Source organism: Amblyomma maculatum, chromosome 5, assembly GCF_055883805.1.
Source record: "Amblyomma maculatum isolate TAMU_Amacu chromosome 5, ASM5588380v1, whole genome shotgun sequence".
Classification (NCBI taxonomy): Eukaryota; Metazoa; Arthropoda; class Arachnida; order Ixodida; family Ixodidae; genus Amblyomma; species Amblyomma maculatum.
Window position 1 is genome coordinate 78,223,315 of NC_139348.1, and position 226,320 is coordinate 78,449,634.

Below are 226,320 nucleotides of genomic sequence, written 5' to 3' on the forward strand. Positions count from 1 at the left end.
ACACACCATGTGATGTGTCAGAAGTCAGGTCTTTGTTGGGCTCTGCAAACCACCTAGCGAAATTTCTTCTAGAGCTAGCAGACTTTACGAAGCCTCTCAGAGACTTGCTCCACCAAGACGCCGACTGGCAGTGGGGCCCAGCTCAGCAGCAGAGTTTTGACAAACTCAAGCAAGCTTTAAGCAGGACGTCGATTCTCACTCACTACGATGCTTAGTCGCCTCACACAGTGCCTGTGGATGCTTCCTCATACGGTCTTGGGGCTGTACTTCTACAGCAGTCGCACGAAAAGCTCCTACCTGTGGCATATGCATCACGCTCCCTTACGGATACAGAACAAAGATATGCCCAAATCGAAAAGGAGGAACTGGCAATCACATGGGCTTGCGAAAATTTCCGTCAATACCTGCTGGGATCAACCTTTCACGTGGAAACGGACCACAAGCCGTTAATACCGCTGCTGACGACTAAACGACTTGACGAGCTGAGTCCTCGCCTTGAACGTTTCAGGATGCGTCTTTTGGAGTACGACTACACCATGTCCCACACTCCCGGCAAAAAGCTGTACAAGCTGACCTTCTGTCCCGGAAGCCATCTGGGAAACCAGCGGACAAAGAAAGAACTCTCGAGAGTGCAGTGCGCAAATTTGAAGAATTAGCACTTGAACAGCTCCCTGCTTCAAACCAAGTGCTGGACAGAATCAGGGCAAGCATCCAGTCAGACGAAACACTTTCTAGGGTGGCTACCTTCTGCACTACATCATGGCCAACTGAGCATGGGCTGTCACCTGACCTGAAAAAGTACGTCGAGGTGGCTAGTGAGATTTCGCTCGTTGATGGTCTGCTATTCAAAGGCGACAGAATAATCATCCCGCCAGACATCAGAGTAGAGGTTCTGGAAAAACTCCATGCAGACTACTTGGGCACAACGAGGTGCCGAATGAGGGCAAGAGAATGCATATGGTGGCCAGGCATAGGCAAGCACATTGAAGACTACGTGGAAAAGTGTCCAACTTGCAGAGAGCACAGAAAGCCAGAAACAGAACCCCTGCTTCTAACCCCATTGCCAGCACACCCTTGGGACACAATCGGCATGGATCTCTTCACGCTGGAGGGGAAAGAGTATGTTGTAGTAGTAGACTACTACTCCCGATTTTTCGAGCTAGAACAGCTGCCGAGGACAGCTACAAAAAACATAGCCCTAATCTTGGAGTCAATGTTTGCACGGTATGGTGTTCCACGGACAATACGCACAGAAACGGGCCGCAGTTCAAGTCCACAGAGTTCAAAGAACTAGTGCATCACTGAGAAGCCTCACACACAACCTCAAGCCCTTACTACCCGCAGAGCAACGGCATGGCTGAGAGGGCTGTGCAGACAGCAAAGCAGCTTTTGAGGAAGTCTTCCAACATACACGAAGCGCTTCTTGTCTACAGGGCCACACCCAGCGTGGAAGGGTTTTCACCAGGAGAACTCTTAATGGGTTGTCGTCTGAACACCACAGTACCAACCACTTCGAAGCTGCTAGCCCCGAAGTGGGATGACAGCGCATTCAGACAAAATAATGAAGCCTACAGAGCTCGTGCAAAACGATCATACGACACCCGGCACAAGGTACAGAGCCGAGAGCGCTTACCACCAGGCACAGTGGTGCGCATCCTCGCTGGAGCTGCATCACACGGCGTGGTAACACAGCCAACATCAGAACCAAGGTCCTACGTTGTACAAACCGACAGAGGACAAGAAAGACGTACAGTAAGACACCTTCAACCGTTGCAGGACACGAGCACCACAAGAAGTGGACGTGTTTGTAAGCGACCAGAACGCCTGGACCTGTGAGATCAAACCTTTCAAGAAAGGGGGGGTGTTGTGGGCGCCGCTAACGACGGCGCCCAAAACGACAAGCTAACCAGGCGGACCGCCGGGAGACCCCGGCATGGGCGACCGCGCCAAGCAGAGCGAAAACGGGTGCCATTACCTGATGTATAAATAAACAGTTTTGCTTGTTATACCGGCTACACCTAACACACATGTATAGTTCGAGCCCAAAGTCCAAAAGTGCTGTATCCATCTGTTGTTTGTTAAGCCGCGTTCAGACTACGTGCGCAACGCACGTATCGTTCGTAAGGATCGTAAGTGTAAGCGCAAAAAACGTAATGTGTTTGTTCAGACTGCTGTCGCATTGAGCGTAAGATGCGTAACGTCCGCACCCAGCGTGGGCGTAAATGTCGAAGGACCCGCGACTTTTACGACTAGCACAGATACGTGGGTTACGCGCGACCAATGCACACAGCCGTTTCAGTTTTCCCTTTCCGGTCACGGGGCTTCCGGTTCTCCCAGATTTCGCGCGCAAACCACTAGTAGGCTACATATTCTGCTGCAGTGTCTCGGCTCACCGGTGTTATTGGTGTTGTGTCGGTGATTGTGTCGATCCACAGCTTGATCATGTGCAGTGCGGAATCTTCGCTGTGGAATTATCAGCCTCTCATAAAAAAGTTCGGCAGAGGCCGGCTCTCTACTAATCGCACAGAGAGAAGTGCTAAATGATGCCTGGCTGCAAATTGCCAGTGCGCTGAGTCAAAGCAGTAAGTGGTTTATCAATCCGTTTTTTTCGTGTGCGAACAAGCTCTCAACAGCAAATGTTTCCTCTAGTTTAGAAAAGTGATGTTATGGAGGCGAGGGATGCCCACTTCATCCCCGTGCATTCTCGCAGCCCATCGGCCCTGCTGACAAGTGAAGAAACAGTTGGCCTACAGCGAAAGGCCGATGCGGAGCGATGTTGCGGTCGGGCCGCAGAACGGAGATGGTGCGGACTCGTCGAAGTTTGAAAGAAGCTCACCGTAAAAGAGAAAAGGAAAACAGCATTTTCTGAGGAGGGACGAGGTTCCGCGGACGTTTCCGTGTCTGCCGCGCGCCCCGGGTCATTGTTTGGAGTCGGTAGTACTGCCTTTGAGTCCCCGCCCCGGCCCGTCTCCAAGATCGCTCCGGGGCACTGGTAAAATCGCAAGCAGGGATGCAGGCGGACCGTACGCCTGTTTTGGTGCGAGAGAGGGCGATCACGGGACACCGAGCAGGAGTTCGCGGTACGTCGACAATGAGAGAGGGCGCGTGAAGAAATGTGCGAAGGAGTGAACTATGAGCGGACGTTTCAAAACTGTGTGCGAATGTGCGTGTGCGAAACGAAGAAGTGTATTTGTAATGGAGTGGTTAATTGTTAATATAGCCATTGTTCTTTTTCATATTTTATTTGTATGTCTAGTCTTTTCTTTCACATCTCTTATTGAGCTTGAAAAGCCCACACCTCCGCTATCACCCGCTCGCTAACCGGCGCCATGTTGAGAGCAGTGATTGGCCAGTCGTGAGGAACGCATCTTACCGAACGGCCCAGTGTGAACATGCGCGGTCGCAAGCTACTGTTGTGCCTGGCCAAAGCCGCCTAGAAATTCAGCCGGACGCCAAACTTCTTCGGCGAACGCCTCCTTCACAAACTTTGGATACTTCTCTGCAAAGCACCAATGCACTGGAGGCGAGCCGTACCAAAGGGACAGAAGCGACGTGTTTTAACATGCGCTGAACGTCCAGACAGCACGGCGCGCCGTGGCCCTGACGGTGAACCCCTTCTCGGCCCGCGGCATATTTGAAGCGAGAGCGCAGCAAGCTCTCCCATTGGCCCTGCGAAAGTGCTGCCGTCGGATTGGACCATTTTGAGCGTCAACGGTTCTCGGCAACGGAGTCTCAAGTGCTTCCGTTCGAGACTCCGAGAGTGTGAGTTCGTCACGAGCGTCCATCGGGAGCAGTTCGCCCCCTGACAGTGCGGACGCGGCGGAATCTCCCCGGCCGTCGCTGCGCGAGAACAGTCGCGTATGGCTATGTTAGCTTTCGGCCCCAGAGCCGATCTTGTTGTGTAAATGCATGTAAATAGTGTATAAAGCCTTTTCTTCATCTCACCAACGCCGATTCGGATTCATCGCTACCGCCCAGGAAGCTGACAGCCCTCGTTCACGAAACGGGTGACGAGCGCTGCGTTACCAGCTCCTTGGCACAACCCTGTTGACGGTGGGCTACTGTGTGATAACCCCACCGGCACAATATTGGTGGCAGTTGCAGGATCCACTGGCACAACCCTGTTGACGGTGGGCTACTGTGTGATAACCCCACTGGCACAACATTGGATGGCAGCTGCGGGATCGACCGGCGTCGGGCACCTCGGCGCGGTGAGTACCTGAAGTTTCCCTCAAACGCCAGATTTCTCTAACACACAGGGTAGCTTAGAGAAAGGCTGAGCGTAGCATTGTGTTAACCTTGCGTGTTTCAAGCCTACAGGAAGTGTTTTGAAAACCAGGGGATGCTGAGAGGGGAATCAGTGTGAGAAAGGCTTGCGCATCTCTTGCTAGGAGCGAGATAGCGAAAGTATAGTACACTATTCTAAAAAGGCAAACAACAAGAGGCCGGTGTAAAGATGGAGAGTTACAAGGTCAAAGAACTTCTCCAAATTTGTGATGAGTTGGGCATCGATTTAGGCTCAACAAAAAGGAAAAAGGAAATCCTTGAGATCTTGCAGACTAATGACGTCACGGTTGATGAAGCCGCAGAGGCCTGGGATGACATTCAAGAGAGAAAAGGGAAGGAGGAAGCCAAAAGGCTAGAACTCCAAAAGCGCGAGGAGCGTGAAAAGCTAGAACGCCAAAAGCGCGATGAACGTCGCGAGAAAGAGGAGAAGAAAGAACGTCACGAGAAAGAGATGCGTGAACGTAGGGAACGTTTCGAGAAAGAGATGCGTGAACGCAGGGAACGTCACGAGAAAGAGATGCGTGAACGTAGGGAACGTCACGAGAAAGAGGACGCCCGCGTATGGCAACTGGTGCAGCTGGAGGTTTCAACACATAGAATGAGCGTGGAAAAGATGAAAGCTTTTAATGCCATTCATTGTAACGGTTCAATACCGCAAGACTGTCCACCACCGTTCCTCATCGCCGAGGATATGGCAATGTATTTGGAAGATTTCGAGCGTGTCTGCAAAAGTAAGCGCTTCGAGCGAGATACTTGGGCACAAACATTGGTAGCTCTTCTCTCCGCTGAGGCGTCGAAAGAAATCAAGCGCGTGATAGACGTTGACTTGAAAAGCTACGATTACCTGAAAGAGTCTTTACTGAAAAGACATCGGCTGTCACCAATGGAACTTAGGGACAGGTATCAGCGGGAGAAAAACTGTACCAAGTCGTACTTTGATTTGGCGTATCAATTGAAAGCCGATGTAACCGAATGGCTAGACAGTCAGGAAGTCTCGGAGCAAATTGTGCTTGCACCTGAGAATGAGACACAACTTGGGGAAGCGGCCAAGCAACGCGATAGCAGCAGCGAGCTGATCGAGTCTCAAACAGAAGTGTCTAGGGTTACCTTGGTCGAACCATTGGCAGCTGAGACGGTTGGAGCCGACTCCATCGGCAAGAAATCCGAAGTGACACCGTCCTGCACGCATTCCCACGTAGCTGTAAGCAATCCGATTCCACCAATCGAGAGTGGGGAATTGGCAGTAAATCAACCGCCTGACAACTCAGAAGCAGCAGTTGTACAGCGAGGCGGAGATGTCAGGCTAGAAGACGACAAATTGGCGATGTCCGAGATAAGCGTTGTCGTAGATCATCACTCGCGGAAAAACGAAGTGGCGCTCATGGAAACTGCGCAGCCCACGAGTGTTGAACAGCCAAGGCAGACCCATGACGCGGACGCTGTCGAGAGCCACACTTGTAAAGTCGACAGCGAGCGACTAGATAGGAGCCATGAATCTTCCTGTCCTGACGCGCTCAATTGTATTGGCGAAAACAACCCTAGTGCGAACATGGACCTCACGCGATCCGAAGCGCCGCAGCTGTCGGACGAACGTGATCGTGCGCCGGTTAGCGCTGAGCAATGCGGCACACTGGCAGATCAGTGTAACTTGAGTGGCGAGGCTGCAGAGGATATGCCTAGCTTGGGGGCTGGCGTGAGAGAGCCTTGTCCTTGTTCGGACGCGACTGGCAGTGAGTCACGCGCTGCTGGCCGCGATGCAGGCGCGGCGCCGCACTCCGACGATGTCGGCGCCATACTATCTCCGGTTACCGGCAGCTTGAAAGAGCTAGCTCCAAAAGAAAGAAAGAAAACATTCAAGTGCCGCCGCCGAAAAGAGCGGAAAGGCAGGTGCATGAAAGAATGCTCTCATCGAAAGATGAGAAAACGCAAACGATCGCGAAAGGAAAAGAAGCGGCGATCTCAGCGGCACAAATGCACCCGTGCCGAGAAAATGCGCGATTGGGGCGCAAAGCGTAAGGAACGAGACAGATCGTTCAACAATGTTAGTAACTTGTGCTCGTCTGTTCTTTCACGCACAAAGTGGAAAGAAAGGTCTCGTAGAGAAATGGACAGCCGAGGCTGTAGCGGAGGGAGGAGAGACAAACCGCCCGAATACTGCTACGCATTCTGCCGCTTGAAGAGAGCAGCACAATGCGAACTCTGATGCTTTCAGTCATGCATTTGAGACATAGCTACCTAAAACGAGCGTTTCGTCGCTAACGGTAATGCTCTAGGCAGATCGGGGCAAAATTGAATGACCTCCTTGCTTCCTCAGTTGTGGGTTACGGCCCAAGTGATTTCAAGGAGACTTTTCCATTACTGATTAATAATTTTCATTGCTATTTAATGTATCGTTAATGTGCAAAATTGTTGTTTGAACCTTGTGTACTGCATCCTATACACTTGTCTCTTGTTGTAGTGGGAGCAAAAAGGGGACAACAATTTAGCTAATTGAATTTGAAATTTTGCCTCTGTCTGGTGTTTGACGGGTGACCGAGGGTACTTGCTTGTGTTGGGTGTTGCCTGTTGTCGGTCGGTTTCGCAAGCCGCAGAACAGTCTACCGTTACCAGTGGCGAGTGGCAAGGGCATCGGAGCGACCCGGGCGAAGTTGATCGGCGTGTCCCGGCAACAAGGCTGTCGGCAGAGATCCTGACCTGGCGAGTGGAACCCGAGGCACGTGAGGCTACCTGGCGCCCGGACACTGCACGTGAGCTTGGAGGAACCTGGCGAACGAGCGCGCCCGGCATCCGAGCCACATGCGAGTAGCTCGTCTTCCCGGCGCATTGTCTGATGGCGGGGGTGCTGTTGTGCCTGGCCAAAGCCGCCTAGAAATTCAGCCGGACGCCAAACTTCTTCGGCGAACGCCTCCTTCACAAACTTTGGATACTTCTCTGCAAAGCACCAATGCACTGGAGGCGAGCCGTACCAAAGGGACAGAAGCGACGTGTTTTAACATGCGCTGAACGTCCAGACAGCACGGCGCGCCGTGGCCCTGACGGTGAACCCCTTCTCGGCCCGCGGCATATTTGAAGCGAGAGCGCAGCAAGCTCTCCCATTGGCCCTGCGAAAGTGCTGCCGTCGGATTGGACCATTTTGAGCGTCAACGGTTCTCGGCAACGGAGTCTCAAGTGCTTCCGTTCGAGACTCCGAGAGTGTGAGTTCGTCACGAGCGTCCATCGGGAGCAGTTCGCCCCCTGACAGTGCGGACGCGGCGGAATCTCCCCGGCCGTCGCTGCGCGAGAACAGTCGCGTATGGCTATGTTAGCTTTCGGCCCCAGAGCCGATCTTGTTGTGTAAATGCATGTAAATAGTGTATAAAGCCTTTTCTTCATCTCACCAACGCCGACTCGGATTCATCGCTACCGCCCAGGAAGCTGACAGCCCTCGTTCACGAAACGGGTGACGAGCGCTGCGTTACCAGCTCCTTGGCACAACCCTGTTGACGGTGGGCTACTGTGTGATAACCCCACCGGCACAATATTGGTGGCAGTTGCAGGATCCACTGGCACAACCCTGTTGACGGTGGGCTACTGTGTGATAACCCCACCGGCACAACACTACATAAACGGGAGTTCCAGCCGCTATGCACACTGCGATAAATACGATACGTACGACGGATGCGCACGTAGTCTGAACGCGGCTTTAGTTGTGTAAAGATGAAGCTGTACGTGCGAAGATGATGAAGCTTCCGTGCGAGTGACATCCCTATCGGTGTGTGATCTGGACCTCCTCTTACGCGGACTGTTCCTGACGTGCTTGCTTCAGATCGCGTCCCAGTACCTTTAACAAACCCCATACTACATTTGGTGGAGTCGCGGGTTAGAAACGTTGGTCCTGGAGCTCTGTAACCCCACTCTTCCTACACCTGCCATGCCAGACGACGTCCAACATCAAGAAATGCAGGCGGGTCCAACTGCCAACTGCGCCGGCTCCCTTAGCCAGCGGGACCCGGTTATCTTCAGCGGGACCGATGGGCACGATGTCGAAGATTGGCTCACTTCTTACAAATGGGTGAGCCTCTACAATAAATGGACGGCGAATTAAATTGAACAACGTAATATTTTATCTCACCGGCGTGGCAAACTTGTGGTACCGCAACCGTGAAAGTGACACGCGTACGTGGGCTGCACTTAAAACGAAGCTCGCCGAGGTCTCTGGTCGCCCGGCTGTCAGGAAATTGCACGCCGAGTAGCGCGAGCGTGAACGGATGCAGCAAGTCGGCGAAAGCTTCACAAGCCATAATGAAGAAGTAGCCGACCTGTGCAAACGTGTTGGCGCCAATATGTCAGAGGCTGCAAAGATAAACACGTCTTGAAGAGTATTGACGATGACGCCTGACAGATATCAGCACGCGACTTGCATACCGTGAAGGAAGTCTTCACGCTCTGCCAGAGCTTCGAGGAGCAGCGCAAGCAGAGGTTGCTGACGCGTCAGTCCCACACACAGGTTAAATCGCTTGCCAGACTGACGCCTGCAGCCGACAACCCATCGTTGCTGCAGCAAATTACAGCATTTATTCGTGAAGAGGTGGCGCGTCAGCTTTTCCTGGTTCCCAGCCCTTGAGAGCAGCCACACCATTTGGCCCCGGAATTACGGCCGGCTATCCAGAAGCAGGTTGCTGAGGTGCTTCCATCTGCCCATCCGCCATCAGTTGTCGCTGCTGGTCCTCTGACTTATGCCGACGCCGTTGGAAGACCTGTCGTTGCTCCTATGACCTATGACGATGTAATCCCAAGGCCTGCCGCCAGCCCTTTGACTTACGCCGAAATGGTTGCATGACTTCAGCGGCCAACTTACACTCTGCCGTCAGTGCCTGTGCAAGCGCCAGCACCCTATTTTCGACCGGCTCTAAGGCCACGCAACTTCTAGAGCACGACAGATAACCGGCCAATTCGCTACATTTGCGGCCTGGCTGGGCATATTTCCCGCTATTGCCGAAACCGTCTCCCAGTTTCAGCCCCATTTACCTAAGGTTTTGGGTACTGGTCTTCGACGCCTCAGTAGTCCGTGCTTACTGAGCCTCCAGCAAGCCGTCATTTCTCGTCAGACCATTCATCCATCTCCGACCGTCGTTCACCGTCGCCGCGACGCCGCTCTATCTCTCCGATGCGACGTCGACCGAATGCTTCACGTGAGGAAAACTAGAGGCCGCAGTTCTTGAGGCGACAACTGCGACCCCGTCGAACTTTACAAGTCCTCATCTATCGCCAGCCAACCTTATTGAAGATTTCGTCGAGGGTGTTTCTGTCATGGCTCTAATTGGCAATGGTGCTGCGGTTTCGGTAACGGACGCAAAACTTTGTAGCTCTTTAAAGAAAGTGAAGACGCCAATTGCAGAACTTTCGTTGCAAACGGCCAGCGGTCAGCAAATCAAGCCTTTAGCAACGTGCACCGCTCGAGTAGTGATCGAGAATTGCCTTTATATAACTGAGTTCGTCATGCTGCCGCATTGCTCACACGCTGTAATTTCCGGCTGGGATTACCTGTCACGTCATGCCGCTATAATCGATTGTTTTCGTGTTGAAGTCAGTTTTTCTGCGCTGCCCGAGCCCGTATCAGACAATGCTTCTTCTAGACCATACGCTAAAGCTCTCGTCGCTGAAGACATCGACATTCCTCCTTCTTCGTCCCTGCTTGTAAATATCACTTTTGACTCTGTGTGGGATCAAACTGTCCTCTTCACGCGAGCACATACATTTCTGCGCCGAAAATGCCTTCCGTTGCCCTATACTGTACTCACTATTTACGCTGGCTCCTCTGCGCTGCGGGTCTCTAATCCGTTTAACTCCCCCACTGCTTTCCACCATGGTGAATGTCTCGGGAGCCTACAATCCATCTCATCTCTTATCCGTTAAGAGACTGACGACGCGCCACGCCTCGCCATGAATGTGCTCAGCCCTCCACTTTGTGTACCAGCTCCCTCTTCCACAGACCTGTTCCGCCATTCGATCGACGCCAGTCTTCTTGAGCTTCAACGAGCGCAACTTCTTGCCTTCCTTCAACAGTTCAGCTTCTCCTTCGCCTCCCATCAAAATTCCCTGAGCCAAAGTTCAACTTTAACTCATCGGATCGACACTGGAGACCACGCACCACTACGAACGCGGCCCTACCGTGCCACGGCAACAGACCGCCAGGTTATTGAAGAGCAATTAGACGCTCCAGAACGGCGTCATTCAGCCCTCAAGCAGCCCTTGCGCTTCGCCTGTTGGGGTCGTTAAAAAGAATGGTTCCATCCGCTTCTGTGTAGATTACATCCGACTTAATAAGAATACGAAGAAAGACGTCTATCCTCTTCCAGGCATATACGACGCACTGGACTGTTTGCAAGGGGCTGAATTCTTTTCCTCCCTATATTTGCGTTCCGGATTCTGGCAGGTCCTGATATAAATGGCCGACAGCTCTAAAACCGCTTTTGTTACTCCACATGGCCTGTACAACTTTACTGTTATGCCTTTCGGCCTTTGCAATGCTCCTGCGACATTTGAGAGACTGATGGGCACCATTTTGCGTGGACCGAAATAGAAGACCTGCATCTGCTGTCTCGACGACGTATTCGTCTTTTCTGCTGACTTCGACACTCATCTCTACCGCCTGAAGCACGTCTTGATCTGCCTTTCTAATGCAGGTTTGCAGCTTAACTTGAAAAAGTATTGTTTTTCCTCCCGTCAAATGACCGTTTTAAGGCACATTGTCTCCAAGGAAGGGGTTTCTCCAGACCCGGCCAAACATCGTGCGGTCGCTGTTTTCCCAAGCCGAGATCCATCAAAGATCTTCGCAGCTTCCTATGCAATTGTGCTCCTACTTTTGTCGGTTCATTCGAAACTTGGCCTCTATTGCTGCCCTTTCGACGCAGCTTCTGTCGGGCAGTTCCGATTTTTCGCTCTAGTCACCGTCATGTGATGATGCTTTCAATACGTTGCGCCGCATCCTCACAACACCGCTCGTCATGCGTCACTTCAACCCGACGGCCCCTACTGAAGCACACACCGACGCCAATTGTGTCGGTCTCGGCGCTGTACTCGTTCTGCGGAAATCTGAATTTTCTGAATACGGCGTCGCCTATACACGTCGAACGCTCACGAAGGCGAAGTCAAATTACTCGATCACTGAAAAAGAGTGTTTGGCAATAGTTTGGGCTCTGACCATATTCCGCCCTTACCTTTATGGCCCCTTTGAAGTTGTGACGGACCACTATGCGCTGTGCTGGTTTTCCTCCTTAAGACTCATCCTGCACTGTGGCCAGGAGGGCTCTTCTTCTACAGGAATTTGATGTAAATGTAGTGTACCGCTCTGGCCGAAAGCATCAAGACGCCCATGCCCTTTCTCGCTGCCGTCAGCAAATTTCCAGCTGACGTCAGCAAATTTCCACCTTGGATGCCTCGGAAACGTCACTTCACAATCAGCTACATGCCTCCTGCGCAGTGGAGAGACCCCTGGGTCGCTTCTCTTATCGAGCTCCATCACGTGCACTTCACCACCAAGCATCACACTTCGCCATTCGCGACAACCTTTATCGCCGCAACTACAGTGCTAATGGCCGCAGACGGTTGCTAGTCATTCCCCGCCACTTACGCTCGCTAGTCTGCGACTGCTTTCACGCTGACCTACAGTGCGGCCATGCGGGAGTGTTCTAGGCATACCATCGCCTACGCTTACGATACTACTGGAGGAGCATGTACAACTTTGTTTTCGAATACATTTCGCTCATGCCTCGCCTCTCAACGTTGCAAGTCCTCTACTAATCTTTCTGCTGGCGAGTTGCAGCCGTTACCTTGCTCATCACGTCTATTTGATCGCGTCGGTATTGATTTATACGGCCCGCTCCCGTACACTCCGCTGGAAACCGTTGGGCCATCGTCGCGGTTGACCACCAGAAGAGATATGCAGAAACCGCTGCCCTTCCATCTTCCACAGCGTCAGACGTAGCCTCATTCATTTTGCAGCGGTTCATCATCTGCCACGGCGCACCTCGTGAACTGCTGTGATAGAGGACGCGTCTTTTAGAGCGCAGCTCTTTGGCGTCCGTTCCCGGGTTTCGCGTCGGCGTCGGCGTCGGCCTCGTAACCAGCTCCGCCCCCTTTCATCCCCCCAGCGCTAGCAGCGACCGACTGATACCGCTGGATGCCGCTGACGCCGCTAGAGAGTCAAGATAACGTGACTGCATAGAACACCGTCGCCGCCATGCAGAAAGAGGAGGGGAGGGTCCCCCCCCCGTTCCTGTGTGGCGGATAGGGTGCTCTTCAGTTGCCGACGCGCCGATTATTTCACGTAGGCCTCGGCACGTCGACGAATACGTGACCACCTTCCCACGGCTAGACCTGGTTCTTGGCGCTGCGGAAGCGAGGGTATCATATTGTTTGCGTCGGCATCGGCGGCGTTGTCCCTGAAACCAACTCCGCAGCTGGGGTTGACTCACTATCGGCGTCAGCAGCATCAGTCAGTCGCTGCTATCTCTTCCCTCCTCCCTTTATCGCGTCGTCCGCTTGCTGCGCGCGCTTCTGCACCCATCGTTTGCCGATGGGCGTACACGCCGCCCCCCTCTTCCTGCGAGTCTCCGGTTGTCAAAGCGCCGGCTCGAACTTAATTCCTTTCTTCGCTCCTCCTCCAATGCAACCCCTGTGCGGTGGCAATCAGAGAGCCAGATCGGTGGCGGCGGATCTGTATATGTGCACCGCCCGAGCCGAAATTGCCGCTGCCGCTCGCCACTGCGAAATTATCTGCCAGTTCTTTCTGAGCCATGAGCGAGACGACCGCCGAAATGTTTGGCACGTCACATGAAGTTGGCGAACTGTGCGCCGCAATGTTGCCCAACGGCTTGCTGGTAGTAGCTGCCTACTTCGCCCCTACGGTACTCACGAAAGACGTCGTGCACTTCCTGCAACTCGCATTAACCGTCCATTGATCCACACCGATGTTAGTAGTGGGGGACTTTAATGTTGACATAAAGACAAACAGGAATTTCTTCACACTTATGCGGGAGAACATCCCGTTCCTCTCACTCGTAACGCGTCCCACGCGTTACGTCTTACCACTGCACCACCCCCGCCGGGGTGGTGCAGTGGTAAGACGCCCGACTACTGTGCCGTAGTACCCGGGTTCGAACCCGACCTCGGCGGCTGCGTTTCGATGGAGGTGAAACGAAGAGGCGTCCGTGTGCTGTGCGATGTCAGCGCACGTTAAAGATCCCCAGGTGGTCGAAATTACTCCGTAGCCCTCCACTACGGCTCCTCTTTCTCTCTTTCCACTTTCACTCCCATCTCCCTCACTTCCCTTATGGCGCGTTTGCGGTGTCCACAGAAAACAAGTGAGACAGTTACCGCGCCTTTCCCTTCCTATAAATAAATCAGATAAATAAATCAGAAAAGAAAATGCACGGGCGTCTCTCGCCGAAAGTGTGACCATAATCTGGACCCCAGCACACGCCGGTCTCGCCGGCAACGAGGCTGCCCACATGCTCGCCCGCTCCTAGCTACCTCGGGGTGCTGCGGACGCCTCCACAACAACATCTAAAAGCAAAGAATGTATTGGTACGTTTAGGGATGTAACCGACAACCTGAAGACAGACCGGAGGATATATCCGCCACCGGATAGATCCCCGAGTAAAAAATGGCTGTGGCTCAACTTGGTTAAGCCGGGAAATTACGAAAGCAATACCCATGGCTACGCCCTCGCTGACGTGATAGTCGTGCTGTTGTGGTGCTTGTCTGAAACTTGTTGTATACCTTGTGCTGCTGTGGTGATTACTTGGCTATTCTATGTACAACTAGTAGTGAAACTATAATCGCTGCGGCTGTGAGGATATACTTGGTTGCTGGTCATGTTAATGCAGACTGTAGAACTGCTGTTCCAGCACTGGCTACAACGGCATGCTTGGCACTCATGGTAAGTGTCCTGGTAAATCCACGGCTAACTTCGTCGGACAAGTACACGGTTTTCGCAAACCGGCGCCTCTTGATATTCACGAGAATTTGCTGTTGATCATCGACAGTTCGAGGCAGTTGTCTCAACATTTCATCGGTTTCCACGGGTACATTGACTATGGGCCCCTTTATACCGTATTGTCCATTCCTCCAATTCATCAGTCTCCTGATTTGCACAAAGGGTATACGCGGGGATAGTAGCCGCTCTGCCACTGGGTTCAATCGCGGCAACCCTTCCGACATGGGGGGTAGGTGTAACCATCGGAAACACTAAAAGAGGAATTTTCTCTTCACGAAGGCTAGCTCTACACGTATTACACACTACTGCAGTGTTTTAAGCTCTGTTAGTCCTAGTCCGGATACACTTTCAGCAAAGTTGGAAACATCAAGGCACTCACCGGTGTAAGTTTATCCTTGTGCCATAGCCGGTCACAGACTGAACACGCATAACCGAATGGGTTGTTAGTGATTCGAGCGTGTCCGCTTCAAACTCGTCGACTCTTCTTTTGTAGTCAGCACAACGCTCTTCACTAATTTCTCCATCAGTTTGAATCAGGCCAGCCCTGATGAGGGAACTTTGGCGCTGCTTCTTTAGACGCTGTTCTCGCTCTTCTGAGGTTTCTTCAGCACGTCTTTTCCTCTTGCGCTCGTTATCCTTAATCAGCGATGGACGTTCCTTCTGAAGCCGCTCCTGTCGTTCTTCGTAGGTTTCATGGCCTCATCGTAGCCGTTTAGTCAAGCTCCAACGTTCGTCACTGCTAAGACTACAGCTGGCTCCATCTTCACTGTCGACAACACAGAGCGAATCAGTCCCATCATGCACTGAAGAGCTCGCACGTTCTCCCCAAGCCGCATACTGGGCACGTCGCTGAGCGAGTCTTATTTCGCGCTCTTCCTCTGTCTCTGTAGCTCGCCGCTCTCTTTTACGCGCATTACGACGAGCTTCCCTAGTGGTAGGCGGCATCGCCGCGAAGCAATGATAAGCCGCTGGTGGTTGGCACAGCTACTGCTTTCTAGCGACGTGAGTCGAGCCTAATCTCTTCAGCGTAACGCCACAATCGCGCTCAGAGCGCAGGAGTTAGGCGCTGGTGGTGGCACCGCCGCGGCTTGTGACGGCTCGAGTCGGTCGCCCTTGTTGTTGTTGTTGTTGTTGTTGTTGTTGTTGTTGTTGTTGTTGTTGTTGTTGTTGTTGTTGTTGTTGTTGTTGTTGTTGTTGTTGTTGTTGTTGTTGTTGTTGTTGTTGTTGTTGTTGTTGTTGTTATGAACTTTATTTTTCCACCGATGTAGGAGGCCCCCTACTCCCCGCCTCCGGCACGCAGGCCTATGGGACGGAGGCCGAGGCCTCCGCGACTAAAGACAGGCGAAGCGACGGTGTTTCTTCGCGGCTTCAGCCGCCAGGCGGATAGCTTGCTGCTGGTTGGCGGGGGACTCGCTCCGCAGTAGCAGTTCCCAGGCTTCTCTACTATTTATGTTTTCCTTGGCGCCAGGGGAATCAAGGCATTGCCAGATTATGTGATCCAGAGTACCCCTTTCTCCGCAGGTTTCGCATTTATCGTGAACTTGAGAAATTCCCAGCTTGCAGGAGCCGCCAAGCGATGGCCTCCTTGTTAGCGTTCGGTCCGGTGGTGGCAGGGACCTTCTGCTAAGTCCGCAGTGTTCTAAAATTTTCTTATAAGTTTGCAGCCTCTCGTCCATCCCATCGCAATCAGGCGGCTCTACGGCTGCCCGGAAGTAGAGAGCTCGGGCTAGCTCGTGCGCCGCCTCGTTGCCGGGGACGAAATCGTGCGCGGGGGTCCAAATAATTCGAATCTTTCTTTCAAGTTTTCCTTTCTCTAAAATTTTGGCTGCCTCCTTCGAGACTCTCCCTTTTCCAAAGTTCCAGACAGCTGTTTTGCTGTCACTAATAACTATGCTGGCTTCCGTTCCAACGCAAGCGAGCGCTATTGCAACTTCTTCAGCCGTGTCTACATTTCCACGCCGCGGCCGTTGACGACCGCAGACACCGCCGCCCCCGACTTCCCGCTAGCCGCGTCCACGCAGGCGACCTCCCCCGGCTTCATTTTCCCCGCTTTCTGTGCGAGAGTCTCGGCCCTCTTTTGTCTCCTCTCCTTGTTGTACGTAGGGTGCATGTTTTGAGGTAGGGGGGGCACTATTATATATTCGCGACACTCTCGTGGAATGTCTACTTTGTGGCTTGTTCCTCTACCTGACTGCAGTCCCACCCAGCCGAGGATGGTTCTGCCCGTGGTGGTTCTGCTCAATCTTTCTAGTTGCGCCATGCGCACAGCCTCCGCTAGTTCCGCCCAATTGTTGTGCACCCCCATTTCGAGGAGGCGTTCAGTCGAGGTAGAGATGGGTAGTCCCAGAGCCCTCTTCGCGCATCGTCTGATGAGTGCGTCTATTCTCTGCTTTTCGTCTGATCTAATGTTTAGGAATGGTGTGAGTAACATATGCGGCTAGTGATGTAAGCCTGCATTAGTTTCAGGAGGCTTCGTTCCTTAGGCCCCGACCCTTGAGTGCGATTCTCATGAACAGACCCGTGACTTGCGTGGCGTACGCGTTCAGTTTCTTTACCGTTGTATCGTTGTACCCATCTGCTTGCAGAAACAGCTGCAGGACCCTAATTTGTTCGACTTTTGGCACTATTTGGCCGTCTACTGTTACGCTGATGTTTATCTGGCGTTTACACCTGAGCGCTTTCGGGTTGTAGATAAACAGTTCCGATTTTTGTGGAGAGCACGAGAGGCCCCTTTCGGCCGCGTAGGACACCACGGTGTCCGCCGCCGCTTGCAAGCGCTCCTCGATGCTCGCGTCACTCCCCTGGGTGACCCACAGGTTGACGTCGTCCGCGTACATGCTGAATTTCAAGTTTTCCACTTTCCGCAGTTCTGCCGGGAGGTTTCGCATGGCAACATTAAAGAGTAACGGGGACAGCACCGAACCCTGTGGCGTACCCCTGCTTCCTAGTTTGACGGTGGAGGATTCAATGTCCTGAAACTTTATCTTTATCGTTCTACCCGACAGGAAGTCTTTTACGTAGTCGTACGTTTTCTTTCCGACCCATAATTCTTGGAGGCCAGAAAGAATCGCCGCGTGTTTTACGTTATCGAACGCCTTTGTCAGGTCTAGACCTAGTTACCCTCGCGTCCCTGGTTTAGCTTTCTATGATGTCGTGTCTCAAGCAGAGCATTACGTCCTGTGTGCACAGGCCGGGCCGGAACCCAACCATTTCGTGTGGCCACAGGTCGTTAAGCTCCATGAAACGCGTTAGTCGCGTTTGGACTACCCGCTCCATCAATTTCCCTATACAGGATGTTAGAGAGGTTGGTCGTAAGTTCTCTAGTTTAGGGGGTTTGCCTGGCTTCGGTATCAAAATTACGTTTGCCGTCTTCCACTGTTGTGGGAGGCGGCCTCGGTCCCATACGATTCGCATGTATTTGGTGAGCATGCGAATGGAATTATCGTCCAAATTTCGGAGAACCTTGTTTGTGATTCCGTCTGGGCCGGGAGCCGATTTTGTTTTTAGGCCTAATATTTCGGCGCGAACCTCCGCCTCCGTGATCGGCGCGTCTAACAGGTTGTGACGTCACACTGAAGAGAAGGCTTCAGCCTTCTCTTCAGTGTGACGTCACAACCTGTCGCGCTCCTAGCGGAGAGCGCAGGAGTTAGGCGCCGGTGGTGGCACCGCCGCGGCTTGCGACGGCGCGAGTCGGTCGCCCTTCTCTTCAGCGTAATGTCACACATGACGTCACACAGAGGTCAGCTAAGGTCAATGGTGGCACCGCCGCGCCACGGCAAAGGCTGAAAGTGCAAGTAGTATTGCTTTCGCAATAAAAAGAATCATACGAGTGGAGAACTCCAAGCTCGAAATTTCTTTTCGACCCTGTGGAGGAGTTGGACGGGTGCCAGAGGGCGGAAGAGGGACGGTGCAGAAACCGAAATAGCAAATTTTGCGGCCACGTGGCAACATTAGATCACATAATATGGAGATGCGTTCGTGCCCCAGGGCGCAACGCGATTAAAACTAGTGATGAATGGGAGACCACGCTAAGAAGCTCCGACGAAAAAACTCAGCGATTCGCCGCCCGCCTGGCGGCCGAGGCTGAAGACCTCTTCTCGTAGACGGGGCCGGGTGTCCTCTGGCCGCGGTGCGACAAACTGACTGCCTCCCCGGACGCCTGCGTGCGGACCCGAAGGTGGCTGCCGCGCCATATTCGACGGAAATAAATGTTCTTCCTCCTCCTTCACGGGCCTGCTACTGGTTCTGTAGCTGTGCCACTTCCGCTGCCTCGTGACAGAAGACTGATTGATTCATAGGAAGGGAAAGGCGCGGTAACTGTCTCACTTGTTTTTCTGTGGACACCTGAAAATAGGAGATAAAAAAGAAGAGGGAGAGAAAGACGCGCGCCGCAACAGCCGTCCTCCACCACCACCGAAGCGGTGGCGGGTGCAATGACGACCTACAACAGACAAAAATCAGTGGAAGGCTAGCCCCCGCCGCAGGCGGCGGTCACCCACCTGTCCCAGGCCCTATGGAGGCGTAGAGGCGGCACTGACCATTTCAAAGAATGTTCCCACCCTCCGGAGTGGCGGAGTGGGGGCGCGCGCATCGAGGCACCCTACCACCTGTCCGTTAGACCACAGCGCACCTAGTGGGAGAAGCGCAAAACGCCCGGCGTGGCTACGAGCCACGCTACACTGTTGTTGTGGCTGTATAGGAAGAATGAAAAGAAAATGCACGGGCCTGCTACTGGCTCTGTGGCTGTTGTTGTTGTTGTGGCTGTAGGAAGGAGGAAAAGAAAATGCACGGGCCTAGCTGCTACTGGCTCTGTAGCTGAGCCACCTCCACTGTCTCGTGCAGATAGAAGAGAATATAGAGAAGAAAGAAAAGCAAGAGGGAAAGAAAGACGCGCGCCGCAACAACAGCCGTCGTCCACCACCAGCGGTGGCGTGTGCAATCACGGCCTACAACAGATCAAAAATCGGTGCCAGGCCATGGCCCCCGCCGCAAGCAGCGGTGATCCACCTGCACCAGCTGAGCCACTCCGCTGCCTCGTGCAGAGAGAAGAGAAAATAGAGAAGAAAGAAAAGAAAGAGGGAGAGAAAGACGCGCGCCGCAACAGCCGTCCTCCACCACCACCGAAGCGGTGGCGGGTGCAATGACGACCTACAACAGACAAAAATCAGTGGCAGGCTAGCCCCCGCCGCAGGCGGCGGTGACCCACCTGTCCCAGGCCCTATGGAGGCGTAGAGGCCGCACTGACCCTTTCAAAGAATGTTCCCCACCCTCCGGAGTGGCGGAGGAGGAGGGTGGGGGGGGGGGGGGCGCGCATCGAGGCACCCTACCGATGGGATGGATGGATGGAATATAGGAGCGTCCCCTTTGAAACGGGGTGGTAGCAGTAGCTATCATGCTCATTTTTCTCCATATATCTTAATTATTGATTTAGAATGGTTAACTAAACCATCATTCTATTTATTAAATTTTGCTCCTACATTACTAACATTATGTCACTTCTCTGCTTTTAAGCCACCAATCTTCCAGCCGTTTTTTGCTAGTTTCCACCGCCGGTTTATTCACCCGGCCACTGTTATCTCTAAACCCCAGAGCTTCAGGAACAGTGATTGCGCCTGCATCAACTTCCGGATGGATACCATTGCATTCGAGTATAATATGGTCAATTGTTTCACTGGAGTTTCCACATACAGCACATGCGTCATCTCTATTGTTAAACTTCTTTTTGTAGCTGCGTGTTCTAAGGCACCCTGATCTAGCTTCAAAAAGTAGGGCACTGCCTCTTGAGTTATCAAAGAAATCTTCCTTCCTGATCTGCATTTTCCACTTTCGGTGTAATTCCACACTCTGTTTTTTTTTTTTTCATCGAATTTATCCAATTTTTACCTTCTGTGTTTTTCACCTGTTGCTTAATGCTCCTTATTTCTCCGTCCTTGTTACTAGCATACTTACTAGTTAGTTTCCTAGTTCTTTTCCTCCATTGTGAGACCACCTACCACCTGTTAGACCACAGCGCACCTAGTGGGAGAAGCGCGAAACGCCCGGCGTGGCTACGAGCCACGCTACGCTGTTGTTGTGGCTGTATAGGAAAAAGGAAAAGAAAATGCACGGGCCTGCTACTGGCTCTGTGGCTGAGCCACCTCCGCTGCCTCGTGCAGACAGAAGAGAAAAAAAAATGATTTATTTATAGTATTATAGGAAGGGAAAGGCGCGGTAACTGTCTCACTTGTTTTCTGTGGACGCCGCAACCGCGCCGTAAGGGAAGGGAGGAAGGTGGGAGTGAAAGTGGAAAGAGAGAAAGAGGAGCCGTGGTGGAGGGCTACGGTGTAATTTCGACCACCTGGGGATCTTTAACGTGCACTGACATCGCACAGCACACGGACGCCTCTTCGTTTCGCCTCCATCGAAACGCAGCCGCCGAGGTCGGATTCGAACCCGGGTACTCCGGCACAGTGGTCGGGCGTCTTACCACTGCACCACACCGGCGTGCGGACATAATAATAGAAAACAGAGAGGAAAGAAAAAGAAGAGAAAGAGGCGCGCCGCATCTATGTCTAGGCACGGTGACTGCTCCAGCAGGAGGAGGAATAACTTTATAATGTCTGGCAGGGTTTAGCGCGACCCCCCACGGTCCCCCACGTGGGAACGTCGAGATCTTGTCTCTTCGCCTCCATGAGGGCCTGCTAGACGGCCCAGAGTTGTGCGTTGAGGCTGGAGCTGCGCAGAGCGGCTAACCACCTCGACGAGAGGATTTCGGGATGTGCTTAACCACTTTGCCTATTCAGCGAACCGAAGTTCGCGCGTTTCCCACATTCTGTTTTGGTCGTCGAAATTAGCCGCATGCCTTACCTGTCGTCCAAAATTATTTCTTTTTTACCACAAACAATTCCTAACTTAATAATTTTTGGTATAAAAAGTGGTTTAAATAATATTATAAACCATAATTGGTACGTTTTTGTTACAAAATACAGCGTGTTTTGTGTGGTACACGGTTATGTGGGTGGTGGGATCTAGCCTGCTGCGGTTGTTGTTGGCCGGCGGTAGAGTGTAGCGGTACCAGCGGCGCTCTACGAGCCGCGAGTCGCTAGCGTGAGCGAGTGTTGTGTGTGTGTGGTCGTTAGCGTTGTCCTTTTTTTTTTTATTCCGTTCCGAAACCCCCGTGGTAAACGCACAAGATGGGCCGTAGATCCATCAACACCACGAAGAGTGGGAAATACATGAACCCCACGGACCAAGCGAGTACGTTCAATACGACAAAGCCGGCTGCTGTAGATCGCACTGTCGCTACGCCCGTGCATTAGCCTTGTGTGCTAGGATTATGCTTAGCTGCTGCAGCTTCTTTGCAGGATCTCTGCAGAATGAAGGGACAGTTTTCAGAGCAAATAGTCTCAATTTTAGTTTCATTGCAGGCTCCCTAGCATTGATCGTCTACTTACTTTCGTATCCTTTAATCGGCGATGTTCGCGCCATACCTACACCTCGCATATGACCCGTAGAAATAAAGTAATAAAGGGATTATGCGTCTATTTTGCTATAGCCTTCGCACTTATGTTAGTTCAATGTAATCTGATCTGATTGTTGCGTTAGTTCTAAATATTTCGTTTTGATTGTTGCTAATTTCGCTTTAGGCGACATGCGTTACTGAAAGTTAGCGGCACTAATGGTATTCGGTGTTATTGTGTTTCAGGAAAAGAAGCTAGAAAAAGAGAACTGAAAAAGGTGAGCTCCTTTCTCCAAGTGCTCGGTTTGTGTGATGTATGCCAGGCAGTGGAGGGTTTGCGATTCTGCATATTGATAACAGCACTGCCACTGAGGATACGGAGTAAAGCACTGCCATTATCATCGAGCGTGATTAAAAGCAACCACTTCCAATCCGTAGGCTCTCCTGAATGCCCACTTCGACATTAGCTATGTTTCTGGATGCTGATGTGGAGTGGATCACTTATTTACTACTTTGTGTGATCGCGGGCACCTAAAGACCTGGGGAAGTCCGACGGTGATCCCGCTTCAGACAAGGTGGTAAGAATGTCCACCTGGCGCTTCGCCAACTGGGCGCACTGTATTGAAAAGCACCTTGTGATGCTTGCGGTTGAAATGAAAAGGTGCATTGAAATATTGAACCATTACAACTGTAGCTTGCCGATTTTAGAATTTTTATTTCTCGACTTCTGTGTGTTGTGTGGATTGCAGCCTAACCAGTAGAACTTTTGTTATCCTCTTGTTGCTTGCGCGTGTCTGCATATCAGAGAAAAAGCTCTCATAACTGCACAGTTTGGTCACCTGAGGTTGGCAACTGGGCAAGTTTCATTTGTGGCATTTTAAGAAAGCTTGAGAGTGGACTAAACAAATTCGAGAAATACTATCTTATTATCTTAAAATGCGAAGTGGACAACTTCAGTTTAGAAATTTGCATACTTTTCAAACTTTATTCTTTTGTGTGGATGCCTCTTTAGGCCCTTGTGCATGATCAGGATTTGCTATCACACTTTTATCGACTGCTGCATTGATTTTATTTCTGCATTTAGAACAAAAAACAGCGGCAAATGGTCAGGGCAGCTGTGCTGAAAGGCAAAGATCCACAGCAGCTCATCGCCGACCTTCAGAGAATTGATGAAATGGGTGAGTTTGTTGCAAGTATCGCCAATTCTCTACGATGATATTATTTGCATGAACTGTGATAGATGGTTCACTTTTCAGCTGAATGTTATTTGTATAATTGCATTGCACCCCATCTCAGCTGTTCAGTGGTTAGCATACTCGACCAATAATCCCATGAATCCCATGCTTCAGTCTCGGTCACGACATCCGCATTTCAGTTGTAGTGAATCACAAGACACCTGTGTGTTTGTGTGATCTGTGTGCATGCTAAGGTACCCAAGATTGTAATGATTGTTCATAGCCCTCCACGAAAGTGTCAGTCATAGTGGTTGTTGCTTGGGGCTGTAGTAAATAATATGTAAATAAATTGTAAACTCTCTATACCTTATACTAATTGTACTGCAATGCAGGTAAGGTGCAAACAACAGGAAACTTGACTACAGCCATCAGATCTTATTTTTTGCCAACAGGATGGTCTTATGCTTAGAGAAAGCGTGAACAAGTAGTTTTCAAAGCCATATTTTTATAGCGCACACTTTTGTATCTGTGCAAAAGTACAACTACCACAAATGTAATGGCAATATCTGCTGTCAGATTTTATCGAACTTCTAAAAAAAAAGCATGCACTTTTTGATGTAGCTGAAGTTGGACAGAATAATTGTCACAAAAAAAGAGCCATTCATTTGTCTGTTCGTACAATTTCATGCAAGAAAATTTAGTGTTTAAGCTGGAAATATTGATAAAGCTTTCAACAAATCAGTGACAAGGTAACCCAGTCACATGTGTCTGCTAAATGTTGATTGGTCAGTGACGTATGCGACATCACGAGCTGATGTGACATGGCAATTTGGCAGGTGCTCTGACAGCTGGCAGAGGACATGGCCGAGCACTGATAAGGCTGCAGCTATGTGACATCATGCAATCACATGACATAGGCACGTTTCGTGTGCTGAAAACGATGGCAGTAGGTTTGATCTACCACTTCTTGTAAATGCTATATAAATATAATAAACAGACACGTCAGACTGCTATGGAAAGAACCTGTTACGCAAGCGTTTTTTCTAATGCTGTCACATTCCACTTTATTATTGCTAAATGTCTGGGTGATTTTTTTTTTGTTCTCGCAGAGTACAACGTGTCCAACCCACCGGTGCTAAGCGAGAAGGTCCTTCGCGACAAGCGCAAGAAGCTCAGGGAAACCTGGGATCGTGTCTTGCGACTCTACGTAAGTGGTCGTGGCAGCCGTAGCGATTTCCCTTTCCAAGATGCACCATGGTTTCTTAGGAGGCCACCCAGACCACTCACTGCTGGTTGGCCCAAAGAAAGCGAGAACACAGTATATGAACGGTAGAGGGATGTTATTTTTTCAATTAAGAAGTTGAGACACCAAATTTTTGTTGCATCTCCTGTCTTCGAAACAAAGTACAGGACATTGCAAGACATGGGCATCCACGTGGATTGTGCAAAACAAAAGCAATAAATAATTTATCACTGAATTTTGGAACAGTAGCTCTACTGAACAGCAAAGTCGCTTGACGGGATATGTTGGACTTGTGTCGCAGGCATAGCTGTGACAGGTGGTACATGGCAGGTGACATGGTCGAGAGCCCATTCATTGATTATCTGACGTAATAGTATGATGTGCTGTAAGTCAGTCAGGAGGAGCTACGAACTCTGGTTGGTTTTTAAGGTAGGAGAGCGGGGTGGCACTCAACCTTGCAGGCCTCTTGGATGCAGAAGAAGCCGTGCTACTCTTAGGGCATGCACGCACATTAGTACTGCTCGGTTAAAGTGGGTCCTTGTATCTGTGTCAGGTGGTCGCTTTCAACCAATGTCTGGAGAATGTGGTAGCTTAGGACTGAATGCTAATAAGACTGTGTGAGATATTAGAGGCACAAGTTAAGGGATTAGTAACTAAACAAGCTGAAACTACATGTACGCGAGCAAGAAACCGCAAGGGGAGCCACGGACAGGAGCCGTTAAAGCTACTAGGTCATACCCTTAAAGGTGGATCTGAAGTTTCCCCTATAGTTTTAGAGCAGTAGTGTTGACAGAGCCACTGTAAGTAACTTATTTGAGATGTAGGAACTTTTGGCTAGCTAAACCAAGCTACCGCTTGTCGCACTAAATTGAACTGTAGGTTAAACCCCGCCAATTTTTTCTTTTGTGCAGTGTCGGCTTCAGTTCCCAACGTTCAACAGTGGCTGTACTGTCAAAGACATGTTGAGTTCACGTGGGGTGCGCACAAAGCAGGATGTTTTGTTCCTATTGATTTCACAACAAACATTGCGCAAGCGTAGTGAAGAGCTAGAAATGCAAAAAATTAATTAGCATTGACTGTGTGCCAGTTTTTGGGGGGTTCTTCCTTCATGATTCACGTAACCGGAACTTGTCTTTAACGTTTCAGCTATCAATCAGTGATTGAAACCGAAACCGAAATTGCACACAAAAAAGTGCAATTAGAGCTAAACGTCACTGTAACAAACTTCAGTGTATAGCAAAATCCTCGATGGAATGAAGTTTTTTGGTGTACACAACTTTGAGCACATAAGCAACTGAACTGTTTCTAACTTCAGTATAACAAAGTTCACTTACCGCACTTCCAATGTGGATGAATTTCGTTGATGACAGACTGCTCAAATTTCACTTGTACGCTGTGCTGCAATTACTGAAGGCAGAAACCCTTTTGAGGTATAAATACTACCTTTTAATTTGTACTGTTCGCTTTATGATTCAAGAAAATATTAATTGTCATTAAGTTGCGAAGTGAGCAGTCTTATTCGCACCACAGGCTTCTTAAAAAAGAAATCAAGATAAAAGAATGAGAACTTGCTCTCTTTTGATGCAGTGGGGCAGACGGAGGGTCTGATCAGGCATTGGATGCAGTGAGACAGTCTCAGCAGACATGAACAGTAGAGAAAAAACTAATACATACAATCCATGCATTTCATGCGACATAGTATGTGTTGGCATAAGTTTTTCCCCTGGATGGAGCAGCCGCTGGCGGGTTCAGAGCATGCGAGCGGATGGCTGATCCAGTTCATTAATCACCATGTGGCTCATACCCCCTCGGCCCTCTCCCTGTCCATTCCACCAGTTCTGTGACACGTCTTACCCCCTTTCAGCTTTCCCCACCAATGAACTCCCTAGTTGGTAATTTTGGTTTCTTTCATGCCACCTGTTGCCTCCCGCCCATTTCTCCACTGAGGCTTTACATGCTGCAAATGCATAACACATTTTGGGGTAACAGGCGTTCTAATGCTAGTACATTAAAAACTAATCAGCAAAATATTTTTTTTTTCTTTTCTTTTTTTTTTCTGAAAATAGCAAAAAGAAGACCCGGAGCACTTCTCAGAGCTGAAGAAGATGGAGCTGGAGTATGAAGACAAGCGCAACACCCTCATCAAGTACTACGGTGAGTGGATTGCAAGGGTCTGCCTGGAAAGTTGGCTAGAGAGATTTGTTTGCCCTCCACCTCTGGACCCTGGCTGCAAGACTAGGTCAGGAACTCTAGTAGAAGTTATCTTTGGAGCGTGTCAAAAACCTTGTGAGAGGCACAGATTTCTGATGCAAGTGCATATCAGTGGAGCTTTATCAGTTTGCTACTGATCGTTCCGCCAATTTCACGTAATTAAACTTCCTCTGATGTCATTGGCGGTCATGCATGACACAGATGGTTAGTGCAGGCAGCAGTAAAAATTTGTCGAATGCGTTTAGTGAGTAACAGATTTCCACTAGAACTGCATACTAGCCCACATACTGATATCAGTGGATGGAGCATGCCAGTCCCCTAATATATATAAATATACATGTGTTTTAGGTGGTTGACTTGCATGACAACACCGAAGTAAATGGTTCTCTGCAAAACCACATGGTGAGAACTTTTGCTGGTAGCTGTATGTTTATAACACAGGTTTCGGGGTTGTAAGAGGGGTATAAATGCATTTCTCCTACTTATCGTTGCTGACAGTTCAAACCGCCGACCCCACGTCGTGATCACGAGTGCTGCCGAGCGTATACCAGTCACAGTCAGCGGGGCTGTAGTGAGTGAAGGAACAACACATGCCAACACCAAACGAAGTGTTCTTTTATTGTAACAACTATAATGCCAGCTAGTAACAAAATAAGCTAAGGAGTCAAAGTTTTCTGACTCGCCAGCAAGGTTACGAGCGAATGTTTGCCCACACTAAGGTAAGCGATGTACTAATTAATGCCAACAGGATAAGTCCCGCTACGCTTTGCTTCATTGTTGAAGAGCGAAGCCAACAAATGTCCTCGTTCGTCGAGTTCCCGAGGCCGGAGACGATGGAGCCTCTTCCCGGCACGTGCAACCGTGACACTCTCAGTGGCACTAGGGGCTCTTAGAGTCACTGGAAATTTTCTGATTACCGCAAGGCTGCTTGCAGGCACCATTTTTCATCCAGACCACCTGACACACCTGTCACCTGAGCAACAACTAGCCATCGTCATTGGCATGAAACATGCTTTATGCTCGGCAAAGCTTGAAGATTCTGACACATTTATTCAGAACTGTGCCAAGAGCGATTGTGTGGTCGCTAACTTTATTACTGTAGTCGGCAATCGATCAGAAAATAATGAAGCGCACGGGTGGGTCAGCGAAAGCTGCAGGGAATTTACACTTGCAAATCCCCGGCCATTTTGATCACCTCATTTTCGGAGGCAGTGGTGTTATAACATTATAAAGTGACTTGGTAGGAAACAGTATGTTTGCGGAGAACATGTATCACGCATATATTGTGTAAAGTCATTGAGAATGCTGTCCGTCGACACTTCTGCACTAGAAATGGAGAACATGATGTGGATCGAGATCACGCTGTGAAATGATGAGCAGCTTTACATAAATGACACAAAGGGAAGCAGCAGGTTTGCTGAGATGTTGTAAACAGAGAAACCAATTTACTGTTTAATTGAGCCCTTCAAGGTATCGTTCACCTCGCAGTCACTTCACAAAGGAAGCTGAGTCAGTTGCCTTGCTTAAACACGTTTGTTTGCATGAACTTGATTTGTTTGTAATGAAAGAAAAGTAATGCGATCTCAGCCATTTTTATCATAAAAAAAAATGTTTGCTAAATCAGATCTTTCATCATGCAGTTGTGAATATTGCTATCATCATGCAGTTGTGTATGATATCAGTCGTGTAGTTTCTTCGCCATCCCTCCTGTGCCTCTCATGTTCTAGAACCTCGCTCGTTATCTATTATAAAAAAGTGGTTTGACATTCACTTAGTTCATTGCTTTCATGCTTGGTTGCAAACACACCAGGGCCAGCTATTCAAGTCGATATAACATCATACAGTGGCACTATCTGTATCAGTCCGCTGGGGACTGTAACAGAAGTTAACTAGTGATCAATAATAGTAAATTTATCCAGCAAAATTTCATGCACATCCCCATTTGCAATAAAAGATAACAGGGAAGAATATAGGCGCACACCTAAACGCACATAGCCACACTCATGCACAAGCAGAGTATTTTCGCACAACTGAATAAAATCCTATCCGTTACTGGCAGAGATAGTACTTCACTTTAGTACAGAGTTATACGAGTGTAGCCAGACAACCATACTGCAAATATGGTGACACATTGTCGTTGATATCGCTGTCAGGCTTGGATAGCTTCCAGTTACCATATGGTGGCAGTTGCCGTGGTTATCGTGTTTACCGCATAGCAATGTAAAACTGCCTAAAATGTGAGGGTAGCTTGTGTAAAATTTATAAAGTAAAATGGATGCGGCTTGTTTTGGCATGCATGTGGCACACCACATTGGAATGTAAACACTCAAACAAACAAAATGTGTGACCTGTGAACCACCATATCTCACGCAAGCGGGCGTTCTTCGATGGCACGAAGTCTTCCCGGCCGATTCTGTTGACCCACATTGACAGCCTTTGCAGATCAGTTTTCCTTCAGGGACGCCTAAAAACCCTTTTTTGTGACTCGGTCCCGTTGCCATGTCCAAAGCCACAGCAGTCAGGCATGCGTTCGTGATATATCTTATATTGACACTTCCACAAACACTTGTGAGAAGAGAAACTCCTGCACAAATCACGTATTCTGAGCAAGTGAAGCGAAGTGATGTTAAGCACAGTTGGCGCACTGATGGCACGCGGAAAACGAATGCATGAGATTTTTCACTGACACTAAGGTTGCTGCTACACCAGCTCCTCCTATTGATAGTTAATGTAACCAATGTGCCGTTGTCAGTAAAATGACATTAAAGGAACGTATCAAAGCAAATCCCTACAAGATACATGAATAGATCTTAGTTGTTAAACACAGCTCCTGAGGTCTTTCTAATATACCGTATTTGCTCGCGTATAACCCGCACCAAAATTAGAACAAAAATGCGTTAAAAAGTGGGGGTGCTGGTAATCTGCGAATTTTTCCGGGTGGGGAAAGGGGGAGGGGGTCGGCTTTGCAGCAATATGCGGGCTCCCCGTGTAATCCGCCATCCCTATCGTCATCAACGCTTGTCAAGCCAATCGGGAGCCAACAAAAGGTATAGCCTGCTCATTCTCCATGCCACTGTTCAGGCTTTGTTCAGCCAGCGGTTGTTGGGTCTAGGTGCTGTTTCAATGCCCACCAACCTAGTTGTGATACAAAAAGTTAGGGATGGAAGTTATATGCAGGGGCGGATTATATGCGAGCAAATACGATACACTGTGGCTTACTGCCAAAGGTGCTATGTAGAAACCAATCCTTACAACCACTGTCAGCAAAGTCATAAAGCGCTCAGAGCTCTGAGAAGCACACCCCTTCGTGGGGTAATGGCCACTTTTTGGTTCTTGATTCTCAACTCCCAAAGTTTCCTTTTCTGTCTCACATGTTTGTAAGGGCTCCTTCGTAATGCAGTTGATCGCAGTGCTTCGAGCAGAGACTTCTTGAAGTGAACTGTAGCCACGCATTATTTCTTCTTTGCTGACCTGTGCCGTCTCTCCCCGTTGTCCCCTTTTTTCAGAGTCGGTCAAGTTTGCCCAGCAAGTGGAGATTGACCAGATTCCCCTACCCAGTGCACCCAGCACTCCACAAGTGGGTACGTCTCAGGCAGAGTTTAACTCGCCAGTGCCGCGCTCATTGACAGAGTAGCGAAGTCTAGTTTCTGAGAGAGTCGCTATTTATTGAAGCCCCACAGGAAGTGGGCAAAGCTGGGTGTCTCGCGCCAAAATAGAAGTGCCAAGCTTGTCAATGATGTGACATCTGCATATGGACGTGACCAAACTTCAACCTTGCATTGTAAACTTCCTAGCAATTGCAAAACCACTAAGATTGGACATTTTTTTGCTGCTGTTTTTAGCCTGCTACTAATAGACTCTTCATTGTGAACTGAGTTAGCGGTGTTAATTTTTTTGTGCTTGTTCTTGCGTCCAGGTTGACGGTATCCATGCAATCATGTGTAAACTCGAACAAAAGCAGGCAGAGCATGCTACAGGCGGCTGATCTTTCTGATGCACTGTGTAGGGGAAGTAGAAGCTGTGGCATGTGCACATGGAAAAACATGGGCAGTACAGTTTCGTGTGGTCACATGGCATCTTGCAGATCCTACTATAGGGGCAACAGCTTAGCACAAACGAGCGGGCTTCACATTTAGTTCTATTCAGACGTGCTTGCTTACATTTCATGTCTTTTTTAACTTGGTGCATCATAGTGGGAGGCACCCTGTCCTGATGTCCGTGCTGCTTTAAGGGGTGTTGGGGCCTCTCAAGCTGCAACCAGTGACTTTTACTACCTCAGCCTTGCCCTTTGACCAACATAGAGGGAGTGAAGCTAAGTTGGTTTGCGTGGCATGGGGTACGCAGAGTTGCGGTTGTTTAATTGGGGGGGGGCATTATGCCAGCCTATGAGCTGCGTGTAGTCACGTGATATTTGTGGAAACGTACACTGGGGGGGGGGGGGGGGGGGGTCACTGACTTGTATGCTGTGGAGCTTGTCAGAGAGGGAGTCTTAGGAAAGCAGGCTCAAAGCAGTCGGCATTTGTGATTTTTTTCTGAGAGTATTGTTCAAGAATTTTTTCTTAGACTGCCTCTTTGAAATCAGAACTGTTCCTTACTGAATTTGTGAAGTTGCAGGCACCCCAATTCACTAGAGTGATGAGGTCATTAAACTTTGTCACGTGAAAGAAAAAAATATTAATTGCAAGGTTGCCATTTTGTCATGACAGCTAAGACACTGTGAGTTATTTTCCTTTGCTGACAATGGTTCTGCAGTTTGATTTCTTAAAAAATGTGAGCTTATGCTCTGCACCACCAATCTGGGGTGATAACCCATAGAGAGGTACACTTTGTAGGCACTGTTTGTTCCATGCAGAATCTAGCCATCCTGTGCATCAGCCGCATTCTTTTTCTTTTTTTCTTCTTTTTTAGCTCCTTCGCTCATCCCGCTCCCTGTTGACATACCATCATCGATATTGAAGAAACCCACCCTGTGAGTGCGCCTTCTGCTCCACCAGCCTTACTAGTCATTTCTTGGTGTTCTTTTTTTCTCTCTCTCTAAGCTTGTCTGCTTGGTGCCCAGTTCCTAGCTGAGAGCGGAAAAATGCCAGCATTCCTGCACGTAGTTGAACCCCTGATCTGTATACAGTAGAATCTCGGTGATACGAACTCGGCTGATACGAAATTCGGTGTGATACAAATTCATAAAATTCCCCTGCCGAATTGCATCGCGTTCAGTGGGCAAAAAATCGGATGTTCTGAACACTTTTTCTTTTCGCTACGGGTGATACGAACTTCGGTATCACGACCGGTCGAGGCCCACGCACACACGCACAGCAAGAAAAGCATGCGCAGCGGCGCAGCACTGATAGCACGGATCACGCACACGCGCGCGAAAGAAGAAAAAAAAATTACAGCGGGAAAAAATTGCCTTGGCAACCCGCGGCAGCAGCGAAGTTGGCGAAGGAAGGCGGCGATATCTTGCCCCTCCCTCCCATTCTCTCTCTCTCTCTCTCTCTCTCTCTTCTCTCTCTCTCTCTCTTTTTTTTTTTTTTTTTTTTTTTTTTTTTTTTTTTTTTTTTTTTTTTTTTGCGCACTGCCTTGCGGCGCTCTCCACATTTCTCCGCCGCCCCGCAGGCCACGCTCTTCCGCTTTCCGGAGTCTCCGCTGCAGCGGCAACACGTTGCTACACGTTGCTTCATTTTCTCGTTTGTTGAGGCTGACACCGCGTTGATAGCGTGTCGTTTTGTGGTCATCTCGGCAACGCGAAAAGGTACATCATACTGCAATGTCACGGAAGAGAAAGGCGCTGACCTTTAAAGACAAATTGGAAATTTTAAATAAGGTGGACAAAGAGCCCAAGAAAAGGTGCACTGACATGGCCAAGGAGCTAGGCCTGCCGCTGTCAACGTTGTCAACGATCATTGGTCAGCGCGACCAAATTATGCAGAATGTGCAGCACTTCGTGATGAATTCTAAAGAAGCCAAAACTGCCCACCATGTGAAGTTGGAAGAGGTTCTTCTAACGTGGTTCAGAGAGGTCACGGCGGCTGGCGTCAACATCGACGGAAAAGTGCTTCGTGAGAAGGCAGCGGACATCGCACTCACACTTGGAATTGGTGACTTTCAGGCCTTCGGTGGATGGATTCACCGGTTCAAGGTGCGTCATAATCTTTCCTACAAGACCATTTGTGGCGAAGGAAAAAAAGTCGACGGCTCCGCCGTGGAAGACTGGATGACAACCACACTGCCGTCTTACATAGCGGGATATGAGGCACGTGATGTTTTTAATGTAGATGAAGCAGGGCTGTTTTACAATCTCCAGCCCGAAAAAAGTTTGCTTTAAAGGCGATGCCTGCCGGGGCGGACAAAAGAGCAAACAACGTATCACAGTTTTGTTTTGTTGCAACGCCGACGGATCGGAAAAGATGCCGCTGACAGTCATTGGCAAATATCAAAAGCCCCGATGTATTAAGGCAGCCGGTCGATTGCCCTGCATCTACAAGGCGAACAAAAAAGCATGGGTGACGTCTTCTTTGTTTATGGAATTCGTCACATACCTCGACCGCAAGATGTCTTGCCACAACAGAAAAATAGTTTTGCTGCTGGACCAGTGCACCGCCCATCCAAAACAAATGACGCTACAGAGTGTTAAGGTGGTGTTCCTGCCCCCGGACGCAACAAGTCATTTGCAACCACTGGTTGCTGGGATTATAAGGAATGTTAAGCACCATTTCAAAGCTTTGTTGGTGCGCCGCCTCCTCGCGAAGATTGAAAGGAAGGACGCGAATCTCCAGATCACTCTTCTGGATGCTGTGCATTTTCTTGCAATTGCCTGGGATCGCGTCGTTCCTACGACCATCGCCAATTGTTTCGCGAAGTGGGGGGTTTTCAAATCCGCTGTGGCTACTGCCTCGCAAGTGCCAGACCCGATTCCCATCGATGTCTGGAATCAACTTGACGTTGACTGTTGCGTCGAAGATTTCGTCACCGCGGACGACGACCTCGCCACCTGTGGTCTCCGCACGGTTGAAGATATTGCGGAGGAAGCGTCATCACAGCCTGGCATTCCATGCAGTGACGAAGATGACGACGACCAAAGCGTTGATGACCCACCGCCGACTGCAGCAGAAACGATGCACGCCATCGATGTTCTGCGGCGTGCGGAGAGTTTTCAAAACTCTCTGTTATCAGATCTCGCGGAAAAGAAGGTGCAGAAGGATATACGCGATTTCTTTCAACTAAAATAAATATTTCATACCTGTTGGAAGGCTTGAAAACGGATTTTGCTCGTTTTTTGGTGATACGAAATTTCGGCCGATACGAAAATTTTCGTCTCCCTTTGAATTTCGTATCACCAAGATTCTACTGTATATGAGCCCTTGTCAGGGAAGGTTTTGTTAACACACAAGTCAGTGCAGGCTATACTGCCTTGCATGCCTGTTTGTGTTTTCAGTTAGATTCGCTGTAAGCAATTAATATTTGCTTGCTTGGCCACTTGGGAACATCTTACTGATAATCACACTCAGCCAGTTGCAGCAAACAGCAGCAGTGAACCGGATTGTGTGAAGGCCGCATTTTTGTGATAATTTTTTGCAATCTTTTCCCATACGTAGTGGCATTGTGAAGGAAACAGTGGGAACAGATAAATGTAGCACCCTTTAGTACTCCATATAATTTCCTGCTTTGAGATTTCTTAAATGAGTGGCATTGAAATTCAAACTGCAGTCATGTACTTGGAGTCTGTCCAGTACATCGGACATCAGCCCTGGTAGTAGGAGCCGTATTCTCAAGGTTGACATGTTGTGTTGTTGGGAAAGCTGGCTGCTTAGGGAAAATGTTCCTTTCCTCTCAAGATGTGTGCACACTTGAGAAATGTTGTTGGCTGCGGCTTTTGCAGAGCTGTACGAGAGAGTCAGCTAAGTGATGCCTCAGCGTGCGTCTACATTTCAATTCACAGTGACAAATATAATATAGATCAGGGAAACTTACTTGGTACCTTGTACGGTTGTTAGGGGCGTCTTTGGAGAGCCGTAAATGGCGTTCATTTACATTGAAGGCGCACAGAGTATGTTTGTCTGGTGGGAAAAGATACATTTGTGGCTAAGAAGGTTGCAATTTAAAAATTTTAGATCAGTGATGTCAAGGCCAACATGGTTTTTGCCTGGAACATCTGGAAGTGAATGGCACTGTAGCCTGCTCTTACTCATCCGTTGACAAAGAAACAAGTGTCTTGACACGGCACAGTTTCGCTTGCAAAAACAACCAGTGGTGCTCGTACCTGTGCCCCATTTTCTTGCCCTGTGTCGCTTATGAGAGCTCAGTTTCCAGTTAGCTTAGCAGTGCTGTCACTATACTGCAGGGATCCATGAATGCAGGGTAACTTCAGTTTGCCTTGAATGTTCATACAGAAGAGAGGCAGCACCCTGATTTCAGTATGTTTATGTGTAATTGGATGCTATACTATCTGATTTTACATTACGTCTACAACAATCACTAGGAACATTTCGGCTTTTTGCAATGGGAACCTGTGTTTTATAATGCCGTGTTTTGACAATAGCCCCCCTGGCAATGTAATGCAGTGATCCGCTGGCCAAGGCACCAGGTGTTCCACCGGGGCTGCCTCCAGATCTCTCGGATGACGAGGAAATGGAGGAGAACGGTGGGTTGTTTGTTTTAGTTTCTGTGCTGCCTTGTTTCGTGCTGCTCCGCTCAAGGTGAGTCCGTGCTTCAAAGATGAAAAAAAGTGATTGCTGTAACGGCGATAAAAGAAAGATCACAATGCATGCAGTAACACCCAACTCATAGAGACGTTTTAAATTAAGCAGGCTTAATTCATTAGGACTTTTTAAAGCAGGCACTGGTACTACTGTATATTTTTGGTAATGATATGGTGATGCTGCCGACAACAAAGAAAAGGAAAAATAGAATGGCAGAAGCTTAGAGGCTTGAAAAATCCTGCCGAAGTAGGAACTTTGTTGTAGGGAGGTCGGCCTGCGACTATGCAAGAATGAGCTAGTCGGCTTGTGTGTGAGTTTTTTTGCAGGAATTTCTGAGCTGTGCTCTTTTTTACCATTGAAGTGCAAGAATTAGAAACCCCGCTTCAGTGTGGTTTCCACTTCCCTTAGTGATCAGGAGTCCATCATCGATAATTGGGCTGGAGCCAGCACAGGGCTTTTGTAGGCCTCCCATCTTAGAATTTGCTTAATTTATCAAATTAAAAATATAAATTTTCTTAATTAGCATCATCAAAGATTGCCTTTCATTATGAGCATTTTAACACCTTTGAATCCCATTTTTCCAATTGTTTTCATTTTCTTCATTTTAATTAGTTAATGTAATGATTTTATTAGCTCATTATCACCTATCGCACACCAATCAATCATCAATTACTAGAACCACAAAAAACCATGATACGATTTTTTTTACGCAGCCCCCAATTATTTCCAACACATGGTGCCAACTACTATTATAACTACTACAATGCCGAAGGCTTTTCAGCCTAATGAGATCCATAAGCTGTCGCTTAAAAGGAAAGAGCCGCTCTGTTGGAACACCATGTTTGGAAAACAATATATTTGTCAAAGAAACCGTGATGAATACAGTAATAAACTTTCATAAATGCATGCTTGCATACACATTATCATATTACTCAACTCCGACCAGTATTTTAAGAAGGGTAGTTTAAATTTAGAGTTGTGAGACTGAAGCACTGCCCAAAATATTGACGGATGCCTGAATAGTAATGAGCTCTCTATTTCTAAGTGTGGGAAGTTTGAACTAATCTGGAAAGTTTCAGAGGAAAAGCATATTTGTTGTCAGCCAACGCACACTTCTCCTTGTTGATACCATGGTGAGGGTCTAGTTTCAGGCTGGCTAAGTGAACCAGTGCAACTTTTTTGTGCCCTCACTTCAAGTTCCACTGAATACCTGTTGCAACACATAAATATGAAGATAGCATCTTGGGGACTGCAGCCTTCTCTACACACATGACTGGCGACTCAAGCCAAAGATGTCCTGTCTTGCTGGTAGTTTGGGATTTATCCAAGTTGAGGTTTAATGTGAATTTTCTCTTTTTTGTGGAAACAGGCAACCTGTGGCAGGTGTTACAGTTACGACAGGTCAGAACAGAATGAGCATTGATTGGGGGATGCTGTGTTCTTTTATAGCGGCTAATCGATACAGGCATGTGTCGGCGTCTGCGGCAGCATTCAGTGCGGAATGTGGCTGGCAGGAACTGCGCATGCGTATGTTCTACAGCAGGTGTCACACACACATGTATGCACTGTGGAGCACAAGGCACCCCCCCTCCTTCCTTTTTCTACCCTGACTGGCAGTTCATATTTTGGAATTTTAACCCTTTCACTGTCACGAACGTACCGGTACGTATTCGCGTTTCCTCCCCGCAGTGTCAATAACGTACCCGTACGTATTCTATCTTGCGTTCAAATCTTCGCGCCTCACCGTAAAGCTGCCGCGCTTGGACTTGCTCCGCCATCTGTTGAATCTTTCTACAAGCTGATATGCTCGCTCCGCGCCGATAAGACACATATATGGAAGAGTATGGTGCAACCGCGCCCGCCCGTTCTTTGCTCGTGGGAGGGGGCGTGGTCGCTCCGTGACACTACTCTCTCGAGCGAGCGATCCTTCGGCGCGCGCGTGCGTTTATGGGTTCAAAGTTTGTTCTGCCATCTGCGGCAGGTTTGGAGGTTTTTATTTTTATTCTTTGTCGCGCTTCCGCTACGGCGTGGCAAGTTCAGGGTCGCACGCGGTTGCCTCTCTCCGACTGACATATGACTCGATTGCTGCATTCGCTCTCTCCACGCGCCCTCGCTTGAGGACAGCTTGCCGTTAGCAGCAGCAGCACACGAGTGTTTTAGCCCCTTTCCATCTTTTTCTCTTTCGACTTCTTCACTACGCTCCGTTTCTCTCCCTTGTGCTGGTCACTGAATGTGCGCCCTCCGCGCGCGCTTACTTTCGGATGGCGGACCGCGCGGGACCTTCGACGGCTGACTGGAGCGATGGCTCTTCGGGTTCTGATTACCAGCCAAGCTCGGATTCGGACTCAGGATCCACCACACTCTGAAGAAGTATTGAGCGTGTTTTTTTTTTTATTTTATCATATATCATTTATAGTCAGACTGATGATGATGATGTTTATTTAAACACCTGCAGAACACTGAAATGTGCAAATTGCATTGACTAATTTATTTGTATACCCATCATGATGCAAAATAAATCTTTATGCTCGTTCCCTGATATGCTCGTTCTCTGAAACCAAGCCGACACTGGGGGTGCGTCCCAGTCAGAAACAGCCGACAGTGAAAGGGTTAAGCATTGGGCAATCTTGACCATGTCTTTTTTTTTTTTTTTTCAGAGCCTCCTGTCATGAATGTGGAGAAAGTGGCTGAGGAGAAAGAACGGGCAGGTATGTGCGGCTTTGAACCTGTCTGCTTTCTTCAACTGATGCATATGAGTGGCGCTTGCGATGGGTCAACAACTATATGCAGCGAGGTTACTTGGGAACTTGTGCAAAACAGTTTGGTCTTTTGTTTAGGAAAGGTTCTCTTTCTTTTATAGTTTGTGTTTGCTTTCTTTTTTTTTTTTTTTTTCAACATGTCTGCAATGTCCCAGCGTGTGTAAACAGTCTCGAAAAAAAAAAAAAACATTAAGCATGCATGCTTTGTTCACTTCATTAGTCTCCAAGTCTCTGTTACTACATCACTGAAATTTAAAATACATTTAAGGTGCTGAAATGTCGACATGTTTCTGCAAATGGTCTGTTTGACCATGTTGTTATTGGTGCTTTCTACTGTTTGTTGCTTGCGACAGAAAATTCAGGGCACCACTTAATGCACCTTACATGCAGCAAGGCAAAAGCCTTTTGGCCACCCTACTGCAATCCTTGCAACGCTCCTGATTCCTCAATATCTATCACTATCGGTCACTATATACCAGTAATTAAATTAAGTATCTCTGTCATTGCCATCACTATCGCTCTCCTCATCATCGGTAAATATCTTTAGCTATCAAGGTCTCTGTTTTTCTTTAAGGTTAGACAGAACCTCACGGGCACATCTTACGGGCGGATCTCACTCACACGCGATTTTCACCATGAGCGAAGTAAGGCTTTCGCCGTAAAAGTGCGCGTGTGCTCTTGTTGCTCTACTTGCAGCGCCTACAAAGCCGCGGAAAATCCGCTTTGCCGATGAAGGTCCTGACCGTCCTCCTGGTGTCGACGACGATTCAGACGTCACAGAGTTTCTCAAGGAGGTTGGTCTTTGTGCTTTCTTTATTAACTGCTTTCTCCTCCACCTTAATATGGCTTTTATCTTATCCGCCACAATGTGTTAAGGTTATTTGCGTTTCCTAATGTAAAAAATGCAACTACACTGAAATTATTCACAGCCAAGTTCGTACTGCTTAAAGGGACAGAACACCAACCAAAATATCTAATGGAATTATGCTGGAAATGGAAAGATCTTGCCTCATGTAGTAAAGATCGAGCACTGCAATATGCAAGAAATGAGAATTTATAATCTATTTTGGCACTGAAAATGGCATAAAAACGACTGAAGTGGCATCTTGCGACGAAATGCTGTAATTATTATCATAGTAAACCATGTGACCACATCTCGGGAAAATGTCACTGTCTTTTGTAAGTGAACCTATTCGAGAGTGCTCGCCTTGTTTCATTATACAGTCGAACCTGGTTATATCGAACCCGGATATATCGAATTTTGGTTATATCGAACTCACGGAATATCCCCTTGAAGATCCCATAAAAAGTATAGGAAAGCCGCGTCATATATTGAACTCAATTTCACTGGTCGTTCGATATATCGAAATCCACACCACGCACTGGAAAGTGTGCCTTGGCCGTTTGCTGCATGACGTTTTCAAGCCACGCGCGGAAGGAATGAGAGGGGACAGTTCTGGACAGCGCCGCGCCCATTCCCCAAAGGCGCTGGCATCTGCGTTATCGTTTCCCGCGCGCCAACACATGACGTTTGCAAGCCATGTGCGTGGGTCTGTCCATTCTTTTGCCGAGCTATCTCTCTCCTTCAGCACGCGCTACATGCGCCAAGCCAGCTCAGCCCGTTTTCAGACAGACGTCGGACGCTTTCTCCAGCGTGTGTTGCGAACCCTCTGCCCGCGGCGGCTGACGTGGCTATGGCGCCTGCGAACGTTAAGAAGCGGCAGCTCTCTCTGTTTTTCTTTTTTTTTTTTTTTTTGCGAGAGTCATCCTTTCTTATCGTTGTGCTGTACGCGCGACGTAGCGTAAGATATGGCAGCTTCCGACGTTAAGAAGTGGCAGGCTTTTCTTTTTTTTTTCTTTTTGGCGGGAGCCGTTTATCTTTGCATGTATAAATCAACGGAAGCACGCGGTCTGCTGCTGCGATCATGACGCCTGCTCCAAGCGCGGCGTGATAAATCGAACTAGGCTTGTGCAACAAAGCCATCACGGGCACGCTGCCAAGTTCGCTCCCCGCCACCGCAGGAGCTATAAAAAGACAAACACGTCCTGACGTTATCGCTGCGCAGCATCTTGGCACGCTGCCAAGAAATGAGCTGTGGATGCGACCGAAACGGAGTGGCGCGCGCCATCCACATGCAAGCGAAAACGCTCGCGATTTCTGCCGCAGCGACACAGAAGCCTTGTATTCAGCTGTCGTGGCTAGAGCGGCAATAGGGACGCAGTTCCAACAAGTTTGATATTTTTCGCTGTGTCGCTGCCGCTCGTCGCTGAGATCGCTCAATCGCTTGCACGTGAGCGAGCTGGTCTTAACGCATTTTTTTTTTTTTTTTCAAATTCTCGGGTGCAAAAGTGGAGGGTGGGTTCGTTATGCGAGTGGGTTGATTACGAGACACATGCGCTATCGCTTTTTGGCATCGTAAGTGTCGTCACAAGCCGATTTTTGTATATCGAATTATCGATATATCGAACTATTTTGCGATCCCCTTCGAGTTCGATACATCTGGGTTCGACTGTATTTTGCACCCCCTCCGCTGTGCCCTTTTCACGTCACCTGTGGTGTGCTTTTAGCGTTTGTCACTAGGTGGCGCCACAAATTTCTTGGACATTCCACTAAAATAGCAATCGATGAGGCATATGTGCCTGTTCTGTTACACCCTTGGGTGTAGAAACTAAAATGGATTCTACTCTGTACTTTGATGGGAGAGATCTCTGAGTTTTCGGTACACCACTTTTGTCGACGCGCATTCGTCATCGCGGTCGCTACTCATGGTTTTCAGCATTGGACTACATAATGATTAGCGCATGCTCTGATGGAATAATTCTTGGCAAAATTTTCCTGCACCGTTTCTGACAAGACTGCTACGGAGTTGACTCAGAGAGGAAGCTTTACATTGCGCCGAAAAAAAACTGGGCGCTTAAGGTGTACTCATAGCCTGTGCTTGAAATTGATTGTGTTGAAATTGATTTTATGTAAAATATTTCACACTTAAATAACCTGGGCAAGTATGCAAAGCTGGCAACATGAATGTACAAGATGCCCAATACATAATTATGACTGATTTATGGCATAGATGCTATATAAGTGAGAACAGTGCTATCAACTCTGATATTCTCCGGTGTGGCTTGTAGTGCACTAGATTCTGCGCTGCTGCTTTGAAAGTTTTAAAAGTTTTGTGTCCCTAACGCCTTGAATTCTCAAAGGCGCTTTTACTTGACATTCCACTCCATCAAATAGGGAGAACAGCCTCTTTTCCAATTGGAGGTCAGTTGGGATTTATGAACGCTGCTCAGATTTTCCACGAACAAGCGGGCTTCTCGAGAAACTTCCCTTCAACTCACCTTGTAAGTGTCTTAAGGACGAGATGAAAGCAAAATGTTGGCCTGAAAATAGCATGCCCAAGGTAGTGTCAGAGCTACCTTGAAGTTCTCAAGAAATCTCAACTTTTTTCTCCACTGAAAGTGCAATTCGAGTGAAGTTTGGTGGCTGGAACAAATGAAAAACAGACTTCATGGGCCGTTTGGAGTAGAAGTCTGAGTGTTTATGAATTTGGCAGTAAACGCTGTGCCTAATGGTTTAGTTTCTCTTCCGTTTTTGGTTAGTCATGACAGAAACTCAGCTTCTTCCTGAGCTGAGAATCACATTTATTGAACTGCGTTACCCGTGTGCATGTTTTAACATTGTCTTGTAGTGATTGTGTACACTCTCTGTGTGGCCAATTTTATTTATTTAGTAATCTTCATAATTCTTGACCCCAGGCATTTTAAATTACTCGGATTTCTCTGCTACAGCATTCCTCATAGCTTTAGGCACTTTAGGATGTTACACCTCATAAAAGAGATGTGGGTGCTACTACCAGGTCAGCTAATGGTAATAGTATTATACTCATTATTTGGATTCTACTCTCATTATTCATTGAAATATGTGAATGCACTCATTAAGATATGCCCAACGTACAGTGAAAGCTCGTTAATTTGCACCCTAATAAATAAAATTTCTTGCACTGCTTGGTCTGACCAAGCTCCATAGAGGTCCGTCCATAAAAGCAAAACCCGTTAATTTGATCACGAGGCAGTTCCACCACAGATAATTCGATTCCACACTGCTTCGTCTGGGTAGCCTGTGCTCGGCATCATAGCCAAAGAAATGCCACCGAAACAGGATGGTATACTACTTGCAATGCTGCATCTCCTATGAAACGGAGGGAAGATAAAACAAGGTAATATTGTGGAAGAATTAGTAAAGACAAACCGGTGCCATGACCAGCACGACCGCCAGTGGCGCCGGAGGGTAGAGGTTGGTGGCCATGGAGGAAACTGCATGCATTCTATTGCACATTCCGTCCTTAACTTTCAACGAAATGCTCTCTAATTCGACCCCCGTCAATTCAAAAATACAGATAAGTCACTGTCTGCACATTCCCAGCCAACTTCAGCCTTGTAATGTTTTGGCGTCGGATGGGCACTACGATCTCACACTTGTTAGGCTGCATCCTGATATGATTAGCGCTGTAAACAATCATCAAAATAGCACTCCTCAAACCATGAACTTGTGCCAGAAATGCATACCGCGAAGTTGACCGCTCACCTGTCTCGTGCACATCACGCCAAGCATGATGAAGCAGATTGCCTCCTCTCTCAGAAAATGCCGGTAGTCATTTTCGGTTTTCCTGTAGCTTCATGCCATTCGTGCCAGCCTGCGGCGATGATGGCTATCGACTGCGCATCATCCAGCTGTCCGAGTAATGTTGCGCTGCATTTTGGACGATGTTTGGTGGTACCGGGCATTTTCTGCTCTTCCATCCGCATGTTTTTTCCACTACTTAAAAGTGCTGGTCAAATGCTATTTAGTTCATCGTACGAAGAAGCCTCACAGACGATGTGTGCTATTCGTAAGGGGGTGCCACCGCTACCACATCGCATCTTTAAGTATGCGGTGAAGCTCTTAACATTTTCTAGCACTTTCGCTTTCACCATACTAACAGATGCACACAATCTAGCATTAATGGAAATGTGAAAAATAGCCGCTGCACACTGTTCTTGCCTAGAAAGCAAGAGACTATTGCCTGATATTTCACCGAATAAATTTACCTTAAGGCAGGTGGTTCAATGTCAGTTTATTTAGGGCCATTCAATAATTCAAACTTCGGATAATTATAACTTTTTTTTTTTGGTCCCGTGAAGTTCGAATTAATGAATCTTTTAGAAACCTGTACCAACTGAGCTTAAAGTCTTTACTGCCACTCTCTTCAAACATATCATCAGCAAATTTGCCATTATTGGTCTGACGTGCAGCAATCTTCAATCTTATTCCAATAATTTTGCTGCATGTAACAAGAGTATGTAAAACTAACAAAATCAAGTTGTTTTAAACATTCCAATCAATTACATAGTGTCCTACATCTTTCACTGCATGTTCTGACTTTGGGATGGGTAGCAGGCGTACTACACTTTTTTTTCTCTCCCTTCCTCTTGGTAAGGTTTGTAAGGATTGAAGTTTATTCATCAATTTTTAATGTATAACAGAACACATGCATTAGAGCAGGAGTTAAAAGGCATAGCTTGACAAGGGCTCCTGTCCTATCTAGCAGCAGTGGCAGACAAGATGCAAATAATACAGAAATAGTAAGCCCTGAACAATAAAAAGACGAAGATCATGGCGTCTTGCCCTATCAAGTCCTGGAGCATCAATGGACAAGAAGTGGAAGCTGTGACAGATTTTCTGTTCTTGGGCGCCAAGATTACCTCGGAAGGAGACTGCAGCCATGAAATTAGGAGACGCCTGCTTCTGGGAAAGAGAGCAATGGTTAGCCTTGACCGAGTAGTAAAGAGCAGAGACATTCGTCTGCCAACCAAGATCCGTATAACCCGTGCTATGGTCTTTCCAGTTGTGATGTATGGATGCGAGAGTTGGACTGTGAAAAAGGCTGACCGCCGAAGAATTGACGCGTTTGAATTGTGGTGCTGGCGAAGACTCTTAAGAGTTCCTTGGACTGCCAGAAGATCAAATCAGTCGATATTGTCGACCATAAACCCTGACTGCTCATTGGAGGGTCAAATTCTAAAGTTAAAGCTCAGCTACTTTGGTCATCTGATGAGAAGAGAGGAGTCGCTGGAGAAAGATTTGATGTTGGGAAAGGTTGAGGGTCGCCGGAGAAGGGGTAGGCAGCGAACGCGATGGTTAGATGGCATTCTCGAGGCATTGCAGATGAAGCTATGTGATGTTAAGAAGATAGTGAGAGACCGGAAAGCGTGGCGTGACATGGTCCATAGGGTCACGAAGAGTCGGACACGACTGAACGCCTGAACTGAACTGAAGCCCTATACACATTACACATGCATACCTGCCAACACTTCCGAATCTTGTGTGAAATTTTGTGGAAAATTATTTATTTTCGAGAAAAAAGTGCGGACATCTATTAACACCATTATGGTACCTTCCATGGTTACGAGAGGGCAACCCATATTTGATATCGTCATCAGCAGCTGCAAACGTTGTAGTGGCTTCTGTCGTCTACTCGGGAGGACAAGAATCCATATCCAAAACTCGATACCGCTTACGCCAGGCTAGTGGCTATAGTATCTGTAGTCAGGCTGGTCAGGCCTCCATGCAGCCTCCGCAAACCTTTGTTCACGTGTTTGGACGACTTCAGTATTTGCCTATGTCTGTTTGATCTGCGGCCGCATCCGATGCAATGCGACTGTGGTGTTTTAGCAGTAGTGGTTTCGCAGTGCAATGGCGGGCCCAAAGCCGCGACAGTACTTCCAAGTATTTTTGAAGTTGTACACATGAGAATTTCCAGGCTTCGTGCCGTCTAAGAAAGGAGAGAAGTTCGGATTTTGCACCACTTTTGCCTGTGATGTTAACATTTCACATGACGGCAAGTCCGACCTCAAGCTCCACATCTCTTCAAAAAAGCACAAAGGAAATGTGAGCCGTGGACAGCCAGCCAAGCCTGACAAGTTTTGTACGCAGTGATAGTGACCTCGGTGTGGTTCATGAAGAATGCCATTTCACAGTGTTTTTAGTTGAACACAACATCTCGCTAAGTGTCACTGATCACGCTGGACCAATTTTAGCAGGCAAAGTCAGTAACCGTAAAAGCACTGCAAAAGTAAATCGTGCAACAATGGAGTTTTCGCTCATTACTCTACAGGATACGGATTTCGCTTTCTTGTGGTGAGTGAGCAAACTTGTTGCTGAAGGTAAATTCTTGGAAACTAAGAAAAAAAAAAGTGCACCCCTTCCTCCGCCCCCCTTTCCCCGGTCGCGGAGGTTTTACGAATTTTGAAATCTTCAGGTTGGCAGGTATGCACATGTTGAACAAAGCAAAACAAGCGAACCTATAAAGCTAAATATTTCCCATTTCAGTCTCTAACAAGAATCTCCTTAGTGACCCTTTCGAAATATGTGCACTTAAATCAGTAGTGTTTCCTAGGTTGTTTAAAATAAGGGGAACTTCATAATCTGTATTGTTCCATAATGTGTTTGTATGTGTGGTGTTCTTAGAGTTTCTTTGTGCAGAAACTACTGAAGTGGTGTCCTAGTCGTGACATTTTTATAAAGCTAGGTTCTGCCATCTTGCCCCACCAGGTGGAGAAGACCCATCGAGAAGCCATGCCTCCTCCCATGCCCCCGCCAATGATATTCCGGCACCCTCCTCCGGGCATGCCGCCTCCGTCGCTACCACCACTGGGCGGTCCCCCGATGGGTCCGCCCCCTATACGGCTGGGTCCGCCTCCGCCCCGCCCACCTCCCCTAATACGGCCCGCCCCCTCCGTGTTATCAGCCCCTCCGAGCTTGATCTCGCGGCCTGCCCACGGGCCTGGCTCCGCCTCCGATGACCAGCACCAGCGGCAGGGAGGTGGCGCCACCATAGAGGCCAAGCCGCAGCTGCGCAATCTGAGTGCGGACATTATGCGCTTCACACCCACTTCATTGAGGATCAAGCGGGAGCCCGGCAAGAAGACCACCAAAGGCAAGCGACGGGGGCACTGTGCTCTCTTCTCAACTGCTCTGGTGTTTAGAATTGGGCTAGCCACTGTTACATGGGGGGGCTGCTATTTCTGCTCTAGGCATCACAGAAAAGTGTTTTGTGGCCTAAAATGTTTCTCGCTCTCCATCTCCTAGCTGTCCACCCTTGCCAAAGGTTTTCAGCAAACATTACTTATATTCTTAAAGGGGTATGGACACCTCACTTTTGTTTGTTTGTGTGTGTGTGTGTGGGCATGTGCGTGCATGTGCGAGCGCGCACGCCACATGCTATTTGCTTACGAATGGTAAATTATGAAAGTTTTTTTCTCGCTTTTTTTCGGTTCTAACATTTGAGCGATAACTGCAATGTCAAAGTTAAGCCTAAGTCATTTGAGGGATGAAAAGAACTGCGTTATAATCACTCCTTCGTTTTAATTCGCTGCAACACAAACCAGCCTGTTTCAAGAACAGGAGTCACGAGTGCGTAAGCAGCGATTTTGTCAGTTTTTTCGTCCCTCACGTGACCTTTAATGTTGACATTTAGCCTTCACTGTGCTGTTAAAACAAACAGGTCAGAAAAAAAATTTAATTGCCAATTACTTAGGCGTCGTATGTGAAGACCATGTGGCGAGCCACATACAGTAATATCTTAAATATCATCAATGAGAAGAAAAAAATGCCACAAAAATTTGGTGTATATATGCTCCTTTGCGTGCACTCTGATGACACCTTCATCAAAATATTGTTCTCTGTTAAAATTGATTCTTTCAGCCTTCCTTTTGCCTTTCCTTTTGTGACATTTGTCTTTCCTCAAACGACGCACTTTTGGTGAGAAGTCTGGAAATTCATATGTTGCAGCCAGTTGATTCAAATTCATGATGTCCCTGCCATAGTGAATGTCTTGTCATCATTTTGGAGTAGACACCAATGTAGCATGACCTCTGAGATCTGCTCCTCAAAATCAAAAGTTCTGCATGGAAGCATGCATTTTACCTGTGAAATCAACCGGTGGTTCTGATACCTGCATCATGTTCTGTTGTCTTTCTTTTTATCTTACGAAAGCTGTGCTTTTGGTGAGAACGGTCTCTTTGTGATCCAAGGGAGGTACTATCGTTGTCAGAGGAAATGCAGACAGCAGAGCACGTGGAAAACGGCCCAGTTTAGGCAGTCTGCCTTTCGTCATCAGAGATAGGCGCGCTCTGCCGTTTTGAGCACACTTAGCTCTCTGCCCTACGGTGCTTTGATCATCTTACTTCCGTCATCACGCTTGCTTCACTGCTCAGTCAAACAATGCTCAAGAAATGAATTTAAAGGAAAACACTAGAAAAACAGTCATGAACCAAAAGATCGCATCTATCTCTGATAACAACAGGTAGACTGCCTCAGCTGAACTTTTTCCACACATGCTTCGCTGTTCACATTTATTTGGTGTTGAGAGTACCTTTTTGATACAGGCCAACTTCTACTCATCCTCAGTGTCCCTTTAATTTAACCGATGAGCTTATTAGTGTCTATTTTCATGATCTTGGAATATGATAGCACATGAGGATTGAAGATGAAGAGCGGTTGAACAGTAATGCAGCCTTTGCAGGAATTGATGTGGACAATGGGTCGCTCTTTTTTTGTCCCCATTACTTTTCCTTATTCATGTCCTTCAAGCCATTTAAATCTACGGATATTGCATTATTTGGTGTAGCAGCTAGCACTTCAGAAGTACCTTATTAATTGCACTGCAGCACTTTCATCTTGCTTCACAGAGGTAGTCTGAAAAGTCTGAGGAATTGTGTAAGAGTTGGCCTGTGGTCTGTACTCTAAAGTCTTCGTGCTCTCCTTCCTTTCAGAGGTTTCTGCGGCACCCCCTGTGTCGTCTGTGACAGCACCCACAAAAGACGACGCCTACGAGATCTTCATGAAAGAAATGGAGAACCTTCTTTGAGTCACGCAGTAGTCTTTGTAAATAAATGTTCATTCCTATCTCAGACACTTGCCATCTGGATTGAGATCATGTTGCTCCGGGTGCCAACTGAGCCTCCACCAGCCAATAAAGAACTGGGCACATGATATGGAGAGCCCTTTCAACGCCCTTTCTTTCTTGCCTTTGTTTATATTTCTAAAATTTATAAATGTCAGCAAAAAGGCCACTAAACATATTGTTATAACTTTCAGCTGACAATCCTTAACTTTGGTATAGGATTCGGAATTGCTCTACCAATAGTTGTTGCTATTTTGGCACTTGTGACCTCTCTTCCACCAACCTCCGTCGCTTGATAATTACGCGCTGCCATTATAATGGGGCAGGGGATTCGTGTGAATCCCCGCAATGTTAAAACAAAACATGGTCACTGAATCGTGGCTGAGATCGATGCATGAAAAAGAAATCACGGAGGAGTAATGCATTTGTTTAAAATGGAATTCAATCTATTTTTGTTCTATCTCGAGATTGCAGTTCTCAACACAACAAATTAGGACACGAGAGCGCAGTCTGAATAAGTTTGCTAGGCCTGCTTAATTTCGCCGCAAACGCTGTAGCGTTGCAGGCCACACTAAACTATACATTTAGTTTAGCGCACTGTCTAGTCCGCTGCCGCGCGCTGGTGGAGAATCCGCCGGCATTCGACGGCACAACGGGAACGTCTATCGTCCTCGGGGTCTGCGCATGCGTACTCGTGGCTTGTCTCAATGCGCGCGCTCTCGAGCAAATTGAGATCTGCCGCTCGTGCGGTAGCGCTGAGCCTAATACCGTGTATTCTACTCCGTAATTTGTACCTCAAAGCGGGAGCTAGCTATAGCTCTATTATGGTGAAAGCCTTTAATGGCTCATGCTGTCCTGGACAAAATATGTCCCGCTTTTGCTTCGACCCTAATTGACAGAGGTGGGATGACGTCATAGAGATATCGACCAATCACAGAGCACCACCACAGTATGCGCAAATGTCCGTCTTTATGTCTGTAAATGATAAATTACTCATGGCTAATTATTTTCTAATTGAGTACTTCACTAATTATTTGCATAAGTAATGACTAACTAATAAATAATTAACTAATGCCTGTTTAATTATTAATTAGTGCCAGTTGCGTTGCAGAATGCGGCACTCAGGCTTCTGCCTTTCACTAATTTAGCAGCTAAAGTCCATCGGAATTTTTTCTTGTAATCGAGATCACAAGAAAATGGACATGATCCGAAACGAAGATAAAAAGACGCGCTTGATCTTCTGTAAACCTTCAATACTTCTAACACTCTTGCATTTGGGGTTGTGTACCTTCAGCCTCGGAGAACATATGCCGTCCTACACGCCACATACCCAGATTAATCGGCTGGCAGCAATCTGCATATGGGGGGGCCAGACGGTGCATTTCTTATGGACCTTAACATTTTGTGACAGTCCTGAAGAAGATGAAGCTGACAGCACAAGTGAAGGAGAAAGACTGAATTCTTGGCTGATCCCCCTCTGTGGGTATGTGCCATAAGTTATTTGGACAACAACAACGAGCTGCTGTTGACCAGCTGAGCTCTCTGCCCTACCGACCTCAGCGCTCCGATGTCAAACCTCCATCGTAACAATATATGTGCCAGGAAAAATCTGGATATAATTATAAAAGACATTCAATGTATAGCGGCAGCAAAGTCAGAGGCGGGGGTACACAGGGGCAGTAGTGGTTCATTAATAATTAACTTCCCAGACAACACACATACGCCCCCAGGGACATCCCAGGGATTCCGATGATGCAAGATTCGGATGTCCTAGGGAAGTCCGGAGAAGTTCCACAAAGATCCACAAAACATCCCAAATGAAACAAGAAGTGACTTGTTCCAAACAATGCCAAGGTGGGACATGTTTGAGGTATTTTAGGAGCTTATTGGGACATTGTTTAGGAGATTTTCCTCTGCTTGTTATTCTAGGCCCTGTCTTGCAGAGGTCTCATAAGAAGCATGCAGTTATATGTTCTTTCAAAAGTCGTTTGTTTCAAGTTTTCAAAATAAACGTCGCCTCATGTTGGTGTTATGAGCAGACTCAAGTTGCCATCTTTAATTTGTATTGGGACAATTAGGGTAGGGATGATTTTAGAAGAACTGGGGGCAGAGTTGAATTTCAACGGGAAAGGCCACAATGCTGAAGTTGACCGTTAATTCTCAATATTTCCAGTTACAATTATTTTGTGTTCAACTAAAGATTCAAAACGTAATAATATTTGGCTAAAAACATTTTACGTACTCGATGAACGCCCATGTGCGAAGCAATATTTGGGGGCGTTGAACACTGCATGCGGCAGCCTGTAACTATAGATGTTTTCTGCATACGCCTGTATACTGGGTCTCGCATACTATGCATAATAAACACATCAAAAACTGCGGTTCTTGCGAAATTACGCACATACTCACATTTTGCAAAGAATAGAGGAGTCACAATTTTGAGATCACCGCACTTCTCAAGCACTTTTATATATACTCCACAACAAGGGTATCCTGATATGAACAAGCAATAGACTGCATATGTGCAAAGCTATATAAAATAATCTCTTGAATAGTTATATATATTTTGTTAGCAGTACAGTTAACCAAGGTCAATTGCCACATTTTGTTAATTGAGCCTCTTCATTTCTTTGTGGACAATAAAAATAAAGCCATTAATTAGAGCTGGTTTGTGTTCTTCAGAGAAGTTGGGCGCCACGAAGTTGTTCCCCATTATAGTTTGGCGCCACGTTTAACTGTTGCGATTGGTGTATGCCCTTTTTGCAAACACGATTAACTTGAACCTTACCTCTCATATCATGTAATGCAGCATATTTCGTCACCGCCTTTTATATATTTTCCAAAGGAACCAATTCCCAAGCATCAGCTAATGCAGTTATGAGCTTACATTCGCTGTTCATATATGCTCTGAAAAACCATAATGAACAATCAGTTGTAACCCCCAACATAGACTTTGAAAAGCGCAACTGAAATTTAGTTAGCAACTTTTGAGTATCGTAGCAGGGACGGCGCCAATTTCTAGTTATAGCGTTGACCAGTAAATCTTTTGTTTTTGACATTTGAAGCGAATTTGTGGTTCTTGTTCCTTCGTTTTCGTGCGACAGAGTGCATGATCCATTCAACTGCTCTGAAATCTATTTAGCATGGTCTCATAAAAGGACAAGTAAATTTAACGTCCCACGGAGATCCTTCTTTGGAGGTTCAAGCATAGCCCCAGAAGGGAGCTCGCAGGGATGGCCTGCGGATTACCCTGTTAGGATGTGGGATGTAGAAATTTTAACGGGACGTCCCTGAGAGTTGGTGTGTTGTCTGGTTTGTTGGTGTCCTCAGTGTCTGCATTTGATGAAAACGGTGGAGGATGTGGCCATTTATTGCTTAACCGCGGCGTATGTAGTTCTAGTTGCTTAACCGCAACTACGTCAGAATTGAATTTTTTCCCGACCGCCAGATTATTAAAAAAATCATGGCCACCCTGACACATGTAGATAAATGTCTCTTCTGGACACTAGAACGTCAAGTCATAGAAGGGGCAGCCATGCCTCACCTAGGACTCGGTACCTCCATTCCCTCGCACCCTACCCAGGCACCCTGGCGACATATACGCGGAAGGTTACTGCAGAGTCTCTCACGGAAAATATATTATCCGCCGCTAGCCAATGGGCCTCCAAAGCGGAGGAAGTCATGAAAATGGCGACGCCTACAAAGAGATACGGTATACATCCATACAACTGGGTCTTCCAAACGCAAACTATGTGGGGTGGAGGCAGGCCTGCACCACATGGGTGGATCTGTCCAAACAATCCACCTGATGACCCAAACGCATGTGCCAACTATTGAGGGGTGGGAGCCGCGGCAGCCGCCGGATTTCCTGACTAGAGCAACTAGAGGCCCATCAGCCAGCTCGCCCTCTCTGCTTCCGAGGGCTTTCCACTAACGCAGATCTGTCTTGATTCTTGAGACAGGTCGCGCGTTAGACAAGCGCAGTTGTCTGCGCAACTGACGCTGAGGCAGCCACCGTACGCGGCCATAGCACGTGCGTGGTCCGCACAAATGGTCGCACATTGTCAAGTAATCGGTGCTTGGCCATATATGTTCCCAGCATGAATATTCTATCGAATAAAATGACGATTCGCGAAGTGTGGAGCTTCTGACCTATCAAGCTCGAGCCGCCATGCGTGCAAAACGTTGCATCATTGATGCATTTTGCTCTGTACATCTAGAAATAGCGTTCGCTGGTCCACGCATACACATGCTAACCCTTTTATTGCTGCACTTGGCGTCACTCGCAGCTCGAAGCGCATTGCGAATCGCCACCAATACTCGACATTTTCACTACATGTCAACCATTCTCTCTGTGTGTAGTAGATTGGTGCAACGCAAAGCCGGCTAATCGCAGCCTTGCAAGACATGTGCGGAGCTCTTCATTGCATGGCGCAGCGCACGATGATGACGAATGTTGTGATAGTAACTTGTTGCGTCTTGAAATAGAAGGCGATAACGTGGAATCGGAGTTTCGATTCTCATGTATCGTACCAAAGTTCAAAACTCGCGCTTCCACTTATACGCTTTCACTTTTTTGAATAGTGTAAGAATATATCAACTCTTAGAAGTAATATCAGCATGGTAAAATTTTGAATCCATATTACATTCAAAGCACTGAATGGGAACTTTTTATCCGCTCCCTTAGACCCTCTCGTTGCTGCGTTCCTGTGGCAGTGCGCAGGTTAATGGCGTCTGCGCATTATCGTTGCGTGCTCTGCAATCGTCACGCTGGTGGCCGGCTGCTCAGCTGGGCAATGTGACACCGCCTCCTCCGCGCGAGTGGAAAACGCACAAGACGCCGCGATCCGATGAGCGGGAGCCGTTGGTTCGTGAGCAAGTCCAAGGAGTCGCGCCGTGAACGCGCCCGACCCCACAACAACGGCGATGAGCGGCGCGGCGGCGGCGATGACTATGTCCCTACGCACCGCCACCGAGGCTCTGAGCGCCCGCGGGCCGCGTCGCACGGGCCCTCTAGCCCCGACCGAAAGGACCCCGGGTCCCGGTCCACCAAAGGCGCTGACGGACATGGCCATCTCGTCTTCCGTCGCCAGGACCGGGTCAAAGTCAAACAACGCACGCCCGAAGGTTCGCCGCGTCGTAGCGACGAGCCCGGCAACACCAAGCCTCCCTCGGCCAAGTCGCGCAACTCCAAGAAACCATCAGGTGACCCGGGCGCTCGCAAAGCTGCTGTTCTTAGTCGTATAATTTCGGCTTGAAAAAAGCTTTCGCCCGTGCGACTTGTGGATGACGTGTTCGACGCGCCGTTGAGGCACACGATCGAGTCCAAACGCATTGACGACCGTTGCACGTCGATACATGGGTGGCGCGTCGCGTTGTTTTGATCGGGGTTCCTGTATCATCACTATCTCCAACTCTCGGCGCAGCTAGTTTTTGCTCTGAGTTGCCGTTCTCCTGAACGCACCCCTGAACGCTTCCCTTCGGCTCTCCGTGGCTATTCTCCTGCTCAGCCGTGTCGAAGCTACACGAGGCATGTCCTTGATCGCCGTTGTAAACACGGCGTCGTGGGTTGGGCTCAGGAACGTTCTCCCGCCTGTGTCGTTTCCATTCTAGGAGTCTCGTCGTAGCGTTTGTTCCCACTGACGATGTCTCGCTGCACTACGTGGATTCACTTCCGAACTTTGGGTTTCGTCCGAATTAAGCGGAGCGCCGAATTGAAACGTCATGTAACGAAGCGTAAGCACCGAGTCTTGTTGCTTACGCTTCATTTCGAAATAGCTCTGCTAACTTTCCCTATTTGTTTCCCGCGCTTCCCCGCTGCCACTGTAGAAATGCTGAGCCGAACTTTGCGTCGTTTGGCCTACGGGCCACGATGCATTTCGCACGTTTTTAGGTCTCGGCGCCAATTGTGATAGATGTGAGCTAACGACGTTCGATTTGCGTTAAATTTGCCGAGCTGGAGCGTCGCAGAGTAAAATCGAGCGTTAGTATTGCTGCATGTAGGTACGTCAGCATCTCTCAGTACATGTGGATCTGTTGTCGGATCTGGCAGCATCATCTGCAAAATAATATTTTAAAGAATGCTTAGCCACTGCTTCGTGCACAGCATCCTTTTCTCCCGAGTGATTTTTGCTTGAAGGAGGTTGCCATAGCAGCTGCGATGCCTGAACAGCTGTCTTCTGCTGGAGAGAGCACGGCCAAGGCCTTTTATTCTCAGCTTGATCTGATTTGAGAGGCGACACTGCAGCGCCCTTCAGCGGAGTGACTGATGCGCTCATTGTCACCCTGACAGAATGCACGTAGTAGTCTCACCGCAGCTCCCAAGTGCATGCGATGCGTGGCATAAAAGCCATCCGGCAGATACAGCATGCGTCGTATATTTCGAACTACGTGGTTACGAGGTGACATACATTTTTGAAACCTCTTTGCATGATTTCTTAAGGTGTGTTGGCAGCTATAGCAACCTTCCAGCCATTGTGATGAGTTATGTTCATTGCTCTCCACTTGATATCGACAGCGTTCTGACATGTTTAGAGCCGCCAAGTTCTTATGAAAGGCTACCGTTCGGTAATGAGAAAGGGGCTATCTGAGTGACAAAATTAATGCAAGGAGAGGCATTTAATTTTAAGAGAACAACAGCAAATGAGGCAATGAAACCATTTGAGGCCCTGTGATCAAAAGGCACCCTATGAAAGGAGAAATGCATTCATAAGCAGCTGGGCCTACTGTTTATGTTTTGAAATTTTTGTTACTGCTTAGCTTTCAGAGGCGAGGGAATTTCTGCAATGCTTTGAAGTAAAGCAATCGCGAGCGTAGGCGTGAATGATGAACCGATAGTATCGGCAAAAAAGGTTGATATATTCTCATTTCTACTTTTTTCTTAAGTTGTCTCTTGAAATGGCCCTGTTGCTTCTCTGTAGGGGGTTCTTCCCGATGATGGCAGATTTCAGTGTCTTTGACAATTTGGACATTTCAGTTCCCAACTTCGAAGATGTGTTCATGTATGCAAGTGATCCTACATGCTTCGTGCTCCAGAGTGGGTCTCATATGCTGGGGTGTTGCTGCTACGGCATTAACGTGGCTTATGTAACTTGAGTCGTGCAACATGGCACAGCCTGTTCTGGCTCTCTAAGATCATGTTGGGCTGCCTCTTTCTGCTTTGGGGCGCTCTGTTTTGAAGGAAATTTTGAAGTTGCTGGTGAAGTATGGTTTGCGTCTGTAGAAGAGTCATAAGTAGTTAGACTCGTACCTCCTGATCACTGCATTAATTTTGGGGCTCTTGCTGAGGAGATTTAGATTCTGACAGCCAAGTTTTGAATGGTGGTAAATGCCGAAATGCCTCTGTTGTCTCAGCTCACTTAAAAACTTCAGGGGGTCAAAGTTAATTTGCAGCCTTCTACTTTGGCATCTCATAACAGATGTGTTGCTTTCAGATGTGAAACCTCATATACCATACCATTAATCGAGGACATGCCACAGGTGGAGTATCATTGCGTTTGCAATGATACTCCAAGGTGGCTGTCAGCTTTCCGAGTCAACTGACATTCTAGGATCAAAACTTTTCATTAGCAGTTTGAAATAGCCTTGTAAGAGATGTGTATGTTTATAGGGTGCCTCCTCATGATAAAAGATAGCAAAATCCTTCACTGTTGCTAAGTAGGTTTCAGTCCTTTAATAAATAGCATGAAAGAGAAATCCTTTATTGCTATGTCTCATCTTTCGCCTTTTTATTTTTTTTCTGTAAGGAGCGAGCACTTAACTTCAAGTGTCCAATCTTATTTGACACAATGGAAAGCTTGCTGTCTAAAATGGTTGACTCCATAACAAATTTGTTAGACACAGTCTGTAAAAAATTTGCTGAGAATTTTTCTATCAGGTGCACGTGCCCTCTTTATGTAGGCATATGTTATGAGCAAGGACCGCAATGACTATTGGGCATCGCAAAAAGTGAAGTGCCAAAGGGCAGCATAATTCTTCCCTGACAGACAGTAATTGGAAATCTTTATTGTAGAGTAGCATGTTTTATTTCCCATATTCAAATGTTACAGTACAGCAACATACGTCTCATCAATGTTAGCGTGATAGAGGCTGTGGTCGCATTATCCAAGATATTCAAAACACTGTGGTGCCATCAAGTAACAAATGCTAAAGACAGATATCATAGGTATGTGAAATGAGTTGCTTTGTACTGAAGGTTAAACTCGATAAAATGCAGAATGTAATATACATGACAAACATTTCTGAAAAAAAAAAAAAAAAAAAAAAAAAAAAACACTGTGTACTGAATGCACTGAAGAAAAACGGCATTTTCCTGAGATGTAATCTTGTAGCCCCGGTGGGGTACTACAGTGATAATGACAGCATTTTTCCCGCAAGAGGTCACTTCATCAGTTGTTTTATTGCAATTTTTATTGCCAAATTAAGTTATAAATCATTCTTTTTCTTGCATATTGGAGTGCTCAATTTATTACCTCCATAAACTTATGGCATGTTTTGGTCATCATTCCATTTAGTTATTGATTTTGCAAAGTGCGTGAGCTCTGTTCAATGCTTTAACTTTAAATGTATAGCTGCTCGGATTATGTATCATCACTTTCGTTGTGTGATGTCAGTGTGAAAAGTATTAAAAATAAATTTGAAAATTTTTAAAGGGATGCTGAGGACAAATTAAATTTAGCCTGTATTGGTAGACTGTGTTACCCTAACATCAGACACCTCAGGTTAGGGAAGAAAAAGAATATATGTGTCATCATCACCAGCCAGTTTTGAATTCCAGAGGGTGGACTACACTTTATGAACTGTAAAACGGCAATAAGTGGGCACGACAGGTTCGAATAATTGGCGGGGTAATGTTCGAATTGGATTTTCTAGGCCTTGATTTTGTGTCCTGCGGTCATAAACGTCAGCATAAGCAGAAAAACCAGGGAATGTATTTTTACAGACAATAGAACAATAGCTGGATGGAGTCTTCACCAGTACCCATCAAAATTCACTAGAGTGTGGTTTAGAAATATGCTATCAACTTCACAAGGGCAGGCCACCAATAGGTGCATGCTTTGTGGGAGTAGTGTTAAGAGACATTTGGCAAAAAGAGGATAAGTGCTGTCAGTCATAAACTCATGGTGTCCCATTTCTCTTACCTCTTTGCATCATACCTGCACACCTTGTCTGAACTTCAGGAACAGTTCATGCATTTCTGTGCGAGGTTTGTATTTAGGAGGGGATTTCAGCTATGCTGGAGAGCAGTGAGTGCACCACCTTTAACAATGAAATGGGCGCTGGTGGTGACCATTTCGCCAAAAATTCGCATAACGAGTGTGCCACCTGTGATACCCTTATTAGGCCATCTAATCATGCTGATGAGTTTCCAAGGATGCGAGATCGAATCCCGGCCTCGGTGGCCGATTTTCGATGGAGGCGAAAAGCAAGGCGCCAGTTTGCTGTGCGATGTCAGTCAGTTGCATGTTAAAGAATCCCAGGTGGTCGAAATTTCCGGATTCCTCTACTACAGCTTCTCTCATAGCCCGAGTCGCTTTGGGACGTTAAACCCCACAAAACCAACCAACCTAATTATGCTGATGAGAAAAAGTACCACTCTTGGCATGTCACACAATGAGACTGAGTCATCGGTAAACCTAGCATCCGTAGGCACCAATTGCCTTTTTCATGTTCTATATTTCTAACAGCACAGGATTGATTGATTGAGTAGCATTGAAGATCACTGGCCAAACATTCCCTTGCAGACCTTTTTGAGTTTAGTGCGTCAGTTTCTGTTTTTCGCAATTATTTGCTGAATGTGGAAACTACTTCACTTTCTTCATTTAAAAATTAATTTAGCAGGTAATTAATTGCTTGGATTGGGGAATTTCCGTGTGCAAATTTTTGCCAATACAGGCGCTATGCATGTGTGCGTGGATGGCACAGGCAACTGCACAGCGGATATGCATGAGAGGGACATAGCATAGATTCCTCTCCTGCTCTTGTCATTTTATCCAGATGCAAAATATTATTGCATTGTGCATGTGAGCATAAACTCTTTGCTCGAGGGACATTTGTTTTCCAATGCCTGTTGCTGAGCATGGTTACTACATGACCGTCTCTGTCACTTATCGTGCCTTTACGCAGCCAGTTGCTCTCCTGAATGACGTGATTGTCCTCAGGCAGGTGGACAATGGGACACTTTGTTCTAGAGAGCTGTTATCTCCGCTCACATAGGCTAATCACCAGTTGGAAAAAAGAGAAGATGAAGAGAACAAGCATATGTTGTGTTGTGCCCTCGTTTTCCTATTCCAGTCAGTGCAGCGTTTCGTGTTTTGCAGTTTTGTTTCTTGTCACATTTTCATGTTCCCGGCTTTTGTTTTGATCCTGATACTGCTGACCAGGGACTGTGGGCGGCTTTTACTGGCACTGGCGTTGCGGCCATGGTGTTTTGACTTTCATTGTATTGCCCTGCTTGCCAGTGGCTCCTTTCAAGAATTGGAATAGGGTCTTTTGCGAAATGATTTCCCACCCTTGCTTGGGAAGGTTCAGTTCATTCTAGTGGAGTCTCGCACTGAAATGTGGCTTGAAGGTCTGCTAGCATACAGTGTAGTAAATATATGCAGCTTGACAACGTTCTGTGTGGATACAAAAAAAAAAAAAAACCACGAAATGACCTTGGGTGAGGCAGGGCAGTGGACGAAATTAAACTCCCCGCCTGATTGATAAAGGATGGAAACATGATTAATTTTCTTAGTTGACTAGGGTTTGAGGTCTCATTGGGACAAATGTGTCATCATTAATTTCAGTTGAAATAATTGCCATGTTCAAACAGCATTTTCTGTTTCTGCTGGATGTAGAATGCCATTTTTCTTTCACGAGTGCTGGCAGCTCTGTGATTCGTAATCTGTATAGCATTTTCCATATGCCATACATGCAAGTTAGCATAACCAGCTAATGAACTTTTTTCGTTTGATCACTCTCAAATGATATATTTATTTTGACAGTCGACGTTAGGGCCAGCGCAATAACTTTTTTTCTTAAAGGGACAGAACACTGGCCAAACTATGTCATGAGATTATGGTGATAATGAAAACACCTTGCCTCATATAGTACAGATCGAGCACTACAAACATGTGACAATATCAAAGAAAAGAGTCTTTACAATTTTAATTTCCCATTGAAAATTGCATAAAAACAACTGAGGCACTATCTAGCGGAGAAACCCTATCTCAATCAGGGTAGTACCTCACATTACTAGATGTCAGCAAAATATAGCTGATTTTTGTAAGTGCACACTGTTCTTTTTCCTTCTAGGAGTGCTTGTCATAATTCATCATATTTTGCACTCTCTAAACTGCGTCCTTAAATAAAAGCCACGAGAGATATGCTTTCAGATTTTGCCACTAGATGGGGCCACAGTGTTTGGAATTCCATGATTGAAGGGATGATAGTGCCCGCTAAAACCTTCGTCAGTGAGGCGTGCGTTATTGTGCCGTAACAGCCTTGAGTGTGAAAGTGAACAGGACATTACTTTAGCAAAAATTGTCTTATAACTGTTCGGCGAGTGAAATTTATATCTGTTTTCGGTATGTCTTCGGACTACATATAAACAGGTGCATGTATTGATCGAAAAAATTGACGGTAAAAATTTTCTGCAGCATTTCTATCAAAATCACTATGGACTCGAACATTTTAGATATCAATGTTTCCATTGCGCCGAAAAAAATTTAAGACCTAAATTCTAGTGTTCTGTCCCTTTAAAGCTTTCTCAGACTACTTGTTAAAAAAAAGGGTTTTCTGTCCATTGCGCTATAAAGCGATACGTGTTACTTTGAGTGGACATTTACTTGCTTGATGCCATTGAATTTGCTCCAGGCAAGAAAAAAAGGGTGTTTTTGTTCCTTGTGGGGTGTTAAAAGAACAAATTTTTAATATACCACTTAGGTAGAAAAATCTTGAAGGCCTGGGAAGTTGAAGATGTTCCCTTCAAGCACCCCAATGTTGGTTCATTTCAAGACAGTACATCTTTGCAAAATACAGGGGTGGAAGTGCTGCTCCATGTGCTTGATTCTGCTCCAAACTGCTTTTCCTGCTCCATCGTGCTCCAAAATGAAATGTTGCTCCAAAACTGCCCCAAACTAGCTGCCTCTATGTTCTGCCATCAAATTTAGTAGAACACAGGAACAATGTCACAGCACCGAAGGCGAAGATATCCGCGCATCTTGCACTGTGCTTAATACAATTTGTAAGGGAAGGAAGCATGGAGCATAATAAATAATTGTCTGCAAGTAAATTTAGTATGAGCCACAGACAAGTAGAGGGAATTAATTGCAAAAAAATGTATTTTGCATGTGACATAACACCTCCTCCCTGCCTTTTGCATCGCCAGTGGAGAGAAAAGCATGAGCAGCAAGCGAAGCAGAGAGCGCGAACTACTGTGAGCCGTTAGGAAACTTGTCCGGCTGCCAAAACTGCACGAGTTATTCTAATGGTTCTGGGGTGAAAACAAGACTTCACCATCGAGCCTCTTTGTCAGTGACAAGCTTGTCAGGAATACGGCAGACAAAATCATATTTGAAGCGTTATGGGTTGGTACGCTAAAGGTGTCAATCACTAGGAAGCTTCTCAAGAGTGTTGGAAAGCCTTACAGGGCTTATGTCAAGATGGTAAAGATGAGTCCCAGCATTGCCCAAGCAAAGAATGAACTATTCGCAGGAGGCAGTGAAGTAAGAAAGCTGAAGGATTAAAAGGCTACCCTTCAGTGCCATCTATCTTTCCTGAAGGCACTGCTGACCAGTGCTCAGGAATTTATCAGCGCAGACATAGGATCAAAAGGATGTGCACAAGGTAGAGAGTGCAAATGTCATGCCCATTAATCTGAACTCTGATTAGTGGCACGGCTTGAGTGCTTTGAAGGAATAGACTTGACATTTGAATCTATCAAGTCAAAACAGGCAAACTCTTTAGGTCAGGCTAGGTGTTCAGTTATGAAGTGTGCCAGCAAGTGTTCCGTTTGCTGCTAGTCTGTTCCAAGTTGTTGCTAGGGTCAGCCCGTATTATATTGTCACGAAGACAGGGATTTATGGGAATCGGCAACAGGGGCAGATACACACAGTCAAGACAGAGGTTCCCGGGAAACTGTAACAGAAAAGACACAAGCTCAAGGGTCCACAGTCCTAGCTAGCCGAAGCGCACGAGAGTCTCCAAGTTCTTCGTCTTTCAAGCGCTACCTCGAACCGTGAGGTGGTTGTACCCCCCCCCCTAAAAAAAAAAACCGCAATCTCACAGAAAGAAAAAAACTGATCCGGATGGCAAATACGACTTTCAGCGGGTAAAATACGGCTTCATGCGAAGCACATGCACCAGGTCAGACGAGCACTGACGACTAGAACTCGGTACAGTTCCGTCTGGAATAACCTCGTACGTAACTTCTGAGAGGCGACGCAACACTCTGTAGGGTCCGAAGTAACGATTGAGAAGTTTTTCTGACAGGCCTGGGCGCCGGACAGGTGTCCACACCCAGACTTTGTCACCATGCTGGAACACGACATAGCGATGGCAGTTGTTATATCGGCGTGCATCTGTTGCTTGCTGTTTTGTAATGTGGTTACGGGCGAGTTGGCGAGCTTCCTCAGCGTAGTTGGCGAATTCTTCTGCGTCAGCGGTAAGCAGCTGGTCGTCAGCCGCACATGGCAGCATAGCGTCGAGCATGGTCTGTTCATCGCGTCCGTATACTAGGCGAAACGGAGTGAATCGAGTTGTTTCTTGGATGGCCGTGTTATATGCAAATGTGACATAAGGCAATATCTCGTCCCATGTTTTATGCCGGACATCCACATACATGGCGAGCATGTCCGCTATTGTTTTGTTTAGTCGCTCAGTAAGGCCATTAAACTGAGGATGGTAAGCAGTAGTTTTTCGGTGATGTGTCTAGCTTAATTGGAAAACTTTTTCAAGAAGACGTGCTGTAAATGCCTTGCCACGATCAGTGATGACGTATGAAGGGGCGCCATGGCGGAGGACAATCTGCGTCATGAAAAATTGTGCCACTTCGGAGGATGTTGCACGTGGCACCGCCACAGTTTCCGTGAACGTGTCAGATAATCTGTAGCCACGATAATCCACTTATTGCCAGCTGACGATAGAGGAAAAGAGCCAAGAAAGGCCATACTAATTTGGTCGAATGGTACTAGCGGTGGGGGAATAGGCTGCAGGAAACCCGCTGGCTTCAATGGCGGTGTCTTGCGTCGCTGGCACTCGTGACAACCTCTAACATGATGAACGGTGGCGGTAAGTTTGGGCCAGTAGTAGGCCTGGCGCACTCTGGTAAGAGTGCGTGCAAAGCCCAAGTGTCCAGCGGTGGGTTCATCATAGCAAGCATGAAGGATTTCATCGCGGAAATCTGCAGGGATGACTAGAATATAGGCTCGGTCACTGTTGCCGGCGCTTTTCTTGTAGAGGATTCCGTCGCGCGTACAGAAGGATGACAAGTTCTTAGCAAACAGTCGAGATACCGTAGAATCGAAACCCTCCAGATGATCGATCACAGTTTTGAGGTCTGGATCAGCCCGTTGCCGGGCCTTTAAATCAGAGGAACTGATAATGCCAAGAAAATTGGCGTCTTCATCCGTACTGTCATGGGCCAACTCCACGGGGGATCGAGACAGTGTGTCAGCATCTTCATGTTTACGTCTGGATTTATAAACGATAGAGTAATCAAATTCCTGCATACGAAGGCTCCACCGTGCAAGACGTCCTGATGGATCTCGAAGACTAGCCAGCCAACACAAAGCATGATGGCCTGTCACAACTTTAAATTTATGGCCGTAGAAGTAAGGTCGGAATTTCATTGTGGCCCAAACGACGGCGAGACACTCCTTTTCAGAAGTTGAATAGTTTGATTCTGCCCGAGAAAGGGTGCGGCTGGCATAAACGATCACTTTTTCCTCGCCTTGCTGGTGCTGGACCAGAACAGCACCCAGACCGACGTTGCTGGCGTCGGTGTGAATTTCGGTGGCAGCGTCCTCATCGAAGTGTGCAAGAACAGGAGGGTTCTGCAGCCGTTGACGCAGCTCGGTGAATGCCTCCTGCTGCTCTGAAGACCAGACATACGGGACGTCATCACGTGTCAGGCGCGTCAAAGGTTCTGCAATCTTGGCAAAATCGGAAATGAAACGGCGATAGTATGCGCACAGGCCCAAGAAACGTCGGACTGCTTTCTTCGTGGTAGGGATGGGAAAATTGGCTACAGCGGCTGTTTTATCAGGATCAGGCCGGACACCGTCAGCGCTAGCCACATGACCGAGAAATTTCAGCTGCTGATATCCAAAGTGACATTTTTCCGGTTTGAGTGTCAAATCGGCCGAGCGAAGAGCGTCCAATACTGTTCGCAGCCGCTTAAGATGTTGGTCAAACTTTTCTGAAAACACAATGATGTCGTCCAAATAAACCAAACAGGTTTGCCATTTAAGAGCAGCAAGTACGGTGTCCATCATTCTCTGGAACGTCGCTGGCGCTGAACACAGACCGAAAGGCAATACTTTTAATTCATATAAGCCATCGGGTGTCACAAAGGCAGTCTTTTCCAGATTGCGCTCATCCACTTCTATCTGCCAATAACCACTTTTTAAATCAATGGAGGAAAAGAACTTGGCATTGCGAAGTCGATCGAGTGAATCGTCGATACGGGGCAACGGATATACATCTTTTTTTGTGATGTCATTCAGTTTTCTGTAATCAACGCAAAAATGCAGCGTGCCATCCTTTTTCTTAACAAACACGACTGGCGACGACCATGGACTTTTAGACGGCTGAATAACATCATTAAGCATTTCCTGGACTTGTGTCCGAAGTGCCTCGCGTTCTTTGGCCGAAATACGGTACGGCTGCTGTCGAATAGGTCGGGCATCGTCAGACGTTAAGATGCGATGCTTGGTGATAGAAGTTTGCCGGACTTTCGATGATGAGGCAAAGCAAGGGGCGTACTCCAGAAGTAAGGCACGCAGGTCACGTTGTTGACAGACAGAGAGGTCACTGCTAACATCGATGTGGTCTAGAACACTGGGAGTATCAATAATGTCAGACGCAACTCCTTTAACAGTTCGCCGAAAGTGATGGCAGTAGAGCGATAGAGGTGGCAAGATTCATTCGTGAAGTTCGTGATGAGAAGCTCAGAGTGACCATTGATGAGAATAATTAAGCTTCGAGCTGCACAGATGCTATGAGAAAATAAAAGCGAACGGTTGCCTTCAGCTATTATCGGCCCGTCACGAAGCCCGTCGCACACAACACTCACAAACACGCTGGAGCGGGGAGGCACTGAAACACACTCGGCTGAAACTCGTAGGGCGCACGTACGTTGGCCATCGGTGGGGCTGGCAGCCGCTTTCTCCGTTGAGAACGAGACCGTTCGCTGTCGGAGATCGATGATGGCGCCATATTCCCACAGGAAATCCACACCGAGAATCAAATCACGAGAACATTCCCGGAGAATGACACAGCTGACAACAAACGTTGACGTACGAATCTGGATTCTAGCCGTGCACTGTCCAATAGGAGTAATTACATGCCCCCCAGCCGTGCGTATTTGCGTGCTACACCATGGCGTCATAACCTTCCTATGGTTCGCTGCCAGTTTCCCACTCAAAATCGAAAAGTCTGCTCCGGTATCCACTAAAGCGCTGACATTATGACCATCCATGCACACAGGGATGTCCAGCGATAGCCGGTCTCGTGAACCAAATGCTGTTGTTTCTGCTCCAAAGTCCATATCTGTTCTCATTGGGGGGACTTCTTTGTGCTGACATTTAGCGGCTCCGCCCCCGTAGGTCGCTCTACTCAGTTTTCCCAGTGGGGGCTTGGCGAGCGACCAGGCGGTGCTCGCGGGAAGTCACCAGTTGTTGAAGGGGATTGCCGACGTGGGGATGGAGACCTGGATTGTCGGCGCGCCATCCAGAGGCTCTCTTCTGCGAGGTTGTCTCCAATGTCACGAGGTAGTTGACCGAACGTGCGTCTAGGTGCGTTGGTGTGAAAACCCTCCGGTCCGAGTTCCCGGGTTTCGGCACCACCGGAAAATGTGACCAGGTTCCCCACAGTGGTAGCAAAGGCGGCAGCTCTGAGGGGCCCGCTAGACGTCCGTTCGTCGAATGTTTGACCGCGGTGGCCGCACGTACCGCGTTGGCTGCTGTACAGGAATGTATTGTGTTGGCTGCTGGACGGGCATGCACTGGGTTGGTGGTAACGTAGACAACGGAGCTTGGACGGGAACTGGGCGTCAGAGAATGTCAGCTTAAGTCGGACGAGAATAATCAGGAACAGGGGTACTTTGAGCTTCAGCAACATGCAGAGATGGCTGCATGACTTGCTGAATCTCTTCGCGGATCATATGTACGAGAGAATCACCCCTGGGTTGGAACGTGCCGCAAACACCTTCTGCAGTTCCTCGCGTGCAATTGCACGAATAAGATCTCGGAGGTGTTCAGTATTGCTTACAGCAGCTGTAAGAGGCTCGGCCGCAGTCGTAGCGAGGATTGGGCTGTCGTACACCGCCGAGCGGCGCTGGTGTAGGATCTTTTCCATGGTGACCGCCTCTGTTAAAAATGAGGTAACTGTAGTTAGTGGGCTACGTACAAGACCAGCAGAAAGCTGTTCTTTAACCCCATGCATCAGGTGGCGCAGCTTTCTGTCTTCAGACATGTTGGGATCCGCACGTCGAAATAGTTTCGTCATATCCTCAACATACATCATGACAGACTTGTTTGGCATCTATTTCCGAGATTGTAGAGCACGTTCTGCTCGTTCGCGCCTATCCAGGCTGACATACGCCTCTACGATAAGACGGCGGAACTGAGGCCATGATGTTAATGTGCCTTCTTGGTTCTCATACCATGTCAAAGCATGGTCTTCTAGGCAGAAAATGGCGTTCCGTAGCTTTAAGTTGTCATCCCACTGATTAAAGGATGCGACTCGTTCGAACTGAGTTAGCCAGTCCTCAACGTCTTCATGCGCAGTGCCATGGAACGATTTCGGCACTCGAGGGTTTTGAAAGTAAACAGGAGTACTTTGCATGACCGACGTAGTGCTTTGCGTGGCTGGCCGGAGGCTCGTTGTTGAAGTGGACTCCAAGGGCCCGTGTTCGGGAGGAAGGCCCAGGTTCCTCCGGCTGACGCGATGAACTGGTGTGTCCACCGGCAAAAGCTCGGTGTCGTTGGTTCGCGGAGGGGTGTGCAACATTGAGAGAACAGTTACCCAGCACCTCCACCAAAAACTGTCACGAAGACAGGGATTTATGGGAATCTGCAACAGGGGCAGATACACACAGCCAAGACAGGTTCCCGGGAAACGGTAACAGAAGAGACACAAGCTCAAGAGTCCACAGTCTAGCTAGCCGAAGCGCGCGATCCAACTTCTTCGTCTTTCAAGCGCTACCTCGAACCGTCAGGTGGCAATATTATATACCTTTACATACTTTGGCTGCTTGTCTTCGAGTGCGAAGTTGTAAAGGCTTTGAGCTGGCATAAAAAGGAATCAGATTGAAGATTTTGTATTTCAGAGAGAACTGCAGTTATCAAAGATATTTGACCTTAGAAACTCACTCCAAAACATAATTCAAATACTCCAAAATGGCTTTATTACTGCTCCCAAAGCTGCTCCAAAATGCTCGAGCCTGCATCCATCCCTGAAAATAGTAATTTCGTTTTCCTCAGGAGTACATTCTAAGCTGCGGTATTGTTTGAAAACATTCTTTGGTGAATGTAAGGAAAAATGTTGAAGCCTCTTTAAACTCCTACTATGACACAGGCTCTTCAATAGACCTCTTGCATAAATCGTTAAGAGCCTTTCCCACATTCCCTATCGCCCCAAACATGGCATTACTGACCGCCAGAAAAACAGGGATATAGTACTAAAATTGCATGTTATTGGTCTACCGATATATGTAGTGCTGCCAGGGGAACTGCGCGAACATGTTCTACGGTGTAAATCACATGAATATTGGCCTAATATAAGGTTTTCAAAAATGCTGTTCTGCCTTTAGTAGGCAATGCCGCATAGAGGTGAAACAGACTTGACATTTGTGAAAAGGGTCTATTCAAGAGGTGCAAGTTTCCAGTGGTATTGGATTTCATGAGCAGCTTTTTGTTTTTGAGTTGAAGTGGAGTGGAGTGAATTGTTTTCGTCACAGATGGAGGTGGTGAACACATGTTCACTGGCACGAAACGGGTCCAAGCCGCCACCACATAGCTTGTGGGATGAATTGCCTTCAATTTCAAGCGATTTTGGTTAGCAGGCCTCTGATAACAATATAAGTCCAATCTACACTGATTGCAGCACTTGTGAATCATTTCTGTGCATTTTTGGATGTGAATTCGGGGAAAGGATTGCATTGTCACAAGGGCCTGAGCGCATAAATTACTGAAGTTCCTGGCTCATCAGTGGTATGCACAGAAAGTGGGTGTCCACGGATAGTGTGATCAAAAGACAGATCCAAAGCCAATCCAACACAATCCACATAGCTAGCCAAAAAAGACAAAATACTGAATCCAGTCATGCTTACTTGGCATTGTAATGACTTAATGACATTGCATAATGACTAGTCGCATTAGTCATAGCCTGAATCCAAGCCATGGCCAAGAATTCAATCCAGAATCTGCATAACAAGCTAATACCAAATCCAGTATGATTAATTGGCTATAATGCCTTAATGACAATGCATAATGACGTGCAATAATGTAAAGCCAATCCTGAGTCCAGTCATGATTAATTAGCTATAAAACCTTAATGATAATGCATAATGACTTGTGATGTTTTTCATAGCCCTAATCCAAGTCATAGCCAACGGTGCTATCCAGAAACCTCATGTCAAGCCAGCTAACAATATGCATTACTGCACGTTAGGAGACTTAAGTGCACCCCTTGAATTTTATGATCCCCAAATTTACCACGCTTGAAGGGGTTCATATGAAGCTCTTATAACATCCAGCTGCATTTTGGAATCTGCTTTACTTGCTTTTTCTTGGACTAACAGCTCCCACACAGTGCATGTGTTTGTGCATGGTGATCTGTGTCCTGCATGACTCCAGCTAATGTGATGAAATGAAATGGAATAAAATGTGAGCACATAAATCCCATGCTCCACTTTGGTATGCTTTGGACCTTTCTGACATCCCAGGCAATGTCATGGCTTAACTAGTATGCTGCTTGGCTGTTATTCTAACTCCACAGACAGTTACGGCTGTGACTAGGGGTGTAACAAACACAAGGAATCGAAATGTGATGTCTTTTTTGGAACACACTCACTTATTCCTTCTCTTACTTTCTGTAGGCAGTGGACCACTTATTCCTGTGCTACAAAGTATCGTAATAGTGATAACCATAAGAAAGCAGTTGAATAGAGTAACTGGAATATGCAGCACATTAGGCCTCGTGAATCCTTTTTTGATAAACAGACACCGAGGGCACCTCAAGTGAAATGATTGCTTTCGGTAAAATTTGGTTCCTAAGCGCTTTCCTGGCTGTGTTAACAGTTATATTTCAAGATCTTCCTGCCAGTCGATTTCACGATATCCTTATCAGAAAGAAAGGGTTGCTACAATAATGAAGTGAATGGCAGAGTAGCGTAGCATAAGAATCAATGGATTTAGCACTTAATATCATAAATGTGCCTCTTGGCATGGGGTTCTTGTTCGGATTGGCATTTCAACAAGGATACGTAAAACGCAATAGTTTATTTTCTTGCTGTGCTGATGCCATATTGTGTCTGCTAGCATTGTGTGGCAGGTCTTGCTGCTTTCTTTTAATTTCCTTTCCATGATTTAAAAGGATCATCATAAGGTTGATGTTCATATTTGTGCAGGGGGGTAAAGCATGGCGAGGAGGTTGTGCTACATTCGTGTAGCGCCATCATGGTACTCCCATGGTTGCCTGTACTCATTAGTTAGTTTTTGCTAATAAAATTGGCTAATTGTTTTTACTTCACTTCATAATTATTTTTACTTCACAAAAGACTCATTAAAAACAAAAAAAAAAATTTAGCATTCCATTTTTTTTACTACAGTTGTAAAATATGAGTGGTATAAAAGCTGATAAAGGTGTACTCGCGATAGTTCATTGTTTCGTCCGCTGTGCATACAGTGTTTTACTACATGCAGCATGTACTGTGCTAGTCATTTTCTGTGCAGACTGTGGTTGATAGATTTCATGTGTGCGCTTCGGTAGATCCGGTAGATCGTGTGCGAGAAACTCGATTCTCTGAGCCATCTTCAGTTTAGTGGCCCGTTCGAGTGGACACCCGAAACTGCCAGAGAATCCGACGCTTGTAGATAGTCAGTAGGCCATGCGAGAGCAGCCTTACTATTACTTGAAAGTTAAATAACATAATCAACACAACCGTCCACTTTCACATGACATCCCATCAGTTGGTTTGCTTAGTAGGTGTAGTAAACACGCAGCGCGCAGCAGCTTGATCCATGCCATGTGATCTGCCGTTGTCTTAGGCACGGAGTTTCAGCACAATGACACCATGATATGCAAAACAGGTTGCCAAAAGGGTTTTGCTGTTTGTTTTTTTTAATTGAACGAGCTTATCACCCCACCTTCATTTTTTTACCGGCTGTATTTGTACAGGCTTTCACGTCTCAGTCATCAGTGTTTGCCACCACTTTGACCAACCTTCACACAGTCACTTAAACTTGTCAAACGAACTAGGAAATATTTGACTAGCAGTATTGAATTGCACTGCAGCACCGTTCTACATACTGCGATTTGCGAAGGACGCGACCTTTGTAGTCCCCGTTTTGCCAATGTTGCCAGGTTGGTACACAGTAATTTTGCGCTATATCTGGCAAAATAAGTCGCCTGGAAGATACAGGCTACCATGCACAAAGTGCCACCGCGGCTGCGAACATGATTAGCCAAGGAGTGGAGAGGGTCTACATGTTAGTGTCAGTGCCGCTTGCGCTCTAGTCTCTGTTGTATTAACTTTATGTATTTGTGGACGTTGCATCACATGTTGCATAGTGCATTTGAATGTAGGGCCAAGAATTTTATATGCTTCCTTCCTGACCGCTGTCATCTTCAGCGTAATTTGCCATTTAATACGTCTCTTAAAGACGGCTGCGAGGAGATTTTTCAACGTTTTCAATTGATGTTCGCAACACATTCCTTGGAGTCCCCTGTCTATGTTAGAAGAAATCATTTTTTGCTTAAATACCAGGTAGAACTGTTTTAAACGAACGAGAGCAACACACTGAAACTCTCTTCGTGGCCAGTATTGATGCTTTTGCTTATGTGATGACGTTACACACTATCGGAAAACTGCTGATTTGCACATTGAATATCCTAAATAGCGAATGGAAATAACAGCTCAGTTCATGAAATGCCCAAGACGACCAATTCAATCCTCAACAGTTGTCCTTTACGTGGGGAGTGGGCGCTAATCTGAGAATAATGTTAATGATGCTGCAAATGCAGTGCTACCTGCAGAAATCGGCCGAACCCAGACAAACGTCAGAATTTGAAATCAGTTTGCACAGGGACGAATTGCTGCATGGTTTCCAGACATGGTAGAAAAGATCAGGAAGGTGCGGAAAATATACAGAAAAAGTTTTATCAGAATATGTTAATCTTGAAAAAAAAAAAAAATTCTTTAAAGGCCCAAATGGATGGCAAATGGCATGCATGGAATCTGTCGCATATCAAAAGAAAGTATAGAGGGGCAAATGCAATTAGGCACACTAATTATTATGAAAACACATACTGGTGGCAAGCAGCTTTAAAAGCAAGAATCTCTAAGGGTGGTCTCGCCAAGAAAGTGGAAAGATTTTGTCAGGCAGCTTATTTCATTCTTTGATAACATGACTGCAAACAGTACTTGTGTCGAAGAAAGTTAATCGTCTCCAACAGGAAATGGTTGCCAAGTCACTCGAATGACAGCTCTTGATTTACGTTTGTTACACTTGCAGGACTGTAACACAGTGAAAACATTTAGCGGTACCCTTTTTCGTAAGAACTTAAGTTATTCAGTTAGTGACAGTGTTGTGTTCGGGGAGACATGTTTCGCTTGACCTTTTAATCCGTGGCTCTTTGCCACATCCCTTGAAACAGCAGTGTCCTTTTCGGTAAACCTTTCATTTTCCCCGCTTTTAAACTCTGTCCATGCAGTTCTTGCTAAACATTTACTTTTCGATATGCACCTGTTGAAATGTGCATAGAAATGCGGCATGTAATAGAAGTTTTCATTGTCCCGCTGTGCTGTTATCTTTCTTTTTTTTTTATCTACCAGTATAACTGCTAACCTTCATTAGCACAGGCCTGTGAGAAGCAGCTTAGCTTAGGGCTAGCACTTTTTAGACTCTTCATCTTTTGTGCAAGTAAAATCTGTCATTTGACTTTTCATTGGTGCTGTCATTTGTGTCCCCAGGGGAGGACGACCTGTGGGGCGCCCTGGGCCACGTGTACGGGGAGGCCCCCGCGTGGGCCCTGCGGGAGGCTCGTGACCGGCTGACCGCGCCCTGGGTAGCCAAGCACCAGGGCTACCTGCGCCGAGTACTTGAGGAGACTCTGAAGCGCACCCGACTACCCCACGATGCACGCACCGAGCTCACCGCCTTCCTCACCACTTACGGCAGCCTGCTGGGGGAGCGGGCCAAGGAGTGAGTAACGCACATCACACTGTCCTCTGGACTGACGCTGTATTTTACTGTGCCCCGGCTGTGGTGGTGTAGTGGTTATGGCGCTCAACTGCTGTCCTCAAGATGTGGGATCAAATACTGGCTGTGGCTGCCACTTTTTGATGGAGGACAAAAGCAAGGCGTTCATGTGCTATGCAATGTAGGTGTACTTTAAAGAACCCCTGTGGTCCAAATTTCTGGAGCCCTCCACTGCGCGGTGTCTCTCATAGTCCAAGTCGCTTTAGGACGTTAAATCCTATAAACCAAGCCAAACATCTCTTCTTGTGCCATCATGGAGCTTGCGCTTGTACACCCATCATGATGGCCTTTATGTTGGCTGTTTCTTGTTGCTGCGTTGTGATTTTACATTCAGCCATATTTTGATTAAGGTGGAATGAAACATGAAAAAAAAAAAAGTGTTATGCACCACAGTTTTCTTGCTCATTAATTAAGGACACCCTGTTGGCTGAGGTGACTCCGGAAATTTGTGAGAACAGCGGCAACGAAAAAAAAAAAATGAACGCTGGTGGGGCACCTGTTGTTCTTCCTTTGGTTGCTTTTTTCATTAGTGTTGGTGTTCGCACTTCCATGAAAGTGTCAAGTATGTTTAGAGAGGAAAGGCGCAGTATCTGTCGCTCTTCACAGTTGACTCTTGAACCTGATCGTAAGGGAATTGAGGAAGGTTTGAGTGGAAGAAGAAAGAGAGAAAGGGATTCAGGGGCGCAGTACGTTTTGCTTTTCACCGTTGGGTACTTCTGCTCCAAATGGCCGTGCGCCTTAACCACTCTGCCACCACAGTGTTTGTATTTTACTAAGTTATGTTGTGCCCTAAGCCAGAGTTTGAGTTGGTCAAAATTAGACCGCCTGGTAAGCCCCAGAGTTTTGGCATGTGAAAAATGTTGCTTAAAATCCTTGCGCAGTTATTTTTTCCTTCATATTGCCGCAGAATGCGTAGTCTGATAATGTGACACACTATGGAAGCTTGTTTATGGGAGTGATACTGCCTGTCATTATGTTGCTGTCAAAGCACATGCCATGGTGCGCACAGTCAGCCTGCATCAATTTCTACTCACAATTCCAAAAGCTGTCATCGAATACACGAGCATTGAGATACGTGCATGACCTTTTCTGCACGCCACGAAATGGACATTAATCAACCGGAACAGCTAGTTACCTTAAAGTTTGATAAAATATGGTCATATTCAATTGCAGTTAAATTGTAACAAAAGTTTTTGGCACTAGGTAAAAGTTTGTTTCTAGGCTTTTAAAACTGTGCACAAAATTTTAGGTTTAGTTCAAGTCAGAAATAAAAGAAGTGGAGGCGTTTTTCCACTGATGTTTTAAAACGGGCATCATGTACAAATGCCACAAACCTCTCAGCAAGAAACTTTAGGCAACTATTTGTGGGCAAAGGATTGTACACGTGTAAAATTGCTTTTTTTTTTAACCCTGTCTAAGCGGCTGTTATGATCGTGATTTAGTTTACCAACTATCTGCAAAGCGTATAGCAGGCATATTGTACAAACATGCCTCTATCACCAGCTCTGTCATTGAAGTGGCGGCCTTATTTACATTAACCCTTTCGCTGTCACGAACGTACTGGTACGTTTTCGCGCTTCCCCCCACAGTGTCACCGACGCACCGGTACGTTCTCTATCGTGCGCTCAAAATTCCGCACCTGAGCGCGAAGCTGGCGCGCTTGGACAGGCTGCGCCATCTGTCAAATCTTTCTACTAGTTCATATTTCCGCCCCGCATTGTGTTGGTATGTATGTACTGAAGAATATAGAGCGACCACGCCCACTCCCGCCCCTTTCTTTGCTTAGGGGCACGGTCGCTCCGCGCGTGCTACTCTATCGCGCTAAATGATCATTCGGCGCGCATGTTCCACGGTGCGTATGTGCGGTTACAAGTTCAAGGGTTCTGCCATCCTGCGTAGGTTTGCAGGTTTTTTGGCGTGTTTGCTACAATGTGTCATGTTCAGGGGCTCGCGCCATTGCCTCTCCAATAGGTCGACACATCACTCGATCACTGCTTTCGCTCTCTCTTGCTGCGTCCTTGCTTGTGGCTAGCAGCAGCAAAAGAGGTTGTTTTAGCCTCTTTCTATCTCTCTCTATCATCTTGATTTCACAACGTGCCATTTCTCTTTGTTGTGCGGGCCACCGAAAGTGCGCCCTCCGTGCGTGCGGTTACTTTCGGATGGCTGACCGCGCAGGACCTTCGACTGCGGACTGCAGCGATGGCTATTTTGATTATAAATACCAGCCGAGCTCGGAATCAGACTCTCATGAATTATCGAGCAGTTTTTTTCTTATGTTATCCTCATTTATCTAATTTATAATCATGCTGTAATGATGATGATGCTAATTAACCACCCCTGCAGAACACTGAAATGTGCATATTCCATTGACTATTTTATTTGTATAGCAATCATAGCCGAAAATAAATCGCTATGCTTGTTCCCTGATATACTCGTTCCCTGAAACCAAGCCGACCCTGGGGGTGCGTCACGGCCAGAAATGCCCGACAGCGAAAGGGTTAATGGGGCCAAGTTTTTGTATGGTGCTTGCTACTTCCAGCTGCTTCCTTTTGTTCCAGGAGAAATAGTCTAGTGTGAATACGTCTTCAGATGTTTCACACCAGGAATATGCATAAGCAAAAAATGGCTCCTTTCTATTTTACCGGTGATATTCTGCAAACAGTCTTTGTCACAACCACACGACTTTCGCGTCGCCAGACTGTTGTGAATGAGAGCGGTTACCTGCCAGGTCAGTGACATGGCTGCAGCTGCGAGCGTGTGCTGCAAATGTTTTAACACAGCTGCCTGAAACAGTGCTGAGGGCCCCGGAGTCTGACGGTCTTTCTTTTTCTTTTTTTTTTTTTGTGACAGCTGGCAATTGAATTCTAAAAAGTAAGTGTTGACCGAGAAGTGCAGTACGGAAAAGCTTCGTCAGATTAAACTTCACAGAACCAGTGAAAATGTCCAAATTAAAAGTGAATGTCGAATCACCAGAGCGATGAATGAAAATTACTGCAAAGTTCCCCACACCGAGAACAACTTTTATTCCTTAAAAAAAAAAGTAATCCCTAAATGTTTTTTTTTTCTCAGCTTCAGGACGCAGATTATAGATTACAGAATCACGCTGCCAACACTTCAGTGATAGGAAAATTGTGGCAATGGTTTTACTTCTGGCATGATGTAAAGTATGTATGTTCACTTCCCAAGTCACCAGCAGTCACCTTCCACTAGCTTGGTTTTTCATGTAGCTGAGGCGGGCAGCTTTGTTGGAGCTTGTGGCAGGCAGCTTTTGACTGTTTGGGGCTTGGTGATCACACATCTAAAGTTTGTTTCTGCCATTTGTATTCTAATTTCTTTCTGTCAGTTGCAAAACAGTCAACAGCACTACTGGTGGCAGGTGTTAGTAAAGTTTAGTAAAACTTGTCTTCACTCTTGAACAGAGACGTAAGGAATCAGTGACAAAGCTACCCTAGTGCGTGTCTATGCGGAACTCACATATAAGTCACCCTCGTGGTATTGCAGCAGTCCAGTAACCTCCAAATACAGCAACATGTTGCTGCTGTTACTAGGTTGCTGACACAACACAATGGCAAGTGTATGGTGCTTCTTCATTCATTGTAAATGAGTGGTGTGCCCATGGTTGTGTGTTATATTTGAGATGCATCAGACGGCATTCTTAGCGCAGAAAAACAGCACACGAGAGAAAAGGAAGGACACGGGACAGGCACTTCCTTCTTTTTCTCTCGTGTGTGTGTGTGTGTTTTTCTGCGCTAAGAATGTCGTCTGAAGCTGAAAACCATCTAGCCCATCTACAAGTTCCTTTAAACCATTTGAAAATTGAGATGCAGTACCGTATACCTAATACTACATGTTCTAATGGTAGTTTCAACCTTTGATCAGTAAGTAAATATTCGTTATAAGTGTGGCTGGGATAAGTTGGGTTAAGTGTAGTATGTACATACATACATTTATCAGGACTAGGTGGGCGTCTGCAATACCTAGTTTTCAGAGTAAATATTGGTCGTAATGGCATTTGCTGTACCTGCCACTCATGCAAGCCCCTGTTTGCCAACCCACTTTTCAATCTAATGTGGGTGCAACTTGAACGATGCGAGTGGCGGGTGCTCTTGAAAGTGGACTGGAATGGACTTCCGTGTGGACTGCTCGTTGAAGCAGTGTTTCTGCAGCCTTGATTTGCATACACGTGTAGTAAATGTGCCGGACACTGTTTCTTTTTGCGTTCAGGTTTGTAGACTGGGTGCTGAACTTGTACGACACGAGCATCCCAGACGAGTCTCGCATCTGCCTCGTGAAGGCTCTCCTGGAGGTGAGCGAGCTCTTTGAAAGGAGTTTTTTCGTAGCATTTTAGCTGTTTTGTGGGTGGATTTTTACTAGGTGGTTACAGCGAGTTGCTTTTGGGCTTTTTTTTTTTTCTTCACTAGACGTCGTGAATATTGACAGTGAAGGTGCCGTAGTTTTGCCAACCAGAATCACCAGGAATAAAACAGTGGGAAGCATTCATTCCATTGCCCAGTAGGTTCACAAGCTCTGCAGAAGTAAATGTTTGGTTTTCCGTGAGAGGAACTGCTCAAGGATCTTAATACAGACTGTGAAAATAAATATTTTTAAAAGGAATGTTAGAGTGAGTTTGTTTCTAGTGTCTCTTCTAGAGCACAGATGTACCATGTCTTTGTCTCACTGTGTGGGACCATCCTTGCCTCCCTCTCTAAGCTGCTTGTGGCCCTATGCATTGGGGTACCTTTTTTTATCAGGCTTCTAGGGTTTACAGTGGTGTGATAAGGCCTCTTGCAACCACTCTGGGTGTCACGCAGCTAGTTATCTGCTGACTGGTGTCAGCGTAATGAAGGCTCTTATTATGCTGTCATGCTGACCGATTGAAATCTTTTGAAATCTTTCCTGGGTTTTCAATGGGCCAGTGAGTAGCAGCACGGGAAATATTATTATTATTATTTTTTTTGTGCTTGAATTTTCATTTTTCTTTTCTGTCTTGCCAGTTGGCTCAAGTGGTCTCGGATTTCCCTTTGTTGTGTTGCAGGTGCTGAAAGGAAATCCCCAAGTTGCAGCCGAAGCTTTGCCGGTCAGTGGTGCATTTTTTCCTGGCTGTGGTGAATTCAGCTTTATTGCTCTAGCACCCAATAATCCATTCTCCGATTTCTAGTGTCTGTCTGTCTGAAGCCGTGAAATTGGCAGAGGCTGCCCACTTGGACTTCTTTAAAAGTGCCAAACAGATACTTTGCCCCTAGGCCACGTTTATACAGCTTAAATAAAGTGGGCTTTATAAGGGGCGCTTCATCTAATCTGGCAGCGAGCTACTCTGTGCTTAAGATAACGTGTGACCTGAAACTAAAACCAAAGTGAAAACCAGAGTGCTAGACCACCTCGTTTGCATTTTGCTTAACGACGCTAAATTGACCGTCATTTTTTTTTTTCCTCCACCTTGATGTGTCTTGTTTGTTGATGCCAGACTCTTAACTTATGAAGCCTGAAGCACCAGATTGTTGATTCAGTGAGTGTTCCAGGACTTCGAATAAACTAGTGTTAGGTTAATAACCGATTTTGTTGTGCTTAATTGACTCGACTTATGAGAAGATAAGCCATGGAGGGGGCATTTTTTTTGCCAGAAAAGCCCCGGATGGTGCGCTCTTTTCTGGGAGCTTGAAGGGTTCGCATCATATTAAGCATCGTGTTCGTTTACCACTTTAAGGGAAAATCCATTGGCCTTAGAACTCGATGAGCTTCAAGGAATTAAATTTATAAAGCACGTTCTTATTGTCACATCAAGACCACATTTGGCATTCGTAATCTTTAAAGTGTACTTTAAGGTGTGTTTGTAGAATGCAGCTATCCTGGTTTTAATGCACTTATGATGTAAAATTTTAAGGCTCTATGTTTTTCATCTATCCAAGCACCAGCCACTGAAAACAGTGCACTAGATATAGAAGTGTCTCAAAATGGGGCCTGCTAACGGAATCACATCGATTTGCTTAGTTGTGTACAGTGGAGTGCACGGTAGAGACATGAAAATCCTCTTTTCTTTGCTCTGACATGCTTGCTGCTATGTCTAGCAGCTAACTACGTAAGCAAGCGCCGTCTTTCACCGTGCATGGCATTTAGGACAGGGCAGCATTGAGGAATCTTAGATTTTCAAACTGATTTTGAAAGAGAACCTCAGTTTTGTATGTGGTGCAGTTTTTTCTTATTCACCTAGCATCATTAAGTAATTTTTTTTTTTTCGTTCGAGGAGCATGTTTTAAAGTTTCAAATCAGGAGTCTGTGGCTAGACACCCTTTCTTGGTCGTTGCGTGGTGCGCAGACGGTGATGGGCCGTGCCCAGGCCATGTTGGAGACGGCCGAGGACTGTGAGCTGTTGCTGGTGTCGTGTGCCCTCTCCCTCTGGGCTGCTGAGCAGGATCCTGAGGTGTATGCGGCCTCACACTTCCACGACGCGGTGGACATCCTGGTTGGGTGGCACATCGATGCCCCCTCCGAGTCGCTGGCGCGGCGCACCGGCGAGGCCCTGGAGCAGCTGGGTCCCTTCTGGGCGGCCGACCCAACCTTCTGCGCCACCCTGCTGGGTCAGTTTGTAGAAGACCTGGAGGCCTATGTGGAGGACCTCTCCAATGTGAGTCGTCACACACAGGGAAAAGAGGTGCACGTGTAGATGTTGCACGCGCATGTGCTTTGGAGGAGGCCTTGTGAAAGGTTGCATGAAGTTCAAGGAAGGGACTTCTTGGGAATATAAAGGCATTTGTAGAAGTAGGGAGAACTGGTAACGATCTATCACATCAAACAGTGCAACAAAACACTGGGACAGAACAAAGGATGATAAGTATAGTGTAGCATGGAGAATAAAGTTAGTCGAAAGTCTGCGCTCATTCTTTGTCGTCCTTTCTTTTGTCCCCGTGTTTTGTCGCACTGTTCGATGGGATGTAATGCAGTGATGGAATGGAATACGGGCGGAACGTAGTCGCTTGCCAAACAGGAACAATGTTAGTTTGTTTATATCTCATCCCTGGGTAGTCTGTGGAGCAGTCATTTCAACTAGAGAGAAAAAAAACTAGCCTACTGGAATGGGTAATATAATTTAATATTTAGATTTTTTAAAATTTTTTTCTAATATGTCCTGTTTTTTTATTATTTTGTTTCATGCATGTTACGCTGTCCTCATGTTTTCAGTGGCATTTGCAGATATTTACTTCGTTCAGTTTCAGTTGTGTTCAGTGATCATTAAAAACCACCGTGTGGTGCTTGGCAGCCACCACCTAGTCCAACCTTCATTGGCTCAGTGGGCATTCAAATTGCCCATGTTATAGGGGAAATGCCTAGTGTCCCTTGTCTTTTGTTGCAACTTTTAGCTTTTTAAGATGAGACTAGCACATTATTGGCTTGTTTTCTAGATTTTCAAAACTGTTTATCCAGGAAAAGTTAAGTCCACAACCATCAGAATCCTAAAAATAATTAAAGTGAAGTGTAGAAGCAGTTCTTCAAACTTTGCGTCTTTTAAGCCACGGTTATGTTAGTTGGTGCAAGGTCTGAAAAGCTCTTATGGCGCTTGTAGGAATCTGTCAACTTTTGTGTAGTCCTTTTAGCACGAAAGCTTGGGCTTCTATTGACATTCCGTGCTGCAGGCTCATCCTGCCCATATGTGCGTGCGCTTTTTAATGGCTGCTGAACCTATCATACGCCCTGTATTTGGTGAGACTATGGACATATTTACCAGGAAGCCACCCTATCTTGGAACATAACCAGAAGAAAAACAGTATACAGTAAAAGCTCGTTAATCCGAATCTCAAGGGACCGGAAAAAATGTCCGAGTTAACCGAATTCCGGATTATCGAATGGACCATGAAAATACTAACAAGAAAAATGTACGGCGCATAAACATACCTTTATTGCATGAAAAACTGCGTTATTTTTGTTTGCCTAGTCGCCGGAATTTGCGCAAGAACAATTTTCTTCAACCCCGTCAGGTGGTGGTGCGCACGCTCACTGTCGCGACACTCTACACAAAATTCCTCTAGTACAGCAAGGGCCTCCGCGGCCTCCTGCACGGTGTGATGTCGCGACGGCGGGTCGCGATCGTCTTCATCGGAATGATTTTCGTCCCCGTCGAGCACTTCCGATAATATGTCATCATCAGTCAGTAGGCCAGCAATGGCAGCATCATCGTCTATTGCTACGTATTCGGCAAGCTGGACACCACTAGGTATGAGAAATTCAAAGCGCCTGTCATCCACCTCTTCGTTGTCCATATTTTCAGTGGGCTCCGGGGTATCCTCTGCGGTCACCTCTGGAGGAACGTCACAGTCATCAGGGCGGACAAACCCGCTGTGCCTGAAGGAGTTGGCTATTACCTTGGCCGGTGTGTTGTTCCAAACTTGCACTAAAATGTGAATTGCACTGAGGAGGTTTAGGTCATATTCTCACCCTGCCTCCTTGCACAGCAGCATCCGTTCTAGCACATGCTTCCTGTATCTGCATTTTACGTGCTGAATTATGCCCTGATCCAGCGGTTGCAGTGCAGCCGTCGTGTTCGGAGGAAGGAATACGAGCTTGATGCACTCCAGCCCTGTCACTCGGGCGTGCGCACTGCAGTTGTCCACTACAAGTAAAACCTTGCGCTTGTTAGCGCAGAAGTGACGGTCGAGCTGCCGCAGCCAAGCTTAGAAAATATCTGAGGTCATCCAGGCTTTTCTATTGGCTCGATACTCCACAGGCAAACGGGGAATGTTCTTAAAACACCTTTGGTTTTTTGCCTTCCCGATGACAAGTAGTGGCAGGCACTCCGTGCCCGACATATTTGAAGCGAGAAGCACAGTGACCCTTTCCTTGCTCCTCTTCCCTCCAACGCACAGGTCACCCTTAAAGGTGATTGTTTTGTCCGGCAAGGCTTTGAAAAACAGTGCCGTTTCGTCGGCATTGAAGACGTCGGCAGGTTTATAACGAGCCAGGTACTGGAGAAGCTCGGTTGTCTTCCAGTCAGCAATGCGGCGTTCATCCACCGCTGCCTTCTCCCCACACACGTTTCTAAAGACTAATCCGTGCCTTTCTTTGAAGCGGGTGAACCATCCTTCAGACGCACTGAAAAATTCTATGTTCATTTTCTGCGCGTACCTGTCAGCTTGCTGACAGATCAGCGGGCCATTCAAAGGAAGCTGTCCGTCACACATATCTGTAGTCCACCATAGCAGTGCTTCTTCCAGTTTCGGGTGCGCAGCCGTCCTTAGCCTTTTTCTCTTCCCGGTGAATTTGCCGCTGTCACACGCTTCGAAAAGTTTTTCTTTGTTTTTCACGTAGTTGCTTAGCGTGCTTCTCTTGATGCCATACTTTTTCATTACCTCTTGCCGAGAAATGCCTTCGTTCAGCTCCTTCAATATCTTTACTTTTCTTTCTAAATCATTTGCTGGCTGCTGTGGTCGTTTCTCTGTGGTGGCCCATCACTATGAAGAACGACGGCGATGGCACAACGCACAAGCACAGTCGACGAACGCAACGTGCACCCACAACACAAAGAATGAAGCAGCGTAGGGGCACTGTAGCGTAGGCGTAGCACACGTGGCGTTGAGCAGCAGATCAAACCGTCCCGTTGTCCTTGCAGCCTTCAGTAGATGCTGGGTGGTCCAGCGGCCCAAAACCCCAAACCCATGCATCGGGTGGTGGCTGGTGCCACCTAGCCACTGCTCGCTCATTCACTATCATCATCGTCATTCTTGAGCTCCTCATGCAGCTTTTGTTCGGTTTCGGTTTCTCCAACTCTCCTGCAGTCTCCTGCCACGCCGTCGGTTACGGCAAGGAGCGTGTGCCTCTGAACCGCCGAGTATCGCGCGGCTCACTGGAAGTTGCGATAGCCTTTGGGAGTTGTCCGAGTTAACCGGTGCGCGGCTAAATGCCTCTGAGCTAACGAGCATTTCACACCATTGAACTATACACAGTTTTGCCGGGACCGTGCCGCGAGTCCGAGCTAATCGAATTTCCGAGTTAATGAGATCCGGATAAACGAGGTTTTACTGTAGTAACTTGTAATACGTTGAATGGCTGAAGTACGACGACTCCACTTTTGAAATCTCTGATAACCAAATATCAGCGTGAATGACTTCTGTTCAGCTAGTGGGGAGTAGATGTCAGTGATTTATTGCTGATGTTTGTTACATTGGAAATGAAGTGCTGCCCATACAAAGCCAAAGTAAAGTTGTGGCATGAAATGGCAAGCTTTGCGTAGAAGTTGTATATTTGGGGTGCCAAACGTCAAACACTTTTTGCTTAGGTACATGAACAACATTGCAGGCCATCATAGTTATGCTGCTGTGAGAGTGGCGAAAACTTATCCATGCGGGTTCACTCACTCTGTCCCCTCTTCTCTCTCTCCAGCTGCTTGCGGTGGTGTTGGTGGTGGCGGGCCTTGTTCTTGACATGGGGGCGCCGCGCTTTGTTGTGCTGTGCATGTGCTCAAAGCTTTGCTTGTTTCCTCTTGCGTAGCGCAAGCTGAGGATGATGTTCCTGCAGGCACGCCTTCCCATTTCGTGCGTGAGTGCATGACCCCCACTTCCTTCCTCGCTCACAAGCTGCTTTTAGTGCAGGGGTCTCTGATGTCTTGCCTGCCTCTCGCAGGTGGCCCATGCCCGAAGTGCTCTTGTAATTGATTGCATTTGCCTTTTCCTTAGAGCCAATGGTTTGTTTTGTGTGCTTGTGTGACTGGACTTTGTGCACCTTTTGCCTCGAGACCCCTGCTCTGATTGCAAATGGCTTTGTAGTGTGTGGCAATAGCTGGCGTTTGTATATCATTGTTTATTTATCCACCCTGATGACTTACCTTTATATATGCTCATACAGTACCTTGCCTTCACTGTGTTAAAATCTGGTTGCATAGTCTGTCATGCCTGACAGCAGTGCACAGTCGTGCAGCCTGCAATTTGCACTGCATGGGCTTAAATAAGAGCATAATGGTTGGTTGGTTTGTGGGGTTTAACGTCCCAAAGCGACTAAGGCTATGAGAGACGCTATAGGGGAGGACTCCGGAAATTTCGACCATCTGGGGTTCTTAACGTGCACTGACATCGCACAGCACACTGACGCCACTCCGTTTTGCCTCCATCAAAACGCAGCCGCTGAGGATGTTTTCTTCCGCATGCCATCCGGTACAGAGCTGATGCAGTGCCTGGCTTGCCCGCACAAGAAATCCATTTGTCTCATCTAAGCTAAGTCATGGGTGCACGATAGGACAAGCAGTTATTGGGACCAAACGCTACCTTATAGACTTACACAATGAACCCACTTTTTTTTTTTTTTTTTTAAGAAAAACTTGCATCCAGGGGGGGGGGGGGGGAGCATTTATTACACGAAGAAAAAGCTGACAGGATGTTTTCAAAATTTCATTTACTTTCATATATACTTCCGTTGTCTTCCATCAGTTCATTCATTCGTCAATCATCAGTGAAAGCAAGCAGTCAGCCACGATCATACGCCAGTTTTTAGCATTGTTCGCTTTAAAAAGGTGTTTTCTAGCTGCTGCTATCAGGCATTCCAACGATTTTGTGGCAGTGGGCAGCACCCGCCTCAATCCGCCTTTTGCGCGAGGATGTGGCGCCATCATGCGGGAGCGGGCGGGTAACACATTGAGCGGCAGTGTAGCAGACGTTGCGAAAGCGCACCATACGAAATGGCCACGCCAACGCTGGTAGAAAGCGAAAGCTTCCTCCCTTTTTTGGCCTCGGAGTGGAAAGTAGTGACAGTGATTGCAGCATATCATGTTCACGCAGTATGGGGGAAGGTAGAGTGTTTTCACAATCCACTCATAACGCACGTACGCATATACTATCTTCGTATTGTAAGAGTGTGGAGCGCGGGCCGTGTTCGACGTGACAGAATGAGACGCTCTCAGCGTGCAGGTTTTCGGCAGACAGGAGAGCGTGGGGGCAGAGAGAGAGAGAGAGAGAGGGATCTCAAAGGGCAAAGCAGCCAGGGGTTTTGTTGATGCTTCAGAGCTAGGTGGAATCGTCTCCTGTGACTTTGAGCGGCGCATATGCGCGGGCTGTCTTGAGTTACCGAGCACAATGCGGTCACCGCGGCGCTGGCATGGTGCAATGGGCGTCGCTTCCTCCTCGCGTCATCTACAACCGTGCAGCTATAGGATTTCATCCACGAAGATCGGCAGAGAGGCACATATACACACCCCGTGAAAAGGGCATTGTCCCGGCCGGAATGCACACCTGCAGGAAACGCGCTGCATTTTTCTGGCAATGGATGATTCAGAGCTGTAGCCGGTTTCTGGCCTCAGGAGTCAGAATGGATGTGGTCGCAGTGGTGAAAAGGTTCCCGGTGCACAGAGAATGGTCATTCTGTTGTGAAATGATCTCCAACGTTCATTTCTGCCTCCGCCGCGATTTTTGCGGAATCAACAACTTGGTGACACATGTGAATCTCCTACATATCGGATGCGCATCTCGGTCAGGAACCAACCCTGTTCTACATCCAGAGCGATCCACTCTGCAAGTGAACGAGCATGAACCCTCCAGGAGACTCATTTATTGTGCTGGGCGGTTTCCTTGCCGTTGCAGACTGTTGGACGTAGACGACGATCATCAAGCTCCCTAACGAAGTGCATCTGATTGCGTACACCAAAGGAACAAAATCCGGATGCTTTGGCGTGCACGAAGGCGAGCCTTTAATTTAAAAAAAATACTGTGCGTTCTGCAAGAGTGTCCGTCATATGCTCCGAGCGGCAAAAACACTACAGGTATGTATGCATCTAAACGAAATATGCATGATGAAAAGTACCTACTGGAGTTTTCACCCAGGCTGTAGCGCACCAGGGATAGCTGCAATGAGGATTTTTTGGTGCGTGATTGCTTTAGTTGCGCCGGGGCCTGAAGGCGATGTATTTTGTCCTTTCTTTTCTTTATGTGCGAAAGGGCTAGGTAGCTTAGATATCACAGGCGGCTCTGTGCGCTAGGCCGTAATATTTAGCATGTTTTATCGTGACTGCCTAACAAGAAAAAAAATACGGCGTTTTAATGCACTGCCGTTCGCGAGCCTCATGACCAGCTCAACCACTCGGCTCGCGAACGGCGGTGCATCACAACAAACGCCCAATTTTTCTTTTCTTTTTAGTCAGGCGGCAGTCACGATAAAACATGCTAAATATTACGGTCTAGCGCACACAGCCACCTGTGATATCTGCGCTACCCGGCCCCTTCGCACATAAAGAAAACAAACGACAAAATACATCGCCATCAGACGCGCCGAACAAATGCTCATTGCGGCTATCACTGTTGGGTTACAGGCTTGGTGCAAACTCCGGGAGATACTTTTCATTATGCACATTTTCTTTAGATGCATACATACCTGTAACGAAGTGTTTTTCGCACAGTCGAGAGTCGGCCATTCACATCTTGACGCTTGGTGGCCCTAATTGTAGCTTCACGTCGTTGTTGGCCGCGGCTCGGCGAAGGAAACCTGAAAAACCACGTCTTGCATCTTGGCGCGCTTAGAGAGTGGCAACCGTACGCGGCAGATGTGGTTGGCATCGCTTTGCCAAGCCTGTGACGGCCCCCGTGCAGCCCGGTGCCGCCAGCCCCCGTGCACTGGCGGTGCCGAGAAACGCCGTCGACGCCGCTCAATGTGTTTCCATCGGTCGCCGCTACGACTTCGCGCATGCGCAGAAAACTCGCGCAAAAGGCGGATTGATAAAGTGAATGCGGTGAATACAGGGCTTTCAGAAACGGGCGTGCCAAGCAAGCTCCTGCCAGCACTCCTGTAAGGGCATGTGGTGTTTTGGCACTCTGCCAAGTTTGCACGCAAGTCACCCTCCCCCCTCCCATATCACCTGACAGGAGAAAAGGAAAGAAGCATATCCGTAGGCACATAAGACAACCAAAATTTATTATTTGCTGGACTCCTTATCCTCACTAGTGGTGCCTTCATCGCCACTGCTGCAATCCCTCTTTACGTTGTCGTCCAGCGAGGTCCTGCACATCACAAGTGGCCTCGTCAAACCATTGCATGGAACTGCTGCCCATAGTCTCAAGCACGCAACTGCACACAGTGATTAAGGGAGTCAGGGATGTCCTTTTCACTAGGTTCATGCCGTTCCACCGTCAACCTATCGTTATACTAAGAGCGGAGTAGGCCCTCAAAAGGCTTATGTCGAACATTGCTCGATGTGCAGTTGTTTTTTGAGCATTAAGAATGACGTTCCTCTTGACCATTGCTATGAACGAATGCTGTACGCTTACCGTACGCAGCGCATTCATGACAGTTGATCAAGAATGACAGCAAGTTGAACAACTGTCCAAAAATGCATTAGACAATGTCCTCTGTGGTTGTGCTCGTTGCTGCTCAGACAAAGCAGACAGATGCAAAAATGATGTTAGCTGTTCCATCAACTGTCATTACTCCCCAGAAGCACCGTAATGTTTCTATGGCGGTGACTGAAGCAGTGATCCATTCGTCAACTGTTGACATTCCCATCTGTAATATGTGCACAGTAAAACTTAAAAATCTTTGTAAACAAGCGTATGGAATTGCTGAAGGCTGTGGGGAGAGCTGTACAGCAAACATATAATGTATATCACGCCATCGCATTCCTAATATCTCATTTGTATTGCTTTTATTGCCGGTGTCATGTTTTGGATGACTCGAGCCCTCAACCCTGTTTCTGATTCTTAGTTTAAAAAGCAGGTTAACTCACAGTTGTGTAAACAAGGTAATAGTAGGGGGCAAATGTGTTATATGTCTTGTGATGGGCTTGGATTAAGGCAAGGGTACGCTTGACGCGAGGCTTTTTTGCCTTTCGCTGATCTTGTCTTTTTCCCTGGGTGGGGTGTGCAAACAAAAGGAGGATCCCAACGAGTGCCTAGACAAGATGGCATCCCTGCTGCGTGTCTATGGCACAGTCGTGCACAGCCTTGGAGACCAGGCGGTCCAGGTGGTCACCTGGGAGCTTCTCAGTGAGGTGAGGTGCCTTTTTTTGTTTTTCTTTTATACCGGCCAGTATACGAAGCACTTTGTCCAGTGGAAGCTGCACTGTTACTGTTGCTAATTGGAGCCGCTTGATTTTGCCTGGCGTCTCGGGGAAGCGTATCGTTGGTGGTTTGAAACCTTACAACTACAGTGTTAGTATTGGGGAGTGCAAACACCAGCTTATAGTGCTTCACCTGGGATGGGCGCTTGATTAGTGCAGTCAGAGGGGGCATGACATCTACATCATGGCTTTCACCTACTTTGATTGGTCACTCACTCATAGTTTGCAAGAGAGGTCAGGCTATAATGAATGCATCTTGACTGTCTACCCATATGCACATATTTCCTTGACCACAAAGAAACCGCAGCCAGGATGTGGGAAACGAACTTAACATAGTGGATAGGGGCCGTGGCCAAAAGGAGTGATGCTCATAACTTTGAATGAACCGTCATCACAGAAACTTTTACAAAGCTTGTTATGTATTGCATGATCTTTTTGTCAGTCATTTTCACACTAGCTCTTCTTGGCAGCTACTTTCGATGGCAACAAATAGGAAGCTGTAGGGCAAGGCATCTTTAACTGTGTTACTCTGCAGAATGGTGCACTTGGTTGGATGAGTTGGATCCAAACGATTAAGTTTGGTTTGGTTTATGGGGTTTAACTGTCCCAAAGTGACTCACAGACTATGGAGACGCCTCACTTATAAAGTTGGTGCTGCTGATGGAAGCTTCTTGCAACAGGACATGCCTAGAGGATTCATCATAAAAAAGCAGAAAAAAAAAAGTTTTTTGCTCCCTTTCTAGATGTTGAAAGTCGACAGTTTTGCTCGATTATTTAAATATTGTTACCTGGAAACGCGGGGACCAAAGTGATGTGCTCACTGAAGAAGACGACGACCGAGGAACACGGCACGAAAAAGCGTTGAGAAAGAGGACGACGCTGACAGAGTGAACACTGCACGGCTACTGAAGTCTCAGCGTCAAGTTCAGCCCATTGCAGTGCTGTTACATTAAGTACTTACATCCCCGTAACATCTTGGTAGAGGTCGCGGGTTTGACACAATCTGACGCTGGATCTCCGCAGTGGCCGTCACCTCGGAACTGTCACGGTGACAACTGACACGGCTCCATCTACCTCCGCAACTCCAACTGTCGTCATAGCCCATTCTGTGACCCTGGCCCATTCTGCGGTACAGATGAGGTCGATGTCGAGGACTGGCTTTCGCTTTATGAGCGTGTTAGCCAGCACAACAGGTGGGGCGCCATGCTGATGCTGGCCAATGTCATCTTCTACCTTACTGGCACGGCACGCGTGTGGTTCGAAACGCATGAAGCAGAAATACCTTTCTGGGATATTTGCAAACAAAAACTCCGTGACCTGTTCGGAAAACCGGTTGGCCGTCAACTCGCCGCCAAGAGGGACCTCGCCAAACGTGCTCAGACATCTACCGAGCCTTATATTACGTATATACAAGACGTTCTGGCCCTCTGCCGAAAAGTTGATAAAGACATGCCAGAACCTGATAAGGTGGGGCACATCCTCAAAGGCATAGCCGACGATGCCTTCAATCTTCTACTCTGTCGGGACTGTGCTGCGGTTGACTCCGTTTTGCAGGTTTGTCGCCATTTCGAGCAGGCCAAACACAGACGCATTGCACATCGCTTCGATCGGCTCCCCAACACTGCCCCTACCTCCACGTGCGAGGATCTGCCGACCCTACGGCAACCTTCCAACGCTGAAAATGTGACACGCATCGTGCGTCGTGAACTGGAAGCGCTCGCTCCTGCTGCATCCAACCCACCCTCCTCGGACAGTAAACCTAGCGACGATATCCCTCATTGAAGCCGTCGTTCGTCAAGAGGTTGCCAACTTGGGCGTCCCCTGTAGCCACACCGTGCCACACCAGAGTTCGAGCCCCGTCCCTCCCATGGTCGCCACCGCTACACCCCGCAGCACCTACGCGCCACGCTACCGATACCGCAATCCTGATGAGTGGCGCACTCCTGACGACAGGCCGATCTGTTTCACGTGCTCGCGTATTGGCCACATCGCTCGCCACTGCCGCAGCCGCTGGACATCACCACCTCGACGTTTTCCTTACGTTGACCGCTACTCCAATTACGGTCACCCCCGATTCACGCCTCGTGATGAGCCGCCCCGCACCGATACTACTCCGCCTCCTCCTGTGTCCAGTCGGTCTCCTTCCCCGCCAGCCCGCCGTTCCCGTTCACCTCTTCCTAGCCGCAGTTCCTCGCCGTCCGCTGCCGGCCGCTTCACGGGAAACTAGCCAATGCAGCTTCCAGAGGTGACGCTGCGTTGGTACCCCGACCTGGAAATCATCTACTGCCCATTTCTTCGCCCTGTAACCTCCTCTCCCTGTTCGTGGATGGTGTTCCCGTCTCTGCCCTCATTGACACTGGTGCCCAAGTCTCGATCATGAGCTCATCGTTTTGCCGCCGCCTCAAGAAAGTACAGACCCCCGCCGCTTCACCCATCGTTCGTGTTGCTGATGGCAGTACTGCTGCCGTCACTGGGCAGTGCACTGCCCGAGTCACCCTTGCCGGTCATCACATCCCTGTTTTGTTCACCGTCCTCAGCCAGTGCCCTCACAGTGTGATCCTCGGCCTTGACTTTTTAACGGCCCACTCTGCCCTTATCGACTACTCCAGCGGCCTTCTTCGTTTGGACCTACCTGTCTGCTCAGAACATCCTCCATCTGCACCCCGCCTTCGCTCCACTGAGTTCGCTCGCCTGCCCCTGACTCTGCTGTTTACCTACCTCTGTCACCTTTCCCGCCTGTGCCTGACGGTGACTATCTTGCTTGCCCTATCACCGAGGTCTTTCTTGACCGCAACGTCGTTCTTCCTCATCTCATCGTACGCGTTACACAGAACAGCACCTACCTTCCTATCCTGAACTTCAGTCTGTCACCCCAAGTTCTCCCCGAAGGAATATCCCTTGCTACCTTGTCCCCTCTCACAGACTGCACCATTTGTGCACTCACTCCTGGCCCACATTCAAGCGTCCTTCCAACACCCGTACTCTCCACCACAATTACCGACCCTATTTCCGCAATGATTGCCTCTGACCTCAGCCCCGAACACGCTCAGGACCTGCACAACCTTTTGTTATCCTTCTCCGACATTTTTGACTTTGCTGCCGGTTCTCTGGGCCAAACATCAGTTGTGACTCACCGCATTGACACCGACGATGCAAAGCCTGTACATCGGAGGCCTTATCGTGTGACCCTTTCTGAGCGCCAAGTCATCCAGCAGGAGGTCGACAAGATGTTGGGCAACGATATCATCGAACCTTCGAACAGCCCCTGGGCCTCTCCTGCCGTGCTCGTTAGAAAGAAAGACAACAGTTGGCGCTTTTGTGTCGACTATCGACATCTGAACAAGATTACAAGGAAGGATGTTTACCCGCTGCCGCGAATAGACGATGCCTTGGACTGTTTACATGGAGCCCGCTACTTTTCCTCCATATACAAATCCGGTCGGCTTCACCAGGATGCAGACTGTCTGTCCCGTTATCCCGTCGATCCCTCTTCCGCTACTGACCATGAGTCGGACCCCTGTGTCTTCTCTATATCGGACTTGTCCCACATAGCCGACGAACAGCGATTGGACCCAACCCTCAGTTCTCTTATCGACCGCCTCCGCACACACAGCCGTGACTCTTCCCTCGCCCTGTTCTTCCTTCATGGGAATACGCTATACCGCCGCAACATGCGACCTGATGGCGCTGAGCACTTGCTGGTCATTCCCCAACACCTACGCTCTGCCGTTCTCGAACAAATGCACGACGCCCCAACAGCTGGTCATCTTGGCCTCTCACGCACATACGACCGCGTGCGCCGGTGTTTCTTTTGGTCTGGACTCTACCGCTCTGTCCAACGTTATGTAGCCGCTTACGACCTCTGTCAACGCCGGAAGAAACCCCCTGTGCTACCACCTGGACACCTACAACTGATTGCTATCCCGACTGAGCCATTTTCTCGTGTTGGCCTTGACCTCCTAGGGCCCTTCCCCGAGTCCTTGTCAGGAAACAAATGGATCGCTGTGGCCACTGATTATGCCACGCGGTACGTGATCACTCGCGCCATTCCAACCAGCTGCGCCACAGACGTTGCTTACTTCCTTTTGTACGACGTCATACTACACCATGGCGCTCCCCGTCAACTACTTACCGACCGTGGCCGCTGTTTCCTTTCCCGAGTTGTTGAGGAAATACTTCGTTCTTGCTCCGTTCGGCACAAGTTCACCACTGCGTATCACCCTCAGACGAACGGCCTTACGGAGCTTCTTAACCGCACACTCACCGACATGCTCGCAATGTACGTATCCGACAATCATCGCGACTGGGATATTAGTCTGCCATTTGTCACCTTTGCATATAACTCTTTGCGTCATGACACTGCTGGGTACTCTCCATTCTATCTTCTCTTTGGAAGAGACCCCTTACTTCCTTTCGACACTTTGCTTCCCGCCGCTGGCCCCGTCACAACCTATGCCCGCGATACCATCGCCCGAGCCGACGCTGCTCGCCAGATTGCTCGTCACAATCTCACCATCTCTCAAGAAGCTCAAAAACGCCGCTACGACGCTCACCACCGCGATGTGCACTATCCTCCCGGATCTCTGGTGTTGCTCTGGCTTCCGTGCCATCGTGTGGGGTTGTGTCAAAAACTTCTGCCCCACTACACAGGTCCTTACCGTGTACTACGTCAAGTGACCGACGTGACCTATGAGATTTCACCGCTCCACCCAAAGGCACCGACTGCTACACCCACTTCCGAAATCGTACATGTCGCCCGCCTAAAGCCATATTACTCCCCCTCCACATTGCACTCCTAATACGCACCGGGACGTTGCCTTTTGCCAAGGGGGGGTAGTGTTACCTGGAAACGCGGGGACCGAAGTGATGTGTTCACTGAAGAAGACGACGACCGAGGAACACGGGCACGAAAAAGCGTTGAGAAAGAGGACGACGCTGACAGAGTGAACACTGCACGGCTACTGAAGTCTCAGCGTCAAGTTCAGCCCATCGCAGTGCTGTTACATTAAGTACTTACATCCCCGTAACAATATTACCAGTTTACTGTGTTTCAAAGTGTTTCAAAGTGTTTCAAGAAGAGGTTATTTATTACCTGTAACCAGGGGCTATCTTCAGCTGTGCAAGAAAAGAGGCATAGCTTTGGCTCTGCAATTCTCACTCTCTTGCCAAGGAAACTTTTGTTCTTTCAAGTTGTTTCATTTATGTCAAGATAGGCACTTGTGAAAGGAAGGTAGGGGCTGATTACCTTTTGTGCACATGTCTTATCTGTTTGTTTGTTTGTCTTCCTTCCCCCGAGTATGTACTTTTAAACAAGAGATGCTGCCACAGAGTCAAACGCTGCTCACTCACCGTACCATAAGGGTATAAGGGTCGTTGGTTTTTCTGACGAGATTATTGAAATCAGTTGAGGAATGCCAGACTTAGTCGTCAGGTTTCCAAGTTTGGTGTGGAATTCTCGGAAAGCTAGCATTCAGCCTGCATGCCTTGTTTTGGCCCAGCCGTTGATGCAGTTCTCAGGTGAGCTTAGAACGCAGGAAGGGCTTGCCTTTATACTCTACTCTCAAGTTCTGCCCTCTTAAGGTTCACGTTCAGTGTAAAACTTCACTGTTGGCTTCTGTTCCCACTTCAGCCTGGTATTCGAAGCAACACGTATTCTTTCCCTTTTTTCCAGAACCTTCATGGGATGGCAAATTGCGTGCTGCAGGCAACCGAGTTTGCGCCCAGAAACTCTCTTCTGGTGTCGGGTGAGATCTGTTGTTTCTCTTTTAAGGGAGAAGGAGGGGGTCAGAACTAATTTTTTTGTTTCTCCACAGAATGGGCTAAAATTTGGCACACACACTGTAGATTGCAATAGAAAGGCAAATATCAAGTTTCATAATGATTAGTTTTTGTTTTATAATAATTTATATTTTCGCTGCTTGTGGAAGGCCTGGCACAGTAACAAAACATGATAGGGAGCCAGGAATACCTACTTTTCATGCTTGCCCAAATGTGTAGCCTACAGCAAGACAGTGTTAGATTTTTTTCTTTTTTTTCAAGTGCAAATAATTTTTTACTAAGCATGAAATGCGCATGACTGTGCATCAATGCATAGAATCATGCACTTGTTGTGAAATAATAAAAAAAAATGGAAAGATAAAAAAACATTTCAAGACTGTCTTTAAGTGCAGCACAGTTTATGGATCGCAGCAAAACAAACTGGATCAAAATCGGTTCATGCATTGTTGTGCTATGCTTTCCACGAGCGATAGGATTGATAAAAAAAAAAAGCATGATTGAGAAAATGGCTCGGAAACATTTGCAAACCCTGCAGATTTATTACAAAGCACCAGGGCTGTAATATTTCGCATAACTGCTGTCAGGCGTCTTCTTGCACCTCTACCTCTTTGTTTGGTGCGCTTTGGATGCCCTCTTCAAACGTTCTTGAACATTTTCTTGAGCCCTCTTCTTATAGCACCTTCTTTTGTTTTTGCTGTTGTTTTTTTCTTTCTCTCTCTCTCTCTGCAGGCTATTTTCTCTCATTTGAATTATTCTTTTGCAAGAGTGCATGACATGTGCAAGAAACAGTTGATGAGACGAGCACTTATCCCATAAACATCATCACGTTTGGCACAGTTAGTTAATTGAAAACGTAATAAACTGAGTTGCCCAGCTAGATGTATATTGCGGTTTGCTTCCACCACAAGAAAAAGAAACGAAGTGTGTTTTGTGCACAGCCAATCAGACGGTGGTGCTGCTGTGCAACCTGACGGGTCAGTGCCCTCCCTCGCTGGTGGACCTGCTCCACCTGCAGGCACAGCTGGTGCTGTCGGAAGCCCACACCCTGTCCCTGCTGCGGCTGCTGGGATCCCTCGTCCAGCACCTCGGACCACAGGTGATTGATTGACACCCTTCCCTGTGGCGATGAGTGAGCTCGGTACCTCCCCACTACACTGCATTTAATGTTCACTTACATCAATTCTGTACTGTGATATGATAAAGCACATGGGCCTGCCAGAAAATAGATGCAGTGCCTTTAATTCACAACGCCACGCCGGAGCAGTGGGAGGCTGCGCTGTCCATTTCGGAGTCTAAAAACCAGCTTTGGCTGATTGAACGGGCCAGTCGGGCAGCAAAGGCCGCTGGAGTCCTGGAATGAGGACCCAACCACGGGAGCTCTACATTATTATTTTTCTTTTTTGCATTGTATAAAGTTTCTCTCTCTCTAATATGACGGGTAGAAGTGATCTGTTACTTGGTGAGAGCTGTATACCATTTGGCCAACTTTAGTGGCAGTTCCTGTGGCAGAAGCATTCGTACTAGGCCTATGCTAGTCGCACTGGCTTCATTAAACGTCTGTTGTGTGCCTCTGGTTGAACCAGAGTGCAGTGACCTTGTGGTAGCGCATCCGTTCCGCATTTGTGAGTTACCGGATTTGATCCCTGGTGCCACCGGGTGCCCACCGGTTTTTCGCTGGGGGCAAGATTTCACCGGCCTGGTGCTCGGTTCCTCTGGGGTGAGATGGTTGGGAAAAGGGCCATCCACCTAGCAGTTTATTGACAAACCAGAGCAGACAATTAGACAGTGCCAGACACGCATTGTTGTCAACACCTTCCCTTTCGCCAAGTGGCGTGTTTGTGTACTCGAATACAGTCGAACCTCGTTATAACGAACACGGATACAGCGAATTATCGGATATAACGAAGTAAAAGCAAAGTTTGGTTGGCTGTGCTTTATTTCTATGGGAATTCTATCTGTATAACGAAATGAAAAACTGAAAATTTGACACTAAATCGGTTATAACGAAGCATATTTCGTATTCACACGACTCAAAATCCACAAAGAAGCAAATAAAAAAAAGTTTTCAAAACGCTAAATTTCGGTTTTATCAATCGCCTCCACCTAAAATTTGTTTGAATCACCCGCGCTTTCGCACGCCATCTAGGGACCGCGAGTGAATCTAGCATCAACGGCTGCCTGGCATGTGACCTGCACGTGATCGAACCACCGCCCGCGTGCCCCTGCCCCTACTTTTTGCTGACCCGCGCGTGTGCTCACTTTCCTCGAGGTCGTGCCATCGTCTTGCAGCATGGTGGCGCCGAAACGCAAAGCAGTTTCTCTTGAAACAAAGATAAAAATATTCAGGGCGGTCGACAGCGGGCGCAAGTAGAAAGAGATTTCCGCAGACTTCGGCGTTGCGCCTAGCACTCTGTCAACCATACTGAGCACAAGGCAAAAGATAGAAAACATGCACTCTGCAGGCGCCGTGAAGAACGACAGGAAGCGCTTCGGGTATTGTCACCACCAGGATGTTGAAGATGCCTTGTTCGCGTGGTTCAAGGACGTTAGAGCGCGCAACCTGCCTGTGTCTGGTGCCGTGCTTCAAATGAAGGTAAGAAGTCTCGCTTGCGTCTCGGGCCACGATGACTTCTATGCAAGCAGTGGCTGGCTGCAGCGATTTAAAGACCGCCACCAGATTGTTTGCCACACCTTGTCGGGTGAAGAAGCAGCCGTCGATGTAGAGAACTGCGAGAAGTGGGCAGAAAGCTTCCGCATGCAACTGGATGGCTACGAGATGCGCAATGTCTACAACGTGGACGAGACTGTGCTTTTTTTTAAGCTGCACCCAAAAAGGTCACTCGTTGCGAAGAACGAACTATGCCGAGGAGGCAAGAAAACCAAAGACCGCGTCACCGTTGTTGTTTATGTCAACATGGATGGGTCAGATAAAAGGTGGCTAACTGTTATTGGTAAATCTGCTCGCCCCAGGTGCCTGCCTGTGCAATGCCCAGAATGTCCAAGCGGACTATCGCTCGAACAAAAAGGCGTGGATGACGTCGTCACTCTTTGAAGCATGGCTGAAGGCCTTCGACAAAGACATGGCAGAGCAGCGCAGGAAAGTGCTCCTTATATTGGACAACTGCTCTGCCCATAAGGTGTCTGTACCACTTGAAGCGGTCCGCCTAGTTTTTTTGCCGCCAAACTCGACCTCAGTGCTGCAGCCATTAGACAGGGGCATCATTCGCTCACTAAAATGCTGCTACTGAAAGCGATTGGTTACGCAGCTCATATTTGACATAGACAGGGGCATATCAACGGCCATAAACCTCTAAACTATGCTGGACATGCTGTACGGTGCATGGAAAGAAGTGGCACAGTCGACAATAAGAAATTGCTTTGTTGATGCTGGCCTAGCTCCGTCCACCAGCGAGACTGAACCCAACGACGCTCACGATTCTGAAGGTGAAGCGGACAATTTCGACGAGACGACATGGCGTCAACTGGCGGTTCCGAATGTTACGTTCGAGGACTTTATTGCTGCCGATGACAACTTGGCTGTGGCGCCCGAATTGACCGACCAAGAAATTGTCGATCAGCTGCTTCCTACAGATGATGCTACGAGCAGCGATGAGAGTGAAGAAGAAGGCGAAGAGCGAGCTCTCAGCAGCACCGAGGCCGCCGATATGGCGAGGAAATTGAGAAGGTACCTTGAGAACCTACCTGGGGCCAAATCAGCTGACATTGGGAAAGCGCTGCACAGTGTTGATTTCGTTGAGAAATTTATTCTGTCGAATAGTGTGAAGTGCCGCCAAATGAAGATTACATCGTTTTTTAAATAAATCAGTTCTGCGTGGCCTAAATCCCGATTTGTGTGCTCATTTTTGCTTGGCAGTGCAAAATGAAAGGTAAAGTTTCGCGTGCTTATGCAACGCTTTAAAGAAAAAAAAAATGCTTTTTTTTTCAGCTCTGTGCTTTCCATTTTAGGATAGCCTTTACTTGGGTTTATAACCAGAATTTTTTTTTTTAGGAATTTGTGTGTACTTTTACAACGAATATCGGATATAACGAACGAATTTCCGCGCAAAATGAGACTTCGTTATAACGAGGTTTGATTGTATGGCCCCCAGCTGGCCTGCCCACCCCTGCTGGCATTGATCGCTCATACGGCACTCTACTTGAGTGGCGGTGATTTGGACGTGCTGCGGTTGTGTTGCAGTGGGCCTCCTCCCGTCGCATATATTGAATCCAGCCACGATCCACTACCACCATGGTACAGCCCCCCCCCCCCCCCCCTCCTTGTTTGCGATCTTACACTGACTCTGTTTTGTAAACAGAAAACATCACAGGAACGTATTTTGCAAGAATTCTTAGCTCTTAAAGACAAGTATTCAAATTGCACACAGTTTTATACACATGGCTCCAAGACAGTCGGGTATGTTGGAAGTGCAGTAGTTCAAGGAAAATGGGAAAAAACAGTAAGATTACCTCAGTGTACGAGCATTTTTACCGCTGAGTGTTACGCACTTACTACGGCAGTAAGAAAAATAGCCAACGGGAACATCACAAACTGCATTATTTACACAGACTCTCTGTCTTGACAGCCCTTCACCACAAGAATGCAGTTGCTCCACTACATGGAGACATCATACTTAATATAGCAGCAGCCTCTGCTCAAGGATATAACATAACATTTTGTTGGGTCCCGAGTCCTGTCGGCATTCGAGGCAATGAGAGAGCAAGCGTTTGTGCTGCTCAAGCTTATGACAAACAGATCAAGAGCATAAATATTCCATACAGGGACTACATGGCACTAGTGCGCTGTAAACTAAAAGAGAAATGACAGTCTTCATGGTGTGGCGAGGTAACTAACAAACTGCAGTTGGTAAAGCCGATTTTGGGGGAATGGAAATCATGCTATCGTCAAGAACGTTTCATAGAAGTGATTTTATGTCTACTCTGCATTGGCCATACACACTTGACGCATAATTATTTATTGAGAAAAGAAAATAAATTGTGCGAAGAATGCGGAGAGGAACTCACCATAAACCATGTTCTACTTTCGTGCACAGGACTTGTAACACAGAGGAAGAAGTGTTATACTAGATTTTACAATGAGTACATTCCGTTCCATCCAGCATTGATTTTAGGTGAAAGTGGTCTTGTTGATCTGTCATGCTTTTTTAGCTTTCTAAAGGAAGCAAATGTTTTAAGGAAACTATAGAATGAGTACTCCACTAAACCCAAGATGTAACCTTGTGTCTGGCGCATGATAGCCTGAGCCGCTTATGCACCAATAAACCCAATAAACTTTGCAGATCCCCCTGCCCCTGGTGTCGCTGGCGTTTGAGAGCCGTTGGCGGCACAGCCCGCGGGCGCGGGTGCAGGCACAGCTGCTGTCGGTGCAGCACGCTCTGCTGCGCCTCAAGAGTGTGGCGGTGGTGGAGGAGGCCTACCGGTGCCTTGTGCAGAGCCTGGACGCCACCCAGCTGGCTCCCACCGCCCTGGCCCCTCTGTGCTCCCTCAGCCAGGTGGCCAATGCCCGACACTCCATCATCGGGGTGAGCTGGACAGTTCTTTGAAATGAGACATGAAGCTCGTGAGGAGACTCGGGGAATTGGGGCAGAGTCTACTGTGACATCGGGCACTGTTTCTTGTCTTTCTAGAGAGTTGTACCCGGGTTCCTATGATGAAAATCAAAATATGTGTATTGTGATGCTTGAGGATTTCATGCATGCATCCCGCCATCTGTCCAAAGGCAAGCCTGATTTTACTTTGAAGGGTGGTGGTTTGTAATGCATGCCACGGAGAGTATAGTGAATGAATGTTCAAAAACCATTCATGGCAACGCTAAAAGTGGATTGAGGTTAATTGTTTATTCTCACCACAAGCATGTGCGAAGAGCTTTTTTTTTTTTTTTTTTGTAGTGGAATCTAAGCTTATAAGTTTATAGTAAATTTCTTTGAATCATTTCAAAGCAATATTTTCAATAGTTTCAGCACGCAAGGTCATTAAGTAAAATAAATGTGCTTTGCACCAGGGTTCGATACTGCAGACCGTTCACAGTTCGGTTTGCCACTTTGATGGTCACTTGCCACTTGGGCCATGTGCGAGTGCAATGCCGAGAGGTTGTGCCATTTTATTGCCTGTGATTGCTTTCTGCCTCTGGCTGCCGGTATCATTGTGTGGCTGTTTCTTTTAAGTAGTTACTCCATGCAAAGCTTTCACTTGTATATGCTGCACGTCCAGCGCCACCTTATGCCAGTGTCCTTATTCTGAGTTTGCGTCGTTATTGAAAGTGTCGCTATCTCCCTGACCTTGAGTCATCTTATTGGTGCAAACACGAGAACCGGATGCTACTACCTCTCAGGTTTCGTTGCTACAACCAATCAGATGACTCGAGCTCGGGGAGATGACACCTTCGACAACTCCTTAAGCTCAGGCTACAAACCCTGGTGTCTGAAAGGGGCAGCATCTTCGTGGGTTCTCCAGGCTGCCTTCCTCCCATGCTCGTGCTGTCGTGTTGCATTAATGAATTTCACTCGGACACGAAAAGAACGGCTGTAGTCTATGCAGAGGCTCGTCCAGGTGTCATAGGAGCCATTATATGCGTGCAGATTGGGTGGCAAGGACACCAATGTCTGGCAAGGACACCAATGTCTGGCAAGGGCACCAATGTCTGGCAAGGGCAGATGCATGGACTGAATGCACCGGAAGTGTGGTGTGCACGCCTATAATGGGCGCACGGAATTAGCAGCTTAACCGCGTATGCGCCGCAGTGCCATTATGTAGGTGGTGTGAAACGACAGGAAGCAAGATGTCCATAAACACTGTTTGCTGGAGATGAATGGTGCGTTTGCATAAAGCGACCACAAACTCAACGCAGCCGTGGTCATTGCCACATATCTGCTGTTGCTTATTCCATGTTGCCTGGTCATATGCCCTTCGCCCTTTCTCTCGAATGCTGACCCTAGTTGACATTATAACCACCCGCGCACAACACGTGGTCCTGAGGGCATCCAAAAGTTGGCTTCTCCTCCTAGCACATGATGAGCCTATTGAGTGAGGACACTGTAATCATCCTGAGGAGCAGTGAGGAAAAAGTTGGCACTATATATTTGTACCTTGGTTCTGATCATAATGTAAGGCTTGCCCTGAAACCGATGAAGTGAAAAAAAAATAGCTTGCAGTGTAGCTTGTAGATATGGTGCTTTGACACTTTGAATGCCAAACATTTTGGATAGAGATTAATAACTAGCACTTTTTCATTGCACTGAATATTTTCATAAGCCTATATATTTTCCTTATCGTTGGGAAAGTTCTGTTCTTCCAGATGCAGTGACTTTGAGGGCTGGATGAAGTAAACTTATTCTGTCCCCTCGGAAACTGTGTTGTGTAGCAGCATAACCTGAGCTCAGCTCGCGTAATAGAGGTGGCGAAAGGAGCCAGGATGTCAACTATCATTTGACCTAACTTGAGCCGTGTGTGTGTGGCATGAGTTGTTTCACGTTGATATGGCTTCTCTTGCGTATGAAGCCAGATTTCACGGTGCTTGCTTCATAGTAAACTGTAAGAGAGCCCTGCTAGTGTTTGTGTTCTCGGCAAGTTGTTCTGAGCAATTGCCTCTTTCCCCCTTAAACACCAGATGTGGGCTTTGAAGCCAGCCTTCTTTGACCTGCTGCTCGAGTACCTGACACCCGTCGGGCAGGGCTGGCACGGTTCACCCAGCACCCAGTACGCCATGCTCTACCTCCTCCACTCGCACAGCCAGAGGTGAGCGCTCTCGGTTCAACCGAACCAGCCAGGCACATTTGGGTGGTTCACCTACCCAAGTCTGCATCTGTGTATGTGGCGACTGTTCGTAAGTGGTTAACAACACTGTACTCAGTGACAGCTTTCCTTGGCATTGACAGAACGGCTGCAGGGGCACATAACCGTGTTATTCCATCAAATAGTGCGGCCAAGCACACCTGAGTGCATGGCCTGGCCTACTGCACTATTTGTGGAACCTTTGTTCCCTGTCTCCGGGGCAGCTTTCACCATCAGCGGAAGCATCTTGTATCTAGATGGGGCTGGCAGATTTGTTGCAGTCAAGAAAACTTTTTTTTTTATTCTGCTCGACTTGCAGCGACGGAACTTTGAAGTGCCTGAATGTACCTCAAATAACAAATGCTGACGGTATGCTGTATTTTATGAGCACACTAATGATAATTGCATGCGGGGGCATTATTCTGCTGTGTAGGAAAAGAAGGTGCATTTCGGCTCCGTAACCGCTGCTCTATTGCCAGATGAAGTTGTTGTGGAGTGGAGCACCAGCACTTAGTGCTGCATACTAGGGCAGTGCTTGCTACCGAATGCCAAGGGCGAAACAGTTATCACAGCTTTTTATTTCTATGCTTTTTTATTTTTTATCGTGTAGTCACATTAGGCTTGCGACACTGAGGAGGCAGCTCCATGGAAAAAGTTTTCTCTCGCAGAGACACCCAGGTTAGAGTGCTCGTCTACGTTTACATTTTAGTGGAGGTGAAATTAAAAAAATGTTGGCTGTGGTTTAGCTCTGATTAACCCTAGTTGAATTGCGAAAGCAACAGTTGCATGGATATGCTTGTGGTTGTAGCTTGTGGTTAAGCATTTGGTTTAGCTCTATTGTATAGACATGACAGACTGTTCGGTTAACGACTGGGCTTTTATTCTTTATACCAGTGATGATGCTGCAATGATCAGTGAATTAGTGGGACTTGGTTTCCACACTGCTGATGACGTGCTCTGTATCTGCCGAGGCTCTGTGTAAAACAAAGTCTAAACTGCTTCCCCAATGTGTACTGGTTTGTGGTTGGTGCTGGCTCAACTCGAGTAGAAACTGCTCCTCTGCAGCTTGAACGAAGATGGATTTGTTGTCTTTGTTAAAATCCCTCGTCACGACAACCAAACTCCTTTCCAGTTCGGCTAGGCATTCCGGTAGCCAGAATGTCTAACGCAGTTTCAGCGCTCGCCTGGGGAGATGTATACACCCTAGTTATTACGGCCCTCATCTCGCACAGTTTTACACAGCGATGACAGCGGCATCAACGGCAGCGCCATCTGTTGGAGCACTTTTCGTTGAACGTATTAAAATTCACCGGCGTTTTAGGGGATGGTGGTAAAGGCGTTTATTGCATCTAAATATGGGGGACACTTAAGCTTCATCTTTAAGGGTATGACGCTACCAGGGTAGGCTATCAGCTCACATTTAAAGCCTCGCTTTAAAGCAGGTTTTTCAACCAGGGTTTTCTATGTTTTGTTTTGTTTTTCAAACTATGGTTTATTTGTCATATTATATGGCTGCTTTTAACCAAGTCTCAAAGAGTCTGCGCTATCACTTTGGATGTCTGTTGGATGCCTGGCTATATGGGCCCTTGTTTTCTCATTTTGTGTGTGTGTGTGTCTGTGTTGATAATATATCAGAAAGGGAAACTGCAGCCTGACTTTTCTTATACTGTGCCCAGGCATGGACACTTCATCTCATCCAGCACCCTGCTGATCCATGGGGATGACCTGGGTGTACCCAGGAGTATCTACCTCTCCCGCATACTCACCTTGCTTACCCACGTTCTCACCTCAACCACCGTTCCCAATGACGTCAAGTGAGTCTGCTGCATGGATGCTGTGTTGTGTGTTCATGCTTTGTTTAGATTTCCTCTCACAACTTGTAACATTAAACACTTCCTTTCGAAGTTAAGTACAGGCTACAGCATCATCGTACCTGCACATATACGAGTGCAGTAGGACCCCGCTGACACGTTTTTCACAGGTTCATAAAAAAAAATGTAAGAGCCGGGAAATAGGGCAAATTTAAAAACGACAGTAGTGGGTAACAACGCATTTATTGCAGCGTTAGTGCTTAAAAAAAAAATCGAGCAAAGTTGTCTGCCGCATTTTCTCGCGCCCGGTGAACATAATGCGCTTTTGAAGCACTTGCAGTGCCGTATGGATCTCGCGATCGTCGCGAACATGCCTCCTCAGATTGTCTAATGCCGCTACAGCTGACGTAAAGGCTGGCTCTGGAAGCTGCTCACCCTCTACCATTTTTTCTTCTTTGTCGCCGCTGTTTGCATTGAAACACTCGACCACAATCTGGTGAACGGTCAGAAGCTCTGTGGTGGCAACATCATCGTCAACAGAGACGTAATCGCTGTATGCGAGCCCGTTTGTGCCAGCCGACTCCATGGCCGTGTCATGTTCTTCGTAGTCCTCCATGGATCCGTCCCTCACAGTTCCAGAGTCTGCTATGCAGTCTACACCACCAAAACACTTTTTGAAACAGTGTTTGATCATTGCAACAATGATAGCGCTCCATGCCATGGCCAAATATCTAAATACAGTAAAAGCTCGTTAATTCGAACTTCACGGGACTGGGAAAAAAGTTCGAATTATCCAATGTTCGAATTATCGAATGGCCTCGAAAAAACTGACCAAAACCATTTGTATTACGGTAAATGTACCGTATTTAGTCGTGTAACGAACTCGCTCGCATAATGAACCCACCCAGCCCCGTTCGTGCCTACGAATCTGAAAAAAAAAAAATAATAATAATAAATGCGTCAGTCGTTAGCGCGTCCCTCTGTTTCGCGCTGTCACGGTCCACAACACATTTCTTGGCAGTGCGTGTTTATCTTTTGACTTTAGCTCCGGCAGGGGGGAGGAAAGCGAGCTTGGCAAAGTGCCAGCTCGAAACTGAACATTCTCCACACTGTAGATGCAAACCAGACGTGCAAGCCAGGTTGTGCAACCAGGTTGTGCAAGCCTCTTTCAGTACGTTCGCTCATGCTGGGGCGGGCGGCGTCGTATACTGCCACTCCAATCATCGGAACGAACGGTGCGGTGCTAAAAAAGCCGGCGTCATTGACTCGCGTGCGTGCTTCAGTTGACGACAGGTGGGTGGAAGGCTATCGAAAAAAAAAAAAAAAATGTTTAACCCATAGTGCTCGTCCCAGATCACAGCCTTTTATGGTTGTTGGCTGGAACCGCGCCGACAGTACTCATCCCTATTTCCAAATTAACAGGGTTGGAATTAACGAGTATTTAGTTGCGAGCTACGGAGGTTGCGCAGAAGAGAGCAGGCAGCCGCGGCCGCCGTCCCCTCCCTCCAACGCCGCCGGCCAGCCGCCACGCCAGTCATGGTGCCATTTAAGTTTTACCCACTCTTCCATAGTTTTACCTGCTTCCATCTTCTGTCCCCGTTTTGGACATGCGCAGCCTCTAATTATGCCTACCGATCGCGGAGATGTTTGTTTACTTTTTTTTTTTTTTGCCGTGTGATGTGCGCCAAGCCGCCTAGACGCAGTGGCACGTAGTTCGAATTATCCATAGTGGAACTGACTCGCGTTCGAATTAATGGGCTTTTTTATACACAGATCTCTATGGAGCTTGGCCGGACCAAGTAGTGTAGTTCGAATTATCCGAAAATTCGAATTATCGAGGTTCGAATTAACGAGCTTTCACTGTATTGAATGGCATTCATGATTGTAATGCCAGTCGGCTGCCACTCGCGGTCCACATAGGCCAGGAATCGCTTCACAATGCACTTTCTGGAAAAGTTTATCAGATTTTTTATAGTGCCAGCATCCAAGGTTTGAAGGTGGCTTGTCATGTTGGCCTGAAGGTATACCACCTTAATGTTCCACAGCGACGTGGTATTCTTTGGAGACACGGAGCAGTTTTCACCCCCCCACCCCCACCCTCACCAAAAAACAAAAGGACTTTTCTGTTGTGACAGCCCATATTTGAGTCCATCTATTACAGAAATTCTTCAAAAATTGTGCACGTCATCCATGCCTTACTGTTATTTTTCGTTGTGGAAGGGCTGGTACCGGATATTTTTCAGACAACGAGGGTTGCAAAATTTTCCGATAATTCACGTCTTCATCATCTCGGAGCCGTCTAGTTACAAGCATACAGCTTGGTGAGGCGTTCCTTGCTGCATTTCCCGCCTTCGTCTTCGCCTCAGCGTCTTCGATGGCTGTACCTTGAAAAAGAGGCCGGCTTCATCGACATAAATGTCTCTAAGCTCATAGCCGTTGATAATGGCCGCCACAGTCTCTTTCCATTTGCCAACAAATAGCCGTGACCATGCTTGTGGCTTCCCCGTTCACAGTTTGGTAGGAAAAACCGTGTCTTCTCTTGAAGCGATCGACCCATTCGTACGACGCGGTGAAATCGTCTATCTCAAGCTTGTCGGCTATCTCTCGAGCTGTTTTGCACAAAATGGTGCCATCAAAATTCACACCTGCATTAAAACATATGTAAACAACCTCATCCAGCTGCACATGTAGGTGAAACAATGGAGTTCAGGGTGGATGGCATGAGTGCCAGTTCTTTATTTATGCACACCTGCTTCCACGTCTGGTTTGCATCTACAGTGTGGAGAATGTTCAGTTTCTCCTCCAGCGAAAGTGCTTTGCGTTTTCTTGATGCCATTACACCACAACATGACAGTGCAACACGCTATAACAAACAAGTTCTCACGCACGTGCGCCGGGCATGCTGAAGAGAGGCGGCCGCTAACCCACAGCAATTCACGCTGCGGCGTGGAACGGTTGGCATGGCACCAGGTGGGAAATTGAGCGGGCTGGACGCGTGCGAACACGACAACAGCACACAACGAATTCATTCCTTGCGTATCGCACGGTACACAGCAGGAACAGCGACACGATACGTCACACGTGCACTGACTGCGACAGCTGTGCTGGCACTTGTTTCAAGGAAATCGCAAGGAAGGATAAAGACAAAAAAAAAAAAAAAAGAAAAGAAAAACCCAATACTGCTGATGATGATGGTGCAGCCTGCCCGAACGCCTTCGACCCGACGCAGTGTACTGGCCGCTGGGTGTGCCAAGCCAAATCAAGCCGCCTTAAAAGCAAACATGGCCGTCACCACTTGTCACTTAGGCTTGCTTGGGGATTCAGTTCATGACGTATTGTATTATGCAGGAATAGGCCTGAAGTTACGACGTTACAGTGGGATTTGTAATGCATGGAACCCTATGGGAGTCATGCCGGGACTCGACCACAAGATAGTAGCAGCCAGGAAAACGCAGCACCCAGGAAAGCAACATCAGTGGGGCTCTACTGTATTACTTGACCATTCAGGCATCCTTTTTGTAGCTTGCAGTAGTTCAAAATATTTACATTGATATGTTCACCTAGTTACAAGATACGCAATGTGTTTGGTGTTCGTTTAGCTTCGCTCTTGTTTAGTTGTGATGCAAACCTTTTGTATTCGGCCTTTTTATGTGGAAGCACTGTGATGGTCATTTTTATAGAGTTGTGTAAAAAAAAGAAAAAGAAGGTGTACGAAATAATTTGGTACCCACGCATGGGGGTTAGACCTCTGCATGCTTGTGAACTGTGTTGGAGGGCTCAGGTATACTCACTTACAGATATAGGAAAATGCATTATAATTCAAATTTCAGGGGAATGGAACAAATATTCAATTTGTTGAATGATTTCAAGAAAAAAAACACTGACAAGAACTGCTTGTGTTATGGCAAATTCGTATGGTGAAAGATTGGGCGACTGTTTCCTGCTTTTGAGGTAACAACTGTGTGACAATGGCCATTTTTTATCACCAAAAATATTGCACAGCTGGACTCGATTGACTTGCTGATGCATGGCTGATAGCTGTCGTTGCCGTGGGCTGTCATGAAAACAGAAAAAGTAAACTATATGGTCGGACCATTCAAGTAAACAGGGGCTGTCTGTTCTTTGATGCGCCTTCTTTTGCATATCAAAGGTATGTGGGCAGCTCTGCAACATAGAGGGTCCGCATTTCAATTTTGCGTCATTATCGAAAGTGTCACTATCTGCCCGAGCTTGAGTCATCGGATTGATGGAAACATTGAAACCACAAGTGGTACCCGATTTCGGTTCTGGTGTTTCCATCAATCATATGGCATATGACACGTCAGGAGATGGCGACACTTTCGATAGTGATATGCTAACTCGGAATACGGACCAAGTTTAGGTTAGACTTAGCGCCTCGTTTTGATAACCGGTCATTCCTGGATGCACGTTCACTTAAGAGCCTGTGCTAACTAGACTGCTGTAAGACCTGAAGAAATGTTCAAATTGGTGAGAGTATGTGTCGCCATGGACTTACATGGGCATCCCTTACGTGACAGTTCTTTGCCCTTGCTCCGTGTCATAGGCGTCTGTGCCAGCACTGGTCCCTGGAGCTGGTGGAGTGCCTGCAACTTCACATGCCCCACTTGGCACGCTCGACCGAGTTCCTCAGCCTCATCGGCGCCGCCATCGACTGCGGTGAGCAGCAGCGCTTCACTCTGCACAGGCCGCGTTTCACTTCTGGGCCCCATAAACGATCAAAGTATTCTGCAGGGCATACAATATCTCTTGCTATCTCTTTCATAGATAGCACTGCTATCACATTTCCTACAATCTAACCAATGACGTGATCAGTACCATGACTGGCAACATGCTGTCATTTCATCTGTTAACCATATTTTTGCCATCGCCTCACAGGTACTGTCAGAAATAAGAGGGACATGTGGCTTAGTCATACGCAGCTGGTGCGCCTACTTCACCTGCGTCCATGCCCAGAAATTAGTTCGCCATCGGGGAAAATTTTAATTGGAGGGATGGTGACCAAATGCCTGGCTGCCTTGACTGCAGTTCGCACTTCTCAGCGTGGAGTTTCGTACAGTGCCATGTTTTCATTCAGATCCTTACTTTGGCTTTGAGAGGTGAAAGTGCCGCACTTTTGTAGGCACACTGCTAGCTTCCACAGCAGTGCTCGTTGAGTGAAATGTGGTCTAGGCAACCTTGTATCGGTTGTCGCTGCTTTAACCAAGCTCTTGCGATGGTAATTCACCGCCTTGACTGACCCACAGTGGCAATGATTACAGGGTCAGGGAAGGTGTACATAGAGAGGGGATGCACTAAGCAGCACCACAGGGTATACCTTTGGTTGTTAAAGGGACACTGTATACAATTCATTGAAATTATTGTTTTTCAGTAAAAAAAATAAATTGGTTCCTTCCTCTTTCTTGCTACATTGTTGCTTGTCCGACAACAAGAGACTCATTTATTGGCGACAAAATTGTATCAGCACAACTTTGCCACCGGTTGATTCAAAGTTGTGGCACAAAAGGGCTAGTTTCCACCGTTTCGAGGTAAATGGCAGTGCAGCACAGTGTACAGGATTTGTGCCCAAAATGTGTTGCCCGCACTTGTTTTACCTGCGAAGTTGGCTGGTGAGGGCAACACTTGTGGAGTTTTCTCTTTGGGCTTCTCTGGTTTATACGCGCACATAAAGAAGAGAACCTATCACTTTGTAGCACTTTTTCTGAAATTGATGGCGACGTTGGCGCCTGCTCTTTTTACGACAGGTTCTAGGAAATTGTGGTGTCATGTAGATGTGGTATGGGGGGTAAGTTTTTAAGTTTGGAAAAAAGTGTTCTAAATACTCGCACAGCTTTCCAGGCACCATGAATGTGAGGCAGACTTTCTGCATTTCGAGTGAAAGACGATGCTCTTACGGGATGGGAAATGAGATCCTTACGTTTCGGTGGCGAGAAAATCATCAGTGGGAGGCATATTTATCCGGCAGCACAGCATTTGAGAAGGTTTAGTTACAGCTGCGTTTCATTTCTGTGGTGAAGGGTCGTTTTTGAAGGTATTCTTGCGTTAACAGCATGTTGTGCCTGCCATCTCTATTTCTTTGATGACTTGATGACAACAGGCCACAGCAGTGACCCCGAGATGAGCCTGAGGACGTGTCAAATCCTGCAGAGAGTGGTCGACACTGTCAGCACCCTGCTGCCCCGAGAAATCCTACAAAGGTAGGCTGCATCAAGGCAAGAGCTCACTCGAAGTTTGCGTCATGTGGGGATGGCTGATAGAGTAGGGGGGGCAAAAAGGGAAAGGGATGCATGCCACAGTGCCACCCGTTGCCTTTTTGAGACTGTGCATTTTTATTGATCGGGTATTCCTAACCATCAAGCAATGAGCAGTCAAGTAGAAGTACCACTGCTCAGTGACGTGGTGCCCTACGTGGTGCCCTACGTGGTGCCCGGTGTGTTGCCTCATGTGGTGTCGGTGCAGTGCCCTGTGTGAAAGGGTGCAAAGGCAGTGATTCCACTTAGCGTCCACCTGTGATCTTTCATTCAGGTGCTACACCCTGTCCGTGGTGAAGGCGGGCAGTGTCGTACCGGCCGAGAGGTCAAAGTACATCGCCCTCATGACCCTGCTTCCTGTTGACCTCCTCACAAGGTTAGCAGACCCCCTATTGCATGCAGCTCTTCAAGTTGTAGACGAGAGACTCATAACTTCTGGCAAAGATTTATGTAACTGTTGTTATTTGCTGTACTATTCCATTTTTATCGCTTCTTAAATTTTTTGTTTTCTTGCATTCTTTCTCTAAGTCTATTGTGACTGTACATGAAAGGTGGACACGAGTGGAGTAACGTGGTATGATGCTCTCTGCAGTGAGTGCCTGCTGAATTCGCATGAGCTGCAGAAGCAAGCGGTGCAGCGCACGGCCATCCTGTCTGCGCCCGGCACTACGTTGACCATCCAGGGCTTCCGCACAATCATGTCTGCCCTGCTGTTGCCACCCCCCGGTGGTGGCGATGGTTGTGACACCTGTGAGGTAGGTGGCCGTCCACTGGCAGTGTTCAGCGCACAGTACTATATATTGCTTGTGTGGTTTGTTTGATATAGAGCAGCACCAAGGAAACTGATTGTACCGGAAAGTAGCCCGATCATACCGGCGATTGAAAATGAGGCTTGTCCTCTCCCTGCACGTGTGCACGCAAGAAAAGAGAACAAGTCGCCACAGTGCCCCACCACGTCCCATTGTTTCTTGATTTACTGTATTTACTCTGTTCTAAGTACACCCTTTTTTCATGATCGCGATGTCCAAAGTGAGGGACTTGCTTAGATTCGAAAAATCTAAAATATACCCTCCCCTCCCCCCCCCCCTCCCCCCTTCTCCCCCTTGTTGTTGCGTCAATATCTTGATGAGATGCGAGTGATAAATAACTTGTTGGGCAAACAAACTTGGCAAAAATTTTCCGCTAGCACGATTTAAGTGGTGCGCTTGGAAGTTGAAGCTGTGACAGCCCTCTTCAAAAACAGCCGATACCAACCAAGGCAACGCGTGCCCGCGCAACCTGCCGAGAATCGCCGAATAACCGTCGATTCCAGGTCCAGGTGGCAACACACTGATAGTGTAATCGAAGTCACTTGCGGCCAGCTTTTGCCATCCTGCAGCGCCAGCTGTCGTGTATAGTGTCGGAATGCAGGGACACAAGAAACTGAACCTCATCAATACCGTCCAACTGCTTCGGATCGATGTGTGTGCATTAGTTGATGCTGCATTGCTGAGTTGGTTTTCCTTTTTTCTGTGCGCAGTTGCGGTTAGAGCGGCTGGCGCCCGTGGAGCTGGCGTCTGGGCAGCATGCGGGCGCCCTGTGGTGCTGGGCCCTGTGGGAGTGCGCCCAGACTTGCGTGCAGCAGAAGCTTCGCACGGCCCTGGGCAAGCCCCAGGAGACGTTCACCTCCATTGAGGGGGCCCTCAAGGCCCTGCTGGCCGAACCACCGCTCACGGGCATCGCCTCCCTCAAGAGGTGGGTGAGAACGGGGTGGGACCTTCATTATTAATTCACGGGAACGCAGTAACGTGGGCCATTGGGTCATCTCAACGACCTGTCGTTAAGCAGCGAAGACACTGAGAGAAAGCTTGACAGTTAAGTTACCGTTGTCATTTTGGTGATACATAAAACGATGATAGCAATGGAATGGGAGCTGCTACCTGTCTTGGGCATTTGAGAGTGCAAACAAAAAAAGCAGGGCCAAAGAGAACATCTTTTGCGGTTCATGCTTTTCTTGGCGCAGTGGTGTATGGAAATATAAGGTCTTACTAGTATCATGTGTCAAGCAGGCTGACCGATTTTTTTTTATGCACAACTTTCGCGGGTGCTTTGAAAAACATGGTCCAGCACTTCTTTTACATTAAGATCATCAGGAGAAATGCTTAATAGGTGTGTGGCGATATTGAAATGTTGAAATACGAATAAAGGAAGGAAATGCCTTCGAATATCGAATTGACTGTTGAATATCCATTCAGTGAAAAAAAAAAATAGGTAACACTGTTTGCCTTGTTTTTTTTTTTTTGGAATTAATATGTATTTTATAAAGTTAATCTAGAATCCTGAAAAATCCAATGTACATTTTATACAGGATTCTGTGTACCAGTTTTTTTGTACAGGAAGGACCTGCATGAAACCAGGTGGAGCTGTCATATCACTGCTTAATACAGTAAACTCATGTTAATTCAATCTCCTCTAAAGGCCACAAAAGAAGTCGAAATTAATGTAAGCTACAGTCCAGCCCACTTATAACAGCCGCAGATATAACGGACGCTCGCTTAGTACGAACGAGGGCGGTGCTACCGTCAAAATATATATTGGGGCAATGGCACAGTGTCTCACATAGAACGAACAGTTGTGGCCTCAACACTCGGTTAGAGCGAACGCGAAGCTGTCGGGCCCCCGTAGTTGACCGAGCCGGCGGTGTTTGGCGCGGTTTTGCTCGACTACGAACCCGCGGCAGGCGAATTTCGCGCACTTTGTGTTCCCCTGACACGACGCGAACCCAAAGCGTCCCCAGGCGCTCCTTTGCGGGTAAAATAAAGTAAAAAAAGAAAAAGCGCGCGTTGAAAAATGAAAACGAAAAAGCGCGCGCGCGCGGTGGCGAAAGAGAAAGTGGCGCCGCCCGCGTCGCTGTGATGCATTCACGTGATCTGCGTCGGCCAATCTGGAAAGTCAGGCGCCTGTTCTACCGGCTCAAACCGGTTCTCCATTTGTTGCTCCTATGCCACCCGTGGTTGCCACCCGTGGTTGCCACCCCGCGCTGAGGGCATTGCGTGTCGATTCTTTCTGTGCGATGGCACTGCGTTGACATCGTTGCCGCATCCGTACCTTTCCCAGATCGGGGAGTTGAAGGCTGCCTCAACGCGCGAGCCCAAAGGCTTGACTTGCGCCTGGTGCGATGGAGGACTGTACGCCGACCTCTTCAGGTGCTAAAAGGAAAGCTGTCGACATTGCAACGATGGCCTTTGTTAATGAACTTGCTCAAGGTGCAAAAAACTGCGAACTGGTCAAGAAGTACAGACTGTCAAAATCGACCATTTCAATCATTGCTAAGGGCAAGGAAAAGATTCTTGGTGCTACCGTGAATGCCGACCCGACGACTAGAAAGCGCCTTCGGAAGGCGACCTACGCGGATGTTGAGGACGCACTGCTGAAGTGGTTCGCTGACGCCCGGTCTCGCAACGTTCCGATCAGTGGACCGCTGATGCTCTCCAAGGCTAAAGACTTCGCCTTCCTTTTGGACTTTCCCGATTTCAACCGCGATCGGTTACATCATGTCGCTTAAGGAACTCGTGTGCCGCAGAGGCATTGGTGATGGACATATTACCGCGCTGGAAAAATTAGAAACTGCAGTGATGCGATCAGCTTTGAAGAAGCAGACATGCATCACGGACTTTTTTCAAAAATAAAGTTATCTTTCGTCTCACTTGCTCTTTTTGCCCGTAATATAGGTGGCCCACTTACTACGAACTTTGGATACAGCGAACAAAATTATCAAATGGGGCTAAAAAAGACTGCAGAAGACCACTTGCATCACAGTAAATCTATTTGATGAACATCTTTATGATGGATGTGATAAGAGTATGAATTGAATAACAAACATATTCGATTCGTATGCGAAATTTCGAATGCTCGCGCACCCCGACTCGAAACGCAGTTGCAGTCTAAATATGAAAGGAAATCTTGCACTCTGCCACCATTGGTACTAATTTATTCACTGGTCACTTTATCTGTAGCAGCTTGCCATGTAATGAACCTACTTGAAGGGAGTAGTTATCTCAAATACAGTTGACGACCAATTTTTCGGACTCTCCAGGGACTGCGAAAAGTCCAAAAATTCAGGCAGTCCGAAAAATTAAATTTTGCAGAGGCAATCACTTTACATAAACTTCCGATTGCTACTGTGGTGGAGGAAGGGGTCACTAGGCCTGTCAGGGGCTTGACGGCCTTGCTGTGCAATGTTTACACTGTAAGAGTAAGTTCTATTTCAGGCCGGCTTTCCGGCCGAGCGCTCTGCTAACAAGCGAGTCTCTTGCGTCGTCTTTATCTGTCGCCTTCTTTTTCAGCACTTTATATAATTACATTTCCGACTTCGTTGAAGCCTGGATTAATGACATCCCACTATAGATGTTAGAGAGGCTTGGCTATTGGCAGGGGTGCCGTGGCAAATGCGAATGAAGTCCGAAAAATCAAGCAAACGGTCGTGATATGTCCGGAATTTCCGGAGCTCATATACATTATAGTTGTATGTAGCATTTCGCAGTGCCGTGAAAAAGTCTGAATAATCAAGCATGTCCGTAAAAACAGGTGTCAAAATTTTCGATCATCGACCGTATCCTGAACCTAGGTGTACTGAATTATTGCTTATTTTGAACAGTCAAAGAATGCTGTTACGCTATGTTGTGTTAGGTTGCGAGAAGCGTGCCTGTCCATAGGTAATATGGAGTGTAATGTGCCGTCGTTGTGCAGGGCCCAACTGCTGCTAGACTTCCTGGAGCAGCTGGACAAGTGCATGTACAATGCGTACGAAGGGAGTGCAGGCAGTTTGCCGGCCGCGCCCAAGGCAGTGCGCACCTTCTTCCGCACCAACCGGGCCACCTGCCTCGAGTGGCTGGCCCGGGTGCGGCCACGGGCCGTGCGGTTGGCCCTGCGTGCGGGGCGCCCCGCCCAGGCTCTGCGCCACACGGGGGCTCTGGCTGTCACTGCTCCCCAGGTGAGGAAGAGGAGACACCTTGCTCGTTTCCTTCACCCCCCCCTCCCCCCCCCTCTCTCTCTGAGTTTCCAAGTTTCTCTCTCTCTCTCTCTGAGAGAGAGAGAGAAACTTGGAAACTTGCTTTGGAAACTTTCAAGGTGGATTGGTGCTGCCTCTGCGCATAGGTGCTGGTATTTTGACCTAAACTAAAGAGTGACAAGGTCTCCTTTGGAAAATTCGGTTGTGTATAATGAGGAAAGTGCGCAGAAAGAATAGCGCAAAAGAGAATTAAAGAGCAACTCCTGAGGTTTTTCGACATTTAAATATTCTGGTAAAAATTTTACTGTAGGTTCTCCTTCCCCCCTGACGCATTCTACCAAATTTGGCCGCCGTGTGTTAATTCATTCACGTGCAGCACGATTTTACAATGTGGAGTTTTCGTGACTTCAGTTGTGACGCTTTCTGCGAGCAGCGCTGTGTTTGGGACATCACAAACATTATACCCGCGTAGTTGCCCGTCCCCCGCCTGATCATGAAATTTTGAGGCCTGTATTAGCTAGGCTATCTCGGGCGTATTAAGTACTGCGTCATGATTTCCATATTTCCACCATCCAACGCGCATGTGGATGCTTTTCTAATACTGTATGTGACGTCACCATTTCGTCAACTGGAACATTGTTTGTGGCCATCAAAGCAGTTTTGGTTTAATTTCCTGTTTTTATTTTTTTTTTAAATTCTATATTTGAAATTCAAAAGCGTTTTTTTTTTTTTTTTTTTTTCGTATTGCGGTTAGAACACATCGAGGAATGTAATTTAATCAAAACTTAAAATGATGAAAAAAAACCACCGGAGTTGGCCAAAGTTGCCCTCTAAGCACTGAAGCTTAATATATTTAACTCGTAAAATTCTCACATGTAAATCAGTGTTTGATTATTATATATATCGGGGTGAGTGAATACTGACATTTTTGAATGTGAATCATGTATGAATGTGGGGAAAAATGCCTTTGATTTTGGAAAATTGAAAAATAGCAAACACTGATCACCTTGTTCATTTTAAGAATTCACATGGTATTTGCACATACAATTAAACTACAACTGCAAAGTAGATTATGCCCTACTGAAGTATCCACTATAAATTTCGCACAAGATTCCAGATATCAGTTTTTTTGTACAGGGAGGACCTGCATGAAAGTGAGTGGAGCTGTCATATCGGTACTAGTAATACCGCAAACTCTTGCTGATTCAGCTTTCAGGGAACTAAAAAAAATGTCTGAATTATCGAATGAGCCTGAAAAAACTGCCTAAAACTGTTTGCATCACAGTAGTGTGACGAACGTGATTTAAGTGGATGCCTGCATTTGAGATGAAACAGAAGTAAGGCTAACATTTTTTCCTGGGGTCGGGGAAGCCCTCTTTAAGAAAGGGAAGGTCCCTTTTCACAAAACGACCTATTTTGCAGATGTCTGCAGTGCGGAGATACTGCGTTGAGTTTTTGGTGTGTTCTGAATATTCGGAAATCCCGAATATTAATTTTTCGAATACGAAATGAATAACAGATCTATCCGATTTGTATTCGAAATTTTGAATATTTGACCATCCCTAGTGTTATATAAGATCAGCACAAATCAGGTGTTCGCTGAAATTTACGCAAGAGCAGCCTCTCCTCGCAGGTCGCAATCATAATTGAAATACTGTTTTTGACAGAATATTGTTTCGAGTGCCTTCATGTGGTTTCTGTATATGGAGTTAAAAAGGGTTTTCTTGTCGGTACAGCCCTGTTTGAAGACATTCTGGAAACAATAGAACAAGGTGTCTGCTTGTTCTATTGTTTGTGAAGAGCTATGCAATAATGCCCAGTGATGCACATTTTTGCTCCAGTGTGGGTCGGGTGAAGTTGCAGCATTCACGCCATTGTCTCCATTTATAGAGTCTGGTGAACTGTAGGTGAAAATCTCCTCTCATTATTGTGAGGTATCAAACATTCTCTCGTGAGACATGGCATACAGCCTTACATCAGTGGGCTCTCAGAAAACTGAGTTTCAACTGCAGTTGTTGAAATGATTGATCGAAATTCCAGATTTTGTTTTTTCTTACAACTGTGGATCACCGTTTTGATGTTCTGTAGTTGTCTCCCCCCCTGCAATAGTGCCCTTCAGGTGCTGCAGGTATCCATAAGGAAAACATGCTGAGGTTTAAGTCAATCCTTAGGAGAGAACTGCAGTTAGTGACAAGGCAAAATTCTGTCTGGTGTCTTCTCTTGTTCTCCATTCAGTCCTCAGTGGAAACTAGATGAGACTCATGCACCTGATTGTGTTTAGGAAGCTAGCTTCACAATCCTTCTACATGCAACTATAAGTTGTGCAAAACGCATTTGTTCTGATTGGATGCTCTATTTTTCTCTTTGTGAAGTTACTTTGGGAAACAGTTGTAGCCGTGGAGTGAAATTTCCATTAGCTCTATTTTTTTTTTTTTTTTACATCTGTGAAATGAAATGCGTGGTAGTACAGACTAGTCCACTTATAACGATACCGGTTTTAGCAATATATTGGTTACAACAATGAAAACCTGCTGTACCGTCCACTTTTGTATGTTTTCTATGGTAAAATAACCCGTTTACTACAGTGCCCCCTTGCCACATTATCGGTTATAGCAATGAAGTCTCGCTCCTGAGTTCTCATGCCAAAAGGTAGTTGAATGCGAAATCTTTGAAAAGAAAAACAAAATGAAGAAATTCCAGCTGCTGCACCCTCCCCGCCGCGCGATTATACAATAGAACCTGTTTTCTGGCCTTCTCCGCATTGTAAGCCTGCATGCCTTTCTCCCGCTGCCCTTTCACCGCTCGGAACACAAATGGACTTCGCCAACGCGCCAACAGCGCTGATCCGCTATCTGCTCACTCACCCGCTCACCCCTCATTTTGCGCAGTTCTGCAAACAGATTTGGTTGTTTGTGCAAGCTGATTGCGTCGAAGTCGTTCCTGGCCACGCGGTTTCTTCGTCTCGTTTGAATCGCCGCCGAAACGTAAGATGGCTGATCCATCCGCTGATTATTGGACAACGTTGCCGGTGAAAAGAAAGCGCACGACTATCGATTTGGAGACAACAAGTGCAGTATCGTGAAGGAGTACGCACTATCGCAACCGACGGTGTCGACGATCATCCGCTCCTCTGAGAAGTTCGACAAAGAAAAGTCCTCGCTTGACAGTGGGCGCAAACACATTCGACAGTGCGCCTGACGACGACAGTGACGATGACGCGGTAGGGCAGGCTGCCTCAACGTTGTTCTCTCAGGAGGCCCTGCGGTTGATTCAGTCCCTCTGGGGCTTTGTTTTTGCGAGGGACCTTCCGCTGCACTACGTGGTGTACCTAGATACCATGGAGAAGGATGTCCACACGCTTCGCGTGAGGCAAGCAAGGTTAATGGACATGGGGTTTTCTCATGCAAGCCAGTGAGATGTACGTGGTGAGATGCTTGCGACGATTTCACCCCAAGGGCCTGCGTGCTCCAATCTCCTTTGCTTTTAAATAAAAGTTTCGTCTTTCTCTCTCTCTCTTCACCCCAGCGTTACTTCAGGATTTCTCAAGCTGAGGGGCAGCTGCGGCAACCTTCTCGTATTTTTTACAAGACCCCTTTCGGGGCCACCAAAATGATGTCTCGGCGGTGCTCGCATGTCATTTGCCGTCCGTGACCCCTCTCTGCAGTTGTGCTTTTTTTCGTGCAAACCATTTGTAACAAGTATCGTTTTAAACAATGGAAATTTTGTGGCACTTGAATATTGTTATAAGTGTACTCGACTGTATGTGCCGGGGAAAGGTGAAGTCGCCCTCGTGCAATGCCATTTTGTGAAGGTGCGCTGGTCGGGGGAAACGCAGTGTTGTGAGCTGCCTCACCTTCCCCCTTTCCTCCCTCTTGTCATTGGTGAACAGGGCCTTGGCGCAGTGGTGCGGGACGCGGCCACGTCTCTGGTGCAGCTGCGGTGCCCCGAGGCCATCTGGGGCCTGTACGCCTGGGGCAAGGAGGTGCTGGGACAGCGGATGCCCTGGCTGCGAGCGGCCGCCGCTCACGCTGCCGGCAGGTAGGATGATCGTTCATGTGCCTCACTCTAGATTTCATCTCTCGTATGCGGACCCCACTCTGATGGGTCTGAATTCTTAAGGGGGGACAGGGCTCTTGGAACATTTTTGTTTATTTTTCAACTAAATGCCACAAAAATGTATGGTCTTAATTAGTTTCTTTGTGCTGATTTCTAATGTGTAATCACTTTACTGATATCTCAGTTAGTTTTTGAATTATTGGACATTTTCACTCCTTTGTTTATAGAAACAGTAGCAAGGATAATCCACTAATCAGAAAACTATTATAAATGTGGGTTTAGATGGTATATACTATAAGGAACACAATGCAGGAACTACATGTTTGATCGAAGCAATATTGTTCATTTTACCACTTGTTGAAGTTCGATGCAAGAAAAGCTCTGGACGAGCTATTTAGATTAGAGTACCCCAAAAAAAGTTAGCAAGCACAAAATGAGCAATCTGTTCCCAACTTGATATGGTTTAATCACCTAGGAGCATGCTGCAATGAATATGATGCCTTTACACACCTGCTTTAGATGCGAAGGTATCCTCCTTGTAAACTAGCGAACCATCAGAAAGTTTTGTTATGAGAAAGTAAGAAAAAACGAACAGAGCTGGGATTTATTTGGCTCTTTCGCACCCTATAAAGTGGAATGAATGACCCAGGGAGTGAATAAATTAGTAGGGTGGGTCAGTAACGTTCTACAGCTGAGGAATTAAGGGGAGACGCGGGTCGAAAAACGGCGATTTTTAGTAAAAAAATCACTTTTGTGTTTTTGACTGTTCGAGCTATATTGATCCTTCCTCTTTCACATATAAAAAAATCAGAGCCGAAAACAATCGGAAAGCTATTTAAAAACTCTGTTAAAGCACTCGAGGTGGCTAGAAAAGAGGCAGATATGACCCATTTTCAAGCGCGTGATGCGTCAAATCACGGCGTCGCACGCCGTTAGAATCTTGCATGGTGGTAGGCCTATGCTTTTTCTCCCTAAAGCCGGCTTTGCCGCTTCGAAAGCCCTCAGGAAGTAATAATAAAAAAACATTTCGCCGCCAAAACCGTGCGTTCTCACTGGCCTTTTAAATCACGTGGTGCGATTTCGTCCACGCCATTGGCTGTTGGGGCGTGAAGCGGCCATAGCTCGTCTGCTCTTCATGCGACGCGCAGCTCACGTTTTTTCATAAGCATTTTCTCGACGTGTTTTGAAGCTTTCACCAGTGCTTTCACGCATCTTCGTGCTTCTCATGGACGCCGAGGAAAAACGCGATTTTCGACGCCGAAAGCATCGCTCAAAGCACTTGTTCAAGGGACGCCGCCGCAAAGTGAAACGGCGTGCAGCCGAGGCGTCCGCGTCAGCTAGGCCTAACGTCGGCGAAGGCGACGGTTCGGAGCCGGCTGTACACTCAAGTTTCCTTGACAGCGTAGATGATTTCGTCAGCGCATCGGAGAAGAAGATAAGGATCTTTGAGAATGGAGACGGCAGCATTGACGAGTCGGCGAGTGCCTTTATCAGCGAGATCGGCGCCGCGAACGCACTGGTGAGCGGAGCAGCATGTCCGGAGTGCGGGCGGTGCGAACTTGCCGTCCACGAGTTGGTCGAGAAGCGGAAAGGACTTGCGTCATTTCTGGAGCTGCGTTGCAGCAATTTAGCGTGTCCTAAGTCCGTTGTATCGTCAACGTACTCGTCGCGGCGTGCAGCTCCGGTGGACGGCGCTAGCGATCGAGCGCAATCGTCAGGAAGCCCGAGAGAAAGTTTTGCCGTGAACGTGAAGGCCGTGGTTGCGGCGCGCGCTATTGGTGTTGGACACAATCAGCTTTCTCGATTTTGTGCCGTTCTTGGTCTACCAAAACCAATGAACCATAAGGGATTCAATGCCATTACAAAGAAAGTGCACCTGGCTGCGACGAAAGCGGTGGCTGACAACTTGGAGTTGGCCCGGAAAATAACAGCACAAGAAGCGGGGTCTGCCAATGTAGCTGTCATGTTTGATGGAACTTGGCAGAAAAGAGGCCACAAGAGCCACAATGGCATAGGCACAGCCCCTACATATGTAGGAATGTAAGGGGTGGCACTGAAGCTGACAGCAGAGGCAAGGTCCCAGCGTCGCTGTCTAGCCAAGAAGGCACGTCTTGAGGATGCTGCTCACAAGGCCTCTGAGGGAGCAACATATGGTGCCGGTAAATTTTAAAGCTGTGCACTAGATCTAGGTATTCTGGCCTGCATTGTGTGCAATTTTCATCTATATATGGCTGCAACAACAGCAATAAACATCTTTTGTAACTTTCAATTGCAGTTTTCTCAACTTCTTATTTTGGGCCAAACATGGCTTTTTTGCACAAAATTTCATGTTCTTATTGTAGTCCAATCAAGACCAAATTTGGCATACATATTCTTTAGGGTGCGTAGAGTGCCAATATCTAGGTTTAAATGCAATCAGCAATATTTTTTGGTATGAAAATTTTTAAAATTCTCTGGCACTACCCACTGGAAATCAAGCACCACATAGAAAATTGTCTCAAAATTCTGCATGCTAAACGAATGTCATTATATTGCTTATTTACACTCAGTGGAGTGTTGGAAGCAAGAAAAATTAGTTGGTACTGCCCTACCATGTTTGCTGCTATGCCCATCAGCTGCACAAGCATGCACTGTTTTTCACTTATGCATGGCATTTAGAATATGAAGCCATCAAGCCATCTTAAAAATAAAAACATATTTGGAAAGAGGAGATCAATCTTTATAAGTGGTGCAATTTTCATTCACTTAACATCAATATTAAAAAAAAAAAGTTTTCGAGGAGCGTCTCCCCTTAAGGCTGCGAGCCTTGCAATTGCAGTGTCCATGGGTTGGTCCAGATAGTTTGGTGAGCTAGTTTTGCATGGCCATGTGACCTTGGTGGCGTCACTGCATTTTTGAGTTGTGCCAGTCAGGATATGTCAAGTAGGGTGGCAGGCTGCCTGCAACAGAGGACAGTTTCTGCACTGCTTTCCTCCTAATGAAATTTTTGCTCTTGAGGATAGTCTTTCTCCAACAGGGTGAGGAGCGATTCCAAATCATGCTTACCTTTTAATGTTGTGCTTAATACCTTGTTCAAACATGGCTTCATCTAAGCCTAGTGCTTGGCAAAGGATTTCTTTTTTTTTTTCCCCACCTGATTGTTTTGCCTACCATGGTGGCGGAATGGTTAGGGTGATCGACTTCCATGCTCGAGGATGTGGGATCGAATATGGGCCTCGGTGGCTGCTTTTCAATGGAGTTGAAAAGCAAGGTGCCCGTGTGCTGTGCGATGCCAGTGTACACTAAAGAACCCAGGTGGTCGAAATTCGTGGAGCCCTCCACTACGGCGTCTCTCATAGCCTGAGCTGCATTGTGATGCTAAACCATATAGAAGCTAAACTAGACTTTTCTTGCGATTTTGTCCGTTTGACCATGTTGACCAAATGTAATTAAGCAGGCAGCCCAACAAGGAGTGCTTGTGTGTAAGTTATTGTTACGTGCTCTCATCCTCAGTTGATTTTTCACCACTTACTAGTTATGAGCAATTAGCTGTGTTTCTGCCAAGGCTGAGTGACGCTGCTTTCTTTTTCTCCAAACCACGCTGTTATGGACTATTAGGTGTTGATAGTTAGCCCAAACGTGCGACCTGACCATGGTTGTTGTGTAAGACTTCTGCTTGTGACGCCGTCCCTTGCCGTTCCAAAGAAGTATGAAGAGCGGCGAACAGTGCTGCGCACTCGTCAAGCTGCTAAGCGGCATGAATCTAAGCATTAACGTAACGAGGTGCACTCTGGCTGCACAGAACACAGATAAGTGCAGCTTCAATCACCACTGAAAGCACCACATGATTCTGTGCATCGTCTGCAACTCTGCACCATAGACGATGCAAAGTGCAAGCGGGCCATCACCGTATTTACTCGCATAATGATTGCACTTGCGTAATGATCGCACCCCTGAATTTTGAGGTCAAAATTCCTTTTTTTAAATTCCCCGCGTAATGATCGCACCCCGAACTTGCTTCCGCCACCATTTTTGTTTTCATGTCCCACATTGTTATAGTGGCAGCTGATCTGCAGTCATCCTGCAGCGAATGCATTCCGACGAGTTCCCATGATTCCTTGATTAAAACTCGCTTTGCGGCGTTCGCCATTTTGCAATTCAGCGGCGTCGCAGCGTGCTTTGTGGTTTTGTGTGTGAGTTTACGCCATTTCACCATGGGGCGGTATGCCAGTTACACCGCCGCGTTCAAGCTCAAGGCTGTTGACTCTGCACTGGAGCATGGCAACCACGCGGCTGGCAGGCATTTCGGCATCGACGAAATCAGGATACGCTATTGGAAGAAACAGCGCGAGAAGCTGATGGCTACGAACAAGACACTGTGGGCTTTCCGCGGACCCAAAACTGGCAAGTTCTCTCGTGTTGAGGAGGCTGTCCTAGAATATGTGAGGGACCTGTGCAAGGATGGTTGTGCAGTGTCATTAGAAATGATACAGGCGCAGGCGCGCACAACTGCCAGGAAGCTGGGAATTGCCGCAAAGGATTTTCACGCTAGCTCCAGTTGGACGACTCGCTTTATGCGACGGAATGGACTTTCCCTGAGGCGGCGGACGTCGTTGTGCCAGCAGCTCCCATCTGCGTATGAAAGCAAAGTGATAGACTTCCATGACTTCGTCACTCACTAGGCTTCGCGAGAAAAGCGGTTACCTCATGCTGCAAATTGGAAACGCCGATAGAACTCCACTGACGTTCGACATGCCCCAGAATACAACTGTGAACAAGAAGGGTGCTTGGAGCGTCCTCGTGAAGACGTCTGGCGCAGAAAAACAGCGATGCACTGTCATGCTTGCTGTGACGGCCGACGGGCGGAAGCTGCCACCATACGTCATCTTCAAACGGAAAACTATTCCGAAGGGAAACTTTCCCCGTGTCATCCATATACGTGCACAAATGAAAGGATGTATGACTGCAGACCTGATGGCCGACTGGATTAAGACTGTTTGAGAACGAAGACCAGGAGCACTTCTGCTTCCCTCGCTTCTGGTTTTGGACAGTTTCAGGGGTCACCTTGTGGACAGCGTGTGTGCTAAGCTTAAAGAGCTGTGCAAGGACATTGCAGTGATTCCTGGGGGTCTGACTTCGCTGCTGCAGCCTCTCGACGTGTCGCTGAACAAACCGTTGAAGGACAACGTTCGAAGACTATGCAGAGTGGATGGCGATGGGCCAGCATGATTTGACGCCAAGCGGAAAGATCAGAAGGCCATCCGTGGAGATGCTTTGCTCGTGGATCGCAGAAGCGGGGAGCAGTATCCCCGACGAGGTAGTGGCCAAGAGCTTCAAGAAGACAGGCATATCAAACGCTTTGGTGGAACGGAAGATGACTTTCTGTGGAATTGTGAAGATGCTCCCAGCGACGACACTACTGTTTCCAATGATGAGTCGTGCAGCAATGAAAGCGAGGATTCAGACTCTGATTAGAGTACTGACGCGAAAAAATAAATGGGCATTGTGCAGTTCATGTGATACTTAATGTGCATGTTTATTGCGAAGGTAAGCCTTACTCAACTTTTATTTTTGGTTGTAATCGAGATATCTATTCTAAGACGTCTGACCTGCAACTTGTTTGCGTTTTCGGTGCTAAAAAATTTGTTCTGGACAATTTACCTCGCGTAGTGATCGCACCCCGAAATGTTCGTCAGTTTGTTAAAAAAAAAAAAAGTGCGATCATTATGCGAGTATATACGGTATTCCTCAGTGTTGCCGTGCCGCCATACCCACGTTGCTGTGGTAGGCATGCGTGCTAGTGCGTGAACATTACCTGTGAGTGCTGTCCGCTGTGTCAGCACCTGTATATTCTTACGCTGTGCTCGGAAGCTAGTATTTTTTTGCTGATGCTCTCCTATCAGCAATGCATGAAGCTGGCGTGAAGAGCAAATGCATTTGTTGGCGTGAATTGGCCGCCAGACAGGCTGTAAAAGTGTAGCGGGGCCATGAAGCCCATTTATTTATATATTTTTTAATTTGCATTAAAATCCTCATTTTTCACATCGGCGTCGCAAGGCAGGTGACGTGGCCATGCACAGACTATGGTTGGCAGCCCTGCCAACACGGGTTCGTCACTTGAGATGGGGATCGAGCCCTCCGGGACAAACCCTGGATCCCGAATCAGATGCGGTACTCATAGGTCATATAGGCACGCTCATAAAGCTTGGTTAAGGCTCGGCTGTGTATCTGTGTATGATGGGCTTTCACATTATGCTTACGAATGCGTGCTATGGAGTATGTGTGGGATAATAGAAGCATTACCGGTCAAGAGATTTAACGATTAAGTGCATGTGTGGGAATGAGCAGTGGCACACGGCAGCCATGACCTCTTTCTCGGCAACATGCTTTATTTTCATTTCAGATATGAGTCTGCGGCGGAAGAGTATGCGGCCATTCTCGGGGATGAAGCACAAACACCGAAAGAGATCCGTCCATTCCTGCTCAACCAGGCAAGTCCCCCTTGTTCTGCCAGCACTGTTGGTGTTTTGTTTGTAGCTAATGGAGGCTGGTCCAACAACGATATAATGCGAGGCTGACAGAGCAGTGTGGAAACACCCAGTATGGTGCCTTTGGCCTGCATTGTTTTACTGCGGTCACTGCTGTGGTTGCTCATGATTGCCCAATGAAACAGAGATGCTGCATGCGTGTTGGAATGGGCGCAATTGCAGGTGAAGCACCGAGACATCCATCCCGTAACTAGGCCACCCGAGTTTTTAGGCCTAGTGTCGGTGCTAGCTTACCATATGTGTTCGTGCAGCGAACGCACATTTTTCAAATAAAAATTGGAGTCTCTTTGGAGGGAGTGTTCGTTACGTGAGATGTTTTGAGAGAGTCGAAATTTCACACGAGTCCGTCCCCTCATCTTCACTCAGTCATCAGGGAAAGCGCATCGTTGGCCCTGACCGTGACTCCGGTTTTTAGCAGCTTTGCTGGAGAGTGGACACTTTTGAAGGTGGCGTTTTCCGGAGGCTGCAACGAAATGGTTACACCACCATCTGCTACTCGTGTAGTGCCGGGAAGCCTGTCAGTGAAGCAGGCACAACTTGTTTGGTTTGGTTTTGTGTCCAGCTGGTTTGTATTTGTTTTGTGTCCAGCTGCATTCGTTATATCTAGTAAAAATTGCATATGGTCGTCAAAAAAGAAAAAAAAACCTATTGGCAGCCTTCGATGCGTCTTCAGTGGGTCTATTTTTGGACACTTAGGGAGGCTACCCCTGAGCACCAACTTTTTTCATTTCTTGAGATACCTAAATGAAAATTTCAGGGTATGCTCATAGTACAAACATTTAAAGAACTATTTAGTTTCATAGAACTGTGCACGCTGGTTCTCAAGTTACAGGTGTACAGTAGAACCCCTTTATAGTAAAGTCACTGGGACCAGTAAAAATATTTACTATATCAGGGTCCTTACTATATCAGTTGTTGGTGATGACATGGTCCTGAAGATGCCTTCTGGTAATTAAATGTCTACTTACTGAAAACGCCTTGTTGCTTCTGAGAAAAAAAAAAAAAAAGAAACTGAAATACCTTCCATCTCACTTTTATCATCTCTTCATGCAATTTTTTTGTTACAAATATTTTTAATATCTTGTGGAAGTACCTCCTAAGCATGAGGACAACGTGGCTACAAATCCAACTAAGTTCAATTTCATGTGAAAACCAAAGCCTTTCATGAACATGGTGTCACTTTTTGCTGTTTATGTATTTTAAAAGGAAATGAATGATAAATGCTCATGGCAGTCAAGTGCTGTAAGACCGCACTCGCTGCACCTCCATTTTTTGCCTCCGCTGCCTCTTGTTTCGTGCTGCACAGGGCTGGGAATGCTCGCCTGTTTCTTCCCCTTCCCTATTTCTTGCTGCGCTTTTACTCTCAACTTTCTGAACGGATCACGCCGCCTACTTCCCATGTTTGTATAGACACTTTTTTTTTTTTTTCCTATGCGCTGCATGCTTTTCCTCACGGCTTCAAGGCCTCCGTAAAGTAGGCTTCTCTTGAATGCTGCTCAGTATAGTGGTAAAGCCACTTAAATGAACACTCGGTATTATTTTTCTGTTTTCAAATACAAAAAAAAAATCTTTGCCTCGCAGTTCTAGGTAGTGCGCACCCAGGCGGCGATGTCATATTGTGGGAGTCGTCGCTGCGGCCAGACACACATTACTATCACCGATTTTTACCGAAAATGTCTTAACTATAAAAGGGGAAAAATATACACTTGTAATGGAAGTTGAACTGGGATTTCAGTTTCACTTTACTATATGTATCAGAGTTTTTACTATTATCAGAGTTTACTATAGCGAGGTTCTATCATATAGGTCACATGGGTCCAGGCCTGGAGAATTTGCAGAATATGTTGGCATTAGGAAATTTATTGTGTTAATTTCGGGATAGGTATCACAGGGCAAGACAAGGGACTTTTTTCTCAATTTCCTTGTTTTTTAAGTTTCACTGTAACAGATGCTAGGAAACTGCAGGCGTCAATGCAGTTGTTGGTGGTGCACTTCACCATATAGACGGCCTTTGCTGCTATGCACTGAACGCATGGCGCATCTCGAGGCATCGTGAGCGACCACGCAACGTTTGACACGTTGCTTGAAACCACGAAATCGTTCAGAGGGCACGGCAAGAGAGATCGTAAAGACGGCAATCTCAAAAATGGCGAAAGGCGAAGGGAACGCACGAATATGAGGACTGCCAACAGTGAGAGCAAAGGGCCGGAGCAGGCGACACGCGGGGGCAGCCGGCGGATACCATTACGTCAGCGGGCGCAGCAGCCAATAGGAGTTGCCTGATCCCTCGCGTGCTCGTGGGGGATCAACTTTATGAAGTTATGCAATTCTTTAGATTTGCCCCCATTAAAGCGTGCTGCAACCATAACAGTAGTGTTACCGTGATTGATCTTGATGTGATGGAATTGCCACCTCGGCTGCCGGCTGTTAGCCAAGGCTATGCTGCTTGAAATTTGGCAAAACCAGGCAATGGCTTCACAATATATGTAGTAAGAAATCAGCTGACATTAGAGGAACAATAACAGTGAGCAAACGTATATGTCTCCGCTACATTGCTTTTGGTACATCACTCCAGGTGTCACTGCAGTCGTAAACATTTTCAAGGTGATTTCATCTACATTTATTTCTTATTTTCATTTCCATTCTGCATTGTCCTTTGGAGGTGTCGCACAAAAACTCCATGCAACAAAACCTTAGATTAACAAAAAGAAAATGTAGGCATCAATTTCATCATGTCTAGAATTGACGGATTAGGGTTTAGCTATGTACGGTTGCAGCTCCTTATAGTCCGAACACATTTTCTGCCTTTTCCTAGTTTGATGGTAAACAGTCCGTTGGGGGACTTTTGCCCTTTGGGTTGAAATATGATGTGAATGTCGGGTGTTGGGGATGTTTTTTGTTGTTTTGTAAGCAATGCTTTGTACAGTGTTTGCCGAACTCGAATATTCAGGCACCCTCTTGTCCATCTTCTTGCTTCAGCCACTCATGGTCTCTGTGGTGTAACTGGTGCTTGGCTCGTATCTTTCTTCTTCCCTTCCTGGCTGGTGCTAGTACAGATCCTGGACTGCCACATGAAGCTGGCGGACTGGGACGAAGCGCTCAAGTGGGCCGAGGACTCTCGCCACACTCAAGTTAACGGCTGCGTCACCAAGATGAGCACCTACACGGCCTCCGTGGCCGAACACATCAGGTGGGGATATCACCACTGCTTCTTGTTGCCAGTGCTTGTGCAGTCTCATTCAAGTACGTGTCATGGAGATGCCACAGGGGGATTTTGTATTAGCCTGCAGCCACTATCCTAGGACAACCAAAGCTTGCACTTATGGAGATGCAGGCATGGCTGTGGTTATGTGGGCTGTGTGGATTATTTTGTAGGAGGCAGAGAAGGTCTGGGGTACAAAATTTCAGTTGCAGAAGCCATAGCTGTGAAATATATCATGTTTCAGGGAGCTGTATATTTCTCATTGCAAGTTTCTGCGGCAAACGGTGGCGGCAGGAGCGTGCACTGCCCCGACTGCAGAGTTGGTTATGAAGGACAGGGGTGATGATGATGGCAGCGATGACGCATAACGCACAGACGTGCACCAAAGAGCTGCGCTCTAAAAGCCCAAGGTCTTCAAAATTATCTGTACCCGCTATTACAGCGCTCTCATAGCCTGAATCATTTAGGGACACTAAACAAAACTGTCACCCAAGCCTTCTTGATCCCTCGTGCACGAATATGTGACAACTTGTTGTACACAAAATTGAATAGCGTACTTGCAATGAATGTATAAGAACTTCGAGTCCAAGGCCCTCTTCCCCCTTTCTGTTTGAAGCAGTTGAGGCATTCTAACACGGAGCTTGCCAAATGAATTGTTGAGTTGCAAGGAGGTATGCAGGTGAAAGTCAAAGGTAGCCGAAGCGTTAAATGTTTTGCTTAGATTTCAAAATAGGGATAGTCAATAATGACTGATTATCTAACCTATTGAAGTCTGCATGAGCAGGACGTGCAGTACCTCTGTCACACGGGCAGTCCAAATGTGCATTGAGTGAATGGCCATTGAAATTTTCAAGGGTCATCGGGATGCACCACTGCCACACGGCAAATTTCAATGGCAATTGTGTAGTGAGCATGTGATTCGACAGATGGAGCCACTGGTAACAGCATCCAGTAAAACTATGAAGTTAAACAGGATAAAATGATGCGGATATCATACTAAGTGCTATTTTTAAATGAAACTTTGTTCAGAGAAGGATATTCAGTACCTTACAGCGCTGCATAACCCGCAGGCAAGTGATGCTACCACAGCTTGGTGGTTGTCTTCGCTGCGTTCGTAGTTGCTGTTGTTAGAAGCACACGAGGGGCTCTTCTGAGTCTCGGTTCTCTCAAAGCGTGGTAAAAGGCGAACATAAGTGAAATGTTCCGGCATGCATGCCGTACTGCCATAGAAGAAAATCGTCGGTTTGTTTACATCTGAACACCGCACATTCTCTAGAGCAATCATTTCGGCTCCTGAAGAACTAGTTGACGAACTGTTTAATGTAGTCGCAATAATTTAGTCCAAGTATGTTTTGTTTCCTTTAAGTTAATGTCTTGTCTATCACCTTAGGGTGAATGTCGAGCTACTCCCAATGTTCCTTGACATTCCAATGGTCATTTGCAGACATTGAGGTAATACCAATCGAGTTCAATCGTCATTGAAAACCGCCGTGTGGCTATGGCCGATCCCCATTGAGTTCAGTCTTCATTAACTCGGCATTGAAATTGCCCATGTGGCAGGAGTTTGAGAGGCTTAAAAAAATAAAAAAGAAAGACAGTTGCACGTGTGGCTAGCTAGCATGGTAGTATTCAGCAGCCGAAAGTACAGTTCGAGACAAGTGGAGGCACCCACTCTGAAAAGGTGGCACTGTTGTGTTTCCCCACTCATGGCATGCTAACTAGACTCCGACTCTTACAAACTAGGATAGAAAATATACAGTGAGGTACTAGGGATTAATAGACAGGTTCCTGGATGATTGTTGATGATCATAATGTGTTTGGAAAACCTGCTCATGCTTTCACCATCATCATCAGCCATACTATACCCACTGCAGGGCGAAGGCCTCTCTCATATTCCTCCGCTTAACCCGTTCCTGCGCTAGCTGCATCCACTTGACCCATGCGACCTTAACCTCATGTGCCCATCTAACTTTCTGCCGCCCCCTGCTACGTTTTCCTTCCCTTGTAATCCAGTTTTGTACCGTAAGTGACCATAGACTATCCTTTCTTCGCGCTACATGTCCTGCCCATGCCCATTTCTTCTTCTTGATTTCCACTAGAATGTCAGTAACTTGAGTTATTTCTCTGACCAACTCTGCACGTTTCCTATCTCTTAACATTATTCCTACCATTTTTCTTTCCATAGCCCGCTACGTTGCCCTCAACATAAATAGAAACCTTTTGGTTAGCCTCCATTTTTCAGCAGAGCTTCATGCTTTACCTCATGCTTTAGCTTTGAAGGGTCAGAAGGTGTTTTATGCTTGTGGGCCTGAGCACCACTGGTGCCGTTACCTCAGGAAACCCAAGGTGAGGTATTAGGTGTGTGTGGTGGTAGTGGTGCACTGGCTACAGCAGACTTAATGGGAGCAGCGTTATAGAAAAGTGCCGTATGAACCTGCGTATAATATGTCACGTTCGATCACAACACCGTTGTCCCTCCAACACCACTTTATCCGGCGCTCTGCTTCCCGCGCAATTCCGCCAGAGTCCCCCGCATTCCTTCTTCACCACCCATCTGTAGTCATCCGCGCCGTTTCGTTCGCTTCCTGGCAACTGCCCACGCGGCCTCCAGGATCCGCAGTCCTACACGCGAGCACATTCCCTTCGTCCCACCCTCCTGGGATTGGTCCGCTTATGCTGGTGCTCCTCCCTCACAAATATGAGGCTTTTTTTCCTCAATTTTATTCTGTCGCATTTCGACCTCATGTTATATGCAGATCTCAATAAATTTTCAGTCTAAATTCTCAGTTTCAGTCTTGTTATTATTCAGTGCTATCAGTTTCAGGATTCCGCCCCGCTGTGGTGGTGCAGTGGTTAGGATGCTCAACTACTGTTCCCAGGGATGCAGGATTGAATCCCAGCTGCAGTGGCCGCTTTTGAATGGAAATGAGACTCAAGACACCCGTGTGCTGTGTGATGTCAGCGCACGTCAAAGATCCTAAGTGGTCGAAATTTCTGGAGCCCTCCACAATGCCGTCTTTCATAGCCCGATCCGCTTTGGGACTCTGAACCCTGTAAGCCAACTAACCAGTCAGTTTCCCCTCTCCCCAGATCGCTGCTGAATACAGAGCCTGTGGTGAGCTCCGCCTGCCCAGTGGACATTTGGGATGCCGAGCAGCAGCTGCTGCTGGCCCAGCACCGGGCCATGATGCCCCAGTGCTGTGACCTGGATGTGGCCGAGGAGTCGGTGGTGGCCCTGTTGCAGCAGGGTGCCCTCCAGTGGCCCCCCGAGGTTGACCCTGCCCTGTTGGCCCTGGCCCGGCGGGTGCCCCCCGTCATTGGGCAGCACCTGTCCGTGGCACAGCATGACTGCAGTGCTATTGCTGAGGCTCTCACTTGGAGCCATGCCGAGCCCAACGAGGGGTGAGTCGGTGTGGAGGAAGGGCAGAGAGTCTCATACGCCATCTGGCTTTGTAGCACTGTCTTGTTGCTGAGGTCTAGATGTGCCAGGGCGAAATGATCGCTATGGAAATCAGCGTTTGCATTTGCGCAGTGTTATCTCCTTGTTCAAACGACTGTGGCAAACATGGCTGCCCATTCTGCACGTCGTTCTCACCTTACCTTTTGCCTTTGTGCGTGCATAAGTAGGGCGAAGTGCATGGAGGTAATAATAAAGAAAAAACTTCGCAGCACATTCGTCGCATTGCCTACAACACTTGCACAAATGGAAGCACAAGATGAATCACTCACTTTTTATCTAAAAAGGTCATTTTTGTGCTTCGGGGGTGGATTAAAAAATGTTGCATAAAGGTCTCTTGTTGTGAAGTATTGTTTTGAATCATGTGACCAGGGGAAAAAAAATACATTGTCTTACTTCCAAATTGGTTTGCCCTTTTTTTTGGAGTGCAATAGAGCTGTGTGAATAAAGAAATTGCAGATGCGAAGTGAATTTGAGCGATAAAAACAGTGCAAGTCCAGTAAAAAACATTCTTACTACTGCCAAGTTAAATGAATTACTTTCAAACATGGTTCTGAGAAAGTTGAATTTGACCCTAAAGTGAGTTCATTATATCTGATGTTCGTCGTAAGTATATGCACTCGGATTGCTGCAAAAGAGTTCTGGTAAACCTGTGCAAAAGGCATTCTAATACAGACAACACAAAGCCATGAAAACGCACAATTTTTAATTAAAAGCTTGGTATAGGCATGAATTCTCGCCTTTCGTTTTGTTTTGGAGAGCAAAAATGAACACAGGAGTAAGAATGCTGCCCCTGTGCAGATTTAATTAAAGGCACAGTCCTGGTGCTATCGATGTCCTTTGATCATGTTATCAACTATTTCTTTGTCAACTAGTTCAGTTGCTAGGTCGCCACAATCAAGTTGTGACGTAAGAGGAATGTCTACGATAGCAACGATTGGCTACAGTTCATTCTGTTGCTTTCGCATTTGGAATGTGGCACTGCAATAGTTCATGAACAAAAAATAACAGTGCAAAAAAAAAAAAAAGACAAGGGGCGAGGAGTGTGTCGATTGCTGCCACGCAGTTGCTTGCGAGCTCTTGCACGTTGATAGAAGGAACTGCGAAAAGCGTAGGCAATCCGAGCCTGACTTGGTTTGCCTGGGGCAACAATGGCAGGTGAGCGGGAACATGCGTGACGACGCAGGCACCTCCTCGCCCAGCAGCGACATGAATGCATGCGCTGTCCCCCTGACTCTTGACTAGACTCCGCCACCCCGCTTTCCCCGCTCATTTGTAAACGTGCATGCAGGTCGCAGCGGAGGTGGAGAGTGCTGCCACAATTGCCTCGCGCCCTCAGCATGTTCGCGAGATATTTCATTGTTTCAATATCTTCGAGTAATTCTTATTTATTGTAAACACGTTCGAGATGGTTTCTCTTGCATTCAGTTCTTAATCTGGTTTTCATTGTGCGTTGGCCTTTTGAGTATTCACACGAAAACTGCATATACCGAAGACATGGATATAACGAAAAATTGGGGATATTTTAAAGTTTCGTTATAACAAGGGTTAACTGTACTGTTCAAAACTATATGAAATTTAGAATACAGTCGAACCCGGTTATATCGAATTTTGGTTATATCGAACTTATAAAATATCCCCTTGAAAATTCCATGTAAAAGTATAGGAAGGCTGCGTCATATATTGAACTCACACCGGTCATTCGATATATCGAACTCCGCACCACGCACTGGAAAGTGTGCCTTCCCCAAAGACGATTGCATCACCCTTGGTCGCTTGCCGCGTGACGTTTTCAAGCCACACGCGGAAGGAATGAGAGGGGACAGTTCGGCGACGGCTGGTCTGGGCAGTGCTGCGCCCATTCCCCAAAGGCGCACGCATCTGCAGTTGTCGTTTCCTGCGCGCCAACACATGACGTTTACAAGCCATGTGCGTGGGTGTGCCCATTCTTTTGCCGAGCTACCTCTCTCCTTCAGCACGCGCAACGCATGCGCCAAGACAGCTCAGCCCATTTTCAGACAGACGTTGGGCGCTTTCTCAAGCTTGTGTTGCGAACCCTCTGCATGCGGCGGCGCGGCGGCTGATGTGTCTATGGCGCCTGCGGATGTTAAAGGGCCACTGTCCAGGGAAGGACCTTTTAGGCGAAGGAGCCCAGTGTTTCGATCAGGTGCCGGAGATAGTCTGTGCAAAATGCTACAGTGACACGTGCGCCGCAAAGCAACGAAAATACAAATCAAAGCTCTCTCATGCTCTCGTTCGGGAAGCCAGCTTCCCCGTTTACTGCGCCGGCCCGTCGAGCCACAGTAATGACGTAGTTCCTGCGAACGACGTCCATTGGTCCGTCTCGCTGACTGACGGGAGAAGGGTGGGTGTCTACCGCTCGCTGCGCGCTTTCCCTCGCCACGGCCCGACTGAATCCAGAGGCCGCGCTCCTTGCCCGTTTTCTTTTTTTTTTTTTTTTCGCGCAGGCAGAGTGCCATGCCCCACCTCCCGCAAAATGCGAAGGAGGAAGGGGAATTTGTCTTGCGCAGGCTAGACGACCGGGTAGAAGAGTGGAAAACCTTTGCGAGGGAACGAAAGGAGAGAAACACGACAGGATCGAGTGATTGGGGTGGCTGTAACTGCATTATTAGCTACTCTTTTCAAAAACATTTTGCGGCCTTGCGTTCTGGGGGTTAAGTCTCACAGTCACCGGGGAAGAAAATATTTTTGACCGGAGGGTGGACGTGGGCCTTTAAAAAGCGGCAGCTCTGTTTATTTTTTGTTTATTTTTTTTGCGAGAGTCATTCTTTCTTATCGTTGTGCTGTACATGCGGCGTAGCATAAGATATGGCGGCTGCGAACGTTAAGAAGCGGCAGGATTTTTTTTTTTTATTGTTTATCCCGAGCGCGGCGTAATAAATCAAACCAGACTTGTGCAATCAAGCCATCACGGGCACTTTGCCAAGTTTGCTCCCCGCCACCGCAGGAGCTATCAAAAGATAAACGCGCCCCGACGTTATCGCTGCACAGCATCTTGGCACGCTGCCAATGAGCTGTGGATGAGACGACCGAAACGAACTGAAGCGCGCCATCGACATGCAAGCGAAAATGCTCGTGATTTCTGCCGCCGCGGCGACACAGAAACCTTGTTTCGAGCTGCCGCGGTAGCTCGAGCGGCGAGAGAAACGCAGTTCCAACAAGTTTGAAAATTTTCGCTCTGTCGCTGCCGCTCGTCACTGAGATCGCTCAGTCGCTTGCATGTGAGTGAACTGGCCTTAACGCATTTTTTATTTCTTTTTTTTCAAATTCTCAGGTGCAAAAGTGGAGGATGGGTTCATTATACGAGTCAGTTGATTACGCGACAAATACGGTATCGTTTTTTCGCATCGTAAGTGCCGTCACAAGCTGATTTCTGTATATCGAATTATCGATATATCGAACTATTTCGCGATCCCCTTCGAGTTCGATATATCCGGGTGCGACTGTATTTCCACATTCCTAGTGTATATAGACTGCAGCTAGCGAGAGCATGGAAAATGGGCGTGTAATGGAGTGCCTCCACAGTGAGAGTGTTGACTCTGTGTGGCAGGTGTGTTTGCATCTATGTGCCATTTGCCTAGCAAAGGGTGCTTCTTGATGTGCAGGTTCCTGCTGGCAGGTGCGCGGCTGGCGCGCAAGCAGCACAACCTGCGTCTGGCCGAGCGGTGGCTGTTGCGGGAGGCCCAGGTGGAAGAGGGCATCACCCTACCTGCCCTGGCTGACGAAGGTGCTCCCCTGGCCCTGCTGCGCGAGGCCGGCAAGCTGCTACATGCCCGGGGACAGCTGGCCGAAGGGGCCCGCCTTATGGCACGCGTCGCCTGGAGCCATGCTACCACGCTCGAGGACTCCGAGCTCGTCGCCAGGTAAGAACAGAGGCAGAGATTCTCGCCTGGCCATTAGAATCCTTGTGCCTCGCTTCTGCCATCCTTATTTGTCACTGCTGACGCACCAATCACACGCCGCTCCCGCGATTGAGAGCACGCTCTGTGCAGTCGTACTGCTCGCACATGCATGAAGGTCCGTATTTCAAGTTTGTGTTGCTATTGAAACTCTGACCGTTTCTCCGACCTCAAGTCATCTCATTGGTGGAAAAGCCAAGAGCGGTAGTGACATCTGGTTCTGGTGTGTACACCAATTGGGTGACTCGAGGTCGGCAAGATAGTGACACTTTTGATAATGGCGCATACTCGGAATACGGACCCAAGACAAATAGGAAAGAGCATGCACGCCTTGAGACACTAAGAGGGGACGCGGGCGTCCCCACAATTTATTTGGAGAGAAGCTGCACTAACGTAGCCTGCTTTTGGGATGAGAACAGCGTGACAGTGACTCTTACCGTATCTGTTAATTACTTATTGCATGCACACTCTCGAGAGCGTCAAAGCGAATTAGTTTTAAAACGGTAAGCGTCCTTGGGTCATCCCTCGCGGTGCAATGAGGTACCTGTGGAGGCCTGTCATAAGGGGCAGGGGTGGGTACGAGAAGGCTTCAGTGAACAATTGAAGGACAGCATATGATGAGCGCGCTGTTTGTGGAAGAACCACGCAGATGGAAGCAAATTGCAAATGCACAGCTGCGGCAGTCAGCAGCTGACAACTGCCGTCATCATGGGCTGGTGTGAAGCACTGATGACTAAGGTCGAAACTATGCAGTCAAACTATGTTCAGGGCCAGGGCCGTTCTTTTTTGATTGGATATTCACAGAGCCGAGCAAGAATCTTGCTTGTGTGCTGGACAGGTGCTGGACCTTCCTTCAACAAAAACCAAGCCAACTAAAGATGTTCAAAACTTTGTCAAACTCTGTGCCAATCTCTCGGTTCTAGACTGCAAACAAAGCCATGTCAAATGGTCTTTTGCACATGTTAATGATTTCAAGTGGATTAAAACTCGGGCCAATTTAATTTGTCATGGCCACCATCCCACATGGGCAACCAACTTTGTTGCGGGCAGCTCAGGTTTGAGCAGGTCTGTTTTGGCGTTTGCTTGCCATATCAGCCATATTTGGGCGCAGCCTTCTTTAGTGAGGCCGTTCAAATTGATCAGTGCGGAACCAGGGCCTGTATTTCGAGTTTGCGTCATTATTGAAGTGTCGCTATCTCACGTGACCTCGAGTCATTTGATTGGTCAGAATGCCGGAACCGAGTATTGCCACTACGGAACTGGAAGAGGTGGCACTATCATGTTCCGGCGTTTCGACCTAGTCAGATGACTCGCGTCATGTGAGATAGCGACACTTCGATAACGACACACGCTTTGAATACGGGGGGGGGGCCGTGTAGCGTTTGAATTAGCTAGCCGCAGTTTATCATGTGCTTTGGCTCTGAACTGCTCCAGTGATTCGAATTATCTATATTTCCGAATTAACAGGGGTCTACTATACCAAGCTTTCACTGTATACAGTCAAACTCACTTATAACAATACTGCTTAGAACAATATACAGTATATTGGATATAAAAATGGACTAACAGGGCAACCTCAGCTTTCTTATCTTTTCTATGTTAAAATAAACTGGTTCTCTCTGTGAATGCTTTCTGGAATGCTCTCTAGCGAATTATCGGTTATAAAAACTAATTTGGCCACAAAAACGCCGAAATGCTGCAATCGCGCCAGTCAAACCACACACGAATGCTGTCCTTTCCACTGTTACTATTTCTTCAGTCCTGCGAGCTCATTGGATCTCGCATCAAGAATTTCATCCGGAAAGCATGATTCATTCGGAATGCCAATGATGCGAAGGTTAGCAAAGCTCCAAACTATGTAATGATAACGATGGCATGTCGAGAATTGAAGAGTTCTCACACAGTGGCGATGCATCGGAATGATGATGAGGGGGCTGTGCGAAAGACACCTTACAAATGTAGAGTTCCTTCGTGACTTCCTTTTTGCTAAACTTTCCCCACTTGGGCACATGCAGAATTAGGCACCCCACCCCCACCCTCTCTACCATGGAGATGTGAAATAAATATGCCTGAAACAGGCAAAGCTGACTGATAGATTTTTTCTGCAAAGGTAATTAATATTGTAAGCTACGTTCCTATCAAAAAATTCTTTGAAGTGTGTCATCTCTTTCTTGTTTTTGGCATAACCCGGTTATAACAATATTTCGATGGCACTTCAATATTGCTATAGGTGGCTTTGATTGTATTTAAACAGGTATCAATCACGGCCTACAGCCACTTTGCACATGTAGTTTTTCCTGTAGTGCTGCAAGGTGAACCTTATTTTTTCGTAGTCGCAAAATATTCCTCCTCGCCTTGTGGCAACTGCTGGGAAAAAGTCAGGGATGAAAGGGGGTCCAACGCACACACTCATTGAGCACATGTCACATTACTGCGCGGTGTTGAAAGAAATTGAAATCTTGCGTGCACCTGTTTACGTGGTTTGACTGTTCTTGTCCCCCTCCCGCCCTATGCCCAGGTCCCTTCTGACCCTGGCCAAGTGGCTGCAGGCTGAGCCACCCACTGTGGAGCCCCTGCTGGGGGATAGTGGCAGCCTCTGCAATGGCCGGGTGGACGGCTTCCCTGGCGGCCAGCGTGTCATGGTGGTGGCCCCCCTGCAGCCCCTGGATGGACTGCTGAGCAGCTCGGAGGTGTCCATGGGCTCTCTGCTGCGCCACAGCCTGGCACTGTGCCCCACCCTCCCCAAGGCATGGGCCACCTATGCAGCCTGGTGCTACCGCTGGGGGCGCAAGGTCATTGACGCACCCAGGTAGGCACACTTAGTTCTTCTTTTTGGTCTTGGCTTCCCTCCTTGAAAGAAAAATGCCATGGCAGTGTCCCCCCTTACCGGAGCATGACTAGCAGTTTACCGGTATCGCTCAAGAGGATAGTATACAACAGTTGCATCTTACCTTCACTCACCTATGAGGCTGAAACGTGGAGGCTAACCAAGAGGGTTCTACTTAAGGGGGGAGGCTACCTTTGAATACCTACTTTGTTGTTTCTTGAGATAACTGAATGAAATTTTCAGGGTAGACTCATGGCACAGCCATTTGAATAATTGCAAAGTTTCATGGAGCTGCGCACATTGGTACTCAAGTTAGAGAAGTATATCAGAATGGTTCACATGGGTTCCTTGTTTCATGCCTGGTGAACTTGCAAAATGTGTTGGCGCTATGAAATTCATTATGAAGGTTCCTGAATAGGTACCACAGGGCAAGACAGAGCCCTTTTTTTTAATTTCCCTGCCGAAAAATTTTAGCAGTGCATTGAGGTTAGTGCCACTAATTGGACTTGCATTAGCCTAATTTTGATTGTTTATTATAAATTCTAGACTCAATAATTTGAAAAAATGAGCTTGTCTTGCCCTCGGAAATTTATTCAGGCACACAATAAAAAAAACCAGGTGGGAATCCGATTAGCGGTTCCAGAAATACTGCGGGAATAAGCAACCATACCATGAAAAAAATTCATTCTGAGAAAATGGCCCTTGAAGTTTAAAGCAGCATTTTCAAGTCTAAAGTTTGTTTTTCACTGCAGCATGTTGTGCCTCCACCTCCCCGATTCCCTCGGAAAGTGCATTTTCATGCGAACAGCGGACGACGCTGACGACGCGTTATCGCTTGCGATGACTGACGCGATACGGGAGGCCGAGATCGTCGAGGTTGATATGGTCGGTACAGCAGGCACGCTTTAAACGCTGGCTCCTTACGTTGACGCGGAAGATACGCAATTGGAAGGGGTAGCGCAGTCGGTCTAGTAGTGATGTAGCAGAAGCAGCACTAATAGAAGCGTCTCTGCGCCCTTTGGCAACGCTTTTCGCTAACTTCGCGATTCGGACGGCATTCACAGAATGACGACGTATGCAGTGTTTTGAACTTCTTAGCGCGCATCGTGGCCGACCGTGCAATAATCCACAAAGTGCACATAACCGTTCAAAACACTCCACCAAAATTTGTAACGAGCGATGATCACGGTGATCTCAAAATGGTGAAACGTGAAGCGATTCAGCGAGTGCACAAAGAACGCCAGCTCAGTAGGCAGCCGGAGCAGACGACGCGCCGGGGAGGGGCCGCCGCGTCGGCGCGCGCAGCAGCCAATAGCAGTTGCGCGATCCCCCGCGTTCTCACGGAGCGCGCGCTTTGTCCAATCACAGCCCGAATTCGAGACGCGGGAAGCTCAACAATCCCTGTGAGGCCCCCAATCACAAGCGAGCCATGCTTCTGCTACGCCGCGGACGCCGCCGGCGAAGGCAATATGGAAACGGGCAAGCATTCACAAACAAAAAGACCAAGATGGCGGCGCTCGGTTCAGCGGCAGAGAAATGGCGCGCGCCCGAAGTTCGGGTACTTTTGCCGTTCGCTCGCGACTCTGGGGCTGCCGCGGCCAGTTGTATATTTAATTTAAAGCAGTTCCATGATGAATTAGGCGTTTATAATTATAGGAAAGGTAGTTTATAACATATACAGCCGAGATATGTACTTTTGGAAAAGCCGACTTTTTCGCGATTTTTCGACTTTCAAAGCCCGCTTCCCCTCTTAAGTTGAGGACAACGCAGAGGGCTATGGAATGAAAAATGGTAGGTATAACGTTAAGAGATAGGAAGCGTGGAGAGTGGGTCAGAGATATAACTCAAGTCACTGACGTTCTAGTGGAAATCAAGAAGAAGAAATGGGCACGGGCAGAACATGTAGTGCGAAGAGAGAACAACCGAATGTCTCTAAGAGTAACCAATCGAATTCCAACGGAAGGAGTGCATAGCAGGCACAGCAGAAAGTCAGGTGGGTGGATGAGGTTAAGAAGTTTGCAGGGGTCAAGTGGATGCAGCTAGCACAGGACTGGGTTAATTGGAGGAATATGGGAGAGGCCTTTGCCTGACAGTGGATATAGTCTGGCTAATGATTACGATCATTATGTAGAGACTGAATTATAGACATTTGGGGGATTTCTCAGTTAATGCTAAGAAGTTTCAAAGTTCTGGCTGGTCACATTTCCAGCACATTAAAAAAAAAAAAAACAAAAAAAAACCTGGTAGCACGGGAGAGCATGGTGGCTGAGGTCGGATGCCCAAGGTCAGATTTATCGGGTTGTGTTGTGGCCTGCCGCTGACACTGCCTGTTGTTGATGGGAATTTTTTTTTTTTTCATAGCTTTTGTGTAGCTACTCAAACTTCAGATAATTTGGACATTTTTTTCCAGTTTCTTGAGGTCCTGATTAACATGGGGTTTACTTTATTCATACGTCGGTACGTTACTAAAACTTTTTTTTTTTCATCCATGCATCCAGTTGGAGACTGCTGGTTGTAATAAGCACATTAGTGCATATCATTCATATACAGTAGAACCCTGCTATAGTAAAAACTCGGATATAGCAAAGGGAAACTGAAGTCCCAGTTCACCTTCCATAGAGAACAGTACATTTTTCCCCCTTATAGTAAAAATGTTTTTGGTAAAAATTTGTTATAGCAAAGTGCACCTGCCGTGGCAATGACTCCCACGATATGACATCGCTGCCCGCACACTACCTAGAATCGCTAGGCAAAGATTTTTTCGTATTTGAAAACCGATAGCATTAGTGTCCTTTTAAGTGGCTTTACCACCAGAGACAACATTTAGGAGAAGCCTACTTTACGGAGGCTTTGGAGCCGTGAAAGAAAGCACGCAGCGCATAGGAAAAGAAAAACGTAAGCTGCCTACAAACATGGAAGGAGGCGGTGCAGTCCATTCAAAACGTAAGGAGAGTAAAAAAAAATGCAGCAAGAAATAGGGAAGGGGAAGAAATGGGTAAATATTCACAGTATGAGACAGCAGAGGCAAGAAGTGGAGGTGCAGCATGTGTGGTCTTGCAGTACCTGACTGCCATGTGCATTATCATTACAGCCTTTTAAAAGACAGAAACAGCAAAAAGTGGCACCATATTCATGCAAGGCTTTGATTTTCACATGAAATCAAGCTCGGTTGTATGTATTTGTAGCTACGTTGTTCTCATGCTTAAGAGGTACTTCCACTAGATGTAAAACAGTTCTATAACTGAAAAATATTTCATGAAGAGATGATAAGAGAGATAGAAGCTATATCAGAGCTTTATCTGACGTGTTCAGTAAGGGGCCATTTAACTACCAGACAGTATCTTCAGGACCATGTCATTAGTAACAACTGATATGGTAAAGACCCTGATATAGTAAAGATTTTTGCTTGTCCCAGTGACTTTACTATAAAGGGGTTATACTGTATTGTGTTGCGCCAATGCTTTTGGCTATGTTTTAAGAGGAAATTTTCACAGTGGTATTGCATGCACAGATATCCGGGAAGCAAATCATATTTGGTTGTTGATTGTATTGAAAAGAAGAGCACTTCTGACATGACTCAAAAATCTGATTCCTTGAAGTTTGAAGTGATGATTTTCTGTAGTTGCGCTTTTTTTGTTGTTGTTGTTGTTACTGTTGAAGTCCTTCATTGCATTTGCTGTGAGTGAATTGCTTTTTCTTGACTCTTTATTCTCCAAATCATTTGCCCTTGAAGCAGCCGTTGCACCTGTGTGAATTTATTGCGAGGAACTCTCACTTCATGCATCCTGTGTATTCACTTCCCACCAACACCACTGACTGCTTCTTTCCCATTCGCAGCGATGGCAAGCTGAGCATCTCGACCAAGGACAATGACCTGGCCTACCTGCTTCCTGACTCGCTCAACGAGGAGGAGAAGAACGTGGCCAAGCGCATCCTCACCAGGGTCCAGGTGGGTTCCTGTCGAGGCCGCGGCACTCTTTTCTTTTTTTTTTTAAGGCAGAAGCCTTTCTAGGCCCGTGGTGAAAATATTGTGTCCACGAGATTTCGCGAGATACTACGAGGTACATCTGCGAGACATCGCTTCTCGACGTTGGCATAATTTCACCATTCGGCTAATTAGGCCTAGTTCCTATAAAAAGTCCCGTAGGGCCACGTGTAAGTAGAGGAGTCTTGAGATGCCGGTGATGCCGACAATGAAGCCATAGAAAAGAAAAGAAAGAAATGATAAGTACACAAGCATACAAGATAGGGGTAGAAAATAAGGAGGAGGGAAGGATTTCGCTGTTAAGCTCTTAAGCGGAGCTAAATACAAACCTGTAATTTTTCTTTTTTTCCATTTCCCTCATTTTGCTATGTAATCCACGGTCATCAGTTACTTTTAGATGGCTTCATGTGCTCGCTAGCCCGGAGTGTTCAAAGTTGCGTTTGCAACATCATTTTTGCGATACATTAGTCAGTCGATTTTTCAAACTTGTGCGATATTTCAGACTTCGTTACTTAGGAACCTTCGTAGGAACACTGTGGGAACTTGTACATTTTCACTACCAATACTTCAGACTGTTGGATGTTTTGGACTCTAGCTTGCTTGGCTGTTTAATTCATTGTTTTTGAAGAGAAGCATGGGAGAGCTTTGATTTGTGTTTTTGTTCTTTCTGGCGAGCGCATCGCTGTAGTATTTTGCAGATACTATACCTCCAATACCCCATCAAAGCGTTGGGCTTGTTTGTATAAAAATGCCATAACCTGGACCGTGGCCCTTTAATTTTCCGTGTCTTGCAGCTGTGGGATATGGTTCCTGTGCCTTTTGAAAATCCTTTAGCAGAAGGGATTTTCGCATTTGGTATCGTGTGCGTTTTCTTTTCTTTCTACCTGTGTGTTCTTCAACCTTTGCCCTGTTCCTACAGATGTGGAGTGCCTTGCGCGTAAGTAGAACTCTCTTTTTCCTGTGCAGCAATATTTGCCTTCACTCGCCTTTATCCAGGCGTCCATTTCTTTCATTCCTTACTCTTTTTTTTACATTTTGGAGTTCTTTGCTGCACAAACGCTTCAATATTTTTTGCTTTCCTTGAATAATGTTTGACACTTTTTGCAACTGCGATGCTCGGCTATGTGTAACGCAAAAGTTAATTTAACAAAAGTTGCTTTATTATACGGATCTTGTCAATTCAGCCGCCATTAATTCGGGAGTTTGGATTATTCTGACAAGGAGTGTGGTTCCCGGCCAATGTGCATGCAGGTACATGTGGAGTTGGATGCTCATTAATGCACACATAGGCAGGAGGCTCGCAAAATAATTTGAACCAGGGGTCACATCAAGATACGACTTCCGCCGGTATGCTTCCGCTGGTCATCGTACACACAGAGTGGTCGCATTTTAAAGCAAGAGCATTGAGGCGGCCTTGTCACAAAAAGGCCAGTGTCGGCGTCATCGTTGTTCTTCATTGTTGTAACGGGAGAATCAACACCAGCATGTGGCGCTCACTGGAAAACCCGCTATAATACTGCACTTCCGCAGTACAGATGGCACGCAAGAAGCATAAAAGCTGTGCCTAGTACTGCAGGACTGTGCGCTAAGGAACAGCTGTGTCATTAGAAAGGAAATGCACGGAATGAACGGGGCGGTGTTAAAGGCGCTATTGTGTCCACGCTGAAGGCGAAGGTTGGGGGTCCTTTTAATTTTTGAGTATGCCTCACTGCAGAGTTTGTGCAGTGAAATACAGTTAAACCTCGATATAACGAAGTCGGAAAAACTTCGTTAAATTGAAATTTCGTTACGCCGAAATTCGCCTCCCAGCATGCAAAGGAACTTCCAAAACGTGTTGTGAGTGCGGTGCACGCACGGCAAAACGCTTTATTAATGGTGAAAATAGTCTGTTATCTTTTTCTGCGCTTTTTTCTTCATCAACAAAGGCGTCACACGTCGTTCGTAGGCCCAGAGTGACTGGATGGAATCTTGCTCTTCTTCTGCGCTAGCAAACCGCCTGAGCACGTCGATCGCGTCGGCCATTTCGCGAGTGGTTGGGATGTCGCACTCATCGTCGGCTTCGCCTTCGCTGTCGTCTTGAGAGTTTCCCAACACGTCGTTCACGATCGTTTCCACCGTCACCTCCTCCGTCGCGAGGACACAGGAGTCTCTAAAAAGATAGTCATCCAGCTCGACTCCTTCCGGGATGGCACCGTCGCTGCGAAGACGCTGCCACCTCTCATCAAGCGCCTCTTCTTCCAGCGCGGGCAAGTCCGCCTCAGAACTAGCTGCTTCAGCTGTCTTAAAGCCCGCTTTGCGGAAGCAATTCTCAAAAATCTCCTTTGAGGTGGAGTTTCAGGACGCGGACAACATCTCAAGGGCCTGAAACAAGTCCACTTTAGTGGGGCGTTCTAGTCGGAGGTCAAGCAGCAGCTTGTCAATTAGCCGCCGGCGATATGCACACTTTACGCTGTTTATTATGCCCTGGTCCAGGGGCTGAATTAGTGACGTGCAGTTCGGCGGCAGAAACTTCACCTCAACTTGCGACAGTTCTAAATCTTCAATGTGGTGTGCGGAACAGTTATCCAAGATGACGCACACTTTGCGTCCAGTGGTTTTCATGTCCGCGTCGAAGGCTTGCAGCCAGCCACGGAAAATATCACGCGTCATCCATGCTTTTTGGTTGGATACGTACTGTATTTCCAGCTGGCGCGAATTGCTGAAGCACCGCGGCTTCTTGCTGCGCACTATCACGAGCGGCACACGCTTGTCGCTGCCATTCATGTTGGCACAAAGCAAGACCGAGATGCGCAGTTTGCTATGTTTCCCACCGTGACACTTTTCACCTTTTAATGCCAACGTACGACACGGCAGCATCTGATAGAACAACGCCGATGTCGGCTGGATCATAGTGCGCCAAGATCTTCGGCACTTCTGTGTCGACCCAAGAAGCCGATCCTGTCGTGTCAGCTGATGTTGATTCACCACTTAAGATTTTGCCCACGATAGCATGACGGGCTTTGAAGCGGTGCAGCCTCCCGCTGCTGGCCTGAAAATCATCGTGGCTGAACAGACAGGCAAAATTCCTCACCTTTTCTTGCAGTAATGCGCCGCATATGGGAATGTTCTGTTCCCTAACCGACACAAACCATGCAAAGACCGCCTTATCCACATCTTCGAAAGTGGGAACCTTCAACCTTTTTCGTTGAGCGTTTGTTCCGTTCTTCAGGGATTCGAGGATAGAGTCTTTCGCTTTCAAAATCGTCGAAAGGGTGCTCTGCGGTATGCCGAACCGGACGGCGACATCCTTCTTCTTTTCACCATTTTCCACGGCTTTGAGCACATTCGCCTTTTCTTCAAGAGCTGGGACTTTGCGTTTCCCACTCATTCTTTCCGAGATGTCAGGCGCGCGCACAAAAACACAGCGCGAGACACATCGATGTGTACACTTCAGCAGCACAAAACCGTCAGAAAACTTGCCGTGCACGCTTCGGTGGCAAGGCCTAGACTGCGTGGGCGAGAAAACTGCGCGACTGAATGTGTCGATGGTAGTGTCCTCTAGCGGACTTACTCGACAACGTTCAGCAGTGTCACCCGTGCTAGCCCAGATGGCGTGGCAAACGGCACCTTGTCATCATCATCGCGATTGCCAGCCATGTACAGCTGCGCCGCGGCTGTTTTTAGGGGCGCAGGATAGTGCACGCACGCTTTTCAACCACTAAACTTCGCAGTATACTTTTATTAAATTATTTTGGTTCATCTCGAGCCAGCAACAAAATTTCGTTACGTTGAAAGTGCGCCAGAACTACTTCGTTATACAGAGGTTGAAAATACATTGTGTTCTATGGAAGCGAAGTTATAGAAACTGAAATACTTGTTACATCGAGGATTTCGTTACACTGAAGTTCGTTACATCGAGGTTTAACTTTATCCTCAAAACATGACAGAACCATTTGCAAAGAGGCACCACTGCTACTGTGTTGTGCTGCGAAAAGGGCCACGGAAGCGCTTGAGGTTTTAAGCAATTCCTTGATATTCCTCACAGGGTGCACTATTTCAAGCACTTTACAAAACCGGGAAAAATCGTTGAAATTAGGTTTTCACCTCAAATGTGAGGGGACCTTGTGTTTCGCTTCCAACGGAAAGCATCTTCCATGGTCGGGATTGAACTCTCGGGATCAGCGGCAGGCCGAGATAGGCGCATCTCAAGCACATAGGTATATGCACCATGGTTACAAGGGATGCGAAATGGCTTTCTCAACGTGTCTTTGCATGCCAGCGATTGAAATAGACATTCTTGACAGTGCTGCTCCAGTCGGAACGTCATTCCAGACGTTGAAACATCACAAGTGCTATTTGAACATCCAAGCAGACGGGGCTTCGTGGGGGAGAAAAATTTTCCTATTTTGTTAACTGTGTTGCCTTAAAAACACACTGCACGGTTTTGCAATAAGTAATTTCTCTTTTTAAAAAAAAAAAATTTTGCTGCAGTTTGCTTTCTTTGCTCACAAAAACTTCGTTGTATCGAAACTGCAGCACAAAAATGGTTCATTACATCGAGGGAAAAAGTATGTGCATTTCAATGGGAGTAAGAAACAAACGAAAAAAGTTAATTGCATTGCGAACTTCAATATTTCGAGCCCAACCATGCTTCGTTGGTTTTCGTTTAGAATTGACTCGGAAATTTTTAAAATATGCTGCTCCCGGGGGCCAGCTTTCTCTTGGTGCATGCGGATGCTTTCACCTGCCTGCATTGCATTGCTTGACGAATATCGCAAAATCACAGTCACCATCGGAAAAGATTTATATTGTCAGAAATGCTCCTGTCAGATCTACTCCAATGAGCAGGTCCTTTCTCTTACCCCACCGGGGTGGCGCAGTGGTTACAGCACTCGACTACTGTTCCCAAGGACGCGGGATCGAATCCCGGCTTCGGCGGCAGCTTTTCGATGGAGGCGAAAAGCAAGGTGCCCATGTGCTGTGCAATGTCAGTACACGTTAAAGAACCCCAGGCGGTCGAAATTTCTGGAGTCCTCCACTCAACGTCTCTCATAGCCTGAGTCGCTTTGGGACGTTAAACACCATAAAACCACAACCAGATCCTTTCTCTTGAACATTGCCACATGTGGTGCCATTATAAAATGTCTGCTGTCAGTCTAGACACTCAAAGCACGAAATTAGGTTTTATTTATTTATTTCTTTCAAGTGAATCTACCAGCCCTGTACCATTGGAAATTGCAACTAATGCAGTCGCCGACTGTAATATCATTGGTGCTGGGAGCAATGCAGCGTTGGGTTAGATGAGTGTGACTCGTTATCGGCGATATTGGTCCGATCACCCATGGCGAGCCCAGCTCAGGGTTGGCGGCTACAGGGTGGATGCACATAGATGCCTTTGGTCGTTTGCATCTCATGCCATTCAAAGTTGTTGGCAGTGGCATTTGTTGTTTGTTGTTTTTTGGAGCAAGGTAATCTGTTTGGTTTAAGCCTTTCATTTTTGGAGCTGCCGATTTCACGTGTTCAAATTCTGTCTGGAGGTTGCTGCTTCCAGGGCGTGGAACTAACTTGCCAGCTTTAAAGAGCTCTCAAATTACGTGACCCAAGAAGCCAGGGAAACAGTGGCAGGCTTTCTCTGCAAGCAGCTTTACGCTATATCCTGCTATTCACGGGGTTTTGTGGCAGCTGTATTTTGGCAGTTATCTTCAGTGGCGTTATAGGTTGCTATATGCAGAAAAAAAAAATAAAAAGAGAAAAAAAAGAATCCATAGTTGCGCTTTCTCACTAGTGGAGCTGTTTGCACTCGTGCAAATAAATTACGAGACTTCACCAATACCTTTGCTGGACACGTTTGGATGTGGTGTGACACCATGACTAGTCATGTGACGTGACATAACCGATCGCATGATATGCTACGCCGACGCCACTTGCGCCTCAGCCTGTTGCTGGGAATTGAAGTGGAAGGCCATTGTGCAAGTCTTGAGTATGCGAGCAGGTTCATGCAAATCGTTTTTGTGGACCATTTGGTATCCCCGAGACTTCAAGTGCAGCTTCTAAATACTATAGCATTTTCTTTAACGGCATAGCATTAAAGGCCCACATCTCCATAAAATGTGGTGTCAGCGTTGACAGCTTTGGTGTTTTGCGCAAAAAATCACAAGCTACTAACTTGTTTTTGCAAGTGATAGTTGGCTGGTAGGCTTTAAGATGTGACAAGTCCATGACATATCCGAATTGGAAACCTTGGGTAGCTCCTTTGAGATGGGAGGGTGAGGTGGAATTGAAGCCTTCGAGACCCTTGGATTCCAAGTCGGACACGCAGCTCCTAGGCCACCAGGCATGTTTCATGGCTTGCTCAAAGCTTGCTTTATATCTGTCGGGTGGTTCTGCATATGAGGCAGTAGCTTACAACTATGTACTAATGAGTATTATTGGGAGAGTAGGTGCCCAATTAAATGATAGTCATTAAGCAAACAACATAGTGCATGTAGACGAACTAGGATCGCCTAAGGTACCGTTACAGGCAGAGGTTATGTGTCCTCAAAGTTTTTTCAGCCTTGTTAGTAAAAAAGTGGGCTATTAGTTTTGTAGTGCTTTTTTGCAGGAGGCAGTGCGTACCTGTTGGTTACCTCCCATTCTGAACAATGCACAGGCTTTCCCAGAGACGGACTGCCGGGCAGAGGCAGCTCGTGTGGCCTGGGCAGACCTCCGTCAGGAGCTGGAGACTGCCTGCCCTGACCTGGACCCCCGCACACTGGACTCCCTGTTGGAATCGCGCTCCGTGGTTCTGGGCCGTGCATACCACTACTACCGATCGGCCGCCTCGGCCTACTTCAAGTATCTGCAGCTGCAGCAACAGCAGGTGCGTATGCGGAAGGCAAGCACCACGCAATGCCACCTATTGGCCACCAGGTGTTCAGTGACGAAAAATTAGTGTGAAAAAAACAACGGAGTGCATGCAAACACAGGCAATGCCTATTCTGTGTTCGCATGTATTTCTTCGTCTTCGTTTTTTTCACACTGTTCTTTGATTACTCGGCCATGAACTAACTACAGTCGAACCTCGGATATAATGAACCTTACTGCAACGAAATTCATTACATGGCGAATTTCGTTACAGTGAGGTTCGTTATATCGACATTCAGCTGTAGTTGGTTCATACTATTTAACGAATTTTTATTTCCCAATTTCTATCATATTGAAAACCATGTATTTTTTTTTTTTGCAATTGTCGAAGTAATCTTACACCACACGTTCAATTTAACAAGTCCTCACGCATCGCGTGCATGTACCAGCAACCAGCTTGACGATCTCATAGAACTGAAACTTTAGCCGAGGCAGACTGCATTTTGTATTTGCCCTTTTAAGTGCTAATTTTTCCAGCAGTCTGAAATCTGCGAGTGAAACCAAATGATGATGATAAGGGTGTCGATACAAAACCATGCAAAACCTGTGGTGCGGAAGACTGTGGTCAGGGATTCGCAGTTTAGCACGATATTTTGAGGTTGGCTGCACCATAGTTGCGAAGGTCGTGTCTGTAGCATGGGCGTGATCATGGGCTGTACAAGAATGCATTGAACTGCTCCTCTCTGCAGTTGTCTAGCAGGCAAGTGGGAAGCTTTCCACTGCGTTTGTGTTTAAATTTTTACAACATAAGCACTTAGCTGTTGCCTTGTCAAAGAAAGCATAGTGTACAAAGAAAGCAGTGTATCGTATTTACTCGTGTATAACCTGCCCATGCATATAACCAGCATCCCTAACTTTAAACTCCATGAGAAAAAAAAAGATGTCCTCTCATATAACTTGCACGTTTACCTGAAAAAAAAAAAAAAAAGACCACTAGAAAGGTAGAGCTGCACACTCGGTGGTCATTTCGATCACCACAACGCGATACCGTTCTGTTTTATTCTGAGCATACTACTCCGTGCCTCACAACTTGGAGCTGTTCTTCAAGAATCTTCGTGCGCATTCACCGTTGTGATGGGCTTCTCTTTTCTCTCACCCGGTCCAGGACGAAGACACCAACGTAACAGCCACTCTGCGGCTTCTGCGCCTCGTTGTGAAGCACGCATCAGAACTGCGTGCCGAGCTCGAGGAAGGCCTGACGGACACGCCGACGGCGCCATGGCGGGGCATCATCCCACAGCTGTTCTCGCGCCTCAACCATCCAGAGGCGTACGTCCGTCGGAGCATCCAGAAGCTTTTGTCGCGCCTTGCTCGGGACTATCCGCACCTGATCGTGTTTCCGGCTGTGGTTGGAGCGTTGCCAGAACCACCCGGTGGCATAGGGGGAACTGGGGCACTCCTGGGCGGAGCCACGGCCTCGCCAGTGGGCGACGGGTCGGAGGACGAAGGGACAACATCTGCTCTGATGCGAGAGAGCTATGTCGCCCTCGTGGACACCCTGGCAGCGGATGACGCACAAACCATCACCCAGGTAAGGACCGCACCGTGTTTACTGAAGCAACGACTGCGAATTATTGACCGAGGCCAGTAGGGTCTCCATTTTCTTGGAGAGTTGAATGCAGCAGGAAGAAAAATGCCATGGCAAGGAAATTTGTTTGAGGATGCTAGAACTAAGATGTTAGCTAGGGCATGAAAACACTAATGTGTGTTGTCTTCAATGTGCTCAAAGGAATTGCCTTGCTAGGAACTACATATATATAGGGACATATGTTTTGTTGAGGCAGAAAAGGAAAGGAAAATAAAGAGCCTCGGCCCGTGCCACTTAGTATAACGGATATATTGAATTTTGGTTATATTGAACTCGCAGAATATCCCCTTGAAAATCCCATGTAAAAGTATAGGAAAGCCGCGTCATATATCGAACTCAATTTCATCGGTCGTTCGATATATCGAACTCCGCACCACGCACTGGAAAGTGTGCCTTTCCCAAAGACGATCGCATCACCCTAGGCCGTTTGCCGCGTGATGCTTTCAAGCCACGCGCGGAGGTAATGAGAGGGGACAGTTCGGCTAGGGCAGCGCCGCGCCCATTTCCTAATGGCACGCGCATTTGCGGTTGTCGTTTCCCGCGCGCCAGCACGTGACGTTTGCAAGCCATGTGCGGAGGTAATGAGAGGGGACAGTTCGGCTAGGGCAGCGCCGCGCCCATTTCCTAATGGCACGCGCATTTGCGGTTGTCGTTTCCCGCGCGCCAGCACGTGACGTTTGCAAGCCATGTGCGTGAATCAACCAGAGAGAACTGGTGGGAACGAGAGGGGAAAAACGCGACAGAGCGAAGCGCAAGGGTGTGCCCATCCTTTTGCCGAGCTCTCTCTCTCCTTCAGCATGCGCTATGCATGCGCCAAGCCAGCTCAGCCCGTTTTCAGACAGAAAGTCGGACGCTTTCTCCAGCGTGTGTTGCGAACCCTCTGCGCGCGGCGGCTGACTTGGCTATGGTGCCTTCGGAAGTTAAGAAGCGGCAGATCTATTTTTTTTGCGAGAGTCGTCAATTTTTATCGTTGTGCTGTACGCGCAGTGTAGCATAAGATATGGCGTTACAAAGCGGCATTTTTTTTTGTTTTTTCGGAAGTCGTTTATTTTTGCATGTATGAATCAACGAAAGCATGCGGTCAGCTGCAATCATGACACCGGCTTTTAGCATTTTTCGCTTCAAACAGCATTTGCAGCTACTGTATCACGCTTTCCAATGATTTTGTGGCAGTGGACTATGCCCGCCCCAAGCGCGGCGTGATGAATCGAACCAGGCTTGTGCAATCAAGCCATCACGGACAGTCTGCCAAGTTTGCTGCCTGCCACTCCAGGAGCTATCAAAAGATAAACATGCCACGACGTTATCACTGCGCAGCATCTTCGCACGCTGCCAAGAAATGAGCTGTGGATGAGACGATCGAAACAGAGTGCGACATGCAAGCGAAAACGCTGGCAATTTCTGCCGTGGCGACACAGCAACCTTGTTTTGAGCTGCCGCGGTGGCTCGAACGGCGAGAGGGACGCAGTTCCAACAAGTTGGAAACGTTTTGCTCTGTCGCTGCCGCTCGTCCGCTGAGTTCACTTAATGCATGTGAGCAAGCTGGCCGTAACACTTCTTTTTTTCCAAATTTTCGGTTGCTAAAGTGGAAGGTGGGTTTATTATGCGAGTGAGTTGATTACGTGAGAAATACGGTATCGTTTTTTCACATCGTATGTGCCGTCCCAAGCCGATTTCTGTATATCGAATTATCGATATATCGAACTGTTTCGTGATCCCCTTTGAGTTCGATATATCCGGGTTCGATTGTATTACCCTTTATAAGCAGGCGATTGTAGTTGCCACCTGGTGAGCAGTGCTTATTGTTATTGGTTAGATATGCTTGACATTTCCAGAATGTGCAAAGCACTTGTTAGTTTGTTTGTCAGATTTGTCACATCAGTTAACCCCACAATGCCTGGCAAGTGGCATAAGATAATACATTATATAAAAAAAAAAAAAAGAATGGTGTTTATTTAGGCTTCCAAAATTGCCCCAATTCCTGGCAGTGCATAGCTGACTGGTTTTTTTTTTTTTTTGGATAATGAAAATTCGAACCTGTGTGATGTTTCACACTTAGTTGGAGAACCACCATCCCAGATCTTACAGGAAAGTATAGATATTCACGACCAGTTTTTTTGGGCTCCGTATAGAGCCCATCAGCCCATCAAGTCCCTTTCTTTTTCCTAACTGGAAAGGTAAGAACTGGCATTGCCATCACGGAGTGTGCCATTCTCAATTATGTTGGCCGCTGCCACCCATATAAGGTGACTGGGAGAAGTGGATGAAGGAGGTTACATTGGGGCCGTCTACTTAAAATGTGTTGAGTAGTGGGAAGAGGCTGCATTGCAGAATGGCTGTGCAGAAGGGCTTGTCTGCTCATGGCATGGTTCATGGCATTGCAGGCCATACAAATGGTATATGATAACTGAATGTGTGTGATAACAGTTCATGTGATAACGACATTTGGCTAATCCAGGTACCTCCTCCAGTCCCTCCTACAACCCACCATGTTACTCTTAGCTTCTGTCACTGGTCACATTGTGGATTGTGTTTTGTCACTTGTTTTGCTTGCCTGTATTGTATGATCCGTAATATTGTCTCAACACATGCAGTATACATTTCTGTGCATGTCTTTATTGATCATAGCGCCAAAAATAGACTGACTGTGCCAGTCTAATTTTTGGTTAATGTAATTTTAAAAGATCATATACTGTTTTTGAAAAAAAAAAAGAAAGACGACAATGGTTGCCTTTTTTTTTATTATTCCGAACAGGTGTTTGATATTCGCAGCAATTTTTTTTTTCCTTCCTCATTGTGAAATTTTTTCCATACATGCCTCATTCCTGTGGTGTTGCTCATGGCCTTCCCGTTGCATCCTCGCTTTGCTTAGGTGCGTCTGCTGGTGGGTGAGCTGCGGCGCATCACCCTACTCTGGGACGAGTTGTGGGTGGGGGCGCTCAACGTGCACAGTGGGGAGGCCCACCGGCGCATCCGCACCCTCGAGGAAGAGATTGGCCGGGTGCGCGCCAACCCTGGGCTGAGCGCCGCCCAGAAGGACACCCTCATCCGGGACAAGCACGCCCTCTTCCTCTGCCCCGTAAGCCAGGCATTCATGAAATACAGTGGGCTCTGCCAAGGGCCCAAATAGGGCGCTTTCAGCGGACTTTCCTTCGTCTCTGCCCAGACGAACACAAGTCCCTTTGTCGAAACATTGACTCGGCTTGCAAACTGGGGCTCCCCGTCAAACTTTATTCAGCGCTATTTCATACTGTGTAGCTCCTATCGTTTTACAAAAAAAGGGAGAGTTGCACAAATGCCCGCCATAAGGAAAGGGTGGCAAGCTCTGCTGGAAAGCAGCACCTCTTGTGATGAACGGAGCCGCTGCTAGGGCATCACCGGTGGTGTTCAGCACTTCGCTTGCTTTTTCTTAGCCCCCATGTTGCGATGAGTAAAAATCAACATGTTTTCTATGTTTAACTTCACAGCCACTGGTGCGTATTTTGTCATTCTTCCAAAGGAAAGAAACAACTGCGCCAAAAACTGGATCGGCACTTAACTGGTTCTATAATTAATCTGCAGTTTGCTTTAATCGTCCTTCATTTTGCTCTGTATGACAGCATTAATGGGATTTGCCATGCATTTAACGGGGCACTCGGGTAAATTGTGCTCTCTGTAGCCTACATATTTCTATTCTGTCCAAGGCAAGTTGTCAGGTGAATAGCAAAGCTTTGTTTTGTTCTGTTCGGGCTCAACACTGCCGGGTGAGACTTTGTCACCTTTTTTGCAGTGCAAGATGCGTTCAGATGACAGCTGCCACGTGCAGCTGTTTCCACGTCATTTCAGATCGTCCCGGGTAGCTTTGGCGGGTTTGTTTTGATGTGTCCCTGCCGCCTTTTAAACTGAGCACTGCCACATGAAGTGGGCACATGTAGTTTGACGACCAGTGAGCACTGCTATCGCTACCACCGAGACGCTTAGTTCTTTATAGGTGCAAGTCAACCCAATAAAGGATTCATTTCAACACAGTGCCAGTCTGTTAATTTGCAGCCTACAGTTTTGTCACTGCCATGCGACAATGTACAGGAACACTTAGCGCTGTTCTGTGTCTGGTGTGCTTATTCCTGCAGTCACAGTCCTTCCCAAAAGTAGCCAGACTGTAGGGTCCGCTTCTGTGTCTTACAGGGGAGCATTTATGCTGCTCCTGAAGGTGAGGACTTTTCCTCACCTTTAGAGGCATTTAATCTGAGAAGAATGGACATTGGGCAAGTTATGTGCCATACTAAATCTAAAGTGCCAAGGACAAGGCCAAAGAAGGCTTCTGAGATGCCTTGTGTGCTTTGTAATACGAGTGAGGAACAAGGCAATAGAGCCTGGTTACTTCTGGCAATGACAGTACGTGGCTCACTAGCATCACTCACCGCGGTGGCTCAGTGGACAGGGCGTTTGGCTACTGAGCCAAAAGACCCAGGTTCATTCCCCGGCTGGGTAGCCATGTTTGATAGAAGCAAAACACAAAGGCACCAATGTGCTGTGTGATATTAGTGCCTATGAAAGAATTCCAGGTGTTTAAAGCTCATGGATCATTTTGTTATGTCCAAAACTCGTTTGAATTGGCTCACTATGTTCCTCTTGTGGCGCTGCCTGCAATTTGGCCTGTTGTAGGAAATGTCTCCTCGCACTCCTAGCAGCGGTCGGCTCGTGAAACAACTTGTGCCGATCAGTGTTTATTTGCAAGTTTGTGGTTACGTGAGTGGGATTTCACGTGCCTCATGGTTTGTCTTCCTGTTCTTGCAGACGCTGCGGCTCCTGGAGCAGCTGCAGTCGGTGGTCACCTGCCGGGAGCCCGAGACACCGCACGAGGTGTGGTTCCGTGAGACACTGGCCCCCATGGTGGCCGAGACTCTGAACACCCTGCGCAACCCAGTGGACCCCTGGCGGCCGCAGGCCAGCTGGGTCGCACTGCGGCGCCTCCACCTGCGACTGCAGCGGCGCCACCACGACGAAGGGCCCCAGCTGCTCATGGAGCGGGTGTCCCCCGTGCTGGCTGCACTCAAGGATTCACGGGTGGGCCTTCACAGTTCATTCACAGTTCATTCACGGGCTTTCACAAACTCATTTTCTAGGTCTGCATTCCAAGTTTGTGTTGTTTTGAAAAGGTTCTCACCCTCACTGATTGGTGGAAATGCTGGAACTGGATGTGTGCGTCATTCACATAGTCTTATAGGGTAAGGTGCTCAAGGACCTGAATGAGGTAGAATAGCCAACGTGATGGTACCCTCTGAAGTGGAGCATCTCGCTTGAGCGAACTCGTTGGTGTGGCTGCATTTTTCAGGCTATTAATTCAGTACAGGGCTTTCGCTTGGCCTTATCCTGCCTATAAAAAATTGGATGGATCACAATTTTGGCCGGCTTTTCGTTTTGTTGGGCAATCTGGCAGCTTCTCTAGACCTAATGAAAAATACAGGTTTGTTGCTGAAATGATTTTCCTTCTAAAAACCAGATGCAGTACTATCGGGGGTCTGTCATGTCTGAATTTGCAAACGTTGAGTATTGTGACGTACAGCGTCATGTTGCACAAAATGCTAGTATTTTTTTATCCAAGCGTGCATTCGCTATTCTAGAACACAAGATTAGCACTCGGAGAAATCTACATGATGGTCCTGTGGATGGCGGTGGATGGTCAGCGGCCAGCGACTCTTCATTCAGCCTACACGTTGGACATGCCAGAATTAGTTTTTTGGCCTAACTTACGGTTGTCAGTATCTATGGTATTATGGCTCTGAGTTCAGCTCTGAACTTTTGTGGAAACTGTGCAAAACTCAGCGGACAAGAAAGAAGACAGGAGGGACAGTGCGTGTCCCGTCTTCTTTCTTGTAAATGTGTTCCCTTGTAAAGATGTTCATCAAATAAAGTTACTGTGATGATAAGGGTTTTCGGCAGTTTATTCAGGCCCATTCGATAATTCGAGGTTTCGGTTAATTTGGAATTTTTTTCTTGCCCCGTGAAGGCTGAATTTATGAGAGTTTACTGTATTTAGCACCAATATGACAGTTCCTCTGTGCAGGTCCTTCCTCTACAAAATTCGATAAACGGAATCCTGTATAGTATAACATTTACACCAGAGGCAAAGCAAGCAAGCAAGTTTATACTGGATCTTTTAGTAGAGTGTACCCTTCTTAATTTTATTTGCAAATACCATGTGAATTTTTAAATAAGCAAGGGGAGCAGGGTTTGCTGCTTTTAATTTTTTTGTTATTTTTTTTCACTGATCAGGTATTTGGCATTCAATTCGATATTTGAAGCCATTTTGTTTTTTCGATATTTGTATTCGAAAATTTCAATATTCACACACACCTACCTTTAAATTTTTGCCTACCAAATCTGGCAGGGCGTGCATGAGGAACAGCAGAGGAAGAAGTTTTTAGCTCATTCCTTTTATTCCTTTATTACTGGTAAAACAAATTGACAACAGCATTATTTAGCAGTTGTCGTAGCGCCTGCATAAATGGAATGCAAAATGTAAATTACCGTCTGCACCAGCACCAACTTGTGTTTAACAGCGTTGCAGCGACATGTCATCAAGGCGACTTGCTGGTTCAGCACAGCAGTGAGCTTACCCTATGTATTGAGTCAGTACAGTAAAAGCTCGTTAATTCGAACTTCTCGGGACCGGGAAAAAAGTTCGAATTATTCAGTGTTCGAGTTATCGAATGGCCTTGAAGAAACTGACAAGAACCATTTGTATTACGGTAAATGTACCATATTTAGTCACGTAACGAACTCAATCGCATAATGAATCCACCCAGCCCCGATTTGTGCCTACGAATCTGAAAAAAAAAAAAAAAAAAAAAGAAGCGTCAGTTGTTTCGCGTCTCTTCGTTTGGCGATGTCACAGTCCACAACATATTTCTTAATAGTGCGCCAAGTAGCTGTGCAGCAATAACGCTCCAGCAGGGGGAGGGGGGTGGAAAGCAAACTGAAGTGCCAGCTCTTGTCCGGTTGTGCAAGCCTCCTCTTCAGTAGCTTCGCCGCTTTATCATGCTACTATGGGCGACTGGGGCGGACGCCGTCTACTGCCACTCCAATCATTGGAACGAATAGCAGCAAGCAGCTTTTGAAGAAAGCCGGCCTCATAATTGTGGCTGACTCACCTGCTTCTGTTCAGGACTAATGGGTGGAAGGATGGATGGCTGTCACAAAAAAAAAAAAAAAAAATATTTCATCGTGCTTGTCTGAGATTATAGCCTTTCATGGGCACTGACTGGGACTGCATCGACAGTACATATTTGTATTTACAAATTAACAGGGCTGGAATTAACGAGTATTTAGTTGCGAGCTATGGAGGTTGCGAAGAAGAGAGAGCAGGCAGCCGTCGCTGCGGCTATGCAATAACCTTGCTGCGACCTCCGTCCCCTCCCTCCAACGCCGTCGGCCGCCACGCCAGTCATGGCGCCATTTAAGTTTTACCTACTTTTTCATGGTTTTACCTAGTTCCATCTTCAGTCCCCGTTTTGAACGTGCGCAGCCTCTAATTATGCCTTCGTATTGCGGCGGTGTTTCTTTGCTTTTTTTTTTTGCCGCGTCATGTGCGCGAAGCCGCCCAGACACTGTGTCGCATAGGACTTGCGCTCGAATTAACAGGCTTTTTTATACAAAGATCTCTATAGAGCTTGGCCGGACCGAGTAGTGTAGTTCGAATTATCCGAACATTTGAATTATTGAGATTCAAATTAACAAGTTTTCACTGTACTTGACAAAAATCGTTTCCACGTAGTGCGAAGAAGCCAGCTTTCGGTTGTTTGCCATTGGCGGCAGCTGCGGCCATCGTCACTGACTTCATAGCCATGCGCTTATCGGCACCGCAATAGTGCAGCTTGTGCTGTTGGGCTTTTCATTGCTTCAACCGGAATGCATTCGCTTCCCATCACCGCTCGCAGTGGCAACCGACCTGACGTCCAGTTCCAGCGTTTCCACCAGTCAGATGAGGGGGAAAAGGACGTTTCTGAAGCCAACGCAAAGTCGGAATATGCGCCCTGTTTGGCTAACCTAGCTGTGCATTGTGCTCCTGCTTATGGAGCTAGTGTCCTTCATATAATTTTTGCGCTATTTTTCATCATGAACTTTCACAAACTCTCCTAACTTTCGGCATTACTCAAAAACAATCTGTTGCGTTAGGGTGTGCTAACGTTGTGGCAGTGAAAGCTGGCATCAGTGCGCCAGATTTTTTTTCAATCCCTTAGCAACTTTTTCACTTAGTTGCACTGTTTCTGAAGGAAGGTTTTATTTACTGTCTGTCTATCTGTCTCTCTATGTAAGGGGGAGGTGAGCAGTGTCTGAGAAGGATTCTGTTGGGTGAGATCAAAGCTTTTCTCTCTCCCATACACTGCCATTGTTAACCTTGATTAATCGTGGCTTTTTGCTGATTCGTTGTCATCATCAGCCTGTTGCAACACTAAATTCTCCTTTCCCATTGATATCCTTTTAACCACATCCAGCATTAGCCGTAGTGACCATATTCCAGCAAACCTCATGATCTTAATCAGGGGCAGGGGGGAGTAGGAAGGAGTATTTCTTGAAGGATTGGAGGATCCTACATAACGGCTTTGCGGAAAGATAATGAATTGACCAGACACACACCCGTGTGCCGTGAGACAGCCATGCTGTGCTCAGATTTGCATGTGGTAAGCCGTAGCACTCTGCAGGTGTCGTGGTCGCTCTCTTTGATGTTTCCCTCCTCTCTGCTTGCCCTCACCACAGGTGCCCATGCCGGGCTGCTCTGGGGATGTTCGCATTGTGGCTGTCCAGTCGTCTATCGCTGTGCTGCCTACCAAGACCAAGCCCAAGAAACTGGGTTTCCAGGTAGGGACAAGTCTGGCTTCATCTCCTAGACAGTTGCTTCTGAAATTTGGACACAAAAATTGAGGGATCAAGATTTTCTTTTGATTTTCAAGAAAAAAGACTATTGGTTTGTTAAAATATGCATTGTTTTGGGCCATGTTTCATGTGCTTCCACTTTTATGTATGACAAAGAGCAGTCAGACACTTTTTTAGTCCTAATAGCTTTTATATTCTTTACTCTTTGAAGTAGATCGGCCTTACAGTTGCAGGGTAAAATATAGTTAAAAGATACCCTCATTTGGGACTTGTGGCATTTCAGAAGTGGCATTTCAGAAATCTCTTCTCGGAAGCGATAACCTCTGAGCATCGCAAATATGCCTGACATACTACTCCTCCTTTTTCATCTTAGCAGATAAAGTTTATTTGCCATGGCCTTTATGTCTCGATTCATATTGCAAAGTTGGAAAAAAGCTAAGAGCAGAAGTGAAGTTTCCTTGTGCTTGCAGAAGCTTTGCGTTGGGGGTCTTTTTTCGTATTCCAAGTTTGCATCGTTTTCAGAAGTGTCGTTTTTACCGTTTCCGGCTTCATTTGAATGGTGGAAACGCCAGAACCGGAAATTGTGGAAACTGAACTGACATTCGGTTTCCACGTTTCCATCATTCGGATGACTCGAGGTCATGGTGAAAACTAAACTTCTGAAAAGGTCTCAAGTTCGGAATGTCAACCCTTTTCAATCTCTTAGATGAAAACTTTCGAGAGAGCTTGATGGGTTCTGGTGTGCGTGTGTCCAGGGCTCGGACGGCCAGCGGTACACATTCCTGTTCAAGGGCATGGAGGACCTGCACTTGGATGAGCGCATCATGCAGCTGCTCAGTATCTGCAACAGCCTGCTGGCACGCGGCTGCAGCAGTGTGGCAGGGGGTTCGTCAGCCAGCAGCGCCCCACGGGCACGCCACTACGCCGTTACCCCACTGGGCTCCCGATCAGGGCTCATTCAGTGGCTGGACGGGGTGACCCCATTGTTTGCCCTCTACAAACGCTGGCAGCAGCGGGAGGGTGCTGCTGTGCTGCGCCCCTCCGAGCTATTCTACGGCAAACTGACCCCACTGCTCAAAGAACAGGTGGGTCAGAGGAACAATACAAAGATGGTTGGTTCAAGCTCTGCGGAAACAAGACGGGGATGGAAGAAAGGTGCAGAAGGCGCCAGTACAAAAGGGAACACATTGTTTGCATTCAACTAGTGGCTACCTACATGCGTGGGCAAAACGCACATTCTTAAAGTGATGGAAATTAGGTCGGCGTATTGCAAAACATACCTGGTTTCTCAGTTGCTAAATTTCCTGCTTGATTGAGAGGGTGATGGCATTAGTTCACATGACTCCCATGAAACTGATAAGATGGTGCCATCGAGTTTGAAAACGCCAAGGGCGCTACATGAACACGTCACAACAACGTCGCGCAATATGTCTTGTCATGGTTTCCCAGTCGTTATAACACGTTTTTGCTAAAGTTGACGAGATCTCTTCCATGGCACCTCAGAGGTGTACAATAAGGAACAGAGAGACCAGGAGCAGGCAAGGGAAGGAGACATTTCTTTGTCACCATGCAGCCCCAACTATTGTGCCTTCCTTGTGAGCCCGCTCCTCGATCGCCCCTTTCTCTGTATCCGCAGGCATCCTACAATAGCGAGTGGAGAGGTGGTTGAATTACTTCCTGCCTGACTTTGGCTGCTTTCACGCAGCCATAGGTCGTGAAAGCAGAGAAAGTCTGTGATGAAAAATAGTGACTGATTTTTGAGTCACATGCTTTGCAGTGCCTTTGTGTAAAGCAAATGTGTCGGACTCATTGACTTGAGATAAAATACAACAGCTCGACATAAAATTTTCCTGATGGACATAGTAATTTGCGGTGCATTTGGTATTTATTCAGTCGTCAAACGAGCACCTCTTGACACCTGTGTCTCGACGCCGTCAATATAGTGATTTTGCTTCTCGAGCAAATTAAAATATTAAATACCAAAATATTTATGTTTCAGCCGGTGATAGTAACATCGCCATAATTTAACAATTGCAACAAACAAGCAAAACAATTCACTCAAATTGCAGGACCCCTTTAATCCACCCACTGAGCTGCTGGGAGGAGGCTACCCTTGAACACCAACTTTTTTATTTCTAGAGATAATCGAATGAAATTTCCAGGGTAGGCTCATAGTACAAGTATAACAAGATGGTTTACATAGGTCCCTTGGGGCAGGCCTGGAGTATTAGCAAAACGTGCTGGCACTATGAAATTCATTATGGTCATTCCTGGATAGTTACCCCAGGGCAAGACAATTTCCTTTTTCCAAATTTCCTTGCTGAAAAATTTTAGCATAGTCCCAAAATCAGTGTTATTGAGGTATGGAATAAAAGAAACATCTCGAAAACCTGATAAGCGGTTCCCGAGATGCGGCTGTCCTAACCAGCCACACTAGGCAAAAATGTGATTCTGAGAAAACGGCCCTAGAAGGTTATGAGAACGCTAACTTTTTTGTTTGTCAAGATATCTCAATGAAATTTTAGGGCAGGCTGATAGTATGGAGATTAGAATAACTATTAAGTTTCATAAAGCTATGTACGCTACTTCTCAAGTTCATCATCATAATCATCATCAGCCTGACTATACCCACTGCAGGGCGAAGGCCTCTCCCATATTTCTCTACTTACCCGGTTCTGTGCTAGCTGCATCCACTTGACCCCCGTGAACTTCTTAACCTCATCCGCCCACCTAACCTTCTGCCGCCCCCTGCTACGCTTTCCTTCTCTTGGAATCCAGTTTGTTACCCTAAGCGACCATTGGTTATCCTCTCTTCGCCCTACATGCCTTGCACATGCCCATTTCTTCTTCTTAATTTCCACTAGAATGTTGGTAACTTGAGTTATTTCTCTGACCCACTCTGCACGCTTCCTATCTCTTAATGTTACCCCTACCATTTTTCGTTCCATAGCCCTCTGGGTTGTCCTCAACTTAAGTAGAACTCTCTTGGTTAGCCTCCACGTTTCAGCCCCATAGGCGAGTACAGGTAAGATGCAACTGTTGTATACTTTCCTCTTGAGCGATACTGGTAAGCTGCTAGTCATAATCTGTGAGTGCTTGCCAAATGCGCTCCATTCCAATCTTATTCTTCTTATTTCCTTTTCATGGTCCGGATCTGTGGTTACTACCTGCCCTAAGTAGACATAATCGCCTACTACTTCCAGTACTTTGCTACCTAATGTAAACTGCTGTTCCTTCCCGAGGCTGTTGAACATTACCTTAGTCTTCTGCATATTGATTTTCTAGCCTACCTTTCTACTTTTCCTGTCTAGGTCATCAATCATTATTTGCAGTTCATCCCCCGAGTTGCTTAGCAAGGCAATGTCATCAGCAAATCGCAGATTACTGAGGTATTCTCCATCTACCCTTATCCCTAACTGCTCCCATTCCAAGTCTCAGAATACTTCCTCTAAGCAAGCTGTGAATAGTACTGGGGAGATTGTGTCTCCTTGCCTAACACCTTTCTTTTGGGAATTTTGTTACTTTCTTTATGCAGAACTATGGTTGCTGTGCAGCCGCTATATATATCTTCCAGCACTTTCACGTACGGCTCGTCGACCCCCTGATTTCGCAATGCCTGCATCACAACCGATGTTTCTATTGAGTCAAATGCTTTTTCGTAATCAATGAATGCTATGCATAAGGGCTGGTTATATTCTGAGCATTTTTCTATCACCTGATTGATGGTATGGATATGATCGATAGTAGAGTACCATTTCCGAAAACCTGCTTGATCCTTTGCTTGATTGCAGTCTAAGGTTGTCCTGATTCTATTAGCGATTACCTAAGTAAATACCTTATACGTAACAGACAGTAATCTGATTGGTCTGTAATTTTTAAGGTTCTTAGAGTCCCCTTTCTTATGAATGAGGATAATGTTTGCATTCTTCCATGGTTCCGGTACCATCGATGACACCAGGCACTGCGTATACAGGGTGGCCAGTTTTTCTAGCACGATATCCCCCCCTCCTCTTAGCAAATCTGTAGTTATCTGATCCTCTCCAGCTGATTTCTCCCTTTTCATAGTTTCTAATGCTTTCTTTACCTCGTCCTTCGTCACTGGCGGAACGTCTGACTGTTTTCCCCTGCCGCCAATCTCGTTACGGTCCTGGCAACTTTGGCTGCTGTAGAGATCTGTATAGAACTCCTCGGCTACTTTGACTATCTTGTCCATATTCGTGATGACATTGCCCGCCTTGTCCCTTATCGCATACATGTGGTTTTTGCTTATGCCCAATTTCTTCTTTACCACTTTAAGGCTTCCCCCGTTCTTTACAGCATGCTCAATTTTCTCCATGTTTTACAGTTGAACCCGGTTATATGGAACCCGGATATATCGAATTTTGGTTATATCGAACTCACGGAATATCCCCTTGAAAATCCCATGTAAAAGTATAGGAAAGCCGCGTCATATATCGAACTTAATTTCACCGACTGTTCGATATATAGAACTCCACACCATGCACTGGAAAGTGTGCCTTCCCCAAAGACGATCGCATCACACTTGGCTGTTTGCCACGTGACGTTTTCAAGCCATGCGCGGAAGGAATGAGAAGGAACAGTTCGGCGACTGCTGGTCTGGGCAGCGCCGTGCCCATTCCCCAAAGGCGCACGCATCTGCAGTTATCGTTTCCTGCGCGCCAACATATGACGTTTGCAAGCCATGTGCGTGGGTGTGCCCATTCTTTTGCGGAGCTCTCTCTCTCCTTCGGCACGCGCTACACATGTGCCAAGCCAGCTAAGCCCGTTTTCAAACAGACGTCGGACGCTTTCTCCAGCGTGTGTTGCGAGCCCTCTGCGCCTCTGCGCGCGGCGGCTGACGTGGCTATGGCACCTGCGGACGATAAGAAACGGCAGCTCTCCGTTTTTTTTTTTTTTTGAGAGTCATCCTTCCTTATCGTGCTGTTCGGACGTTAAGCGGCTTTTTTTTTTTCTTTTTCTTTTTCTTTTTTTTTTTTTTTTTTTTGCGGGAGTCGTTTATCCTGCATGTATCAATTGACGAAAGCACGCAATCAGCTGCTACGGTCATGACGCCTGCCCTAAGCGCAGGGTGGCCTGTGCAATCAAGCCATCACGGGCACTCTGCCAAGTTTGCTCCCCGCCACCGCAGGAGCTATTAAAAGATAAACGCGCCCGTATGTTATTGCTGCGCAGTATCTTGGCACGCTGCCAAGAAATGAGTTGTGGATGAGACCACCGAAACGGAGTGACGCGTGCTATAGACATGCGAGCGAAAACGCTCGCGATTTCTGCCGCGGCGCGGCGACACAAATCTTGTTTTGAGCTGCCGCGGTAGCTCGAGCGGCGAGAGGGACGCAGTTCCAACAAGTTAGAAATTTTTCGCTCTGTCCCTGCCGCTCGTCACTGAGATTGCTCAATCGCTTGCATGTGAGTGAGCTGGCCTTTACGCATTTTTTTTTTTTTCAAATTCTCCGGTGCAAAAGTGGAGGGTGGGTTCATTATGCGAGTGGGTTTATTACGCGACAAATACGGTATCGTTTTTTCGCATCTTAAGTACCGTCACAAGCTGATTTCTGTATATCGAATTATCGATATATCGAACTATTTCCTGATCCCCTTCGAGTTCGGTATATCCGGGCTCGACTGTACTTCCTTATACCAGCCACCTTGCGCTTATTGATTAGCTTTGATATCTCGGCCAATTCGATCTGGTCTGTTGGATTGGAAGCTTTCATACTCTGGCTTTTCTTAATCAAATCTTTCGTCTCCTTAGACAGCTTACCGGTATCCTCTCTAACTATCCTACCGCCTACTTCTACCGCGCACTCAGTAATGATATCTCTGAAATTATTGTTCATTTCTTCTAGGATAATGTCGTCATCCTCGGTTAGAGCTGAATATCTATTCTGTAGCGAGATCCTGAATTCCTCTGCTCTCCCCCTCACCGCTAATTCGTTGATGGATTTCTTTCTTACTAATCTGTTGCGTTCCTTCTTCAGATTTAGGCTAATTCGGGACCTCACCATCCTGTGGTCACTGCATCGCACTTTCCCGATTACCCCTGCATCTTGCACAATGGCAGGGGTTGAACACATTATGAAGTCAATTTCATTTTTAGTCTCCCTGTTAGCACTTTTCCATGTCCATTTCCGGTTCTTCCGTTTGCTAAAGAAGGTATTCATGATTCGTAAGTTATTGCGCTCTGCAAACTCAACTAGTAACTCCCCCCTGCTATTTCTAGAACCAATGCCATAGTCACCTACTGCCTGGTCTCCTGCCTGCTTTTTCCCTACCTTGGCATTGAAGTGGCCGTTAGTACAGTATACTGCGTTTTTACTTTTCGCATTGCCGATTCTACATCTTCGTAGAAGCTCTCAACTGCCTGGTCATCATAACTACATGTAGGTGCATAGGCCTGTACAACCTTCAGTTTATACCGCTTATTAGGCCTAATTACGATGACTGCCACCCTCTCATTAATACTATAGAATTCATCTATATTGCCCGCTATGTACTTATTGACAAGGAAACCTACTCCTAGTTGTCGCCTCTCTGGTAAGCCTCGATAACACAGTACATGCCCATCCTTCAGTACAGTATATGCCTCTGTCGGCCTCCTAACCTCACTAAGCCCTATGACGTCCCATTTCATACCTTCTAGTTCCTCTAACAGCACTGCTAAACTAGCTTCACTATTTATGTTAAACATTGCCAGGGTCAGTTTCCAATGGCGGCCTGTCCAGCGGAGCCAGAAGTTCTTAGCACCCCCTGCTGCGTCACAGGTCTGACCGCCGCCGTGGTCAGTTGTTCCACAGCCGCTGGTGACTGAGGGCCGAGGTTTTAAGGAGCTTATCATGAGAGGTTGTGGCCAATTTCTGCACCAGGGTGGCCAGCTCCTGTCCTGGTGAGGGAGTGCGTTGCCGGAGGTGTTCACCGGCATCAGGTCGCACCCCAAACCTGTTTATGCAATTCCATCGACACGCGGATTGTTTTTTTCTTAATCCGGTGGAGAATTGCGCGGCACCGGGATTTGAGCCCCTGTCCTCTTGCATGCGAGGCGGATGTTCTACCGCTACGCCACCCCTGCACCCCCCAGAAGCATAGTTACAGAAGCATATATAATATGGGTCACATGGGTCCAGGCCTGTAGAATTTGTAGACTGTGTTGGCATCGTGAAATTCATTGAGGTAATTTCTCGGGGCAAGACTAGGGTTTTTCTTTTTATTTCCTTGTTTTCTAGGTTCCACTGTAACAGATGCTAGGACGCTGCAGGCGTTGATACCGTCGTCTTCGGCGCGCCTCGCCACGAGGACGACCTTCGCTTCCGTCCACTGAACGCATGTCGCTTCTCGAGGCATCGTGAGCGACCACGCAACGTTTAACACGTTGCTCAAAACTGTTCAGAGGGCACGAAGAGAGATCGTAAATTCGGTGATCGCAAAAATAACGAAAGGCGAACAGAACGCACAAAGTACAAAGACAGCCAACAATGACAGCAAAGAGCCGGAGCAGACAACACGGGGAGGTAGCCAGCGGAAACCGACGCGTCAGCGGGCGCAGCAGCCAATAGCAGTCGCTCGATCCCCCGCGTTCTCGCGGAGCGCGCGCTTTGCCCAATCGCAGCTTTGAATTCAAGCACGGGAAACTCGAAAGCCGCCGCGAGGCTTCCAATCGGAAGCAAGCTACGCCTTGACCGCGCTGCCGTCGCCGCTGCCGAGGGTGGCAGAAGAAAGCGCAAGAATTCACAAACAAAGCAAGACCAAGATGGCAGCGCTCAGTTTGGCGGGAGAGGAATGGTGCGCGCGAAGTGTGCGAATTTTAGGTGCTTGCTCGCTGCTCCGTGGCTGCCGCTGCTTGTTATATAATTAATTTCAAGTATTTCTGCGGCGAGTTGGGCATTGATAATTACCGAAAGGGTAGTTTATAAGGCATACTACCGGAATATATAATCTTCTGAAAATTTACTGTTTTGCGATTTTTCAGTTTTAAAGGCCCTTAATCTGTATAAGTGGAATAATGATATGTGTTTTAAGACAGGCGGACTTAGTGTGTCTAATTACTGTAGTCTGGTATGCTGATCCAATGTAAGGAACATCCTAAAAGAAGGATGACTCTTGCATACCATATAAGGAATGCGGAACTGGTTCTAGCCAGGTTTGATTCATGCTTCATTCCGCCATGATTCAGACGTGCTGGAAACAAAACGTGGTCGAAAAATGGCCACGAATTATAGCTGGAATATCATGCGAGTAAACAAAGGCATAAGGTAAGATTAAACAGAATTCAGTTTCAGGAATGACATTAGACAGATACCAGACAGCTAAGGGTCTTGCATTAGAGACATTTAGTATAGTGTACACAGACACAAGAAGAGGAATCATCATCATCATCAGCCTGATTATACCCACTGCAGGGCGAAGGCCTCTCCCATATTTCTCCACTTAACCTGGTTCTGTGCTAGCTGCATCCACTTGACCCCTGCGAACTTCTTAATCTCATCCGCCCATCTAACTTTCTGCCGCCCCCTGCTACGCTTTCCTTCCCTTGGAATCCAGTTTGTTACCCTCAGCGACCATCGGTTATCCTCTCTTCGCACTACATGTCCTGCCCATGTCCGTTTCTTCTTCTTAATTTCTACTAGAATGTCGGTAACTTGAGTTATTTCTCTGACCCACTCTGCACGCTTTCTATCTCTTACTGTTACCCCTACCATTTTTCGTTCCATAGCCCTCTGGGTTGTCCTCAACTTAAGTAGAACTCTCTTGGTTAGCCTCCACGTTTCAGCCCCATAGGTGAGTACAGGCAAGATGTAACTGTTGTATACTTTCCTCTTGGGCGATACCGGTAAGCTGCTAGTCATAATCTGTGAATGCTTGCCAAATGCGCTCCATCCCAATCTTATTCTTCTTGTTATTTCCTTTTCATGGTCCGGATCTGCGGTTACTACCTGTCCTAAGTAGACATATTCGCCTACTACGTCCAGTATTTTGCTACCTAATGTAAACTGCTGTTCCTTCCCGAGGCTGTTGAACATTACCTTAGGAATAGCGCACGCCAAAAATATCTTGACGCGCACTGCGCATGCGCTATACGATACCTGAGACTGAGCTCTTTCGTACGATCGGTCAGCGTACGCCGAAACTTGAGTTTATCATGCCCGGCCCTCACGTACATTGGGAGATCAGCGTTGACAAGATGGCGGCATCCAGGCCGCCCGCTTCAGAGCGAATTTGTCTTTATTACCGCGTTTTCGGGCGCGCTGCCGCCTATAAATGGCACACGGGGTCTTCGCTTTGCCTCGTGTAGCATTGAGCACAAATAATTAGCGAATATTTACCTCTGTTTTTTATCTTGCACGGCGGCAGCGCAGTCCCTTGAGAAGCGTTGCTTTGTTGGCATGGCAACGCCATGAAGTGGATCGGCTTGGCTTGACTGCTTTACACGCGTGTATCTGTGAAAATATGCTTGGCAGTACAGGGCTGGAAGGAGGCCGTGATGCACCATGACGGCAGTACAAGGTAAAAGTATTCAACACGGGAATACCAATGTTGGGGAGTACAACAAAACTGCCACAGCAAAGAAACTGGCTCCGGTGCGACTTAACTAGCCTTGGCTTGCAGCGAGTAAAAAAAAAAAAAAAGAAAAAAAAAAGAACCCCTCCTGAATGTGTTTTTTTTATTTGAAATCTAGATGTCGCCACTGTAGTTTGCGTTCACGCTTTCGTACGGCCAACTAAAAGCGCCGATGCAACACACGGAGTAACGCCCCATAATTTGCTAGCGTTTATCATAGAAAGCGTCCATACGCTATACTAAACGTCTCTATTTACTTTGCTAAGGATGTAGTTTAGACGGTTCCCGTGTTCTGTGTGCAGTTCTTAAGCACCAGTTGCTAGATTGCATAATTGCAGGGTTAGAAAGGCAGAAGTAGAAAAAATTCGGAAGCGTAAGGTGGAAAGTGGAGGAGGCATGAGGCACAAATCTTGCTGGCCATGTACTGTGCGATGTCAATGCATGTTGAATAACCCCAGGCGGTCAAAATTTCCAGTACACTCCACTACGGACTCTCTCATAGCTTGAGTTATTTGGGATGTCAGTGCCACGTACAGCATCATACCATCACGTTTCAGTTGTAAGCCATCACGAGGTTCAAACTGAGAGCTGATATGAAGCAGTTATTCTAGGAAAGCCTTATATAAAGAGGTATTTTGCTCATCCTTGAGCGTCCTGCTGTCCCTGTGCAGCTTTCTTGTTGCCATTGGTGCTGCCTACAGTGCTAGCACTCAAGAGTCTGTGTGATTGTGATATTGTGGCACCTCGTTTCCAGGGCATCACCAACCTGGAGAACCGGCGCGAGTGGCCCACCAGCGTGCTGGTGCAGACCCTGGAGGCCTTGATGGCAGAGACCCCCCGGGACTTAGTGGCACGCGAGCTGTGGTGCGCGGCGGCTAGCGCCCCGCACTGGTGGCGCGTCACGTGTGCTTTCAGCCGCTCCACGGCCGTCATGTCCACCGTGGGCTACATCATTGGCCTGGGAGACCGCCACCTTGACAACATGCTGCTTGACCTGCGCACCGGAGAGGTGAGTATGCAGGGGGGAAAGATGGTCAGGAATGCAATAGAATTTCGTTAGAAGGAAGACTACCCTTGAGCACCATTTCTTTTTTTCTTGAGGTATTTGAATGAAATTTTCAGGGTAGGGTCATAGTACAACCATTTGAAGAAGTGTCAAGTTTCTTGGAGCTGGGTTCACTGGTTTTCAAGTTAGAGGAGCATATCAAAATGGTTTACATACGTCTCTTAGGACAGGCATGGAAAATTTACAAAATGTGCTGACACTGCGATATTCGTTATGCTCATTCTTCGATAGTTCCCAAGGCAATACAAAGCCCTTCTTCAAAATTTATTTGCTGAAAAAGATCTGGAGCAGACGATGCGCGGGGACAGCCGGTAGAAACAATTGTGTCAGTGGGCACAGCAGCCAAGAGCAGTCACCTAATCCCCCACGCTCTCGCAGAGTGCGCACTTCACCCAATCGCAGCCTTGAATTCTTACGCAGGAAACACGAAAGCCACCATGAGGCTCCTAATTGGAAGAAGGCCACGCCTCGACCACGCGCTGTCACTGCTGCTGACGGTGGCAAAAGAAAGTACAAGAATTCGCAAATAAAACAAGACCAAAGTAGTGGCGCTCTGTTTGGCGGGAGAGGAATGGCGCATGCGAAATTTGTGAATTTTTGGCGCTAGCTCGCAGCTCCATGGCTGCCACCACTTGTTATATAAATAATTTCCAATTTTTCTACGATGAGTTCGGCATTAATAATTACAGAAAGGATAGTTAATGAAACATACTACTGGAATACATAATCTTCCAAAAATTTACTGGTTCACGATCTTTTGGTTTCCAAAGGTCGTGTCTCCCTTTAGTGCAAATCTCACAGGGTCTGCAACTTCATATTGTTTAGAACGTACAAAAATTTGGGAGGAAAGGCATGGGGAATGTACACTTTATTTATGGTTGCATATAATCTAACTGGTGATTACGACATTGGTAATGTGCAGGCTGTGTGCTGCCACTCACTTCTCATGGTACATATGTCACTGCTGGTGATCGGGTTTTGGCGATGTACAGGCAGTGTGCTTGGTGCTCAAGGGAGCAGTCGTGATGCTGACAAAGCAGGAGCTAAAGCAGGGTCTTTGTTTTATTTATTTACGTATGGGCTGTTGTCTCACAATGCGAGAAATCTCAGGAGTGGATGATAAGAGTCTGCTTTCTTTTTGGTTATGCATCACCAGACGGCTGTCCTATTACCTTTTGGCAGTAATCCAGGGAAATAGAATCACCGAGTGTAGAAGTGTTTTCTGCTAATGCAAGGAAGCTGTAATGTGCGGCCAACTGTAGTTTAAACCAAGTTACACACAGTTGAACCCGGATATATCAAACCCGGATAATTCGAATTTTGGTTGCATCGAACTCGCGGCTTATCCCCTTAAAAATCACAAGGCACGTGCTTCTGCAGTGATCGCTGCTCCGCTACCGTGTGACGTTTGCAAGCCATGTGCGTGAAGGAAAGAGAGGGAACCAATGCAGCCGTGGTGTTTGGGAGAGGGTAAAAACGTGACAGAGCGAAGCGCAAGGGTGTGCCCACTCTTCTGCCAAGCTTTATATCTCCCCTTCCTCTCTTTATCACGGTCTTCGTTCGCAGCAGCACGCACTACGCATGCGCGGACAAGCCAGCTCAGCCCGTAGTAGATGCTTCTCCAGTATGTTGTGAACGCTCTGCGCACAATGGCTGACGTGTGATGCGTGTCGTGTCGGGCTGAACGTGTGTAAGCTACGGCAGCTGCAGATGCTAAGCAGCAGCAGTTCTTCTCCCTTTGTTCTTCTTTTTTTTTTTTTTTTTTTGCGGGAGTCGTTCATGTGTGTCATCATGCTAAACATGCAGCGAAAGCAGCAATTTTTTTCTTTTTCTTTTGGGAGAGTCGTCCTTACTTGTGCTGAACGTGCGACGCAGCGTAAGCTATGCCAGCTGCGGACGTTAAAAAGAGGCAGGGCTTTTTCTTTTTTGTTTTGCGAGAGTCGTCCATTCTTGCATCTATAAATCAACGAAAGCATGCTGTCAGCTGCAATCATGACGTCGACTTCTAGCATTGTTCGCTTCAAATGGCATTTGCAGCTACAGTCGAACCCGGATATATCAAACTCGAAGGGGATCGCGAAATAGTTTGATATATCGATAATTCGATATACAGAAATCGACTTGGGACGGCACTTACGATGCGAAAAAATGATACTGTATTTGTCGCGTAATCAACTCACTCGCATTATGAACCCACCCTCCACTTTTATACTCGAGAATTTGGAGAAAAAAAAAGCGTTAAGGCCAGCTCGCTCACATACAAGCGATCTCAGCGACGAGTGGCAGCGACTGAGCAAAAAATTTCCAACTTGTTGAAACTGCCTCTCTCTGCCGTTCCAGCCACCGCAGCAGCTCGAAACAAGGTTTCTGTATCGCCGCGGCAAAAATCGCCAGAGTTTTCGCTTGCCTGTCGCACTCGGTTTGGGTCATGAGGTCATCTAATCCGCAGCTCATTTCTTGGCAGCGTGCTAAGATGCTGCCCAGCGATAACGTCGCAGCGTCTTTATGTGTTTATCTTTTGATAGCTCCTGCAGCAGCGGGGAGTGAACTTGGCAGACTGCCCTTGATGGCTTGATTGCACAAGCCTGGTTCGATTTATCATGCTGTGCTTGGGGCGGGGCGTAGTCCACTGCCACAAAACCATTGGAAAGTGTGATAAAGTAGGTGCAAATGCTGTTAGAAGCGAAAAATGCTAAAAGCAGGTGTCATGATCGCAGCTCACCGCGTGCTTTCGTTGATTCATACATGCAAGGACAAACGACTCCCGCAAAAAAAGAAAAAAAAGCCGCTTCGTAACGCCATATCTTACGCTACGCCGCGCATACAGCATAACGATAAGAACAAACGACTCTTGCAAAAAAGAAAAAAAAGAAAATATAGATCTGCCGCTTCTTAACTTCCACAGGCGCCATAGCCAGGTCAGCGGCCGCGCGCAGAGGGTTCGCAACACACGCTGGAGAAAGCGTCCGACGTTCTGTCTGAAAACGGGCTGAGCTGGCTTGGCGCATGCGTAGCACGTGCTACTACGAACGAAGGCCGGGAAAGAGGACGGAGAGAGATAGCTCGGCAAAAGAATGGGCACACCCTAGCGCTTCGCTCTATCGCGTTTTTCTCCTCTGGTTCCCACTGGTTCTCTCTGGCTCCTTCACGCACATGGCTTGCAAACGTCACGTGCTGGCGCGTGGGAAACGATAACCGCAGATGCGCGCGCCTTTGGGGAATGGGCGCGGCGCTGCCCTAGCCGAACTGCGCGTGGCTTGAAAACGTCACGCGGGAAATGGCCAAGGGTGATGCGATCATCTTTGGGGAAGGCACACTTTCCAGTGCGTGGTGTGGAGTTCAATATATCGAACGAGCGGTGAAATTGAGTTCGATATATGACGCGGCTTTCCTATACTTTCACATGTGATTTTCAAGGGGATATTCCGTGAATTCGATATAACCAAAATTCGATATATCTGGGTTCGACTGTATTATGCTTTCCAAAGATTTTGTGGCAGTGGACTATGCCCGCGCCAAGCGCAGCGTGATAAATCGAACCAGGCTTGTGCAATCAAGCCATCACGGGCACTCTGCCAGGTTCGCTCCCTGTCACTGCAGGATCTATCAGTAGTATAGCCAAAGATAAACACGCCGTAACGGTATTGCTGCGTAGCATCTTGGCGCGCTACCAATATTTGAGCTGTTGATGTGACTGTCGAAACAGAGAAAGGCGCCACCAAATGCTTTTTTTTTTTTCTTCTTTTCTTTTTTTCTTTTTTTCTTTCAAATTCATGGTGGCAAAATTGGGGAGTGGGTTCATTATGTGGGTGGGTTGATTATGCGACAAATACAGTCTGATTTTTCATGATTGCAAGTGGCGTCTCAAGCTGATTTTTGTATATTGAATTATAGGTATATTGAGCTATTTCGCGATCCCCTTCGAGTTCGATATATTTGGGTTAGACTGTTTAAGAGGGATTGCTGTGTAGTGTTTTTAAGGCAGCATAGGTTTTGTGTTTGTTTGCGTGCTCTTTACAACATCGGGAGCTTATGGGGGGCACTTAAGCTCTTCTGCCTTTAATGGTATGACACAATAGCTTAGGCTGCCAGCCCACATATGAAGCCCCGCTCTAACCAAGCCGTATCAACGTGCCTGAGTAGCCTAGGGGTAACGCAAATGCAGGAGCCCTGGCAGGCTGATTCTGATATCACCCTTCCATATGAAAGGAGTGACTTGAGTTGGCAGCTCCTGCCAAACGTAATGTCAGGCAGCCATACATTTAATCAGTGTGCACCATGTCAGATGCCAGCTACCACGCTCGTAATTTTTTGCTCACAATGCTGACGCCAGTTTCTCGGTGAATGGGCGCCTTTAATGCTGTCATGATAAAAAAATGTGGGCAAGGTGACCGGCCTCTAGCAGGGACCAACAGGATGGCCCCTGCACATGTACAGACATGCAAGGAATGCAGGCTTGGGTTGTGAGGGCATGGCTGTTGTGCAGTGTCCTGTCTCCCTCTTTCCTTGACGTGCAATGGAGCTGGTGTTTCAGGTGGTGCACATTGACTACAACGTGTGCTTTGAGAAAGGCAAGAACCTGCGGGTCCCCGAGAAGGTGCCGTTCCGTATGACCCCCAACATCGAGGCTGCGCTTGGTGTCACCGGCGTCGAGGGACAGTTCCGGCTCGCCTGCGAGCAGGTAGGCATCACCTCCTTCCTGGTGGGGTAATTTTACTGTTGCATGACCCAGCTAAGTACCTCGTATCTGATGGTATATATAAAGGGAGTGTCATGAACCGTCTAGTACCATCTTTGTGCTCCTGATATGGTGAAAGCGCATTAAAACATGCCTCGTGCCTGCAGCTGTGTGTGCACCTGTGTGCAAATTAAAAAAAAAAAAGTTCCCCCAACAATTAAGATGCTCCTTAATGTCAAATTCTAGTGCAGCTCTTGTTTCACGGGAACCATCAAACACAGGCCTCGACGCCTCCAGTCATGTAGTGCTGCTTTGGCAGTGACGTCATCAGTAATCTGATAATGGCGCGCTCTTTGCACATTCTTCGACCACCATATCTGAGCAAGCAGTGGCATCAACTTCCATGCATCACTTACTGCCAACATCATTGTCAATCAGACAGCAGTGCTGCTACTGTAGCACCTCTTTCAAGCTGGAACCCCACCGGGGTGGCACAGTGGTTAGGACGCTTGACTTCTGTGCCTAAGAATGCGGATTCGAATCCCAGCCTCGGTGCCCGGTTTTCGATGAAGGCGAAAGGCAAGGCGCCCGTGTGCCATGCGATATCAGTGCACGTTAAGGAGCTCCAGGTGGTTGAAGTCCCCTACTGCATAGTGTCTCATAGCCCGAGTCGCTTTGGGACATTAAACCCTGAGTCTGTATTCACGCTACGGCAGCTACAGTGCTACTCGGCGCAGGAACGAGCACCCAAGAGCAGCACTCCTAAACGGCCTAAATTCAGCAAAACCCCGCCGATACATTTTTCATTTAGATCTGAAAAAAAGATAAAAACAACAGCCACGGAATGGGACTGACTGAAAAATGGCAGTGTCGGTCAACAGAACACGTGTTTATTGCTATGCTAGTGTCTCAAAAAGTTGCGGAGTGTTATCAGCCACATTTTCTTGTGCCTGGTGAGCACGAGATGCTTCCCCAGGGCATCTACAGCTGACGTGAATGTTGGTTCTGGCAGTAACTCATTGTCATCCTCTTCATCACCAATAAGGTTGACGACTGGGCACGTTGGTAAGGGTTCATACTTAACCAGCCAAAGGACGAGACACAGGAAAGAAGGGGACATTCACAATAGCTGTGGCCGCCACGCCTTGACCTCGTTTTGTGGTGTCGCACGGGGGCGCATTTTTGCTGTGTGCAAATGTACTTCGGCACAGAAAAAATTTGGGGAGCACATAAGAGTTTGATTTGTCATTTACAATAGCATTAGTTCCCAAATAAAAGATGGGGCTTACCTACCGCAGTGGTTGCGTTTTGCTGGAAGTGAATTGCAAGAACGCCCATGTGCTGTGCAATTTCGGCGCACACCAGAGTATCCTAGGTGGTCTGAATTAATCCAGAACATTCCATTATGGCATTCATAATAGCCCCTGCATCATTTTAGGGCTTTAAATCCCATAATTTTCTACTTACAAAGGTGAGACTTGAGGTGTGTGTGGGTTCATATGTTTATGAGGAACTTAAAAACACTCGATGGAACCCGAGCATTTTTGAACCCCTGCATTAAAGGGCCTCCAAATGTCTTGGGCTTCAAGTCAAGGTTAAACAGATTTGCATGGTGGCGACTGTGGTCTCTCTTATGCTTGTCGCGGTCTCTATGCCAGGTGCTGAAGGTCTTGCGCCGTGGACGGGAGACCCTGCTCACCCTCCTGGAGGCATTTGTGTACGATCCACTTGTCGACTGGGACAGCAACAATGGTCCCGGAGGAGCGTGCTCGCCTGCCTCGCGCCTAGAACGCAACATGGCGAGTGCCCTGCTGGCCATCCGCATCCGCGAGACTGCCCAACCTTGGGCACTCAACCATCGGCTCCTGGCAGATGCCCTGGATGAAACGGCCACCTTGCTCCGCGACTGGCAGCAGGCAGAGGTGCGTTGCCTTGTTCAGCTTCCGTGTTATAGGCAGACCTTAGTTTGGAGATAGCTATGGGATAATACTTGCAGGATAGATGCGTATTTACTTGCATAATGCTCGCATATTTTTTTCACGGAAAATTGATGCGAAGTTAAGGGGGCAGGGGGTGCAATAATTATGCGGGAAAAATTTTCGAGCCAGTGTTTTGAACCGCTAAAAGCAAATTTAAGTAGGTGTGAATCGAGGTTCTTAGGCCAGCTATTTATAACCAAAACATTACTTTCAAGCAGACTTTACCTTTGGTATAAAAGTACAGGGTCGGCAAACGTACAAATTACTAAAGCACTTTATTTGCCGTACGCAGCCTCATCATCACTCCCCGCGTTCCGTGGTATAATGCTCACAGCAGACCATACAGTTCTACTCTTGACCAGAGACTTTATCCGAGTCTATGTCAACACTGCAGTCGCTGTCTCCAGTAACATATTATGCAGAAGTCATTGACGACAAAGTGCCTGCTGGTAGCGTGGTTGCCATGCTGTAGCACATACTCGAAAGCTTTCAGCTTAAAAGCAGCTGTATAGCTTGCGTACCGCCCCATCGCGATGCGGCACCAACACGGTAGCTGGTGGAACAAAGCAAGTAACACGGACGGAACGAAGGAACAATCACAATGAGCCACGGAGATGCCTCTCGAAATGGTGACATTGCTACAAACATCGCGGAGATAAAAAAAAAAGGGGGATGAGCATAAACTATGATGATGGTGATAATCTACCCTAGCATGCTATCGCCACCTGGTACCGCGCGCATACAACGAGGCCAGCTAGGTTCAGTAGCGCTTCAAAGATGGCGCTTGCTACTACTAGCAGACGGCTCTTACGGTGGTATATTGGTGGTGCAATGATTATGCGAGTAAAAAAAGTTCCAATTTTTTACGCCCAATGGGAGGGGTGCGAGCATTATGCGAGTAAATACCACTGGTGCAACTTTCCCGAGTATTATCAGAGGCTAGTAACGTCTAAAGCTTTGCAGCTGACCCTGCTTTGCATATGAAAAGTGGTTGCCGAGTGCCATTAACGGAAGTGCTGCTTGCAGGAATGTAATATGCTGTTCCACGTACCAAATGTTGTGCCGGATTAAGTTTCAAGAGGGTATTCTGACTGCGAGGTGTAAATGATATCCAGGGTCTGCAATGCTAAGGTCACAGGAACTGGTGGTCCTGAACTGAAAGCCAAATAGAGCACCATAGTTGAGTGGATAATGATGCTGATATTTCAGTGCACGTTAATAAGCCTTCAAATTGGCGAAATCATCCTGAACACTCCATTACTTTGTCCCTATTAACCCGAGTCACTTTGGGATGCTAAACCTGATGAACTGTAAACCAGATTTTTTTGTGTCCTCCCTTGGGTGCGGAGAACAAACCATGCTTATTGGAGAGTTTCTCAAAGAGCCCATAATTTAGGGGGTTTTATGTGGCTGCCACCAGAAGCTTTAACTGTACGTTCCAGGTCTCTCCCTATTGATGTAGTGTCACTGTCACACTTCAGGTGAAGTCTGCTTTGCCTTGCTCCTTATGGCTGTGTGTCTTCTAGATAGTCTTAATTGGATCATTTTCATAGAATGTGGACAATTTTTACTTCAAGTTTAAGCTTTTGGTGTAGCGAGTTTAACAGTAGCCTCTCTGAAAAGAAAAGATTGGAACAGTTCTCAAAAAATGTGCACTCATTGGAGACAAGGCATCTGCTAGGACACTGAAACATCAGTGGCTGCTATTTTTGTTTCTTTTAGCCAACTTGCAGATTTTTTTCCTATCATCAGTTTTTTCGGGATGCATCTTACGATATTGGAACAAAGTAACGTGCCTCAAAATAGTGATAGTGGCGATTCCCCAAGTGGTACTGTGAGGTTTGTCGTTGTGGTCAATGCTGGTGCCTTGATCGTCTCGTTGGGGTGCCAGGGCTGTGTGCATGCAGCCGAGCAGAGCCTGGGCGAGGCGTGTGCTCAGCAGACCATCCTGGAGGAAGCCCTGGCCTCTGAGAACAAGGACCACCCGCTCTTCTCACTGCCAGCCCGCTACCAGGAGTGGGCGCTCGTCCAGGGGGCACGGGACTCGGTGCTGCAGGCTCTGCAGGTGAGAGAGCAACTTCACACTTGGAGTCTCGGCTTGTTCATTCGAGCTCATAGTGCCCTACATCTATTTAGAACCTGTGGCCACCGTCATATTGGAATAGATGCAAAATGATGGTGCTCACTTCGTCGCAGTGCCCTCAAGCAGACACTCTTATCTTGTAACGTTTGAGTCCTGTCGCTGTGCCTCAGTGGTTGGGGCACTCGACTCCAGAGTCATCAGCCATGGCAGCCACGTTTCACTGGAGATGAAAAACAAGGCTCCTGTTCGTTGTTTGATGCCATTGCATGTTAGCAGAACCCCAAGAGGTTGAAACAACCTGGAATTGTCCACTAAGGTGTTTCAATGACACATGTCGCTGTACACTTCAAAGCTAACTGCAACAGTAGCCTGGTGGTCCTCATAAGCAAATACAGTTGAACCTCGTTATAACGAAGTAGTACGGAGCGCAAAAATTTGTTCATTATATTTGATATTCATTGTAAAAGTGCGCACCCAAATTCCTGCAACTACGTCTGCTAATACAGTCGCCGACGGATTTTTCGGACTCCGAAAATTCGGACTTGCTGCATATTTCGGACATCCGCCAGGCACCGTCGGCTTCCCCATAGGACACTGTATATAGCAATGACTAATAATTCGGACAAATTGTGCATAGAAAGTTCAATATTTCGGACAAAAATTGGCACCTTCATTTCATTTCGCGACCACTTTCCGCCGTAATGGCACCATGCTGAGCTCAGCAGACACCCGCATGTCGCCATTTTGAATTCTGGTGGCTTGTTAGGAACCGCGGGTGGCTTGGATTGGATTGGTGTGGCAGTCATGCCAATCAGCGCGTGCGCCTTGCCGGCGCGGTCTGCGGGTCACGTATTGCTAAATTTCTCTACTATCATCATCAGCAAAGAAAGGATTACCGTTATGGTCGGCGCGAACTCGACCGGTACCGAGAAACTTCCACTCCTCGTGATTGGAAAGTCTCAAAACCCGAGATGCTTCAAGGGCGCCAGGAACTTGCCAGCATGGTACATGAACAACTCGAAGGCATGGATGACACAGTCCTTCTTCGAGGATTACCTGCGCCGCTTGGACAGAATGTTCCGGTCCCAACAACGCCAAGTGGTAATTTTTGTTGACAATTGTGCAGCACACGGTGCTGTCGACAACCTTCAGGCCATCTGGCTGGAATTTTTGCCCCCTAACACTACGAGTGTGCTGCAGCCTATGGACCAGGGCGTGATTCAAAATTTGAAAGTGCACTACCGAGAGTTGGACTGTGAAAAAGGCTGACCGCCGAAGAATTGACGCGTTTGAATTGTGGTGCTGGCGAAGACTCTTGAGAGTTCCTTGGACTGCCAGAAGATCAAATCAGTCGATATTGTCGACCATAAACCCTGACTGCTCATTGGAGGGTCAAATTCTAAAGTTAAAGCTCAGCTACTTTGGTCATCTGATGAGAAGAGAGGAGTCGCTGGAGAAAGATTTGATGTTGGGAAAGGTTGAGGGTCGCCGGAGAAGGGGTAGGCAGCGAACGCGATGGTTAGATGGCATTCTCGAGGCATTGCAGATGAAGCTATGTGATGTTAAGAAGATAGTGAGAGACCGGAAAGCGTGGCGTGACATGGTCCATAGGGTCACGAAGAGTCGGACACGACTGAACGCCTGAACTGAACTGAACCGAGCCCGTCTGCGTCGCCGCACAATCCTGTGCTTTGAAAATGAGAAATTGTGCTCAGTGAATCTTTTTTCGGCAATTTGCATGCTTGCCGATTCGTGGAAGGCCGTTCAGCCGGCAGCGATCGCGAATTGCTTCAGGCACGCCGGATTTTATGCCACCGAAGAGCCTGTTGCTGACAGTGCAGCTACAACCAGTTACGACGCAGCAGCAGAAGACGGCGAAAACTTAATCGCCGACCTCAAAAGCAGTGGGATGGACATTCCGGCAGCTACAACATTCCGCGAGTTCGCCGAAGTTGACAACGACCTTGAACTGTGCGCTGAGCTCACCGATGACGAGATCGTTGCGCAGGTGCTTGAGCTCCAAGACGACGACTCTGGCTCCGATGAAGAGCCCCTCGGCTGTGTACAACCAACAACATCGGAAATTGCCAGTGCCTTGACATTGCTCTCAAATATGTACGACGAAGCAACGACACTTGCGCAAATACAGTCGAACCCGGTTATATCGAACCCGGATATATCGAATTTTGGTTATATCGAACTCACGGAATATCCCCTTGAAAATCCAATGTAAAAGTATAGGAGAGCCGCGTCATATATCGAACTCAATTTCACCGGTCGTTCGATATATCGAACTCCGCACCACGCACTGAAAAGTGTGCCTTCCCCAAAGACGATCGCATCACCCTTGGCTGTTTGCCGCGTGATGTTTTCAAGCCACGCGCGGAAGGAATGAGAGGGGACAGTTCTGGACAGCGCCGCGGCCATTCCTCAAAGGCGCGCGCATCTGCAGTTATCGTTTCCCGCGCGCCAACACATGACGTTTGCAAGCCATGTGCGTGGGTCTGCCCATTCTTTTGCCGAGCTATCTCTCTCCTTCAGCACGCGCTACGCATGCGCCAAGCCAGCTCAGCCCGTTTTCACTGACGTCGGACGCTTTCTTCAGAGTATGTTGCGAACCCTCTGCCCGCGGCGGCTGACATGGCTATGGCGCCTGCGAACGTTAAGAAGTGGCAGCCCTCTCTGCTTTTTTTTTTTTTTTTTTCGAGAATCATCCTTTCTTATCGTTGTGCTGTACGCGCGACGTAGCGTAAGATATGGTGGCTGCGGACGTCAAGAAGCGGTAGGCTTTTTTTTTTTTTTCTTTTTGGCGGGAGCCGTTTATCTTTGCATGTATGAATCAACGGAAACACGCGGTCTGCTGCTGCGATTATGATGCTCGCTCCGAATGCGGCGCAATAAATCGAAGCAGGCTTGTGCAATCAAGCCATCACGGCACTCTGCCAAGTTCGCTTCCCGCCACCGGAGGAGCTATAAAACGCGCCCCGATGTTATCGCTGCGCAGCATCTTGGCACGCTGCCAAGAAATGAGCTGTGGATGTGACGACCGAAACGGAGTGACGCGCGCCATCCACATGCAAGCGAAAACGCTCGCGATTTCTGCCGCAGCGACGCAGAAACCTTGTATTGAGCTGTCGTGGTGGCTCGAGCGGCAAGAGGGATGCAGTTCCAACAAGTTTGAAATTTTTTGCTCTGTCGCTGCCGCTCGTCACTGAGATCACTCAATCGCTTGCATGTGAGCGAGCTGGTCTTAACGCATTTTTTATTTTTTTTTTTTTTAAATCTCTGGTGCAAAAGTGGAGGGTGGGTTCATTATGCGAGTGGGTTGATTGCACGACACATGCGGTATTGTTTTTTGGCATCGTAAGTGCCGTCACAAGCCGATTTTTGTATATCGAATTATCGATACATCGAACTATTTCGCGATCCCCTTCGAGTTCGATATCTCCGGGTTCGACTGTACAAGTGGATGTCGTATCCTGCAGGCGCAAAATGAGGCAAGCACAATCTGTGATTATTTTAAAGTAGATCAGCCGAAATAAAGTTCATTTTTTTCATTTAACCATTTTTTTCGGACTGTTCGTTTATTCGGACATTTTTCCCGTTCCCTTGAAGTCCGAAAAATCGGTCGGCGACTTAAAACGAAATAAAATGCGCACTAATATGAACAACACAAAGGTGAGAAAACACACAATTTTTTCATTAAAAGCTTGGTATAAACATGAAATCTCGCTTTTCGTCCTGTGTTGGAGAGCAACAATGAATGTTAAGAAAGGACGTTGCCTCCGCGCACAGTTTGCACAACGGAGCCAACGGTCTCGGGGAGCGTCGGCCACAGTGGCAGAGACACGTCATGACGGGAGCAATGGTGATGACATGCCAGTCACTGTCTGCCTGATGCTTGCCAGCCGTTGCATAGCCGAACTCGAGCAGCAGCAGCGATGCTAGAGTCCGGGGCCATTCATGACCTCAGAGATCACTTTGTGCGGGGGAGTGATCTCGGAGGCCGTAAGCCATTGGCAGTAGTTTTATTTTGCCGCCGCTAGATGACACTGCACGCTAACGCGCGGGCGATTTAAACGCACTTCAGTGGCAGGCGATTCGATTGGCTGAAAATCGCGTTTCTGGAGGATTTTTCCAACTCCTTTACACATTCTTTTCTTTTATAATGCGAAAAAACTGCTTCATTATAACTGATGTAGCGTCAAATTTTGAAATTTTTCTTTCGTTATACAGAAAAAACTCCCATTGAAGTAAACCATAGACCAACCAAACATTGATTTTTGTTTGTTTTATCTTATAACTCGCTATGTCCGTGTTCATTATAGCGAGGTTCGACTGTATAGGACCTGCCTGAAACTTAGTCTTTCTTAATGCAATACCACTCAAATTTTTTGCCCACTGACGTTGCCTCATGCACAGGTCATTAAACATAGTATGAGAGAAATGGTTCAGCTACTCCTACATACATACATACTAGCACAAAGTTTTGTTTCTGTTTTTCTCTAGTTTTCTACTAGCTTCTGTGAAATTAGGATATGATGACTGTTGTCATAATACGTGTTATATTTTTTAGTCCTTCCTTTTCTTTCTTTTTATTTTTACGCATCATTTTATGGCAATTTCCCATTGCAGGCGGATTAATTCCCCCCATACATAATGCATCCAGGCCCGAATAATAAAATGAAGTAAATTGTGTGTTGTCACCAGTGCGTAGTATTTGCCAGTCGAAGCAAGCTTTGCTTTTTGACATTGTTTTCACAGTTGTCTGGCAAGGCATAGCAGCATGCTGTGCTCACTCTTGCAGGAAAAACTGGAAGAGTGCCGTCGTTGGAGCACCCTGCAGACGGCAGCCATGTCCTCCCTCTCCTCGGGCGCCCCACCAGACAGGTGGCGTCAGGTGCTCAGTGCTGAGCTGGCAGTCGAGTCGGTGGCTTCACTGGAGCCCCTGGTGGAGTTTCTACAAAGCTCTGGGCAGCTTCAGCTGCTCCAGCAGGTACGCCGTCATTCTTTCCGGAGTTATCTGAGGTGGGTCAGTTGTGGTATTGTTAAAGTGCGCGTGTATCAACCGTGCAGTGTGAGGCGAGCGAGGAGGAGCTGCGGCAGCTGTCAGTGCAGCTGCGCCAGGCCCTGCAGACTGCCCTGGAGCTGCTGGGCACGTACGCGGCCATTGTGGTGCAGGGTCCCCCCCAGGGCTGGCACCAGCCCTCCCACCGGCTCCAGCACTGGCAGGAGTGGCTGGAGGGACTGCACCAGGACTTCACCCTGGCCAAGTGAGACCACTGCTCTCCAAGCTCTGTACAGTGCCATATTTACTCGAATACAACGCGAGGGGCGACTTTCCATATTACCCAATGGGAACGCTTGGATGTAATGAAAAATTGTCGATATTTTATATTTTCTTTATAACGAGGTTTACCTGGACTCATTAGGTGTCCTTTTTACTTGAGAGGCCAGCTGTTCTCCGATTCAGCTGAAATATGTACAAAAAAAAATGGTATTTGTCGCAAGTCAAGTGCAATGTAGCCTGTTCATTTGCTCCGTCTTTTCTGCCAGGTGTCAGGAGGTGATATCGGAGTTCCACCACCACTACGGAGTTGGAACCGAGGTGACCTATGCCCAGACAGCTCTGGCACAGCACTATGAGCTCCAGTCCGCCGTGGCCGACTGCAACTCCCACATCATGGCCGTGAGTGGCGCACGTTTAGTATTATTGGGGCACCAGCAGCTGCAGACAGACACCATTTCCCAACGTTGTCCTTCTCCACTGAGCAATGTTGTGGCCAAAGGGTTTGCCACTCATGAGGAAAGCACTGTTCTGTTTCTCGCATGTTGAGTATGGAATGAGTAAAAGTTTTAGCACACTTCGCATTGATGGTGCAGACCCAAGCATGAAAGCGAATACTGCCTAGTAGAGGTGGGTACACCGCATTGAGTGCGGATTGCTGTGCTCACTACTAATTTAGCAAAAAACATGGATGCTAATGCTGGTAGAGGAGCACAGAAGTTTTATGAAATTACTGGTGGTGCACCCTCCTTTTCAATATAGACATTTATACCCCTGTTAAGCGCGCAAATTAAGGGCACTTACGGGAAGTGCATGCCCGGTACTTCGAGTCGCACTTTGGCATATGCGGTGCTAAACGGGAAAACAGCACACTCGCAGTAAAAAAAATGGCAATGGACAAACAGCTCGTTTTTAAAGATGTAATATTCTAAAGATTGATTGTCATGCATTGAATTTAAGTAAAAACAAGCATAGCCTATTTTTGTCAATGTAAACAGAGATTATAAAAGCGTATTAAGTGTATTTCAAAAACATTTCAAGTCAGGACCGGCCGAGACGGCTTCCTAGCCTACATGGGCAAACATGGCGACATGCGACGCCGCAGTGTCTGACGATGGTCTGACGCCTCTAAAACTGAAAAATTTTATTAAATGCTGTTAAATAACTAAAATGAACCTTTGTGTTCTTTTTCAATGGATTACATTTTGTGCCAATGGAATCGCTGGGGACAAGACTACGCACTTGGCCAGAAAGTGCGTTCTCCACAATGTACTTCAATCAAAGTTTACTTTTCTGCGAGTGCACTCCACTTGCAGCGTTCAGATTGGGCAAAGTGTACTTATAGCGAGTGACACTCTCCTTAAGTGCACTTAACTTGCACGCTTGACAGGGGTATTACATAAGCAACAAAGTGCAAGCAGTTGCAGTTGTTTTCGGGCATGCCATGGAACTGGGTCGCAATGATGCCCTCCTCTCCCACAGTTTGCACTGCAGTTGTTTCAAGGATCCTCCGGTAACCAGTGCAGTTTGGGAAGGGTAATGTCACGGTCTGTAGCTGTGGTTAATTCATGTGCAGGTGCTGAAGCGGAAGCAGGCAGAAGGCCCCGACTACCTGCCCGATGCCCAGGCAGCACTGATGGCTCTTGCCCAAGGTGAGGTTGGCATAGAATGGGCTGTGAGGTTGTTCTAGCTGAAAAGCGTAGCAGGGTGGAGTGAAATCTTTGCACGTGCAAGCTTACCTGCACTAAGTGCACAGCTACGATGAGCCCTAGCCAGTTGATGTCACCAACAGATGCACTGAGAAATGTTGCAGCAACTATAATTGCTCCTGTTAACTGGTTAGGGCGACATACCATGTACAGCTGCCCAAATCTTGCGTGATGGCCGCATTTTCTGTGATTCTGAGCGTCGCAGAGGAGCTAATCTGCGAAATGTCTTAAGCTTGGGTTCACCAAGCCCTTGCTAAATCTTGGCCTTCTGGAAAGTTTTATCTGCCCTAAGGTGCAGGAGCATAGAAAAAGCGACCATTGCGCACGCCAGATTTGGTTGGGTGTACACCCTTGCGCAAAAGGGGATAGATCACGTGATGTGCTGCAATGAATATTTTTCTGTTAAAAGGATACACCTGGCAGATTTGCTTGAGCAAATTGGCAAGCATATAGTAAGGCTACCCTATGCATAACTTCGAAATAACTGTTTCACCATCAAAAAAAGCTGGCGTGCAGTGTTGTCAAAACGCATGGCCTCTCCCCTTTTGTGCAAGGGTGTACGTGCTTACCAATCTTTGCCCTGTTGATGTAGAGCGGCGAAGCTGGGTAACCCTTCCCACTGGGTGCACCCGGGAGACATGGTGGCTAGGTCTGGGCACAGTCGCAGTGTGTTTTCTTCATTCTTTTTTTCTGGCACATAAGCTTGTGTTGAGTCGAGGGGGGCAGAAAAGGGGCTTATTTTTTATCCTGTGTTTTCCCCGCCAGGGAAGCCAGCTGAAGTGGTGATGAATAGTAGACTCCAGATCATTGGAATGCTTTTCCTAGCATCAATAAATCTTGTTTCACGGTTCTTTCGAATGGAGTGCAGTTCGAACAGCCTTCATGAATTGTAGGCTGCTGTTAAGTGGCATGAGCTGACTCGAGGTTTGTAACTTTCTCCTGTTTAAGCCCTCTTCTCTGAGCGGAATCTTTTCTTCTTTCTTTTTCCTGAGAGGGAAGGGGGGAATAGGTGTAAGAAAACAAATTAGACACTTGAGCATTTCGCATGTCTGCTAACTTTCATTGGGAGAAGTGCACGCATTTGATAACCTTAGCTTCACTTAATCAAACAGGGGCAGGTAGCTGCATTTGTTGATCTTTGTTCTGTTTACCTTTTCAATACGCTGCGAGAGAAAACAAATTTGTGGTCAGCTGATGAGGAGCCACTTATTTGGTGGTGCTCATTGAGCCTTTCTCTGCCCTCTCCGTCGTTGTGTAACGCAGACCCAGGCCAGTGTCCCACCGTAGTGGCGGCGCTGCTAGGTGCCCTCTGCCCCTGTGCCCAGAACATGCTGGTGATGGAGACGGCTGTGGCGGCTTCGGGCGACCTCCTGGCCGACCTGCAGTTCTGGGCCTCTGACTGGTTCCTGCACGACCTACATCTGCAGGCGGTGGTGGCCCACGAGCTGGCACAGGCTCTCACCCAGCTACACAGTGTGAGTGTCCTCCTCCTTCAGAGTTTCTCTGTTCAGGGATCTGGTAGACAGGCTCTTCTGAACCTTATTTTGACTACCTACCCTGACGCAGTCTGCGCTCCTTTCATACATTGTGGGCCTTAGCGACCATGTTGTAGTTCATACTACTTTTTCTGCCGACTTTTCCAAAATCCTCAAATAAAAAAAAAAGATTAAAAAGAAGAGGTGCAGTGTTTTTCTTTCCACATTGAAGGCAATCAAAGTGGCAGTCACAAACGACTTCATGAACCACTTCACTGTACAGATTGGCAAGGAGCTAAAACGGTGCTTGCTGACTTGCAAGTGAAGTCTATTAACAGCACAGAGGGATATGTGTGAAAGCATGAGCCCTGTGTCAAACTATTGAGCTTTATTTCTTTTTTTCATCTCTCTACTGCCGTATTTACTCGAATCTAGGCCGGCCTCGATTCTAGGCCGACCCCCTAAATTCAGACGGTCAAAAAAAAAAAAAGTTTACTCGAATGTAAGCCGAATGAAAAAAGGCATTGACTGGAACTAGAACATGCATTTTATTGTGCTTGCGACGCTCATTGTAGCACGTCCAATGCTCACTCGCTGTCTTCGTCGCCGTCGCTGTCCTCTTTGTCGCTGGTTTCCTCCCACAGCGCACCGTCTTCGCTTCCGTCCAGCGCGTTGGAAATACTGCACTTTCAGAATGCCCGCACAATCAGTTCGGCCGGAATCTCCTCCCACGCCGTGGCGACCCAGTTCACCACTTGGCTAAGCGAAGCACGCTTGATGTGCCCGGTCGGTGTGAGCTAGTGATCTTGCATTGTCAGCCAGTCGTTGTAGTGCTTCCGCAGCCTATCCTTAAATGGCTTGTTGATGGCTACGTCGAGCGACTGTAGCTGGCTCGTCATACCTGCGGGGATTATCGCAATGTCCGTACCGCCATCCGAAAGCACGGACCTTACGGCATCTGTCAAGTGGCCGCGGTAGGAGTCGAGAACCAGGAGCGACTTCTTGAACAACAGGGCCCCGGGACGGCGTTGCCAAGCGGTCCTCACCCAGTCTTCGGCAAGGGCACCACTCATCCATCCATTCTCATGGATGCGCACAAAGACGTTTTTAGGGAAAACTTCTCCAGCTGGAAGCGTCTTCCGCTTAAATATGATGTAGGGCGGCAGTTTTCGCCCATCGGCCATGCAACATAACATCACAGTAAAACGTTGCTTCTCATACCCAGCAGTTCTGACTTTTACCTGTTTTGCGCCCTTTTCATTCACTGTGAACGCTACAGGCATGTCAAAACAGACTGGGGTCTGGTCGGCGTTACCGATTTGGCCCAGTCTGTAGTCCTCCTCCAACCGCTTCTTGATAACAAAGCGCTGGAATGCGACCAGCTTCTCCTCAAAGTCAGGGGGTAGGTTTTGGCACACAGAAGTCCTCCGTCGCAAGCTGAACCCGAAACGCTTCATGAAGCGAGTGACCCAGCCCCTGCTGGCCTTAAATTGGGTCCGTCCAACACCTCTAACGTTTGCGATCTCCCTCGCCTTCGCCTGTATAACCTCCGTCGTCACGGGCATTGCACTTTCCCTTTGCTTCCTGATAAAATCAGCGACATCCTTCTCCACCTCGTGGTGTCGCCCGCTCTTGGGTCCAGTGAAGGCCATTCGCTTTGCAGCGCAGTCGAAAAGCTCATTCCGCTGCTTGCGCCATCGGCGCACGTTTTTTTCATCCACGCCGAAGTCGTGCTGAGCTTGTAGGTTTGACGTCTTCTCCGCCTCTAAAACTACTTTCCGCTTAAAAGCCGCAGTGTAATGGCATCGCTTGGTGGGAGCCATCGCGCCGCGAACACGACTGCTTTTTCGAGGGCACGCAGAGACGCACACAAGGAAACGCGAAACGACGAGACCTTGGTGCAACGTTCACAAAAGCAAAATGGAGCCTGCAAACCTGCAAGCTTCAAGCAGTAGCCGCGAGATGGTGCTACATGTCTAGCGGTTGCGGGCAAACCGCATCCTCGAATCTAAGCCGACCCCCGACTTTGTAACCAATTAAAAAAAAAAGTACCGGCCTAGATTCGAGTAAATACGGTAGTGTTAAAGGCTCCATTCAGCAGAAAATGGTGTGGCCTTGTTGGTGTCATTGTAAGCAAAAGGTTTAATGGGTCGAAAGAGATAGAGGTGGAATGACCCTACATGAGTATATCGAACTGTTTTACAATCCCCTTTCGTGAGTTTCGTGTATTGGAGATTAACGATATTACAATCGAACCTGGATATATCGAATTTTGGTTATATCGAACTCGCGAAATGTCCCCTGCCGGAAAGTATAGGAAAGCTGCATCATATATCGAACTCAATTTCACCGGTCATTCCATATATCCAACTCCGTACCACGCACTGCAAAGTGTGCCTTCCCCAAAGACGATCGCATCACCCTGGGCCGTTTGCCGCGTGACGTTTTCTAGCCACGCGCGGAAGGAATGTGAGGGGACAGTTTGGCTAGGGCAGCGCCGCGCCCATTCCCCAAAGGTGCGCGCATCTGCGGTTATCGTTTCCCGCGTGCCAGCACGTGACGTTTGCAAGCCATGTGCGTAAATGAACCAGAGAGAACCGGTGGGAACGAGAGGGGGAAAACGCTACAGAGCGAAGCACACGGGTGTGCCCATTCTTTTGCCGAGCTATCTCTCTCCTTCCTCTTTCCCGGCCTTCGTTCGCAGTAGCACGCGCTACGCATGTGCCAAGCCAGCTCAGCCCGTTTTCAGACGGAACGTCGGACGCTTTCTTCAGCGTGTGTTGCGAACCCTCTGCCTCTCTGCGCGGTGGCTGTCGTGGCTATGGCACCTGCAGAAGTTAAGAGGCTGCAGATTTTTAATTTTTCTTTTTCGAGAGTCGTTTGTTCTTATCGTCGTGCTGTACGCGCGGCGTAGCGTAAGACGGCGTTACGAAGCGGCTTATTTTTTATTTTTTTATTTTTTTGCGGGAGTTGTTTATTCTTGCATGTATGAATCATCGAAAGCACGCGGTCAGCTGCGATCATGACACCGGCTTTTAGCATTTTTCGCTTCAAACAGCATTTGCAGCTATACTTTATCATGCTTTCCAATGATTTCGTGGCAGTAGACTACGCCCGCCCCAAGCGCAGCGTGATAAATCGAACCAGGCTTGCGCAATCAAGCCATCATGGGCAGTCTGCCAATGCCAAGTTCGCTCCCCGCCGCAGCAGGAGCTACCAAAAGATAAACACGCTGCGACGTTATCGCTACGCAGCATCTTGGCACACTGCCAAGAAATGAGCTGGGGATGAGACCACTGAAACGGAGTGCGACATGCGAGTGATAACGCTGGTGATTTCTGCCCCGGGGACACAGAAACCTTGTTTTGAGCTGCCGCGGTGGCTGGTACGGCAGAGGGACCAGAGGGACGCAGTTCCAACAAGTTGGAAAGTTTTTGCTCTGTCGCTGCCGCTCGTCGCTGAGATCACTTAATCGCTTGCATGTGAGCGAGCTGGCCTTAACGCTTTTTTTTTTTTTTTTTTTCAAAATTCTCGAGTGCAAAAGTGGAGGGTGGGTTCATTATGCGAGTGAGTTGATTACACGACAAATACAGTATCGTTTTTTCGCATCGTAAGTGCCGTCCCAAGCCTTCGGTATATCGAATTATCGATCGATTCCCTTCAAGTTCGATATATCCGGGTTCGAGTGTATACAGTGTGCATGTAAAACAATCTCCAAATGTAATGTGGCCATTGGCACAGGGATCCAAGAAGGGTGCAGTAGTGTTTGACATGGAGATTACGTCTGCTCCCAGTGACAGTAAAGCCAAATTTTTGTCAACACTAATTCAAGGCAAATCTTGCAGATATTGTGTCATTTTATAAGTACGGCTGTGTTTTCTTCATTGCTGGCAGAGGAAACAGTGCTTGGATTCTTTTCTTTAACCCTTAGAAATTGATTATTGCTTCCCTCACAGGATCCACCAGCGCAGACCATACAGCTGTGTGCTGTGACGGAGTCCCTCTACAAGTTGTTTGCTGCTCTGATGGTGAGGGCCATGCCTAGCTTTCTTTGCTTTATTTTTCGTGTGAGAGAAATCGTACCATTAAACCTTGATGTAACAAACTTCAGTAACGAAAGTCTTGATGTAGCACAGAACTTCGTGTCCATAAAGTAACATGTATTTTTAGCTTCAGTACAGTAAAACTTTATTAATTCAAAGTCATTCGGACCAGCGAAAATGTTCTAATGAACCAAGTTTTCAAATTAACCTAACCTCTGCCAATACCCCAGTGGCAAGTGACCCCAACTGCTGAAAGGGGTCCACTGCATTGCCGAGCATAGTGTAGGCAGGTGATGATGTGCGTGTGATGGTGACCTCTTCTCTTCTCCTCCTGGTGCAGGATCTGATGGTGCATTTCCAGACCATCATTCTGCCAGAGGCCCTTAAGCGCTCCACCGAGAGCAGTGTGCTGGCCCTGGTCGCCAGTCTGCATGAGCCCCCACTGGGGGGACCAGAAGTGGCCGAATACGTGGTGCAGCTCATCGGGGAGCTACACCAGAAGGTGGCCGACGGGGTGCAGGTGAGTGCCTGGCCAAGTTTAGAAAAAGGGGTAATGGGGGAGGAGTCTTGAGCAAGTGGCAGGCAGTGCCTGCACCAAAATTTCTTATTCGATCTGCAAAGGACCAGGAAAAATTATGGAGTACACTAAAGCTCTGCCGATTGTGTAGGTTACCACCCTACATGTTACCATTTGGTCGAGCTCGGGAAACTGGCACGTGCTCGTCTTCTTCGCTTGAGGAACTCACTCATGAGTCAGTTCACCATCCCTGCCTTCGTTCACCAGTGCTTGTGTGTTAGTACCCAGTAAACCGATCTAGTGGCTCTACTGGCTTCTGTGACAATATAAAGGCCAGGTTCAACCAAGCCATATGAACGTGCCTGCATGGCCTAGGAATAACGTGAATGCAAGGGTCTTGGCAGGCTGGTTCTGATATGACCCTCCCATACGAAAAGAGAGGCGCGGGTTGGCAGCTCCTGCCAAACGTAATGTCAGGATGTCCTACGTCCACTTGGTGCTCGGCCATGTCAGCTCCCTGCTAGCGCCGTACTCGTGATTTTTCGCTCACGATGACGCCGGATTTTCCATGAACGGGGCCTTTAACGCTGTCATGTTAAAGTGTTGGAATTATAAGGTTCAGATTATCAAACAGTCCTAAAAAACTTCTGCTTGAGCATCATTTGCATCACGGTCATTTTGACGTGACAACATTCAAGGTCTCGTTCCCCAGAAAAATCATCATCATCATCGGGATTGTCTGCCACACTGTTGTGAGCGAAAAATCACAAGCGTGTTTATGGCAAGTGGTAGTCGACAGGTTATGTGGCCAGGCACCGATCGGACCTAGGGTTGCCTGACGTCACATGACGTGGCTGATTTGGCAGGAGTTGCAAACTCTGACCTCTCAGATAGGAGGGTGAGATCAGAATCAGTCTTCTAGAAAGCTTGAATTCTAAGTTGGTCTCACAGCACATTTGTACGAACTGGTTCAGCAAGCAGCTATACAGTCGCCGACCCCCCCCCCCCCCCTTTTTTTTTTTTTTCACACTCTGCGGAACCCAGGAAATGGTCCGAATAATCGAGCTTTTCTTTTTCGAACGATCAGCTTTGAAAATTGCCCATGCTGAGTGATGTCGATGCGGCAGACTTGTACGGTGCTGGGAAGCATGCAAATTGCCCAAGGCAGTCGCCATATGCGCAGTGGTGCCCTGCGGAAGCGGATCGTGCTAAGCTGCAACCATTATGTAATAAGTCACCGACCGATTTTTCGTACCCTCAAGGGGCCAAGATTGCGTCCGGAAAATCAGGCAGTCCGAAAAAACTAATTCACGCAAAAAAAAAAAGGCACTTTATTTAGCGATCAGCTTGAAAAAGTGGTCAATATGTCTCTGCGGGGCGCTACGTTGCCACACAAGTAATACCTCTGTCACACTAGCAGATTTAATCTCATTCGAATCGAATGTCATTCGGTTTCTTTCGGTGCTACACAGTAAAATATGTTGTTCGCAAATGGTGACAATTACGAGCAGCTATAGAAGAATACTGTACTTATGGAACATCAGTGCGCATAAAAGGGATTTGAAATCACTGTGTAGCATTTTAAAGCTGATTAAAACATTTCTGTATGACAATTCAAGTGAAAACATTACTTCTGGCTGTGCTGTAGCCTCTCACTGTACACAGCCGAAAGCACCATCAGAGCTTGGGTTAGTTCACTGCTAGTTGGTAGTAGCACAGCCTCTGGCTCCTCACTGTCAGAGCCCGAGTCATCATTTTCAAGCTTCTGGCGAACAATTTCGTCGTCAGTGAGTTCAGCGCATAGCTCGCTGTCAGCGTTAGCAAACTGCTCCAGCATCACTCCCATGAGAACAGCTCCTGCAGCACGCAAGTGCTCGATGAGGTCAGCAGATGAAGACGGCTGTCATTGGATGACGACAGTACTTCATCTCTGATCGTGAAACCAGCTTCGCGGAAGCAATTCCGCAGTGTCTCCTCGGTCACTGCCTTTCATGCACCGGAAAGCATGATGAGGAGACAACAAGTTGACTCTGTAGGTTTTGCCGTTGTCCATGCATAACACCATGCGACTAAGCACGTGTGACCGATAGAGGTGCTTGAGTGTCCGGATAACGGCCGTCGTTAGTGTCCAGTAGTAGATGCGGTGATGTAAACAGCACAACACACAACACGTGAATGGCGGCCGCGATGACTGACGACTGTGCACGACGGCAGCACAGCCATAGAGTAAGTATGGCTGGCACTGTCAGGACGGTGCAGCAAGCGGTGCCTGCTATCGAGACTATGACGATATGACACGTGGGTTCGAGATTGCAGAAAACCAAAATGGCAGTGGCCAGAAAAGCAAAATGGCACCGGCATTGTTTGCGTTTTCGGTAGCTCTTGAGCCGCGAATCGAAAGAAAAATTCTGGAAAAACAAATGAGAATGATTTCAAATGTCCGAAATTTTGGCCGGTGTTATACATTGACTCTATGGAGTGAGTGGCAGTGCCATGGCAAGGTCCGGATTTTCAGACAGGTCTGAAAAATTGGGCGTCCGATATATTGGTCGGTGACTGTACCCCTCGTGCGTCTTTAATGAAATGAAATGAAATTATAATTTTCCTCTAGTTAGAATAATCAGCCAGTCATGCTTTCGTCATGTCCATGCCACTTGTAGCATGTACTGATGCAGCTGCGGGCTATTCCTGTGCTGCAAACGACTGCACGCACCATATGAAGCAGTTACATTAATTTTTAATTGCTAACGACTGTAGCAAATATCGTGAGATGGAACTCGTGGAAGGAAAGCGGACGTAACGAGAGCCTCCATTGATGTCCCTCTCCTCTTTTTCGTAAATTACGTGCAGTGGCAAAGCAAGCCGCGGCAGATGGTGCTCGTGTTCCGTTTTCACCGTATTGCGCGCTGTTTGTAGGCTACCGCGATGATAAGGCCGAGCATTCACTTACTGCCACTGCCTCAAATGGCAGTGATGCACAAAGAGCCAAGCTAGTCCGTCCAAACGACTCTGCTTTGCCTAGTTTTCATGGCTGCATAAAATCAGTTGTTTACGACAACGATGCTGGCTTGCGTCTGTCGGGCCGAAAAAAATGAGCCTTCGGCCAAAAAATGATCTCCGCAGTATTGGACACCATAAGGGGCAATATAAATCGGTCGTGAAAATGTACAAATCCCATAGGGCACGTGATGTTAGTGAATGATGTCCGAAATAGCTAGCAAGTCTAAATTATTGGAGTCCAAAAAAAAAAACGGTTGGCTACCGCATCTGTGTTAACTGGCCTTTCACATAGGGCCGTATGATGAAGAGTATGTGAGAGATATTATAAAATGAGTGAGTCAGTGAGGGTGAATTAAGAAGTCTTGACTTGTACTGTTTCTCATGCTAGAACAGCATTATGTGCTGTGCTGTAGCATCCTTCAGTGGTGGATTCGGTAATGACATCACATCAACCACCTGGGGGTTGTAAACTGGACACAAGTATCTGGGTACGTGGTGGTTTCACCTTCGTCACAAATACAGCCATCGCAGCTGGGATCCAACCTGTCAACTCTTTCTCTGCACCTAAGCACTGAGTCATTGCACACCGTATGAGCTGGCATGTTGCATGCATTGTTCGTCAAGGGACTTGGTAATACAGTCGAACCCGGATATATCGAACTCGAAGGGGATCGCGAAATAGTTCGATATATCGATAATTCGATATACAGAAATCGGCTTGTGACAGCACTTACGATGCGAAAAAACGATACCGTATTTGTTGCGTAGTCAACCCACTCGCATATTGAACCCACACTCCACTTTTGCACCCGAGAATATGAAAAAAAAAAAAATGTGATAAGGCCAGCTCGCTCACATGCAAGTGACTGAGCGATCTCAGCGACGAGCGGCAGCGACAGAGCGAAAGTTTTCAAACTTGTTGAAACTGCGTCCCTCTCGTCCCTCTCGCCGCTAGAGCCACCGCGGTAGCTCAAAATGAGATTTCTGTGTCGCCGCGGCAGAAATCGCAAGCATTTTCAATTGCATGTCGGTGGCGCGCATCAGTCCGTTTCGGTCGTATCATCCACAGCTCATTGGCAGCGTGCCAAGATGCTGCGCAGCGATAACGTCAGGGCGCGTTTATCTTTTGATAGCTCCTGCGGTGCCGGGGAGCGAACTTGGCAGAGTGCCTGTGATGGCTTGATTGCGCAAGCCTGGTTCGATTTATCACGCCGCGCTTGAGGCAGGCGTCATGATCGCAGCAGCTGACCGCGTGCTTTCGATGAATCATACATGCAAGGATAAACGATTAAAAAAAATAAAAAAATCCCCGCAAAAAAAAAAAGAAAAAAAAAAGCCCTGCCGCTTTTTAACGTCCGCAGCCGCCATATCTTACGCTACACCGCGCGTACAGCACAACGATAAGAAAGGATGACTCTCGCAAAAAAAAAAAAAAAAAAAAAACAAACAAAAACAAAGCTGCCGCTTCTTAACATCCGCAGGCGCCATAGCCACGTTCGCCGCCGCGCCGCCGCACGCAGAGGGTTCGCAACACGCTGGAGAAAGCGTCCGACGTCTGTCTGAAAACAGGCTGAGCTGGCTTGGCGCATGCGTTGCGCGTGCTGAAGGAGAAAGATAGCTCGGCAAAAGAATGGGCACACCCACGCACATGGCTTGCAAACGTCATGTGTTGGCGCGTGGGAAACAACTGCAGATGCGCGCGCCTTTGGGGAATGGGCGCGGCGCTGCCCAGACTAGCCGTCGCCGAACTGTCCCCTCTCATTCCTTCCGCGCGTGGCTTGAAAACTTCACGCGGCAAACGACCAAGGGTGATGCGATCGTCTTTGGGGAAGGCATACTTTTCAGTGCGTGGTGCGGAGTTCGATATATCGAACGACCGGTGAAATTGAGTTCGATATATGACGCGGCTTTCCTATACTTTTACATGGGATTTTCAAGGGGATATTTCGTGAGTTCGATATAACCAAAATTCGATATATCCGGGTTCGATATAACCGGGTTCGACTGTAATTTGGGAGGTGCATGTATTAAGCAGGATAAGGTTCGCAGCATTTTCAATAAAAGTTTTCCTCTTTTTGATGGCTAATGCAGAGTACACACTGATCGTAGATCACTTACACCCGATGACATTGTGCAGTGGTGAACGTATTCGTCTAATTTGGCTGGTGTTGTTATTCTGTCTTTTGAAGTATGCACCGACACCAGCACTTGAAGACATGAAAACTGCTTTCGAAGACCTGATGAAGGCAGACGATGCTACCGGTAAGCTCCCATTTCTTTCTCTGAGAGGTGTCTGAAATTTCTTCATGATTTTTCTGATCAAAGGGATTCTTGTGCTCTTTTTATATCTGGGTGGCTGGTTCATTTTCTAAATTTAAATGTGGCAGAGGTGGATCTCTCGGGCTTTCTGTTTTTGACTGGATTTTCAAAATGGTAATTAGTTGAGAAATAATACTTGAGTGAGGTAATGGAGTGAGGTAATGGTCACTCTTCAGTCTTCACACATTGTGACATTGCTCACATTCTTTGAATGTTGTGTGTATAGTATATAAGCATTTTTGGTGCATTATTGCATTATTATTGCCGCATTTTGTTTTTAACCACAATTCTACTCAAGACATGCTCATCTTGGGCCCCTGCATTCACTGCATTCGCAGAAAACCGCGAGACACGTGACAGTTAAAGAACTTTTGATTTTGTCAACTCTTTCTTCTGCTTCCCTCTCTCTCAGGACCAACGCAGGGGAAGATGCTTCTCCAGGGCTTCCATGGCCTCTTTGCCAAGACTGCCACGGAGCTTTCCAAGTTTTACACCGTGATGGAGGGCATCGACCTCACGTGGAAGACTGTTGACGTAGTGTGGAGCGCCTGTTCGCTCTGCGTGAGTGTTTTAAGTCTTCATGGCTTCACTGTGTCTCTTCAGCAGTGTCACTATGCATACATCCAGCATATGTAGCTCCCTCGCAAACAGTTTTCATTCCTCTAGCATTCCTAGGTTGCGTACTGGTCCTTCATTGAGCCTTAAAACCTCATTTTCAAGGCCCTTGAAAGTATGTGACTATTTTTTTAATCCTTGAAGGTCGTTGAAAGATCTTGCTCGATAAATGTAACTCGTATTAACAGCAAGAAAATTTGTTAAGGGGGAACACGTGTTAAAGGGCTTTTGTTGAAGTGAGCCTTTAAAGATTGTAGTGCAAATCAAATTTCTTGACCATTGCATTCTGCCAACGGCTTGCACCACGTTGTGGTGGTCGCGCAGATGTCCATCATTCTACTCTTTTGTACCCATCCTACCGTGTGCATAGTGTCGTCTCTCACTGCTCCGAGCCATTACTGAGCAAAGGAAATACCGCGTTGCTGAACGTATTTTAGCTACTTTTGGACAGCGAGCGTGGTGTCGTGACGAGAGTGGATGGTGATGCAGCCGACCCACCTGGAGGTCCTTCCGCCGTACCTGGGGGACCTGATGTTCCTGCAGTCGCTGCAGTGCATGCACCAGGTGTTCTCACTCCAGCTGCTGTCGGGCATGGCTGAGGAACACGCCTGCCTGCCGGTCAAGCACTGCATCGCCAGCATCTACCGCACACAGGTGAAGAAGAGTGCCCATGTGCCAGATGGCTCTTCACAGTCATTCACTGACGTTAATGCTGAGTGGTGTTGGGCAGGGTCCGTTGTGGCAAATAATAAACATTAAAAGAGAGCTTTCGGGCACAACCCCTGTAGTAAAGGAGAAAATTCTTGAGATTGAAATTTTTTTCACAATGCGTATAATGGTGACATGTTTTCCTCAGCCCTGCTTGAAGTTTGTATTCAGCGATTTTTCACCGTACAGTCGAACCTCGTTATAACGAACATGGATACAGCGAATTATCGGATATAACGAAGTAAAAGCAAAGTTTGGTTGGCTGTGCTTTATTTCTATGGGAGTTCTATCTGTGTAACGAAATGAAAAACTGAAAATTTGACACTAAATCGGTTATAATGAAGCATATTTCGTATTCACACCACTCAAAATTCGCAAATAAGCAAAAAAAAAAATTTTCAAAACGCTAAATTTCGGTTTTATCAATCGCCTCCACCTAAAATGTGTTTGAATCACCCGCGCTTTGGCACGCCACGCCATCTAGGGACCGCGAATGAATAGCATCAACGGCTGCCTGCCATGTGACCGGCACGTGATCGAACCACCGCCCGCGTCGCCTCCACCTAAAATGTGATTGAATCACCCGCGCTTTCGCACGCCATCTAGGGACCGCGAGTGAATCTAGCATCAATGGCTGCCTGGCATGTGACCTGCACGTGATCGAACCACCGCCCACGGCCCCTGCCCCTACATTTTGCCGACCCGCGCGTGTGCTCACTTTCCTCGAGGTTGTGCCATCGTCTTGCAGCATGGCGGCGCCGAAACGCAAAGCAGTTTCTCTTGAAACAAAGATAAAAATATTCAGGGCGGTCGACAGCGGACGCAAGAAGAAAGAGATTGCCGCAGACTTCGGCGTTGCGCCTAGCACTCTGTCAACCATACTGAGCACAAGGCAAAAGATAGAAAACGTGCACTCTGCAGGCGCCGTGAAGAACGACAGGAAGCGCGTCGGGTATTGTCACCACCAGGATGAAGATGCCTTGCTCGCGTGGTTCAAGTACGTTAGAGCACGCAACCTGCCCGTGTCTGGTGCCGTGCTTCAAATGAAGGCAAGAAGTCTCGCTTGCGTCTTAGGCCACGATGACTTCTATGCAAGCAATGGCTGGCTGCAGCGATTTAAAGACCACCACCAGATTGTTTGCCACACCTTGTCGGGCGAAGAAGCAGCCGTCGATGTAGAGAACTGCGAGAAGTGGGCAGAAAACTTCCGCATGCAACTGGATGGCTACGAGATGCGCGGTCTACAACGTGGACGAGACTGTGCTTTTTTTTAAGCTGCTCCCGAAAAGGTCACTCGTTGCGAAGAACGAACTGTGCTGAGGAGGCAAGAAAAGCAAAGACCGCGTCACCGTTGTTGTTTGTGTCAACATGGATGGGTCAGATAAAAGGCGGCTAACTGTTATTGGTAAATCTGCTCGCCCCAGGTGCCTGCGCAACGCCCGGAATGTCCAAGCGGACTATCGCTCGAACAAAAAGGCATGGATGACGTCGTCACTCTTTGAAGCATGGCTGAAGGCCTTCGACAAAGACGTGGCAGAGCAGCGCAGGAAAGTGCTCCTTATATTGGACAACTGCTCTGCACATAAGGTGTCTGTACCACTTGAAGCGGTCCGCTTAGTGTTTTTGCCGCCAAACTCGACCTCAGTGCTGCAGCCATTAGACAGGGGCATCATTCGCTCACTAAAATGCTGCTACCGAAAGCGATTGGTTACGCAGCTCGTATTTAACATAGACAGGAGCATATCAACGGCCATAAACCTCAAAACTATGCTGGACATGCTGTACGGTGCATGGAACGAAGTGGCACAGTCGACAATAAGAAATTGCTTTGTTGATGCTGGCCTAGCCCCATCCATCAGTCAGACTGAGCCCAACGATGGCCATAATTCTGAAGGTGAAGCGGACAATTTCGACGAGACGACATGGCGTCAACTGGCGGTTCCGAATGTTACGTTCGAGGACTTTATTGCTGCCGATGACAACTTGGCTGTGGCGCCCGAATTGACCGACCAAGAAATTGTTGATCAGCTGCTTCCTACAGATGATGCTACAAGCAGCGATGAGAGTGAAGAAGAAGGCGAAGAGCGAGCTCTCAGCAGCACCGAGGCCGCTGATATGGCGAGGAAATTGAGAAGGTACCTTGAGAACCTACCTGTGGCCAAATAAGCTGACATTGGGAAAGCGCTGCACAGTGTCAATTTCGTTGAGAAATTTATTCTATCGAATAGTGTGAAGTGCCACCAAATGAAGATTACGTCGTTTTTTAAATAAATCAGTTCTGCATGGCCTAAATCCCGATTTGTGTGCTCATTTTTGCTTGGCAGTGCAAAATGAAAGGTAAGGTTTCGCGTGCTTATACCATGCTTTAAAAAAAAAGAAGTGCTTTTTTTTTCAGCTCCGTGCTTTCCATTTTAGGGTAGCCTTTACTTGCATTTATGAACAGAATTTTTTTTTTGTAGGAATTTGTGTGTACTTTTACAACGAATATCGGATATAACGAACGAATTTCCGCGCAAAGTGAGACTTCATTATAGCGAGGTTTGACTGTATTCCTTGTGAATTTTATGTTGTTGCATTATTTTTATTTTTTGTTCTTGTTGTGTTGGTATTTTCTTTTTCTTTTTGTCCTCGACTTTTCTCTATTATGTACAGCATACTGTGTTTGTAATCCCCCTACTGTGAGGCCCCGTGGGTGATGTAGATACAGTAGAACCCACTGTAGTAAACTCTGATGTAGTAAAAGCTCTGATATAGTAAAGTGAAAGCAAGATCCCATCTCCTATAGACCCGATAGACTGTACATTTTTTTCTCTTTATAGTAAAGTCATTTTCGACAACAACCGATTATAGTAAAGCACATTTAGCTGGTGCGATATACTTCCCATGAAATGTCATTGCCGTTTTTATTTTTATTTTTTTAAAGAAAAAGTGTATTTATTTTTAATGGCTTTGCCACCAGGCACCCTAGCTATGAGGATAAGCCAACTTAGGCCTTGCAGCCACGAGGCAAAGCTTGCAGCGTGTAGGGAAAGGAAGTAAAGTTAAAACTGCTCTGTCCATTCAGAAATTAAAGAGAGCAGTAAAAGTGAAGCGAGTGGGGAAGGAAACAAATGGCCGAACCTTCACAGCCTCGTGCATCACCAAGGCGATGGCAAGATGTGGAGGCATAGCTTATGGGGTTTCTCCGTGTTGAATGTCGCAGGCATTTCTCATCTGTTTCCTCTCGAAAGACAGAACCTGCGGAATATGGTGCCGATATACTTCCCATCAAATGACATTGCCGTTTTTATTTTATTTTTTTAAAGAAAAAGTGTATTTTTTTTTAATGGCTTTACCACCAGGCACCCTGGCTATGAGGATAAGCCAACTTAGGCCTTGCAGCCGCGAGGCAAAGCTTGCGGCGTGTAGGGAAAGGAAGTAAAGTTAAAACTGCTTGGTCTATTCAGAAATTAAAGAGAGCAGTAAAGGTGAAGCGAGGTGAAGTGGGGAAGGAAACAAATGGCCGAATTTTCGCAGCCTCGTACATCACGAAGGCGATAGCAAGATGTGGAGGCAGAGCTTATGGGATTTTTCCGTGCTTGAATGCCGCAGGCATTTCTCGTCTGTTTCCTCTCGAAAGACAGAACCAGCGGAATATGGTGCCATGTTCATGCAAGGCTTTCGACATGAAATCAAACTTAAGTTGTATTTGTAGCCATGTTTTATTCATACTGAAGAGGTGCTTTCACAAGATGCAAGAAAAAAACAGCTTATAACTGAAAGAAAATTGCACTAAGAGATGATGAGAGAGGGATGGAAAATATTTTGGTGTTTGTTTCATAAGGCAACAAGATTTGCTTCGCAAGTAGCCATTTAATTACCAGGCAACACATTCAGGCCCATGTCATCACACCAGCAATTGATATAATAAAGACCCTGATATAGTAAAGTTTTTGCGAGCCTGAGTGACTTTACTATAAAAAGGTTCTGTTCTGCTTATACAGTGAAACCTTGTTATAACAAACAGTAAAAAAAATGTGAAAATAGTTGGCTCTATCCATAATTCGAAATATAAAATTTCGTAGAATATACATGCAAGAGCAGCAAAATTCAATCAGATAAGGCACAGCAACTCGGAGGGTGCTTACTTGGGTCACGTTTATTTATTTACGCGCAAAGAACTGCGTTATCGCGGCCTGCTTTTTTGTGTTGATCGCGTTCCGTATCACGTCCTGTTCCACCAGTTAGCAAACACTCAACAAGGGAAAACCCACTGCTCTCGATAGCACTGCAGTGGCGGCGCAGCAAATCCAATGCAGCAAGCGCTTCTTGTGAAATCGGAATGTTCTCATAGCCTTAACGGTCAGCCTGAGCTTCCCGAAACTTCCACAGCGATTTCGGCGTCCGTCAGTACAGCCGTGGTCGCCGCGATGTCGTCGCCGCCTAAAAGGTCCTCTACAGTCATTGTTGCGGGCATGTCACCAACAAAACGCGAAAAGTCGTTCCAGGCTCATCGAGCTCTCAGAGCTCTGCTTCTGCTTCGTCGGGATCGTCCCCATCGTCACTTGATGCACGGGCCTCTGCTGGAACAAAACCTGCGTGCCGAAAGCAGTTGGCAATCGTTTCTTTCACGCTGTACTATGCCGCTTTAATGCTTCCAGCAAGTCGATCTTCAAGTCCTGCTTTATTATAAGCTTCACAAGAAGAGTGTCAATCAGCCTCCTCTTGTAAACTGCCTTGAAGGCCTCGATTTTATCTTGAGCTTGGTCTTTAAGTCAGTGCTGCTCTTTTTTTTTTTTTTCACGTTCACCGCCATCACAGCACTACGCATACCCGCGCACCACACTTGACACGACGACCGACGCAGCCTCCGCCGAACGCTACGACGACCACACTGCTGCTAACACTAAAACCAAAAAATGCGAAAGACTCAAAAAAAAACAAAAAGACAAAAGCAACATTCGATCGTGCCGCTGCCGCCGCCATTGAAGCGGCGCTGTCAGTGATTGTGAGATGCGAACGATTTCTGGGCTCTGAGATTACCTCCGCGCGCAGAAATAGGCGCGCAGAAACAGGCCATTGATTTCTTTGGCTGTCAACTCCCAATGTCGTCGTGGCATCTGTGGCGCTGTCAGCACCTGCGAGGTAGTCCTGAGTGTTTGCTGCGCCGCACAACACACATGTAGTGCAACGAAGCCTGCCTCCTGTAGTGCGTGGCGTCGCGAAGTTTGCGATATCCGTTTTATGCCGAACTGCGTTCACTATGGGAAGTTAAAAATACATGTGTTTGACAAAAATATTTCGGAAGAGTTCGATATATTCTATAATTCGTTTTATGCGTGTTCATTATATCGAGGTCTGACTGTATGCATAAATAAGTAAATAAATAACGCTTACGAAAAACAGCAGGAAGCATACCCGGCTTGTCTCTTGCACAAGGTTTTTTATGTGGTTTACGAGCTGGTAGAATCGTGGCCCTCGACTCTAGTGTCCTTGCGCTTGTACACTGTGCCAGCATGCCCCTTCCGTATGGTGGGAAGAGCATGGCTGATGTATGCATTCTCACCAAGGTTTTGCTTTGGTAAGCAGAACATCGCTTTATTGGTATGGGCACAAGTTAAGCTTTAAAAAGACTGCAAGGCCTAAATATTACATCCTTGGTTTCCTTGCTGCTGTGACACGTTTAGGAAAAAGGGCTTCAGGAATCACTGATACACTGATGCTACTCTTTGCTGCATAACCATTCTGAAGAACAGAAGGGTTCTGTGTGTTCATGTGTGTGTTGACGAGGTGACACTTGAACGTTGTATGGGTACTGTTGCTGCTGGTCGCGGCCGCCCACAGTTGTTCACATGTTGTTCATCTCTTAAGAAAATTCATCTTAAGGGGAGACCTAATCATTCTTTTTTTTTTTTCTTGAGATTTTTAGGATGTTCAAGGATTCAATATTCAATATTTAATACTATTTGGTCTCCCGAATATTGGACTTGCAATTTGTGTGACTTTGAGAACTTTTATCTGACTCGTGTTTGGTTATTCGAGTGTTTCCGCACCCCTAGTTATTTTGTTCCTAGGAAGCAGATCTGCATCGAAAATCTACTGCCGCCAATTTCGTCGTCATCCCACAGCCCCCTATATAGTACTGTAGAGAAGCCTGAACACAGTCACTGTATTGATCAGTCATTACGTCTACCTACTGACCTCTCTAAGCTTCTCGATCCCGTAGTCAATCTTCTAACAGCACACCACTGTCGTGGTGAGTGCCCATCTCTATCCGTTAGTTCTAGTGCTGGTAACATCCACTCGAAGATCAGCTGCTGGATTTCTGCCACTTGTCGCAAAAGGGGATGCGGCATCATTCGTAGAAGCTTGGCAGAATATGCATTCGTACATGTCATTGGTATGCTGCACCACAGCCACTTTGACCCTTGTGGCTATGATCAAATGGAGCAGGCATAGCGCATTACGGTGGCACAGATGCATGCTGTGGGCGCTCTCAACATCTTGCTATGGGTGCAGATCCTGGGCCTTCCATCGCTGACAATGAGCACCTCTCTGTGTGCCGCACTGTCGCCCGTGCCGCCTCCCGTGGGCCAAACGGCGGGCAGCCACACCCTGGACTCCTTGTCGACGGGCTGGGCGGCCAGTGCGGAGGCCCTGTCAGCCGTGGCCTCCCTGGAGGCTGCCCGGCGCCACCGCGAACTGCTGTCCCGCCTGGACCAGGCGGAAGGGGCCCTGCGCGTCCGGCTGCACCGCTGTCAGTTGCGCCTGGCCTCCCACCACTGGCTCCACCAGGAGGCCCTGCCCAACCCTGGGGGACAGACCCTGCCCGCACGGTGAGAACCAAAGCTCACTCGGTACTCGTACGGTGCGACCAGCATCGGATCTTGCCACCGGGCTGCTCGCGTTCAATCTTCCTCTTCCCTCTACAGCGGTCTCAATGCATCTATGTTGTGCGGTTTTTATTTTAAGGGGCAACACTGGTCTTAAAACAAAAATACTTATTAGAGGTACCGTATAAACGCGTGTGAGGTCCGCACTTTTTTCCTAGATTCGCGGGCCAATTTTCAGGGCGCGGCCTATGCAGGCGACATACGCAAAAATACTTTTCTTTTTTTGAGTAAAAACAGGCCAGTCAGTGAATGCGTGGTACAGTTGAACCCGGATATATCGAATTTTTGTTATATTGAACTCACGGAATATCCCCTTGAAAATCCCATGTAGTAAAAGTATAGGAAAGCCACGTCATATATCGAACTCAATTTCACCGGTCGTTCGATATATTGAACTCCGCACCACTCACTGAAAAGTGTGCCTTCCCTAAAGACGATCGCATCACTCTCGGCCGTTTGCCGTGTGACGTTTTCAAGCCACGCGCAGAAGGAATGAGAGGGTACAGTTCGGCTAGGGCAACGCTGCGCCCATTCCTCAAAGGTGCGTGCATCTGCGGTTATCGGGTTATCGTTTCCCGCGTGCGAGCACGTGACGTTTGCAAGCCAGGTGCGTGAATGAACCAGAGAGAACCGGTGGAAATGAGAGGGGAAAAACGCGATAGAGCAAAGCGCAAGGGTGTGCCCATTCTTTTGCTGAGCTATCTCTCTCCTTCCTCTTTCCCGGCCTTCGTTCGCAGTAGCACGTGCTACGCATGCGCCAAGCCAGCTCAGCCCGTTTCAGACAGAACTTCGGACACTTTCTCCGGCGTGTGTTGCGAACCCTCTGCGCGCGGCGGCTGACGTGGCTATGGCACCTGCGGAAGTCAAGAAGCGGCAGATCCATCTTCCTTTTTTTTTTTTTTTTTTTTTTCTTGCGAGAGTCGTCTATTTTACTGTTGGGCTTTGTGCTCTAAGCACGGTGTAGCGTAAGATATGGTGTTACAAAGCAACATTTTCCTTTTTTTTTTTGCGGGAGTCGTATATCTCAACGAAACATTTAATCAACAAAAGCACGCAGTCAGCTGCGATCATGACACCGGCTTTTAGCATTTTTCGCTTCAAACAGCATTTGCAGCATTTGCAGCTACTGTATCACGATTTCCAATGATTTTGTGACAGTGGACTATGGGCGCAACGTGATCGAACCAGGCTTGTGCAATCAAGCCATCACTGGCAGTCTGCCAAGTTCGCTCCCCGCCGCTGCAGGAGCTATAAAAAGATTAATACTTAATACGCCTCGACATTATCGCTGCACAGCATCTTGGCACGCTTCCAAGAAATAAGCTGTGGATGAGACGAGATGACCGAAACAGAGTGCGACATGCAAGCGAAAACGCTGGCGATTTCTGCCTCGGCGACACAGCAACCTTGTTTTGAGTTGTGGTGGTGACTCGAACGGCAGAGGGACGCAGTTCCAACAAGTTGAAAATTTTTTACTCTGTCGCTGCCGCTCGTCGCTGAGATCGCTTAATCGCTTGCATGTGTGCGAACTGGCCTTAACGCTTTTTTTTTCTTTTTTTCCAAATTCTCAGTTGCTAAAGTGGAGGGTGGGTTCATTATGTCAGTGAGTTGATTACACGCGAAATACGGTATCGATTTTCGCATCGCAAGTGCCGTCCCAAGCCGATTTCTGTATATCGAATTATCGATATATTGAACTATTTCGCGATCCCCTTCGAGTTCGATATATCCGGATTCGACTGTATTTATTTACCATTCAATCGTCACTCGCACAGTCTTCCGCCTCCGAGCTGGTGCTGTGCTCTGGTACACGTTCACTCCACAAGTCATTATTTTCAGTCCCATCTAAACTGTTCGAAATCCCGGTCACCTTGAAACTATTGGATACAATATCTGTAGACACAAAGTTCCACGCAGACAAAATCCAGCCAAGCACAGTCATGAGTGGAGCCCTCTTGAGCCGCCCGGTTGGCATCTAGTCTTGATTGCCGTTCGTCATCCACTCTGAGTACTGCCTTCGGAATTCAACCTTAATAAAAAGCCGATTGATGCTGACGTCCAGGAGCTGCAGCATGCCAGTGAGGCCGCCCAGAATAACGGCCATGTCTGTGCAAATACCGCGCAGGTGTTAAAACCCTATCCGTCAAGTGGTCGAGGAAGCTGTCCAAGACGAGCAGCGATCATTTAGCCAACATGACACCTGGGCAATTCTGCCAAGCACAAGCTGATCGTCCATCCAGCCCTTTTCTTCGCCTCGAATTACAACTCCTTTGGGGAAAGCGTCGTTAGGAATCCTTTTCCTTTTCAAGCTGACATAAGGAGGCAGTTTCCACCCGTCCGCGGTGACGCACAGCATAACGATGCACCGTTGGCACTCCGCGCAGGTTGTCCACACGAAACACTTTTCTTCCCTTTCATTTCAATCGTACAGTTCTCACGGCATTCGAACCACACAGAGTTCTGGTTGGCGTTCGCTATTGTTCGCGATACATTATGTAGTTGTGCTCATGGCGATGACATACTTTTGAAAGCTGAGCACCTTGTCGGTGTAGTCGGAGGGCAACCACTGGCGGTGTGCTCCTTTGTCGGAAAGAGAGGCCTCTACACTAACACCCATATTCACAAACACGCCTCGACTTGACACTCCACCTCCTCTCCGTGGAGTGGAGAAAACAGCCGCTCCACCACTCCAGGGCTGATTCGGATTCATGAACGCCCTTCGGCGTTTCCTCCGACAAGTTCTCCTCGAGAATACCTCCTCCACTCAAAGCTGCACAGGTGGCGTATCGGGACGAAATTAAGGTGAACTTTTGGCCTGAAAACTGCGTGCTGAAGTGTGTAACATGCTCAGTTCCTTATGTCAAGTCTTCTAAACAACTTTCGGAAGCGACCTCGTCGTTAACAGTGAAGTGGAACTTGTTTTGTGTGCTGGATGAAAAATGCGGCTGTGAAAAATGGCCGAAGATGCTTTTGCATCTGGCAACAGTCACTGCTGGTGACGTGGAGTTTACGCAGAACATGACATAGGCTTCGAGAAATGGTGTGAATACTTCGGTTTATTATTTTTGTGTGAGATCTATGCTTTTTGTTATGGCCAGGCTTCGACAGATTTTTCGACAGACATCAAAATATATTGCAGGAAAAAAAACAACTAAAAGCCACCAACTCCTACAAGCATAACTCTGGCCTACATAGAGCTCGGGGGCGAGCGATGAAAACGTGTGCTGCTTCGCAGCGTGTTGTAGCTCAGGCACACTGAATTTGACTCTTCAGAAGCAACTGCCGCGTGCGTTTCCAAACAAGTTGGGAGCCGTAATTTAAAACCTGCTTGAAAAGCCATGCCCTTTGTCGGCCGCGAGTATCCCTCCATAGGATGAGCACACCAACGTTCTCCCTTGACAGCACCGCGCATCCGAAGACGTACTACGTACCCTCAGGCGACGGGCAAGCCGTTGATGCGCGGGGTGCAGCATAGATGTCCGTATAGTCCCACCGCTTCTCCGGTGCCCCTCAACTTACTGCATGCAACACGCTGCTCCCCCCCCCCGCAAGTTCGCCGCTGTCTGCGGCAGCGCACAAGGCGAGCCACGGAGAGTGCGCCGCCACTGCTCGACTCTCGAGTCCGGCCGCGGGTGAGCTCACCATTAACGGTCGAATCGCGCCTCAACTCTGCACTCGATAAGCCCCGAAAAGTTGTTCACTTATCCGGTGATGACGTGAAATGTGCTCGCGCCACACAAGCGCAATGCGATGATGCGACGATCAACACAGCACGGACGTTGGTGGCTGATCATGGTTATCCATGTTCGGTGTGAGCGGCAGGGACAGCCGGAGGATAGCTATGGCCACGTTCGTAAAACGATAGCGTGCCAGAAGTCCCGGGTTGCTGTCACTCTCAGCCAAAGGTTTGGTGCATCCTCGTTGTACAGTCGAACCCGGATATATCTAACTTGAAGGGGATCGCGAGATAGTTCGATATATCGATAGTTTGATATATCGATAATTCGATATAAAGAAATCGGCTTGGGATGGCACTTACAATGCAAAAAAACGATACCGTATTTGTCGCGTAATCGACCCACTCGCATAATGAACCCACCTTCCACTTCTGTGCCCGAGAATTTTGGAGAAAAAAAAATGCGTTAATGCCAGCTCGCTCACATGCAAGCGATTGAGCGATCTCAGCCACGAGCGAAAAATTTCCAATTTGTTGGAACTGTGCCGCTCGAGCCACCGCGGCAGCTCAGAACAATGTTTCTGTGTCGCCGCGGCAGAAATCGCAAGCGTTTTTACTGCATGTTGATGGCCCGCGCCACTCCGTTTCGGTCTTCTCATCTACAGCGCATTTCTTGGCAGCGTGCCACGTCGCGGCGTGCATACGTGCAAGGATAAACGACTCCCCCCCCCCCAAAAAAAAAAAAACTGCCGCTTTTTAACGTCCGCAGCCGGCCGTATCTTAAGCTGCGCCCCGCGTACAGCACAGCGATAAGAATGGATGACTCTCGCAAAAAAAAAAAAAAGAACACAAAGAGAGAGGGAGAGATCTGCCGCTTCTTAACGTCCGCAGGCGCTATAGCCACGTCAGCCACCGCGCACAGAGTGTTCGCAACACACGCTGGAGAAAGCGTCCGACGTCTGTCTGAAAACGGGCTGAGCTGGCTTGACGCATGCGTAAGTGCGTGCTGAAGGAAAGAGATAGCTCGGCAAAAGAATGGGCACACCCACGCACATGTTTTGCAAATGTCATGTACTGGTGCGCGAGAAAGGATAACTGCAGATGCGCGCGCGCCTTTGGGGAATGGGCGCGGCGCTGCCCAGACCAGCCGTCGCCGAACTGTCCCCTCTCATTCCTTCCGCGCTTGGCTTGAAAACGTCACGCGGCAAACGGCCAAGGGTGATGCCATTGTCTTAGGGGAATTCATGATGGAAAATAGCGCGGAAAATGAATGTTAACCAACTCGCCCAACTTTCGGCATGTCTTAGGGGAAGGCACACTTTCCAGTACGTGGTGCGGAGTTCGATATATGACGCGGCTTTCCTATACTTTTACATGGAATTGTCAAGGTGATATTCCGTGAGTTCGATATAACCAAAATTCGATATATCCGGGTTCGATATAGCCAGGTTCTACTGTTATGCTTTCATGAAAAGTTTGGTACACCGGTAGAACAAGTCCACACAGCGAGTGAGCGATGTGATGTCCGTCATGTTTACAAGTGGAGTGGCAGTCGAGGAACGGCCAAGGTAGCGTCGTTGCTGACTCTCGATTCTCGATAAAACTTATCCGCGGCTGGAGAAGCGATTTGACTGGAGTTTGCTTTCTAAAACTAAAAACCAGCCTCGAGGGCCGCTTGGAGTAGAAGTTCGAGTGAAGGCATGCTTGTGAATACGGCGGTAACTTTGAAGTCCTCAGACAGTCTAGCACGCGCCAAGGCTTGTGTCTTCACGCGCAGCTTGTCCATTGTCAACGCATAGCCATTTCAACGCACTTCTATTGCATAGCGGAACAATTGTTCTCCCAGCTCAACTACTTTCAGTTTAAAGCCTGCCACATAGCTACCGATATGCTTGCCCATCATACTAGAATGGCAATGCCCGATGAATATTCACAAAAAGTAAAGCAGAGAGCACACAAGAGCTGCAACTGCGGCACGCGACCATGCCAGCTAAGCTACCACTACTCACGTACCTTTGACAGTCGGCAAAGCAAAGCCGGGACAGCTGAGGCTGGCAATACCGATGCCGATAGGGATTGCGGAAGCTCGTAGCAGAGGGAATATGATGATGACGATGAACCGCGACTTTGGGCGTCATTCGTAGGTGGCATCTGAAAGCTGCTGTGCGCATTTTTAATATTTGCTTTGGGAAATAGGGAGTGAGGCTCTTACATGCATTTATACGGTATCATAATGAAATTCAGTGTGTTAAAGTATTTCTTCCAGGTGCTTTTAGAAATATAATCTGTATAAGGAACTGCAGGAGGTCGAAATCCACCCTTAGCCAGCGACTGGGGTGTGCCCTGTATAGCCATGTGGGCGTTGTTTTTCTTTCTTTGGCAGGACCACCCTGTTGGCGGAGATGCGCAAGGCAGCACAGACGGTGGGCTCCCTGGATGCCACCCTGCACGAGGCCCGGGAGGCCCATCTGTCCCTGGCAGGAGCTGTGGAGCAGCGGCTCAAGTGGGCCGGGGGAGCCAACCCAGCCCTGGGCGACACTCGCACCAGCTTCACCAACCTGGTGGCCCAATGGACGGAACCCCTCCAGGTGGGGCACATTGGGCAGGCCTAGCATTCTTATTGAGAAGACCCTGGTCTGTATTTCGAGCTCGCGTCGCTGTCGAAAGTGTCGCTGTCTCCCTGACCTCGAGTCATGGGATTGGTAGAAAAACCAGAACCGGAAGTGGTAGCGACATCTGGTTCCGGTGTTTCCACCAAGACTCGAGGTTGGTGAGATAGCAACACATTCGATAGAGATGCAAACTCTATGTACGGACCTCAATGTCCCTTGTAGGCATGAGCCTGCCGATGTCTACAGGGTACACCTGAAGCAAACTGGAGGCATTGTGGGATGGGCGTTGTGAAATTGTGCTTAGACCATGCGCATGTTTTAGTGTTTCACTGTCACAGTGGTTGTCACCAGTATAGTACTGCACTTTTGCATCTTCTCCCTTTTGTGACATGCATCATCGTACAGTCCCCATCGAAAAGGTTGGACTCCTGATTTGTAAATGCAATATAGGCTTTCTTGTAGAACTGCAATGTGTGGCACCCGCCCCGTGGAGTTAATATGTTAAGAACGCGTGCAACTCGGAGATGCATCACAACTCGTTGCTTAATGTATTGCAACTGATTTGCTCCTATGCAGCAGCTAGGGGTTGAACTTTTTAGTTTCGGTGTTTTAAATGTTTGATCGAGTTTTTTTTTTCTTTATTGTGAAAGCAATACTATGTCAGCCAAAGCGAGACCTCGGTGGCCGCAGCTACGCCGTCAAGAGGCGTAGCTACATCCTCCTCATAAAAAAAAAATCAGCCTGCCATGAGAGAGAGAGAGAGAGAAATAACATTTATTGCACCCGTCAAAAGGTTGGTGAGGATCCGAGGCAAAGCTCTGTCCCAACCATGTCCTCCCCCTCAGCCGTCGACCTGGATCCCTTGGATCTTAGCAGCGACCAGGGCAAGACGGATGACTTCTCGTTGCCCTTTTTCATCCTGCTTGAGAAGTAGTGCCTCCCAGGACTCATCTGTTCGCTCAGGTTCTCCAAATCTAGAACACGTCCATATCATATGGATCATGTCCGCTATGCCATCGCAACGTTTGCACCTGGGGCTAAACATTTCCGGTTGCCACTTGCTGTAAAGCTGGGGGTTCGGGAATACTCCAGTCTGTAGCTTACGCCACATAACCTCCTCACTTTTGGTGAGTTGCTTACACGCTTTTGGTAGTACTGATCTGCCTAATTTGTAATGATTTAGGATATCTTGGTAGGTGTTAAGGTCATCGTCGAACTGCAGGGGCTTCTCATTGCGCAAGGGGTACGGGGTTGCGCATAAGTCATCACTGGGATCCCGGAATGTAGCTAATCCTCGGGCCAGTACTTGCGCTTTCTCGTTCCCCCTCAACCCCTGGTGCGCCGGTGTCCAAATGAGCGCGACCTGCTCTGCCGCTATGGCCGAAATGCTGCCCGCGTCAAAGTTTCTAATCGCTGATTTCGAGTCTGTAACTATAATTTTGACCTGTTGTTGTGTTAGAGTTAGCGCGATGGCCACCTCTTCCGCCTCCGTTGTGGTCGAATTTCGGGTGCTGCAGCAAACTACCGAGCCCCCGTCTTCTCTAGTTGCTACTGAAACACGTCCGCTACCGTTCGCGCATTGTGCGGCATCTGTATATAAGACGTCCTGTTTTCCCTCAAAACGGGCTTGCAGCGCTGTTGCTCTATCACTCCTCCGGCTCTCATGGTAAACGGGGTGAATGTTTTTGGGGAGCGGAGGTATTTTTAATTTGTCCCTAACCTGTCTAGGTACTTTTTCTGTACATCTGGAGCATGCTTGCGGCTCATACCCCAGTTTTTCCAAAATGCTCCGACCAGTACAACTGCGCAACAGTCTCTGGTATTGTGAAGTCCTTGCAGCTTCAATGAGCTCTTCGAGGGTATTGGAGACCCCTGTCTCATAATCTTGTTTGTCGATGTATTGGGTGGTAAACCTAGTGCCGTTTTTATCCCTTTACGAATGAGAACGTCAAGTTTCTCCTTTTCTGCCTTGTGAAGCCGTAAATATGGCGCCACATAGACTATCCTACTGATTATAAAAGACTGGACTAGCCTAAGAAGGTTAACTTCTTTCATTCCCGCATGTTTGTTTGCGATCCGCTTCAGGAGTCTACAGGTTTGACTGGTGCTAGCGTCTAGCCTCTGTATCATTTCCGAGTTCCTGCCGTTGGCCTGAATTCGTAATCCCAGAACTCTAATGGTTGCCACCGTTGGTATAACGTTACCGTTGACCCTGAGTGTTATTTTCGGGTTATCCTGCTTTATACGCCGACGATGTGGCGATCGCATTGACGTGAGAACGAGCGCTTCCGATTTCTCGGCCGAACATCTGAGCCCGATCGGTTCTAAGTATCTTTCTATAACTTCGATTGCCCGCTGGAGTGTGTTCAATTTCACCGTCACTGCCCCTGCACATCCACAGAGTCAGGTCATATGCATATAATGTATGGTGTAGCCCTTGGATTTCCTCTAGTTTTGCGGGGAGACCAATCATGGCGATATTAAAGTGTCGGGGACAACACCGATCCCTGTGGTGTGGCTTTGTTTCCCAGTCGAATACCTTCTACTGTGTGTCCCCCCATACTGATAGTTGCCGTTCTATCACTGAGGAAGTCGCGTATGTAGTTGTACGTGCGAACTCCAACATCTAATGCACTGAGATTCTGCAGAATAGCCGAGTGCTTCACGTTGTCAAAAGCTTTTGACACGTCTAGACCAACGATCACCCTGGTGTCTACTGTTGAATTGTGTATGATCTGTTCTTTTAGCTGCAGCATGACATCGCATGCGGCCAAATGCGGTCTAAATCCTATCATGGTGTTCGGATAGATATCGTTGTCCTCCAAAAACCGGTTCAGCCAGGCCTGAACAACATGCTCCATTAGTTTCCCCATGCATGACGTGAGCGAGATCGGACGCAAGTGTTCGAAACCCGGACGCTTCCCCGGCTTCGGGAGGAATACGAGGTTTGCGGCCTTCCATGTCGCCGGCAGCCGACCGGCCTCCCTACACTCCTGCATGAATGCTGCGAGGTGTAGGATCGACGCGTCGTCCAAGCTTCTTAGCATTCGATTGTGGACTCTGTCCGGACCTGCAGCAGTCTTTGTTCTCAGTCTATTTATTTCTGCCCGGACTTCGGCAACCATTATCGGGCTATCTAGCTCCGGGTTTTCCTGGCCCTTGTAATCAGGCATTTGTTGGCCTATACCCTCTGCACAGTTCAAATACCGGTCTCGGACTTGGGCTATGAGAGTAGCCGCGGTCCCATCAAAGGTATGTATTAGCCTGTGAATTTGCTGCCTGGCCTCCAGTTTAGATTTGTCGGGATCTAGAAGATGCCGAAGTAAGTGCCACGTACTTGCATTCCCGATATTCCTGTTCAGTTTTTCACAAATGCTGCCCCAGTTTTGCCTCGATAAAACGAGCGCATATTCTTCAATTTCTTTGTTAAGCACTGCCAATTCTCTGCGCAAGTTCCTATTCCCTCTTTTCTGTGTGAGTCTCGTTTCTAGATCCTTCTTCTTACGCCAGAGCCTGACCATGTGACGGTCTACTCCTTCAATGTCTTCGTCAACCTCCACCTCCTCCGTTGCTTCGTTGACCGACTGAATGACCTTTTTATTCCAATCGTCAATGTTGCTTATGCCTTCCTCATCACCTGTGCGGCCATTTCGGAAAGCCTTCCAGTTCATCAACGTTATCTTTTTTGGTGCGGACGACCGGTGGGTCGTTATCTACTACGATTTCTATAATTTTATGGTCGCTGCCTAAATTTTCACCTGTGTTACACCACGTGGCGTAAATGCAGCCTCCGGTTAGAGTTAAGTCCGGAGATGTGTCTATCGAAACGCTGTTACCCTGGCGGGTTGGTTTCAGGGGATCCGTCAGAAGCAATAAGCCATTCTGCTGAATGCTGTTCCATAGTTCGCGTCCTTTTACCTGCGTGTATCTATACCCCCATGCCGTGTGATGCGCGTTAAAGTCCCCTACTATCAACAGGGGTCCTCCTTTCGCGATCACTCGCGCTTTGGCGAATAGCTCATTGAAGTTGCATTGACGTTTTTGTCGAGGCGGGCTATATACATTGAGGATGAATAGACTTTTGAATTTTCTTTTTTGTGGGATTATCTCGATTAGTATATGGTCAACATTTGTTGTCCCGGTATTATGCTGCAGCACCGTTATATTCCTTTTGACAAGGGTGACCACTCGCGTGTTGTCATCTCGTCCCGCGTATGATTTATAACTCGCTAGCTTAGCGTGCTTACTGCACTCCTGCAATGCGATTACTTCGGGTTTGTCAATGTTGGTCGAAAAAGTTTCCAGTACCGCGCGTTTGCGACTGAAGCCCCTACAGTTCCACTGCCAAATGGTATTTCTACGGTGATGCAGAGCCATTTTTAATGTTATGAATCTCTTGGTAAACCAACTGAATTCTCTCATCTCTCCTAGCCATTTCGACCCGCATCTCTGCCATAGCACTGTTCAGGCGTTCTAACGCGGTCATAACTTGTTGTTGGAAAATTTCGTCGTCGTCTTCTTTTTTAGCGAATCGTTTTTCCTATCATTGGACGCGGGTTTCGAGATCCGGCTCGGGACCTCTTTTCTTTTTTGCTGCAGGAGGACTGTCCCTAGGGGTCTCTTCCTGTTCCTTCTGCGGTGCCTCCGCTACCGACATTTCGGTCTCCATTGGTTGTGAAATTTTGCCTATCGCAATGATTTGTTCCTGCAGTGCCTTAACTTGCGCCTGTAACAACTGATTCTGTTTTTTTAGAGCCTGAACCTCAGCTGAGTCCTGAGAGTCACTACTCACTCCTTTTGATGGCGTCTGCGGCGGTTTCTGCTGCTGTTTGCTGCGGCTGTTGCTTTGGTCGAGAGCCCTCCACTATCGTCTTGGACGACTGCGGCTGCAGTCGCGGGAACGAAGAGGAACGGGTTCTTGTACGGCTCTGGGACCGGTTGTGGGACTCACTACGCCCATCGCAACGACTAAAGCGGACCTGTTGCAGCTTCTTGGCCTCCTCCTCGGCGGCTAGCTTCTTTTTGGCTGCCTCTTCGGCGGCTAATTTTGCTTCCCACTTTCTCTTCTTGATAATGTAGGGTGTACGGAAGAGTTCTTTGCAGCGTCTGTCTCTCGTTAGGTGGCCCTTTCCACATAGGCGACATTGGGGAGTGCACTGGTGATCTTCGGGCGGCGGTACCACCCCACAACCACGGCACTTAGGTTTTTCACTATCGCACACATCTGAGCGATGACCAAGTTCCCCACATCTGAAGCAAACTTCATATCTTTTTTTGACCAATCGACATGGCATAAGCATGCCTTCAATCCTGACAAATCTTGGGACTTCAGGTTCCAAAAAGGTGATAATAATAATGGAAGTCTTCCCCATCCGCCGCACCCCAGTGACCGTTGGGTTCTGTGGATCCTTCCTCAATGCTCTGAACAACTGTTCTTCCGTGAATGTATAACAGATCCCCTGGACGACTCCTCGGCCGCAATCGTCCGGTGCGATCAAATTGGCCACCACTTCATGCTCCTTGTCATCGAGTTTAAAGCAACGGATTGCGGCTACCTTCACGCCTCGACTAAAGTCCAAGGAATGAAAGAGCACCGTACCTTGCTTTTCGTTGACACACCATGAGTCCAGCTCCGACCAGCTGATTCCGGCAGCCATGGCGAGGGCCTCACTAAGCAGCGGGCCCGACGTGCGTTTAATGACGGCTAGACCTTCACGAGGCCTAATAATCACCTTGATACCTTCTTCCGGGAACCTCGGAAGATTCATAGCTATTGACCGTTCAGCCAATTTTCTTCTAGTTGCTTTAGCAGCGCCATGAGCGGCTTCCCCGTTTGGAACGCGGTGTTGCACCACCTTGTCCTCCTTGGAATCATTCAGAAGCGTCCGCTTGGTTTTCGATTCAACCTTTTTCCTGAGCGTTTGTACCCAGGTGCTGTCGTAGTCTTCTGGATCGAGGCCAGTACCTTCTACGGTCACGTGCATCGTCATTTTTGGTCCACAAACGCGCCGGTAGACCGGCGGTGAAGGGGCCTCCGGGCCGGTCTCCTCGGCCTAAGCCGCACTAGGCCTAACGGGCGCTAGCGTTTTGCAAGTGGTCCGCACAAGACCGACAATAAAAACCAAACTGCTGCACTCACAGTCACAAATTCGATGTCCACAAGATCACGACGCCTTCCGACGCACAATGGCACCACTGAAACCAAATTCTGATGAAAATTTCTGGCACATCGAGACAAAAAGTGTGGAGCCGAAGCAAAACGCGTCCGCACTCCTCAGCCCCTGGTTGCCAACCTCAGCCTGCCATGACATTTGAATTCATGTTGCCCCTACACCACGGGCGGGAGCTGCCAACTCGGGTCACTCCTTTCATATAGGAGGGTGATAAGAGAATCAGCCTGGCAGAACCATCTCGTTACCCCTACGACACGCACGCGCGTCCATACGGCTTGGTTGAAGCGTGTATGTGGGCTGGTAGCTTACACTCTCACGTCCCTTAAAGGTCGTTGACATTCCTGGTCGGTTTGATGCAGTTACATTGTCGGTGCTGAAGTCTGGAGAGCTGAATTTGTCTTCCGAGTCGTCACTGTTGCTGTTAGCATCCACAGATGAGCACTGAGATGCATCAATATCCGTGGAAACTGCCGCTTCTGAGCAGCAGCAGCGTGCGATGTCGACGCCATTTTGCAAGCAAGGAGCGCCGGTTACATCTTATAAGAACTGGCGCGACACAGCAAAAAACTATAAACAGAAAGCAAAATTGAAAAAGGGTTGTTCTATTACCCACTGGATGCCGCCACTTGTCAGAGACCGCTTCGAAAGGAGGAAAATTCGAATCATGAAACTATCGACAGCGGGCTATCGATGGAAATAGGTGCGGACAGGAAAGTGGTAACCAAGTCAGTACCCTAAACAGGTGATGATAGAGACGAGCGCTACTAGAAGACATTCCTCCATTATATGGAGCCCCTCAGTCTACAAGCGGTTGTAAGTTATCAGAGTGATCCCTCAAAACGAACAACTGCGCTATCGAACAATCCATCACTTCACTACGCTTTTGTCTTCAGCACTTTTCTTAATCCTTTCTCTTGAGTGCAACACCTACTCAGTGGCCAGCTAGATGTGGTGCACAAACCGAATTTGAAAACTTGAATTCAGCTTACTCTTGTGTCTTTTTTTTTCTGGTTTAAACTAAGAGATCTATCTCTTAGACTCTACGTGGTGTGACTGTTGAGGATGAATGCATTATAGAATAAGCGCTTATGTGTGCTCAGTCCCTCCCATATGTGGCAGGTTGCTTCCTCAGTGGAGCTTGGCCGAAGTGGTCAAATCGGCGTGGGATGCGTGACCTTGAGTTCCTTGTGTGCAGGCGCTGAGCTCGATTGCGTCAGAGGTGTACGAGGCGAGCGAGGCACTGCTGCTGCACGAGTCGCTGCGCACGCGCACCACGGAGGCCCTGTCGTGGGACGCGGGCCTGCTGGGTCTGCTGAACCGCTGCCAGGAGAGCTGCATGTTGGCTGAGGGGGCCTCGCCGCCCCTGTCTCACGCCGAGCAGCAGCTGCTGCAGCTGCAAGGGGGCGCCCCACTGCCAGCCGAGGCCAGCGTCGAATGGCTGCGCTCTCTGCTTGACAAGGTGCCTGCCCATCCACCGTTCATGTACCAGTCTGACCTGATAGCAGACTTTTTTACAGCGTGTTGCTTCTGGAGCAATGTTTGCAATTTTTTACTAGACCTGCAAAAAAAAAAAAAAAAAGAAAGCAGGCTTTTTATTAGTTCTTATAAAAGTTTTTATAAATGATGGATGACAAAGCTTTGGTGCGCAAACAGGTCTCCAAAGTTGCAGCTTTTTGAAATGGCAGAAATGACGTTTTTCACCTATAGTGTTATAAAATTCTTTTTGTTTTCTTTTTTTTTTTCTGAAAGAACTATCTGTATCTTGCAAAACTAAGGTTCATTCCTTTGTGTCAAGACATTTACCCGCCGCATATAAAATATATAATTTAAAGCAAAAAATGGTCATGGGACCTCGATTACTGTTTTTATCTGTTGATGTGCATTATGTGCACATTGCTATTTTAGAGTCCATCACTTTGTAAATAGAAAAACAAAGCACCACCAAGGAAAACACGTGCACAGCGAACTCATCATCTATTCTGCAGAGCACACTCTTCTCGACGCCGTCTGGTGCATTAATGCAACACAGCCTCCTATACATTAGTGTGCACAATGCTGCACCGAGTTGAGCTGCAGGTAATGGTCCTAGTCGAGCTGGGCATGCACAAGAAGGCTGCACGACTCTCCTGCACGAATCTCCGGTACGAACCTCCTGCTTCACCCTTGACACATAGTGCCTTGTGCTCTTCCCAGGTGGCGCTCAGTGCCTGCCGAGAACAGCTGGAGCAGGCCAAGATAAGCAGTGATGCCTGCAGGGAAGCCCTCCAGAAACAGGTGAGAGGGTCTTTTACTTCTTCGAACCATCCTGATACCCGTGGCCCTCACCTCCAGGCGCAGGAACATGCCTTGAAGTGCTTTCGTTTTATGATGGACATATGCAAGCGAACCGCATTCAGGTTGTGTGAGATGGCAACACCTCTGGGAAGAAATCAAAGTTTTAAGCTCCTCTGTTGCAGTGCGAGCTTAGTTTAGCGGTGTTTACATGGACCCGACCTGAGCGGGTTGAGTTGAATTATCGGTTCGAAAACCGGTTACTGGGTTCTTGTAAACGTTATCAGAAAAAACTGGAATCTTATGCCATCTGCTAGTTCTTCACCTTGACGCGAGGCGCTGCCATAATCTCTGCTCGTCAAGTTGGGTTCATGTGAACCCGCTGGGTTGAGTCCACTCAGTTTGACTCCTCAGTTCTGTCCTCCGCAGTCGGGTCCATGTAAACAGGGCTTGTGTCACTTCCAAGGTGGCGGGAACTGGGCCACGAAACCAGGAATGGTCCCAACCTGTCGAGTAACAGCTGCCGCCACGTCATGTTCATCCGCAGGTGTCAACGCTGCGAGTTGATGTGCTGGGAAAGCACCACGAGCTCCTGTCGGAGCTGCGCTCCCTCCTCAAGTCACTGGCACGCCATGAAGATGTGGCCGTGCAGGAATACCTGGCCACTTACCGCAAGGTAAACATCCTCTGCAACGCCACTGCTGCTTACTTAATCGTGACATTAGAGGGCTTCCAGTAAATGTCACTTGTCTGAAAGGAGAAGATTTGTTGGTTTATTGAACGATGCCGATCCGCTGCACATTGCTGTCGGAGGAATAGCACTTTGTGCTTCAGGAATGGATGCACGCTGCAGTCGATACAGCATTAGTATGGATTAAATATTGTGACAGAATTTGTGGCTTTGCGCTGCAGAAACTAGGTACATGAGATTCCATAACTCAGCTGCAGTCCTAACCGGATTTACTGCAATTAGCGCTATATGAAGAAGCGCATGCTTGTCAAATAGGGCCTGGTGGCTACTGTCTGAGGAACCAGTGAGCATGTCGATATCCGGGCCTGTGTCGTGCAGCTGAGTTGCCTGTGGACACCTCTCGCTGTCTTTTACTGTGCTAGATCTAGTCTGCGCTAAAAAGCCGTTGTCCGTTGTTCGGTCCCTCTAACCTTGATGCTCGTGACTGCGACACTGCTCGGCTTTGCTTCCAGGGTTGCACAGGCAGACTAGCTTCGATGGCCACTGCATGAAAGCATTGTGCTTATTGCTGGAGCCAGTAACCTCGTGTGGTTAACTGTCGCTTTCTCATGCTGCATGTTGGTTGCGGTCGCCATCAGCCTTCATGCATGCACAGTAGATCTAGAAAGCACCACTATCAAATTGCCCTCCTAAAGGGCACTAAAGGACCCCATTCATCATTTTTGCTGATGTTTGCCTGAAGCCCAGCCTTGAAACCCTAGCCTCGAACCAAAAGCGAAGTGAAGTGCTTTTCACTAACGCACATACTTTGCATTTTGTCAGCTGAGCTAAATATGCTGTCATCTTTGGCCGATGCCCAGTTCTCGGAGCGAGCGTCGGAGCTGGTCCGGACCCTACTGGCTCAGGATGCCACACCCACTGACGGCGTCCAGGAATCCCTGTTGGAGCTCATCGCCATGGTGCCCCGTGTCTACCTGGGGCTCACAGAGCTCGCCAGTGCCCAGGGTGAGGCCACCACTGCACAGCTGCTGCACGTGTTGCTGGGCTGTCATCCCAGCATTCAATGAGGACGACAGTACGGTTTCTTGTGGTACTCATCATCACTCAGAGCAAGAACTCTACACACACACAGTTACTGTACAATGACCTTAATGTTTGTTTCCAACCTGCATCCGAAATCACCAAAATGTTCCTCCCAGATGGGAATTTAATGGGACAGTGGTGCACTTGAACTTTGCTTATGCTGTGGCAGGCATGACGACGATAGAAGTCGCCCACTTCCAAAGTACAGCTCAGTGTCATAACCTCAGTTTCCTCAACCCCAAGGCTCGATGGGGTTGTTTTGTAAGCAGGCACCACTTCCACTGCGCTGCACTGCGAGCAGGGCTGCAGAGGCATTTATGATTTTAACGGACATTTACAATGCATAACCACGTGGTCAAGTTGCTCCACAATGCTACTGATATTGCTGCTTCAAAATGATTACATTTCTGCTCCAAGAGCTGCTTCAAACCGTATTTTGGCCAGCCCTCCCCTCAACAATGAAACGACGATTATATAGCACCATTTTTCATGGCTGCCTTGGCTTTCATGACTTGCTTGACTTCAGACTCGCCCACAGCGAGTCTGAAGAAGAGCGGTGCACCAACTTGTTGGGGGATGCATTGTCTTGTTTGTCGTTTGCTTTTTATTCGCAGATGGCCTTGACCAGCCCAAGAACGTAACTGTGAGCAAGAGTGTCGAACAAACACCTGACCGGAAAGTAAACAAGGACCCCAGGACAGGAAAAGGTCAGTGCAATGTCCCATTCGGCTGGGGCTACTCTTTGTTTGGTTTACGCTAGCAAAATAACATCTATTAGACAGGAAGGCTTTAGTTGTGCACTGGTTTCTTTGCCAGAAGCTAGTGGAAAAAGGAGGAGGAGGAAGAAGACTTAATGAGACGCAGTATTAAGCATCATGAATTTCTTGGGCCAAGGTCCTGGTCCGTTACCTAGTCCGAGGCTTGCCAAACCCGCTACATTGGGGAGAAGGGGGCTGAAAATGAGGGGAAATAAACTGCAATGAGGCGGGAGAAAATTCAGCAGTCTTCTGGTTCAAAATGTGGTGGCAATTTCCAGCGGGGGAATGAGGGGGCCATCGTATTGGGTGCTGTCTTTCTGATTAGTTGGGCGAGTTCAAATTTTTATTTGTACCCAGGAAATGGATCCAAAATGTGATCTGTGTGAGTGCAGGAAGCTTTCACAAGAGACAAAAACTGAAAAGCACAATGAAGTGAGCAAGAGTAACACTAGAGGCAACACATTACATTCAACTTCAAACTTTTTAAGAGCCAAGTACTGCTGCAAACTCCACCGAGAAAACAGCAAAAAAAGAGAAAAGCCGAAAATGCTATGATGTGGCTTGGCCAAAACTTAAAAAAAAAACTGAACAGGAAGTGAGGTTAAGCTAACCGATGAGCCTAAAAATCCTTCTAAAAAAGAAACATCCGATGAGCTGCCTTTTCCTAGTTTATCAACGCTTGAAAGGACAATTCTGTCAAAATTAATAGCTGTGGCTTTAGCTTGGAAGGCATACCACGGAGTCCCTTTTTTGTTTGTGTGTCGGGAGATCTGGGGCCGAGGTGCTGCGACACGAGACCTCGCACAGCACCTCTAGATCTTCAAATTAATTGGGCTGGTGCCTGTCTCCACTCGATAATATGCAGCCACATCTACATTGCAAGTTCTAAGATCATCGAAATTCTTCAAATTATCCAGGATTTGAAAGTAATGGGATCTTTTAATTATTGAGCTTTTACTGCAGCCGGAAATCCCTCTTATGCCTCTCCTGCAAGAAAGCTTTCCCTTCACAGGGTTTGATGGCATTCTTGACATTTCTGTGGGCCTTCTGAGGCAGCAGTTGGTTGTCGGTGTGTGACGGCCTGATTGTGTTCTGCCTGCAGCTCTGCAAGAGCGAAACAGCTATGCTGTAGGAGTGTGGCGGAGGGTGAAGATGAAGCTGGACGGCCGGGATCCTGACAGCAGCAAGCGCTCCAGCATTGCCGAGCAGGTGAGGACGATAGTGGGCATGGCCTGTCAACAGCGTGCATTGTGCACGTTAGATCTGGCGCTGGCGCGGTCAAGTTGGCAAATTTGAAATTTTGGTTTATAACAGGCTTTCAGCAGCATAGACATGCAACTATTGCCACTAGAAATTACATTGCATGTGTCTTGGAGCCCATGTGCAACTTTAGAGCATCAAAAAAAATTCCTTATCAGAAATGAACCAGGGTAGAACAAGAGGGAGATGGCTACAAAACATGAAAGAGCACTGAACAAGGGTTGAGGGGGAGCTGCACTTCGCAAGCCAAGCCATTGTTCAGACTAGGGGACTTGTCGCCATCTGGGCAAAGACGAAGATAAGTTCCCTTGTTAAAACATTGGCTCAGCTTGCGAACTGCAGCTCCCCGTCAACTTTTATTCAGTGCTCTTTCGTATTACCAAAAATGAAGTTACTCGAGTCAAACAAAACCCATAGTCATATGCCACCTCTGTGTGAAACTTTAGTCCAGGCTGTCACTGATGCTGAGGGAGGTGCTTATTCTGATTAGCTTGTTTCTAAAAGCAGTGCAATGTACTCGTCTCATACTGTATGTTGTTGATTTATCAGAGATTATACCCAGGCTTGCTGTATTTTTGGCCTGCCTTTTCCACCAACCTTGGAATTTATGGCATTGCCACACTTCCCCTTCGTTTGCCCAGGTGGATTACATAATCAGCGAGGCAACACGACTGGAGAACTTGGCCCTGCTGTACGAAGGCTGGACGCCTTGGGTGTGATCCGCCCCGCCAACCGCCCTCCCTGGGAGTGGGGGGCAGCAGATTCCTGGCTCCAGCATACGACGCGGGACAGAAGAAGCAGACGACGACCTACGATGGCTCCTGAGATCAGTGGCAAACGCGAGTGATAGTCCCCTCCACGAACCACCCGGCTGGGTGGGGAAAAAGCAACACACAAAAAAAAAAGTAACGGGGGGAGAGGATGGCTAGATGCACGCCACCTCGCAGTAAGGCTGTCGCCACGGCAGCAACGCCATGCGAACCCCCCCGTACGTCGACTCTAAGCAGAAAACTCTCCTCAAGTCTCTCTCTGTGCGACAGAAGCATCCGCAGCGGAAAACTACCCGACCAGGGCTGCCAGCATGCCCCAATATTGGCTGCAGCAGCCGTCTTCCTCTTCTCTCCTCACCGTGACCATCCCTCTTGCAGCCGGTTGCACCAGATACCCTTCGCACCGGACTCGGTAGCAGACGACGGCCAACCTTGCTGCTGCTCCTGCAGATGACATGCCTCCCAGCTTTGCTTGGGAAGGGCACGGGCAGTGCTGGTTGAAGCTCATGCGCACACATTTTCTGCGTCTGCTTTGGGGGCTGCTTGAGGAAGGAGTGTTGTCAGTGTCCGTTGGCAGATGGCACCACCGGCTGGTGAGGCGGAAGGGGGTCTCTCTCAAAGGTGGCGCTACTGGGTGTTTTCCGATTTTGACACCGCTAGTGGGAGTTGCCCTTTCAGGCGCGAAAGGCTAATGAATTTCTTCTTGGAGAAAGAAGCAGCGTTTAGCATGTGCTCTTCATGCGATTTCTTGGGAAGTGTATGACCAGAGCACGCTGTGTACTTTCGACTTTCACTCATCCTTTTTTTTTTTCAACCTGCTTCAATTATTTTAATTTGACTGAATGTGTAGCAACCCTTGCTAGCAATGTATTTCTCTCCTGGTTTCCTGTGTCCCCTCTGTTGTGGACATGTGAAGGTTTTTCCTTCTTTTTCACGTGTGCTAGAAGCTTGTGTGTGGTCAGAGCGCTGATTTAACGCAGAGACTTGGAGAGTTATTCATGTAGCTTGCAGACGTGTCCATCCTTTTTGTTTCCTACCCATCTCTGCATGAGCACCTTCATCTGTCCTGCCCCAGTCTTTGGGCAGGTTTAGAGCAAGAGCCTGCATTTTGGACAAGGATACGTTTTCCGTTCTCATCATTGTTTTGGGTGTGCTTTTTTCTGTCTCTTCGGGCCCATCTCATTTTCCCCCTTAGTATGTGAGAATGCACAAATAAAAAGTCTTACTGCAAATGTTTTTGGTGTGCGTTATTGAAGTGTTTGAAGGGTTCTTGAATTGTGCCCTGCACAAACGAGCAATAAGGAAGTTGAAGTGAATGTGTCTTGTCAAGATGAAGTTGGTATGCAGCAAAGGGAGGGAAATCTACAGTGTCCTTGGAATAAGAAAGTAAATCATAGGGTTCAGGTAATACAGCCTGTTTTAGAAGAATGAAAGCCATGCAGAACTTGGATGGCATTTTATACTCTGTGTGCATTGAACACATTTTCCATGGAAATGCAGCTAATTAAAAAAAAAAAATACATGTGAGCTATTCAGAGGTACAGATGCCATGAACCGAGCTGTAATATGTTCTATATAAGCCCAATTCCACCCTTTAGCTTATTTATACTAGACATTGCGATTGTCTCCTATATATTTAAATCTCGTTTTACCAACCTAGTCTAGCAGAGTCTAGCCGTCGCCAGCAATTTGACCGCAGCTGCGCGTAGCATGGCTGTAGACATGATGGCCGTAGCCTTTGAAACTCATCAGGTGACTAGCCGTCGCCAGCTTGGCGCATGCGCTCTCTGCAGCTGTGTCGCCATCTGACCACGTCACTCGCCGCGCGCTACACACTTTACACATTCCAGAAGTTAGGACTGCGGAAATATCCACCCCAAGATAGGTCCCTCATGTCCGCAGAGCAAGTCACCTGGCGCCGCCTGCAAGAACCACGTCTCCCAGATGGAGAAATCTCACGCAAACGGGAAATCGGAACCAATTCTGCAGAATCTGCAGTGACATAGGAACTTAAGACATATTCTATAGGAGTGCAGCCACTCCCCGGGCTACAATTTATTAAAGGATGCAGAAGCGTGGGAGACCGCGCTTCATAGCGAACACCCGGCGACACAGGCCAACATTGTCCGTCTGCAGCAAACCGTCGTCGACTAACCCCTGCCCCTTAGGGGTGACATCGGGCTCCCTGGATATATGGTACGTTGGACGCGTATACAAACCATATCCCGCAGGAGCACTCGAGCAGACGACGCTCTGACGCACAAGCACGTGACACGACGTCACGTTCTTTAAGTTGTTTTTTGCTTGTCCTTCCTCCATGCTTGTTTCTATTTTTTTTTACTCCAAAGAAAGATGACATCCGAGAGAAAAAAACGTATATACGAGCCCTGCGTGAAACGAAACTGAAACCATGAGTAGTCTCGTCACAGGTCGCTAGAAAGAAACAGCGTCGCTGTTACTCGTGGAAGTGACGTTGTGTCACGTGCTTGCTCGTCAGAGCGTCGTCTGCTCGAGTGCTCCTACGGTATATGGTTTGTCAATATGCCTCCGGGTGGGGGTCTTACAGGGCGGCCTCCCAATCTGCCATGCAGGAGTGGAGGTACCCTTTTTCTAAGACCACTCCCCCACCCAGGCGCCCGAAGTTTCTCACCCACGCTAAAGTGAGCTAGACCCATGCAGGTCTCTCAATGGCTTATGGCTATGATATGGCGGTTGCTGTCATGTGACT

The 226,320-nt window shown here is 47.6% G+C and overlaps 2 protein-coding genes across 5 annotated transcripts; both read left to right on the forward strand.

Moving 5' to 3' along the window:
- Nucleotides 1–21,308: 21,308 nt before the first annotated feature.
- LOC146188542 (uncharacterized) lies at nt 21,309–47,858 on the forward strand. Of its 2 annotated transcripts, XM_084603824.1 has the most exons (12): nt 21,309–21,502; nt 21,951–21,982; nt 22,789–22,882; nt 23,989–24,086; nt 26,189–26,276; nt 29,840–29,914; nt 31,242–31,302; nt 34,892–34,971; nt 37,687–37,737; nt 38,485–38,582; nt 45,380–45,764; nt 47,602–47,858. In XM_084603824.1, the coding sequence occupies exons 1-12, from the start codon at nt 21,439–21,441 to the stop codon at nt 47,694–47,696; spliced, it is 1,221 nt and encodes a 406-aa protein (XP_084459950.1). In that variant the 5' UTR covers nt 21,309–21,438; the 3' UTR covers nt 47,697–47,858. The 2 variants fall into 2 exon arrangements, with proteins under 2 accessions (XP_084459950.1, XP_084459949.1); XM_084603823.1 differs by lacking the exon at nt 47,602–47,858 and having other exon boundaries at nt 45,380–45,971.
- A 4,597-nt stretch (nt 47,859–52,455) lies between these two features.
- On the forward strand, nt 52,456–224,844 carry nonC (serine/threonine-protein kinase Smg1). Of its 3 annotated transcripts, none has more exons than XM_084603825.1 (54): nt 52,456–52,937; nt 71,131–71,362; nt 75,644–75,725; nt 76,455–76,496; nt 77,733–78,041; nt 81,896–81,943; nt 86,253–86,369; nt 92,110–92,182; nt 93,155–93,312; nt 97,514–97,756; nt 99,841–99,968; nt 101,681–101,818; nt 106,380–106,492; nt 107,931–108,030; nt 108,359–108,460; nt 108,677–108,839; nt 109,604–109,818; nt 112,813–113,056; nt 116,964–117,112; nt 123,513–123,600; nt 126,714–126,847; nt 129,950–130,261; nt 133,943–134,200; nt 136,755–137,045; nt 140,901–141,012; nt 147,677–147,886; nt 149,036–149,461; nt 152,391–152,597; nt 154,295–154,564; nt 158,258–158,359; nt 159,130–159,459; nt 168,702–168,956; nt 173,548–173,694; nt 175,350–175,613; nt 177,562–177,735; nt 182,561–182,749; nt 182,830–183,026; nt 183,310–183,442; nt 184,617–184,692; nt 186,013–186,224; nt 190,181–190,252; nt 190,608–190,787; nt 195,974–196,046; nt 196,516–196,664; nt 197,208–197,372; nt 203,925–204,241; nt 210,358–210,562; nt 217,955–218,218; nt 218,953–219,033; nt 219,578–219,706; nt 220,582–220,726; nt 221,419–221,511; nt 222,665–222,771; nt 223,464–224,844. In XM_084603825.1, the coding sequence occupies exons 1-54, from the start codon at nt 52,583–52,585 to the stop codon at nt 223,539–223,541; spliced, it is 9,456 nt and encodes a 3,151-aa protein (XP_084459951.1). In that variant the 5' UTR covers nt 52,456–52,582; the 3' UTR covers nt 223,542–224,844. The 3 variants fall into 3 exon arrangements, with proteins under 3 accessions (XP_084459951.1, XP_084459952.1, XP_084459953.1); XM_084603827.1 differs by lacking the exon at nt 52,456–52,937 and adding an exon at nt 54,044–54,133; XM_084603826.1 differs by lacking the exon at nt 81,896–81,943.
- The last annotated feature ends 1,476 nt before the right edge of the window (nt 224,845–226,320 follow it).

Bases quoted from the DNA above. Each gene is read 5' to 3' on its own strand.
- LOC146188542 (XM_084603823.1), top strand. From the start codon at position 21,439: ATGGGCCGTAGATCCATCAACACCACGAAGAGTGGGAAATACATGAAC. The intron at 24,087-26,188 runs GTAAGTGGTCGT...TTCTGAAAATAG, and splicing joins ATCGTGTCTTGCGACTCTAC to CAAAAAGAAGACCCGGAGCA. The intron at 37,738-38,484 runs GTATGTGCGGCT...CTCTACTTGCAG, and splicing joins TGAGGAGAAAGAACGGGCAG to CGCCTACAAAGCCGCGGAAA.
- nonC (XM_084603825.1), top strand. From the start codon at position 52,583: ATGAGCGGGAGCCGTTGGTTCGTGAGCAAGTCCAAGGAGTCGCGCCGT. The intron at 210,563-217,954 runs GTGGGGCACATT...CCTTGTGTGCAG, and splicing joins AATGGACGGAACCCCTCCAG to GCGCTGAGCTCGATTGCGTC. The intron at 222,772-223,463 runs GTGAGGACGATA...TCGTTTGCCCAG, and splicing joins GCTCCAGCATTGCCGAGCAG to GTGGATTACATAATCAGCGA.